At 52.0% G+C, this 263,965-nt stretch overlaps 6 protein-coding genes across 15 annotated transcripts; 2 read left to right on the top strand and 4 right to left on the bottom strand.

Moving 5' to 3' along the window:
• Positions 1-20,770: 20,770 nt before the first annotated feature.
• On the bottom strand, positions 20,771-38,082 carry AP2S1 (adaptor related protein complex 2 subunit sigma 1). Its single transcript, XM_077318489.1, has 5 exons — positions 37,943-38,082; positions 32,055-32,204; positions 29,618-29,731; positions 28,450-28,509; positions 20,771-21,389 (listed from the first exon to the last, which is right to left on the bottom strand). The coding sequence occupies exons 1-5, from the start codon at positions 37,943-37,945 to the stop codon at positions 21,288-21,290; spliced, it is 429 nt and encodes a 142-aa protein (XP_077174604.1). The 5' UTR covers positions 37,946-38,082; the 3' UTR covers positions 20,771-21,287.
• Positions 22,427-27,903, bottom strand: LOC143828218 (uncharacterized). Its single transcript, XM_077318488.1, has 2 exons — positions 25,661-27,903; positions 22,427-22,547 (listed from the first exon to the last, which is right to left on the bottom strand). The coding sequence occupies exon 1, from the start codon at positions 27,463-27,465 to the stop codon at positions 25,702-25,704; it is 1,764 nt and encodes a 587-aa protein (XP_077174603.1). The 5' UTR covers positions 27,466-27,903; the 3' UTR covers positions 22,427-22,547; positions 25,661-25,701.
• An 11,016-nt stretch (positions 38,083-49,098) lies between the features above and the next one.
• ARHGAP35 (Rho GTPase activating protein 35) lies at positions 49,099-154,177 on the top strand. Its single transcript, XM_077318579.1, is given in 8 exon segments — positions 49,099-49,401; positions 85,602-89,507; positions 114,406-114,550; positions 143,678-143,755; positions 143,989-144,120; positions 147,648-147,753; positions 148,782-148,980; positions 148,982-154,177. Coding segments are annotated over 7 exon segments (4,971 nt in total). The 5' UTR covers positions 49,099-49,401; positions 85,602-85,820; the 3' UTR covers positions 149,606-154,177.
• A 10,022-nt stretch (positions 154,178-164,199) lies between these two features.
• Positions 164,200-246,989, top strand: NPAS1 (neuronal PAS domain protein 1). Of its 9 annotated transcripts, none has more exons than XM_077318690.1 (13): positions 164,672-164,747; positions 166,893-167,046; positions 179,669-179,844; positions 180,752-180,990; positions 209,687-209,760; positions 218,625-218,714; positions 225,554-225,701; positions 230,902-231,014; positions 232,179-232,375; positions 232,693-232,799; positions 233,687-233,834; positions 240,528-240,625; positions 244,026-246,989. In XM_077318690.1, the coding sequence occupies exons 3-13, from the start codon at positions 179,735-179,737 to the stop codon at positions 245,237-245,239; spliced, it is 2,538 nt and encodes an 845-aa protein (XP_077174805.1). In that variant the 5' UTR covers positions 164,672-164,747; positions 166,893-167,046; positions 179,669-179,734; the 3' UTR covers positions 245,240-246,989. The 9 variants fall into 9 exon arrangements, with proteins under 9 accessions (XP_077174809.1, XP_077174810.1, XP_077174807.1 ...); XM_077318697.1 differs by lacking the exons at positions 164,672-164,747; positions 166,893-167,046 and adding exons at positions 177,261-177,456; positions 179,974-180,155; XM_077318694.1 differs by lacking the exons at positions 164,672-164,747; positions 166,893-167,046 and adding an exon at positions 164,200-164,323.
• TMEM160 (transmembrane protein 160) lies at positions 210,969-257,866 on the bottom strand. Its single transcript, XM_077318700.1, has 4 exons — positions 257,609-257,866; positions 255,808-255,900; positions 248,639-249,646; positions 210,969-212,616 (listed from the first exon to the last, which is right to left on the bottom strand). Exons 1-3 carry the CDS (start codon positions 257,799-257,801, stop codon positions 249,387-249,389), a joined length of 546 nt encoding a protein of 181 aa, XP_077174815.1. The 5' UTR covers positions 257,802-257,866; the 3' UTR covers positions 210,969-212,616; positions 248,639-249,386.
• Positions 257,867-258,676: 810 nt separating this feature from the next.
• On the bottom strand, positions 258,677-261,196 carry SDHAF1 (succinate dehydrogenase complex assembly factor 1). 2 transcript variants are annotated; one of them, XM_077318536.1, is made up of 2 exons: positions 261,075-261,138; positions 258,677-260,304 (listed from the first exon to the last, which is right to left on the bottom strand). In XM_077318536.1, the coding sequence occupies exon 2, from the start codon at positions 260,199-260,201 to the stop codon at positions 259,950-259,952; it is 252 nt and encodes an 83-aa protein (XP_077174651.1). In that variant the 5' UTR covers positions 260,202-260,304; positions 261,075-261,138; the 3' UTR covers positions 258,677-259,949. The 2 variants fall into 2 exon arrangements, with proteins under 2 accessions (XP_077174651.1, XP_077174650.1); XM_077318535.1 differs by having other exon boundaries at positions 258,679-260,247; positions 261,075-261,196.
• Positions 261,197-263,965: the final 2,769 nt, after the last annotated feature.

The following is a 263,965-nucleotide window of genomic DNA, read 5'->3' on the forward strand; positions in this document are numbered from 1 at the left end:
TTAAATAAGACATTCCTCATTTGGAATATTGTGTCCAGTTCTGGGCACTGCAGTCCAAGAAGGATATCGACTAGTTGGAACATGTTAGAAAAGGACAACCAGGACCATTGAGGGATGTGAATCCCTGCCTTACAAGGAGAGGTAGAGAGAGCCGGGTCTGTGTAGCCTGGAGAAGCAGAAGGCAAAGGGGGATAGGAGAGCTCTGTTGACCTACATAGAAGGCAGACACGTTGAAGAGGGAGGCAACTTGCTTACTGCAAATTTAGAGACAAGGACCAAGAGCAACAGGTTCAAATGATGGGAAAGGAGGTCCAAAAATCTTAGGAAGCATTTTCTGACAGTGAGGGATGTTCGCAGATGGAATATGCTATCTTGGTGGTGCAGTCTCCCTTGTTGGAAGTTTTTAGGAGGAGATTGAATGAGCACCTGTCAGGAAGGCGTGATTTTTAAGTCCCTGAGAAGGTGTGCGGCTGGACTGGATGACCCTTTTTGGTCTGTGATTCTGATACCTTCTAACTTACATACCTGCCCATGGCTATCTTGAAGTGTCCATATATATATAACAACCTTTAACTGATAGCAACTCTCTACTATTCACAAACCTTGTCTATAGTATGGGGGTGATGTATTCTCCTTGGACCAGGCACCAGTACATGTGTGTGTGTCATGGCAGGCCTGTAAGAATTACGATCCATCCCCAGTCAGGTGCGATGATTCACAAGGAGCTTGATAAATGCAATGCAATGATTAAGAGTGTAAGACTAATATAAAGATAATGGTGATAGCTTTTTTTTCAAATGAGAATCATAGACTTATAGAATCCTAGAGTGGGAAGGAGACACACAGGCCATCTAGATCAGCCTAAGGCATCCAGGAGAAGGATCTGTCCAGCTGCTGCTTGAAGACCACCAGTGAGGGGGAGCTCACCATCTCCTTAGGCAGCCCATCCCACTGCTGAACTAGACTCCTAGAATCCTAGAGTGGGAAGGGGCCATGCAGGCCATCTAGTCCCATCCCATGCTCAATGCAGGATCAGCCTCAAGCATCCAGACTAAAGCATCCAGGCTATTTTTCCAGACACTGCTTGAAGACCACCAGTGAGAATAGTTAGTATTTCTCCTATTAAGCTTTGAAAGTGTTTTTATTAAGCTATATAGCTTATAATGAAAGGTAACACTTCTCTCAGAATTCTAAGAGTGTTAAAATTTCATATGTCTTATTTCATCTTAATATCATCATGTGAGTTTCACTTATTATTCTTTAATCTATTTTTTAAAAATATCTAGGTTTGGCAGATCCTGGTTCAAACTCATCTCTCCTGCCTCTGTTCCACTGCTGCATTGTTGGCTCTTGCTTTTCATCACCAGGGGAAATTGCCCTGCTTGTCTTTCCTTATTCCTTTGACAACAGCCTTTCTCCAGATGCATTCTTGGGAGAACATTAAATACATTACAAATAAACCACGCTGACATCAATGATGTTAGTATGAAGAGAGGCCTTTTGGCACCTCCAGCTGTTTGCTCAGTTGCTCAGTTTGAATCGTGACTCAGAGACCCTTTTGTCTTTGAGTCTGATTTCTAGATCTGAACCATGGAAAAAGGTGTTTGTCAGCTTGGTCCAGTCCCTCTGCAGGGCCTTGTTTTCCATTCTGTGCACATTTTTTATCTTCCTGATAAAGGGACCAAGCTCTAGGTTAGATGAACAAGGTGTTCAGGGTACTTGTCTCTGCCTGGAACCACCAGCAGATTTTGCTGGGCTTATAAGCAACATCATATCTCATATTTGCCTGCCTCTGTGGATTAATGCAGAACAGAGTAGTACTGTCATTTTGAACTCTAAAGCACAAAGATGCCACATGGCTAGGGCCCTCAGAGGCAGTCTACCTGAGAGCCAGCAGGGTGTACTGGTTAAAACCAGTGGACTCTAATCTGGAGAGCTAAATTTGATTCCCCGCTCCTCCACATGCAGCCAGCTGGGTGACCCTGGGATAGTCACAGATCTCTTAGAGCTGTTTTCACAGAGCTCTCTCAGCCCCGACCTACTTCCCAGGGCGTCTGTTGTGTGGAGAGGAAGGGAAAAGTGTGTGTAAGCCGCTTTGGGACTCCTTCGGGTAGTGAAAAGAGGAGGGGTGTAAAAAAAAAAAAGTTATTCAATGAATGGTGCCATTTTACTTATTTCTTTTATATCATGTCTTTCTTCCCAACAGGGTAGATTCAAATGGGTAGCTGTATTGGTCTGAAGTAGCACAAAACAAATTGAGTCCAATAGCACCTTTAAGACCAACAAAGATTTATTCAAGGCATGAGCTTTCGAGTGCAAGCACTCTTCCTCAGACTAAATGAACTGGAGGCCTGGAGGCCGCCTTTGGAGGTGGCAGGCAAGCTGCTAGGGACGGTTAGGGCTACCACTTGCCCCCTAGACCCCTGCCCATCATGGCTCCTCAAAGGACGTGGCCTGTGGATAGGAGGTCAGCTCAGGGACATTATCAATCTCTCCCTGTCTACTGTATACAGCTCAGTTTCTTGAGCTGTTCCAGGGAGCAGTGGTACACCCTCTCCTTAAGAAACCATTGCTGGATCCGCAGGACTTGGCCAGCTCCTCAATTTCACATTTAGCGTTCCTGGACAAGGTCGTTGAAAGGGCCACTGTGGACCAGCTTCTGCTATTCTTGGAGGAAACTTTCAGCACACCAGTTTGGCTTCGGCCCTGGCCACGGGGTGGAGATGGTGCTGGTCATCCTGATGGATGACCTCCGGCACCAGCTGGATCGAGGCGGGTTGGCCTTGCTGGTTCTGCTAGATCTGTCAGTTGTATTTGATGTGGTCAACCATGAACTACTGGCCCACCACCTCGCCGGGACAGGGATACGGAGCACAGCTTTAAGCTGGTTATGCTCCTTTCTTCATAACTGGACCCAGAGGGTCGCCGTGGGGGAAGAGTTGTTGCACGCCTATCGACTCCCTTGTGGGTCCCTCAGGGCACGGTTCTCTCCCCCACGCTTTTCAACATCTTCATGCGCCCTCTGGCCCAGCTGGAGCAGAGCTTTGGGCTGGACTGTCATCAATATGCTGATGACACCCAGCTCTATCTCCTGGACTCTCCCTTGGAACTATTTGCCAGATGTTTGGAAGCAGTGGTCGGGTGGTTCGAGCAGAGTCATCTGAAACTCAGCTCCTCTCAAACGGAGGTCCAGTGGTTGGGAAGTAGAGGGGTAGGACAGGAAGCGTGTTTGCCCAGTCTGGCAGGGTTAGGGTTACCATCTTACCATCGTGCCCCAGGCCAGGAATTTGGGGGTGACCACTGATGCCTCACTAACCATGGAGGCACAGGTCAAGAGGGTAGCTGGCCAGGCCTGCTTCCATCTTTGCCAGGCCTAGCTACTAGCGCCCTGCATTGGTTGCCAGTTGCTGTTCAGGTCAGGTTTTGATCTTCAAGGTCCTTTGCGGTCTGGGCCCCCCATATCTGAGGGACCGCCTATCGCCCTATGCCTTCCGCATGGCTTTACACTCTGAGGGAACTAACTTGTTGGTTATTCCTGGCCCTAGAGAAGCATGCCTGGCCTCAGCCAGGGCCAGGGCCATTGGGGTCCTGGACCCGACTTGGTGAAATGACCTACTGGTCAAGCTGGGGCCCTGCAGGAGCATTCTGCATTCTTCAGGGCCTGCAAAACGAAGCACTTCTGCCAGGTTTATGGCTGAGGCCAGGGCAGTGAGGGAGATCGTTTCCCCCCCCCTTCCCCCACGAGCCAGGGCCAGTGCTGTTGTGGTATGGCATTCTGGTCAATGCGATATCGCTGGCCCACCTCCTACCCCCCTGCTATTAGGCATATTAGGTGGGGGGGATGAGTGTTGTACGGTTTTACCGCCGTGTTTGCTGTGTTTTTTATTGTATTTTGTCCTGTTTTTAGGTGACCAGATTGTCCCACTTTTGGAGGGACATCTGGGGGCACTTGGCAAATTGTACTTATATTGAAATTAAATATATATATATATATTACAATACTATTTTTGCATTCTATGCGTTCTATGAAAAATTTTGTTACTCCATATGTACATTTTTGTACACGTAAATGTATATGTATATAAGGTAAAGGTATCCCCTGTGCAAGCACCGAGTCTTGTCTGACCCTTGGGGTGACGCCCTCCAGCGTTTTCATGGCAGACTCCATACGGGGTGGTTTGCCATTCCCTTCCCCAGTCATTACTGTTTATTTATTATATTTATATACCGCCCTCCCCGAAGGCTCAGGGCGGTTTACATAGGAACAAAGAATAATACATAAAACAGTCTATAAACAAGTGAATACCTTACAATAATAATACTAATAGTTGTAACCATATAACAATATAACAGTATAAACAATATAAACAATACAGCAGTGCAACAATACAAACAGGTCCAGAGCATTGGTGGAATTCTGAGGGGGGGCAGGGGGGGAGCAGGGCCCCTTCAATCGCAGTTGATTACGTCTGGTCTCAACCAAATACCTGGTGGAGGAGCTCCTTTTTGCAGGCCCTGGGGAACTGTTTAAACTCTGTCAGGGCCCTGATCTCCTCTGGGAGTTCGTTCCACCAGGTGGGGGCCAGAACAGAGAATGCTCTGGCCCTGGGCGAGACCAGGCGGACTTCTTTAGGGCCAGGGATCCTTAGCTGGTTGGTGGCAGTAGAGCGCAGAGCTCTTTTGGGGGCATAGGCAGGGAGACGGTCCCTCAGGTACACTGGGCCCTGACCGCGTATGGCCTTGAAGGGGATTACCAGAACCTTTAGTCTGATCCAGAATTCCACTGGCAACCATTGCAGTTGGTGGAGAATAGGCCGGATGTGGGACCTCCACGGTGTTGCTGTGAGGATCCTGGCCACTGCGTTTTGAACCAGCTGTAGTTTCTGGGCAGGGGTGGCACTGCAGACCTCCGTGGGTGGCAGGGGTGGCTCCGCAGACCTCAGACTGGCGCCTCCAGGTAGGCAGCTGGCCGAGGTAGCGACATGCAGGGCGGCAAGTGCGGCCTGGGTGGGAGGCTGGAGGAGAAGCTCAGGAAGGTCCTCCCCCTCCCCAGGCAAAGTGCATGGTTCGCCATCTCCAACGCGGCAGCCCTGCTCCTTTCCCGGCGGCAAACCATCTGCACGGCCTGTCCAGCTTCGCGGCTCCTGATTGGCCCCTCCGAGTTTTTATCACGGACAGGCCCCGCCCTTTCTCCGCCCACACAGCCCTTACTGCTTTATTTTATCCGCTCCACAGGAGCGGTTAAAGATTAATACTGAGGTTAAGTTTAGGGTTAGGTTAGGGTTAGGGTTAGCATAATCATTGGTCTAGTTGGGTAGTTTGGAGGTTTACTGGGATTGTTAGGTGTGGGGAAGACTTTGTGACCATGGAATGTAAAAATAATTTTTGACATTATTGTACATGCAAATGTATAGGGATTGATATTGGGGTAAATTCAGAGGTTAGGGTTAGGGTTAGCTTAGGGTTAGGGTAGCTTAATCATGGGTCATGTTTTGTAGTTTGCATGTTTACTGGGATCTTTAGGGGTGGGGAAGATTTTCTGACATGGTTTGGACAGAACATTGTATGTAAAAATAATTTTTGACATTATTGTCCATGTAAATGTTTAGGGATTTATACTGGGATAAATTCTGAGCATAGGGTTAGGGTTGGGATTTTGGAGGTTTGCTGGTATTGTTATAGGTGGGTAAGACTTTGTGACAGTTCGGAAAGACCATTGTACGCAAAAAATGTTGCTAATTCCGCCACTCAGTCCTTTTGAGTTCAGTTTTAGTTCATGAAAACATTGGCGAATTTCCAATGGCATCATATGGCTTAATTTGGATATTATGATGCCATTTACTGATTTGCCACAATTTACATTTGCCTTATATCTCTACAGTCATGATGGTTGTTCATTTAGTCAGAGGAAGAGTTCCTGCACTCAAAAGCTCATGCCTGGAATAAATCTTTATTGGTCTTAAAGGTGCCACTGGACTCTATTTTCTTCCCAACAGTGATCCAGAGTGGTTTGCATTGTTCTTGCTTCTCTTCTTTATCCTCTCAATTAATCTGTGAATTGGTTAGGCTGAGAGAGAGCAATGAGCTCAAGGTCGCTGAGCAAGCACCCATGACAGAGTGGGGATTCAAACTTGGGTCTTCCTGATATTAGCCCAATACTCTCAACTTGTACATAACATAGGCACTGCGCAGAGTTTTAATTTATAGACCAGACTTTTTTCACCTTTTGACCATAGAGTTGACCCTTCCTCTCCCCACAACAGAAACTTTGTGAGGTAGGTGGGGCTGAGAGAGCTCTGACAGAACTGCTCTAAGAACAGATCTAGCAGGGCTGTGATTAGCCTAAGATCAGCCAGCTGGCTGCATGTGAAGGAGGAGCGGGGAATCAAACCCCGGATTAGAAGCCACCGCTCTTAACTACACCACTAAGCTGGCTCAGGTAGCAGGTGGTATGAAGAATCTCAGCCTGAGAATTTGGAGAGGCACAGCTAGTTTGAGTAGAGAAGGCCAACCTTGATGGACCAGTGGTCTGATATCCCAATCTGGGTATATAAACAGTGTAAAACAACTAATACTTCTGATAAAAAAAAGGCTGGAGCAAGTTCATTCTCACTTGCAATCTATTCCCTGCCACTCCCGATGCCGGACCCTTCTAGCAGTTGAAGATTCTCCATATTCACGTTCTTGCACGGACCACGGGCAGCAGGAAAGAAAAGGCAGAAGTCCTGAGGGCCGAGAGATCGCTCACATTTGCCCTGCGGGTGTCTTGATCACTTCTGACAAGCAGCAGCTGCTGCCATTCCACAGACAGGTTGCATCAGCCTTGAAGAAGTGGGAGATTCTGCAGGTGGGCAGGGCTTCTCGGAAGCATCCTGCTTAAAGAGCAAACGAACAAATGCGCTTCTTGGGTCCTGGGGGCAGTGGCGAAATTCCAGGCTCAATTGCATCAGTAGCCGAAGCAGCAGCAATGCCTTCGAGAGGCAGTCGTGCAGATCCTGCCTCCCGTCTGGGGAGGGGGTGCTTTTGTCCCTCTGATCAGCTTCTCTGGCTCACACTGGCTGATGCTAAAGCTCACTCTTCTGCCTCTGAGTCAGAAATGCGTCTCTGTGTTACAAAAGCTGTAAAATACATTAATACAAATCAATGCAATTGCAAAGTCATCATTAATTTACACCTCTCCACAATAGTATATCGACAATTTTTGTATGCATGTTCAATATAGTGTTGGGAGCTACTGAGGAAAGTGGCTACCCTGAAAACAAGAGATAACCCAGACCTCATTCTTGTTTTCATCATCTTTTAATAACGAAAAATGTATTGAACATGTAGCTGAACATGCCAGCTTTTTTCTTCCCAGTGCTTCTAGCGGCTGATGGGTCTTCTGTTTCAGCTTCCACCTGGAGGCTGCCATCCCTAGTGCTGAGTCAGTGACTTTGCCATTGGCTCATGGTTATAGGCAATGTTCCCTCTTGTTTCCCCCTCTGGATGAGCAGAGCAGTCCACATCCTGAACAGATCAGAACTGCTGTCGTCTTCAACTGGGCAACGGTCAGTGCAAGACCCTTTCCGGCTCCGGACTGCTGCTGAGTGTGGCTTCCTAGGTTCAGCTTAGAGGGAACAGGCTATCGTTTCTCTTGTTAGCAGAGTTTAAATATGCAGGCATGTTTAAGCACCAAACTGCTTAAAATAATAGTTTTATTATGCAAGTTTTATTAGTCAAGGCTATGGTATTCCCAGATGCAATGTATTGCTGCCAAAGTTGGACCATAAGGAAGGCCGAGCATCAAAGAATTGAGGCTTTTGAACTCTGGTGCTGGAGAAGACTCTTGCGAGTCCCTTGGACTGCAAGGCAAACAAACCGGTCAGTCCTAGAGGAGATCAGCCCTGACTGCTCTTTAGAAGGCCAGATCCTGAAGATGAAACTCAAATACTTTGGCCACCTCAAGAGAAGGAAGGACTCCCTGGAGAAGAGCCTAATGCTGGGAGCGATCGAGGGCAAAAGAAGAAGGGGATGACAGAGAATGAGGTGGCTGGATGGAGTCCGTGAAGCAGTAGGTGCAAACTTAAATGGACTCCGGGGAATGGTAGAGGACAGGAAGGCCTGGAGGATCATTGTCCATGGGGTCGCGATGGGTCGGACACGACTTTGCACCTAACAACAACAACAAATATGCAGGCATGTTTAAGCACCAAACTGCTTAATATAATAGTTTTATTATGCAGAAAAACTACTTTATGAAGAGAGGAGAGAGAGAGAGACCTAACTGTCTAACTGTTCTGTTCTGCATTCATTCATTCATTCATTCATTCATTCTGTTCTGGAGGCAAGCAGGGAGGAAGTGTGCTCAAAGGAGCAAGAAGTCTCCCCATGAGCCCATCCAGGACGCTGGAGATTATTTGAAAGCCATCCGGATGTTCCTGTTCTAACTACGCTGACTACATATCTCCTCTGATGCCCCCTGGAGGATATTCTTGCACTCTACAGACCTTCCTTATTCCAACATCTGCACTCATCTTGCCCTTCTGTTGGGTCTTGACCTCTAAAGCCCTGTGCAGTTTGTGACTCACATACCCAAAGGACCGCCTGCGTCCTTATGAGCCAGCCTCAGTTACCCTGTTGGGGCACCCCCACCCACTGAAAAAGGCCTTCCCTATCACGGCCCAAAGTGCCAAAACTCTCTCCACCGGGAGATCAGTCTGTCCCCTTTCTGCTGCCCTCTTCGGCCAGTGGGTGAACCCTTCCCCTCAAGGATCCCTCCTTCCTAATCCTAAATAATGCTTTGTTGTTTTATGTTTTGTACAGATTTAAACTCGGCTTTTAAATGTTTTAATGATGTCTGTATCTGGGGAAGGGTTGAATGGTTGTAAAACATCGTTTTGTCGTGTAGATTTTAAGTAGGTGGGCTTTTGGGTAGCTCTTGTAAAGGCAGCAAGGTGGCCTTTACAGATTTTGTAAATAAGGACAGCTTTGCTTCTCTGGCACTTCTAGTTTTCACAGCGATCAGAGAAAAAGTTCATGGCATGGAAATGGCGTTGCCTGTTTTATGTCTGAGGCTGTATGGTGTAGTGGTTAAAAGCAGCAGTCCCTAATATGGAGGACCAGTATGATTCCCCCCTCCTTCACATGAAGCCTGCTGGGTGATCTTGGGCCAGTCTCAGTTCTCTCAGAGCTCTCTGGGACCTATTTGCATCACAAGGTACCCATTGTGGGGTGATTGCAACTACTTTGAAATTCCTTCGAGCCGGCAAAAGCAGGGGTATAAAAAAAATGGGGGGGGGCGGGGAGAACCAAGGCAGTAAGATGAGAAAATACGATTTCAACTTCTTAGGCACATTGTGTTTCAGCCACAACTCCTGTGCAATCTTTCAAGAAGTGGAAAACCAGCAGCTGCAGGACCCCCCCCCCCCCCCCCGCTTTAGGACCAAGGAAAGATAAAGGGAACAGAACCTCTCGCTTCCCCCAGGCCGCATCTGGTCTGCTTGATAAAGGGCAGGCTATTCTCCCAAGTCAAAGGTGGCCCGCTCTGTCAACACACAGCCAGATCTGGCTGGGGGTTGTGTTGTTAAAGCAACCTCACTCTTGAACGGCAACATGCTGGAAAGAAACAACGGAGGGTGGTTGCCGTGCAGGGACTGTTTGCAGGCCCCCTCTTATGTATCCAGCATCCTTCCAATACTCCTTCTCTAAAACAAGAAGTCTCTTGTGGTGCAGAGTGGTGCAGAGTGGTAAGGCAGCAGAAATGCTGTCTGAGAGCTCTGCCCATGAGGCTGGGAGTTCGATCCCAGCAGCCGGCTCAAGGTCGACTCAGCCTTCCATCCTTCCGAGGTCAGTAAAATGAGTACCCAGCTTGCTGGGGGGTAAACGGTCATGACTGGGGAAGGCACTGGCAAACCACCCCGTATTGAGTCTGCCATGAAAACGCTAGAGGGCGTCACCCCAAGGGTCAGACATGACTCGGTGCTTGCACAGGGGATACCTTTACCTTTAAAACAAGAAGTGCCAAGGCTCATGCCTGCCACTCTGCACAGCCTCTTCTTCCCTTAAGACAGAGGACACTCGTGGCTACTCAGGAAAGGCTCTCTGCACTTTCTCAGAAGCATACCTTTGCAGGAATTTAAATCAGGCATAGGACTCAAATGAAACTGAGCGTTGATCTCTCTTGGTGGCTTTTCCTATTAGAAGAGCTAGGGGTCTCAAAGCAGAGTACAGGCACCTTCCCTTCCTCTCCCCACAACAGACCCCCTGTGAGGTAGGTGAGGCTGAGAGAGCTCTGAGAGAACTGTCTAGCCCAAGGTCGCCTAGCAAGCTGTGTGTGGAGGAGTAGGGAATCAAACCCAGCTCTCCCGAGCAGAGGCCGCCACTTATAACCATGGCACTCTGCTGGCTCTCCCTGGCTCACCATCTAGATCAGAGGTAGTCAACCTGTGGTCCTCCAGATGTTCATGGACTACAATTCCTATGAGCCCCTGTCAGAAAACTGCCTCTCCCCACAACAGACACCCCATGAGGTAGGTGGGGCTGAGAGAGCCCTGATATCACTGCTCTGTGAGAATAGCACTATCAGGACTATGACTAGCCCAAGGTCACCCAGCTGGCTGCACATGGAGGAGCGGAAATCAAACCCGGCTTGCCAGATTAGAAGCCGCTGCTCTTAACCGATATAGCATGCTGGCACACATAATAGCTTCACAAGACGGTGCAGAACTAGCTAAAGCCACAACCCATCTGAGAAGCCGTCACCACTTTAGCAGCTTGGGGGAGTGGGAATCTATTGGAATGACACACCACTAAGGATCACTAAAAAAAAACAGAGGCATCACCCTGCCAACGAAAGTGCATCTAGTCAAGGCTATGGTATTCCCAGTTGCAATGTATGGCTGCGAAAGTTGGACCATAAGGAAGGCCGAGCGTCAAAGAATTGAGGCTTTTGGACTCTGGTGCTGGAGAAGACTCTTGCGAGTCCCTTGGACTGCAAGGCAAACAAACCGGTCAGTCCTAGAGGAGATCAGCCCTGACTTCTCCTTAGAAGGCCAGATCCCATTCCGCACCAGGTTCAATGTGGCAAATTGCTTTCGGAAAGAAAAAACGGAATTTAAAATAGTGGAATTCGGCGTAACGCATACCTGCCTTTGTAGTGGAATCCAGTTGCGTTTCAATCGTTTCCCACAGGTCTACGGTCTCGGCAAAAATCACTAGAAAGGAAGTGATTTTTGCCGTGCTTTGTCCTGCCCCTGGCTGTCAATCAAGCGAGCAGCCAATGGGCGGTTGTTACCATGCTCCAGAAAAGCCCCTTTGCCTTTAAGAACATGTTTAAAAAAAAAAAAAACACGTTGCAACGAATATGCCTTGATTCCTTGCTTCCTCCTAATGTAGAGACCCATCTAGCTGGCAGCTGGCCTGTGAGCTGCCGATTCATCGTTGCCACGCTCACCCGAGTGAACCCCCCCCCTGTGCACGGGTGCGATTTTCAGGCAAAAATAAAGGGAACTTGCAAACAGGGCTGTGTTGTGCTTGGTGACTTGAGGTGAGCTTTAAAGCAGCTCTGTGAATGCACTGCAGCCGGAGAAGCCTCGCTGGGTGAATGAAGGCTTGCCGGTGCGTTGCTCTCCGCTTGCTCCGAGAAAAAAAAAATGGCGATCGCTTCACAGGAAGTTCAGAGGAGAGAGCCAGGGGGAGGGACTTTGCTGAAACCGCAACAATGGTAACGCGCAGAACATTTTCGAAACTGTTTCAGATTGTTTGCAAGAGTGTAGCGCTTTCCAGAGGGTGAATCCACTTTTTGGGATTTCCCTGGAAGCGCTACAACGAAGCGCTACAACGAAGCGCTTTTTGCTGATTGGTTTCAGGAGTGTGGCAGATTGTGTACGACACTGTGCATAACTGCATATTAGTAGCGATTACTACCACTCCTTGCCACACTCCTGCTACATTAAACCTGTGCGGAATGGACCAAATACTTTGGCCACCTCATGAGAAGGAAGGACTCCCTGGAGAAGAGCCTAATGCTGGGAGCGATCGAGGGCCAAAGAAGAAGGGGACGACAGAGAATGAGGTGGCTGGATGGAGTCACTGAAGCAGTCGGTGCGAACTTAAATGGACTCTGGGGAATGGTAGAGGACAGGAAGGCCTGGAGGGTCATTGTCCATGGGGACGCGATGGGTCGGACTGCTGCGAGAGAAGAAGGTGGGCCCACACGAAACAGATGGGCTCCTTCAAGAAAGCCGTGGCCCTCAGCTTGCTAGTCCTGAAAATGGCTGCTAAAGATCTAGCAGACCCTGAATTCCCTGGGCTGCCGTAAGTTGGAAGCAACCTGAGGGATCTCCACACATGCCAGGATCGTTTTGGACTTCTCATCCTCGCCCTTTTGACTGGAGAGCCCTCCGCTTCCGTTCCACATCTCCCGTGTTCAGGCGTGTCTTAGATTTGTTAACCACAACGCCACCTGGCTCTTAAACCAAGGGCTAATTGGCAGTGCCTCCTGATCTTCTCTTTTAGATAGGGCTTAGAAATGCAAAGATGTAACATTGGGGTGAGCCTGTTTTCTTGCCCCAAGTTATCCTCCCTAAACCGTTTTTGATGGTTTTCTTTTTACGCCAAAGGCACAGAAGCAACAAACCAGGAACCAGCAAAAGAAAAAAGGTCAACCAGGACAACCAGGAAAGCAAGCTGGAAATGGGGGTGTACTGGCCCATTCACGGTGCTAGAATCCTGACCCCTTGTGGCCACCCACAGGAACAGCTCAGCAGCTCCGATTGAGTTTTCCCATCAGTCAGGAGGAGACACCGTGGGACAAGGGGGCACCTGCGGCTCAGGGCAGTGGTATTTTAGACTTGGCTGGCACTTCAGTTCAGAAGACCATGTGGACAGAATTTGGTGTAGTGGTTAGGAGTGCTGACTTCTAATCTGGCATGCCAGGTTCGATTCTGCGCTCCCCCACATGCAACCAGCTGGGTGACCTTGGGCTCGCCACGGCACTGATAAAACTGTTCTGACCGGGCAGTGATATCAGTGCTCTCTCAGCCTCACCCACCCCACAGGGTGTCTGTTGTGGGGAGAGGAAAAGGAAGGCGACTGTAAGCCGCTTTGAGCCTCCTTCGGGTAGGGAAAAGCGGCATATAAGAACCAACTCTTCTTCTTCTTCTTCTAAAACAGCAAAACTGCCATTTACCAGGCATCCCTGCTATGAAGGAACAATAATTAGTAGCCCAATTTTTACTACTCAAAGGAGTCTCAAAGCAGCTTTAAATCGACGATACTTTCTCTCCCAGAACAGACACCCTGTCAGGTAGGTGAGGCGAAGAGAGCTCTGAGAGAACTGGGACTGGCCCAAGGTCACGCAGCTAGCTGCACGTGGAGGAGGGGGAATCAACGCTGGTGCTCCGGATTAGAGGCTGCTGTTCTCAACCACGACATCAAGCTGGCTCTTAAACCCAAGGGCTCATTTTCAGTGCCTCCTGATCTTTCTATTTAGCCAGAACTTGGAAATGCCAAGATGTAAAATTAGTGTCAGCCTCACCTTGCAGCTTTCTAGAAATGCAGGGGAAAGGGGCAGAGGTGTTAGTGAGGTGGAAAGGTTCACTGCTGGTGAAGTGGGTGGGCCCTGATCCTCACTATGACTATTTACCACACCCTACTACTAGCCTCCTTAGAGCCTCTTGTGGTGCAGAGTGGTAAGGCAGCAGAAATGCAGTCTGAATCTTTGCCCATGAGGCTGGGAGTTCGATCCCAGCAGCCGGCTCAAGGTGGACTCAGCCTTCCATCCTTCCGAGGTCGGTAAAATGAGTACCCAGCTTGCTGGGGGGTAAATGGTAATGACTGGGGAAGGCACTGGCAAACCACCCCATATTGAGTCTGCCATGAAAACGCTAGAGGGCGTCACCCCAAGGGTCAGACATGACTCGGTGCTTGCACAGGGGATTCCTTTACCTTTTACCTTTACTACTAGCCTCCTGGGATCAAGATTGCAGGGAGAAATATCAACAACCTCAGATATGCAGATGATACCACTCTAATGGCAAAAAGTGAAGAGGAACTAAAGAGCCTGTTGATGCGGGTGAAGGAGGAGAGTGCAAAAGTTGGCTTGAAACTCAACATCAAGAAAACAAAGATCATGGCATCTGGCCCTCTCAATTCCTGGCAAATAGATGGGGAAGAAATGGAGATAGTGACAGATTTTATTTTCCTGGGCTCCAAGATCACTGCAGATGGGGACTGCAGCAAAGAAATTAAAAGACGCTTGCTCCTGGGGAGGAAAGCTATGGCAAATCTAGACAGCATCCTAAAAAGCAGAGACATCACCCTGCCAACAAAAATGCATTTAGTCAAGGCTATGGTATTCCCAGTTGCAATGTATGGCTGCGAAAGTTGGACCATAAGGAAGGCCGAGCGTCGAAGAATTGAGGCTTTTGAACTCTGGTGCTGGAGAAGACTCTTGCGAGTCCCTTGGACTGCAAGGCGAACAAACCGGTCAGTCCTAGAGGAGATCAGCCCTGACTGCTCTTTAGAAGGCCAGATCCTGAAGAGGAAACTCAAATACTTTGGCCACCTCATGAGAAGGAAGGACTCCCTGGAGAAGAGCCTAATGCTGGGAGCGATCGAGGGCAAAAGAAGAAGGGGGCGACAGAGAATGAGGTGGCTGGATGGAATCACTGAAGCAGTCGGTGCAAACTTAAATGGACTCCGGGGAATGGTAGAGGACAGGAAGGCCTGGAGGGTCATTGTCCATGGCGTCGCGATGGGTTGGACATGACTTCGCACATAACAAACAAACAAACTAGCCTCCTGCCAAAGGGCTGCAGAAGAGACTGTACCCTAACATTTTTCGTGTGGAAAGCAGCTTGCTGCTAGCAGTGAGAGATTCCTCTTAGGCAAATATTTCCCCCCACCTGGGACAACAATCCAACCTGCCTAATGGAGGTCTCCTCGAGAGAGCGAGAGATCTCTGCCATGAAACAATCACTAAGGCCCCTTTGCTCAGTCCCCATTTCAGCACTTTGCCTGCGGCTTTGAAAAGGGAGCTACGCTGTAGGAGTGAAGTGACCAAGTTCTACCTCACTGAATGATCTGCCAGAAAGGCCTGTGGGCATGGGCACCTCTTTTGAGAGCCATTCTCCCATGGAGCTTGTGCAGGCTCAGGGGTAGTCAGACTACTGCCCTCCAGATATGCATAGACTACAATTCCTATGAGCTCCTGCCAGCATTCGCTGGAAGGAGAGCATTTCCTGTGACAGAATCCTCCATGCTGCTGAAGGTGGCTTATGGGAATTGTAGTCCATGCACATCTGGAGGGCCATAGTTTGACTACCCCAGGGGTGCTAGGTCCCCCAACAAGCTTTTCGGAAAGTGGGCAGGCCCATTGTAGGACCGGGCTTCTCTTAGTCCATTGTGGCTCCATTCTCCCTTCAGGGTCTCCTTCCTCTCAGAAGCTGTGAGGAAAGAGCCAGGCCTTCACGCTCTGCCTCCCAAGGCACCCAGCAGGGCAATCCAGCTGGCCTGCTCTCAGGAACCACCCCAAGCACTCAGCCCTTTGTGTATTTTATATGCCACCCTTCCCCAAGGGCTCTGGGTGGCTCACACACATCAGATTAAAACAATTAAACACTTGAAAGAGTCAATGGTGAATGTTTTGACCTTAAAAAGCAACTGCAACACCTTATAAGAATGAAAAAAAGATAAACTCATTAAGAACCAATGGGAACAACTTCTTCCATTTTATATTAAAACCAGCCAGAAGCTCCTCACCACCTCTCCAGAAGGAAGAAGGTACAGTGCATTGCTGTTATTGTTTATTTATTATATTTATATGCCACCCTCCCTGAAGGCTCATAATGTTAGAAATTACTGTGTGTAGGGAGGCCGGCTTATTGATCTGTGGAACAGCTCCTACAGGGCCCTGGCTTCACTTGGGAGAGCATCTCACCAGGCCGGTGAAAGGCCTGGCTCTGGTGGAGGCCAGTCTGACGTCCCTGGGGATCTCAAGCAAGTTGTGTGCCCTCGACCTTAAATTTATTTGGCTCTATCAGCATAGCCCCCCTTCAAGGATCGCTGCCTTGTTGTGGCAAGGGGGCTTGCGTAGTTCAGTGAAGCTATGAGCTATACCGTGCAGGGCCACCCAAGACGGACAGGTCATAGCTGAGAGCTCTGACAAAAGGTGATCCACTGGAGAAGGAAATGGCAAACCACTCCAGTATCTTTGCCATGAAAACTCTATGGACAGTTCCAATAGGCATAACGATATGACGCCGGAAGATGAGCCCCTCAGGTCGGAAGGTGTCCAATGTGCTACTGGGGATGAGCAGACGGCTAGTACGAGTAGCGCCAGAATGAATGAAGCGACTGGGCCAAAGCCGAAAGGACGCTCAGTTGTGGAAGTAACTGGTGGCGAAAAGATAGTCCGATGCTGTAAAGATTTTTATTCCATAGGAACCTGGAACGTCAGATCCATGAATCAAGGTAAGCTGGACGTGGTCAAACAAGAAATGACAAGACTGAACATCGACATTTTAGGAATCAGTGAACTAAAATGGACAGGAATGGGTGAATTTAATTCAGATGACCATCAGGTATACTACTGTGGACAAGAATCTCGCAGAAGAAATGGAGTAGCCTTCATAATCAATAAGAGAGTAGGAAAAGCAGTCTTGGGATACAATCCCCAAAATGACAGAATGATCTCAGTTCGAATCCAAGGCAAACCATTCAACATCACAGTGATCCAGGTCTATGCCCCAACCACTGCTGCTGAAGAGGATGAAGTTGATCAGTTCTATGAAGCCCTACAACACCTTCTAGAAGCAACGCCAAAAAATGATGTGCTTATCATCATGGGGGATTGGAATGCTAAAGTAGGAAGCCAAAAGATAACCGGGATAACAGGCAGGTTTGGCCTTGGAGTACAAAATGAAGCAGGGCACAGGCTGGTAGAATTTTGTCAAGAGAATACAATGGTCATAGCAAACACTCTTTTCCAACAACCCAAGAGACGACTCTACACATGGACATCACCAGACGGTCAACACAGAAATCAGATTGACTATGTGCTCTGCAGCCAAAGATGGAAAAGTTCTATCCAGTCAATAAAAACAAGACCAGGAGCTGATTGTCGTTCAGATCATGAGCTTCTTGTTGCAAAATTTAGGCTTAAATTGAAGAAAGTAGTGAAAAGCACTAGGCCACTCAGGTATGAACTAAATCATATCCCCGACGAATACACAGTAGAGGTGACAAATAGATTTAAGGAATTAGATCTGATAGACAGAGTGCCTGAAAAACTATGGACTGAGGTTCGCAACATTGTACAAGAGGTAGCAACTAAAACCATCCCAAAGAAAAAGAAATGCAAGAAATCAAAATGGCTGTCTGAGGAAGCTTTACAAATAGCTAAGGAGAGAAGGGAAGTGAAAGGCAAGGGAGAAAGAGAAAGATACACCCAATTGAATGCAGAATTCCAGAGAAAAGCTAGAAGAGATAAGAATGCCTTCTTAAATGAACAGTGCAAACAAATAGAAGAAAATAATAGAATGGGGAGGACCAGAGATCTTTTCAAGAAAATTGGAGATATGAAGAGAACGTTTCATGCAAAGTTGGGTATGATAAGGGACCAAAATGGTAGGGACCTCACAGAAGCAGAAGAGATTAAACAAAGGTGGAAAAATTATACAGAACAACTATACAAGAGCGAGCTTAACATCCCTGATGACTACAGTGGGGTAGTTACTGACCTGGAGCCAGACATCCTGGAATGTGAAGTCAAATGGGCCTTAGGAAGTCTGAGCAACAATAAAGCTAGTGGTGGTGACAGCATTCCAGTTGAACTATTCAAAATCTTAAAAGACGATGCAGTAAAAGTGCTACACTCAATATGCCAGCAAATTTGGAAAACTCAACAATGGCCACAGGATTGGAAAAGGTCAGTTTACATTCCAATCCCAAAGAAGGGCAATGCCAAAGAATGTTCAAACTACCGCACCATTGCACTAATTTCTCATGCTAGCAAAGTTATGCTCAAAATCCTACAAGCTAGGCTCCAGCAATATGTGGACCGAGAACTTCCAGAAGTACAGGCAGGATTTCGAAGAGGCAGAGGAACTAGAGATCAAATTGCCAACATACACTGGATCATGGAGAAAGCTAGGGAGTACCAGAAGAACGTCTACTTCTGCTTCATTGACTATGCTAAAGCCTTTGATTGTGTGGAGCACAACAAATTGTGGCAAGTTCTTAAAGAGATGGGAATACCAGAACATCTTATTTGTCTCTTGAGAAATTTATATGCAGGTCAAGAAGCAACAGTGAGAACTGAACATGGAATCACTAACTGGTTCAAAATTGAGAAAGGAGTTCGGCAAGGCTGTATATTGTCGCCTTGCCTATTTAACTTGTATGCAGAGCACATCATGAGAAATGCGGGATTAGAGGAGTCACAAATTGGGATCAAGATTGCAGGGAGAAATATCAACAACCTCAGATATGCAGATGATACCACTCTAATGGCAGAAAGTGAAGAGGAACTAAAGAGCCTGTTGATGCGGGTGAAGGAGGAGAGTGCAAAAGTTGGCTTGAAACTCAACATCAAGAAAACAAAGATCATGGCATCCAGCCCTCTCAATTCATGGCAAATAGATGGGGAAGAAATGGAGATAGTGACAGATTTTATTTTCCTGGGTTCCAAGATCACCGCAGATGGGGACTGCAGCAAAGAAATTAAAAGGCGCTTGCTCCTGGGGAGGAAAGCTATGGCAAATCTAGACAGCATCCTAAAAAGCAGAGACATCACCCTGCCAACAAAAGTGCGTTTAGTCAAAGCTATGGTATTCCCAGTTGCAATGTATGGCTGCGAAAGTTGGACCATAAGGAAGGCCGAGCGTCAAAGAATTGAGGCTTTTGAACTCTGGTGCTGGAGAAGACTCTTGCGAGTCCCTTGGACTGCAAGGCGAACAAACCGGTCAGTCCTAGAGGAGATCAGCCCTGACTGCTCTTTAGAAGGCCAGATCCTGAAGATGAAACTCAAATACTTTGGCCACCTCATGAGAAGGAAGGACTCCCTGGAGAAGAGCCTAATGCTGGGAGCGATCGAGGGCAAAAGAAGAAGGGGACGACAGAGAATGAGGTGGCTGGATGGAGTCACTGAAGCAGTAGGTGCAAACTTAATTGGACTCCGGGGAATGGTAGAGGACAGGAAGGCCTGGAGGATCATTGTCCATGGGGTCGCGATGGGTCGGACACGACTTCGCACATAACAACAACAACAACAATCAGCATAGCAGTTTTTATTTTTCTCCAGCGTGGTTGTGGTTAAGGGCAGTGGCCTCTAATCTGGAGAACCGGGTTTGACAGTTTACCTTGATTTCAGTAAGGCATTTGATAATGTTCCACATGATATTCTTATTGACAAGCTGGTAAAATGCAGTATGGATCCTATTACTGTTAGGTGGATTGAGAACTGGTTGACAAATCGTACCCAAAGGGTGATTGCAAATGCTTGATTAACTTCTTGGAGAGGAGTGACAAGTGGAGTGCCTCAGGGACCTGTCCTGGGCCTGTGTTGTTCAACATGTTTATACATTATTTGGATAGGATGAAGTCATAGAGGAGGTCCTTATTATATTTGCAGATGACACTAAACTGGAAGAGGCAGCTAACATACCAGAAGACAGAATCAGGATACAGGATGATCTTGACAGGCTAGAAAACTGGGCTAAAATGAATTTCAATAGTTATAAAAATAAAGTTCTTCATTTAGGTAGGCATCACTATAGAATGGGTGAGACTGGTCTTGGAAGTAGTATATGTGAAAGGGATCTGGGGGGTCTTAGTAGACCAGACACTGAACATGAGTCAGCAGTGAGACTCGGTGACTAAAAAGACAAACAGGGTTTGGGGCTGTATTAAAAGAAGTACAGTGTCCAGATTAAGTGAGGTGATGGTTCCACTTTACTCTGCTCTGTTAAGACCTCACTTAGAGTTCTGTGTTCAGTTTTGGGCACCACAACTGAAGAATGAGAACCTGAAGGGTGTCCAGAGGAGGTCTATGAGGTTGGTGAGGGGTTTGGAGACAGTCCTATGAGGAAAGGTTGGGGGAGCTTGGTCTGTTTAGCCTGGAGAGAAGGTGAGTAAGAGGCAATATGATAACCATCTTCAATACTTGAGAAGCTGCCATAGAGGGAGCCGAGTTGTTTTCTGTTGCCCCAAATGGTCATACCAGAACCAGTGGGTTGAAATTTATTCAAAAGTATTTATGGACTTAGGCACATTATGAGTGGGTGGGCACAAAGGGATGGGCCAGGGTTTGTCTCTTGTGGCCCTTCCTTGCAGACCCAGGGGATTGCTGATGGCCACTGTGGGATGGGAGGTGAATTCTCTCCAGGCCAGGCTGGATTCTGGTGATTTCTTTTTTTTGGGGGGGGGGGAGATCAGTTGAGCATGAAATTGGGGTCACTGTGGGCAGGCAGGTAATTGTGAGTTCTTGCATTGTGCAGGAGGTTGGACTAGATGACCCTGGAAATCCCTTCCAACTCTATGATTCTATGATTTCCCATCCTTTCTCTACAAGCAGCCAGTCCCAGTTGTCTCAGAGCTTTCTTGGCCCCACCTGTCTCACAGGGTGTCTGTTGTGGGGAAAGGAAGGGTCTTTGTGAGCTTCTTAGTGAAATGCAGGGTGTGAAAACCCAGCTCTTCTTCTTCTTCTTTAGGTGCAGCCTTCCCTACCTGTGGCTGCTGAGAGTCTCTGTCGCAGGAAATGCTCTCCCCTCCAGAGACAGTGGAGACACACTTTTCTTGAAAGAATTAATGGGTGCTTTATTTGACTACATCACTTCACAGGAAGGACAAACACTCGCCATCACTCACAACACACACACAGTTATGGTCCCTCTTCCACAACGGACATAGCGCAACACATTAACAGGAATGGATCCGGGGAAGGGAACTGGTTGCACAGAAAGGGGGTTTGCATCAGCAGAAGGATAGTGGGAGCTCCTTCCTACCCCCCTTCTGATCTGCACCTCCCTCCCACCAAGTGAGAAAAAGGGGCCAACCCCACCTTGGCTACTTTCGGCCTTCTGCCCTTCTCCATGCGAGGAGATGGGCAAAGCAAGCGTTGAAATGTGGACCGGGGTCCAATTTTAGACGCTTTCCCCTCTGCCTCCAACTACAAAGTAAGTGGACCCATTTTGCTTTCTGCGAGTCATTGATTCGAGGAAGTGGGCAAAGAGAGATGAACTTGGAGGGGTCACAACTGGATCTCGCCAAGGAGAGGTCAGGACTCGACGGGTTTCTTTCTCCGTCTCTCATTCCAGGGACTGCAACATGAGGAGCTGCTTCAGGACCTTCGTTTGGCTGGTCTCCCGGATCTCGCCGGCTAAGAACATCTCGTCTACCACGGTGTAAACCTGCAGCAAGAAAAAAAAGCTTTGTCTGAGCAAGTGGCACCAAAAGGAAATGGGCAGCGGCAGCAGGAGATAGAAGAGCTGGCTTTCTGTACTCCACTTGTTAGTATCGGAAGATTAAATCATTTTGGAAGGCGGTGGTAAATTACAGATTTGAGTGGGTAGCCAGGTTGGTCTGAAGCAGCAGGACATCGTGTGAGTCCAGGGGCACCTTGAAGATGAACTATGTTTATTCAAGAGATAAGCACAGCACACATGAAAAGTTTGCACCTTGGCTAAAATTCACTAGGTCTCAAGGGTGCCATTGTGGTGAATTATATGTTAATAAAATGCTGAGCAATTACATACCTCTGGAACCCATATTAATTCTTTTTGGGGTTTTGAGGGGCTAGGTCAGGGGTAGTCAAACTGCGGCCCTCCAGATGTCCATGGACTACAATTCCCAGGTGTCAAGCGCACAGGAAACTCACAACAAAACTTATTCAAAAGAAAAATAGTTTTATTGATTAGCACTACACGCAATGGACTGAAAAGTCAAATCTGACCAGAAGCCAGATTTGCCTCAGCTTATCAATACATTTCTCCCGCCCAAAACTTGACAGTTCCCAAGGGAGGGGGAATGAGTGAAGAAAGACATATGTGAAACAAAAACAGGATTCCAAACTCCCATCCTTGAAAAAGGTGACAAACAACCCTTTCCGCCCATAACAAGATAAGGTTAACATAACATCACTATTCTATTTTATTGCTTACAAACTACAAGGCCGGGACTAGCAGGCGCCGGGTCCCATCTAGCAATATAACTGACATGGAGGAACTCAGGCTAATTTATGACAGAGATTCTACAATCCTGACATCCCTCCGCATTAAAACTAATTTCACTCCCCCATCTAGCCGGCATCAACCGGGCGAGGACAGTCGGGGAATGCTCGATGGAAAGCCCGGAGAAGGCGGGGTGCCTTCACATTCCCAGCCTCAACCCACTCTTTATCCCCAGAGGGGAAATCCTTCCAATCGACCAAATATTGAAGGCGACCCTTATGCAATCGAGAGTCTAAGATTTGGTTGACTTCATAGTGGGTGTCCTTATCGATGTAAATTGGCACAGGCGTAGTTGGAGGAGGGTGCCACTCGTCTGGGACTGGAGCTCTTCGCAGCAGGCTGGAATGAAAAACCGGATGCACATTCCTATAAGTTTTTGGCAAAGCTAGCTCCACAGTTACATCATTAATCAGTTTCACCACTTTAAATGGCCCCACATATTTTGGACCAAGCTTCTTGGATTTTTGCTGACACCTTAAGTTCTTAGTAGACAGGTAGGCCAGGTCGCCCACTTTCCATTCAGGTGCAGGTACTCTTTTCTTATCAGCTTGAGTTTTATAGGCCTGCTTTGCTTCCTCGAGGCTAGTAACGATCCCCGGCCAGCCTGTACTGATGGATGCTGCCCATTTGTTTATGTCAGGAGCCTCCGCGGAGCTAAGTCCCCAGGTGGGGGCTGACACTAAATCCGTTCCGTACACCACCTTGAAGGGTGAGACCCCGGTTGAGGAGTGGACCCCATTGTTATAGGCGAATTCAGCAAGTGGCAATAAGGAGACCCAATCATCTTGCTGGTGATTGATAAAACAACGTAAATATTGTTCCAGGATTTGGTTTACCCTTTCGGTCTGGCCATTTGATTCGGGGTGATAGCCGGAGGTGAGGGCTTGCTCCACCCCCAATAGTCTCAGGAGCTCCCTCCAGAACTTAGAAACGAACTGGGGGCCCCGATCCGTCAAAATGCGTGTCGGGATCCCGTGCAGACGTACCACGTGTTTAATGAAAAGAGAAGCCAATTTAGGTGCTGAGGGTACGCCCGTGCAGGGAATAAAGTGAGCCTGTTTGGAAAAGGCATCCACTACCACCCATATAACGGTGTTCCCTTGGCTGGGAGGGAGGTCTGTAATAAAGTCCATTGTTACATCAGTCCAGGGACGTGAGGGGGTGGGCTGTGGTTGTAAGAGCCCCTTTTTCTTGCCCCCCGCCGGCTTCGAGGCAATACAAATGGGACACCCCTGCACATATTTCTCCACATCTTTACGTAGGGATGGCCACCAATACTGTCTCCTGACCAGGTGTAGGGTTTTCACAAAACCAAAATGTCCAGCGGTTTTTGCATCATGGCAAAGGTTCAAGACTTTTCCTCGGGTGGCAGCAGGCACAAAGAGTCTTTCCCCCTTAAAAAAGAGCCCTCCCTTTTCGGAGAGGTCAGGGCGGAGAGAATAAAATTCTGGGTCAGCAGATATCTCCTTTTGGACCCAGCCCCCCGGGATGGGCGTATCAATCTTTGAGTGGCTGCGCGTCACAGCTGCCATCCCCAGCTGGGCGGGGGTAAAAACAGTATCTACCAATGGGTCACGTTTGCTGTTGTACTGGGGCAGGCGTGACAATGCATCAGCCAAAAAGTTCAGTTTGCCCGGCAGATGCTTCAGGGAAAAGTTGAAACGGGCAAAAAACTCCGCCCATCTCATTTGCTTGGCCGAAAGCGAGCGGGGCTGCTTGAGTGCCTGAAGATTTTTGTGATCCGTCCAGACTACAAACGGGATTGCGGACCCTTCCAGCCAATGGCGCCAGGTGGAAAGGGCCAATTTTACTGCAGCCGCTTCCTTTTCCCAAATTGCCCAATTTCTTTCTGTACCCGAAAATTTCTTTGAGAGATAGGCCAGGGGGTGCAGTTTCCCGTCCCCCCCCTCTTGGAGGATCACGGCCCCCATTGCTACGTCCGAGGAATCTACTTGTACAGTAAATTGCTTAGAAGGGTCAGCATGGGCCAGTACCGGCTCGGAAGTAAACAACAGTTTAAGTTTGTCGAATGCCTCTTGACAGGAGGGAGTCCAAGGGAGAGGCGCCCCCGGTCGGCTTGCTGTTTTTCCCCCCTGTTTGGTTTTTAACATGTCAGTAAGGGGCAACGCTACTTTGGCAAAGTTGGGAATGAAAGTCCTATAAAAATTTGCGAATCCTAAGAAACTTTGCAGTTGCCTCCTGGTGTGTGGAGGTTCCCACGCTAGCAAATCGCGCACTTTGCCAGGGTCCATTTCGATCCCAGCCTGGGAGACACGGAAACCCAAGAACTCCACAGCATCACGGTGGAACTCACATTTAGACAGTTTAGCAAACAATTGGTGCTTCCGCAAGCGGCGGAGCACTTCGCGGACTAGTTTAGCGTGACTCTCAACATTCTCTGAATACACAAGAATATCATCAATGTAAACCAACACCCCTTGGTACAATAAATCATGCATAATTTCATTTATCATATTCATGAACACGCCCGGAGCGCCGGCGAGGCCGAACGGCATTACGGTGTATTCAAACTGTCCCAGGGGCGTATTAAAAGCTGTTAAATATTCGTGCCCCTTCTTGATTCGAACTCGGTAATAGGCTTCCCTTAAGTCCAGCTTCGTGAAAATGCGTGCCTTCCCCAAATGGCCCAACAAATCCTTAATCAGGGGAAGCGGGTAGGCGTTGCAGGTGGAGACCGCGTTCAACCCACGGTAGTCGGTGCACAATCGCAGCGAGCCGTCCTTCTTTTTTACGAATAGGACCGGGGCCGCCAAGGAAGACGTGGCCGGTCTAATGAAACCCCTCGCTAGGTTTTTATCCAGAAATTCCCTAAGTTCTGCCATCTCCCGCGGGCTCATGGAATAAAGTTTGGCTTTGGGGAGAGGCTCTCCTTTCTTTAATTCAATAGCACAGTCAGTTTTACGGTGGGGAGGGAGCTGGTTGCACTCCACCTCCGCGAACACATCACCAAAGTCCCGGTATTCAGGAGGGAGCGCTGCCCCGCCTGCTCCCAAAGCAGCCACCACCCCTGATCTCGGAGGACCCCGCTGCCGAGCGTGCTGCTCGCAAGCGGCAGAGGTAAATTCCACAGTCCCTTCCTTCCACTTCACAAGGGGATCATGTTCCCTAAGCCAATCCAACCCCAACACGCATGGGAAGGCAGAGTGCGGGGCCACCAAAGGTTGGATTTGCTCCCAATGTTTTTTTATGTCCAAGTCCATGGGGCGAGTTTTTGCCGTGGCTTCCCCTCCGGGAGCGCATTTCCCATCTAACTGGGTGATTGGCAATGGTTCCCTCAGTGGCACTTTACCCACCCCCAAAGTCTCGGCCAGTGCCGGGCTCACTAGGGACTGGGTGCACCCCGAGTCCACGATACATCGGATTCCCACTGTTTTCCCCGACTTGGGGTTGGAGAGGTTGGCCGGTAGAAGTAGCAAGGGGGAATCACTCACCACGCGTTTGCCCCTGTTGGCGGCCTGCTGGCGGGGCGCCTTTACAGCAGACCGTCCTCGTTTCCCGACTGCTCCTCAGCTTGATCCTCGTCCTCCAGCCCGCTTCCCTCCTCCGAGTCGTCCACCGCCGGCACGGCGGCCACTGGTACCAGGAGAGATTTGGCGCTTTTCTTCGTAGCGGTTTTCTTGGCAGGCTGGGCTTTCGATGGGGTGCCGCTCGCAGCTTTCGGGGTCGATGCCGCTTTTGTCGGGCAGTGTGCGAGGAAGTGCCCGGCTTGGCCACATCCCAAGCACAGCCCTTTCTCCATGCGCCGAGTGCGCTCCGCCGGTTCCAATTTGGTTCGGGGCTTGGTCTTCACCGGGGTGGAAGTCTTCGCCATGGTTTTCCCGGCCAGGGCTTGCACCATTGAGGCCCGCTCTAAGCGGTTCTCCATTTCTCCAGCCAGCTGGACCCACCCTTCGACTGTAAGTGGGTCTTCCAGGAGGAGACACTTGTCAGCCAGAGTGGGATTGAGGCCCCCCACAAACGCCAACACACGTTGGGGCTCCGTCCAGTCCGGCACCGAGGAAGCCAGCTCCTTAAATTCCCTGGCGTACTCGACCACTGACAATTTCCCTTGCCGGTGAGCCCTGAGTTTCTTCTCCGCAGTCTCCCGTTCAAACGGCTCCACGTACATCTGGCGCAGGGCCCTCATGAAATGGTTGTAGTCGCGAGTAGCTTGGGGGTGGTAGCGGTACAAATCCACGAACCATTTGGCGGCTTTGCCTTCCAGGGCTTGCCCCACGAAACGCACCCGTTCGGCGTCGTCTTGGAACGTGAACCCCATGTCCATCATGTAGGCTTGAAGGTGCACCAGAAACGTGGGGAAATCGGAGGGGTCCCCAGAAAACTTCGCCTTGAATTTGTAGGTGTTCCGCATCTCCACTCCACGGAGGTGGGCAGGTAGGCGCCCTGGGCCCCAATCCGCCGGTGCTGGGGCCGGGGCCGGGGGTCTTGCACCCCGGCCAATGCCTCGCCCTCTCCCAGCCGCCACTCTCGCTCGTTCCGCTGCCTGCGCCGCTGCTGCTGCCCGCGCGGCCGCTCGCGCTGCTTCGCGCGCCGCTGCTGCTGCCGCCGCCTCGGCTCCCGCGACGTCCGCCGCTGCCCTTGCCGCTGCCGCCGCCGCTGCGTCCTCGCCTCCGTCCGCGCCGTCTCCACCAGCACCGTCGCCGCCAGCGCCGCCTTCGTCCTCTCGTTCCTCGCCTTCGTCTTCTCTCTCCCTCTGCGCCCTTGCGCGTGCTTCTGCCTCTGCCTCGATTTCTAGCTGCGCCCGGGCTCTGGCCAGCGCCTCAGCCGCCTCCGCCGTTGCTTGCGCGGCCGCCATGCCGTGCTCCTGCAGTGCAAGCCCACCGCTCTCTCTCCGCACACTGGTATCGTGTGCACCCCCACCGAGCACGTCCCTAAGCAGGCGTTGTGTTCGGCGTTTCTCCTCTGGATCCAGCCGACCCGAGAGGTCCTGCAGCCAGTTAGTCACCCTGTCCAGCTTGTACTGCAAGTCCTGTGTCTCACCCACAGGCTCCAGCGCGTAGCTAGGCAGTCCCAGGTGCTCCGGCCACCGTTCATCCCCAGTGGGGCGGTCGTATTTTGACAATCGCCTGCGCTGGGTGATGTGACGTTCCAAAAATTCCTCGGGCCCCGGGGTTGCCCCCGAGACAGCCCGCATCATGCCTGAGCTGTGCGGCCCCGCACCAGCTCCGTCGCCCTGGGAGAGGTCCCAATCCAGGCCCTCTCCCTGCTCAGAAAAAGTATGTCCCTCGCCCTGCATTTTGCAGGTGAAAGGAGTTGTGAGATTTGACTTGATGTCAAGCGCACAGGAAACTCACAACAAAACTTATTCAAAAGAAAAATAGTTTTATTGATTAGCACTACACGCAATGGACTGAAAAGTCAAATCTGACTAGAAGCCAGATTTGCCTCAGCTTATCAATACATTTCTCCCGCCCAAAACTTGACAGTTCCCAAGGGAGGGGGAATGAGTGAAGAAAGACATATGTGAAACAAAAACAGGATTCCAAACTCCCATCCTTGAAAAAGGTGACAAACAACCCTTTCCGCCCATAACAAGATAAGGTTAACATAACATCACTATTCTATTTTATTGCTTACAAACTACAAGGCCGGGACTAGCAGGCGCCGGGTCCCATCTAGCAATATAACTGACATGGAGGAACTCAGGCTAATTTATGACAGAGATTCTACAATCCTGACACCAGGAGCCCCTGCCAGCGAATGCTGGCAGGGGCTCCTGGGAATTGTAGTCCATGGACATCTGGAGGGCCGCAGTTTGACTACCCCTGGGCTAGGTAAAGGATTCATATCTGGAATTAATACTAGGTTTATTTACAGCAACAAGGATAGTTATTGCAATAAATTGGGAAAAGCCAGGATCATAGTCAATGAGAAGTTTAACAAGATTTGGCTTACTACCTAAATTAACGTATTACAGGCTCATAGAAAGAACTCTAGGGAACCTGCTTTACTACTAAATATTTGATATTCATATTTTTGGAATGAAAAAGCATAACCATATACTATGGGTGTATACTTCAGGCTACATAGACTAAAATACTATGATTTCTCATAAATGTATGGGGGAATTTGTTCTGGGCTTCTATGCATATGTATGAGTAGATGTACCGGATATATGTCTGTATTGAAATAATATGTTTTTAAAAGGTCATGCTGCAGGGAGACAGTTTTGTTCCTTCCTTATTCCAATTTCACAAACTCATGAGGGGTGGAAAGTTACCTTGTAGAAGTTGAAGACCAGGTCGAGCTCACAGACGTTGTGGAAATATTCATTCAAAACCTACACCAAAGAGAAGGAGGTGGCTGTTGGTGAGCCAGAGAAAGGTTAAGGGACAGAAATAGGTCTGCATGTGTGCATTTCTGCATGAGATATAGTGGCTGCAACTCAAGTTCCCTGAAGAGCTGATGGAACCAACCAGGTATTTCTGTCCAACACAAGGATGGACACCTTTTTAAAAAAACACAGAGTGATTAAAATGTCGAATGTGCCAGAGGATGGCCACGGGAATAAACAGTTTTAAAAGGAGATTCAAGGATGAGAAGTCTACCAGGGGCTACTGGCCCTGGTGACTGAAGGGAACCTCCAATTCACAAGCACTAAGCCTCTGAATCCCAGAGCCAGGAGGCAACATCAGGGGACAAGCCTTGGCCTCTGTGCCCAGTTGCTGGCCCTTCAAGGGAACTGACTGGCCACTGCGTGACCAGACAGACCACTGGTCTGATCAAGCAGGGTTCTTAGGTTACACATTCACTGGCAATCCATGAAAGAATTTGATGGGACCGAAGGAGAGGGTGTCAGCACCACTGGTGGACCTCCTTGTGGTCAGGTGACATTAAAATGTTTTAAATAAAATAATAAATTTAGGAACTGGCAGGGAAATTCAGTGGCAGAACAGGCTGGGCTATTTCAGGCTACACAGAAAGATTCAGATTTTGGAATCCGGCCCTATGTTAAACACTCCTTGTGAGGAGAAAGCCAGCAAGCAAGGGGGTTAGTTTTCTTGTTTGCAATAATTTTTTTTCCCCACAAGAGGGACTTTTAGAGCTGGAACTCAGCACCTGCCCTCTGAAGCAGCACCGTCCCTTTTGCCCTGCGGGGCTTTGCTCAAGTTTGTCTAATTGCAACCGGACTGGCCCCTATGCAGGTTTGTCATGGGGGAAATTCTTACGGTTGAAAGCTTCCGAAGGGAAGAAAAAGTTGCTGTTTGTGAACAGCTAGCGTATTAGGAAGAACCTGGAACTGGAGACACGACTTGCAGGGATCGGCTATGGGTTCTCTGGGAGAAAGACCCCCCCCCCATGTTCAGAGGAATTTGATCACACAGTGGGTCCATGCAGCCCAAGTGGGTCCACACACACTCATACAGCCCAAGAGGAGAGATACCCACCTCCACAAAATTGTGAATGGCTTCCAAGTAGGCCAGATTATTATCATTCACATCCACACAAATGCAAAAGTAGAGGCCAGCGTAGCGTCTGTAGATTATTTTGAAGTTGCGGAACTGAAAGACAGGGAGGGGGAGGAGGAGGAGGTGGTAAAAGCTGCTCTTCCCACACAGAAGTACTCAGCGGAGACCCTCGACAGACGACTGAAGACTTGCACAGAAGGCTCAAGTCGCACACGACAACAGAGAGCAAAAACCTGCACAGTGTTACTGAACTTAAGCAGTGGCCATTGTTCGGCAGCTGGCCCCTCCTCCTGCGCCAGCCATATTTACCTGTTTGTTTATATTTACAAATGTTTCGCAGCGGTTTACAAAAATCCATAAATACAATAAAATCCCATTAAAACACAAGATCAAGATGGCGGATAATATAGGCTAGATATCAGGAAACAATTTTTCACAGTCAGAGTAGTTCAGCAGTGGAATAGGCTGCCCAAGGAGGTGGTGAACTCCCCCACACTGGCAGTCTTGAAGCAAAGGTTGGATACACACTTTTCTTGGATGCTTTAGGATGCTTTGGGCTGATCCTGCGTTGAGCAGGGGGTTGGACTAGATGGCTTGTGTGGCCCCTTCCAACTCTATGATTCTATGATTCTATAATAAATATGTAACCCACTCCCCTCCCCCATTCAGCAAGGGTCTATCACTCTCTATCTGGGACCGAGAGACTTAGTTGGTTTCAGCTATTGTGGCAGACCTTTTGTGCCCACAGGTCAAAACCGTTGGGAGACTTTGTTCTAGCTATTCAGCCTTTCCCCAGCTCCCCCTCCCTGATAGTCTTCAAGCAACAGCTAGGCAGATAAATATCCTGGAGGCTTGAGGCTGAACCTGCATTGAGCAGGGGGTGGGACTAGATGGAACTCAGAAGACTTGCTGGATGACATTAGAAAACCTGCCACAAAGGCAAGAACTTGACGAACAGAAGACTCCCAGAAGAATTTTATTATCACTGGAACTGCCTCTTAGAATTCTTAAATAATTAATCTGTATTTTATCCTTATCCATTGTTGTTCCTCTATATATTTGTGAAATAGCCAGGGGGGGTGGAAGGTGTCCGGCTGTCCAAGTTGGAATAGGGCCAATCAGAGTGGAGCTGGCTGCACCCTGATTGGCCCTGCCCCTGCAGCTCCCACCCTCCATCCCTGGACTCTAGCCTCTTTGCTCTCAGACATGCCTCAGTGCCTGGAGCCAGCAGCAGGTAAGAGGAGAGGGCCCTGGGCCAAGGATCGTGGTGGAGGGCCTGCTAACGAGGGCCTCCCAGCCTGCTAATGAGCTCTGTCTCAGCCCTGCTATGAGCTGCCCAGTCCCCTCCCATCCCACTTGATCCTGCTATGAGCTGTAGCCCAAAGCCACCTTAAGCTGCCTGGCCAGGGGCCAGGCGAGGGACCCTTTCAAGGCCATTCTTAGGAACGGGCTTTTAAGCTACTAAATGATACACTAGATCAAGCTTTCTCGACTAGCTTTTCTTGATGGCCCTGGAAGGGTTTCCCAAAGAGGTGAGAGTTAATTAATTTTTAATATTTTTTTCAATGTGTTAAACATTCATCAGGTGATATGACACTATATCCAATGATGGGCCTGGAGGGGGTGGTCAAGGGGGGGGGTCCCCAGGCAGGCGTGACCAGCTCTGCTTCCCAACCATATTCTGCATTGTTGTGCCACTTCTGGGGTTTCTCAAAGCCTGGAAAATGTTTCAGGAGTTTCTCAATAATAAAAAAGTAGAATGTTTCTATTTTAATGACTTTTCTCTTTAAACACAGAAATGTGTATTTTCAAGAAATTAAGAAGAAAATTTATTCAGGTGGGAGACCTATTGTATATATATCTAAGTAGAATTACTTTATCTTTATTTCATAAAGCAATACAAAATTAAAAAAAGAAAAGTTGGTTCTTATATGCCGCTTTTCTCTACCCGAAGGAGTCTCAAAGCAGCTTACATTCTCCTTCCCTTTCTCTCCCCACAACAGACACCCTGTGAGGGAGGGGAGGCTGAGAGAACCCCAATATTCCTGCTTGGTCAGAACAGCTTTATCAGTGCTGTGATGAGCCCAAGGTCACACAGCTGCCTGCCTGTGGAGAGTGGGGAATCAAACACAACTCACCAGATTAGAAGTTGGTGCTCCTAACCACTACACCCAGATGGCTCTTGCAGGAAAGACCTGAAGCCATGGGCAAAGATTGGGGAATCCTCAGGAATCAGACAACAGCTGGTTTTAAGAGGCTAAGTTTCCTAAGACCCAGAGATTCTGGGAATATGGAACATTTGTAGCAAGAATCTTAAAAACCTAAGGAGAAAAGGGCAGGCCCTGTCTTACGGGGAGACACAAAAAGTACCCGTCCCTATGAGGTGGAAAGAGTCCTGTGCAGGCGAAAGTCCTACCTCGACAAAATTGGTGTGCTTCGCGTCCCGTACGGTCACAACGGCATGGACCTCCTCGATAAGTTTCTGCTTCTCGTCATCGTCAAACTGCATGTACCACTTGGCCAGACGGGTCTTGCCTGCCCGGTTCTGGATCAGAATAAAGCGAATCTGGAAGAGAAAGGAAGCAAAAGTCTAAAACAGCACACCTGAACCCATGAAACTGGCTTAGTACTGAATCAAACCCTTGCTCCATCAAGGTCAGTAATATTGCCTAAGACTGGCAGCCGCTCTACAGGGTCTCAAGCAGAGATCTTTCATATCCCCTCCTGCCTGGAGCTTTCAACTGGAGAGGCCGGGGATTGAACCGCAGATCTTCTGCACACCAAGTAGAGGATCTACCAGGCAGCATCTCCCCAAGACTCTCCAGGGTCTCTAGTAGGGTTGTGTGCTCCAGTGCGGTTCGGCCACCGGCAATTACTGAAGACCGAGATGGCCAGCGCTGAAGCAGCCGAACCGCACCGGAGCAAGCGACCCTAGTCTCAAGTGCAAAGTTGTTCCCAGTCCTTTTAACTGGAGATGCCAGGCCTTGAAGCTGGGACCGTCTACATGCCTACCTATTTATGGCCCCACCCACTCATGGGTCCATTTACTATACAATGATCACTCCCAAGTCATCTGGAATTTCAGAGAGGATTCAATATTCATTATTGCTGATTTTAACCTGTTTAACTTGTTATTGTTTACCTAAATTAATTTTAAATCCAACTTTATTGCTGATATTGTATATTGTGTGTCTGTGTACACCACTTGAGCCAGCTTGCAGGGAGGGAAGGCTAAAAGTCTAATAAACATAAACAAACAAACGTGCCAGGCAGATGTTCCACCGCTAAGGCGTGGCTCTTCCCAACTTTTCCAAACTAACCACAACTGAGGAACACTTTTACAACAGGAGACTGTCTAGCTCATTCAGCCAAAAGAATATTCTTTTAAACTTGGTGTGTAAGAGAACCAAATAACCTGCCCTCAGGAAAGCCCACTCAGTCATTGCTTTGATCATGTTTCATGTCTAACAGCACCTTAGAGACCAAAGAGATTTTGAGGACATACACTTTTGGGAGCCAAAGCGCCCTGTGTTGGACGCGCTTCTGCTGCACACCAACAACGCTTACCCTCTCAAAACAATTAGAAGCCCAGAACAACTACTCATCCAGAGACACAATGGTCATCCTCCGGGGAATTCTGCTGAGCTTCTGCAGTGGGAGCAACTGCATCAGCCAAACCCCCTCCCAATACTGGGAATTACGCAGCAAAGCAGACTGTAATGGCAAATCATGGGCAGATAGGAAGGCTGCCTTTCTCTGCCTGTGTTCTGGGGTTGGAGGAGCCTTTAATTCTTTGGTTAACTCATTCCACAAAACACATAAACTGTGCCAGAGACCACTTGATGGGAGCTACACTCTTGCAGCTGACCTCATGCATGTTTACACCAAAAAAAGAACTTCACCAAGTTCAAAGGAACTGACCACAAAGCAAGTCAGCACAGAACTGAAGCCATAGAAACGGGAATATTTCTCAGTGCTGAATTTGCAGGGGTCAAATGCCTGCTCCAGGATATAGGGGGAAATAATACAGTAGTAAAAAACCAAAATGCATCTCCTGCATTTTCTGCCTTTCCTTCTCTGTCCCAAAATTAACAGTTTCCTTCCCCTTTCGGAATGAGTCGATGGTTGGGCAGATTAGGGACACTCTAGCTTTCCGGACTGGTCCTCTGTGCCAACCTCTTCTTTTGGCCCTGTGCATTCACAAGACAAGAAAACAACCCTCCCCAGGAACACTGACAAAGAAACCAACAGATGACTTATTATCTGCTCCACCAAACACAAACAGTTCATGAAACCACCATTATCTGCAAGCGCCTTTTGCATGGAAGTGCCCTGATTAAGCAGGGGACCAATTCCAAGGAACAGAGAATGTGCTGAGCTAATCAGTTTGGGGGAAGGAAGCCACATATAAACCCTGAAAAAAAGAAGAGTTGGTTTTTATGCTCCACTTTTCCCTACCCAAAAGAATCTCAAAATGGCTTGCAATTGCCTTCCCTTCCTCTCCTCAGAACAGGAACCTTGTAGGGCAGGTGGGGCTGAGAGAGCTCTAGGAGAACTGCCCTGCAAGAACAGCTCTGAGAGAACTGTGACTGGCCCAAGGTCACCCAGTTGGTTGCATATGGAGGAGGAGTGGGGAATCAAACCTGATTCTCCAAATTAGAGCCTGCCACTCTTAGCCACTGCACCACACCGACTATACCCATACCATGGGGTACTTTTATGTCTAGTCCCAACGAGGCAAAGTAGCATGGACAAAATTACCCGTAACTGGCACAAGCTTGACTGTATGCCATAGCTAGGCCCACAGACCCTCCTGCCAAAGACAGACACGCAAAAGTTATAACTTCTGCAGAGTTATAATCTCACTTCCCTTGACACTTCTGGCACATTGGTAGGTCAGTCCCCAAGCAGTAAAATGTCAGCTCCCGTAATGGGTTCATTAAACCGCAGAACTGGCGGGGCAATCAAGATACACTTTTATGAACACAGAAGGAGCAGAGAGGTACTCGGTGCAGATGCCAACGCATCCAAGTTTGCCTCCTGCTACACAAGGCAGGCACCTGGGTACCCCGCAAGTGTTTTCACAAAGGGGCTAGAGAGCAATGCTGCCGCCTGGCAGGGCAGAGTGGAGATGGAGACGCCAGCTACACAAACCCCGAACTCCCACCCGCGGACCCTCTTGGAAGGAAGGGGGTTCTGCCCTGGAAAGCACAGATGGAATCCGCTTTCCAGAAGCAAACCAGGCTTCAAGGACGGCCTCGGACAGCCAGACGGCATCAATTGCAAGCGAGAGGACTGCATTTGTCGGAATTAAAAATAAAAATTGGCTGCAGACGGCTGCCTCGGTTTTGACGGCCGAACTGACGTCAGGGACGGAGCATTTCTACAGAAAAGCAACAAAAGGAAGCCAGAATTGCACAAGGGCCCGTCCCTCAGGCCAAAAACGGCCTTGACACAACTGTCAGAGATATTTCCACACAAGAATTTGCTCCAGAAGAAATTCCACAGCTTTATGGATAGTCACACTCCCCAAGGAATTCAGTGGTTAGTCCAGAAGGGGTTTTTTTGTGTGTGTTGGGGGGACTTGTGGGCTTTCAAGGCGAATGAGGAGCAGAGGTGGTTGGCCCTGTCCTTCCTCTACAGATTCAAATGAGTAGCCATGTTGGTCTGAAGTAGCACAATAAAATCAGAGTCCAGGAGCACCTTTAAGACCAACAAAGATTTATTCAAGGCGTCTGACGAAGGGTGCTTGCACTTGAAAGCTCCCGCCTTGAATAAATCTTTGCTGGTCTTGAAGGTGCTCCTGGACTCTGATTTTATTCTTCCTCTACAGAGTCTTCATTGGGGTCTCCCTTTGTAATAATGACCCAGCTGGACCATGTCACCTTCACTTCCTCAGGCCAGACGGAATATTTGCACCCTGCCCTTTGACTGAAGAGAGACTATCCAAGATGGCTTACAATAATATGTATTTTATATTGCACCAGGCGTTTGGTTGAGGCCAAGATAAGGACATTAACATCACCTGGGCCCCTCCTTTGAGCAAAGTCATGGAGCTGGTGGCAGAGTATGTCTAATTGTTCTTACGTTCTGTAAATGATACTGCTATTGGGCTGTTTTTAACATTTTATGGTGGATTCATTCGTTCATTCATCACCACTCCTGAACCCAGCCAACTTGTGGCAGTTTACATTAAACAATTTGTTGTTGTTAGGTGCAAAGTTGTGTCCGACCCATCACGATCCCATGGACAATAAACATTAACACTTCATAAAACTGGTCACAACAATATTCCTTGGTGGATCAAACTAATCTGTTTCCCTTCCTCTCCCCCATCCACAGCCGATACCAGCAGACCACACTGGTCCCCAGTGGTCTGCCATCATCCTCGGGAGAGGCGCCCATGCCCAGCTGACCACGGGCAATACCTCTACAGGGCCTCTGCAGAGGCCTATCTACCTGGTCCGGCCTCAACCAAGGGCCTGGTTGAAAATAATATTGTGTATTATATTAAGCTTGTTGCAAGCCCCACAAGCTGGCTCTGCTAGGAGAGGTGGGGTAAAAATCTAAACAATAACATCAACAAATAAAACTCTATTATTATACATAATAATAATGTGACATCAAGTCACAACCGATTTCTGGCAACCCCTCCAGGGATTTTCCAGGCAAGAGATGATCAGAGGTGGTTTGCCTGTGCTGGCCTGGACTTCCTTGTCAGGCTCCCAAGTACTGACCGGGGCCAGCCCTGCTCAGCTTCCAAAACCTGCTGAGGCTGGGCCATCGAGGTTTTTTTCCTTCTATGCAGCACCCAGGATTTCCTTGCCAGCGTCTTGCCCAAGGATTAACACGGCTGACCTTGCTTAGTTTTCAAGCTCTGACAAGGTTGGGCTGCTCTAGGCAATTCAGGTTACCATGAAGTAGCAGAAAACAATGAAATTTGCTGTCAAGGCAGTCAGGTATTAATCGCCATCAAGTTGCCAAAAACAGCAAGATGCAGATAATTCAACTTTACCACACACCCCTCTGACCACATCAGAAGGGGCAAATGCCATACTACATCTGCCACCTGCCCTCCCCAAACACTTTGACCCCAAACACTTTTTATTGCCACTTAAAAAAAAAAAATTATAACAAAGATTTATATCAAAAAGACAAATAAGTGGGCTGTAGACCAAAGGTAGCCTGATCTCTCCCCGGAAGCTAAAAACAACTCAACGGAAGCTTCATTACTTTGGCTCCATTGCGAGAGAATGCTAGGGGAAGCGGAAGGCAGCCAAAAAGAGAGAGACCCAACAAGAGATGGATCGACCCACACACACAAATCATTCAGAATCCTTAGTGGCCTTAGTTCAGTGGCATTCTCCCACTTTGTCCAAAAGGGCTTAAGGAATTATTGGTCCTATTTCACAAAAACACCCCTCAATATATCTCTCTGTCTCTCTCACTCTGAAAGCTGCCTCCAACGCCCAAAGAGTGGCATATAATAATTGTCCTACAGTGATAAAAACAATTGCGCCTCATTATTATTATTATTAAGAGCCTCTTGTGGCGCAGAGTGGTAAGGCAGCCGTCTGAAAGCTTTGCCCATGAGGTTGGGAGTTCAATCCCAGCAGCCGGCTCAAGGTTGACTCAGCCTCCCATCCTTCCGAGGTCGGTAAAATGAGTACCCAGCTTGCTGGGGGGTAAACGGTAATGACTGGGGAAGGCACTGGCAAACCACCCCGTATTGAGTCTGCCAAGAAAACGCTGGAGGGCGTCACCCCAAGGGTCAGACATGACTCGGTGCTTGCACAGGGGATACCTTTACCTTTTACCTTTATTATTATTATTATTATTATTATTATTATTATTATTATTATTATTATTATTATTATTATTATTATTATTATTATTATTATTATTTCCCCACCTCTACGCCCCCCCTCCCGCAGGGGGCTCAAGGAGGATGACCAGAGGACCCAAAACAATAAAACAACATTTTAAAAACGCTAACGTAGCACGAGAAAAACAGAGCCCAATGGCACCTTTAAGGCCAACCAAGATTTATTCAAGGCGGGAGCTTTCGAGGGCATGCACTCTGTGCATGCCCTCGAAAGCTCCCGCCTTGAATAAATCTTGGTTGGGCTTAAAGGTGCCATTGGGCCCAATTTGAATGGCCAAGGGCGGCCTGCAAAGACAATGCCTTCGGGCCAGCCCCAACCAGGACTTCCCACTGCAGGTCTGTGCAAAGCGCCCCCCCCCTGCATTCCCAATGACCCCCTCCCCATTTACTTCCCCGCCTCCCTCTCCCCCAAAACTCACCATGGCAACACTCTCTTTAAGGCCAAGCTGAAGGTAGGGGCCTCTGCTTTGCGCCCCCCAGCACTTTACTGACACTTCCCACCGGATATCCGGTCGAGCGTCCTTCCTTCTCTGCCCCTTGGCACGTCGGTAGTTGTAGTCGCCGATCCATTCGAAAGTGGGCTGGATTGCGCGGCATGCCGGGAGTTGTAGTTTCTTCGAGCGGCCCGCGGCCTCCAGCAGGTGGCGCGCGTGCGACGTCGCCAAGCCGAGTCGCCCGCCTCACCCCGCGGGCGGGGTCAGGCCGTTACTTTAGCCCCAGGCTTGGGGAGGCCTAGTAGGCCTTGAGGGAGCTGGTTGCTTCCAGAACGGGGGAAAGGGCCTGGAAAGAGACTGTGGCTGGATTTCCTGAGGAGGGAAAGGGAAAATCTTTACTGGCACAAGCTGGTTCAATTCATACATCAGTTGAGACATTATCTATGAGACATTATCTATATCCAGGGAAAGCGCCTCAGGGGCCTAGTTTCCACGAGGTCATGGCCCCTGTTTTGTTGTGGTTGAAGTACTTAGGCACCAATTTTAGGTTTATTCGGGAAAAGTAAACAGGCTCGAAACAGCAGCAATTTTAGAGTTAAAAATAAATAATTCTCAAAACCAAAAAGCTTTGCCTAACGTGCCATTGAAGGTGAAACTCAAATACTTTGGCCACCTCAAGAGAAGGAAGGACTCCCTGGAGAAGAGCCTAATGCTGGGAGCGATCGAGGGCAAAAGAAGAAGGGGACGACAGAGAATGAGGCGGCTGGATGGAGAGACTGAAGCAGTCGGTGCAAACTTAAATGGACTCCTGGTAGAGGCCTGGAGGATCTTTGTCCCCATGGGGTTGCGATGGGTCGGGCACGACTTCGCACCTAACAACAACAACAACATGCAAATGAAAAAGCAAATACAAAAGCAGAACCTAATATAACCACACTAAATTGCGCAAATATTGGGGGAGAAGCAAACAGTTCCCTCCCGCCAGGTGTTTGACGGAGATCAGCGAAAGCTGATCAACATCGACTGGGCCCCGAACCTCCCTCCCGTGAATCCATGCCCTGAACCCTGGGTCTGTTGGTTGCTACCTCTCCAAATGCTATTCTCCATGTTCATTACTGTTGGCCCAGCCACTGAGTCTCATCTATCGTTCTTGTTCTTTGTTCCATGTGAACTGAGCCTAAGGGGAGGGTGCTATAGAAATGTAATAAATAAATAAAAGGCATACACCACACACACACTTATAAACATTTACAAAACCCAGTGAATTATATTATTTGGTAGTCTATTAGGTAATGCAAGTGAGACATGGGGATCCTCTGGAGTTGCACCTCCTCTCCAGGCTGCAGAGATCGATTTCCCTGGACAAATTGGGTGCTTTGGAGGGTGCTGGCTTTGTGCCCCATAGAAGTCCTTGACCTCCCCAGGCTGCCTTCCCAAATCTCCAGCCTGGAGTGGACAATTGTACCTGTAACGTATGAGGACAGAGCTATGATTTCAGGGATACTGTGCAAAACAGGGCTTGAGAAATCCACCAATGGCCATTGAGAATGGGCCGATCTTACGGAGTCCGTTAAGGGCCAATCGGGGCCAATAAAAGAGCTGCATCTAAAGAATCTGTTGAGTCTGTATCACCGAACCTGCAGACTTAACAATACCCCCGGTTCCCCACCACTAACGGGGGGGGGGGGGGACTGGCAACAACCTTCATTTTAAAAGGTTATATCAGATGGATCAGAGCTGTCGGCAATGGAGGAGAAAGGGGGGCTAATGATTTTGCCCCTTACATCTCCACCCTGCCATTCTAAGGTCCCTCGTTGACGTCTGCAGTTATTCTGGATACAGGCACAGGCCAGTGACTAAAATGTGTCTTCCAGAAACAATTAAGGACTGTGACCTACGCAAATGCATGTAGCCTGATGTAAGCAGGACTCCACCAATGTATGGCTGCACCTTTTCGGCAGAGATAACAAGCTTGTACAGTACAAAATGTTTCACCAACTTACTTGGATCAATTATTAAGAACTGTGGTCTGAGCTTACTGTAAACAAGATCCTATTTTATTTACTTATTTATAATTCAATTTATATCCTGCCACTCCCATGGCCAGCTTCTGGCAGCTGACAATCAGGGTAAAACCTCATTGAAACCCATAATAAACCCCCCTTACAAATAACAACATAATCAAAAAAGCAATTGGTGACTGACCTATCAGGGCTTTTCTTATACTCTTCTCAAGGAAAGCCTTGGCCTCCCTGCCCTGTTATTGGCCCTCCAGAGGAACTGGCTGGCCACTGGGTGAGACAGGAGGCTGGACTGGATGGGCCCTCCCTAGTCTGACCCAGCAGGGCTCCCCTGATGTCCTTAGGAAGGCCTCGGCCTCCCTGCCCTCGGGGTGGCCCTCCAGGGGAACTGGCTGGCCCCTGGGTGAGACGGGAGGCTGGACTGGATGGGCCCTCCCTGGTCTGACCCAGCAGGGCTCCCCTGATGTCCTTATGCAGGCCTCGGCCTCTCTACTTTGTTCATAGCCTCCCAGACCTTGTGGCTGAGTGCACCTTTGAACTCAGGTGTCCCAGGCCCAACATCACACTGGCCACATTTAAAATTTATTTGATGCTTCATTTCTATCATTTACACTCTGCTTTTCTCAAGAGGGCTCAGCCACCATGGTGCTGTGGTTGAACATTGCCAGACTCACATCTTGGAGACCCGAGTTCAACACCCGCCCTGTTCGTTCCATGGGGATGTGCTGGGCAGCCTTATGTTGGTAACTCGCTCTCTGCCAGGCCTACCTTACAGGATTGTTGCTAGGATAAAATGGAAGCAAAGAGAAATGATATCAGGCTGCTTCAGGCCCCTTTTAGGGCGAGAGCTGGGCTCTAAATAAAGCAAACAAAATAAAATAAATCACACTCAGTGAGTCCCCATGAGCAACCAGAGCGTGCATCCCATCCACAGCCCAGTAGGAGCAGGGCTATAGAACCAACCAGAAGCCTACAAACAAAACGGAAGCAAAGCCTTCGTACTAACAAGATATATTCAATACCAGTGGGGTTGCACGTGCAGCAAGCCAGGCACAAGGGTGTATGCTGCAGTCCCTCACTGGTTTTACAGGTCAATCTGCGACTCATTTTAGTACCATGTCGATCCTCTGGAGGCGCCATACTGGTGTCGTGGTTAAGAGCGGCAGCCTCTAATCTGGAGAACCGGGTTTGGCTCCCCATTCCTCCTCCTCCACCTACAGCCAGCTGGGTGACCTTGGGCCATTCTCAGTTCTTTCAGGGCTCCCTCAGCTCCACCTACCCCACAGGGTGCCTGTTGTAGGGAGAGGAAGGGAAAGGGGTTTGTGAGCTCTTGGGACTCTTTCTTGCCCACATAGAAGAACCCTCCTGTGTAATCTTGTTTTGCACAGTTTGCAGGGAGCCAGGAGACCGGGACCCTTCTTGACCTCTTCTGGTGGGCCATCCCATAAGGAGGGGCTCCAATGGGGAGGGAGAAGGCCGCATCCACAAGGAGAAGCCGTCCCAAGCTCACCCCCACAGCCGATCCCCCTGCCCCTCTTGCTAGGAATGACTCAAAGGCAGCTGCTTGTTTGTGCTGCTTATTCCCAGCGTCCCCCGGCAGGGCCTGGCTCTCCGCAGACAGGCATCCAGGACCAACGTCTGCTTTCCCAGCATCTGCCAAGGGCCGCCTCCTACTCTGGCTCCACATTGGCAAAGAAAAGGCCTGGCGGGGAGGGGAGGGGAGGGGGGGCAAGAAGGCACCTCACTTAACCTGTGCTAGGGATGACTTCATCCCCACGACTGATTAGCCACCTCTCCTTGGCCGCATCATGCACAGAGGCAACATTGCGAGTTGCCAGCTGCAGAGGCTACAAGGACCTTTCTAGGGGTCGCAGTCTGAATACCCTGCGACTGGCCACACTGACGGAAATGCCCCCCACCCCCTGCCCTCCAAATGGGGTCGGGGTTGCAAAATCCTTCTTGGAAAAGACCTGGAGACTGGAGCTGTTAAATACCCTTCCAACTTTCACTGCCTGAAAGATTCCCCAAGTGACATGCAAAGAGCTTTCCCTGCCACTCCCCACAACGGACACCCTGTGAGGTTGGTGAGGCTGAAAGAGCTCTGAGAGAACTGTTCTGAGAGAACAGCCATAAAATAACTGTGACTGCCCCAAGGTCACCCAGCTGGCTGCACGTAGAATCTGGAATCAGAGTTGGTTTCCAGACAGTTTTATACCCCACTTTTCAATCCCTGAAGGAGTCCCGAAGCAACTGACACTTGGACACAAATTGTACCTTTCCCTTCCTCTCCCTACAACCGACACCCAGCGAGGTAGGTGGGGCTTGTTCCACCAGGTTGGGGCCAGGACTGAGAAGGCCCTGGCTCTGGTCGAGGCCAGGCATACTTCCTTAGGGCAGGGTCCTCCAAGAGATTTGCACCTGTACAGCAAAGTGCTTGGTGGGGGGCACAAACAGGCAAGCCGTCCCTCAGATAGGCAGGGCCCAAGGTCAAAACCGAAACCTTGAACTTGATCCGGGCCAGCACTGGAAACCAGGCAGCTGCCTCAGCACCGGCTGGACAGGAGTCCTCCTGGGTGTATTCGTGAGGACCCTCGCATTCTGCACCGGGTGGAGTTTCCAGGTCAAGGACAAGGGCAGGCCAGAGTAGAGCAAGTTACAGAAGTCTAACCTAGAGGTGGGCAGGGCACCAGCAGCCTTGCTTGGTGCAGGTGGAAGAATGCCATGTGGGCCACGCCCGTGACCTGGGCTTCCATAGACAGAGAGGCATACAGAATCACACCCAAACTTCTCTCTGAGGATGAGATGTCAAGCTGTACCTCAGCCAAGGTGGGCAGCCACATTTCCTGTCCTGCCACCTTCCTGCCCAGCCCAGGACCTCCGTCTTGGAGGGGTTGAGTTTCAGGCGACTCTGCTCTAACCACTCAGCAACAGCTTCCAAACATCTGGCAAATGTAACTGGGGGGGAGTCCAAGTGGCTGCCCATCGGGAGAAAAAGCTGAGTATTGTCCACATACATGTGACAACCCAACCCATAAGTCCGGACCACCTGTGCCAGAGGGTGCAAAGAGATGTTAAATAGCGTGGGAGAGAGAACTGCGTCCTGAGGGACCCCGCAAGGGAGTCGATATGGATGTGACAATTCCTCCCCCACAGCCACTGACCCCCATGAGCCGACAGGCCCTTTCCCCTGAGAGAAGGGGCCTGGCAACATGAACTAAGGGAGCGTCTGTCTCCAGCCCCCCATGCCTGGTGCAGAAGATCCCAAGAGGACCCGTTCCCTTTCCAGCCACAGCAGACCCCTGGAAACAGACTGGGTGGGTGAGCAGAGGAGTGAGGTGCTGACTTCTCCCCCGTTTCCCCTGTGGCGAGGGCACCTTTGGCCCCCATGGATCTAAGGCAAGAACCAAAAGTGATTTCAGAGTCTCCCTTATGTTGTGTCAGGGAGTTCCTTGGCCTGGTTTGCAGCTGAGGATGGGTGGGTTTCCGTATGTTGTGTGGGGCAGGAGGTGGGTGAGCGAGGCAAGATCCACAGGTACAGCCTGCCTCTGCTGACAGGACCCAATCCGTTCCACGGGGCCTGCAAAAGGGAGCTCCTCCACCAGGCATTTGGTTGAGGTTGACCCAAACCATCGGTTCCAATGGGCTCCCAAGCTCCCCCCCCCTCCTACGACTGACACCAATCTGCCTAACCCACTGGGTCCCAGTAAGCGTTGAGCGGAGGCTCTTGCAATGCCATTTTCTACTGTTATTGTTATGATCATGTTATTGTTGTTATAATGTTATTACTGTTATCACCTGTTACCGTATGCTATCTGTATCTTTTCTTGTTCCCTGTAAACCGCCCTGAGCCTTTGGGGAGGGCGGTATATAAATATAATGAATGAACGAACAAACAAACAAACAAAAACCTGGACATCCTTGGTAGCTCCCCCTCTAAAAACTAGCCCCAGACAACTCTGCTTAGTTTCTAAGGTCTGATGAGATCAGGTTGATGCGGACCGTCTAGGTCAGGGGTAGTCAAACTGCGGCCCTCCAGATGTCCATGGACTACAATTCCCATGAGCCCCTGCCAGCAAATGCTTTTAATACCCAAGGGCAGGGGTAGTCAAACTGCAGCCCTCCAGATGTCCATGGACTACAATTCCCATGAGCCCCTGCCAGCGAATGCTGGCAGGGGCTTGTGGGAATTGTAGTCCATGGACATCTGGAGGGCTGCAGTTTGACTACCCCTGGTCTAGGTCAAGGCAAGAGAAATGCAGAGGGGGCTTATTCTGCCTGCCTCTGCACAGCAACCCTGGACTTCATTAGGGGTCTCCCAACCAAGCACTACTAGGGCCGACCCTGCTTAGCTTCCACAATCTGGGCTGCCCAACATAGGACGGAAACAGAGGGTGTTGCCCCTTGCCTGCCTCTGCATAGCAATCTTGGCCTTCATTGGGGGTCTTCCACACAAGGACTAACCAGGGCCTAGCCTGGGCCTTCCTTCCAAGTAGGAGCAGAGACAAGTGGACATGCTCAGCATAGCAACCATGGCCTTCCCACCCAAGTTCTAACCATGTTTAGCATCTGAGAGCCCAAGAGATTGGGCCAGCTTGGGCCCTTCGGGGCAGGGAGGAGATGAACAGGGAGGGCTTTTGGCACTGCCAGTCTCTTTGTAGAACCCCCGGGTTTCCTTGGTCTCCCCTCCAAGCACTAACCTGGGTTGACCTTGCTTAGCTTGGACAGAATCAGGCTAGCCTGGCCCACTCAGGTCAGGGAGAGGATATATGCCCACAGCCCCACTGTGTGCATATAACAAAAGTCCAACTTGTGGCAAACCACCTCTCCCCCAATGCATTCCCCCCCCCCCCAGCAGCCAGGTAGCTTGTAACAGCTCCAGGGAAGGAAAGCATTGAGAATCCTACTGAGACCGGCAGGATCCCCCTCCCCTGCAGGCCCCCAAATTGGACTCCTGTCCCCAGTGACAGAACCCACATGGCTATCTCTCCCAAGGCCCCGCCGCAAACCACCTCTTCCGAAGGGAGAGGCACCCGCTTGACCGCCTGAGCATCCGCTAAGTTTGCTTTTCTGATCCAGGGCTATAAGCCGTCTGGGCAAGGTTCAGGTGGCAGAAGGAAGAGAGTTCAAATCTCGCTGTGTGTCAGGCCAAGAGAAGCATGTTGACAGAAGCACTGACCGCCGCGGAAGGTCACCACAAAGCAAACCACTGGTTGAAAAGTAACAGGATTCAGAAGGGGACGTTGACAGAAGGGATTGCCTGAGTCACTTCTCTCCCTTTCCGTTTTGCAAAGATCTCCTTTCAGGGTCTCAGAGTGGCCGAATACGGGAGCCATCCTCCAGTCCAGGCAGCCCCTGGAGATCTCTCGTTATTACAAAAGATCCCCAGATGACCGAGTTTATGGATATGCGCTTCGGCTCGGCTACCTCGGTGATCACCGAAGCCCAAGGTGGCGCGTAGGAGGCCAGCGCCATGTGCCGCCTCGGGCTCCGGTGATCGCCAAGACAGCTGAGTCGAACCGAAGCGCACATCCCTACCTGAGATCTGGAGAAGTTGGCTGCTTTGGAGGGTGGACACTGGCATTATAGCCCACTCAGGTTCCTCTGCTCAAGCCCTGCCCCTTTGTGGGAGGGGCTTCCACAGAGGGGTGGGGCTGAGCATACAATCAACTGCTGGGAAATTGCAAGCGTGAATCCATACTCCATCTGGAGCAGGGATCCCCGACCTTTTTAAGCCTGCAGACGCCGTGGGAATGCCAGCACAGCGTGGAAAGCAGAGGGGCAAAATGGCCACCACAGGAGGCGGGGCCAACCGCAACATGGCTGCTGCAGATTACTGTATAATTACCAATTGTATTTTATATGCCACCTTTCCCAAAGGCTCGGGCTGGCTTGCAGGTTAAAAATTACAGAATACATCGTCATTCATAAAATTTAAAAACATTAACAGTATTAATGCTATAAACCAGGGGTAGTCAACCTGGGGTCCTCCCGATGTTCATGGACTTCAGTTCCCATGAGCCCGTGCGAGTGTTTGTAGTCCATGAACATCTGGAGGGCCCCAGGTTGACTACCCCTGCAACAACAAAGATCTTGTGTTGCTGTGACAGCTGCTGCCAAAGCAACATAAAAAACAAAAATCAGTGTGGCCCGTCAATTTTCTAATTGTCAATCAGAAGTCTTTCTGGGCCAAAGCCACACCCACTTTTTACAAACTCTCGGCAGGCTCCAGGACAGGTAGTTGGCACCCAGGGTCACTGCGTTGGGGGCCCCTGCCCTGATGCGTTAGGACGATGATCCTCTCTATGTGTTCCTTGTGAGTCCCCATGCTCTGTGCACGAATAACCTTTGGGCCATGGAATTCCCCTCTGGGATTCTGATTTGGAAACACTTCCGCTTTTGAACTTGCCTCCCCCCCCCACCCACTGCAGGGAAACGGGTGCTCCTGCCCCAGGGCTAGAAGGGGACTTGCATCAGTCCTCCCAGCTCTGGGGTCACCTTATGTGACTGTGTGGGGCGGAGAGCGGGGAGGCTGCCCACCCCAGCGAGTGGAAGGGGTCTACGTTGCACAGTCAGGAGGCCCATTATGCATATCACTTGCACTGAGACATTTACTGTGGCCACTCTCAGTGGAGAGGATTTTTTGGCCCAGAAAGCCAAGCGCAAGGAGGGCTGCGTCATGCCACGTGGAGTGCTGCCAAATGTCTAACCCAGGGGTAGTCAAACTGCGGCCCTCCAGATGTCCATGGACTACAATTCCCAGGAGCCCCTGCCAGCAAATGCTGGCAGGGGCTCCTGGGAATTGTAGTCCATGGACATCTGGAGGGCCGCAGTTTGACTACCCCTGGTCTAACCCATGTCGGGTCTTAATTGCCCAAGAAGAACCTGAATTCTCTGCAGAGCCAGCAGGAAAGGGGGAGCTCTCTTTAAAAAATCTGTGAACAATTAAGGGAAACCAGGAGGGGAAAAAATACAGGGATTTCTTTTGAAGGATCCACAAAGGCAAAGCTTTACATGCTGCTAACTTTTAAGATTGCCCCCCCCTCCCCCCCCAAAAAAAAAGAATGAGAAGGAATATAATTTTTATAATCTCACATCTACTGTTTCCGACTAGGTTGGAACTAAAGCTCAAAATGCACAAAAATAGAACACTGGATCGTCCAATGCCGATTTCCATTCCTAACCAGGTTTATAATCTGGAATTTGGAAGAGACTCTGCTTGGCATGCAGAAGGACCCTGGTTCGATCCCAGGCAACTCCTGCTAAAAGGAGCAGGTGGTATGTGATGGGAAACCCTTCGGCCTGAGCTCCTAAAGAGCAGCTGCAGGCCTGAGTAGGCAATATTCACCTTGATGATGAACCAGATTCTGAATCGGCTTAATTTGTGTGTGTCTCAATTACAAGTAATTTACAGACTGCTGCAACCAGTTCTTGCTTTGAAGTGGGGACGATGGTCTTATACCCCACTTAGTCCTTTGGGCTCCCTAACAACCCCCCCTCCCTCCCATGACCTCCCCCATCTCCAGAATTTCTCAATTTGAATTGCCTGTCTCTATTGCAAGAGATGCCCTTCTGCTTATCAGGAGATGGGCGTGGGTTGGCTGCCCACAATGGAATATGGTTTATTTATTATTTTTGGGTCTTATAGCCCACTGCTCACAGCAGGCCACAACAAATAATCCAACAATAGAGACCCAATAGAATACCCCTTAAACCCCCAATCAACAAAATTACAACCTCAACAGATGGCAAAAACTTTGTATAGGAAAAACCTTATGAGGCGGGCATAAGGGGAGAATAACTGGCGTCAAGATGTCTGGTGCCAGTATCAAGGGGGACGCATGCCACCTGCTCTACCACCGGCCCCAACCGGAGACCATTCCGGAAGAGCTCCGTTTTGAAGGCCCTACGGCAGCGGTAGTCAAACTGCGGCCCTCCAGATGTCCATGGACTACAATTCCCAGGAGCCCCTGCCAGCGAATGCTGGCAGGGGCTCATGGAAATTGTAGTCCATGGACATCTGGAGGGCCGCAGTTTGACTACCCCTGCCCTACGGAAAGCAGAAAGCTCCTCAAGGCCCCGCAGCTCCTCCAGGAGCCCATTCCACCAGGCAGGGGCCAGGACCGAAAAGGCCCCGGCTAGGGATGGGCGCTTCGGGGGCGTTCCAGCCCGAAGCAGCCAGCGGACAAAGCGGCCAACCCTTTGTGGTCAAGGCCAGGCCAGCCTCCCTGGGGCCTGGAACGATCAGCTCATTGCCCTGCAAAGGACACCGGGTGAGAGATGGACCCTCATATAGTATGATTTAGTATTATTTAGCTGGCAGACAATTAGATTTGAACAGTTTTATAACGTGATTTTAATATTCACTGTAGTTTATTATACTCTGATGATAATGAAGCATATCCTGAGCCTTGGAAAAATAAAGATTTATTTTATTTCAGTTGGAAGCCTCCCCCCAAAGTCCCCTCCTCTGGAATGGCTCAGAGCTGCTGCCGACCCTTCCCAGAGCGGATCTTGGGCACGTGCGAAAGGGCGTCTGGATGCCGCGCCTTTACAAGAATCGCAGGGTTGTGTTTTTTAAAACGAAGGCACAAAGAAATCTGCAAGGGACACTAGCCGGTCCTGCCTTCTGCGGAAAAACCCTCCCCCCCCCACCCCCATGCCGAGGCTGCGCCGGCAAGAGAACGCGTGGGGCGAAGGACACGTGTCTGCGACGCTCGTGTGGATGCTTCACGCAACGCTCTGCCACGCTCCCCCGGGAGCAGCGGGGGGAGAAGAAGCCGGGAGGCCCGTTTCTTGCGAGCACGCCCCGGGGTCTGCCTTGGCACGACACGCGTCCACACAGCCCACGTGCGAATGGCCGCAGCGAGTCGGAAGGAAAGGCTTGTTTCCAAGGCCCCAACTAGGGCGGCCCGCTCTGGGGTGGAACGAGGGGCCGCCGGGAGATGCCCAGGAACCGCCTGGAGCCTGGCACCCAGAGTCGCCCGAAGGGAGCCCATGGCGAGCGTCCCGAGCCTGGGCATGCATGCGCGCGCATCCACCTCCTCCCTCCCCCCAGCGTGCAGCGGCCACGCCCCCTTTCTCCAGTCGCCTCGCCGCAGCCTGCCCCGCCCCACTCTCGCGCTGCGCGCGCCAGCCCCACCACCAGCAGCAGCATTAACGGGCGCCCCTCCTCTCCCTCGCGCCCGGGCTGCGCGCGCACCCGCCCGCCTGGTTCCCTCCCTCCCGGCCCCCTCCCCCCGCGCGCCGCCGCCGCCGCCGCCTCTGAGGGGGGCCGAGAGTCGCCGCCGCCGCCGCCGCCATTACAGGCCGCCCCCCGGGCGAGAGCAGCAGCAGGAGGAGGGCAGGGAGGGAGATGGCGCCGCCTCCTTCTCCTGCCGCCGCCGCCGGCCCCTCGCCGCCCCGCCCGGGCCCGACGCCGACCCGGTAGGTGGGGTGCAGTGGGGAGGGGAGGGGAAGGAGGAACAATGAGGGGGGAGGGGTGCTGGCGGGGGGGGAGGGGCGGGCGGCGCCCCCTCCCTTCGCCCCTCCTGCGGCGATCCGGGCGTTTTCCCCTCTTTGAATGGGGGCCCCTCCCCCCTCGCCGCAAGGGGAGGGGGCTCTTTATCTGGGGGGGGGGCAGGGCGGGAGGGATGGGGAACGGGGCTTGGGGGAGGCGCTCCTGAGCTCCCTGCCATCCCCGCCCAGTGGCACAACAGCCCCCCCCCCATGCCTGGGACCCCTGTCGCCCCCTCCCCCCTGCCAGGTAGGATTCGCACCGGGGGTCCTGGGAGGAGGTAAGCTCAGGGGGTCCTCCTCGTCCCCTCGCCTCCCTGCCCTCTTCTCCAGGAGGGAGGGAGTGGGTGGGTGGGGCAGCCAGGGAGACGGAGCAGACGTCCCCCCCCCCTCTGGACCATGACCTCTGGGGCAGCCTGCTTGGGAGGAGTCCAGCCAGAGGGGGACAATCCTCGGAGGGGGGGGGAGGAGCACACCCCGCTTGCAACTTCTGGGGGGAGGTTGTGTAAGGCTGGTGGCATAGGAAGACCCCGGATTGGCATTGGGAAAGGCCTGTAGTCCCCGGGGGGGGGGGGGCAGCCTACCCCGCTCCTTCCCCCCCTCGCCCTGCGTATGAGGTGGATGACAGTCCACCGATGATCGATTGCTTCACTCTCTTGGATTAATTCTTGTCGGCTCTTCTCTCCCTGCCTTGAAGGAGTTTGGACACGCTGAGATTACCACCGTCATCTCCTGGAGCTTGTTAACCCTCTCTTTTTTGGGGGGAGAGCATCTTCCCCAAATTCTGTGGGACAGAAGGAGGGCTGAGAAGAATACCTACGGTGCCTTTCTGTCTGAATGCCTCACTCTTCTGCCTGGTAATGATAGGCAAGGTTTAGGCATCCAGAGCAGAAGTAGTCAACCTGTGGTCCTCCAGATGTTCATGGAATACAATTCCTATGAGCCTCTGCCAGCATTTGCTGGCAGGGGCTCATGGAATTGTAGTTCATGAACATCTGGAGGACCACAGGTTGACTACCCCTGCTCTAGAGCACCCTTTCTGGTCCTTGCATTCTGTCTTTTAGTGGGCTTTTTGTGTAGGAGATGCCCAGCTGTAGGATCATGGGGGAAGAGAGAAGACAGGCAGCCCCTAAATTGGGTTCCTCTCTTGCCCCCCTTTTATTGGTTCTCCACTTTCTGTGAGATGGCACGTGTCTGTCATGTGCGGCCAGGCCCATATAGGAGCCAGTGAAAGGTGGAGGGCTTTGCCTCTTCTTGAGATGTTCAAAATGCAAATTGTTCTTCTGTTAAAGAGTTTTATCAAGATGATGATGCTAACTGAAGCACTTGATTCCTTTTGAAGAGGATGGGGTGGGAGGAAAGAGGAGCATCTTAGCATTGCTAGGGAAGATGTGGCTGGTGTGGCTTTGCACGTTGTGGTTCTGTCAAAACAAAGCCTCATTCTATATGAAGATGTCCCCCACCCCACCCCCCCAAAAAAGAGAGAAAGGAACTAGGAAATGCCATTACAGTCTACTCTGACATCTCTTTTCCCCACCAAGTTCTGTTCTTCAGCGAGTTATTTTTAAAACTCTCAAGGCCTAGTTTAGAGTGTTGGCCTTTTTTCTGCAGTCTTCTCAGTAAAATTGTTTTGGCAAGGCTTTGTTATTAATAGATAGACACACAGGAATGCCATGCCCCCCCCCCTTTCAGGATTAGAAGACATGCCTTCAGTCTTGAAGGTAAGGGAAGAACTGCTTAATTTGTGCTATCTGGTTTTGAACTTCCCTCTAGCCAACAGGGAGGGTATCCTGGTTTCCAAGCACATGCATCTTGAACTATTCCCATCCATAACTCCTCCTCCCCCGTCCCTGCTTATTTTCTTGCCCCTTTTCATTTTTCATCTATGTTTAGGCATTGTCAGACAACATCCTTGCTTGGTGTTCTGAAATAAGTTAGAATGTGCACAGCTGAATGGCAAGTGATGGGCGCCCAGTTTGCTAGACAGCATCTCTGGTGTCTACTTTTAGTAATTGATTAAATTGCTGGGGTTCTTGTCGTGGGATAAAGCTGGACCATGGCTTTATGTTGAGAGGCCCTGTTGTTTGAGAATTTAGAGCACTTAAAAATAATTAGCATCCAGGACATCAGTAAAATTCAGATTGTATTTCTGTTGAACATTTGTGTCCCGCCTCATCACCTCAGATTCAAGGGGGCTCTCATGTCAGGGCAAGATACTGAGAATTTACAATCCGGTAATATTGGTCTCACTGACCTCTGTTGCATGCTGCAGGGATATTTTCTCATTTGCCTTCTGAATTAAATTTCTTCTTCCTCATGTTTGAATGTTTGTGGCATCAAGTTAGGGGGCCTTTTTTTCTTTTCTTTTTAAAGCTACAATTTCTATCACAGCAACAAATTCCAGTTACAGCTTTAGACCAGGATAGATGTCAGTGCCAGCGGGATCTGGTCAGTCAAGTCTTTTCAGGATCTGATCAGCAGAGAATAACAACAAAATGATTCATCAGTCCTTGGTTTTTTTTTTTAAATAGTCCTTAAATTTAGATATGTGCATGCAAATGTGTGATATCGTGCATCACCAACTGCTCTGGGTAAATACGAAAGGAAATTGTTCCTTTGTGATGTAAGCCAAAATAGTTTGGGGGGTGGGCAGTCATGAGTTTGTCACTGGGACTTGAGAACCAGAGCGTGCAGAAGCTATTAAGTGAGGGTTTCTTGTTTGTTTTTTTTGGTAAAGCTGGTTAATTACAGTCAGTAGGAAATTAATTTTATGGCAAAAGGCCTCTAAGATTCATCTCCCTCTCTCAGTTGTGAGGCATTTTGGTCTCAGGAGTTCAAGTTGTGTTTTCTTTTAATGGCGTCTGAAAATATTGCCAGGAGCTGATTTTTTAGGATGTGGCAATAAAATGGGTTTTGTGTGCATGTATCTTCTCCCATTGCACATTATGGATGAAGTATGGGACCTGGTTTTTTACCCTCATTCACATTCTTGGAGAATACTAATGTATGTCCCTTAGCAAGAGTGTTCTACATGGCCACCAGCAGAACAAGTAAACAACATCACCCAGAGCAGATTTTTCCTCCCTCTGCCCTCAAGCGAGGCAGTTGGTAGGTGAGAGTTTGTTGGAAGAGCTGCGTTTCCATTCTGAGAGCTGACAGTGAAGGAGTTAATTCAAAGCCAGTGATGTATTTGCATCTGCTTTTGTTCTTGTACTGATGGCTTCAAGAATCCTTGAAAGGTAACATGTTCTGTGGTATATTCAAGTGGGTAGCTGTGTTAGTCCAGAGAGAGAGAGATGGATGGGTCTCAGCATTCCACAATTAAAAGGCACGTCTCTCCCATTCTGACCTGTCTATTTCCTTCACTAGGTTTTGCCCCTGGAATTGAACCCAAACCAATAATAAATTTAAAAACGTAGCTTGTTATCCCGGGTTGATTCTGGAATCATTAAACGCATTCATCATGCTGTATGTTAATTTACTAAAAATAAATTAGAGTACGGTGGCACCTTTAAGACCAACAAAGTTTGATTCAAGGTATGTGCTTTTGTGTGCAGGAGTAGGCAATATTGCAGGGGTAGGCAAACTGTGGCGCACCATTTGCTGGCAGGGGCTCATGGGAATTATAGTCCATGGACATCTGGAGGGCCACAGTTTGCCTACCCCTGCAATATTGTATCATACTCTATTATTATTATTATTATTATTATTATTATTATTATTATTATTATTATTATTATTATTATTATTATTATTATTATTATTTCGATTTATTTCCCGCCGCTCCCTAACTGGCTTGTGGCGGGTCACAGTGTCAAAACCCCATTAAAACCCCCATTAAAAGACTTCAGAATACCCCCAACATGGCGGAGGTATCCGAGGAAGTGTGCGTGCACACAAACGCTCATCTCTTGAATCAGACTCGGCTGGGCTTCAGGGTGCTACCGGACTCACACTTTGTTCTGTGATGGTTGCTGATGTCTGTCGCTGAGGTTCTTTCTCTCCAAGAGAGCGTATGCCGTGGGAAAGCGTCGGCATTTCCCTCCCACAGGTGCCTTTTTGGGGTGCTGCAGTAGTGCTGAGCAAAAAGAATAAACAGTGTATTGTTTTCACCTTAATTGGGAGAAAGGTGGTATGGCCCTCCCTGCAGCGAAAGCTAGCCATATGGGTGATGTTCATATTTGTCTTGCATTTCACAAGAGAAATCCAGCATTTGGCCTTCATGGCTTCTGGCATCTCACCCTGCAGTGTGGTCCTCGGGGGTCAGAACAGTTGATCTCGTTTTATTGCTGTTAAGCATGTGTGGGGTAGTGCTTTAAGGATGGGCTATAACACTTATGATTCCACTTGTTTTTGTATGACGTAACTATGGACCTTCTCCTGAAATAACGGAATCATTTGACCCATATAAAATTATTTGAACAGAATTGGCAATTAGAAATGAGATTTTCATATGTGAGGTTCTCTATTTTCTGCATTTAAATATCCTCTTGAACCTCTGTATGTAATGGTCTTAATTGCCCCTTTTAAAAAACAGTTTTCTCATCTTTGCTTGTTAAAACTGAATTCCTTTTCCTATGCATTTATTTATTATTTATATTTATTTATTGTTGCCACCACTCTCCTGAGACTTATGGTGGGTAACAGACACATATAAAACCCTATTAAAACCTCATCAAACAACACAATTGGCAGCATAAAACCTTGTCCCACCATCCAACCTATCTAGAACAGTCATTTGTCTCAGGATGCAGGGCTTGCCTGGTGTTACAGCGTAGCCTGAGGAGGGGCCACGGTTGTTCCGTGCTCAGGTCTCAGCCGAAGGCCTGGCAGAAGAGCTCAGTCTTACAGGCCCTGTGGAACTCTGACAGCTCCCCCCAGGAGCTCATTCCACCAGGTTGGGTCCTGGCTCGGGACAAGGCCAGACACATCTCCCTAGAGCCAGGGGCCTCCAAAAGATTAGCACCTGCAGAGCGAAGAGGTCTGTGGGGGGCATAGGGAGACAAGCAGTCCCTCAGATAGGCAGGGCCCAAGCCGCGAATGGCCTTAAAGGTAAAAAACAAACCTTGAACCTGATCTGGGCCACAACTGGCAACCAATGCAGCTGCCGCAGCACTGGATGGATATGGGCCCTCCAAGGTGTCCCAGTGAGGGTGCATTCTGCACCAGCTGGAGTTTCTGGGTCAAGGATAAGAGTAGGCTCGCGTAGAGTGAGTTGCAGAAATCCAATCTAGAGGTGACCATTGCATGAATCACTGTGGCCAAGCAGTCTGAAGACAGGTAGGGTACTAGTAGCCTCCCCTAGCGAAGATGGAAACACTCTGTACAGGTTACTCCCGTGACCTGAGCCTCCATCAGTAAGGAGGCATCCGGGGTCACCCACAGATTCCTGGCTGAGGGCGAGTTGTTAAGATGCTCCCCAGCCAAGGTGGGTAGGTGTGCTTCCTCACCCACCCCCTTCCTGCCTAGCCATAGGACCTCCATCTTTGGGGGGTGGGAGGGAGTTGAGTTTCAGGCAATTTTTTTTGAATGTCTTGACTGCCTTCTCTGCCGAAGCAGTCTCAAGAAACCTCTTGTTTGAACCCTGCTTTTCTTATTTTTTAACATAACAGGCATAAGTTACAATATTTTCCTCTCTTTTTTAATTAGGTTAAAAATGGAGCCCCTTGAATTAGCAGGTTTGCTTGGAATTGGTTTAAAATATTATTTGGGTAAAAATATTATGTGTCAGTCTGTTGATGCATCACGAGTACATGGAGCATACATGGGCAAACCTGTGGTAGATATCAAGTCCACCCTGAGTCCATGGAGAGAGGGTGGAAAAGAAATGTAAGCATAAATAAATAAATAACGAATAACATCACCATAGAGGGCCAGAGACCTTTAGCATGTTACTCAACTGAGATGAGGGATAGTCAAACTGCGGCCCTCCAGATGTCCATGGACTACAATTCGCATGAGCGGCTTTAATGAATGTGGCCGTTCTTAGAGGCTTGCTGACTCGTCCTGGATAGTATCTGATAAAACATTTACTGTTGACTCTTTAGAAATTTCACTCGCTAAGGAGAGGATTTATCTTGAGTCTTTTTCTATGTTCAAACATCTATTTCCACTTGAAGTTGAGCCCTCAGAAGCAGTTTACACATGTGAATTTGTTGTATTCCACACAAATGTGTTGGAAGCAAGAATGATATATGGATCAATTCTATGAGCTGTGCTCCAAAGGCTGGCAACACTTCCATGGAAGGGAATTCCTCAGTTCTGGGGACAACACAGAAAAGGCCCTGCTCTACATAGCTGGCGGTTCGTCATCTGGAAGCAGCACAAAGATACAGACAGTGCCAAGAACTGTTGTAGACCAGGGGTAGTCAATCTGTGGTCCTCCAGATGTCCATGGACTACAATTCCCATGAGCCCCCTGCCAGCGAATGCTGGCAGGGGCTCATGGGAATTGTAGTCCATGAACATCTAGAGGACCACAGGTTGACTACTCCTGTTGTAGACCATTATAGGGGAAGGTACTCCTTAATTTGTTCTGTAAGCAGCCCTGCAAATGAGATCGTAGAACCTTATTTTGTACCTTCTAAATTGATTCTTCAGCTCATTTTAATCCTTGCACCTTTCGCTTCTTCAGGGAAGCAATCAAAAGCCAAATTCACTTAATATTCCATTAAAGATGGGGGTGGGGGTTGTTGGTTTTTGTTGCTGTTGTGAAGGATGGGAATATGCAGCTGAATTACAGGGAAATGGTGCTGAATAGTCTTGTTCTGCTGTGAAATGATTTGTGTACTCTGAGAATTAAATTAGCCATACCCCCTCCAAGTAAGAAACAAATGTTTTGCAGCCTGATTAAATTTATGGCACATCAGATTAAATATAGTTGTAGTGTTAAATCCAAAGTAGGGCTTTAAATGACGGTTCTTCTTCTGTACAGAAAGGTCAAAGGTATTCTGTTTCTCTTTGGACCCAAATATGTGGGAGAAAATAATTAAAGAGTCAATTGCAGAAACTTTGCTTGCTACAGAACAAGGAGATCTTCTCTTCTCTTGTAGGTCTTCTTCCAAAAAAGAATCTAACGTTTCACTTATCCCACTCATTGTGTTTTAACAATATGGACTGATTTTAAATCAGTGGTATGGATAGATTGAAATCGGGCTTTCTAGCACACGTCTTTCCTGATCTATGGGGCATGCTGATTGGATGCTAATAATAATTCAGACATCAAATTGCAACTATATCAAGCTTGTTTTAATCTCCAGGAGCCCAATTCAAAACTGGAATGCCTTTCGCACTACAAAAATTATTTCTGTTTAGGGAAACTGCTGTGAAACTAAAAACTTCTGTTTTATACTCTGCTCTCTACCCATTAAGATTGTGCTCCTAAGTAGGCCTACTCAGAATCCCGCTATGGTCAGTTCAACGGGGATTACTTTCCAGAAAGTATTTTTAGGATTGCAGTGTAACTTGACTTCCAGATTAATGGGGCTCAACTTTTCAGAAGCAATAGCCAGGTAGTTTACAGCAAGGGTAGTCAACCTGTGGTCCTCCAGATGTTCATGGACTACAATTCCCATGAGCCCCTGCCAGCATTGCTCATGGGAATTGTAGTCCATGAACATCTGGAGGGCCGCAGGTTGACTACCCCTGGTTTACAGGGCAGAACAATATTGCTTTCACCTTCTGTGTTGACACTTTGAAAATCCATCACTTGAACAGTGACACAGACAACATCTTATTTGTACAGCTTGACCTTGAAAGTCTAATTTTGCCTCCAACTCGGTCCTTTAAATAGAAAAATAGATTTTAAATGAAGATGGATTTGGTAGAAGATTATGGTCCCAGTATTAAGAGATTTTGGCCCACCAGCCATCTAGTTGCAGCCACATTCCACAGTTTTCAGTAGCAAATCATCACTTTACTTGGTCCAGGACAGTTAAAAATGGCAGCGCAAAAAATAATAAAAATCTGATTTTGTTAACTTGTAAAACAAAGCTTATCCCCAACTCTTCTGGATGTAGTGTGGCCTTGTAATAGTAAAAGAGTAGAAATAAAAATAAATCCTTAAATTTTGGGATATGTATCAGTGTTTCTTTAAAGTTGCTTCTAAGGCCAGCCATTTTGAAATAAAGCCTTCATAATGTGCTGTGTTTTCTTGCACTTAACTGAACATTCTTCCTTGGGCTTCCAATACTGTGGTGGCCCAAATACCCCCATCATGGACTACAATTCCCATGAGCCCCTGCCAGCAAATGCTGGCAGGGGCTCATGGGAATTGTAGTCCATGAACATCTAGAGGTGGCCCAAATGTGGCAAGCACATCTGGTCTTTGTTCCCAGCGCAAGTTGCCCAGAGACGTGCGGTTCTTGAATCCATGCTTTTCTGAAGTGTTGCGTCTCATAGTCGTGGATAGCTGTTTCTGCTACAAGTTCTGTCCAATTCTTTTTTGTTAATGGTTGCGAATGTGGAATGCAAGTTCCCCGCCAAGGCTACCGGCTTGGCTCGTGTTTGAAATGAGCTTGGGTCTGAAGCAAGCGAGCACAAAGGCCCCGGTGAGTTCACGGTCTGAACTTTAGACCGAGCAGTAGAAGAACCCCGAGAGCTCGGGCCTGTCCTTAGCAGCAGCCGCGCGAGCCACAAAACATCTTTCCCTGAGAGGACAGCCCTGTCCTGCCGGTCTGGCTGCCAGCGCTGTGAGCAGAAATGTTCAGGAGTGGAATGGAATGCCTCTCTGCACCTCGTAAATAATTGGCCGGAAGTCTCAAGGAGTGCTTCCAAGTGGGCTGGAGCAGGAGTTTTCATACTTAGCAATATGGGCAAATGAATGAGCAGAGTAGATGGCTGCTAACCTGTTTAGTTTTTTGTTCTCCTAGTCCCCCTCCAACCAGCAGTACTGGGTGTATTGTACATTCTTTGTGTTGTCCCTGACGGACGGTGAGAAGATAGGTGTGGTTGCAGGGAAGGGGCCATGGCTGAGAGGCAGAGTCTCTGCTTGGCACGGAGCAGGTCGCAGGCTCAGTCAAAAGATCTGACAGTGGGTGATGTGAAGGACCTGAGATCCCGGAGACCAGCTGCCAGTCTCAGTGGACAAGACTGACCTTGACAGACCGATGGATTTAATCCAGGGGTAGTCAAACTGCAGCCCTCCAGATGTCCGTGGACTACAATTCCCATGAGCTCATCTGGAGGTCCACAGTTTGCCTACCCCTGATTTAATCCAATATAGCAAAGCAGAAGGGTACAATGAATTGTGTGGCGGAACTGATGTCTTGGGATCGCAATGAAGAAAGGATACATGAAAAGTCTCTTTATTGTGTTTCCTTTAAATCAGGATGAACGTTGGTGCTGAAAGCTGAACAAGGTTCCGGTAAATTGTCGTTTCAAGGAGATTTCCTCAGCAGCCAAGCCTGTAAGGCACAGAAAACAGCTCTAAGAAGGAGCCAAGCTCAAAGCGGCTGTTTTAGCTTTCCTTGCTTCATTGATCAGTTTGAGGTATTACAGCCTGTGAGTGCATCTGTCCCTTGGATTGTTCCAGAGGACAGATGCATCTACAGGCCACCTTGAGCTTGACTTGAAGGGACTTTTTATTTACCCATTCTTCATTTTGCTTCTAAGACATTGATTCCTTGTGTCTTTTTCTTTGCTGTATTGTTCTTGTGTTCTCCCGTTGTGCTTCTGTTAACCCAATACAAGGCAGTTTCCTATGTTCTCGTGTGCATGTTAAATGCTAAGCTGGAAGACATAAAGTCTGCTTTTTCTGTCTGCAGAGCTATTGTCTCCATGCACAGCATCACATTTGACAGCTAGAAGTATTCTTCATTGGTATTTTTTCCTTAATTTTATTCCATCCAGTGCAGGATGTGTTGATACAGCAGGATTTTTAAAGCGATTGTTTCTTATAGTTTTATTAAACAAACCTATTTGGAGAGTTTTGCTTTTCCTTAGTGCCTGAGGGGCAGCCCTGTTAATCTCCAGAGATCACTCATCTTTTTCCTGTGATGGACAGAAGCGGCTTATTCCAGTGGTCGTGTAGCAGATGCTGTGGGCCCCGCAGTTCCTGGGACCCCGTGGTCTTCACACTGTGATTGTTAGTGGGCCTTCATATTTATAAGGCTTGCAGGCCACAAGAACAAAAAAGGGGCAATACATATGCTCTGTTAGTGACTGAATCATGCACATTGCTCATTAAGGACCATAAGCCACAAAAGTGTGAAAGTCCACTTAGATCAGCCTTTCTCAAAGGTTTACTGTTAAGAAATCCCTGAATCATTCTTCAGGCTTTAAGAAACGAGAGCAGTGACGTGTTCATGCAGAATGTGGTTGGGAAGCAGAGCTGTGGACACACCCACCCAGGCCCCGCCCTTTCCATCCCTTTCAGGCCCATCACTGGCCATTTAGGGAGGTGTCAACATGACCATATATGGTCATATCACCCGTTAAACGCTTAATTTTTAATACATTTCTTAATTTTGTTAACTCCCACCCATTCAGGAAACCACCAAGGTTTGAAAAAGGCTTTCAACAAAGTGAAGGTATCAGTTCTGTCTCATTGAGTCTCTGTCTGTCTGGATTTGATTGTCCCAAGAGGGGGGGGGGTTGAGGCACATGAAGCCATGTGAGGTGATGCCAGCTTTCGTTTGTTAAAAAGAATGGCACCTGAGGATTAGGGTTAAGTAGTTAATTGTGGCTGAAATGTTAGGTCTGTCATTGTCTTAAACTCAGAGTTCTCCAGTTTTGCAATAGATGGGATACTTCCCCCCCCCCCCCCCCCCGTTCAGTCAAACAGAGGAGAGGAGAATGATGTCAGCTGCTTTGGGTCCATATTGGGGAGAAAGATGGGGTATAGATGACTTGAATAAATAAATAGACAGTGCTGCTTACTTGGCTGGAGAGATTATGGCTTAGTGCAGGGGTAGTCAAACTGCGGCCCTCCAGATGTCCATGGACTACAATTCCCATGAGCCCCTGCCAGCGAATGCTGGCAGGGGCTCATGGGAGTTGTAGTCCATAGACATCTGGAGGGCCGCAGTTTGACTACCCCTGTTTTAGTGCTTTGGGATGTCCATGGATTGTGTTCTGCCACCAGAGCAGGATAAGTAGAAAATTGTCTGTTGGGCTCCGTTTGGCTTCTCTTCGGTGCCGCTGGGAGCCAACCTGATTTATGCTGGACCAGTGACTCGCATGTTGGCTTGTTGGCCGCATTCACACGGCTACTCTTGTATCCGGATTTCATTAAGGACAAGCATTGGTATGAATCGAAAGGCATCGCGTGTGACCTGGAAGACATTTGGCGGGCACTCTTGTTTCTGGCCATTGCAGTGTGTCCTTCTGTAGCCATAAGTGAAGGTGACAGAAATTGGAAGCTAAATGGGAAAGGCACAGGCGCTGCAAGTGGGGGGGGGGGGGGATAATGTGCCAATAAATGGGCTTGATGCTGTCAGGCCTCAGTCTTTTCTTGGGTTTTTGTTGTTATAATTGAGCTCTACAACAAACTGTTATGTCACTTATCTTCTGTAATGACTGGATCAGCATCTCTTATTTACTGCTTGGAGAATTGTGCTCTCCCGTGAACCATGATGCATCCAGTGGCTTGCCTGTTAATGGGTGAACTTGTTCATTTTTCCGCCTCCTTAAAAGTGGCTGCTGAGTTTCTGGAGCTCCACTGGCCAGCTGTTTGAGGGGTTATGTATTTATTTACTTATTTACTTACTTGCTTACTTACCACCCTCCTCAAAGGATTCAGAACAATGCCACCTTTCCTCTTCTTTCATTTCAGGGGGTGATAGTATTAGCCTGAGGTCAAGTCCCGTAATACCTTAGAGGTCAACAAGATTTTCGGGGTCTTCATCTGACCCTCAGTACCCTGAAAGCGTTGGTCTGAGGTGCCACCTGACTCTAATCTAGCCTTTCTTTTTTGTTGCTACTCACGTGTAAGATCGTGGTATCTCTATGCTTGGTCTTGGAGAGATTAGTGGAGGATCAGGATAACACCAGCTCTCAGTGCTACCTTCTGGCATCCCTCATGATTGCCTGTTTGTAGGGTGTTTCATTTGCCAAGGGACTCTTGGTGCAGAGCCAACTGTCCATAGGCCCGAACTGTTGGTGGGGGAGCATATGTGTGCAAACTGTGGATTAGGGTTGGGCGCTTCGGTGTCCAAAGCGGCCATTCGTGCCCCAATTAGGCAGTGCCATGGGGAGAGAAGGCGCTGGCACGCCAGCCAGTGCACAAACAGGTACAGAGCTCTGCACCTGCGTGTGTGTGCCGATCGGCACGCTAGCACCCGCACCTCCCCCCCCACCCGCGTGTCGCTGCTCTGGTGCTTTGAGCGAGAACAGCCACTTCAGACACCGAAGTGCCCAACCCTACGGATGTGATTGGCAGTTGGAGGAGCTTATAATGAGCAAGAAGGGCAGAGCCAGTGCGATCCCCATTTGCTTGGACATCTCTGTAAAATAAACACTTCAGTTTCTCCAGTACCCAGAGTGGCTTGCAGATCAGGGGGCATGCCTTGGGGGCATGCCTAATAGCCTTGGTTGTGGTTTCAAGATAGCCCATGGGAATGAAACTTCTAATACCGTTACAGGCCCTGATAACAAGAGCTCTGTAATTTGCTTTTTAAATATTTCAGAAGCGTTTGGTATGTTCCTTTGGCCATGACCTTCCATGCTTACTGAAATCCAATGTGGGGTTGCATTGGGGAATGCAGGAGGTCCCGGCAGATGCACAAACAGCAGTTTGCTGGTTGATGGTTGCCCAGTGGACCACTGGAATAGGAAGTTTCCAATGCTGTGCCCAGTCTTAAACAGCCGATCTCTTCTAACCTGGTCATCCAGAACCAAAACTGCCTTTGTGTTGAGTAATTTGTGAAGACTGTTCCAGAGGGCAGCCATTCTGTTCTGTAGGAGGACAACTGGATTTGAGTCCACCTTAAAGACCTACAAGAATGTCATGGTAGAAGGTCCTGAGTATTAAAGTGACCTTTTTGAGATATAGCAACCTTGATAAGTCATGGAATCAAGATGTTAGTAGACCATACAATGAACATGAGTCAGCAGTGTGGCTTGGTTGCTAAAAAGGCATACGGGATTTTGGACTGTATTAAAAGAAATCTAGTGTCCAGGTCATGTGAGGTAACGTTAGCACTTTGCAACTCTCTGCTAAGACCTCACTTTGAGTGCTGTTTTCAGTTTTGGGCACCACAGCTGAAGAAAGATGTAGAGAAACTGGAGCATGTCCAGAGGAGGGCTACGAAGATGGTGAGGGGTTTGGAGACCAAATCGTATGAGGAAAGGTTGGGGGAGCTTGGTCTGTTTAGCCTGGAGAGAAGGTGACTAAGAGGTGATATGATTACCATCATCAAATACTTGAAGGGCTGTCATGTAGAAGATGGAGCAGAGTGGTTTTCTGTTGCTCCAGAGGGGCGGAGCAGAACCAATGGGTTGAAATTAATTCAAAAGAATTTTCGGCTAAATATCTGGAAAAAGTTCCTGACAGTCAGAGCGGTTCCTATGTGGGACAGGCTTCCTTGGGAGGTGGTGAGTCTCCTTCTTTGGAAGGTTTTAAGCAGAGGCTAGTCAGTCATCTGACAGAAATGCTGATTCTGTGAACTGAGGCAGATGGGGAGTGTGTGGGCAGGAAGGGGTGTGCCAGTGTTTGTCTCTTGTGGCCCTTCCTTGCATGCCCAGGGAATTGCTGGTTGCCACTGTGGGATGGTAGGTGAACTTCCTTCAGGCCAGGCTGGATTCTGGAGATTTTTGGTGGTGTAAGGGATCATTTGGGAATGAAACTGGGGTCACTGTGGGTAGGCCGGTAGTTGTGAGTTCCTGCATTGTGCAGGGGGTTGGACTAGATCAGAGGTAGTCAACCTGTGGTCCTCCAGATATCCATGGACTACAATTCCCGTGAGCCCCTGCCAGCACTTGCTGGCAGGGGCTCACATGAATTGTAGTCCATGGACATCTGGAGGCATACAGGTTGACTACCCCTGGGCTAGATGACCCTGAAGGTCCCTCCCGACTCTATGATTCTATGAAATTCTATGATTCTATGAATTGATTGGCTTTGGCTTAGAACATCTTTATGTTTTGTGAATTGAAAAGCCAATATCTGTTTGGGCTCCCAAGTACCAATTTATAAATAGCCTAGATGGGAAGAGTCCTTGGGTATTGGGTGCCATCTTTAATGGAGGCCCAGGTGATTTGGCCATTGTTATCTGACTCTGGTATAGAAGCCCTGCTGCTGTGATTGGACCTTAAAGGTGTTAAGTAGGTTGTGTGTGTGCGCGTGTGCCCACAGTCCAGAAGCCTTTTTTTGGATGTGGTGATGAGAAAATTTGAGAGAAATTTTGTAAGAAAATGTCAGCCTTTTGTTAGCTTTTTGTTATCGGGATTGGGTTCTCATCCTGTGGGAGCGTTTCAGTTGTGGCTTCTAAAATACAGGGAGCGGAAGCCGTGTAGGTGAGCAGCCCCCCCATTAATTGCATTGGGGGGGTGTCTCTGCACAGGTGACATTTCCCAGTGGATGCCCCCCCCCTCTTTGTTAACAGGGCCACTACATTTACAGCTGTCATTTGGGAGGAAAAATGCTGGCTGCCCGGTTGTAATTGCAGGCGGCTCAAGCCATTCATTGCAACAGTAAGGCTTACCTGTCTCTTTTGAGACCATCTTTGTCCGCTGAAGAGACTGGCTAGAGGTGGGGGAGAGAGCAGGCTGCGGATGGCCTGAGATACTGTTTAACCAGGGCCTCTCCCCCCTTCGCTTTAGTTAGATTTAATGACCCAGCTGGGGAGAGAGTCCAAGCTACTTGGCCTCCGTCCAAGTCTTCCACCATCTGAGCTGTTAGATGCTTCACAGTACTCTGATACTGCAGCGATAGGAGGCTTTGGAAATGTCTAAGGCAAGCAGCCGAGCCTTGCATTATTCCCCAGTTCTCGTCCTCCTTAGGAGTTTTCCTTGGCATTGTGATAAACCAGGGCTCAGGAAGAATAATGGGTGCTAGGAGAACTGGGTCTTTCTCTTTCTCGTTGGCTGCTCGAGATTTCTTATGGAAAAGCAGGAGTTTCATTGCTAGTGACAGATGTGCACTATTTGGTTCCCTCTGCCTGCTTTGTCTTTCCAAATATAGAAAGCTGAAGAAAGTCCTCCTTGTTGGCATAGTTCTGTCGGACCGCAGCAGCGTTAGGCGAACGTGCAAATGGGCCAGGGAAAAATACATTTTTATTTTATTTTATAAATCATAAAAGAGGGAAAGCGCGGACCTATGGCTTGCTATTTGGGGCATTTGAAAGGTACCTAGTTAAAACCAATGGATTGTTGTACAGCGCTGCAGCGGGTCCTTAGCGAGGGGAGAAGAATTGATGAGTTCAAGGGTGATAACGAGTCTCAGAACTTGGTTGTGCACCCTTACATCTTAATTGGTATCCAGATATACCGACACCTTACAGTGGGAATTCGGAACATTCTTGCTTGATGATGCCAGGCGATTCTGAAAGACCTTGCTGATAAAAATAACTCTTCAAAGACCTGGGCGCACGCTTATCCCACTGTTACATCGGGCCCTACGAGGGAGTCACGCAGGTTTATTTTCAGATGTTTCCTTGGCTTATCTTGGAATGGAAGGTTTATTAGTTATTTGACACTGAAAGTTTGCCCCTCTTGCTTTCTTCCCCCGTACGACTTTCCCTTCTGCCAGCTTCATACATTCTCACTCCTGGGTGAGAATTACTTGCAATTAAGTAATGCAGATGAAAAATCACACAATCCATTTCATGCCAGAGAATATATTGTGTGTGTGTGTGTGTGTGTGTGTGTGTGGAATCGTACTTCTTATCAGCTTGGAGTTTGGCAGAGCTTCATAGAATAATTAAGGTTAAATCTGAATAGGGACAATGACATAATGCCTTTTTATTAAGGTCAGCTAAAAGCGCCAAGCGATGAAATAGCTTCTGAATATTGGGAATTTCACCTGCAGCATCCTCTGGATGAAGGCTGGCTCCTGATGACTGGACACTTACCGGACCGTGAAGGAGCTGGCTTGACTATGTTTGAAACACCAGAGGCCTCAATTAGTTTTATCTGCCCGCTGGTCTACAGAACCATCGGTCCGCGGTGTTCTGAATAGATCTTTTAATGTAGAGGAGCTAATTGGCTATAACAATTATTGCATTTTTTGTGTACTTTGCATATGCTGGTTTTATTTGCTGCCTGGCCATTGATAAAGGTGGTACCGCTGAAACACCTGGTCAGTGGGGGCATTAGTATGTATGTTTTGATTTTATTGAGACTATATGATAAAAAGCCTTGGGTTTTTAACTTGATAAATAAATATTGGTATTATCTTTAAAAAAAAATATCTCTAACCGCTCCTGAGGAGCGGATATAATAAAGTAGTAAGGGCCCTGAGGGTGGGCTCTGTCCGGGATGAGGAAGGGTGCCCATTGGCTCCTTCCCCTGGACTGACAATCGGAGGGCCCAATCGTGCCTGCCGATTGGGCCCTCCGATTGTCAGTCTGGCTCCAAGGAACCAATCACGAGCCGTGTGCTCGCGATTGGTCCCTTGGTGCTGGACTGACGAATCGGGAGGTGCAAAGTGTCGCCCTACCCACCCACTCCACCAACATTGGCCACCTTCGTCCAACCGCTGACATTAACAGCCTGCCTGCCGACTCAACAGTTAGGCGGCGGGCCTCGGCCGCCATGCAGTGGGGAGGGGAGGGCCGCCGGACCTCACTCTTTGCTGGCTCCAAAGCCGCCTCCTCGGCTGAGAGCGGCCGGCAAAGAGGTTTTGGGGACGGGAATGAGCCAGGGCCACTGCGTCTCTGACGCAACAGCCCTGCCTCTTTCCCGGCCCCGAAGCCCGTGGCGACGAACCCCGCGTGCTCCACCAAACGCGCCTGGCCAGAGGCCCGAAGGCTTCGCGGGGGACAGCGCCTACCGCTGTGGCCTGCCCATTCTGCCTGAAGCCTCCCGCCGACCCACACGAGGCCCTGGGAAGCCTTCGCCCCATGAAGGCTTCACCGGAGCCCGTCCCTGCCGCCCATGCCCGCGCACCAACCCTGGAGCCTCCAGCTGCAGTGGGGCAGGCCCCGGGAAGCCTTCGTCCTGCAAAGGCTTCCCCGGGGAGGGGGGCCGAGTGCCCATTTTATTCAAAAATAAAATGGGCTTTAAATCTAGTATTATTATATTTATATACCACCTTCCCTTGCGGCTTAGGGTGGTTTTCATAGAATGTAGGAGAAGAAAAAGATTAATACATCATAATCATAATCTTAATCAATAAATTATGATTCAGAATAACATTAATTGAACAACAGTGGTTTCGTAGCATTGCTTTAGGATGCTTTGGACTGATCCTGCGTTGAGCTTTGGCTTGGACTAGATGGCCTGTGTGGCCCCTTCCAACTCTGTGATTATGTGATTAATGACAGTGGGTTCATATCAATAACAATTCATAACTAACGGCTGCAGCATTAACATTAACTATGACCTCTCTTTAGCGTAGTTTGGTCAGGCCATCCATAAAGGTAAAGGTATCCCCTGTGCAAGCACCGAGTCATGTCTGACCCTTGGGGTGACGCCCTGTAGCGTTTTCATGGCAGACTCAATACGGGGTGGTTTGCCATTCCCTTCCCCAGTCATTACCGTTTACCCCCCAGCAAGCTGGGTACTCATTTTGCTGACCTCAGAAGGATGGAAGGCTGAGTCAACCCTGAGCCGGCTGCTGGGATCGACCTCATGGGCAGAGCTTCAGACGGCATGTTGGCTGCCTTACCACCCTGTGCCACAAGAGGCTCAGTCAGGCCATCCAAATTAGATCTTATTTGGTTCTTTTTGGCCTGACTCCCTTTGGAGCTCTGCGTTGGCTGGTGTTTTCTTTCTAGGGTATAGATTTGTACCCTGGCTTTCTCCTTGAGGGAATAGGGTGATTGTTGGGATTGACTAATTCCCTCTACTTATATTTGGGTATGTTTTGGCAGGTTAGGTTCTGATCATCTTAATCAAAATCTCAGAAGCCTTTTGTGAGGCAGGGGGTTAGGGTGGAGTGAATGTGTAGTCAGAGGTGATTAATTATTCTGTGATTGTTTTATTGGCGGGGGGGGGGGGTCGATTTTTATAAGAGATTGGGTTTCCCAGAATTTATTATATTTGAATAAATGTGTTGAATAAATATGCAATCAGTTTCCTATTAATTGTAGGGGGGATTTGTTTGGGTGAATTGGTTTATGTGTGGAATGTAGGTAGTAATGGTTATTTCAACTTTTCTGTTCCACCCTGCCTAGGCTTAAGTTCATTTCCCTAGTGTTGACTTTTTTAGCTCTTGACTTTTGTTTGGGTCAGGATATTTTCTCCTTTTTGCTTTGGATGGCTTCTGCGTATCCCTGATCTCCTCTGTCAAGCTCAGTGCTGAATGCAGGAACAAGGGAACCCAATGCCGATTGCATCAATTTTGCTGTTGGCTCATCTTAACCCATGTTCAAGCTTGACATTGCAGGCTTCAGGTTGTAACTTTTGAGCAGATGTCAGAGTTGTGGAGGCTGTCGTTCTCCTGGGAGTGAGGGTGCATACAGTTTACAGGACCTGGCCCCGCCACGACTGTGGAAACCCCCAGGCTAGGTGGGAAAAATACAAAATACTGTAAATGCTGTTGGCACATATATTTCTCTTTTTCTGTCTCATTTATCACTTTTAATTAACTTCTGGCAAAGACAGGGAGCTTTGTTGCTTGACAGTGTTCCATCTGCCAGTTTCGGGCCCTCCAGCAGGAAGGTGAGAGAAACAGCCCTTTATCCCTTTTAAAAACCAGACCATGGGAGTGCTGTTATCTGACTCGATGGGGAAAGGAAAGAAGTCAGGCCCTCTTTGTTGCACACCGATTGAAGAAGGTGCTGCCAGAGGGACCGGCCCAGCATTTGACCACACCTGGAGTACTGTGTGCAGTTCTGGAGGCCTCACTTCAAGAAGGACGTAGATAAAATTGAAAGGGTACAGAGGAGAGCGACGAAGATGATCTGGGGCCAAGGGACCAAGCCCTATGAAGATAGGTTGAGGGACTTGGGAATGTTCAACCTGGAGAAAAGGAGGTTGAGAGGGGACATGAAAGCCCTCTTTAAGTATTTGAAAGGTTGTCACTTGAAGGAGGGCAGGATGCTGTTTCTGTTGGCTGCAGAGGAGAGGACACGCAGTAATGGGTTTAAACTTCAAGTACAACAATATAGGCTAGGTATCAGGAAAACATTTTTCGCAGTCAGAGTAGTTCAGCAGTGGAATAGGCTGCCTAAGGAGGTGGTGAGCTCCCCCTCACTGGCAGTCTTCAAGCAAAGGTTGGATGCACACTTTTCTTGGATGCTTTAGGATGCTTAGGGCTAGTCCTGCATAGAGCAGGGGGTTGGACTAGATGGCCTGTATGGCCCCTTCCAACTCTATGATTCTATCTAGTGGTAGACTGCCCCTGCCCCCTCCCCACCGCTCTGCAGTGCTAGGTTGCTTCTGGGCCTGAGAGAAGTTTCCAGTGTCATCTGTGAGATGGCAGCATTGAGGGGTTGTATGTGCTTTTCCCCGGGCAAGAAGAAAGTCAGAAATCCTACTGAGCCCAGCTATGTTCTTGAGGGTCACGTTGCAGCCTACTTACAGCAATCCCATGTTGGGTTTTCAAGTCCGGAGGCATTCAGAGGTGGCCTGCCCCCGCATAGGGACCCTGGACACTATGCTCAGGGTTCCAGTCCGCCGCTCTGGCTGGTAGACCATGCTGGCTTTCCCTGGAGGCACCAGAAACAGAACAAAGGGCCTTCTGGGGGCAAAGTAGTCATTCTGACACTAAGCAGCTGCCCCTCCCAAGCCTAAGTCGGGTCCCACCAGCACAGGCTTTTGCCGTCTGCCGTAGAAGTGAATGCATGCTGCTCATTCCTATGGGGTAAAGCAGGGGTAGTCAAACTGCGGCCCTCCAGATGTCCATGGACTTCAATTCCCAGAAGCCCCTGCCAGCATTCGCTGGCAGGGGCTTCTGGGAATTGTAGTCCATGGACATCTGGAGGGCCGCAGTTTGACTACCCCTGGGGTAAAGGGTTGAGGAACAGCAAAAGGGATGGGTGTTCTACAGGTAGAGATTAGGGGCAGAGAAAACGTTGGGCAGATGAAGCAAAGCCAATGCACGGTATGTGTGTATGTGTGTGTGTACAAATGTTGTCAGGTTCCAGCTGACTTATGGCAACCAGATACAGTTTTCAAGGCAAGAGACAGACAGAGGTGGCTGGTAAACTGTGGCCCTCCAGATGTCCATGGACTACAATTCCCATGAGTCCCTGCCAGCAGGGGCTCATGGGAATTGCAGTCCATGGACATCTGGAGGGCCACAGTTTGCCCACCCCTGGTCATGACCCTGGACTTCCGTGGTGGTCTCCCATTGAAGTACTGACCAGGGCCAACCTTGCTTGGCTTCTGAGAGCTAAGGAGGTCAGGCTACCCTGAGCCAGCCAAGACTTCGGTTGTGTGCTTTGGCTGCTGAAGTGGCCGCTCCACCCCCAAGCAGCCAACGCCGTGGGGGGAGAGAGGCAGCGCCGGTGCCGGCACGCCAGCGGCCAAAGTGCACAACCCCATCCAGGACAAGGTCCTTGCACCCAACCTAAAGTAGCTCTGGAATCCTGGCAACAAAATGGCCAATTCTGAAAGCAGTTTTGTCAATAGAGATCTAGTCCCCCCCCTTCTAATTGATGTGCCAGGATTTGCAAAATGGCAAGGTTATTAGTAGCTAGTTGATGGGCATTGTGCTTTTTCATCAGATCTTTTTTTTTTAAGTGTAAATTGGCCTTCAGAAAGTTGAATGGGAGTTCCCGCAGATGGGATGCATCTCATTTTGAGATTCAGCATCTTGGGAGACAGGCTTCCAAAATCATTCTACTGCAAAAGCTGCTCTGAGATTATGAACTGTACTATTTATGTGGTATTCTTGGTGTTTTTGTATGTGCTATCTTAAGTGATGATTAATAACTCTTTTTCTATTTATAACGAAGTATGGAGACTTGATATTTAGTGGCTGAAGGTAAATGCTGGTCAAGCATGTAGCTGACATTGCTTAATTCATGCAAACTGTTTATATACTGGGGCACAGCTCCCCAGTGTTTTTAGGAGCCACATAAGAAGAGAACCTTGGACCTTTGCATTGGTCTAGTTGTGAGGTGCCTTGATTTTTTTTTACATATTCCTGATCATCCATGTCTATTTGGAGGAGCACACTATCTACTGTCTGCTTCTATGTATATATACATATATATACACACACAATAAATACAATAAAATGTGATGGGTGCTTCTTACAACGTGCAAGTCCTCTGATTGGCCCTAACTCAGAGGGGGCCCTCCCCCACTGAACGCCAATCATAGGCTGGCCGCCCCCTCACCTCTCATGCTCCTCTCTGGCGTCTGAGCCTCTGTGCCTTCTGGGGCAGCCAGTGAGAAGTCAACCATACATTCTGCCCCCACCCCACTGCGCCCACTGCCCTCCCAGCTTTGGGGGTGGGGTGGGGTGGGGATCCTGGCTGCCAGGCTCCACTTAAAGTGGGCTTTGCCTCTAGTCAGGCAATATGTGAAGGTGTTGCCATGGTTGAAGAGCAAGGTTAGGGCTTCTGTTCTCCTGAAACGGATGATACCTTCTTGAATATCCCAGTTGGGAATCAGGAAGCCACATCCCATTCTGTTGGACATACTAGTGATGTTGCCAGGGCTAGCTTGGGAAATACACAACTTGAAGCCTGGGGCAGTTCAGAGCAGGAGTGCATTTGTACAACGTTCCATGTGTGGTGCTAATTATAAAACAAAGCTGCATCCACATATTAATCTTTGGCCTTAAATAGGCGTGGTTTTTGCTTGAGCTCTACACTTTGGAACAGTTCTGTGTCAGCAAAAACTGGTTGGGCCTGCATGGCCCCTGAAGGTAGGCCGGTCTGGGACCAAGGAGGAAGCAAGTGTCAGTTTCACAAGGAAGAACAGCATTTCTGAAGCTTAGCTGCACTGGCTTGTTTTCTTTTGAAAATAACAAAAATACTATTGTTCCTATTCATCAAATAAGCACCAGTGTATCTTTTTTTATTATAGAGATATGTATTAATTTCAAATTAAACATAGAGAGAGAAAAGGAAAAAATAATACAAAAATAATAATTACAATAATAATTCTGTTTTGAATGGTTTCTCTACGCTAATACAGATTATAAAGCTTCTTGTCCATATAGTCTATACCAGGGGTAGTCAAACTGCGGCCCTCCAGATGTCCATGGACTACAATTCCCAGAAGCCCCTGCCAGCAAATGCTGGCAGGGGCTTCTGGGAGTTGTAGTCCATGGACATCTGGAGGGCCGCAGTTTGACTACCCCTGGTCTATACAGTGATCTTGGAATTCTTCAAAAGGTCTTGTTTACTAAGGTTGTCAGCTCAGCCATCTTTCAAAGTTCTCCAAGTTTGGTGAGCCAGTCTGTCACCTTAGGCAGCTCTGGATGTTTCCAGTGTAGGGCAATTAGAATTCTTGCTGCCATAGTCACGTAGAAAAAGTGTCCTTCAGCATAACAGGGGAGGTTCACAGGAATAAAGCTTAGCAACATATATTCAGAATGCATGGGGAACTTGATAGTCAACATTTTTTTCTAGCAGCATGATTTTTGATTTAAATTTTTCTAATCTTCTTACAATTCCACCACATATGATAAAATGAACCAGCACCTTCAGCATATACCATCATGTTGCTTAGACATTTTACTGATCACTTTTGATGTTATCAGCATCAGAGTTTCCAAATGAGACTAATATGCATGTGCTGGAATGTCATAAGGACCTCAGGAGAGCCCTGTTGGATCAGACCAGGTGGGATCCTTCTAGTCCAGCCTCCTGTCTCCCACAGGGACGAGTCAGTTCTTCTGGAGGGCCAGCCACAGGGCAGAGAGGTCGAGGCCTTCATAAGAACAGCAAAAGAGCCCTGCTGAATCAGACCAGGGAGAGTCCATCCAGTCCAGCCTCCCATCTCCCACAGGGGCCAGCCAGTTCCCCTGGTGGTTCAGCCACAGGGAAGGGAGGCCAAGGCCATCATAAGAACAGCAGAAGAGCCCTGCTGGGTCAACCAGGGAGGATCCATCTAGTCCAGCCTCCCTTCTCACACAGGGGCCAACCAGTTTCTCTGGAGGAGCAGCAACAGGGCAGAGAGGCCAAGGCTTTGTGATGGCTGCAGAGGAGAGGACACGCAGTAATGGGTTTAAACTACAACTACACCGATATAGGCTAGATATCAGGAAAAAAAAATTCACAGTCAGAGTATTTCAGCAGTGGAATAGGCTCCCTAAGGAGGTGGTGAGCTCCCCCTCACTGGCAGTCTTCAAGCAAAGGTTGGATACACACTTTTCTTGGATGCTTTAGGATGCTTAGGGCTGATCCTGCGTTGAGCAGGGGGTTGGACTAGATGGCCTCAATGGCCCCTTCCAAATCTATGATTCTATGATTCTGTGATTCTATGTAGAGGCCCAGAGCCTCTGAATGCAGATGTTCCCCTCAGCCACCTTTGCAGTTTGGCTCTTACCCTTTTCCACTTGCTCTTCTGCATTACTATGTTTTTTTTGGGGGGGGGACTGCTCAGAATTTAGGGGGCCCTTCCAGCACATCCTGGACACGGTGCTCAATTTCTGCTACTCGGAAAGGAGTGTGATAGAAGTGATTAGACATAGGCATCTTCGGCTTGCTTAGGGTTATTCCCCCAGCACCACCATTAGTATACCGACTTCCTGAATAATGTTTGTATTCCTTGTAAATCAGGTCTCTTCCATCCTTTTCCTACCTGCTCCTGAAAGCCACCTCTTTAGGTAAAGATCCCAGTTTTCTGTACCCATGACAAACATGCCAGCTCATTCAATCATTTAGACCAAAATTTTAGATCCTCTACTATACAATAGCAGTTTGTAAAAGGGAAGGTAATACATTAAAAGGTTAAAAATGCATCAACAGAAAAACTTCTCCACCATAAAAGTCAAAATTTAAAAGCATTAAATACCGTTGACTATTTTACGAGGATGAAATGAGCCATAAAAGCAATATAACTATTAAAGCTGTTAAAGTATAAAACAAAAAAACCCAAGATTAAGAGACGTACCATAAAAGCTACTAACCAAAAAATATAAGAAGTTCTGTGGACCATCGCCAAGCTTATAATGGCTATACATCAGTGACCCAATCTTTCCTAGTTCTTAAAGCTAGCCACACACATTTTGCTACTTTGTGGGTTAAAAAATCATTTTATTCTGATAGCAATAGTTGCAGGCGATGCTTCCTCAGGTCGTGCGGGCATTCTATAAGCATTGGTACTAATGCACCGGTGCGAATATGATTATACAGCTTGCACTCAAATAAGATGTGTTCTGTGTTCTCTCCTTGACCCCATGCCAGCTCGTTCAGCATCACATGTTGATATGAATGTGGTGTTCACGTGCCGGTGGTGGGGCAGCCCTGTTTCCCTGGGAGAACGGTGAAATAAGTCGCAAGTATTTTTGTGGGGTTGGAAGGGTTCTCCTTTGCAACATGTTTACTTTAGCAGAGGTGCCATGTCGTCTCCAAGCCATTCCGACATTAGAAGGGCTGCAGAAATTAAACAGAGCGCAGTCTGGCCAAGTGTTATGTTTGTGTGGAATCGATTTTTAAAGCAAAAAACCCCTGTGTGAGGGTTTGGAGGCTTGTTGTCGTTAATCAGCCGCCATTTTTTTTTAAGGCCTCCTGCATCCTCCCTTGTGCAAGGCCAGTGAACTGAGTGGAAAGTATGTGCAGTGCAGCATGCAGATGAATTTGGCCCAGACTTGGAATTTTCCCCCTTGGAGAGTCAGCTTGGGAAGTGATAAAAGCAGGGGTAGTCAAACTGCAGCCCTCCAGATGTCCATGGACTACAATTCCCAGGAGCCCCTGCCAGCATTCGCTGGCAGGGGCTCCTGGGAATTGTAGTCCATGGACATCTGGAGGGCCGCAGTTTGACTACCCCTGGATTAAAGTGTCAGATGCGGATCTGGTAAACTCAGGTTCAAATCCCTGCTCTGCCATGGAGGCTTGCTGCCTAGCCTACCTCACAGGGTTATTGTGCAGTATAAAACTGAGAAGAGGAGAACGATGTAAGCTGTTTGGAGTTCCCACTGGGAAGACAGGTGGGGCATGCCTGAACCAAGTATATATTGCATTTGTGTCTTTTCAAAGGGATCCGGAGGCAGGGTGAATTTGGGGTTGGTGCGGCTTGCCAGTGAGCTCCCGGGTTTCCTTCCTCTAAGAATAGCCCATCTGTTGCCCGAGATTACATGGTTCAGATCCAGATGGTTAAAAAGCTTAAATCAGCCTTTCCAAAGATACAAATGACCCATTTCAGAGATTTTCTACACTTGAGCTACAGCCGAGCAGTGAGAAAATTTACGATTCTGTGAGGAAATCCTTTGCCCATTGTCACCCATACAGTATACTCAGTGGACTGTAGCGGCCCCCTCTCACGCCGCTGCTCTTCGGGGTCATTTGGTTTATTCCTTTATTAAAAATGATGATTTTCAGCAGAGTGAGTCTGAGCACCACAACTACGCCGGAGTGAAATTCAGCATTAAACACAAATAACCGCAAATGTTGTTTGCAGTACCAAACACCCCCTTAAATTAGGTTGATTCATGGTGTGTCTTAAAGGAAGTGCTCAGTTGAGATGTGTTTATTTTCGCATAAGAACAGTATCTGGCAAACTGGGGAGAATTTAGTTGTGTAGCTTACAGCAGGGGAGCTTTATTCCGCCAATAAAACATCCTAATTTAAAGTTGTGTTTTTGTGTACCTAGCACAGGCTTAACTAGGACTCACTCTAGGTCTGCACTGTTTCTGTGCTTATATGGTTACTGTTGGTCCTGATTTCCCTCTGAATGATATTTAGTGTTAGAGAGCCTTCTGCTGACAACTTGTACATGCCAGCACAGGCACGGGCTCATGAGAATTGTAGTCCGTGGATATCTGGAGAGCCACAGCTCGGACACCCCTGAGGAGCATTCAGCATGACCTCTGGGCCAGCTCCTAGAAGCATGCGGGTTAAATTCTGTGATGGTGGAAAGCACTATCAAGTTGCAGCCCTTATGATAACCACTTACGGCAGTGGTCCGCAACCTTCCAGTTGCCGTGGACCGCTGCTCCGGAGTGGCGGGAGAGGGTGGCCCAGGGCCCCGCGCACGTGTGGCAGCCCCAGCGCAAACGTGCGCAGCAGTCCGCGCGCGCGTGTTTGCGCCGCTGCCATGCCGGCGGCCGCGGCTCTCTCTCCCGGCCCCTCCGGGCCACCAGCAAAGCGGCCGATTAGCTTGCGGCTCGGCAAGCTTCTCTTCCCCCCTTCCTGAAACAAGAAGCTTGCCGGGCCGCGAGCTAATTGGCTCGCTTCGGGGGGAGGGGCGGGAAGAGGGAGCTGCAGCCCGGCGCCAAGGCCTTCGCGGCCTGGCACCGGGCCGTGGCCCGCGGGTTGGGGACCACTGACTTACGGGATTTTCAAGCCAAAAGGACAACCTTTTTAAATTGTAAATTTAATTGAAGGACAGTCTTCTCCTTCATACTCCTGCCTGGAAATTAAGATTGTGGGAAGTGGCCTTGACTGTCCCACCAGTTAAAGGTGCTCTTTGGTGGGTCCTGAAGAATGGGCCTTTTCGGTGGGAGCATAAAATTATGGAACAGCCTCCTCCTCTGGGAGATGAGTCTGGCGCAGTCATCCTTGATCTTCAGGAGGTGGTTGAAGACGGTTTTAGTTAGGACGGCTTTTTAATTGTGTTCTCTTTTATTATTGACAGCTCTGAGTGTCTAAACTGTGACCTTTTATAGGTTTCATGATTGTTCTTACTGAAATTTTTATAATGTTTTTTAAGCCACCTTGAGTACTGCAGGGGGAACAGTTCTTATTGACAAGTATGGAATGGATCCTATGACTGTCAGGTGGATCCAGTTGTTTATTGGGGTGCTTATTAAATTTGCACTCACTTGGAGTCCTGTGTTTAGTTTTGGGCACCACAGCTGAAGAAAGATGTGGAGAAACTGGAGCTTGTCCAGAGGAGGACTATGAAGATGGGGAGGGGCTTGGAGACCAAGACATATGAAGAAAGGTTGGGGGAGCTTGGTCTGTTTTGCCTCTATGACACGATAACCATCTTCAAATACTTGAAGGGCTTTCATACATAAGACGGGGAAGAGTTGTTTTCTGTTGCCCAAGAGGGTCGAATCAGAAACAATGGGTTGAAATTAATTCAAAAGAATTTTTGGCTAGACATCTGGAAGAAGTTCCTGACAGTGTGGTTCCTTAGTGGAACAGGTGTCCTCAGGAGGTGGTGGGTTCTCCTCCTTAGGAAGTTTTTAAGCAGAGGCTAGATAGTCACGTGACAGAAATGCTGATTTTATAAACTTTGCCAGATTGTGAGTGGGTGGGCAGAAGGGATGTGCCAGGGTTTGTCTCTTGTGGCCCTTCCTTGCATACCCAGGGAATTGCTGATTGCCACTGTGGGATGGTAGGTGAATTTCCTCCAGGCCAGGCTGGATTCTAGAGATTTTTGATGGGGGGGATCACTTGGGTATGAGGTCAATGTGGATGGGCAGGTAGTTGTGAGTTTCTGCATTGAGATGACCTTGGAGGACCCTTCCAACTCTATGAAATAAGTATAAATGTTTGTGGACTATTGCAGGGGGGCAGCATCATCTCTTGTATTGCAGCTCATAAGAAAAAACCTCACAGTTTAACTCAGCCAAAGACCAAAAACTTTTCATCTGACTCAGAGAAACCAGGTGAGGAGCTTCAGGGACGGCGTTCCTCAGTTTGGGCGCCTCTTCTTGCGAGTCCCCCATGTCTGATGACCATTCCTTGTGTTACTTGGTGACTGTGCAAAGGAAGGGTCTCTGTCATAGATATTGACAAGAGAGCAGGTTCATATCGGAGCTAGTAGATCTCTGTCCCAATAGAAACCAGCAAGAGTCCAGTATCACCCTGAAGATTACCGAAAATTGTGGCAGAGGATGAGATTTTGTGAGTCACTGTTCACTTCCTCAGATGGTTGTCAAGCAGTCCGTCTTGGCCCCAGGTGTTCAGGGCTTTTCCTTACTTTGAACTTCACACGTCCCCCAAGTTGCCCGTGCCCTCAATATGGTCAGACCCACTTTGAGCTCATTGCCATTCTCTGCTCCCTCCTGTTCCAGATTGCTCACGAACAAACAAACTACTGATCTCTTTTGTTTGCTCCCTTCCATGGCAAGACGCTCCAAAAGATGCTGATTTTTCTGTTCTTCTGTGTGCCTAATCAGTTTGTCTTTATTAAAAGTTTCTACTCGTCTACTTGGAGGAGATGCAGGACTAGCTGGCCTGTAATTTCCTGGTGTTAAAAGCTTTTAACACCGTTTGCTGTTTTCCCGGCCCTCTGGTATGGAAACTGTAACCTCAGCATTTTTGTGTCTTGAGTTCCTTCAGACCTCTTGGGTGTGCACCATTCAGGCCCAAAGACGTGTCCATTAGACCTTGAACTCGCCTCTTCTTACTTCTAATGATTTCTCCGACACTCTTCTTGAGAGCCAGCGTAGTGTCGTGGTTAAGAGCGGTGGACTCTAATATGGAGAACAGGGCTTGATTCCCCAATCCTCCATTTGAAGCCAGCTGGGTATTCTTGGGCCAGTCACAGTTCTCTCAGAGCTGTACTCTCAGAGCAGTTCTTTCTGAGCTCTCAGCTTCAGACAGTCTGCTATGGGAAGAGGAGGTGAAAGGTATTTATAAGCCACTTTGGGACTTTTGGGTAGTAAAAAGAGGGATAAAAAGCCTTAATTGTGGGTCTCTACCCCACACTTAGTAAAAAAAACCCTCCAAGTTAGAACTGTTCTCGTGTATCCTGTTTTCCTTTTGGCCTTGGATTAGGAGCTGCTTTTAATTTCTGGCACATGCCAACTTCCTCCATCCCACTTCTGTAGTAGAACAAAAAAAGAAGGCTTAATCGGGTGACTCAGCTGATTTTCTAAACCACCTCTTGGAGAAGTTGAATGCCCTTAAGATCAAATGCAAAAAAAAAAAATAGGGGGGGGGCTTCTTCTTGTGACTCAGGCATTTTCAAATGTACAACAGGCTTTTGTCTTGTGTAACTCATTCCAGCCGAAGAACAAGTCGAACTGCATTATTCAGCCATCAAAGGAAGGAGTGATTATCCTGGCTGCATATTCAAAGTCCGCTTTCTCTGACAGCAGGCTTGTTGGAGCAAACGCAAACCAGTGCTCTCACCTGCTTGCTACTTCCCCCCCTCCCCAGCTGAAATTTTGAACCAAAATGTCATTTATGTCTGAATTGAAACCCAGAATATTTAAATTTGACTAGCGTGTTGCAAAAGCGCCACGCCCATGACACTTTGCTAGTTGCCTCTTAGTTTAGGATAGCCTCTGTGTTTAGTACTGGCATCTTGCTGAATGTACTACAGTAACTTTCCTGACCTGGTTGGCCCAGGCTAAGCTTAGTATTCGAATGGAGGACCCTAAGGCAGCCGAGGGTTGCTGTATGCAGAGGCAGATGGTGGCTGAGCATGTCCATTCTCCCTCTAGGTCAGGAGGACGGCTTGGTGGGTGTTTCCCATCTCTCCTCGAAGGAGGCAGGTCTAATTGAAACTTCCTGTCTTCTGGTGGGAAACACCCCTCATTAGCCAATCTTCTTCCTGCCTCCAGAGGGAGAGCAGCTCAACTAGGCATCTCTTATTTTTCTTAGAAGACTATTTTCCCTTTGCTCTTTTTTCCTCTGCTTTGCCCACTTCTCCTTACCCGTCCCGCCATCCCCCGATTTTTTCTTTGCTCGTTTCCTTTAGGCTGCGACCAGATTGGGCAGCAGGAGGAGGGGTAGTGGCCACCTGTGCCCGTCTGAGAGCACGGCGGCCATTTTAGCGGGCAAAGTTGCTTCTAAAATGGCGGTGACCAGGTGGGAGAACAATTTTTCTTCTGAAGAGGACAGGGCATCAGAGACTGTCCCCAAGGGGCCTGCAGAGCCCAGGGACGACATAGCGTCAGCGGCACGGGACGTCTCCACACAGATCATGGCGGTGGAGCAAGGATAGCACTCTAGGTCTTTGACGTCCGCCAAGGAGCCACACCCCTCCCAAGCTGAATGTCTCAGTAGCTACGGCAGGGGTGGGCAAACTGTGGCCCTCCAAATGTCCATGGACTACAATTCTCATGAGCCCCTGCCCCTACAATTCTCATGAGCGAACGCTGGCAGGGGCTCATGAGAATTGTAATCCATGGACATCTGGAGGGCCGCAGTTTGACTACCCCTGAGCTACGGAATAGGGGCCTGATCCTGTTGCGGGGCCTGTGCCATCAAAACGGAGAGGCGGCCTGGAGGGACCCGATCCTACTGGAGCCGCAGTCTTGAACACCAATGATCCTAGTAATGTAGCGGTCGTGGCAGAACAGTTTAATTTGCCTCCAGAATTTTTTCCTTTTATACACAACTCCCTGCAGGCTGAGATAGCACGGTTCTGCAAACAGCATATACCCATGGCTAGCAGGGACTGTTGTTCACACTCTTGTTTGTCGTCTCCTGAGTCCAGACCCATAGAGGAGCACTGGGGCCATAGACAATTTCCCCAACTATCTCACCCAAGGTCCAGATGGCCTACTAAGGCTGCCCACACGAGCCCTCACTACTCCAATAATCACTCAGATACTTATGTGGAGGACCTGGACAATAGAGAGAGGGAAGAGAGAGAATTTATCATGGATGGGGAGGAGGTGGAGCCTATCCCAAGTACCCCAGCAGACGAAGAGCTGAGGATTTTCAGGTTTTTTTTTAAAATACATATCTATCCTGAATCTAAAACAATCAGGTTCTGAGGATCCCTCCCCCAAGCAGGTCAGGAAATTTTATGGCCTCAAGGGAAGTGGATAATTTTTTCCCAAGCTGGAAAACACCTTAAAGAATTCCCCTTTGCCAGAATTCTTCAAACAAAAATTAGGGCAGAATGGGAGAAAACCTTGATGATAATGCCGTTCCTTCCTTTTATAAAGAAAATGTATGTTACAGGTACTGGCCATAGATGGGCTAGTTGCGGCCCTGCAGACACCTGGTTTGGTTTCTGAAGATGGAGAAGGTTATTTAAGGGACGTTATTGACAGCTCTCCGTAAGGCAGACATGGCCATGGCCATCAGAGCAGCTACCACGGCCTCAGTGGTGGCCAGGGCCTTGATAGCTTGTTGTAAAACATACTTACTCTCATTCCCGAATCTGAAGGGCGCATTCAGGAATGACCAATATGTTGCTTAAAGCAGTGGTCACCAACCCCTGGTCCGAATACCGTTCCCGTTCCGTGGATCAGTCAGTACCTGGCCGCGGCTCCTCCTCGTCCTCCTCCCCGGCTGCTGCCTCGGGGGCTGCCCTGCCACTGTGCTGCTGGCTCACCTTTGGTGCTCTCCAGTGGCCGCCATGGCTGGGGCTTCCCCTTGGCATGGCACTGAGCAGAATTCTGGTACCAGGTACAGACAAGAAGGAAAAAGGGGATCCTGGGGCTAGTCCAGACAGGACTACTGTTGAGGGGGCTCAAATTACAGGTTCAGCCAGTTCAGATGAGGGTGCTCAGACCATCCAGAGGGGAGAAAATAAGTCCGCTGAAGCCTGACTCGCCAGCTATTTCGGTTGGGGGGCAGCTGTTGGAGTTTCACAGTGTCTGGCTGAACCCCAAAATGCATTCCTGGGCTCAGGAGGTAGTATTTGTGAGGTGGTGTTGAAGGAAGGCCATCAATCCCAGAGCACCTAAGATTAAGACCATCTTGGAGCTTCTTCAAGATGGCATTAAGGCCAGTCTATGTTCTAGAATGCTGTGAAGACAGGTGGTAGCCCTGGCCACAGTTCTAGGTTTAGAGTGGGTCTGCCACTATCAAGGCATCTGTTCATCGTTAGATTCCTCAGGGGTGCGGCTCTGTCAGAGCCACCTCCCAGACATCATTTTCTCACTTGGAAGTTAGGTACAGTACTGTCAGCATTGAGGAAAGATCCATTTGAACCCATAAGGCTCGCAGTTGCTTCCTTGAGGGGGGCCTGACACGGCGAGAGGCGCTTTACGCCTCTTGCCGCATCAGGGCGTTGGGCAGGGAGCCCCCGGCAGGGAGCCCCCCGACGCGTCAGGCCGCCCTCAAGGAGGGCCGCCCTCAAGCCGCTCTGCGCGGCTCGCAGTTGCTTCCTTCGGCAGGCTGGGAATCGGCCGGGCCAATCGGCAGGCGCTTTGCACCTGCCGATTGGCCCAGCCGATGGTCTGTCCGGAGGAAGGGGCCAATCAGGCCCCTTCCTCATCACGGACAAAGCCCTCCCCCCTAGGGCTTAACGAATTATTTAGTCCGCGGCGCCCGCGGCGCCGTGGGTGTGTTAAGGATGTTAATAGTTTTTGGTATAGTCTACAGGAATGACACGAATAGATATGTTTTGGATGGTCTTCCTGTATCCATAGCTTGTTGCCCTATTCCTTTCTGCTAACTAGAGTTAAATCCTAGAGTTTGTTAGAATTCCTTGGAAAACTCTCGGGGGATCCTGATTGGCTAAAGAGGAGTCATAGAATCATAGAGTTGGAAGGGACCTCCTGGGTCATCTAGTCCAACCCCCCGCACTATGCAGGACACTCACAATCCTATCGCTCATCCATCGTAACCTACCACCCCCTTGAATTGTCACAGAATCAGCTTCTCCGTCAGATGGCTATCCAGTCTCTGTTTAAAAAATTCCAAATAAGGAATTCCAGATGTTTAGACAGAATTTATTTTGTATTAATTTCATCCCATTGGTTCTGATCCACCCCTCTGGGGCAAGAGAGAACAACTCTGCTCCATCCTCTATATGGCAGCCTTTCAAATACTTGAAGATGGCTATCCGATCCCCTCCGGTGTTTCCCACCGGAAGACAGGAAGTTTCAATCCCTCAAGGAGAGATGGGAAACACCCACCATGCTGTCCTCCTGACATATGAAGAGAAGGACTCTTTTGAGTGAGTGTCCGATGGTCGTTTGCATCCGTTCTTACCTGGATTGCCCTGGCTAGGCCAATCTCACCAGAGCTTGGAAGCTAAGCAGGGTTGGCCCTGGTTAGAAGTTGGGTGGGAGACCACCAAGGAAGTCCAGGGTTACAGCACAGAGGCAAGCAATGGCAAACCACCTCTGAACATCTCTTGCCTTGATCTGGATGGCCTAGGCCAATCCAATCTCACCAGATCTTGTAACCTAAGGGTGATTGGTCCTGCTTAATATTTGGATGGGGAATCCCCGAGGATGCTTGGGGTCGCTGTGCATAGGAAGGCCATGGCGAACCACCTCTGAACTTGCCTTGAAATCCTTACAGGGTTACCGTAGGTCAGCTGCAAATTGACAACACTTTCCATTTCCATTATTCCTGAAGGGTTTTCCTGAAGTCTTTTTACCTGTTTAACTTAATTTTGATCTTATTAGACTGAGCCTATTTGGGGAGTTCAGGGAGATAATCCTCCTGTTAAGAGGAAGGCAATATCTGGTGTCGTTATTGAGCTTAAACAAGAATAGAGGGAGGGCCTGCTTTATAGCTGTTAAGAACATTATGTTCAACATAACATTAAGAGATGATGGGAGGTAAGATGCAGTTGAATCTCTGCCTTTGTCAATTCAGTTCAGTTCAGTCATTTCTGACTCAGGGGCTGCTGAGGGGCCTTCCTTTTGCTGCTCTGGCCTCTTGCCAAGGTGGATCATCTTTCCTCCCCTCTTTGCTTGACCCTTCCTCATTTCAACTGGGTTTTGTAGCCAGGTGTCTGAAAGAGTTTATAGTTTGCAGACACTGTGTTCGGCATGCGGCTGATGCCCACAAGACCGCACAATGTGGCTTTTAATTGGCAGTTGGGAAGGCCTCTTATCCGTTGTGATTAGCACTTGGTTAGCATTCGCTGCTGGAGCAATAGCTCAGATGCCTCCTCGTCCGCCGGAACTTCCATTGGCACAGCCTTTTGCCTGCCGCATAAGGATTCCCCTCGGTTTGCAAGCCAGCTCGATCTAGTGAGCATTTGGTGCAGGCTTCTTATCTTGGGATCTCGTGGAAGCGATCTTGCTTTGTGTTCCTTGCATACACCCCTCTGTCTAGGAAACTTAGAGTCTCCCGCAGCGAGATAAGAGTCTCGTAGAAGATGTATGTGCTGATACCACAGGCGTGAGTGATGTGTGACTTGGGGAGGATTGTCAGGTGTATTTCCCAGCCTGTAGCAATGGCAGAGAGCCCAAGCGCTGCTGGCTTTGTTTGACGGTTGTTGCACAGTAGGAAGTGTGCCATTTAAATTTAACCACTTTTCTGTCCATGGCTGGGGCGGCTATAGCTCTTCTTCTTCTTTTTCTTTTTAATAATGGAACCAGAATTGTAAATTAAGAAGAAGAAGAAGAAGAAGAGTTGGTTCTTATATGCCGCTTTTCCCTACCCGAAGGAGGCTCAAAGCGGCTTACAGTCGCCTTCCCATTCCTCTCCCCACAACAGACACCCTGTGGGGTGGGTGCGGCTGAGAGAGCGCTGATATCACTGCCCGGTCAGAACAGTTTTATCAGTGCTGTGGCGAGCCCAAGGTCACCCAGCTGGTTGAATGTGGGGGAGCGCAGAATCGAACCTGGCATGCCAGATTACAAGTCCGCACTCCTAACCACTACACCAAACTGGCTCCAAGCTGCTATCCTCACTAATGGCCGTGCTTGATTTGCGCCTGGAAGGTTTGGTTTCGCATTCCACAGCGCTGTCACGAGAACAGGCCAACTCTGAGAGTTATTTTGAAGATTGAGGAAATAAAATAAAACCGTCTGGGACAACCTTCTCCCCTAGAACCCCCTTCTCCCCTAGAAACACCCATGATGGTGTTTGGATTGACACCTGCTCAGGGTCCCTGGCCCAAAGGGGTGAAACTGGCCTCAACAGGGACCAGGGCATTTCCAGGGGGGATGTGCCCCCAAGAGAGATCAGGGACCTCAGTCAGTTCCATAGGACCTGCAAGAAGCCGGTCAAGGCCTAAAATAACTCTGGCCTCACCGCTGGAGGAGGAGTGAGTTGGAAGATTGTCTCCTTACAAAAAATACCCTGTCTGGGGAAATTTTAGCTGGGGGAATTAGTAAACGGTAACTTTAAAAAGATTTTTTTAATTCTATGTTTTAAATATTGTTACCTGCCCTGAGCTGTGTGAAAAGGCGGGAAATAAATAAATACATAATAATGATAATAATAAATTTTCTGCTCAGAATACTAGAGACAGCCTGTGTAAAGGTTTAGGAGGTAGTTGCCTAACCCCTGAGCCCCCGTCCCCATCTTCCTGCCTTCTTGGCTCTCCCATCTCCCTGACAGCCCCAGCGTTCTCCTCTGCACAAAGTGGTGCTTCTTTCTCTCTCACGCAGCCTCCCTGATGCTGCCGCCTCTGTTAACAGGGCTGCATTGTGAAGTGTGTGGGCAGGGCTCTCCCCCCCCCTCCTTCATACTCAGAAGAGAAAGGAAGTGCTCCCGTTCCTTGACCAAGCGGGTCTCCAAAAGCGGCAGGCAGAGCTTTCCCTCCTTCCCAGCCTCCCTGGGAACGAGGACGCTCTGCAAACAGCTTTTAGGATGCTGTTCTGCTGCCTGGGCCTTGCACGGAAGGGTGCGCTCTCTTTTCCCCCTTCCCTGTGCAAAACCAGGAGGAGAAAGCCCCACCACAGGGGCATCTACGGAGGGACTGCCTGCAGGATAAAGAGTGTGCTTATTGGCATCGTGGTATGCAAAAAGAAAGGGGAGGGGGCTGCCTCTGTGCTACCATTTGCTGCCCCGTCTCCCTAGGATAGGTGGAAGACTCTTTCCCTCTTGTTCAATGACCAACCTCCTTTGTCGCCACTTCTTCCTGCGCAAAAGGAGGGACTAAGGACCTGGTCCTGTACTGTGTGAGGGGGGAGTTCCATGGGCCCCTTTTCAGTACTCCTCAGATGCATTGTGATCTCCTCAGGCCGTTCCTGACTGCCTTCCTGTCTTGCTGAATATCCCTACTGACTAACATAGTTCTGTTTTACCATTTGGCCTCATCTTAGGCATCCCACTGTGTTAAAAACTGCACTTAAAATATTTGCCTTTGAGCTCTGTCTTTAAGCTTTCTAAGACTCTTGCTTTTGTTTTTCCTAGGAGGAAATGCTGCCCGTTCAGCTGTGAGGATTGGGGACAACTGAGCAGTTTGATGGCGCACGCAACGTGGGGACAGTCATCTTTGTTGCCCTGGTGATCGCCCATTCGGATTGCAAACAGTCCCCCCAAGTGGTGGTTTTTGATTTCTGCAAGGACACTTGGGGTCCAGAAGACACGAATCCTCTAGGAAGCAGCCGAGCGTGGCAGGATGTTTGGACGATGATGATGGCAAGGAAGCAAGATGTCCGCATTCCCACCTACAACATCAGTGTGGTGGGGCTCTCCGGGACGGAGAAAGAGAAGGGCCAGTGTGGCATCGGGAAGTCCTGTCTCTGCAATCGGTTTGTGCGCCCCAGGGCGGACGACTTCCACTTGGACCACACTTCCGTTCTTAGCACGAGCGACTTTGGAGGCAGAGTTGTGAACAATGACCACTTCCTGTACTGGGGGGAAGTGGTACGTTCCTTGGAGGACTGTGTGGAATGTAAAATGCACATTGTGGAACAGACTGAATTTATTGACGACCAGACATTTCAGCCCCATCGCAGCACAGCCCTGCAGCCCTACATCAAAAGGGCAGCTGCAACCAAACTTGCGTCAGCTGAAAAGCTCATGTACTTTTGCACTGATCAGCTGGGGCTCGAGCAGGACTTTGAGCAGAAGCAGATGCCCGACGGGAAGCTGCTGATTGACGGCTTTCTCCTCTGCATCGACGTGAGCAGGGGGATGAACCGGAGCTTCGATGACCAGATCAAGTTCATCTCGAACCTGTACAACCAGCTCACGAAAACGAAAAAGCCCGTGGTGGTAGTCCTGACCAAGTGTGATGAAGGCGTGGAGCGGTACATTCGAGACGCACACACTTTTGCCTTAAGCAAGAAGAACCTCCAGGTGGTGGAGACGTCTGCCCGGTCCAATGTGAACGTCGACTTGGCTTTTGGCACTTTGGTGCAACTGATTGACAAGAGCCGGGGGAAGACTAAAATCATTCCTTACTTTGAGGCTCTGAAGCAGCAGAGCCAGCAGATTGCCACTGCGAAGGATAAGTACGAGTGGCTGGTGAGCCGCATTGTCAAAAACCACAACGAGACCTGGTTGAACGTCTCGCGGAAGATGCAGTCCTCCCCGGAGTATCAGGATTACGTGTATCTGGAAGGGACGCAGAAAGCCAAGAAGCTCTTCCTGCAGCACATCCACCGCCTCAAACAAGAGCATATAGAGCGCCGGAGGAAAATGTACCTGGCTGCGCTGCCTCTTGCTTTCGACGCCCTCATTCCGGACTTGGACGAGATAAACCACTTGACCTGTCTCAAAGTGGAGAAGCAGCTTGAGACGAAGCCGGACTTCTTAAAGTGGTTTGTTGTTCTCGAGGAGACTCCCTGGGATGCTACCAGCCATATAGACAACATGGAGAACGAGCGCATTCCGTTTGACCTGATGGAGACCCTGCCTGCCCAGCAGCTCTACGACGCCCACCTAGAAAAGCTGAGGAACGAGAGGAAGAGGGCGGAAATGAGGAGGGCCTTCAAAGAGAACTTGGTGACATCCCCTTTCATAACGCCGGGGAAACCCTGGGAAGAGGCACGCAGCTTCATCATGAACGAAGACTTCTACATGTGGCTCGAAGAGTCAGTTTACATGGACATTTACGGTAAACACCAAAAGCAAATCATAGAGAAGGCGAAAGAGGAGTTTCAAGAGCTGCTTCTGGAATACTCCGAACTGTTCTACGAGCTGGAGCTCGATGCCAAGCCCAGCAAGGAGAAAATGGGGGTCATCCAGGACGTGTTGGGCGAAGAGCAGAGATTCAAAGCCTTGCAGAAGCTGCAGGCTGAAAGAGACGCCCTGATTCTGAAGCACATTCATTTTGTGTATCACCCGACAAAAGAGACCTGCCCCAGTTGTCCAGCCTGCATAGATGCTAAAATCGAGCACTTGATAAGCTCCCGGTTTATCAGGCCGTCTGATCGCAACCAGAAAAACTTGCTTTCAGATTCCAATATCGATAGGATCAATCTCGTGATTCTCGGTAAGGATGGACTTGCCCGGGAGCTAGCCAATGAGATTCGAGCTCTTTGCACAAACGACGACAAGTACGTGATAGATGGGAAAATGTACGAGCTGTCCTTGAGGCCTATCGAGGGTAACGTCAGGCTTCCTGTTAACTCTTTCCAGACGCCAACGTTTCAGCCACACGGTTGCCTCTGCCTTTATAACTCTAAGGAATCTCTGTCTTACGTTGTCGAAAGTATTGAAAAGAGTAGGGAGTCGACCCTGGGCCGAAGGGACAACCACTTAGCTCATCTGCCCCTGACTCTGATACTGGTGAACAAAAGAGGCGATACCAGTGGCGAAACGCTACACAGCTTGATACAGCAAGGGCAGCAGATCGCCAGCAAGCTGCAGTGTGTCTTCCTTGACCCTGCTTCTGCTGGGATTGGCTACGGGCGCAACATCAACGAAAAGCAAATCAGCCAGGTCCTCAAAGGGCTGCTGGACTCCAAGCGCAACTTAAACCTCATGAGCTCAACGGCGAGCATTAAGGATCTGGCTGACGTTGATCTTCGCATCGTCATGTGCTTGTTGTGCGGAGACCCGTTTAACGCCGAGGACATCCTCCAGCCCGTCCTTCAGTCCCAAACCTGCCGGCCTTCCCAGTGTGGGAGTGGCAACTCTGTGTTACTTGAACTCCCGGTGGGGCCGCACAAGAGGCGCATTGAGCTCTCCTTGCTTTCATACCATTCCTCGTTCAGCATCAGGAAAAGCTGGCTGGTCCACGGCTATATTTTGTTTTACTCCGCTAAACGCAAAGCATCCTTGGCTATGTTACGTGCCTTTCTTTGTGAAGTCCAGGACATTATCCCCATTCAGATTGTCGCTCTCACTGACGGCTCCATAGATGTCCTAGACAACGATTTAAGTAGAGAGCAGCTGACCGAGGGGGAGGAAATCGCCCAGGATATAGGTGGAAAGTTTACAACTATACCTTGCAGTCACCCTCAGCATAAACTGGAGATTTTCCACCCTTTTTTCAAGGACGTGGTGGAGAAAAAAAACATCATTGAGGCCACCCATATATATGACAACGCAGCGGAAGCCTGCAGTACGACCGAAGAAGTCTTTAATTCGCCCCGCGCTGGCTCTCCGCTGTGTAATTCAAACCTTCAGGATTCAGAAGAGGACATTGAGCCTCCGACCTACAGCCCGTTCAGGGAGGATACATCTATGCCCACTTTGTCCAAAGATCTTTCTAAACTTTCCATGGAACTGGAGGGGAACGACGGGCTTTTTTCTGTGCTGGGCGCTTTCGAAAGCAAACTGAACAACAAAGTACCTCCGCCAGTGAAACCAAAGCCCCCTGTCCACTTTGATATTACCAAGGGGGATCTGTCTTATTTGGATCAAGGGCATAGGGACGGGCAGAGGAAGTCCGTGACTTCCAGTAGCTGGCCCCCCACGGATGGCTTCGACCCTTCCGACTATGCAGAGCCCATGGATGCCGTAGTGAAGCCGAGGAATGAGGAGGAGAACATCTACTCCGTGCCTCACGACAGCACCCAAGGCAAGATCATCACCATCCGCAACATCAACAAGACCCATTCCAACGGGAGCGGGAACGGCTCAGACAGCGAAATGGACACCAGCTCACTCGAGCGCGGCCGGAAGATGTCCACCATTAGCAAACCGGTGCTCTATCGGACAAGGTGCTCGCGGCTAGGAAGGTTTGCCAGTTACAGGACCAGTTTTAGCGTAGGGAGCGATGACGAGCTGGGGCCCATTAGGAAGAAAGAGGAGGACCAGACCTCTCAAGGATATAAAGGAGATAACGCTATCATTCCGTACGAGACGACCGATGAAGATCCAAGGAAAAGGAACATCTTGCGCAGCTTGAGGAGGACCACAAAGGTAAATGATGTCTGTTGCACTTCCAAGTCTTTCTCCGAGGAAAGGTTGACGGAGATGGGTGTGAATAGCCTAGAGAGGAATCATAGACTTGGAAGGGACCTCCGGGATCATCTAGTCCAACTCCTGCAGAATGCAGGAAATTCACAACTACCTGCCCACCCACAGGGACCCCAATTCCATGCCCAGATGACGCCCCTGCCCCCCAGTTTGGCCTGGGGGAAATTTGCCTCCGGACCCCAAGGTGATGATTGGAGTTTCCCTGGTCAGGCAAAAAAGGGCCACAAGAAAACGATAGTGATACGATAGCCATTTTCGAGTATTTGAAGGGCTGTCCTATAGAGCAGTGGTCCGCAACCTTTCTAAGGCTGCGGACAGGTGTGGGGGGAGGGCGATCTGGCGGCTGCGCAATTTTGCACGTGCGCGGCAGGTCCGCGCATGTGCATTTGCGCCATGCGCAGCTGCAAACACTCATACGCAGACCTGCCACGCATATGCGTTTGCGCCGGCGGCCCTGCTTCCCTCCCCCCCCCACACAAAAAGAAGCTTACCGGGCCGCAATCTAATTGGCCGCGTTGGCAGCCAATTTGCTTTGCGGCCTGGGAAGTTTCTCACTGCGGGGAGGGGCAGGGAGAGGGAGCCGTGGCCTGGTGGTTGGGGACCACTGCTCTAGAGATAAGAGCAGATCTGTTTTCTCTTTGCCACACAAGGTTGGACCAGAAACAATGACATTTTTCCGCCAAATATTAGGAAGAACTTCCTGGCAGTAGTTCCTCAGTGGAACAGGCTTCCTCAGGCAGTTATGGGCTCTCCGTTTTGGGAGGTTTTTAAGCAGAGGCTAGTTGGTCATTGGATAGCAATGCAGGTTTTCTGAATTGAAGCAGATCATGAAAGAGAGGGCAGAAAGGGGTAAGCCAGGGCTTTGCTCTTGTGGTCCTTCCTTACATGCTTAAGGTAATGCCAGTTCCCACTTTGGGACCAGGAAGGAATTTTCCTCCAGGCCAGGTTGACCCAGGGATCCTGGAGGCTTTTTGCTTTCCACTGGGTATAGTGCAAGGGTCACTGAAGGAGTTGCAGGGGCAATAGCAGTGAATTTCCTGGACTGTTCCAGAGGTTGGACTAGATGGCCTTTGAGGCCCCTGCCAGCTCTGTGTTTCTGTATTTTTTTAAGTTCTGAAAAGGAGATTTGATTGGTGGCTGTTTACCTCCAACTTAGATTTCATACTTCATTTGAAACTGTGATATTGTCAGGGGACTGAAGGGCTGAGGGGGAGTTCTTGGGATCTGCTGAGAAACATAGCAGCAGGGAGTAGGCCTTCTGATTAGGGTAGGGGTAGTCAAACTGCGGCCCTCCAGATGTCCATGGACTACAGTTCCCATGAGCCCCTGCCAGCGAATGCTGGCAGGGGCTCATGGGAATTGTAGTCCATGGACATCTGGAGGGCTGCAGTTTGACTACCCCTGGTTTAGGATGTGACAAAGGGATTTTTTGCTGCCGTGTTTCATATGTGCATGGGCCACAGGCAGCTCTCCTCTCACCTTTTCAGAACATGAGAACTTGCCCGAAAGAGTGTAGTGAGGAATGCTACCAGACCTGTCTCCCAGGGTTTATCTGGATGCTTTGAATGCAGATCTTTTGCCCTGCACCTTTCCATTATAAGGCCTGTATTGCGATGGCTGCTGCTGAGGACCTCGGATCATTATGGTATGAAAAATATGCTGGAAGGAGAAATAAATTGATTCCACCGAAGCCTGAATCAAAACAGCGAATTGCGGAGATTACAAGGGTCTCCAACACAGTGCCCGCTGATATCTTTCCTGACATTGGCCAGGTGTTTTTTAGAAAATGGGCAGGCTAGATGGGGCTTTTGCCTGGCAGGAAATTTGACAGGGTGCAGGTTCTTTAAAAGTTGCTTTAGCAGCACCTGCTGCCACAGCACAAGGGTCTTCACTGTGTGACTGTGTGCATAAATTAAAAATGCATCCTGTTAGAGCTTCAGCCTGAAACGTGGAAGTTAGACATAACCTCAATCCTCGACATTTGGTGGTTGGCTCTGCCTCCTGTGGCTGCTGTTTTGTATTTATTTATTAATTATATTTATATACCGCCCTCCCCGGAGGCTCAGGACGGTTTACATTGAACTTATGAACCATACATGAAACAATCTGCATTAATAATCAAACAATAATATTAACAACAGTGGTTGTAACAGTTAAATAATACAACAAATAAAGTTGTAACAGGATAGAATACAATATAACAGCACAACAGTGCAACAGTGCAATGGCACAACAGGTCCAGAGCGCTCTGGTGGAGTTCTGGGGTGGGGGGAGCAGGGGCCCTTCATTCGCTGTTGGTTATGCCTGTAGCTGCACCCTGTGTCAGGATTCCAAAGGTGCCCAGAGGCTGGAGAAGGTTGGCGACTCCTGCTTTAAGCTGTAGAGCAGTGGTAGTCAACCTGTGGCCCTCCAGATGTCCATGGACTACAATTCCCATGATCCTGTGGCCCTCCAGATGTCCATGGACTACAATTCCCACTGCCAGCAAACGCAGTCAGAGTAGTTCAGCAGTGGAATAGGCTGCCTAAGAAGGTGGTGAGCTCCCCCTCACTGGCAGTCCTCAAGCAAAGGCTGGATACACACTTTTCTTGGATGCTTTTGGATGCTTTGGGCTGATCCTACGTTGAGCAGGGGGTTGGACTAGATGGCCTGTATGGCCCCTTCCAACTCTATGATTCTGTGACATCTGGAGGACCACAGGTTGACTCCCCCTGCTGTAGAGAATTGTGAAGGGACAAGGCATGCAATGTGCAATTTGGGAACTCTGGAGATAGGAGTGTCTTTCTATAGCTGTCCCAAGACATTCACAGAAGCCAATTAAACTGCAGTTTTAACGCTGTCAACAGGATATAGCGAAGGAGCTACCTGTTTCCACATAATCAGGTTTAATATTTCAGACTTGGTTTTCTTTGAGTTATTTTCTTAACCTCCGGCTTTGGAACTGCGTGGTCTCCTCCCCTCCTCCCTGCCCCCTCCGTGGCAACACAAAATAAAGAGCTCCCGAACAAAAGTAGGTTCATTTCTTTCATGCAAAGCACTTTTGTCTCTTTAAACAATGTCGTGGCTGCTTTGCAAAACAGTGGTGATTTCATACTGGCAGCAGCTGTCCCCTTTGCCAGCAGGGTATACTTTTCTTCATTGGCATTAGAGCCCTGTGCCTGGAAGAGAGAGACAGAGAGAGGGAACAAAGGCAGGCCAAATTGGTAAAAAATCCTGGAGGACATTTAAGAGTTTTATTTTTCCTGCAGTTCTTTAAAAAAAGGATCTATTATTGTACGTTAAACAAAATTTGAGTCCAGTGGCACCTTTTAAGACCAACGAAGATTTATTCAAAGCGTGGGTTCTCATGTGCATGCACACTTAAAATCTGCCGCACACTAAATATCTGCCACAGCTTCATCTCGTGGAAATTAAAAGCAGAGTAAGCTTAAAAGCCCCTTTGAGGGGGATAAGAACACCCCCCCAGCCCCGGTTCTGATTCCTGCAATAATTTTCAGGTTTCCCGATAGGAGCTTTGATCAGAAAAGAGTGTGAATGGCCATTAACTCCAAAGAGCAAAGCAGCAAAATCTGTGTGGGTCAGTTTTTTACCGGGCACCCTCTTAGGGCCGTTCTGAAGGGAAGAGGGTCGATTTGGAAATGGAGTGAAGGGGGAGGCATCAAAAAGCACCGTTCATAAAAGCGGCTGCATCTTAACCCGTGAATGCTCAGCGGAAGCTGTGTCTGGCTTGCTTTCAGGCGGGGACCCTGAAGAGTCTGGGAGGGGGGCAGCTGCGTGTTAGGCTGCTCCAGAGCCAGCAGGGGGAGTGTAGCTGCCTGGCCAAAGCACTGTGGCTTAATGCTGATGCAGTCATTAAGTAAACGGGACACTTCGGTGAATTTCAAGCTCTGTTGGAAATGTGGGCAGAGGATCTCCGATAACTTGCCTAGCAGGTACAGCCGGCACGAGCAAGAGAGGACGGGTGCCTGAGCTCATGCCAGCCTTTTGCAACTTTTTCACCACTGAAAAAACCCTGAAATATTCTCTGGCCTCAGAGAAACCCCAGAAGTGGCGTCATTGGGCAGAATATGGGGCCCCTTCCTGTCATTGGCCACTTTGGGAGGGCGGGGGCGGGTTAAAATGACCACATATAGTCATAGCACCCGCAAGTGTTTTAACAAATTAAAATATATATATATTTCAAATGCTGGCAGGGTCTCATGGGAATTGTAGTCCATGGACATCTGGAGGACCACAGGTTGACTACCCCTGGTTTAGAGTAGCTTGAGTTTGTAGGGGTGTGTGGTTGAACGAAGGCACTGGCGGCTGCTACAGGAACCTGCTTCTCCAACAACTGGGGTGAGGTTCCGGAGAGCCCCATAACTTTTCATGCGATCTGCTGCATGCTGGTCTGCCCCACCTGAGAGTGCCAGATCGGTTCCCTTCCAGAACACTGACCCTCCAAATGCATGTCATCTTCATGTAGTTTGAAATCAGTTTGTTGACCCTGCCCCCCACTTGACCAAGCTTTCAGTTACTGGACATATGGAAACTGTCTTCTACCTTGGTCCACCAAAGTCCGTATTGTCTGCTCAGTCTGGCAGCAGCTCTCCAAGGTCTCGGGCCAGCTGCAGGATGCTTAGTTAAGGAAACATGGAGTTCTGTGTCATCAGTCTGTTAGTGACACCTGACCCGAGAGCTTACATAAAACCTCATGTGGTGGCCTAACCTAGATGTTAAAGAGCATCGGCAGATGTGTGGAGCTTTGATGGGACTCCATAGGCTAGGTCCCAAACCACTGATATTTGAATTCCCGGGAAGCTGACCACGCTTGGCCAAGGCCCTAGGACAGGGGTAGTCAAACTACGGCCCTCCAGATGTCCATGGACTACAATTCCCATGAGCCCCTGCCAGCGAATGCTGGCAGGGGCTCATGGGAATTGTAGTCCATGGACATCTGGAGGGCCGCCAGCTTGTGAAGGTGAGAAGTTCCAAATCCCGGGATGGTTTTTCCTGGCATCCCATCAGGCAGTAGAGCTTGCCTCCGGGCAACCTGTATTCTTTGCAGTTCTCCCAGTAAGCCGAGAACAGATTTCTTCCCGGGGTCCCAAGATTGTTTAATGGGACGAGAGGGGTGGGATGAAAGGCTCTTTAGGAGAATGTGTTGAGAGCAAAGTGGCCTCCAAATCGTGAGTTGGGTCTGTCCCCTGACACATTCTCAGACTTTGCACTTGTTTTGATCACACGATGCCACCCTTTGTAGCTCAGCCAGGCCGTTTCCTGATACCCTCTTGCCTCCCAGCTGCAGGAAGCGTCTTCCGGAAGTGTCCCAGATGGGGAGCTTGTACTTTGTTCTCCTGGCAAGAGAGCCTTTTTGCGGGTTCTCCCCCCCCCCCCCCCCCGCCACATCCTCCTAATCCATTTCTCTTTGGGCAGCAGACAGCATTACAGTCCTGACATCATTCATCATTCATCATTCATCGCCTGTAAGTTCCATCAAGCCAATGCTCAGGTGCCTGGATCATGAATTTCTACTTGCTTCTCTCTCATTGATTCCATCCCCATTCCCTGATAAATCTTCCCCTTTTTATCTGCCTTCCCAGAGTGCAGATAAGGGTGGGAGGCAATTGCATATGGAAGGGATGACTGGATTTTGCTGTGACGTTCTTGTTTTAAGTGCAATGGAAGTATCCCAAAGGGGTACATTTTAATCATGGTCTTGTGAACAGTTTAATCTGTTTCAATTGTACCTGGACGGGTCCAGCCATGCAGCAGAGGAAACACAAGCTGCTCTTAAGTTTCCTTAAGACAGAATGGCAGATTTCACTGCTCCCCCCCCCCACCCCCATTCTAGTCCTATCTATTTATTTATTGGATTTATATCCCGCCTCTCACGACGTTGTTGCCTCGAGGCGGCTAACAATTAAAACCACGGGACAGATTATTTGTGTTTTGTCCACTTGCTTGTTTTATTGTGAATTGGGGTTTTATGGAGTTTTATATTGTATTTTAATGTTTTATTCTGTGAACCGCCGCAGGTTCCTAGGAAATGCGGCGGTATATAAATCGAAATAAATAATAAATAATAAATAACAATTTCCCCATAAAAACCCCATTAAAACAGTGGTGGTCTTCTGCATAGCCCCAGTGAAATTTTGCACCATGGGGTTAGCAGGCATACAGGGAGAACATTCTGCTTAAGAAAATTTAAGTTTCCTTAATGTGGTTGGATTCACCCCATTGCCTTCCGCACAGTTTGTGGGCCCAAAGCTAGTAGATTATGCTGACCACCCATGTCCCTTTGGCTGGGTTATAAGGACCTGGGGATCTGTATTCTGACTTGCATCTGTATACCACATTGGTCAGACCCCACCTGGAGTACTATATGCCAGTGTTCCCCAACCTTTTTATCACCGGGGACCAGTCAACGCTTGCCAATTTTACTGAGGCCCGGGGGTGGGGGTAGTCTTTTGCCGAGGGATGTTGCCGCTGCTGCCTGAGCCCATGCTCCACTTGCTTTACCCCTGTGCCCTGACTTTCTGCCGCCCTCTGGGGGGCGCTGGCAGCAGCAGCTGAGCAGTGCCATGCCGAGGGGGAGCCCCAGCCATGGTGGCCACTGGAGAGCACCAAAGGTGAGCCGGCGGCAGAGTGGCAGGGCAGCCCCCGAGGCAGCAGCCGGGGAGGAGGACGAGGAGGAGCCGATGCCCGGTACCAACTGATCTACGGACCGGCACCAGTCCCCGGACCGGGGGTTGGGGATCACTGCTATATGCAGTTCTGGAGGTCTTACTTCAAAAGGTATATGGACAAAATTAAGAGGATTCAGAGGAGAGCAACAAGATTGGAAGATGGAGCAGAGTTGTTTTCTGTTGCCCCAGAGGGTTGGACTAGAACCAGTGGGTTGAAATTAATTCAAAAGAATTTTCGGCTAAACCTCTGGAAGAAGTTCCAGACAGAGTGGTTCCTCAGAGGAACAGGCTTCCTCAGGAGGTGGTGGGTTCTCCTCCTTTGGAAGTTTTTAAGCAGAGGCTGGATAGTCATCTGACAGAAATGCTGATTTTATGAATGTAGGCAGATTGTGAGTGGGTGGGCAGAAGGGATGTGCCAGGGTTTGTCTCTTGTGGCCCTTCCTTGCATGCCCAGGAAATTGCTGATGGCCACTGTGGATGGAAGGTGATTTTCCTCCAGGCCAGGCTGGATTCTGGAGAGTTTTTGGTGGGGGGATCACTTGGGCATGAAATTGGGGTCAATGTGGGTGGGCAGGTAGTTGTGAGTTCCTGCATTGTGCAGGGGGTTGGACTAGGTGACCCTGGAGGTCCCTTCCAACTCTATGATTCTAATGATCCAGCGACTTGGGGACTTGGAGATGTTCATCCTGAAGAAGAGGAAGCTGAGAGTGGGCAGGATTGCTGTCTTTATTTTAAAAGTTCACTTAGAAGAGGGAAGGTAAAGGTCCATTATTATTATTATTATTATTATTATTATTATTATTATTATTATTATTATTATTATTATTATTATTATTATCTATATTTATATTTATATTTATATTTATATTTATATTTATATTTATATTTATATTTATAGCCCGCCACTCCCTTGTGGCTCGTGGCGGGTATGTTGACAGCATAGGAGAAGATCTGCAGCAATGGGTTTAAACTACGTGCAGAATGATATAGGCTAGAGATCAGGAAAAAATTTCCCCAGTCTGAGTAGTTCAGCAGTGGAATAGGCTGCCTAAGGAGGTAGTGAGCTCCCCCTCACTGGCAGTCTTCAAGCTGTGGCTGAACAGATGCTTTTGGCTGATCCTGCATTGGGCAGGGGATTGGGCTAGATGGCCTGCATGGCCCATTCCAACCCTAGGCTTCTATTCTAAACAAACTTTTGACTTCTTGAAAGCTTAGATTCTGAACATCTCATCGGTCCTTGTCATACTGCAGGCCTCCAATCTAGCTCTTCTAGTTTAGACCAACACGGCTACCCCTCCTGAAACCTATTAGAATGAAATTCACAAACTGGAGCCAGGCAAGGCCATTGATGAATTAGTCTGTAGCACTCATACAAGCATTAACCGATCCTCATGTCATTGGTTTTGCTAGAAACCGAGAGCAGCCTTGACTTGGGAAACCCCAGCTGAATACTTTGCGGCACGTTCGTTCAAGGAAGCCTGTTTGATGCTGAACGCCCAGAACTTTGAAACACATCCTCTGTGCCCCCTCACAGAAGAAATTTAAGCCAGTTTATAGCTAGGGATCTCTCCATAGAGCTGGAGAGCTGCTGTCCTAGTATGCTAATGGAGCACTGCCGGTGGCTGAGTCACAGCTTCCAGATGCCCTTGTGTGTGAAGCAAGCAGGTAACCTCTTTGTCCTGCTGCATTTCTCTTCACCACTGACGGCATCTGCCCTGCTCATTTAAACTCTTTCCAGTTTTGCTTATATTTAATAATTGGGGCTCTCAGAACTCTTTCCTCCCTCATTTGGGTGGATTTCTGGAAGCTTCCTATCGCCTGAGTGTGGAGTCACCTTTATTTTTGTCTCAAGATTAATGCGCGGGTCTTGCTCCTAAGTATCTCAGGCCTCGTATGCTGGGCTTCCGTGCTGAGCTGTCCAAGTTTATTCCAGTGTTTTGTGGCGGTTCTGTACCCTGCAGCTTGTTAATTTATTCCACACATTTTAGGGCATCCGTGCGACTGAGAGCAGCTGAGAGGCAGCTTTTTATTATAAGGCCGTCAGTTGGTTTTTCGGGAGATGCTAAAGAGCCTGACTGCTAACAGAGTCCTTGAGACACTCAGGTGCTTCCTTTAATCTTTGTATCCTGGCATTGTTTCTCTTGTGCTTTTTAAAGCAAATGTTTTAAAATGCCCTTTCTTTGTGTTACAGCAGACAAATCACACTATAGCTATATTTAGTTATGTGGCACTGGTAAATGTGGTGTTTTATGGGATGGCGGCAAGCTGTGTCCCTTGGCACAGGAGCCAATAATGTCAGATTTGGTGCCTGATCAGGGAGGGTGAACAGGAGAGGAGAATATATACATTCAGCTGGATCGCTCAGGCTTGATTGAGCTGTCAAGTGCCATGCCAAATAATTTGTGTTATCGTGTGGATTGATGGAAGAGAAGATGAGGCCAGGTGTAAGAAGCAGCAGGGCGCAGGCATTGGAAGGAACAGGTGACCTGCAGGTTGTAGGGCGGAGGAGTAGAGGTTCCAGGTAGAGATCTCAAAACAGGAAGGCAAGGGAGTCTGTGGAGGGCTTTGGAGGGAAGGCTGTCTCCTGGGTAGAGAGAGAGAGGCGCATGGTTGTGGGGATGTGGTTCTGAAGAGAGCAAAGGACAGGGGTAGTCAAACTGTGGCCCTCCAGATGTCCATGCATCTGGAGGGGCTCATGGGAATTGTATTCCATGGACATATGGAGGGCCACAGTTTCCTGGCAGGGGCTCATGGGAATTGTAGTCCATGAACATCTGGAGGGCCACAGTTTGACTACCCCTGGCAAAGGATATCAGGGCACGTATCAAGGAAGAATCCACCGAGTTTGCCGTTTGCTGATCTTAGCAGAGACAACTCACACTGTGTGCTCTTCTGTACAGGATGAGTCGAGTATGTGCCTCCTTCTAATCCTTAGGTAAATGAGAGTGCTCGGGTGCGGGGAACAAATCTGTTTAAAAGAGCAGTGGTCTCTGTGAAGAAGCTAAATATGGCTCGATGGCAGTTTTATATTAGGGAGTTAATTGTGCCTTGCAAATGGATTTTGATATAATTGCTTCATTAATAAGGAATGGAAACATACACTAAGAAGGTTTCTGGATGATGCTCTGGGGAGCAGGAGCGATTATCTTTCGAGGTCTTTGGGCATCACGCTGGGCATCATGCCTTTGCAGAGCTTTGATTGGTGCCACTTTTGAAGTGACTAGGCACAAACGTCCTCCTGACTGCGCATGCCTCCGGGAGCCGAATCCCTTTCTTCTGCCACAGCAGTCTTTGGGAATGCTCTGTGGGCCAGTTCTTCTCCTTCCCAAACAAACTGGTGCATGCATGTAGACATGTCTTCTGTCTTCTTTGTCTTTTCTGTCACCTCTTAGTTCTGTTCTCTGTGGCGTGGTTTGGCTCCTCTGACGAAGAGGGCAGCTTTTGCTGGCTGTGGGGAGCACAGGCTTATCACTTGAAGTCTGCTTAAAAGGCGAGGGGCTCCTGACCTTCCTGGCTCAGTGGGCGGGGAACAGTCTTCATTAAAAGAGCCATCCTACAAAAATACTTAAAACATTATCCATCGAACTCTAGATGCCTCCAACTAAAATTCCAGGCAGGGATTTTTTGGTATTGGAAGCTGATCTTTCTCCCAGTGGTGAGGCCAGCATTTATTGGAGGTTGTTATTTTGGGCTCCAAGCATATGCCTGGTGGAATACCTGTCTTACAGGCCCTACGGCACAGGTTAAGGTCCTGCAGGGCCCCGATCTCCCTCAGGAGTGCGTCCCATCAGGTTGAGGCCAAGGTCAAGAAGGTCCTGGCCCTGGTTGAGGCCAAACTCACCTCCTTTGGACTGGGGCTCCTGAGCACATGTTGCTCCAACGATCTTTGTGCTCTTGGGGGAATATAAGGGAAAAGATAGTCCTGTAGGTATGCTGGTCCCAGACCATTTAAGGCTTTGAAGGTTAACACCAAAATATTGAACCTTCTTCTCCTGGGCTTCAGCTTCCTCTGCTTCCTCCAGGGTCCTTTTCTTCTGTGTGACTTCAGTTTTCCAGAGGCCTTCGCTGAACCCCTCCCACTTGTTGGCCTTGCCAAATTTCATCTTGTTCTCCTCATAGAGAAACAGGCCTTTGGGCCTCAAGAACTGTGTCTTGTAAGTCCCAAAGAAACTTGCTATTTGTTGGAAGTGAACTTCATGGCTGATTCTGGCATCTCGTCCCATCTTCACCTTTTTTTTTAAATTGTATAAGCTGACCACGATTTCTTTTTTGAGATACGGTGACCAGAAGTGTACCCAGCATTGCAAATGAGGCTGCACTGTAGTTCTATTTAGGGGCATTATAGTTGTTTGTTTTATTTCCAAACCCTTTCCTAATAAACGGCAACGTAGAGATTGCCTTTTTCACTGCTGCATAACACTGGGCTGTCACATCATTTGAGCTACACACAGCGGCCCCAGGATTGTTCTCCCTCTCAGTAAGTTCAGATCCCACTCACCTACACTTGGAAGTTAGGGTTTTTGTCCCACTGTGCATCAATCCTTACATTTTCCAACACCAAATTTCATTTGCCACATCGTCACCCACTCGCCCAGCTTGGAGTTCCTCCTGGAGCTCTTCACAGTCAGCCTTGTCTAGGGTTGTGCACTTCAGTGTGGTTTGGACACCTCGGCGATCACCGAAGCCTAAGGTAGCCAGCGCCAAGGAGAGGAGGGGCAGCAGTGCTGGTGGCGCGCCAGCCGGCAGCTGTATACATGCGCAGAGCTCTGTGCCTGCGTGTGGCCTCCGGCTGGCGCACCACCGATGCCCCTCCTCTCCACGGTGCCATGCTGGCCTCCTATGTGCCGCTTCAGGCTTCGGTGATAACTGAGGTGGCCGAACCGCACTGAAGCACACAACCCTACCATGCTGAATAATTTTGCGTCACCTGCAAACTCAGCCTCTACTTGCCCCTAGTCCCGGGCCCTTTGTGAATAAATCAAATGGTGCTGGCCCCAACTGAGCCTCTTGTGGCGCAGAGTGGTAAGGCAGCCGTCTGACAGCTTTGCCCATGAGGCTGGGAGTTCAATCCCAGCAGCCGGCTCAAGGTTGACTCAGCCTTCCATCCTTCCGAGGTCGGTAAAATGAGTACCAAGCTTGCTGGGGGGTAAACGGTAATGACTGAGGAAGGGAATGGCAAACCACCCCGTATTGAGTCTGCCATGAAAATGCTGGAGGGCGTCACCCCAAGGGTCAGACATGACTCGGTGCTTGCACAGGGGAGACCTTTACCTTTAGACCTTTACTGGCCCCAAAACTAATCCTTGCAGAACCCCACTGTTTACTTCCCTCCGTTGTGAGAACTGTCCATTGGTTCTGACGCTTCACCTTCTTACTTATTTCTTGTTTTGTTTTAGTCATTTAACCAGTTTTTAATCTATAAGAGAACTCCTCCTATTGTCCCATAACTGCTAAGTTTACTCAGGAGTCTTTAATGAGGTACCTTGTCAAAAGCCTTTTGAAAGCCCAAGGATATAATGTAGACCAGGCTTTCTCAACCAGGGTTTTGTGAGACCCTGGGGCTTCTTGACAGCCTGGAAGGTTTCCTGAATGAGTGAGAGATAATTTTGTATATATTTTTAAATTTGTTAAAATATTTATCGGATAAGATAGGGCGGGGGTCATCAACCCCCAGTCCGCGGCCTGGTACCGGTCCGCGATGGTCACAGTACCAGGCTGCCGGCAGCCACGCCTGCCCCCCCTCCCAGTGAGAAGAGGCAGGCCCAGCACGCCAGCGACGCAAACGCGCACGTGCAGTTGCCGTGCATGCACATTAGTGCCCCCTGGTGGCAAAAACGTGCATGTACGGCAACTGCACGTGCGCGTTTGCGCGCAGCTGCTGTGCGGCGCCCGGGCCGTCGGCTCTCCCCTCGCCCCGGACCACAGAAAGGTTGGGGACTGCTGATATAGGGTAATGTTGACCCACCCACGCCTCCCAAAATGGCCAAAGATGGCTTGGGGAGAGAGGGTAGGAAGCGGAGGGTCCCCAGGTGGGCATGTACACAGCTATGCTCATGGTTACGCCACTTCTGGGGTTTCCCGAAGCATGAAGAATGTTTCAGGGGTTTCTCAGCAGTAAAACGGTAGTGAAAGGCTGATATATTCATTATCTGGGTCACTGTTGTCTTACATGCTTCTTCACTTTCTCAGAGAACTCCAATCCTTTGATGAGGCAGGACTTTCCTTTGCAGGAGCCATGCTGATTTTCTCTCAGCAGGGTTTCTTCCTTGATGTGCCTAATAATTCTGTCTTTGATTACAATTTCTACTAATCTTCCTGGGACAGATATTAGCCTGACTGGCCTATGATTTCCTGGTTCCCCTCTGGATTCCTTTTAAAAAATTGGTGTAACCTTTGCTACTGTCCAGCCTTCTGGTACAGTGATAGATCACTCATGTGGGTTAGAACAGGGGTGGGCTAACTGTGGCCCTCCAGATGTCCATGGACTACAATTTCCAGGAGCCCCTGCCAGTATTTGCTGGCAGGGGCTCATGGGAATTGTAGTCCATGGACATCTGGAGGGCCATAGTTTGCTGGCAGGGGCTCATGGGAATTGTAGTCCACAGACATTTGGAGGGCCACAGTTTGCTGGCAGGGGCTCATGGGAATTGTAGTCCACAGACATTTGGAGTTTGCTGTCTCCCATTTGAGTTCCTTAAGAACTCCCGGGTGCATCCAATCATGACCTGGACACTTGCCGGTTTTTAACTTCTTCAGCTGGTTTAGAACTTCATCTCCGGTGACATTAACTTGGCCCAGTTCTTCAGACTCCGCTTCTGTGATTTGTGATTCAGTCGTCAGACATCCAGTTACCGGAATCCTTCCCAAGGGTTGATTTTGAGCCATCTCACCTGACTCATCACCATTAGAGTCAGCAGATTCCCATCGTCCTCACAATCCACAGGATCTTCCCGGAATTCATCGCTAGATTCCTGGAGCCCCATTGACGGCCTCAGTGCTCTATGTCTGATTGAGATCCATGGGATCATTTTCAAGCTCTCTTCCTTTGCTTAGCCCTCCTCTGTCTCCAGTCCAAGAGTATCAACTCTGTGCTGGCCACGTATGGTCTCTCTGGACGCCTCTGCCTACCTGACTACCTATGGTTGTCCTGGGGGAGATATCTCTGCTTCAGTCAACTGAAGCACCTGGTTGTCTACATCTCTTTATGGCTCTTTCTTAGAGGTGTGCAAAAAATAATAAAAATTGTTATTTTTTTAGGTTTGGGTCTGTTGAACCAAAAATATTTTTGGTATTTTCAAAAGAATTGGTTCCCATAGAATCATAGAGTTGGAAGGGACCTCATGGGTCGTCTAGTCCAACCCCCAGCTCAACGCAGGACACTCACATCCCAATCGCTCATCTACTGTCACCTGCCACCCCTTTGCCTTCACAGAATCAGCCTCTCCGTCAGATGGCTCTCTAGCCTCTGTTTAAAAATCTCCAAAGAGGGAGAACCCACCACCTCCCGAGGAAGCCCGTTCCACTGAGGAACCACTCTGACTGTCAGGAACTTCTTACAGATGTTTAGATGGAATTTCTTTTGCATTAATTTCATCCCATTCGTTCTGGTTCCCAATATCAATATGGTGATTGGACCCAGTATTTTTTGGAAAACCTGAATTTTTGGGGATCTAATAGACCCGAGAAGGAAAAACCCAGATTTTTTTTTTAAGCCCGCCCTACCCTAAGGCTGGCTTGACTTCTCCAGTACAAACCGTGCTGCATATGAAGCTGGCCCCAGGATGTGTGTGTGGCACGGAGGTCTCTCCCTGCTGCACGCAGTCCTGGCTGTAAGGTCTCAGCACCTGCTGCCCCAGGCAATACTGTGCTGGCTCCTTTGCAGCCTGAGGTGCCAGCCCCAGCGTAGGCAGTGCAGAGCTCTCAGCTCCCCCTGAGAGCCAGCCTGGTCTGGTAGTTAAGAGCAGCAGCCTCTAGTCTGGAGAACCGGATTTGATACCCCACTCCTCCTCCACATGTAGTCTGCTAATTCCCAGTTCTCTCGGAGCTCACAGGGGAGAGGAAAGGTAGGCAATGGTAAACCACTTTGATACTCCTTCAGGTAGTAAAAAGTGAGGTACAAACAAAAAAACCCAGCTCTTCTTCTCTCTTTGCCCCAGCTGATCTTTGGTGTAGCTGAATCTACCCAAATAAATGTAAAAAAGGAAAAAAAAAAAGAAATAAATTGGCTTAATTTGGGCTTAGCATTACCAGTAGCCAATCAGAGTCTCTAGATTTTGGTTTGGTTTATGCCAAAGGCACACCCCTATATCTAGGCTGCAGTGTTGGGTAGTGCAGAGGGCCACAAAATGCTACGTAAACTATGTGGCATTGTCTCCCTTACTCTTCCTTGCCTAGCCTGCAGCGTTCGGGAGAGTTCCATTTGGTAGAACATCATGCTAATACCAACTCACAGTGCTAAGAAGAGCATGGCTGTGGAAGAGATGCTGTACTGCAGGGGTGGCCAAACTGTGGCTCTCTACATGTCTTAGAATCATAGAGTTGGAAGGAGTCTCCCGGGTCATTAATCCAACCCCCTGCAGAATGCAGAAATTTCACAACTACCCACCCACCCCCAGGAACCACAGTTCTAAGCCCAGATGATGTCCCCGCAACAACCAGAATCCATGGCCAGTCTGGCCTGGAGGAAATTTGCTTCCCGACCCAAAAGTGGCGATCAGCATTTCCCTGGGGGTGCATCAAAAGGCCACAAGAGGCAAGCATGGACCCAATCCCTGCTGCCCAGCCACTCACAATCTGCTGAAGTTCACAGAATCAGCATTTCTTTCTCATGGCTATTTAGCCTCTGTTTAAAAACTTCCAAAGGAGAACTGTACATTTTTCACTATTGAAATTCATTTTATTCAGTGTAGCCAGTTTTCCAACCTGTCAAGATCATCCTGTATCCAGATTCTGTCTTCTGGTGTGTTTGCTGCCCCTCCCAGTTTAGTATCATCTGCAAATTTAATAAGTACCCTCTCTATTTCTTCAAGATGTTGAAGCACACCGGGCCCAGGGCAGATCCATAGACAACAGTTGCCATGAGCCCCTGCCAGGATGATTGTCCATGATTGGTCCCTGACCGTGCCTTACCTGAGACAATTCTTCTTCCATTGTGGCCCAATGGAGGTAGATGTGCTTGTCTTGTGGGACAATGTCAAAATCAGAGTAAGTCTGGGAGACTCTTCTCTCTGCAATGCCTTCGGATGACGATGGAGGAAATGCCAATTCTGTTCCTTTCATTTTATTATGCTCATCCCCAAAGACACCAGGAAAATAAACAAGGAGTGCATAAACTGCATTCTGATCTCTCCTTCTTGAACCATGGAGGCAGTTGTGATTCACCAAGGTACTTTACCTGTCAGATCCATTTTCTCCATCTGCCCAGAGTTCCAGACTGCTGTCATAAAACCATAGCAGGATTTTATCTCCAAATGTATATACCCTGAGTCACCTGTCCTGAAAAAAGAGTCCTTGCTTGTTCCAGCTCCCTAAGGGAGATGCATCTGAATTCTGGGAAGCAGTCTGCTAAATGACCCCTGTGAGATGGTTCTTTAATAATCTTTTTTGAATACCGGGATGGGTCCATCTCCCCCTCCATTGACTTGCATCCCAGAAGTCTTTTTCCATCTCTGTCCTCTAGGACAGTGGTCCCCAACCCCCAGTCTGGAGACCGATACTGGTTCGTGGATCAGTCAGTACCGGGCTGCGGCTCCTCCTCCCTGGCTGCTGCCTTGGGGCTGCGCAGCTGCTGCTGGCAGCGCCTCCCAGCAGGCAGCGGGAAGTCAGGGGCACTGACGGGAAAGCAAGTGGAGCAGGGGCTCAGGCGACGATGTCGCTCAGCAAAAGACTACCCCCCTCTGGGCCTCAGTAAAATTGTTAAGCGTTGACCGGTCCCTGGTGATAAAAAGATTGGGGACCACTGCTCTACGATGCTCGTCTCCCAAGGTCTGGCTAAGCAGTAATCTCTGTAGCGTGACTCTTGTTGCAGGACTCTTCCTTGTTTGTTCAGCCGCACAGTGAACCAGTTTTTCCAAGCCACATGGTAGGTGTCACCCTCCAACTGTGCCACCAACATGGGGCTTAAAGTTAGTCCTCACCCCGCTGATTTGAAGCCCTGCTTCCTGTGGCTTGTGGTTCTTTCTCTTCGAGGGTATGTTGCTAGTTCCCATTTATATAGTAACCATATCCAAGGGATGCTCTTTATTTGCATCATCACAGGGACCAAATCCATCTTGCACCTAGTTACCTTTCCTGCCCCCAAACCCTCTCTTGAATTGCACCTGAATCAAGAAGAAGGAGAAGGGGGGGGGGAGAGAGCTTTTTTTTTGTACTCCACATTTTATTGCCAGGAGTCTCAAAGTGGCTTACTATCACTTACGTGTCCTCTCCCCGCAACAGACACCCTTGTGAGATAGGTGGGGCTGAGACACCTCTGAGAGAATTGTCGCGGGCCCAAGATTACCCAGCTGGCTACATGTGGAGGAGTGGGGAATCGCACCCAGGTCTCCAGATTAGAGGCCACTGCTCTTAAACACTACACCAAGCTGGCTCTGAAGATCTAGCTTTATTTATTTCTCTAACCTGGTGTCTGTTTTGCAGAGGACCCTGCATTCTCTGATTTAGGTCTTCATGTGTCAGTGATGCGTTTCCTGCCTCTGCATTGGACCAACAGGCCACTCCCTATGACCAAGTATCAATGGACAGAAGTCTGACCTTAGAAACCACAAAGTGGGGGAACATTTTAACCTTCCAAGACATCTCAGTGGCTGACCTAAGAGCAGCAGTTCTCTTACAAAGGAATTCCAAAGGAAGATTAGGAAGAGGGACTGCTGAATTGCAACTGATAATGAGGCTCAAGACAATGCATCCTCTTGGCCTGAATCGAGGCTTCGGTTTCCTGTCTCATTGCCACTGCTGATTTCTCTATGCTTTGTATATTCTAATCCAGTCATTTGCAGTTTTCCTGCCATGGTCATTCGGCATCTGAAATCATTCCACATTGTAAGATACAAGGACAGATGGACTTGCATTCTTGCTATATCTGGAGAAGCGAGCACTGTTTTACAAAAGCTCTTATACTGTTACAGATCTTGTTAGTCTTTAAGGTGCTACTGGAGCCTATGCTCTTTTCTGCTGCTACAGACAGACCAGCATGGCTACCCGTCTTGATCTATCTCCATTCTCTGAAGGCCGTTACCTGGACAGCACTATTCCTTTCAGAAAACATGCAGACCTTTTCCTGTTCTGCTGCAGTTCAAAACAACAAGAAGCGTCTTCCCAGACATTTAGTCATTGGGTCACAGCTTTTATTATGTTTTGCTACAAGGTGACCCAAAAGGCAATTCCTGGGACAACTGGCCCTCTTTCCACAAAAACTGTTGCCCCATCCTCAGACTTCAGCAGAGAAATTCTTCCTGAACTTTACAGAGCAGTTGCCTTCATACGGCAGGGTGCCCTAGTTCAGTGCTGGTCAACCTGTGGTCCTCCGGATGTCCACGGACTACCGTTCCCACGAGCCCCTGCCAGCACATGCTGGCAGGGGCTCATGGGAATTGTAGTCCGTGGACATCTGGAGGACCACAGGTTGACTACCCCTGCCCTAGTTGTCCGAGATAGAGCAGGTGCATCCTTCAGCATAGCCAGTGCTCAATGTGTTCTTCTTTTGACTCTTTCTGGACCCATCTCTAGGTAGATAGGCTGCCTAAGGAGGTGGTGAGCTCCCCCTCACTGGCAGTCTTCAAGCAAAGGTTGGATACACACTTTTCTTGGATGCTTTAGGATGCTTTGGGCTGATCCTGCGTTGAGCAGGGGGTTGGACTAGATGGCCTGTGTGGCCCCTTCCAACTCTATGATTCTAGATCACCTTGCCAGTATTTTTTCATTGTTACGATGCACAGAGAGGCACAAAGAAGAAACAACCAGGTTGCTTATCTGTCACTGATGTTAATGTAGTTATCTGTTGCTGTTCTACCTCACAAGTACTTTCTAACCTCTTGCAGTGAGTATTTATGTAGCACATTTACTGGCTGCCTTTCTGCCTTACAGAACTCAAGACGGCTTTCGATATAAACAAATTGAAATACCTTTTTGGAAGAAGTGAACGAGGAGTCTTGACTCCTCCTGCTTGAGCACATACAGTTAAGATTGTGCCTTGGCCAGGAGAGGAATCACCTAAAAAGCTTTCCCTTGTATGTTATTGAACTGAAACATAATGCACAGGTGTGGAGTCCTGTGTACTCACACAGTTGACCACATCAGTGACATTTAAACAACCTCTGTTTTTTCCCCTTGGGATGCTACTGGCAAATATAACTATAAATATATAACGATAAAGGATCTTTAGATGTACAAGATAACCTCCAGAGTTCTGCTTTTGCCCGCTGCTTTTCTCCTTTTCCATCACCACTTCTTGAAAAGCGGGAATTTGGAGACAGCAGGCAATGGAAAATGCCAGAGTCTACCACAGTTAAGTGATCGGGTACTTGGATTCTTGATTGCACATGGAAAAGATGATGTGTTCTCTATGCATTTCATCCCCACCCCTGGCTGCGGGCCATGAGACAGATTTCAAACAACCCTCTAATGGATTTGTAAATCAGCATTCTCTGCAAGCTTTGTAACACTAGAGACGGTCACACCTTCTGCTTTTATGGAAACCATGAGCATGCAAAAGGTGCCAAGGGAGTTAGGTGGCAGGTGGAAAGCGCGGCCAAGTTGCAGCCATCTCCCAGATTTGGGGAATAGATCACTTTTCACATGCTTCCCCTGTCGCCAATGTGTGCTCTGCTTCATTAACATTTACTGCCCACCCTGTTTTTCTCCCCCTAAGTGGAGGACATCTTGTTGGCAGATGTCCTTTTTGATCTGAGGGGAGAAGGACCCTTCATGGTGGGCTTCAAGTGTCCCTTCCTCCTCCCAAATCTAGTCTTAGCCACTGTATCTTTTCCGCTGGCCCATTCTACCTAGGTCTTTGTCGCCTTCCCGGAGGATTTCAAGAAGCTCCAGCGGGGCATTCCTAAAAGATTATGCTCTGCCATAATGTACTCCAGCCGGGAAATGGGTTGGGAGGTCCCGATCCTGTTTTGGCCTTGACTGTTTTGAAAGAATAGCTCCATTGTCCCAGGCATTCTGTCGTTTTCACACCAACCCCTTTCCTGTTGACAAGCAGTGAGAGAAGTTGCCAATTAATTTAGCCTTTCTGCCCTCTGTGTTGCATCCCACCTTTAAGAAGTAGGAGGAAATTCATAGCTTAGAGACTTGCATTTGGTCGTCTTCCCGCTGCACCGTGCATCATTAAAATGATGTACAGTGTGAAAGCTTTTTACAGATCGCTGTCAACACAATTATACTTTCTTCTTTCATCTCAGTACTAGCTCTTCCCTCTTCTTTTTCCTCTTTTTTTAATCCCTCCAATACTGATTGTGGGATAGCCATCATTTTAAAAAGGTGGATTTTATGATGTTGTATGCTGGGGCCATGATTTACCTTTATGAGCGTTGCCTGTAGAGCCTTGACCTGGGTGGCCGAGGCTAGCCAGAACTTCTCAGATCTCAGAAATGAAGCAGGGTCGGCCTTGGCTAGTATTTGCAGAGGGACCTCCAAGGACTACCTGGGTCATGATGCAGACCAGGGAGGGCCCATCCAGTCCAGCCTCCCGTCTCACCCAGGGGCCAGCCAGTTCCTCTGCAGGGCCAGCCACAGGGCAGGGAGGCCGAGGACATAGGAAGAGCCCTTCCGAGGACATAGGAAGAGCCCTTCCGAAGGACATAGGAAGAGCCCTGCTGGGTCAGACCAGGGAGGGCCCATCCAGTGCAGCCTCCCGTCTCACCCAGGGGCCAGCCAGTTCCTCTGGAGGGCCAGCCACAGGGCAGGGAGGCCGAGGCCTTCCTAAGGACACCAGGAGAGCCCTGCTGGGTCAGACCAGGGAGGGCCCATCCAGTCCAGCCTCCCGTCTCACCCAAGGGCCAGCCAGTTCCTCTGCAGGGCCAACCACAGGGCACAGAGGCTAAGGTCTTCCCCTGAGAAGACCCTCAGAAGAGCCCTGCTGGGTCAGACCAGGGAGGGCCCATCCAGTGCAGCCTCCCGTCTCACCCAGGGGCCAGCCAGTTCTTCCGGACAGCAAAAAAAGAAGTAACAACTGCTTGTGGAATGTGCCTGTGTTAGCGGTGGGCTTTCTGTAGCTTCAGGAGTGCCGTCAGGGGGTTCCCACGAGCAGCTTCCTAAGGACGTACACTGTACTTGCTCCGCCTAATCTGGAATCATAATCTGTCATAGGGGACTTAATTTGCAGAGTGACAAAAGGTCTTGTATGTCGGGCGTTGTCGCAAGCAGCAGAGCATGTGGCGAACCATGTGTCACCAAATCCCTTGACTCCAAAGCAAGAGGTTTTTTGGCTCATTTGCTATTCAGTTTGTTTTATATGCATATAAAGAGACGGGGAGGAAGAGAGAGAGAAAGAGAAGACCTTTCCTGTAGCTGTTGTCTGAAGACTAATTGTCACACACACACTCCCATTCTCTGTTGTGGCAAAGAGACATCTCTCAAGAGTATTCCTCCACCAACAGGGTTTAAGAAGAGGAAGTTTTACTGAAACAGACTAAACAGGAAGTGATGGCTTTTAGTGCATGTGTGTGTTGGGGGAAATAGGGCGTAGACAATGGAGTGGGGCGGGGGATTTCCCTGGGGCTGCACAACACAGATGTTCTCAAGGGAAGCTGCTTATGTGGAGCAACTTAATCTCTGCTCAGGTTGGGAATAACAGGACACCTGCCTGCCCTTCTGCAATCCTCACTTGGAGAAGGACAGGGCGTTTCTGTTGTCAGCAGAGGATAGAACCCGCAGTAATAGGTTTAAACCGTGTATAAAGGCATCGGCTAGGTATCAAGGCAGGGACATCTCACAGGGTAGTTTAGCAGTGGAATGGGCTTTCTAAGGAGATGGTGAGCTCACCCTCACTGGTAGTCTTTAAGCAGCAGCTGGACAGATACTTAGCCTGGATGCTTTAGGCCAGGGGTAGTCAAACTGCGGCCCTCCAGATGTCCATGGACTACAATTCCCATGAGCCCTTGCCAGCATTCACAGTTCTAACCCCAGATGATTCTAAGCCCAGTTCTAAGCCATTGAGTTTCTAAACATTGGAGGAACCAATGAAAGGGGTTCTCAAACTCCCTCATCAAGAATTACCCACCTCCCCTAACTGGCTGATGCTGGAGGCCGCGTCTGGAAGAAAACATTACTCATGCATGTTATCAGACGAATTCCAGAGCTGTTTGTGAGGAGTGCTCTTGGCCTGTTTATCCCCTCCTCTCAGTGCTGTGAACCCGAGTACTGGGCATGTAGCCTTCTACTGTGTGCAGCTGTTGGAAGCAGGCGCTGCAGGAAGAGAGCGGCGCTCAGTTTCTGAAGAGGACCGCTGGCCCTGGAGAAACACAATTGGGGGCCTGTTGATTCCTTTTGGCTCCACGTACCCCCAGGAGTGATCATACAGAAAAAGAGGAGGAAATGTAGGCAGGGACTTGGCGCTGTACCTATTTCACTCTGTATAAAGCAGAGTAAAATGGGGGATTACATGGGAAGAAGTAATCTACATTGACGAAATCCTGGAATTTAAGGAGTTTAAAAAAAATTAATATTGGTTTCAAAGGGATGATCCCCTCCTCCTTGTCTAGAAAAGTGTTTTTTGTTTTTTTTGCAAAACGGAGCCTGCTTGCACTGTTGTTTTCGTGCGCCCCTTATTCCCACCATTCTGGGTGGGACGTTGCATGCCCAGGAGAGAACCATGGAATTTGCCGGACTAGCTTTGTCTCAGCACTCCGGGATTCTTGGTGCGGGGCTCCCCGGGGGGACGTTCAGTCACATACCGAGATTAGAGCACAAATCCCATTTGCCCTTTTCTGTCTTTTCTGCTTTTTGAATCATTTCTCGTTTGGCCATCTTGTCCTCTTTGCCTCTGATTGAGGTGGTCTTCCTGCTTACTAAGTTCTACACCCAGTGAATGTTGTGGCTTAACCTGCTCCTTCAGGCCTTCGTTTGGGCTTGCAAAGCCCTTGTTCGCACACACCATGGCTTGAATAGAACTGGGGCTATGATGCACATGCAGTTTTTTGCCAAAGTCAGCATGCTGACCCTTTTAATTCGTCGTTTTTTTAAAATGGTTGTGCTTATGTCCAAGCTCTGATACTGCGTTCTTTTCTCTGCATGCGATTATGCCTTTGAAAAACTTAGAATGGCAAATCATTAAGTGGGGGAGCACTTACTCTGTTGTGCTCGATCAGGGGTAGTCAAACTGCGGCCCTGCTCCTGGCAGGGGCTCATGGGAATTGTAGTCCATGGATATCTGGAGGGCCGCAGTTTGACTACCCCTGTGCTAGGTGCTCATTGGCAGGTCATGGTCAGCTGCAATGTCACCTGATGGCCACTCTGGCACATGCTGCTGACGTGGCCTCACTGGAATTGTAATTCATGGACACAGAGACCTCAACAAGACATTTCTGTGGGGCCACACCATGTGATTTTGGACTGTATGATCTTGGGGAAGAGAAAAGCTGCACATAGTCCTACCTACAGGCTGGACTTCAGGAGAGCAAATTTTAACAAACTTAGTTATGTTGGGTAGAATCCCATGGTCAAAAAAACTTAAGGAGATGGAAGTCCAAGAAGGTTGGGAGTTTCTCAGAAGTGAAATGCTGAAGGCACCATCACAGACAATTCCCCTGAGAAGGAAAACTGGGAGGAACCTAAAGAAACCGGGATGGCTCCATAAACGACTTTCAAAAGAATTGAATAATAAAATAACATTGTAACAAGTGATGAAGAGAGGTCTGAACTGTTCAATTCCTCCTTCTCAGTTTTCTCTTGGGAGGGGAATCATGTTCAGTGTTGCAAAATCATGTGATGAGGTATGGGAATTGTTGTTCAGGATCACTGTAGGAGTCGTCCATAAACACCTAGTTTCTTTAAATGAAACCAAATATTTTGGGCTGGATGGATGAATAGCATCCAAGGATACTAAAATAACTTGCAGATGTAAATTCTGAGCCTCTGTCCGTTAGTTTTAACAATTCTTAGGGAACAGGTGAACTGCCAGAAGATTGCATCACTATAGAATGGGCAAGATTGTCTTGGCAGGAGTATGTGTGAAAAGGATCTTAGTCTTAGGGGTCTTTGTAGCCCAGACACTGAACATGAGTCAGCAGTGGGACTCGGTGGCTAAAAAGGCAAACAGGATTTGGGGCTGTATTAAAAGGAGTATCGTGTCCAGATCCCGGGAGGTGATGGTACCGCTTTACTCTGCTCTGGTTAGACCTCACTTGGAATATTGTGTTCAGTTTTGGGCATCACAACTGAAGAAAGATGTAGAGAAACCGGAGCATGTCCAGAGGAGGGCTATGAAGATGGTGAGGGGGTTGGAGACCAAGTCCTATGAGGAAAGGTTGAGGGAGCTTGATCTGTTTAGCCTGGAGAGAAGACGACTAAGAGGAGATATGATAACCATTTTCAAATACTTGAAGGGCTGTCATGTAGAAGAAGATAAAGCAGGGTTGTTTTCTGTTGCCCCAGGCAGTTGGACCAGAACCAGTGTGTTGAAATTAATTCAAAATAATTTTTGGTTAAACATCTGGAAGAAGTTCCTTAGAGTTAGAGCAGTTCCTCAGTGGGACAGGCTTCCTCAGGAAGTGGTGAGTTCTCATCCTCTGTAAGTTTTTAAGCAGAGGCTAGATCAGACAAATGCTGATTTTATGAACTTGGACAGATTGTGAGTGGGGGGGGGGCAGAAAGGTACGTGCCAGTGTTTGCCTCTTGTGGCCCTTCCTTGTATACTCAGGGAATTGCTAATTACCACTGTGGGATGGTAGGTGAATTTTCTCTATGCCAGGCTGGATTCTGGAGATTTTTGGGGTTTGGGGGGGATCATTTGGGCATGAAATTGGGGTCACTGTATGAAGGCAGGTGGTTGTGAGCATTGTGCAGGAGGTTGGACTAGGTGACCCTGGAGGTCCCTTCCAACTCTATGATTCTGTGGTTACCTGAGCATTGTAAAAAGTGTCAAAAAATGTGGCCTATTCTGGCTGTTTTGACAAAGGTTTATTATTTACCAGAGTGCACCTTTAACTTGTCCGGGTTCTCTCTTACAGAAACCAAAGCCTAAGCCTCGGCCGTCCATCACGAAGACGACGTGGGAGAGCAACTATTTCGGGGTGCCTTTGACCAGCGTGGTGACACCGGAGAAACCCATTCCCATTTTTATTGAGAGATGTATCGAGTACATTGAAGCAACAGGTGAGGTCTCACTGCAGCAAGAAGCCATCACTGGATATCGGGCTCTGTAATCGGCTGCGTCATCCCAACCGAAAGATGCACGCATGAGAGCGGAGAATATGGGAGGAGCAGAGGAGTGTTTTTTGTTCAGTAGCTCCAGATGTATTTATTTTATTTATAGTTGAATTTGCTGCCAGCTTACTGCTTTTTTTGTGGAAAAATCATATGCGCATTTCAATCAGCCATTGCTGCTTGATAACCCCGGCCAGTTCTCTTATTTATATTGTGTATATTGATTCCAGAAAAATTAGAAGTAAATTTTCCAGAGATCGGCATTTGCAAACAGTTTGTGGCTTCAACCGCATTTGAAAGGTTATGCTTGTATTTAAATGTAACGCCATTTGCGCTTGGGCTAGTTGATAAGTGGACATTGTACTTCTTTTATTTGGCTTCCAGTTGTCCAGTGGCTCAAATGTACTCAATCTTTATGTATTAAATCCTCACCATCATCTAGGCGACACCCAAGTTGTATCTCTTCCCCAGAGTGGATAACAGAAGGCATAAGAACCGGATAAGCCCTGGGAGTGGCCTTCCTCATGGGTTGAACATCCCCCCTCAATCCTCATGCGCCGCTTGGTCAGAAAGAATCCCTTTTCTCGAGTGTGGGGGTGCCTGTCGGTAACTTCTAATCTCTGCATTGGTGTGTCCCGCAACCGCTTCGTGCTACGAGGCGGCCTCTCGCTAGACATGGAGAGATGCTATTTCCTGCTCAGGGCAGTTCAGGCAGAAGACTCATCTTGTGCTGTGGCTTGTACAAGGCCTGCACCGAGGGGCAGAACTTCAAAGCCGTTTGAGCCCCCCCCCTCCCGCCACTCCTATCACAGATTAGCTGTGGATCAGTTGGTCATTTTCACCTCCACCGCTTTACTTTTTGCCCCTTGAAGGATTTCAGTGTGAGATTGGGATTTTTTTTTTCTCTCTCCGAGAGGGCAGTTAATGTGCAAACATTTTCTTTGGTCTGGAGGAAAATGGACCCGTGATTTTACTGTTGGGTCTGTGTCTTGCTCAGTATTGGGTCAGATTTTGACTCCACTGTCACCTTTAAGACCAACAAATGTTTAAGTGTGAGTTTTCGTGTGCAGACACACTTCCTCAGACAATGGATTAGGAATCATCAGAGTACATATAAGGAGAGAGTAAATCAGCTGTAAATTAGTCAACAGCTAATTTACTCTTTCCTTATATGTACTCTGCTGATTTCTGTTTCATTGTCTGAGGAAGTGTGCCATTTTGCAAGGCCTGTCGTATAGCTCCATCAGGGCCCATATCTCAATTGGTAGCTTATTCCACCAGGTTAGAGCCAGAGCCGAAAAGGTCCTGGCTTTGGTTGTGGCCAGGCAGACGTCTTTAGGGCCAGGGATTGCTAACAAATTGGTGTTAGCAGAGAGCAGCACACTGGGGAATATATTGGAGAGGCTGCCCCTCATATATGGGCATAGGCCCATAGGGCCTTGAAGGTCAGTACCAAAACCTTGTTCCTGTTCTGGAATTCCACTGGCAGCCAGTGCAGCTGCTGGAGGGCAGGTTGAATATGAGCCCTCCTTGGGGTTCTTGTAAGGAATCGTGCTGCTGCATTTATCACCAGTTGTAATCTCTGGGTCAGGGCCAAGGGCAGCCCATCACAGTTACAGTAGTCCAGTCTGCAGGTGGCTGTTGCATGGATCAGTGTGGCTAGAGTGTCCCTTGTTTCGTGACAGACATTGGGATTCTCAGGATAAGAGTGTCCTCCATAAGCTGTTCTCTTCCATGTAGCAAGATATGAAGCTTCCCTTCTGCCTCTAGCTTTTCTCGCGCTTGTAGGTGGGACAAGCAGGCACCTGTGCCATGAGGTGTCACTTTAGGGCAGTGTCTGGGAACCCTTGGCTGCAAATTGCCTCTTCCGAAAATCCCAAGAATTCCCACACACAAGGAAGTGATCAAGTAACTTTCTACCTGCCAGAAGAGGTTTTTCTGCCTCAGGGTCGCACTGCAGTTGACTCACCTTAGTGGCAAATCAGTGTTGTGTTTGTTATAGCTTCTGTGCCAACAGATTGGTGACTGAATCAGATTCAAGGTTCTGGTTCAAGGTGATTTAGAGTAAGAAAATAATTCCCTAGCCCACCTGAACCCACCCCACCCTACCCTTTCCCCCATCTGTATTTAGTGGGCTGCAGGACCCCGTGGCCCATGGGAGGGGTACTTTGAGGAGGGACCCAACAATGCTCTGCCACCCGTCCTCAATGAATGCCTGGTGGAAGAACTCTTATTTTACAGGCCCTGCGGAACTGGGAAAGCTCCTGCAGGGCCCTCAGCTCTTCTAGGAGCTAATTCCACCAGGTGGGGGCCAGGACTGAAAAGGCCCTGGCCCGAGTCGACGCCAGGCGTATGTCCTGAGAGACAGGAACCTCTAACCTGTTAGAATTTGCAGAGCAAAAAGCTCTGCGAGGGGCATAGGACAGTCCCTAAAGTATGCTGGTCCCAGACTGAGGATGGCCTTGAAGGTCAAAACCGAAACCTTGAACTTGATCTGGAATAAAACTGGCAACCAGTTGAGCTGGCCTCTCTGTCAAAGACCCTCCTGCACATCATTTGAGGCAGATAAGACTCATCTCCTCCCTCTCTCCTTCCTTGCCATCAAAATTAAAATAAGCAGTTAGGGATGGAATAGTTTTTTAGATGTTTTAGACTTGTAATTATTGATGGTGTGCATTTATATAATTATTACTCTGTGTTTTCATGATGATGTATCTCCCGCCCTGGGTCCGAAGAGAGAGGGCTGCTAACCAATGAAATAAATAACAACAACCGCTGCCCAGAAATCCACTGAAGGAGACTTAGTAGAGGTGAATGTAATGCTGTGACTGTGAGCCACAATGCAGTGACTGTGAGATGGAACATGATGCCTGGGGCAGGGATGCTCTGTCCTCTTCGTGCTCGGAGGGTGAGAGTGGGAGGGCTTCTGGCCCCACTAGTGGACCTCCTGATGCACCTGGGTTTGGGTCACTATGTGGCACCGTGTATTAGATGGGAGGGGTCATTGACCTGACCCAACAGGGCTCGTTATGGTGTTCATGCTAAGGGTGTGACCTCCATATTCAGAAACATAAACCTTGCTTAAATGATATGGGAGAATCTGATTTGTCATCTTTAATTTTGTAGACAAGAGATCCCTTGATTTATCTCCCTCATTCTCCTTTCCTTTGTCATTAAGTGCAGGCTTGCTTGGAGGTGCAAATTCTACTCACCCATGCCTAATTCTGACACTGACCATGTTTATTAAAAATGAAGTCTAGAGCCCCCAAATGGCTAGCAGATTGCGGGGGGGGGGGGGGGGGGCTTTGTTCTTGCTTCCCTTCAGGGGCATAAGGGCCAAAACAGGTGTGCGTTTTTTATAACATGAGATTTTAAAATGATATATAGGAGCCCTTAGCAGGATGGCATCTCCTGCACAGATTTGCCAATAGAAACATTTGCGTATATGCATTTGTGTTCACTTGCATGTATATGCATGTACACACATACACAGAAAGGACAGGCCACCTTCTCTTTACCTATCTTGTATTCTTTCCTGGACTAACAACTAATTCCCACCATACCCCTGTATGGAATGGTGAGGAAATTCTGTTTCACTATATCTGAAGAAAGTATCTTACAAAAGCTTCTTAGGCCCTAAATAAGACTTTGTTGGACGTAAAGGTGCTGCTGGACTCAAACTTTGTCCTGCTGCTTGAGACCAACGTGATGGCCCACTTGAATCGAGCAGAAAAATGTATGTGGGGGGTCTCTATAGTTTCTCCTAGTAGAACTCTGGAGAGGTGGAAGAATTAATTCTCTTCTCATCCACACCACAGCTCCAGTATGAATTGGGGTCCTGTATAGTGGCTATTATCTTTTTTTAAAAAAAGGAGAAAAAGACTGCCTAATCTCTATCAAAACATAATCAGAGTCCAGTGGCACCTTTGAGACCAACAAAGATTTATTCAAGGCATGAGCCACACCTAGAATAAATCTTTGTTGGTCTTAAACAGGGTAGTCAAACTGCAGCCCTCCAGATGTCCATGGACTACAGCTCCTGGGAATTGTAGTCCATGGACATCTGGAGGGCTGCAGTTTGACTACCCCTGGTCTTAATGGTGCCACTGGACTCTGATTTTGTTTTGTTGTGCTGCTTCAGACCAACAGGGCTACCCACTTGAATCTAATATCTATCAGTCAGCATGACCTCTGCCTTTTCCGCGATCCCTTTGGAGAACGGAACAAGGGATACAGTGGTTTGTTGTGGCAGGCAGATAACCGGCACTTGATTGAAAGAAACAAACAATGAACTTGAGCAGGCCATCTATTGACTCCAGGATTGCAGTGCCAAATGGGCAGTAAGTGGGACCCATTGTTGCCACAGAAAGAGCATAAGCAGGGCCTGCAGCACGTGACCCTCTGACGGCAATAAACACCAAGTGGGTGTTAGGATTGTATATTCCTCATCTTGGTTCCCATATGGTGTTATTTTTATCAGCCATAAAAGAAATCAGGAGGGTACAAAGTGCCAAGCGATGCCATGGTTAGACCAGGGGTAGTCAAACTGTGGCCCTCCAGATGTCCATGGACTACAATTCCCAGAAGCCCCTGCCAGCGCTCGCTGGCAGGGGCTCCTGGGAATTGTAGTCCATGGACATCTGGAGGGCCGCAGTTTGACTACCCCTGGGTTAGACTACCTGGCAGATCCACCTGTGGCTTTCTGTCTGTTGTACAGCATCCTGTGGAACTCAGCTGTGTCCTCTTCCCTTGGTCCAGCTGTGCATAGGTTGTCCGGACTGTTGAAATGTCCGGGATCTTAGGGGCTTGCTGTTTGCATTGAGAAACGTAGCAGCTTCCTCGCCAAGCCTTCTGCAATGAAAAAAGAACAGAGAAAGGATTCCATGTCATACAGAAAGCCATTTCCTTCAGCTGCTTTAGCTTGTTTGGTCATGCATTCCGGCAAGATTGTATAAATAGCCGTAGTTACAAGAGCCTTTAAAGTACCGTTCTGTATTTTGCAGTCCCAGTGAGAAGATCCCTGCTGACAGTATTGCAGTTCACCTGCCTCTCACGTGGAATTCTCTGTGCTGGAACATCTCCCCTTTCCCGAACTCTCCAGCGCATGAGGAAATAAGAGAGCTGTCTTTGACCGGCCAGGTTGCGTAGCCAGTACTCATAGGAAAGGGCGTGAGTGGTCAAATTTCGGACTAGGACTCAAGGAGACCTGGCCTTGAAATCTCCTCACAGTCATGAAACCTGCTGGCTGACCTTGGGCTGTGCAAAGTCTAGCTCAGGACTCACCGGTCTATTCTACCTGGTCCTACCCACCTCTTAAAAACACCTGGTGGGCCCCAGAAAAGCTGAGCCATGGTGGCCACGGGCATCACACTGAGAATCTCTACTCCACCTCAGGATAGTCATGGTGAGGATAATATGGGGACGGTGAGGAACTCTGTATTTCATATTCACCTCTGGAAGTAAAACGGAATAAAATGCAGGAAACAAGATATGGAGAGAGCTGGATTTAGAATAGAGGCCGGAGAAATGTTGAATTCTTAAGCGCCACCTTGTTACTTGTAGGGAACAGCGTGAGATCTCTAGGCGGTGCTTTACATTGGGCTGAACAAATATTTCAGATTCCTGGGTGTTGGCGTGAAATCTGTAGGAGCATATAGTACCAGGAGTCAGAGGTTTTCCTGCTGAACTCGGATGGGGACAAAGGGGGCACAAAATTTGTGTTTGTAGAACTTCAGTGACGCTGTGCTTTTTAATTTTTATTTTTTTTAAGCATTTCATGCATTTTGTTCATATTGTTTTGATCATTTTTAAATACTTCCCTGCCTGGTATGCCAGCATCATTGTCAGTTTTCAAGCAGGGGTATAGAGCTGTAAGAACAGCGGTGTCCCTACAACAAGCGTCATGGAGCTTTATGGTTGGATCCTGGACCTCAGAAACGGAATAGTTTGGCCTCGTACTTCAAGGCCAAGGATCACTTGAGAAATGTTCCAGGCTCTAAAGCTAGGCTCTTGAGCTGCGGCTGCAAGAGCAAGATCAGCAGGTCTGGGTGGGTCCAGATGTTCCAGTGCGCAGACAAGTGAAGTTGACAGAACTGTCTTCCAAAACAATGTCTGACGTCACCCAGTTAAGGATACTTCTGATGATCGATTGTCCAAGACTTGATATGAGCTAGCGTGCTTAAGAAAGGGAAAAACAGTTTTGTATAGTTTACATCAGGGGTAGTCAAACTGCGGCCCTCCAGATGTCCATGGACTACCATTCCCAGGAGCCCCTGCCAGCGAATGCTGGCAGGGGCTCATGGGAATTGTAGTCCATGGACATCTGGAGGGCTGCAGTTTGACTACCCCTGGTTTACATATATTCTGTGGCACATGTCTTCTTCCAGAAGATGGATTCCTCTCCTAAGACAGAGCGTGTCGTCTGTCCCTTTTGAGAAACATATGCCTTAAATTCTGCTGCCCAGTTAATCAAAGGCCCCTTTTCAGTTGATCAAAGCCATTTTAAAATGATCTACGTCAGCTTCTTTATTCGTTGAGAAACCCCTGATAATATTCTTCAGGCTTCAAGAAACCCTTGAGTTTTCTTTGTACCTGAGTAAACACGCCCTTGGAAGTCCCATGTCACCAGAAGTGTCACCACCAGGCCACACCCACAGCACAGGGTATGTGAGAGCGCAGAAATATTTTCAGATGATTTGTGAACAGAGCCATACCTGTAATCTGGACGGACTACCAGTTAGCTCTTCTTCACCAAAGGGAGCCTGCAGAAACAGGGCCAGGGCAGGCCTGTGCCACTCGGCCCGTCTCCACCCCCCTCCCAGGCAGTTAAATTAAGATGAAAGTACTTTCCTCTCTGGACTTCAGTTACTACCACGGTGACGAGCCTCAACCCCTTCCCGGCCCATCGTTGACCATTCTGGGAGAAGGGGCGAGTTGATATGATCACATTACACCATTAAAAAAAAAATTAAAATATATTACAAATCAATTAATTCACACCCAGTCATCAAAACCCTGGGGTTTCAGAAAACCCTGGTTGAGGAAGCCTGATCTAAGTGATGGGATTCGTTGAATATTACAGTCCAATTGAGCCATTTTTCTTCTTGCTGCAGCCACAGAAAAAAATCAACCATATATTACCAGGGACACATTATATGCATGACAAGGTTTGAGCTGAGTTACTGTTCTAGGAGCTTTTAGTGCATTCATGCGGATTAGAGAAGTGATAGGCTGGGTTCTCCCCCTGGCAGGGAATGACAGTCTCCCCAGTGGTTAATTTTATTTTGCTTTGTTTATTTGTTAATCTCTGTGAGGAAGGTCCCCGGTTCAATCCCCAGCAGCATCTCCAGTGAAAAGGATCAAGTTGGAGGCTATGCAAAGGACCTTGGCCTGAGGCTCTTGAGAACCCCTGCAGGTCTGAGGAGACAGGACTGACTTTGGTAGACCCAGGGTCTGCTTCCGTATCAGGCAGCTTCGTGTGTGTTTGGGTGGCTCAGAGTTCGTCCTCGTCATGCAGGTATCTGCACGTTAAAAGGACATGGCAGGAGGTGACGGGAAAGACCTCTACCTGAGACACAGGAAAGCTGCTGCCAGCCTGAGTAAACAAGACTTATCATGATGGACTCGTGATCAGATTCAGTATAAGGCAACTTCACGTGTGTGTGTCCCATGCTAACATGTAAAGTAACATGGGTGGACAAGGGGGCACAGGTAGACTTCCCTGCATTCCTTTGAAATAGGATGCATTAGTCCTTTTGGTTATCCTTAAACCTGAGTTGGGAATCCACTAGGTAAAAATGGAATTCTAATCTCCCAGGTGGCTTAAACTTGAAGCTGTCTTTGTTGCTTAAAATCTGGCCTTGTCACCGTGATGGTCCCTGGATCTTGATCTTCAATCATCTCCCCTCTTTGCGGCATCAATAATTGACATCACGCGTGCCCCACGGTGGGAGTTCAAACGGAATGCGGGTTCTTTTTATCTGCTGCGGCCCCAGAAGGTGAAATTGGATAACATCTGTGGACTGTTTTAATATTTAATCATCAGCCAGGTTGGTTTTGAAGCCTTAAAATAAATCCTTGCAGTTGTGCCATACCCCCAGGATAAGTGTCCTGCGAACCTTCGGGCAAACCCCGGCTCCTCCTGGCAGAGTAGACGCTGTAAGTCTGCTCTGAAATATTTTGCAACCAAGCCCAGAATGTCTGATTAGCTACTTTGTGGCCTTGCAAGCTTTTGCTTGGCTTTCTAGGCCAGTCTCCACTTCCTCCTTATAAGGAGGCGTCTTGGCTGTGGCTTTGCGTTGTGGTATGAGTGGTATTTTGCTTGTGGCTTTGTGTGGTTGCTCCTCCAAACAGCTTTATTCCCCTGGTGGGAAAACGAAGCGCTGCGTAGTTAACCCAACAATTCCCCAGCCTGGCCACCGGTGGCCTTGATCGTTTCTAATAATCCAGGCATTCTTCTGGGGGCAGGAAGTATTAGACATTCTAATTGCAGGGTTTGAGCGCATGCACCAGTTCTTATGTGTATCTGCTCCCCAGAAATAATGTTTTGTAACATTAAGACCTGAAGCTGTGGGTTTGTGGCCGCCTTAGATCAGATGGCATGAGTCATTCGGAGATCTCGCTTCTGTGTTGTGGATGAAAGCTGGGGGTTTTCATCCCACAGAGGAGCGTTTGGGACCTCCGTCGCTTTGCCACACCGATTGGGTAAATGGACAGGGATTGCGTGTGGGCGGACATATCTTTTTATTGTACAGTTCTTCATTTGGGAAAACTATCTTTTCTGAAGAGCCTGTTCCTCCCCCAGAGATCAAGAGTGACAATGAGATGGCACTGAAGATTATAAACCCAATTATTCTCAGCCATATTAACATCTGCATTTTGGCATTTAATAGTTGTGCTTATAATAAGTTTTAAAGGGGGAGGATATTCACAAATGTTCGTTTTGAACAGTAGTTTGGTCCCTGATGCTAAATTATTGCTGGACATGCAGTCTAAAGCCTTGAGAAGAACCTGAATCGGCTGCAACGTTTGCTTCAGGAGCGGGGAGGCTGACGAGCAAGAAAGTGTAGAAAAAAGGACTGTAGTCTTTGGATTCTACCCTCATCAAACATTACAAGAGCAGTCCATACAGCTTTTATCAGATGATGCCCTCCGCTGAGGGGATATATATATATATATAGCATGCTATGTAGCTTGATGACAATGACCCATCTGGGACTTAGCACACTGCTCTGATAGGTCCCAATCAAGATGTCCTCCTGACTCAAAGGGAGAATGACCATTGGTTACTCACTGAAAAGGGTCCTTCGCCTCTGAGGACAGGAGGACAAGTTGCCCCTCCCAGTATATTGTCATTATGAAATTATTTAGCAGAGTACTGGTATATGTATATTTGTTATGCTATGTTTAGCTTACTTCTACTGTTTTTTTTCATATGTCTCTCGTTGATGGGAATTACCTGTTAAGTGTTGATCACTACGAACTTAGCTCCGTTTACTAGTTTATTACAATTATAGCTTAGATTGTAGCTCTTGGAGTACCAGAAGTGAAGGAAGGGTGATGTCCACCAGGGAGACAAGAAGAGGAAGAATTTTAATCCTGCCTCCCTGAGAGAGTGGTGGGAATTACCCAGTCAGGATGTCCTCCTGTCCTCAGAGGAGAAGGACCCTTTCTGGTGAGTAACCAGTGGTCGGTCAGCAAGACAAGTCAAGAATTTGACTTCTCACTTTTAGCAGAGTTGGTCTTCCAGTAGATATCTAGGAACATCTCATCCAAGTCCTCTGCTTGCCCTGGAGGTCTATACTAGATCCTTACAATGATACCACTGTTATTTTCTACTCCTTTTGTTTTTACCCAAAGACTCTCAACTGAATTTCCATGCTCAGATACTTGTACTTCCTCACAAATATACACATTCTTAACATATACTGCCACTCCTCCCTGTGTTTTTAATTTGTTTGTCCCTTTTGAATAAATTGCATCCCTGAATGCTAATATTCCAAGCTTGTTATCCCACCAAGTTTTTGTAGTGCCTATTGAGTCATAGTTCCCTTCCTCTATTGGACTTCTAGTTCTTCCTGCTTATTTCCCATACTCTGTGCGTTAGTGTAAGACATAATCCTTCATTTGTGTGTCTCAGGGTTTTAGTTTTTGAATTTACCTGTAAGTTAATTGTTCCCTGCATATGTGTCATTCCTCATAAATCTGCAGGGTTCCTACCTTGTCATCAAACTAGGTTTTGAATTAATGTCTTGCTCCCCCATTGGATTTAGTTTCAAACCCTCCTCACCAGGTCTGCAAGTCTCTTCTAGGTCTGATTCCTCCTTTACAAGCAAAACACCTTATCCCATTTTAGATAGGTTAACAGAAGGTCATCCTGGCTTGTCAGCTCATTAGTCAAGGAGACTCCTTTTCTAGATTCTCCAGAAGCAATAATGGGACGAAAATGCCTTCCTTGGCCATAAGAAGTAGGTCAGCATCAATAAGGTTTCCTGAGAGGTGTTGTTGGTCTATTATGATAGATTTTAGATACTACTCAGTGTGGTCATCTTCATTCCAGTCCACTACAAGCTTAATGACCATTTTACACCAAGCAGGACCCACCTCTGCATCTTCCAGTTAAGGAGAAAAAGAGTCCCTAATGGTGAACCAGGGAGAAGGACTGTGATATGGCAAGATTTTCCTGGTAAAGGAAGAGAGCCAGGTCTTCGCAGAGCTGAGGTTAACAGGATGTGGTGCATAAGGACAACTGGATTTGGATCTATTATCAGTTCAGCGGACATGTCTACCCATTAATCTTCTGGAACTGCGAGTGGTTTTCCTGGCTCTCAAACACTTCTAAGATTTTTTTGTGAACAGTCCCACATATCAATTTACACAATCAATATAGTGACCTCAACTTGCTTAAGTGTACAGGGCTGCTTTAGTCTTTTGGCTGTACACAAAAGGTTCTCGAGATCCTGTTATGGCCGGAAAACATTTGAGGTCTTTCAGAGTGGAGCACATTCAGATTGCAACCAACATTCAGTAGATTAGTTAAGTCATTAGACCATATTTGAACATTCATCATTGAAGTGTGAGTTTAACAAATACCCTGGTGACTTCGTGATTGGAAGACCTTATGTAGGCCTTCCTTCTGGCGCCAGCTCTACCTAGACTGCTGAGACACATTAGTCAACTTCAAACAGACATAATCGTCATCATTGTCCTTACCCAGTAGGTTGTGGTTTCTAGTGTTCCTTTAATGTTAGGTCAAGAGCTTCTTAATCTGCCCCTGCATGTGGACCTTCTACATCAAGGGCTGGTTGGCACCTGAAAATGGAATAGTTCAGCTTAATCGCCTGGAGACCCATTGGATATATAACTGCCGAATATAGGATAGAGCAGCAAGTCACTGATACTGCCCTGGCAGTCAGATGACATTCCACCACAAAGAGTTGGTTCTATGACGGAATAGGCATTGTAAAACGGTGCCGTAAGAAGTTCCTTGGATATCTTGCAGTTAAAGACACCTTGGAGTTTTCTCCAAGAAGAAACCTATCAAGATCTCAAGGTTGCTACCCTAACCACCATTCTGCCATGGTTTAAAGTGAAACCTGTTTCCAGACATCCTCACATTATAAGAATCATAGAATCATAGAGTTGGAAGGCGCCATACAGGCCATCTAGTCCAACCCCCCCTGCTCAACGCAGGATCAGCCCAAAGCATCCTAAAGCATCCTAAGATTCTTAAAAGGGTGTGACCTCTGGAGACCTACAGAGTAGACATAGATTCATGACATGGCAGTTAATTATAGTCTTAAATGTGCTCGTCAACTACCCTTTGAGCCAATTACAGATCCCCGCCTCAATTCCTGAGAATGAAATCACTGTTCCTATTTGCCAACACCACGACAGGTGCATATCAGAGATTGATGCTCTCTTGATCAGCTTAAAAAAAAAAAAAGGCACCATTCCTTCTGAATAAGAAATATATTTCCAATTTTTTTGCCCATGTCCTAAACAGTCTAAAATGATATAATGGCATCAGTGGTCATTAAAAGATCTTTAAAGATGCACCTCTCTAGGATGGAGTAATTTTGGAAGATAAAGCATCTCTCTTTAAAAAACAAGCAACATGAAGATGTGTAAATCAGCAAGCAGTCATTACTTGATCTATTGTTTGACATGAGCCTATTTGGTACGAGGACAATATCAGATTACTTCATATAGTTTGCTGATGCAGCATTTGGAAGCTTATTCAACATGTGAAGCAAGACGGCAGCATCAACCCACCCAAATGGGGACAATACTCTAGGAGGTCCCACAAGATGCCTCCCGCCTCAGAGGGAGAACAACCATTGACTACCTACCATGAAGGATAAAGGTAAAGGTAAAGGTATCCCCTGTGCAAGCACCGAGTCATGTCTGACCCTTGGGGTGACGCCCTCCAGCGTTTTCATGGCAGACTCAATACGGGGTGGTTTGATACTTCTTGTCTAAGGTATACTAAGACATCTTCATCCCTCAGGAGAAAAATGTCCCATCCCCCTAAAGGTAAAGGTATCCCCTGTGCAAGCACCGAGTCATGTCTGACCCTTGGGGTGACGCCCTCTAGCGTTTTCATGGCAGACTCAATACGGGGTGGTTTGCCAGTGCCTTCCCCAGTCATTACCGTTTACCCCCCAGCAGCAAGCCGGGTCCTCATTTTACCGACCTCAGAAGGATGGAAGGCTGAGTCAACCATGAGCCGGCTGCTAGGATTGAACTCCCAGCCTCATGGGCAGAACTTTCAGACTGCATGTCTGCTGCCTTACCCCTCTACGCCACAAGAGGCTCTTGTCCCATCCCCCTATGACTTTATAATTTTTGAAAATTCTGAAAAAGTCTCTTCAGCAGTCTGATCAAGATGTTTTTCTACTTGCCATCCTGGAGTTCGGGAATCCTCCCACTTTTGCATTAACAACCCAGTGCCACATCATCTGTTCCCTAAACTATATGCCCTATTCCATCTAGTGTGCTGTAAGCAAGTGGTAGACTTAGGCCCCTGGGTGACCCACATTTGAATCACCACTTCTGCCCTGGAGGCTCTCTTCATGACCTTGGGTCTGCCCCAGATCCTCAGCCTGGGCTGCCTGACAAGTCATTAACTAGCCTGAAGCTTCCTTGGTTGCTTCCTCAGCTCCCCTCCCCCTCTGGAGGGCCAGCTAGATGGACCTTGGATCATAAAAGTAAGATCCCACGTGCTCACGGGACTATCATATTTATCATCAGAGTTAGCCATTCTTCTTCTCCTTTTCCTGTGTGCTGGCCTCTTACTGCTGAGTAAACCTTCCCCATCGTGGGTAGCAAAGTCATCAGTTCCTCCCGTGCCTGAAAGAGTGCACCCCGGCAGCGAGCCTGGCTAATAAACGCTAAGTGGGTGCCAACTAACTTTGACTGCAAAGACAGAAAATCATTTAGAAATGTGCTTTTAAGAGCTTTCTGCAAGCACAGAGTATTCAGTCCGGGGCTGTGGACTGAATTTAACATGCACTTTGGCTTGCAGTTGGAAAATTCTGCTTACGGAGGCAGAGAACACCACATTGTAAAGACAGAAGACAGCTTTTGATAAGCTCCTTGTTTTTTTTAAAAATAGTCCAGGGTTTGCCGTCATATACCTGAATGGGAGCCATGTCTCTGCATCGTTGACTGTGCTTTTGGAGATGTTAAGTGTTCTTGTGGTGTGCGTACTCAGGCCATATTTTGAAAATACTGTAAATGGAAAACATCTTTGGGACTGAATGTTTGCCTGCCTGTCAGGCTGGCTGCAGGGTGGGGGGAATGTTTTGATCAAGGGATAGAGCGGCTACCTTCTGCTTTGCCTCCTTATTATACATTTGTTGGCTGATGGTAGATCTGTTGTTAGCTGGGGCTTCAATATTTTTCCATTGTGTCTTGGGGAAGTTGTATCTCCTACGCTGCTTGGAGTCCACGAGTGGATAAAAGCAGGTTACAAACATGTGTGTGTGTGAAGTTCCATCAAGTTGTAGCTGACTTATGGCAAACCCTTATGGCCAAACTGTGGCTCTCCACGTGTCCATGGACTACAGTTCCTGTGAGCTCCCTGCCAGGGGCTTCTGGGCAAGAGACTAATAGATATGGTTTGCTATTGCTTTCCTCTGCATAGAGATCCTGGACTGCCTTGGTGGTCTCCCATGGCATCCTGTCTCACACAGAATCCAACCAGTTCCTCTGCCTCTGAACATGGAGGTTCCCTTGAGTCATCACAGCTAGTAGCCACTGCTCAGCTTCTTCTCCAGGAATATCAGAAGAGACCTGCTGGATCAGACCAGGGACGGTCCATCCAGTCCAGCCTCCCATCTCACACAGGGGCCAGCCAGTTTCTCTCCAGGGCCAGCCACAGGGCAGGGAGGCCGAGGCCTTCATAAGGACATCAGGAGAGCCCTGCTGGGTCGGACCAGGGAGGGCCCATCCAGTCCAGCCTCTCGTCTCACACAGGGGCCAGCCAGTTCCTCTGGGGGGCCAATAACAGGGCAGAGAGGACAAGGCCTTTCCCTGATGTTGATTCTTCTCACAAGGATTCAGAGGTCAACTGCCTCTGAACATGGAGGTTCCCTTGAGTCATCACAGCTAGTAGCCACTGCTCAGCTTCTTCTCCAGGAATCTGTTTCGTACCCTTTTAAAGCTGTCTGTGCCTGTGGCCATCAGTACATCCTCTGCCAGTGATTCCTACATTTAAAATCAAAACAGTGGTGGGCCTTTGCATAGCGATCCTTGACTTCCTTGGTGGCCTCCCATCCAGGGCTGACCCTACTTAGATACTTAGACCTGACAAGATCGTGCTAGCCTGGCCATCCAAGATCAAGGCAGGTACCCCAAATAAACAAACAAATAAATACCTAATCCATGTTGATTAAATTTGCATAACTAATATTTATTTGTGTGGGGAACTTCCTAACAGCAAACCACCAAACTCATCCAAAGACCCGTCCTTCCATTTCTTTAAGCCTTCGGGGATTTTGACTGCTGTTTATCAGAGAGAGAGAGAGACCCTCATGCTCCAACGGTGGATCACCTTCTTTGTTTGGCCTGGTGGGAGTCTAAAAATAAATGTGAGTCCTGGGGCTGGGGGCAGCTGCAGCCGTGAGGAAAAACATCAGCCACAGCATGTCAGAAGTCTTTGTGGGCGTGTAACAAACTCTTGGGCTCCTTGGATCCTGGCCACATATTGTCCCTTTTTCTTGACCTGCCCTTGGGTGGGTTGGAGGGAGTAGGAGGTTGGTCTTGGCATGAGTCGTTTTCAGACTGCCTTCTTGAATTTCACTGTATCACGAAAGAGCACAATGTAAGGAACCGTTGCCTGTGAAGCTCTGGCTAGACCCCGTGCAGCCGCAGCTGCTGTGCTCTTCCACAAACATGTTCTCAAGCAGCTGTGCTGTAGAGCAGGGGTAGTCAACCTGTTGTCCTCCAGATGTTCATGGACTACAATTCCCAGGAGCCTCTGCCAGCATTTGCTGGCAGGGGCTCATGGGAATTGTAGTCCATGAATATCTGGAGGACAACAGGTTGACTACCCCTGCTGTAGAGCCAAGGTGAAAAAGCTGGGACAGGTACACCTCTTTTGCTGAAGCACAGCAGCTTGAGAAGGTATTTTCCCACCAGTGTGCTCAGCTTTGTACTTGGAAGGAAATAAAACAGAACCTAACCCATTTTTAGCATTGGCTGTCATACTGGCAGCAATTAAGGTGTATGCTCAAGGTTTTGACTTAAGAATCAGAGTGACACATTTTTTACACTGGCCCAAGATTAATAGTATTTGCTTAACTAGATTAAGGGGATAAGAACATCAGAAGGGCCCTGCTAGATCAGACCAACGGCCCACCCAGGGGCCAACAAATTTCCTTGGAGGGGCAACCAAAGGGCAGGGAGGCTGAGGCCTTGACCTGATGCTTCCTCCTGGCACTGGGATTCGGAGGTGGACTGCCTTTACACGTGGAGGTTCCCTTATGAGCATCCAAAGGGCCCTGCTGGATCAGACCTGTGATCCTTCTAGTCCAGCCTCCCATCTCATCCAGTGGCCAACCAATTCCTCTCGAAGGCCAACAACAAGGCAGGGAGGCTGAGGCCTCCATAAGAACCCACGAAGAGCCCTGCTGGGTCAGACCAGTTAAAATAGTTATTCCAAGTATAGGGAAGTGAGTTGCTTCAACAGTGTGCTTTGATTAGCTTTAAAAGAAATTTGTTACTAGAATTTAGTCACAAATTTGGTTCTAAATTACAGTCCAGTAGGTTTAAAAGTATTTGTATTTGAGCCCTTTGTTCAATATCTTTGAGAATAGGTTATTTTTCCATTCTGCCTAACAAGAAGTGAAATGGCTTAAAAATGTACATTTTATGTATTTTCTTGATAATGATTCAGGTCACGCACACAAAAGCTTCTACCCAGAATTAAACTTAGTTGGTCTTAAAGGTGCCCCTGCACCCATACTCTGTTCCATGTATTTATTTGGTTATATTATGGTCTGCCTTCCTTGCGGACGCTCAAGATGAGTTACATTGTGCAAGTCAAGTACAATCAACAGAAGAGGATTTGGACTACATCAGGGGTCGCCAAACTGTGGCTCTCCAGATGTCCATGGACCACAATTCCCATGAGCCGGGGCTCATGGGAATTGTAGTCCATAGACATCTGGAGAGCCACAGTTTGGCCCAATCTGGACCACCTGAGTCTGAAAACAAAGAAATCTCAAAACAGAACTGGAGCAAAGCCTATAAACATGATGCATCAAGTGGTGTAGAAACTTCCTAGCCTGAAGCATTCTTACAGTGATGGGTAGCAATATTAGTAGCATAGGCCACAATCCCTGTCCTATGCCCATAGCTCCCCGAATAAGATGTGAGTCCCATGATTCTCCACCCAGCAAAGAGGTCCCAACATCTATCTTTAAACAGCCCCGCGGCATGGAGCGCCGCGGACTGAATAAAGGAGTAAGGGCTGTGTGGGAGGAGTTAGGGCGGGCCCTGTCCGGGATAAAAACTCGGAGGGGCCAATCAGGAGCCGCAAAGCGGCTCCTGATTGGCTCCTCTGAGTGTCCATCCCGCCCCAAGCAACGCGGCTCCCCATTGGCTGCTTCACCCGTCCAGGGAATCTGGCCGGCTGCTCCAGACAGCCACGGGTGGGGGGTGGGCCGCGCCGCCTTCTCCCGGCCACCGGAGCGGCCTCACCGCGTCGCAGACGCGGCGAGGCTGCTCCGGCGGCCAGGAGAAGGCTCCAGAGAGCCGTGGGTGGGGGGGTGGGCCTTTGGGGTTTGGGAGGGGGGGTTCCCCTATGACACCTAGAGCCCATTTCATTTGAATATGAAATGGGCTTTAAATCTAGTCCTCAAATAATGCAGCATCAGACCCTCTTCTGTAAACAAGGCTCAGGGATATGAAAGTGGAAGGGGAACTGAATGCATGGTTTCCAGCTGCACTGCCAAAAGAATTTGCATGAGTCAGGAAATGAGGGATCTGGCGGCATAACTGAGGCTGTTTGACCAGCAGGTTTTAAGCCAAGCCAAGCCCTCCATTTACTGCCCAAAGGATATTTTATCAAGGCTGCTCGAGATCAGAATTGTCCCTGGGCCGGAGCCCTGTAAGGCCGTCATCTGGAAACTGTTCAGCTGGAAATGGAGTACGCTTAAGAGTGCATTGAGAACATATTCGGAACGGTTTCGGATTACATGCGTAAGCTCTACCTGGCCGGGGAAATGAAGCTATTGCTAAGGATGCTTTCAGAGAAAACGAGGCCGGTTTCCAAAGAGTGATGGGATTTAAACGGGAGAACCAGGAGCAGCCAAGCTGCTTGGACCATCTCCCTTGGCAGGCACTTCAGGCTAATGGACAGGGGGGGGGGGGGAGAGGCTGGACTGTGACCTCATGGTGATTCTGCACAATCATACCAGTCGGGGTCTTTTCAAGGCCTTCTCTGTGAAGATTAGGAACGGTAAGTAAAGACCTTGTGGAGAGGTAGCCGTTTGATGCGTTTTAGTAAAATCCTTCTGGCTCGAGGGTTGTACGGAATACTGCAGGGCCTCAGTCAGCCATTGGGTCTGATTTGTTGTGCAGATCCCCCTTTGGTTGGTACTTCTTGCTTGCTTACGGATTACAGAAAAATAAGAAATGTGTATGCTTTATTGGTGTAGTGGTTAGGAGTGCGGATTTCTAATCTGGCGAGCCGGGTTTATTATTATCATTATCTATCCAGCTGGCGACTGAGGTCATCCAGCAGGGTGACCAGTACCGTCTCCACCCCGTGACCAGGACAGAAGCCAGACTGATATGGATCGAGTACCGAAGTTTCTTCCAAGAAGGCTAGGAGCTGGTCCGCTGCGGCCCTTTCCACCACCTTACCCAGGAACGCTAGGTGCGATACTGGGCGGTAGTTTGATACTCCGCTCCCCCACATGCAGCCAGCTGGGTGACCTTGGGCTCACCACGGCACTGATAAAGCTGTTCTGATCAAGCAGTGATATCAGGGCTCTCTCAGCCTCACCCACCCCACAGGGTGTCTGTTGTGGGGAGAGGAAAGGGGAGGTGAATGTAAGCCGCTTCTGGGAGAGAGAAGCGGCATCTAAGAACCAACTCTTCTTCTTCTTCAGTAATCTCAGGGCTCCCTCAGCCTCCCCTCCCTCACAGGGTGTCTGTTGTGGGCAGAGGAAGGGAAGGTGGTTTGAGGCTCCTTCGGATAGAGAAAAGCAGCATATAAGAGCAACTCTTCTTCTTCTTCTAAAACTAGATTTAAAGCACGTTGTACTTTTAAATACAACGGGCGCTAGAAAGGGTGGATGGGAGGAGAGAGTTGTGTGAATGAAGAAGACCGATCAGCAAGGAGGGAGAAAAGAAGGGAAGAATGCAGAGGGGGTGGAAGGCAGGTGTGGGGTAAGGAGGTGGGACACAGGTGGCCGAGTTAAAGAATGAATGGAGAAGGAAGGTAGCAGCAGCTGGAGAGGCATGAGGGCACAAGAGAAAGAGAAAGAGAAGGGTTTGAGAGGGCTTCTTGCCCCTGCACAGCCCTGGCAGCGGTGCGGCCTCCCCCCTGGGCCCCCCCTCCCCACCCAGGGCCTTTTCAGAGGGTTTTGCCACACCCTCCCTGATCTTTTTATTTGCGGGGGGGGGGTGATCGGTGCGCATAAGCCCATCAGACGGCTGGCAGAGGAGAGCTCTTTCTGCACTCTTGGCCTGGAAGGCTCTGGTGAGGTCCTAAGATTCAAGCCATTTCCTGTCTCATCTCTAGCAGTTCAGTGGGTCCCAGGCTGCCTGGTGGGGGAGAAGAGGAGGTGAAAGCCGGGCCAGGGAAGATTGGAAGTTAAACGCCTCACCCCACAGTCATTAAAGCAAAACCATCTTGCACTGCCTAATGCTTATTGATGTTCTAAAGCAAATATAAATACATGTACTGACCAGTGAGATTTCTCGAAGCCAAACAGTAGTCTGAGAACACTTGGTGCTGTCAACAACTTGGAAGCCTCTCTGGTCACAGGACAGCCAGGCCCCTGAGGGGAGCTACGACGGCAGGCTGTGTAGTTTTCAACTGCACCTGTGGAGCGTTGGATGGGAAGTATCAAGTGTTTGGCGAAAGTCTGCAGAGTGTATGGAATTGTTCTGGCCCGAGTCAGACCAACTCCCGGGAGAGCCAGTGTGGTGTAGTGGCTAAAGAGCAGCAGCCTCTAATCTGGAGAGCAGGTTTTGAGTCCCCACTCTTCCTCAGGCAGCCAGCTGGGTGACCCTGGGCTAGGCACAGTTGTCTTCAAGTTCTCTCAGCTTCTCAGCAGAGCAGGTCTCTTCAAGTTCTCTCAGCTTCGGCATGCTGCACATCCACGGTCCCCAGGCGGTTTCAGGAACACAGCTGCCGCCTGTGCCCACCCCCCCGGGAGAACTGCCCGGCCCCAGACCCATGCCCACTGAGCTCACCACGGTGGTGCCCTGCATGCTGTGGCCACTAATGCTCCTGCCTGGCTGCAGAGCTGGAGTGCGGCAACCGCCTGCTCACCATGAAGACACCTGCCCAGCCTCAGGGGCCACTGAGCGGGAGGTGCCAGCTGCGCCCATGCCACCACTGTGCTGTTGCCGCTACCCAGAAAGACTCCCAGCCCTGACCCCATCGTCCACAGTCCGGGGAGTGACGGTGGTGCCGAGCGTCCTTCAGCAGTTAGGGCCGGCCGCGAAACTGTGCCTCCACCCGATGCACCACCCCGCCAACACTGATGCCCAGGACCCTGCAGCCTCGCCCAACACTGCTCAGTAAGGCCGAAGCCCAACGTGGCACCCCCCATGGTCTCCTGCACCTACCTGTGTCTGCCCCGCCATTTTCCCCCTCTGAGGTCGCCAGCGGACACCAGGCCTCAACGTGCCTCCAGTGCTCTGCCCCTCCCACACTCCCCCTTTACAACGCTAGCACCTGTTGCATTTTAAACTGCAGCGGGCTTCACAGCTAGTACCATAAATAAATATGATCTTGCTTAGGGTTACCTTGTTGTTGTAGAAGAGGAAGCCTTGCTTAGAACCTCCATGGGAGCCAGGAGGGTGGAGCATGTGGGGTTTTGCAAGTGGGCTAGTGGTGCCTTGGAGGAGGGGCCTGGAAGCCCTGCAGAGCAAAGAAAACCTCCTCCTCATAATTCACTGAGACCTCCTACCGAGAAACAGGCAAAAGGCTTCCCAGTTTACAAGAGCTACGCCGGTCTCTGTTGCGTATGTGGCCGTTACTGATGTTCTTTCTGGAGTCTTTGAGTGGATTTTGAACTGTGCGGAACCTGGCTCGTGCAGATGTACTTTGGTTTCTAATGGATTGCTTTCAGGAGGGTTTCTGTGATGACTTGCAAGACGCTTTAAAGGCCTCTGTGGTTTGGAAACACCCTCAGAGTGCAAATAAACTCTTGCTTGCCTACATAACTTCTGCAGTGTGTTTGTTCTACTTTGGGTACTCTGCGATTTGGAGAGCGTAGGATGGCCCGCGGGGGAATTGTGAATCGAATTCAGGTTTCAGATCCCGCTTAAGAGAGAGAGAGTGGTGGAAGAGAAATAGCTGGCAGTTTGGTGCGCTGGAAACTGGGGGAGTTTTATTTTCAGAGAGCTTCTCTTGACTTGCACATGACCATTTTCTAGTAACTGGTGATGCTCTGGGGCCTTGGATCATGTATTCAGGAAGGACTACAAACGTGTGAGGTAATAAGTGGCAGAAGATAGTAGCGTGAACTCGTTCTTGATATCCAAGAATGTACAAATACTTCCCATTTTATTGGCTACTACTGAGTTTGAGTCCGGTGGCACATTAAAGACTCAAATGTCAGATAAACATGGCTACCCACCTGCATCTGTTTTATTGGCTCATGCCATGTTGAATCTGGGGTTTTAATCCCTTTATGGAAAAGGTGTGTGTTTCTTGCAAAAACTGAAAGCAGCTCCGCCATTTTGCCCTTTTTGGACATGGTAAATGCAGCTTGGTGCATGACATCCCCGAAGAAAAACTGATTGTCGGTTGTTGGTTACTTTATAACATTGGGGGGGGGGTAACTGGTAGTCAGACCAAATTGATTTTGGGGTGTTTACCTCAATTTATTTATTATATTTACTTATTATATGTATATACTGCTCTCTCTGAAGGCCCAATGACATTCAGTTGCATTCAGTTGCATTTGCGTGCATCATGGTGCATAAGCATGGTGCCAACACACATGGCAACATGTCTTGTGGTTTAAGTAAACAAACAACTTTAGCTAAGTGTCCATTGGAATGGATAGGGTATATTGGACCCTAGTACACAGAACTGAGGTACACAGAACTGAGGGACACAATATTAAGAGTTTTGTTAGTCATCCATGGAGACTTTTAATTTCTTTTGGCTACAGGAATAATCTTTGTACATTCTTTCTTGATAATATTTCTGGTCTCAACCCATAGTTCTTCCATTTCCTATTCACTTGAACATAGTAGTGCAAATGTATTCTTTATATGGTCTTTAAACTCTTCAAGAATGTTGTTCAGCTTGTATTTGACACAGTCAATATTTTGGTGGTTTTCTTCAGCTTTGTTTTGATTTTTTACATTAATAATTCATGGTCTGTACCTCAGTCAATCCATGGTCTTGCTTAAGAAGAGAGAATGGAGTAGGGATGACCAAACTGTGGCTCTCCAGAAATCCATGGACAACAATTGGCATGAGCATGTTCTGGCAGGGGCTCATGGGAATTCAGTTTAGAATAGTACTTCCAGTCATGTAATCTATTTGATTTCTGCATTGGCCACCTAGTGATGTCCACATATACAATATGATCCTACTGAGCATTTATGCAGCATTTTAAAATTCATGTTACCATGCAGCCCGGGAAGGTAGGAAAGCATTTCTACATAGTGTAGCAGGGCAGAGGCTTGGAAGAGCTGACCAGCGGTTTCATGGCAGAGATGAGAACTGAACGGAAGATGTCTTGATTTCTAGCTCTTGTAGTCGATGTGGTGGGACCACACAATCCTCTTGGGCAGCAAGCTCAGAATCCTGGCATCTTTCGGATTAGAGTTGCGCAGCGCGGTGCAGTGCAGCCGCTTTGGCAATCAACGAAGCCTGAAGTGGCCAGCGCCACGGCATGGAGACGAGGGGCGCTGTGCAGGTGCCCCCCCCCCATGCTGCAGCGCTGTCCACCTTGGGCTTCAGTGATCACCGAAGTGGCTGAACCGTCCGGCCCTATTTCTGATGCGCTGTTTGTTCAAGCTAATGCACTCCTTTGCAGCACATGCCACAGATTCCCATTTCCCTTGCACTGATGGGCTGAGTCTCCACCTCCCCAGCCAGTAAGCTGCTAACTTGCCCAATGAAAGTCTTGCTCCCAGCTGATTCACGCCTTAGGGCGGTTGTCTTCATTGACACATGTAACCCCTGCAAGTGTGTGTGAGATGGCTCTGGGGACAGTCAGGGTGAAGTCGCCACTGGTACAGGAAGGCAGGGCTTCTCTGGTTCTGGTGGTGTGGAGAAGTGCCCCATGGCCTAAGGCCGCAGTGTTTGCGGGAGCCTGTGGGAGTAGGTGAAGGCCGTGGGGAGAGAGACAACAGTAGGCCCCCTTCTGCAACAGAAGCCGGCCGGAGGAGGGTTCCGTTATAGCACGACGGTGGGGATGTTTGATGAACGAGGTGCACATGTTTGCATAAGAAGCCACTGGGGGATCGAAAAGCAGATTAGCCATAATGTGCTTATTCTGCCAAGTTTCTCTCTCACTGCTTGAAAGGAAACGGCTTTTCTGCTCTTCCCGGATTACATTCTGAGGCTGGCATGTGGGAGAAGTCTGGGGCCGGATTCTGGCAGCTCCAGCCCATCTGCTGGAGGGGAGAGGCCCACAGTTGGCAGGGCGTGGGCACCACGGTGGGTTTTCCTCAGGCCAGCAAAGGCATCCCTCAAGTGCAGGAGCTTTTCTCAGCCTCAGGACTGTGGCCTCCTCTGAAGGACTTTGTGCAGGACGGGAGGCTGCCTGGGTAGTCGAGAGCCGCTGCTTTATGTGTAAAAGAGCAGCTATCACAGGCAATGAGGGGCTGCTGAGGCTTCCTCACAGCTACTGCACCTGCCATCGGCCTTCTTACTACCAGGCGGTCAGGGCTCTCTGCTTTCAAGGTTTGTTAGCGATGGGACGTTTTGGAGCACATTGCTTTATTAGGGTTGCCATAAGTCAGTAAGTCAACATTTGCACAGGGTCCCTGGCCCCAAAGAAGCTAAACTGGCCCTGACCTGGTGGAACACTCCGCCTAATGAGATCAGGGCACTGGGAGACCTCCAGCCGTTCTGCAGGGCCTGCAAGATGGAGCTGTCCCACCAGGCCTAGGGGGGAGGCCTAGAAACACCCGCATGGCTGGCGTCCCTATCTGAGATGCCCAGAACACCCACCCACCCAGAACGATGACTGGAAAGGCACTTTATGTGCCCCCTCTCTGGCGAGAAGGAGGTGGCCATCCTGAAATTGCTGGATTTTAAATGTTTAATGGCCTAAATCAGGATTTTGTTATTTTATTATAGATGATGATGATGATGATGTATTTATTATGTTGTGTGCCCCCTGGGGAAGGGCGGCATATAAGTAGAAAATAAAGTCGGAAGCAACTTGATGGCACCTAAATCCCACGTGCAGATGCAGATTGTTCAAAAATGGAGATCTTTAGGGCAAATGTTCATACCGCTTGAATATTAAGAATCTACAAATCTACTGTCCAAGTCCTCCTTTAAATGTTCCAGTGATGATTCTGATCTCACGTTGAGGAAAAATGGGATGTTTTCCATCTCAGCTGCTCTTTTCCTGTCCTGTGTGGCCTCCGTCTTGATCTTCCCATGTTGTAAGTTTATTTGTGGCCAAACAGAAGTTTGCAGACGTGTTTTGCTTCGCGCAGCCTTTATCCTGCCAGTCCTTTGCTCCTTTGCTATTGAGTTACAGGAAACCCCAAAGTTGTGATATCAACTGTGGCATGGAAACATGTGTGTGTGTGTGTGTGTGCATGGGGGGGGGGAGCCCTTTGGAGTGATGGTCCCGGCACAGAACTTATAATTCCCTGCAGAGCAGTGAAAGGAGCCGCAGGCTTTCTGGGTGAGCCAGATAAAATGCCCTTGTCAGTCTTGCTGGTTTCAACAAAGGAAAGGCCGTCTTGTGGCCTGGGATCTTGCACACATCCTATTTGACACAAAACCCTTGTGGGGTAGCTGCGGGGTTGGGGGAGCCCCTTTTCTCACAGGATCAGGGACCCCAGTGGTAAGGGGCTACTAACAAGCATAACCTCTTCACGAGGGGCTGTGGTTGCAGCTGCAACTACTGCCTGGGGTAGGCCTGCTTCTCAGCCCGATCTATGAGTCTGGGGGCTTGGGAATGAACCCCGTGGCCCATGGGGCTTGTCTGCCTGGATTTCTGTGGGGTTTGGGCTGCTTTGCTTCTGGAGAATTTGGGGCGGTGCGCCTAGTCCTCTTCCCGCTGCACTTCCCCTCCCTCTGCTGCTTTCTTGGTAACTGGCCCAGTGGGTCCCGGTGAGCTTTGTGACGGAGTGGGGATGCAGCCCTGGGTTTCCTGCCAACCGCATTTGTTGTAGTTGCTGTCAAGTTGCAGCCTAGGAGGGGGCTTGAGGCAAGAGACGTTCAGAGGTGGTTTGCCGTGGCCTGACCTGCTTAGCTTGCCAGCTTGGGCTAGCCGGGCCTGTCCATTCTTGCTTCCTTCCTTCCTTCAGCTTTGGCACACCCATGGGCTGGTTGCAGTCGTTCATAGGCTGTTGTAGAAGACCGAGTCTGGTGTGAGACAGGATTCTGTAACGTAAACATGGAAGTGGATTGCAGGAAGCATTAAGGCTCTTATTAAACATTGCTGTTTTCTGCGCTGGGAAGTCGAATGGCTTTTACAGTTGACTTGCGTCCCTTCCGAGCACACGGGGCGGCTTGTGAGCGGTCGCCAGCGTCATAACTCCCAGGCCATGGGTGCCTTGTTGTTAGCCTCTGAGTGCAGCTGATGGCGAAGATGAGAAGAGGACTGCAGAGATGCGAGGAGCTCCGCGGACCCACAAAAGGGCCGAGGCCTAATGGTGCGCAGGCAGCATAGCCATCTTGCAGGCCCCACCGTCTCCACATCGCCTGACTTTTAAGGACGAAAATGAGCTGTGTTGGGGAGGCACATATTGCCGTGCTCTCTGGCACACCCGTATTCTTCCCACAGAAAATGAAGCTCTCTTGTTGGCGGAGAGCAGCAGGGGAGAGTCAGGGTCATGCTTGCTAACAGGAGACTGGCGCTTGCGAGAGCCCCTTAATGACTGTGCCCGGGTGTTCAAACAGCCCCTTCATGTTCCACCACGTTCCTTTTCCCCCTCCCCTTCTCTAGTTTCAACATGCTCACCTTTTGATGTTTCTGTCTGGGCCCTGTTGCATATGGAAATGAGACTGGCGCATGTGGGTGAGGGCGGCTTAACTAGCCCCCTTTGGTCACCGAAACACAGCCATGGTGCAGCCTGAGGCTCCCTAACAACAAGCTGGCGGCCGAGGACCGGCGCTCTCCCAAGGTGCCGTTCTTCCAGGGAAACCTTCACCAGGCAGCCGAGCCTTTTCCCACTCCTCTTTGACAAGGCTGATTGGAAGGACACAATCAAGAAGAAGTGGATCCTTGCAGCAGAGCTGGCCAGAGAGATTGTGGTGGCTCCAGCAGAATTTCCGGGATGCCCATGGCATGCTGGAAGCCCGTCTCCTCCTAAAAAATTGTAACAAACATGAGCCTAGCAAGGGTCAGTCCATGAGGCATGCAGAAGTGAGCTTCACGGTCAGAGTAGTTCAGCAGTGGAATAGGCTGCCTAAGGAGGTGGTGAGCTCCCCCTCACTGGCAGTCTTCAAGCAAAGGTTGGATACACACTTTTCTTGGATGCTTTAGGATGCTTTGGGCTGATCCTGCGTTGAGCAGGGGGTTGGACTAGATGGCCTGTGTGGCCCCTTCCAACTCTATGATTCTGTTCTATTCTCCATGGCCAAACCTGTCTTGCTTCCACTTAGTGGCCCTTCGTGGTGCCCCAAATCTACCCCGCGTCACCCTGGCTCTGAGTGAGCAGGAGAGGTCCTTGGGCCATGTGTGTGTGTGTGTGTTTCATAGGGCCCGTGTTATCCATTGACGAGTTTGGACTTCAGGCTTACGGGGAAGACAGATGACAGCGGTGGCAGCTGCTGCTTCTCGGCTCCCGGGCGCAGGGGCACAGAGATTCTTTTGTTCCCGGCGTGGAATTATACGGCCCTCTGGGCTGGTCCATTAACCCAGTTTCTCTCCCCGACAGAGGGAATTGCTTTCTACGAAATGAGGCCCCATCCAGGCAGCCCTCTGCAGCAATTAAGAGCTTTTAAGCCCCACCGTTGATGATCGGTGCTTGGAATAAATCCTCCTCATTCCAGATTTCACCTTCCCGCAGTCTGTTCCTGGCCCACGTCCAGCTTTTCCCTCTGCAAATATGGGACTCCAAGAACGTGGCATTTAAAACCCGCTGCTGGATCGGGAAGTTCTGCTCTTGCTGCTCGCAGTGTGACCGAAGGCCTTCGTGCTTTACGAGGTCAAGCATAGTAATTCTCCAGAAGCCGCACGTTTGGTTCGGTCCCGTGGATATATTCAAATGGGCTGAAGTAGCCCAATAAAATCAGAGTTTAGTAGCACCTTTAAGACCAACAAAGATTTAAAGGTGCTACCGGACTCTGATTTTATTGTCCCATGGCTATGTCATGCTAGCAGAAGCACTTTCCTTTAGTGGCAGATGATACTCAGTTCTAAACCGAGAAAGCCCTGTAAAAGGCACCTTGCAGTAAGAGTCCCCGCGGCCCTTTCTAGTGTTTGGTGTGCTGGTTCACGAGCGCTCTCTTGTAATCCTTACGGCAGCCTTGGAGGCTACTAATCCCACCCCCATATTGTAGCTGGGGAAGAGGCTCAGAATAGCTCCCCCAAGACCACAGAATGAGTTCATGACAGCGCTGAGATCTGAGAGAGGCTCTTTGCCCATCTGCTGCTCCTTAAACTGTTGTGCTCTTCCCTGGGCCCGTGGTAGAGAATGGAGCTCGCGTGCAAACGTGCCTCGTAGGTTCAAGCCCCGGTGTCTCCAGCTGAAGAGGCCTGAGCACCATTCCCCTCTGCCTGAAGCCCCTCCCAGCTGGATGGGCGAATACCGCTGTCTGTTTCCCCTGATGGCTGTGTGGGTCGGCATGTCCCATGGGGAAGAGAGAGAGTGAAGAAAGGAACAAAAGTTTTGAGGGCACCAAGTGCACCTCAAATCCTCAGGGAACCTCAGGCAGGGACAGGCCTAATTCGACACATCTGGCATGGAGATTGGAGCAGGGTAGAGACAGAAGGCTCGGTTTGAAACTCATTTGTCCAGTAATTTTGTCGCCTCTTTAAAGCAAGCTCGCTGGTGGGTGGGAGGGTGTGCACCTGGAGCAGGTGGCACCGAGGTCTGCCTTCTCACCTGCATTTCCCCTCCCCGAGCGAGACACAGTGTGGGAAATACTGGGGCATCTCACTTCCTCTGTTAATAAAAGACTGGCATCTGATGCCTGGTCTCCTGGGGGGCAAAAAACCAAATTCATATGAAACCTAAAAGTACGATAAGATGAAGAGAAGAGGTTTCTGCATCTTAGGGAAATGTACGTAGAATCGTTTTGAAAATAAGATTGCATTGCTATTTGGTGAAGGGCCTTTAGGCAGAGTCCATTCAGTTTTATTCACTTTGCTTACAGGCTGCCTTGCTTGCTGTGGCTGAAGCTGAATGACAAAATGTATTTGTTTATTTGTTTGTTGTATTTATATACCGGCCTCCTCTTGGGGCACGGGGTGGCTTACCGAGAACCTGAAAGCCATAAGAGATACACTGTAGGTCCAGTAACGGCATCTGTTAATAATGGCAGCAATAATAGGAACATCAATAATAATTGAACCGTAAACACATCGACTGTAACCCCACAGAGTGGTCATTGCAGGATTGCCCCATGGTGAACTTGATGGGCATATCTGAATGGGAGGGGGTCTGGGGGCCCAGTGGATGTTGCCTGTTCAGTTGACCTCAACCAAATACCTGGTGGAAGAGAAGTATCTTGCAGGCTCCGACAGAGCCCGGATTTCCCCTGAGAGCTCGTTTCATCAGCTGGGGGCCCAAACAGAGAATGACCTGGCCCTGGTTGAGGCCAGATGTGCTTCCTTGGGGACAAACAGATTCAGTCAGACGGCATAAGACATTCCAAAACTATTCAGAATTAGGAAACAGTGCAAACAAAAGACTGTCTTAAGGCACGACATACCATCGTCCGTGCAGAAGAAGATCCTGCATCTAGACATGGCCTCAGCTTGTCTGGCACTTTTCAACCTCTTGAGTATTTTTCCTCCATCTCTTTACATGAGGGTGGCCACACTGCGGTGGCCATGGGAATTGTAGTCCCTGGACATCTGGCGAGCCACAGTTTGCCCCCCCCCCCCCTGCTTTACCTTAACGTGAAGGCCTCCACCCATCCACCTAGGTGCGGTGACTTCTCTCCCCCACCCGCTCCCCCAAGAACTTTCTGGAACTGTGAATTTACAGGCATAATTTCTTCTCCTCCAGGTCTGAGCACAGAAGGTATCTACCGGGTGAGCGGAAACAAGTCCGAGATGGAGAGCCTGCAGCGACAGTTTGACCAAGGTAAACGCCCCATTCCGGAAGGCTGTGGAATGACTGAGAGGAACGCACATAAACGAGCAGGCTGGTGTCTCATGAAAGTAGAAATAGGATTGCCGCCCCCCCCTCACCCAAGCAATGTGGCATGAGCAAGAGCTGCCCCCCCCCCCGGGTAGTGGGCGTGTTCTTGCTCGCATCTCCTCTGCCTCCTGGCGGTAGCTGCAGGGTCTGACCGCTGTCTGATCCCCTCTCTGCAGATCATGGCCTGGACTTTGCTGAGAAGGACTTCACCGTGAACGCCGTCGCCGGAGCCATGAAGAGCTTCTTCTCCGAGCTGCCCGATCCGCTGGTTCCCTACAACATGCAGACAGAGCTGGTGGAGGCGCACAGTGAGTGTGCCATCCGGCCATTTGAGAATTCTGATTGGTTATAGAGGACAGGGGTACTCAACCTGTGGTCCTCCAGATGTCCATGGACTACAATTCCCATGAGCCCCTGCCCGCATTTGCGGGCAGGGGCTCATGGGAATTGTAGTCCATGGACATCTGGAGGACCACAGGTTTGACTACCCCTGAGTACAGGGGAGAGTCTGGGTCCTTCTCCCCCTTTTCTCTCATTGGGGGACCCACAGCACTTTTAGCCATGAGGTCCCCGGTCTGCATTTTAATTCCACGTTTAAGTGCCAGCTTGGTGTAGTGGATTAGAGCGGCAGCTCCTAATTTGGTGGACTGGGCTTGATTCTCCGCTTCTCCACATGCAGCTAGGTTGGGTGACCTTGGGCTTGTCACAGCCCTGAAAGTGCTGTTCTCACGGAGCAGTAACATCAGCGCTCCCTCAGCCCCACCTACCTCGCAGGGTGCCTGTTGTGGGGAGAGGAAAGGGAAGGTGAACGTGAGCCGCTTTGAGACTCCTTCGGCTAGAGAAAAGCAGGGTATAAAAGCCAACTCTTCTTCTTTCTGCATGGTACCGATACAACAAGCAAACATATGACAGACATAACCTGTTGGAAGAGAGGTTAGGAAAATGCCACCCGTACACTTGCTATCCCAATTCAGTTCCTTCTCTGCTTCCCAATCCCAGTTCTTCAGGAGGCTGTAAAGGCTTGACACCCCCCCCCCCCCCCCGCCACACATTCCTTATGCTGCTTTGCTTGTTAATTCAGCTCAGACAAGTTCAAATGTGAAATTGTAGAGATCTGGCCATTGTCTGTGAGCTCTTCTTTTCAAGCTGCTACATAATTTAGTTTAGCGAGGTGGTGTCTTTCTTTAAAAAAAAAAAACACGTGCTCTAATTTCCTTGCTGCCGCTTCAGCCTCATAAGGTTCTGTCTGCCTTTGGCTCTCTCAACAATAGCAATATCTGAAAAGATGGATGTACCTGGAATGCAGTTACCAATAGCCAGGTACCTTGATCCTGGGAGCCATTTCCTCTGCAGTAGAGCCATGTGGAACACCACCGAAGCTTCCCTTTATTTAAAGAAGACTTTCAAAAGGTTTCTTGATTGCCCTGGAAGGCTTTTTTCAAATGGGTGGGAGTAAATTTTTAATATATTTAAAAAATTTGTTAAACCTTTATTGGATAATATGGTCAAATTGACCTGCCCTTCCACCCTCCCCCCCAGTCAGTGATGGGCCTGGAGGGGTGGGGAGGGGCTCCAGGTGGGCGTGTCCACTGCTGTTCTTCCCACCCATAGTTTGCAGACTTGTGCCACTTTGGGGGCTTCTTGAAGCCTGAAGAATGTTTCAGGAGGTTCTCAATGATAAAAAAAATTGGGGACTCGTTTAAAGGGAGGGCGGCATAGAAATGTAAAACATGTGAAATAAGTAGGGCCTTCTAGAGGAGGTGGAAAGCACCATTTGTAAATTTTGATTATTACTCAGTGTTGTTTCAAATCATCCCCCCCACACACACACACACACACATTTCCTGGTGATTGCTACTACTTATTATCATTACTAGTATTCAAGCCCACTGCAGTCTAAATGCAGTAGGCGCTGGCAGTAGGAGGGGGGCGGGAGGCAGGCCGTTGGAGGCGGGGCGGGGTCGCAGGAGGCTTGGCCCTGGCAGGCACATGTGGGCTGCGGTGTACCTGTAAGGTGGTGGCAAGCTCACCACTCCGCACATACCATGGGGCGGCGGTGGGCACATTTGGCAAAGCAGCAGGTGTGGGGTCGCCTCCTTTTGCTCATCCTCAGTGGATGTTGTGGCTTGTGGGTGTCCTTGTGGAGGCAGTGGGCTTGAATGGGTCAGCCACAACACTGACGAAATCCTCTCCTCAACGGAGCTGCAGCCTGTCCTCTCTTGACAGAGCTATCACAATATTTGAAGAGAACATTTTTTGCCTCCTTGAAGGGCTCCAGTGATTAGATCGGAATTATACTTCTAGCACCACCTAGAGCAAGAAAATAAAATAGCATGCCAGAAAAAAGTTCTATTGTGTGGGAGAACTGCTGAGGCAGCATCTTCTGGATTTAATTTTACCCACCCCTGCCCCCCTAAGCCACAGAAATGACTTCCAGTATATCATGCGTGCTTTGTTTTTTAAAAAATTACGTAGGGTCACTAAATCATGGCACTGTTATGAAAGGGCCACTGCTCCGAGCTCTTTCCCACAGCTGTCACCTCCCTATTGTGCTAGGTGGGATTTGGGGGGCTATGCTAGGGGGCTGCAGAGTGGGCTCTGTGGGATGCCATCGGCTGGGAAACTCTCCCCACGGGCCCCTTTAGTAATGAACGGGAGCCTGCCTCCAAATCTTGTTTCTACCTTGGTGTAACCCATGTCAGTTAACGTTTGTAAATCCAGCCAGGTGGCCCATCTGAGCATTCTGTAAGTTGAGTACAAGTTGAGTAGAAGTCATTGAGCTTCTAGAATATCTACTAATGCGGTATTCTTGGGGTACGATTGGATACGATTCAAGGAGTCGGCCACCTGAGCTGCTCTCCTCGGGCCATGGCTGTGACTTAGTGGAAGAGCAGCTGCTTTCCATGGAAAAGGTCTAAGGTGCAATCCCTGGAAAGAATGAGGCTAGGGGTGAGGTGAAGAACCTCAGCAGGAGACCCCGGATCTGCTGGCCTGAGTAGACTTACATGGATGGACCAGTGCTTGGATTCAGTATGAGGAAGCATCAGGTTTCTGCTGGCCCTGCAGAGGAACTGGCTGGCCCCTGGGTGAGACGGGAGGCTGGACTGGATGGGCCCTCCCTGGTCTGACCCAGCAGGGCTCCCCTGATGTCCTTAGGAAGGCCTCGGCCTCTCTGCCCTGTGGCTGGCCCTCCAGAGGAACTGGCTGGCCCCTGGGTGAGACGGGAGGCTGGACTGGATGGGCCCTCCCTGGTCTGACCCAGCAGGGCTCTTCTGGTGTCCTTAGGAAGGCCTTGGCCTCTCTGCCCTGTGGCTGGCCCTCCAGAGGATCTGGCTGGCCCCTGTGTAGGATGGGAGGCTGGAGTAGATGGGCCCTCCCTGGTCTTGTGTTCGTAATGTCATCAGTTAATGAAACAGGTTCTAAACCAGGAGGTGAGGGCCATTTGTGATTTCCCCTCTCCTGCAATCTTCAGATCTCAATTCTCCCCCCACCCAGAATCATGTTCATGTTTCAGGGAATCTTTGGGTCAGATGGCAGTTTTTGAACAAACAGAAGGTTTATATTGAACATCGCTTGGCACGTGTCATGGAACTGATAAAACAGCAGGGAAAATAGTTTTAGTCGCCTGCCAGTTAGCCTGGATCCTCTCTGCTTTAGGTTCTCTGATATTTAACAGCATGACTTCCGTTTGCTCTCACTGCAGGCTGGTGGGCGGGAGCGGCTAGGGGCTCCCAGGATTTCATTTTGGGAGCAGTGTTGGTGCTTGCCTTACGCGTGGGCAGCTGAGGGGAATAACCTGTCTTCTAACTGGTCATTTCCCTCCTTGTGCAAACAGAGATCAACGACAGGGAGCAAAAGCTGCACGCCCTGAAGGAGGTGCTGAAGAAATTTCCCAAGGAGAACCACGAGGTCTTCAAATATGTCATCTCTCATTTGAACAAGTATGTCCGATCCGCGTCTTCTTGCTTCCCCCCCCCCTGAGAAGCGGGCCTGGGGAGGGGAGGGTGAGGCCCTCCCCCTCTGTCGCGTAGTGGGGCTTGTCAAACAAGTGTAGGAGCCGTGCAAAGTCAGCGCTGGCTCGTTTTGCGGCAGCAGCAGCAGGGCCTGCCTGGAGTGAACCTCTTTCCTGACACGTCTTCCAATTAGGCCTGCATTTGTCAAGGGTCTCATTAAGTCCGGTGAATTTGGCTCCTTGCAGGAATTGGCAGTGGGGCCCTGGCAGAGTCTGTTCTCAGTCCTGCTCCCTCCCCGGTTCTGTTGGCTGCAGCGGCAGGGCTTCGGTCGCTTGGCACAGGCCGCGTTCACAAAGCTCCGCTCTTCTGCCTGCTGCTAACGAGTCCCGCATTAACCCCTTTGGTGCTACAGCCTTGTGACGCCCGAGGGGCGTGTTCTCCACAGCACTGTAGCAGCCCTCTAAGTTAGAAATCGTAGCCTCCCCGTTCTGTGGGTCTAAACGTGTTCACTTCCCCATCTTAGATTGCTTCTGTAGTCCAGCGACTGCCGCCCCAGCACAAGAATCTCCCGTTCTGCCAAGGTGATGCTTTCACTGCCATTTTGTGGCTAGCTCCTCCTCCTGGAGCAGTCATTTTGTGGCTGCACCCACCACGCCTTGCCAGAATTCCAAATATGAAACTTTGGGGACCCCTGAACTACAGGGCAGTTGCATATTGTTTTTTATCCACAGGCCCCTCTAGGCCGGGACAGCCCCCCCCCCCCCCCCCAGCCCTTCCCTTGCTTGGGTTTGCCTCCAGTTCTGCCTCCTCTGCTCCTGCTGCAGAACTGTGTCTGGCGTAGTCAAGGGGGCAGAAGTTGGGGTGGGGACATGGACAGTGTCGGTGGTGATTTCTCTGCTGCCGCCTGGCACGTAAGCCGGGGGCATGATCCACGTGGACGCGTGCCAGTGGCCCAGTGGCTTTCCCGTGGGGCGGAGCGGTCCTCGCTAACCTTGCCCGGCTGCGTGTCTTTGCAGGGTGAGCCACCACAGCCGGGTCAACCTGATGACGAGCGAGAACCTGTCCATCTGCTTCTGGCCCACCCTGATGAGGCCCGACTTCAGCACGATGGACGCCCTGACGGCCACCCGCATTTACCAGACCATCATCGAACTCTTCATCCACCAGTGCCCCTTCTTCTTCTACCATCGGCCCATCGTGGAGCCCCCCGGCGCCCCGCCCAGCTCTCCATCTGCCCTCCCCACCAGCGCCCCCTTCCTCTCCTCCACGCCCGGGACGGCCCAGCCTTCTCCCCCGCAGACCCCTCCCCCGTCCCCGCAGTCCCCCCTGCAGCCCCTGCTCCCGCCTCAGCTGCAGGCCGAGCAGCACACACTGTGAAACCTCCGGAGCGGCAGGAAACAGAGGCCTGCTCCTTCCCTTGCCTGCGGAACAGAGACTGGACTCTCTTTCTCCTCTCCTGCGGAGCCTCGGCCCCTTCCCAGTGCTCGGCACAGACGGGCTTCTGGGGTCGGCAGGAGGTTGCGGGCCTCTCCTTGGACGCCGGATCCGTTGGGTCAGGATACGTTTCAGCCCACGTCAGCCGGGAGACTCCAGTCCGAGACTGCGGGTGGACATTTCTCCCGTTCCCCTCGCCGTGCATGAACCAAGCGGGCCTGATAGACGGTGCCCTCCCCACCCACCCACCCAAAAAAACACATTCCACAAGTTTGAACCCAGCCCCGGCCTACACTGCTGGACAATTCTCCGATTTCAGGGGGATCCCCCTGAAATCACCCCCGAGACCAATCCTCATCATCTCAGCCTGGCTGCTTCCAAGGCCTGGACCGACCTGTCCGTTTGAGGGGAAAGCCTTTGAGGACGGTTTGGACAAAGGCCGGAATGGAACTTTCCTCCTTCTCCTGACTGTGAGGCGGTGGCTGGTTGTCGTGAAAGACTCTCAAGGGGGAGAAGAGGAGGAAGGAGTGCTGGAGGAAGGGAAGGCACACCCCACACACCCCACGTACGCTGCCCCCCCCCCCTTCCAATCGTGGTGGTGGGGTCGGGCTCTCGGTCCACAAAGGAGTGTTGCCAGCAGGTTCATTTTCCTGCTGAGAAGTCTGTGCAGGGCAGGAGGGAGGGTCTCAGGAGGAGGCCTGGGCCCAGGGCCATCCTAACCCTCTTGGCTTGGTCTCCCCTTGACAAATCAGTCTCTCTCTCTCTCTCTCTCTTTCTCCCCCCCCCCAAACGGAATATTGGTGTTAGCACTTAACTGGAGTGGGCGGGCGGGGGCACTGAGTATCCAGGGGGCTTTGCCCGCGGTCCAGCCTTCTGCCGTCTTGACTTGAGTTTCTAGATTCCCTTTCCGTTGACAGAAACCCTGCGAGAGGGGCCGTGCACGCAAGCGGGTGTGTGTTTTTGTTTGTGTGTCTGTGGGGCATGAGATTGCTTGCAAATGAGGCGGGGGGGGGGGGAGAGGTTGGAACCACAGCTTTTCAAAAGAGTTGCCGATGGAAACAGTCGTGTGAGACACAAGGCAGGGGGGCCAGGAAGAGCCCCAGCGGTGTGGTCGCGGCTCCTTGAAGGCAGGTGCCTCCGTGGCTTTGCCTTGTCAAACCAGTGTGCGGAAAGAGCTGAGTTGCTTTTGCCCGTCCCGTCCCCCCCCCGTCTGCATAGATGCGTGTGCCACAGCTCCAGAGTTTCATGTGTCCCTTGCCCCGTGCGCTTGTTCGCTTGCCCTCCTCCAAACAATCCTCAGAGCCCCGTGGTCTTCTCATGCGCTCCTTGGCCGGGAGGTGCCTTGCGATAACCCGCCCTTTGCCCCGAAGGGCTTCTGCTTTATGGGCACAAGGAGAGGAAAGAATTCCGCCTCTTTGGAGGCCTCGTCGGTTCCTCGTTCGACCCTCAAGAGGAGCGAGGTTGGGGCGGCCACCAGGTTTGGTCAGGATGCGTGCAGGAGAGAGGGTGTTGTTCTCAGTAAACGAGTTTCCACGGTACCACTGGGAGGATGAAAGGGGGGGGGGTCCCTTCTGTCTCTTCGCACTTTAAAACAACCTGTGGTTTATCACTTTAAAGAAAAGCATTTCAATGTCGTTCCAGTCCAGTGGCCGGGGAGAGGAAAGGGGCCGGAGCCCCAGCCCCCCTCCCACAACCGGACTCCCATCTTCGCCCTGCTTCTCTCCGGTAGGCGGACCCCCCTCCCCTCGCTATCTGCAGCCACCGCCTCTCTGCTCTCAATAAGCTGAGTGCCCTGTCCCTTGTTTCAAAGCGGCATTGAGAAACTGCACCTGTGACAGGAAGAACCACTGCTGGGCCTCCCTCCCTCCCTCCCTCCCGACTTCTGTATTCTCCTGTCTCTGCAAAATGAAGCTTTTATGTAAATATTGGAATCTTTTTTTTTTTTTTGTAGAATGTTACAAGGAAAACCGAACAGCCCACCTCTCTCTTAGTGACTACGTGTGCATAATGCTTAAAAAAAAAATCAACATGGGGCAGTTGGGAGGGATAATGGGGCTGAAGGGCTTCCCCCTCCAACCTTCCTCCCAGTGCGGGGCTGGGCTCCTGGTTCTGGCCCACAAACAACATAGGCTGGGAAGTGCAGCTTTCCCACCTCGGCCAGGTGACTTCTGGTGCATATGCAAGGTATGAATTTCTGTGCCTTCTCTCAGGGTCTGAGGCTAAACATCTGCAAGACCCCCTTCTCAACAGCTGCAGGGAGACTGAGCCGCCCTTCCTGGCTGGATTTTTTGAGGAAAGTTCAGTCACTGCCCCCCACCAGTACCTTGAGGGGCTACTTTAATGGCTTCACTCTCACCCAGTCGCTGGTTTTCAGTGAGGGGCTCAGTGACCTGGCGAGCCTGCAGAAGTGTGCTGATTCTCTCTGGATGATCCCCTGTGGCCTTCCAGTCCTGCCCTTCTCTTGAGCTGCGGCCTAGTTGGTTTGGACCTGATCCTGCCTGAGGAGCCTGGGCCCCGTGGCACCTGCCAACACCTTTCCTAGCTGCCCACCAGTGTTTTTTTAAGAAAGTGGGCATGGCCAAGTAAGACTTTTGCCCAGCAAGGTTTCTGATTGGCCATTGGAAATCTGATTGGCAGGACAGGTTCTTTTTCACGTTGCTTTGGCAGCACCTGCCACCCCAACACCAAGGTCTTCACTGTGTGGCTCAAGGTAAGTTAGGGCAGCCATGTGGTGGCTGTGCCCACACCACTCTGTGCCAGGATTCCAAAGGTGCCCACCGAGCCAAGAAAGGGCCGTTGTACCAGGCGCAGGAAAACGGAAGAGGGCTGCTGTGTTTGCTCCCTTCTCCCCAGTTCTTCACCCTCTGCAGTCTTGCATGTTCCCTGGATCTGGGAAGCTGCCAACCCCACTTGCTTCCCATCCCGCCATCCCGCCTCCCCTGTGCTGGACACAAGGAACTTCTCGTGCCCACTTTGGACTGGGTCGAATCTCTTTTCTCCTGCAGGGAAAATGCTAAAAGCCACCTGAAGTCTCTCTGGTGGCCGGGGGCTTTCTGTGGGATTGCCCCTCTTGTCCTGCCCTCTGCCAAAGCAGGACTTCTCCTCTGCCACAAATGGTGTGCCACTCTTGGGGGGAGGGGGAGATGGAGGGAGGGGTAAGAATTCATGATTTGGGCCCAGTGCAGATCTTGGTTTCTCCACGGCTGGGCCTTTGGTCCTATAGTTGTATGGGTTTGAGGTTGACCCGCAGGCTGGGAAGAGGATGGAATTGTTGCAAAACACCCAGAATTGATCCCAGTCTCTCCCCAACTGTTCCTCTGAAGTGGTTTCATACCTGATGCCCTCTTGCAGATTGGACCAAGCGGCCAAATCTCTGCCTGCCTGGGTCAGCAAAAACACTTTCTGAAAGCGTGCATTCATGCAGTTTGGGGTGGGGGCAGATTTCCATCATGCATTGTCATGGTAGACAGTCGTGTCGGGGTGGGGTCTCTTCCCAGCTTGCTGGGACAGATCTTCTGCACAAAGACACATTTTGGCTTTCTCTCCAAGAAGAATCCCCTGAGCTTGCTTTGAAGCGGAAAACAGCAAACTCCCTCCCTGGTGGGAAACAGCCAACATGGCAAGACCCAGCAAACAGGTTCAAAGCTGCCTCTTCAGGCCCGTGGTCCATCACGGAGAGTATTGCCCACTCAGTCGGCAGCTGCTCTCCAGGTTCCCGGGCACCAGTCTTTTGGGCTGTCCTCTGCCAGACGGGGCACAGGCCCTGCCCTGCCCTGCCCGTCCAGCAGATGCCGAGCTGTGGTCCCTGTTGTCACCTCTCTGCATGCTTGCAGCTGATCAGATAATTTATACACATGATTCATTTTTAAAAAGCGAATCCTCAAAAGGAACCCCACTGAAGGATTTTTACAAAAAACCCCCCCACACTTTTTAGAAAAATTGTTTGCCTGGGTCGGGTCTCGGGGTCTTTGTTGTTGACCCAGCCATTCTGTACGGCATCTTCTCTCTGATTTCTGTCCCCCGGCCAGTGGGATGTGCTTGGCGGACCACAAGACTGCACAGCGACCACCCGTGGCCCACAAGGCACACCCGTCTGCTAGCTCTGACTGTAGAGGTTCAGTTTTTTTTGGGGGGAAGCATCTGCCCCACTTTTCAGGTTGTGTAATAGGTCCTAGTTTTGACTGTTAGGTTTAACTCTCCTCCTCCCACACACCTTTGTAAAGTCGAAAATACGATAGAAATATTGTATTTTAAATGTAGTTTTAAGGCAGGGCGTAAGTTATTGTTTAAATAAAAGAAAACTTAAACCCCCCATGTGTACATTAAAAGAAGAAAGCCCCGTCTTGGGTCTCTGGATGAGAGTAAGCCTTCTTCCGAACTGCTAGACTTTATTTCTCCACTTGGCTAATTTCCCCCCCCCCACCCCGGTACTTGTATTTTCACATGTAAAATGGATCTCTGTGTTGAATTAACAAAAAACCCTTTTGGGGGAGTTGAGGGGGAAAATATTAATGGTAATAAGAAAAGACTTGCTGGTAGTTCCCGAAACACTCCCCTCCCCACAAGAAACAAAAGACGGAAAGATCTGTATGTAAAGAAAAAAGGTATAATGCTTTTCTCTTGTATTTTAGGAACCTAACAACATCCATTAGTTCTTGGTGATAGACTCTCTCTCTTTTAATGCTTCTTTTTAAGGACATTTTAAATCAACTTTGTGGTTCCTGCCCCCAACCACCGCCCACCCCCCAGGCCAATCCAATTAGTGCATGAAAAAAACGTGGAAGGCGCAGGGGGAAGGAAACAAAACAATTAAATCGCCCCCTTTTTTTCTGCTGAGTTTAAAGAAGAAAAATCATGTATTTGCTACAGAGTATTGTATGTGTCTCAATGGGAATGGTGTAAAAACTTCAAAAGGCCTTACGTGATATGTATCATAGTTAATAAATCAAATCTTGTACAAAAAAAAGGATCCTCCAAATCTGCCCCGTTGCAGCTCTTTTGGTCAATAGTTGGATGTTGTGTTTTGCTGCTTTGACACACACACACCCCAAGGAAAAGGGGGGGGACCCTTTCAGCAAAGTAATCGAAAAGGATGGAACGGCCTACAGTGCTGAATGGGGTGGGTGGGCATCCTTGCTGGAATGTGACCTTGGGGAAAGGCAGGAAGGGGGAGCTCATCCCACACCCCGAAATAATTCTATAGGGCAGGGCTGGGACACTGGAACCAGGGGAGAAGTGGCCTGGAAAAGCTGGGGCACCCCTGCGCTGAGCAACCCACCCACTCCAGCACAGTCTTACGGGGAAGAGATTAGATGTGCCTTGCTAGAAATTGCCAGACCAGCGTGGCAAGCTGGCATGTGGGGTTTCAGTTGCCCCCCCCCCCACTCTGTGGGTCCGGACAGCCCTACAATATCAGCGTCGACCTAGCCCGGCGGAGCTCAGTTTGCAGCCCTGAAATTTCCACCTTATGTCAAAAATTTTCCCTCTCCTGTGTCCAGAAAAATAAATTGGTTTCAGGATCTTCTGTGTGCACAAACATTTGGGCACCTGAGGGCCAGCCCGACTGGCTGCTTGCCCCTGCCCTCCCCGACTGTTCAAAGCTTGGAGGCCCACCATGATGGGGCTTCTGTAAACGCTCCATGCCAATTTGAATTGACCCATAGTACTGTGGGGCTAGTAGGGGCACTGCTGCTGCCAGGAGAAAATGCCGCAGGGAGGAGCCCCTCTCAGAGCATCGGGGACTCTGACTTTCCACACGTCCAATGAGGGAATGGATGCCCCTTTCTCACACCCCACAGCATGGACTGCACTGTAGGGGCAGGACCCATGGAGGGTGTTCCATCCTGGGATGGCATTCTGATGTGTAGGGCATCGTGCATTTTTGACTGGACTAAAGACCCTAAGAAAGGCCCTGTTGGATCAGACCAGTGAGAATCCATCTTGTCCAGCATCCTGCATCCAGACAGCAGCCAACCCGTTCCTCTGGACATCAGGGGATCCCTGCTGGGTCAGACCAGGGAGGGCCCATCCAGTCCAGCCTCCCGACTCACCCAGGGGCCAGCCAGTTCCTCTGCAGGGCCAGCCACAGGGCAGAGAGGCCGAGGCCTTCCTAAGGACATCAGGGGAGCCCTGCTGGGCCAGACCAGGGAGGGCCGATCCAGTCCAGCCTCCCGTCTCACCCAGGGGCCAGCCAGTTCCTCTGGAGGGCCAGCCACAGGACAGAGAGGCCGAGGCCTTCCTAAGGACATCAGGGGAGCCCTGCTGGGTCAGACCAGGGAGGGCCCATCCAGTCCAGCCTCCCCTCTCACCCAGGGGCTAGCCTGTTCCTCTGCAGGGCCAGCCACAGGGCAGGGAGGCCGAGGCCTTCCTAAGGACATCAGGGGAGCCCTGCTGGGTCAGACCAGGGAGGGCCCATCCAGTCCAGCCTCCCCTCTCACCCAGGGGCCAGCCAGTTCCTCTGCAGGGCCAGCCACAGGGCAGGGAGGCCGAGGCCTTCCTAAGGACATCAGGGGAGCCCTGCTGGGTCAGACCAGGGAGGGCCCATCCAGTCCAGCCTCCCGTCTCACCCAGGGGCTAGCCAGTTCCTCTGCAGGGCCAGCCACAGGGCAGGGAGGCCGAGGACTTCCTAAGGACATCAGGGGAGCCCTGCTGGGTCAGACCAGGGAGGGCCCATCCAGTCCAGCCTCCCCTCTCACCCAGGGGCCAGCCAGTTCCTCTGCAGGGCCAGCCACAGGGCAGGGAGGCCGAGGCCTTCCTAAGGACATCAGGGGAGCCCTGCTGGGTCAGACCAGGGAGGGCCCATCCAGTCCAGCCTCCCGTCTCACCCAGGGGCCAGCCAGTTCCTCTGGAGGGCCAGCCACAGGGCAGGGAGGCCGAGGCCTTCCTAAGGACATCATGGGAGCCCTGCTGGGCCAGACCAGGGAGGGCCCATCCAGTCCAGCCTCCCGTCTCACCCAGGGGCTAGCCAGTTCCTCTGCAGGGCCAGCCACAGGGCAGGGAGGCCGAGGCCTTCCTAAGGACATCAGGGGAGCCCTGCTGGGTCAGACCAGGGAGGGCCCATCCAGTCCAGCCTCCCCTCTCACCCAGGGGCCAGCCAGTTCCTCTGCAGGGCCAGCCACAGGGCAGGGAGGCCGAGGCCTTCCTAAGGACATCAGGGGAGCCCTGCTGGGTCAGACCAGGGAGGGCCCATCCAGTCCAGCCTCCCGTCTCACCCAGGGGCCAGCCAGTTCCTCTGCAGGGCCAGCCACAGGGCAGGGAGGCCGAGGCCTTCCTAAGGACATCAGGGGAGCCCTGCTGGGTCAGACCAGGGAGGGCCCATCCAGTCCAGCCTCCCCTCTCACCCAGGGGCCAGCCAGTTCCTCTGCAGGGCCAGCCACAGGGCAGGGAGGCCGAGGCCTTCCTAAGGACATCAGGGGAGCCCTGCTGGGTCAGACCAGGGAGGGCCCATCCAGTCCAGCCTCCCGTCTCACCCAGGGGCCAGCCAGTTCCTCTGGAGGGCCAGCCACAGGGCAGGGAGGCCGAGGCCTTCCTAAAGACATCAGGGGAGCCCTGCTGGGTCAGGCCAGGGAGGGCCCATCCAGTCCAGCCTCCCGACTCACCCAGGGGCCAGCCAGTTCCCCTGGAGGGCCAGCCACAGGGCAGGGAGGCCGAGGCCTTCCTAAGGACATCAGGGGAGCCCTGCTGGGTCAGACCAGGGAGGGCCCATCCAGTCCAGCCTCCCGACTCACCCAGGGGCCAGCCAGTTCCTCTGCAGGGCCAGCCACAGGGCAGGGAGGCCAAGGCCTTCCTAAGGACATCAGGGGAGCCCTGCTGGGTCAGGCCAGGGAGGGCCCATCCAGTCCAGCCTCCCGTCTCACCCAGGGGCTAGCCAGTTCCTCTGCAGGGCCAGCCACAGGGCAGGGAGGCCGAGGCCTTCCTAAGGACATCAGGGGAGCCCTGCTGGGTCAGACCAGGGAGGGCCCATCCAGTCCAGCCTCCCCTCTCACCCAGGGGCCAGCCAGTTCCTCTGCAGGGCCAGCCACAGGGCAGGGAGGCCGAGGCCTTCCTAAGGACATCAGGGGAGCCCTGCTGGGTCAGACCAGGGAGGGCCCATCCAGTCCAGCCTCCCGTCTCACCCAGGGGCTAGCCAGTTCCTCTGCAGGGCCAGCCACAGGGCAGGGAGGCCGAGGCCTTCCTAAGGACATCAGGGGAGCCCTGCTGGGTCAGACCAGGGAGGGCCCATCCAGTCCAGCCTCCCCTCTCACCCAGGGGCCAGCCAGTTCCTCTGCAGGGCCAGCCACAGGGCAGGGAGGCCGAGGCCTTCCTAAGGACATCAGGGGAGCCCTGCTGGGTCAGACCAGGGAGGGCCCATCCAGTCCAGCCTCCCGTCTCACCCAGGGGCCAGCCAGTTCCTCTGGAGGGCCAGCCACAGGGCAGGGAGGCCGAGGCCTTCCTAAAGACATCAGGGGAGCCCTGCTGGGTCAGGCCAGGGAGGGCCCATCCAGTCCAGCCTCCCGACTCACCCAGGGGCCAGCCAGTTCCCCTGGAGGGCCAGCCACAGGGCAGGGAGGCCGAGGCCTTCCTAAGGACATCAGGGGAGCCCTGCTGGGTCAGACCAGGGAGGGCCCATCCAGTCCAGCCTCCCGACTCACCCAGGGGCCAGCCAGTTCCTCTGCAGGGCCAGCCACAGGGCAGGGAGGCCGAGGCCTTCCTAAGGACATCAGGGGAGCCCTGCTGGGTCAGGCCAGGGAGGGCCCATCCAGTCCAGCCTCCCGTCTCACCCAGGGGCCAGCCAGTTCCTCTGCAGGGCCAGCCACAGGGCAGGGAGGCCGAGGCCTTCCTAAGGACATCAGGGGAGCCCTGCTGGGTCAGACCAGGGAGGGCCCATCCAGTCCAGCCTCCCGTCTCACCCAGGGGCCAGCCAGTTCCTCTGCAGGGCCAGCCACAGGGCAGGGAGGCCGAGGTCTTCCTAAGGACATCAGGGGAGCCCTGCTGGGTCAGACCAGGGAGGGCCCATCCAGTCCAGCCTCCCGTCTCACCCAGGGGCCAGCCAGTTCCTCTGGAGGGCCAGCCACAGGGCAGGGAGGCCGAGGCCTTCCTAAGGACATCAGGGGAGCCCTGCTGGGTCAGACCAGGGAGGGCCCATCCAGTCCAGCCTCCCGTCTCACCCAGGGGCCAGCCAGTTCCTCTGCAGGGCCAGCCACAGGGCAGGGAGGCCGAGGCCTTCCTAAGGACATCAGGGGAGCCCTGCTGGGTCAGGCCAGGGAGGGCCCATCCAGTCCAGCCTCCCGTCTCACCCAGGGGCCAGCCAGTTCCTCTGGAGGGCCAGCCACAGGGCAGAGAGGCCGAGGCCTTCCTAAGGACATCAGGGGAGCCCTGCTGGGTCAGGCCAGGGAGGGCCCATCCAGCCCAGCATCCTGCTTCACACAGGGGCCAGCCAGTTCCTCTGGAGGGCCAGCCACAGGGCAGGGAGGCCGAGGCCTTCCTAAGGACATCAGGGGAGCCCTGCTGGGTCAGACCAGGGAGGGCCCATCCAGTCCAGCCTCCCGTCTCACCCAGGGGCCAGCCAGTTCCTCTGGAGGGCCAGCCACAGGGCAGAGAGGCCGAGGCCTTCCTAAGGACATCAGGGGAGCCCTGCTGGGTCAGGCCAGGGAGGGCCCATCCCGTCCAGCCTCCCGTCTCACCCAGGGGCCAGCCAGTTCCTCTGGACGGCAGCCACAGGGTGGAGCTCTGGGACTGAATTTGTGCCCCTCAGTGTGGAGGACTACCATGGCCGGTAGTCATTGATAGTCCTGTCTTCCATGACTTTCTCTCATCCCTTTTTCCTATGGACATCCTCTGGCAGTAAATTCCACCGGTGTCAAGTGTATTTCCTTTTGTCCATCCTGAACCTTCTGCCAGTTGGCTCTGATGCCGTCACGTTCAGTAGGCCGGGTCTTTCACAATCGACACTGCCTGTCAGCAGACGGAGCCAGACACCGAATCCAAAAGCATGGCCGATGCCCCACGTGGGTGCATATTTTAGTCCTTCGCAGCTGTGTGAGGCCCAGGGCCCCGTTTAGAATCCCACCCAAGTACAACGGCTCCGAAAAGTCACACTTACCCACACCCGCATAACCCAGCGTTGGGCAGGAAGTCAAAGAGGCCCCCGTCTGGTACCCCCCCCCCCCAATTCCTCACAATCCCACTGCCCCAGAGGCCGGCATGCTTTGGATACAATGTCAGTTTAGGATCCAGAAGACTTGGGCTCAAATTCCTTCTCTGTCACAGAAGCCTGCTGGGTGACCCACACAGACACACACACGCCCTAACCACACACCCCAAAGTGGTTACGAGGGGAAAAGAGGAAAAGGCTGTAAATCACTTTAGAAAAGGCGAGGAAGTAGTGAAGGAAACAAAGAGGAGCCCGTGATGGGCTGCAGAAAGTGGTGGCAGCAACAAACCCAGACAGCTTCAATGGGATTGGAGAAACACCTGGAGCAGCGGTCCATCTTTGGCTCTGAGCCACAAGGGACCGAGGGAGCGCTCTGTCTGGGGCAGGGAAGCCCTGTCCCCCTGGTGCTTGGGGGGCCACAGTGGGAAGGCTGCTGGTGGACCTCATGATGGCCCCGGGGTTTGGGCCACTGTGGGACATAAACTGCTGCATGGGATGGGCCACTGGCCTGGTCCAGCAGGGCTCTCCTCATGTTCTTCTCAGGGGAAGGCCTCCTCCTGTAAGCTTCCACAGGAACTGGTGGGCCACAGTTTGAGACGGGATGCTGGAGCAGAAGCCTTTACAGGGGTGTGGCTCCCGAGTGAGGCTTTTCAAAGGCGGCCAAGGTGAGTTTGGGTGCTCCTGCTTCACAACACTTGTACCTTTCCCTTCACTGAGTTCAGGCCCACTCGCCTGCCAACGCGGTGAGAGACAGTGGGGACAGATTGCATCCGAACCCAGAAGTGACACTGTATCTTCGTGACATTCTGGGGTCCTCCAAAGTCTTTATGCTAAAAGCTGCAGAGACTGGGGGGAGGATGAGTTCCTAGAGGATTTCCTTGTGGGTGCTGGCCACATTCCTAGGCTTCTGGGAAGGGGGCAGAGTTTTAGAATTATAACTTGTCTCCCGACTAAAGTGACTTCTTCCCCCAGAGGGGTAGCCAAGCCCTAGGGGCTCATGGGAATTGTAGTCCACAGAGATCTGGAAAGCCACGGCCACCTTGGGATCTCACAGAGCTTCTTTCCCAAAAATTTTGCCCCCCCCACCACCATCTTGAATACCTTTCCCAGCTACAAGCTGGACCTGTATTACACTTCTAGGTCTTCTGCTGAGTGTTTGTCTTTTCCCTTCTTATCGAACATGGACTTTTCAGAAGTCCAGAGATGCCCGGGATATGTCCAGTTTTGGAGCGCTCCCCGCAATACAAAAGACAGCCGCACAGGGAAACCAAACCAGGCACAGAAGAGACTCAAGCCTAAACTCTTGGTTAAGCGCAAACTTCAAGTCCAAGCGGCACCTCTAAGACCTACAAAGTTTTATTCAAGGTTATAAGCTTTTCCTCAGATATTCCGGGAATCTACAACCCTGGGCAGAGCAACAATTGGTTCCAGGGGCACCTTTAAGAATGACCAAGTTTTAGTCAAGGTCTAAGTTTTCGGGGGCACGCACACTTCTTTGGGCTGCTGCTTCAGATCAGCACGGCTGCACACCTGATTTGGTTATTTAAAAATGATTTGATGCAACAGAAATGCCCATGGGCCATGAAGTGTCAGATCCCTCTCCCACAAGGCCTAATTTCCCCCACCCATCAATCTTGACCAAGGCTCCCCAGGCAAGGAGAGGAGGAGGAGGGAGGGGAGATTGGGACAGGATCCCAAATTGGGACTTCAGATGCTTTGGTGCATACATTGAAGTGGCCACAAGGCGGCAGGCTCTCCCCAGCGTCTCCACTTGTGGGAAGTCTCTTGAACTCAGCCAGGGAAGCTCTGGGGAGGGTGCGGGCAGGACACGTAGAGCCTTGGGGGGCAACAGAGAACTGGTCCCAGCCCTATCGCTTACCTGTATCTGCATGCAATGGTGATGATTGGGTGAGGGGAAAGGAGGAACCAGGCGTCCTATCTGCATCTCCTCAACAATATTTAGGGAAATACAGGTAAGAAAAAAGCAGGAAAGCAGATTATTTCTGAATTCCTACAGAACTTCGGAGAAATGCCCAAAGCAACCCCTTCCCTGCCTGAGCTGCAGCCCCCGGGTTGCCAGCTAATAAAGCTTGCTCCCTCTCCTATATTGCTTCCTGCCTGTATGATCTTTACACAGTCCCTGCAAAGTAGACATAGAATCCTAGAGTTGGAAAGGACCTCCAGGGTCATCTAGTCCACCCCCTGCAGAATGCAGGAAATTCACACCTACTTGCTCACCCATAGTGACCCCAATTCCATGCCCAGATGATGACACCCCCTAAAAAAAAAACCCAAATCCCTGCCCTGCCTAGCTTGGAGGGGATTCACCTACTATCTCAAAGTGATGATCCATTCATAAAATCACCATTTCTGTCAGATGACAGACTAGCATCTGCTTAAAAACTTCCGAAGAAGGAGAACCCACCACCTCCCGAGGAAGCTGAAATGGAACTGCCAGACAATTGTAGGATCTCCCGGTGACACAGTACACATGGAAGCGGTCAACTGAGCAGACACTTCCTATTTACAAGTTCCCCCCCCCCAAAGACAATAATTTGACTCCTAAATAACATGCTGAATGATGAACACCATCACCATAAAGGGGGGGGGGGGACGACACCCTGAAATACAGGTGAGAACCAAAAAGGTTAAGACTAAAATCAATTTAGAAAAATATAAAGTTTATCATAAAAGCTCAAATGTTTAATTAACCTAAAAGGATATCTCTCTGGCACACATAAACATGTGAGTACACCAGTAATGCCAAAAAGTTTGATCTAAGGTGAGGGGAACATGTTTTGATCTAAAGAGAGTTCAAATATACAGATGCTCAGAATAACAACTGTGTACAATTTTCAACAGGGGAAGTAAAAAGAACAACCTTATTTGGTCTGTTCTGGTCCTGCCAGGTGTTCATATTAGCAAAACTCTCAGCCAGCAAACTGGAGAATTCCACTGCTGCTTCTCATTTTGGATCTGTCCTCAGGTCAAAGTCTAATCTTTTTGGCATTGTGAGCGGGCATCACCTACTGGCAGATCCTTGCAAGGAGAGATGTCAGGGATTGAACCTGAGACCTTCTGGCTGCCAAGCCGTGACCCCTGCATGGCTCAAAAGGGGCGATATAAAAGTTGAAATCGAAATACCTCTATAGCTCCGTATTCAACAGGGAGGGAACGTATCTCGTTTCATCCCAATCCCCCCCCCGGCCCAGGTTTGCCGGGGGGGGGGGGGATGGTGTGCGCCGGTGCCTTAAGGTTGACATGGTTGGGACCCTCCCCCGTCCCCGTCGATTTCAGCAGCCTGCAAGGGCGCTTTGTGGTCAGCAGGTGGCGCCGCTGCTTCATTTTGCCGCGGAGACCCTTGAAGGGCATGAGAAGGCGACCCCCGAGCCCCAGCCCCCGTCCCGGCCGGCCCCTCTTTCGGGACCCCTGGCACAGGGCTGCCAACCTCCAGGCGGGACCTGGGGAATCCTCCGGCTCCTTCCCAGGCGAGGGGAGCGCACTTGCGCGGGGAGAGAACGGCTGCTTTGCTCGACGGGCTTTAGGGAGCTCCCGGGCGCCGCGCGAAAATGTCCCCCGACTCTTGCCGCCCGGAGTTGGCACCCCTTCCGCCTGCGTCTGCTCCAGAGGCGGGGGCTTCGGGGATCACCCGCTCCGGGAGCCAGAGGCAGGGAGAGAGCCAGGCGCGAGGGCAAGAGTGCCTCTGAGCGCGTGCAGAGCGCGGCGTCGTGGTCGGCGGAGGCTCCTGCGGGGGGGGGAGGGGGCGCGTGTCCGGCGCGGGGGAGCGGAGCGGCCGAGATTGACAGGCGAGGCGCGCCGGAGTCAAAGGGCGGCCGGCCCGAGAAGGCACCGGGGAAGGGACGGCGCTCGCCCGCCCGCCCGCAGCCCGGCAGTGACCGCATGGACGCGCCCGTGGGGAAGCGGGATGGGGGCCGCCCACGTGACTCCCCGCCCGCCCGCCAATCACGCGGTGGAGCCCCCCCCCCCGCTCCCGACGGCTGACAGGTGTCCGTTCTCCGCTAATGGGCCGCATGAAGGGGGGGCTGCCAATCACTCCCCCCCCCGCGCATCTGCCAGGCCCCGAGTGGGCCCCAGGCGCCCCCCCTGCCGGCGGGGGCCCCCAGGAAGGGAGTCCGGAGCCTCGTCCGCGGGGTCGCTCGGCGGGGGCTGCAGTGGGATTGGGGCCGCTGGCCTTTGCCGCCCCCGACCAGCCGCCCGCTCTTGGGGGGGGAGGGAGGGGGTCGCGCCGCCCTCCGAAGCTGAGCAGCCCCCCGCCCTTCCTGGCGCCCTTTGCCCGCGGGGCCCGGATCCCTCGTCCCCAACTCTTCGGAGGCCGAGCGCCAGGACGGGCGGCTCCCCGGGCGGGCGGACCCTGCTGGGCTCGCCGGCCTCTCTCTCGCCGGAGCGACTTCTGCCTCCGCGTCCCGCTGTCCGGGGGGGTGGGGGGGCTGCCCTGGGAAGGGGCTCGGCGGGGCCGTGCCGCTAGGCGAGAGGCTCCCCCGTTCCCCCCGGCGGGGCCGCCCCCTTCAGCCTCAAGCACCGCGCGGGGTCTGCGTGGCGGAGGCGGGCCCCGATCCCCGGCGGGCTTCCCCGGCCGACCCGGGATTCGAACTCGGCGCCGGCCGCGCCCTCCGTTGCCCCGCGAGGCCAGGCGCCGGAGGAGCCCCCCGCCCCCGGGCCCCCTCGCTCTGGCTCCCCATTGGCCGGGAGGCGGCGGCGGCGGCGCGGCCACGGAAGGGCCCCCACGTGCCACGGGGGGGGGGGGGGCGCCTTCAGCGGGCCTCTCGTGGGCGGCGGGCGGGCGGGCGGGCGGGCTTCCCTCTGGGCATGTGCAGAGCGGCCGGGCAGCCCTGGCCAGGCGAGCGGCGGCGGCGGCGGCAGCATCAGCATCAGTATGCGCCGCGCCCGCCCGCCCGCTCATCACCATGTGAAAGGCAGCCGCGCCGGCAGCGCCTCCAGCTCCTCCAGCTCCAGCTCCAGCGCCGGCGAGGGGTGCGCAGGGTGGGCGAGGGCGGGAGCGCCTCTTCCCTCCCCCCCCCCCTCCTCCCTCGTGCGCGCCACGCCGGCCGCCTCCGCCAGTGCTGCCGACCCCGGCCCCATGGCGGAGGGGGCCCGGCGCGCGGGACGCCCCCTCCTCCTCCTCCCCCCCCCCGCCCGGACCCCGCCTGAGTGAGTGAGCGAGCGAGCGAGAGAGAGAGAGGGAGCGCGAGCAAGGGGGGAGGGCCCGCGGCGCGCGGTTGGGGGTCGCCCCCTCCGAGGGGGACAATGGGCAGGGCGCCGCGTGGCCAAGTTGGAGGGGAGAGCGCGTGGGGGGGGGTGGGGGGGGCTTGGCGGGGGGGGCACCCTTCCGCCAGAAGTTGCGGCTGTCCCCCGCTGGAAGCAGGCGGCGGCACCGGAGGGGCTTCGGGCTGGACAGGTAGGACCCCCGACTGCTGCCCCCTTTTCCTCGGCTGCTTCCCGCGAAGGGCCCGGTCCGAACTTGGCCGCGGCGTCTGCAGCGCTCCTGAGGGGCTCCCGAGGTGACCTTTGGGACCGGGATGGCTCCTGAGCCCGGAGAAGAGGGCGGGAGCACGGGAAAACCCCCCTGGCCTGGCCAGAAGATCCGGGGGGGGCAGGGGGTCTACCCCCCCACCTGCCCACCCGCCCCTCATTCTGCAGCCTGCCTTTCCCTCGGGTGGAATGGAGCCTTTAGTGTCTAGCAGGAGGGGTGTCTATCTGATTTCCTTCTCAGTTCCAGGGGTTGGTTTGACAGAAACTCTCTGCACATGATCAGAGACTCCTGGGATAAAATGCTTTGAAAAACTGGCCTTGCCAGTGGCCCCACTGGGGGGGGGAAGCTTTGCCCACCAAACTGGGTGACCCCGGCCCGGAAGGGGTCGAATTGGCACAGGCAGAGAACCCCCCCCCCTCAGATTTCTTCCTGGCTCAGGGAACCTTTTCTATCTTTAGGTAGAGCTCACCTGGTTAAAAGAGAAGCCGAAAAGACAAAAGTCCATGAAGTGGCTTTTATTGGGTTGGGCAAAGACTGTTTTGGAGGGAGAAGTGCCGAAAGGGGAGACTTGGACTTCTCCAGGGAGAAGTCAGCTGAGACCCAGCAGGCTCCCTCCGGAAACCTCCGCTCTGGAAGGCACGTTTGGCCGGCCCTGTGGAACTCCCCGGGTCCCTTTGGTTTTCCAAGAGGGAACTTTTGATTCCAAAGTCACTTGACCCATGAGATTAGGGGGGACTTTGCACCTGTGAGAAGGAGGGGAGCTGGTTGTTTGTACCCCACTTTTCACTTCCGAAAGGAGTCTCAAAGTTTCTTACAATCGCCTTCCCTCCCTCTCCTCACGACAGGCACCCATGAGGCAGGTGGGTCTGAGAGAACTCTGACAGAACTGCTCTGTGAGAACAGCTCTAGGACCAGGGCCACCCAGCTGGCTGCATGTGGAGGAGCAGGGAGTCCAACCGGCTCCACAGATTAGAAGCTGCTGCGCTTAACCAAGACACCAAGCGTGTCGGCTTAAGAGCTGACCTGAATGTTTAAAAAGTAGGAAATTTTGAGGACTGGACTAAGGCAAGCTTCTCAATAATTTTTTGGGCACCTGTGGCGATTTAGAACTTCTGGGGCAGAACACCTGCTTTGCTCACAGAAGGGTCCAGGTGCGAATCCTCAATGTCTCCTCCTGAGGCCGCTCAGAGGCAGGGAACAAGCTGAGATTTTGGTGCCTTTCAGCCAAACAGACAGAGACGCTTTGGCAAATCCTGCTCCTCGTTCAGGCCCATCAGTGACACAAGCTATATGAACAGGCCCACGGGTGTACCTCTTTGAGGGCTAGTAACTCGCACAAACGTTTCGTGAATCTGGGCCGTTCTCGGGAAATTCTGTTTCCCACAAGAAGTGCCCTGGATCCACCAGAACGGAAGACCCCTCCCTCCTGCCTGCCGACCCTGATCTGGGTTTAACCCCTAGCAGGCCTTGCGGTTCCACTTTTTAGCACTTCTGGATACTGCGTGACAGGATTTGCCTTTTTCCTGGCAAAAATACAGGGCTGAACTGATTCCCGACTGCGGCGGAATCTACTGAGGTTGTTTGTGGGATGTCAGAGGCCCAGAATTCTCGCTGGGTGGGGTGGGGGAGACGCTGGGAAGAGGCTTCATTGCCTTCTCGGGGATGGTGGGCAGTGCTGTCAAGTCCCAGCCGACATAGTGGACAAAGGGCTTTCAGGGCCAGAGAGGTTCAAGAGGGGGTGGCCCTTGGCTGCCTCTGTGTACTGACCCTGGGCTTCCTCGGGGGTCTCCCAGCCAAGGGCCGGCCAAGTCCAAACCCTGCTTAGCTTCCGAGGCCATCCAGCCAGGGTTCCCTCTAGGACTACCCCCTTCCCCGAAACCTGGCACACCTGCACAGCAGAGGGGACAGTGGCCCAGGTGGTCTCCCTCCCTGTTCTTTGAGGCCAAAGCGGTCCTTCGCTCGCAGGGCACGGACTGGAACAGTTTCCTGGGTTGGGACCGGTGCTGGCTGCTGCCTGGAGCTGCCCTCTGCCGGGAGAGAGACGCTTTGCTCTCTGCGTTGACTTCATAGCTGGCGAGGCCAAGCCGCCGAACGCTCGTTGGAGGAGGAGGAGCGCCTTTGGATCGGACCCAGCGGCACATCTCTGCTGTCCGGATTCCAGAGGAAAGCTCACCAGCGGGTCTTGGAGGGAGCTCATTTTATCCTCAGCGCTTGGTGTTTGGAGGTAGACTGCCTCGGAATGGGGAGGTTCCCCGTGGGTCTCTCGACCAGGATCCTGATTTAACCCAGGCACATGGGCTATTTTCTGCAAAGCTGCGTTGGTGCCGGGTGGGAATTGCCGGGATGATTCTCCTGGGCAAACACTGTTTCTGACGGTAATGGCTGGGGGTTGAGGAGCAGAGAGCCTTTGAGGAGGGTGGAAAACATCTGCTTTTGTTTTTAACGCTCTCGCTAGCTCTGTGGGGCTAGCGCTGCGGGGCCCTGCAGTTTGGGATGTTTCTGGGCAATGCCAAGGCTGCCTGCAATCGCCAGGCGTTTGGGGCTGTGTCGAGGGTTAAGGTTTTCTTTGCAGACTTGTTTGAGCAGCAGCCAGAATTGTTGTGGGTGTTTTAAAGAACTCCCTGTATGGTCACTCGGCTTGGGCGTCCCTGTGCACGGCTCTGTGCGGCCTGCAGCTGGGCTGTCAAAGGTCAGATGAAGAGAGGGGGGTGCATGCCCTGTCCAAGAGAGGGGTCAGCCCTGGATCCCGTTCCAAAGCGGCAAGGGAGGGAGGCTTAAGCGTGGTAGCCTCTGAGACAGGGGCAGTCAACCTGTGGTCCTCCAGATGTTCATGGACTACAATTCCCATGAGCCCCTGCCAGCAGGGGCTCATGGGAATTGTAGTCCATGAACATCTGGAGGACCACAGGTTGACTACCTCTGCTCTAAGATCCCTTGGTTGGGAATCATCGGGGAGAGCTGTTCAGAACCTGGCATCCTGGCTTAGAACATCCTGCCCTGCCTCGCTGGGGTGTTGTAAGGATGAACCTCAAGTGGCTTGTGCCGTCAAACCCTTCCTGCAGTTCTCTTTCAAAGCGGCAGTGGTTCTCTTTGCCTAAAATGTAGAACAGTTCTCTCAGAGCTCTCTCAGCCTCCTCTACCTCTCAGGGTGTCTGTTGTGGGAAGCGGAAAGGAAAGGGGTTTGTAAGCTGTTTGGGAGTCTTTCATTTCTCAAACTCTTTCATTTGCTCTTTCTGGGGGTGGGGGCTCTTGCAAGGCCAGGGCAGAGAATTTCCAAATTTTCTGCTCCTAAAACCTCAGGGTTTGTACTTGAACTGTCCCCAGAGCGGTCTTTCTCTTCTCCTTTTCATGCATCCTGCACACAGATGTTTCCCTGTGCTTTGTCCCCATACTGAAAGTTCGGGGGTGGGGGCAGCCCCAGGCCAGTTCCCCCCAACGGCCGTGAACCGGTCTTCCCGCAGCACCCCACCCTACCCCTGGCTGGGCTGCCAGCTGCGGGCAGAAGGTGTTCCAGCAGGCGGGTGGGCATTGGTATGCGTGGAACGCCGTGTCTATTGATGATCTCGATTTTATATGCGCGAGAGGTGTGGGGCTTGTATTGGTATGTGCGAGAGGGTGCGAGTGCGGGTGAGCGTGCCTCCGGATCGGTATGCGTGGGTGCTCGCGCGCTTTTCCGGGTGGGGAGGGCTCGGACGTGCGGCCGGTGGAGTGGGCACCCGCCGGTGAGTGTCTGCCGTCGCTTTGTGTGGGGCTGGGGCTGGGGCTGGGGCTGGGGCTGGGGCTGGGGCTGGGGCTGGGGCTGGGGCTGGAGCGGAGGGCCGTGTGTTTTTCAAACTTTTCCATCCGCCGCAGGTAATCTCTCTGTCGTGGGGTGGCCGTGCTGGATGCGTCAGGGCTGCCGTGCGCCGTTCGTGGAAGGGTCTCCAGCTGGGAAGGGCTTTGTCTTTTTGCAAGTCAGCCTCCTCCGGACGTGTCCGGAGGGGCCATCAAGTTGCAGCTGACTAAACCGGACTCCGGCCAGGGGCTTCCAAGGCGAGGGAGAGGCCGTGGTGGTTGGCCCCTGCCTCCCCCTGCAGAGCCTTCCGTGGGGGTCTCCCTTCTGAGTGCCCGCCCTGCTTAGCATCCCAGATGGGGCTGTCCCCAGCTGCCCTCCCTTCTGTACAACCCGCTATCAGCCGTGCCTTTGGAAGCCTTGAAAACTTTCTGCCTCCCCCAGCAGAACTCTACGGAGCCTCTGCCTTGGGACCCCTAATTCAGCATCCCCTGGCCCAAAGGGGGCACTCAGTTGCCCCCCCAGAAGCAAAGTTCCCCCACACCCTTCTGCCAGCTCTGGGTTGAGATTTTGGGGTGCAGCCCGAGGAGGGTTGGGGTTTAGGAGGGGAGGGCCTTCAAGTCAGAGTCCACTTCCCAAAGTGGCCACTTCCTCCAGGGGAACTGACCCCTGTCACCGACTGAGGCAACCTCCAGCTGCATCTGCTGCATGGAGCCTCTTGGAGGGGGACGAGGTCAAAATGCACGGGGGGGGGGGCAGACGAGGGATCCATCCCATTGGCCACTGAGTCGGTATCTCCAGGGGGCAGCCTGTAAGCCGGCTTTAAATGTGGCTAAGGGGAGGTGGGTCTTTGGCCTTTCTAGGCCAGGGTTTGTCTGCTCTGGCGGTCCCCTCTCTGGGGTCTTCGATGGGAAATATGTGAGATTGAACCCAGGAAGCGCTGCGTGCTGATCCAATGCTCTGCCAGGGAGTTCTTCATGCTGAGGACTTCCCCCCCTCTACTGTGGTTTGTCCCCCCCCCCAAAAAAAACGAGTATTAACCCTCCCTTTGAACTCAGACGTTCCCTCCAGTTTTCCTAACATCAGAGCTCCATGGACGAGCCAGCGTGGTGTCGTGGCTAAGAGCAGCAGCTTCTGATCTGATAAGCCAGGTTTGATTCCCCACTCCTCCACGTGCAGTCAGCTGGGTGATCTTGGGCTGGTCACAGTCTTGTTACAAGCTGTTGCAGAGCAGTTCTCTCAGAGCTCTCTCAGTCACACTCACCTCACAGGGAATTTTTCTTTCCGTTCTCTCTGTGCCAGAGAGTCAGCAGGAAAAGAGAATATCTCCTCCCCCCCCCCAAAAAAATACAACACCCCACCTGTTGAACATTTAGGAAAAGATCCGAGAGTATAACTTTCTTGATTGTAGTTGGAGTTTGGTTGGTAGGCCTTTGGAGCTTGGTTCCCCCAAAATATGATACCGGTTTTTCTAGCCTACAGAAGTCAGGAGAAGGACAACCGCAGGAAATGTTGGGAAGTCTGGGTCCTTTCAGGTTATAAAGGAGAGAGATTTATAAAATGATGATGATGCACAGGGAGAATAGAGCTAACAAAGAAACTGTGCTCCTTGTTCCCAAAGACTAGGAATTCAGGGCATCCAGTGAAGTTCATGGGCAGAAGGCTCAGGACAGACAAAAGGAAATACTGCTTTACACAGAGAGGGAATAACATGTGGAATTCGCTGCCAGAAGATGTTGTGATGGCCACAGGAAGACACAGCCTGAGAAGGAGATTAACAAGATTCCTGGAGGATAAACCTTTCAGTGGCTGCTAGCCATGGTGCCTGAGGGGAATTCAGGCCTTTGAATCCCAGAGTCAGGGAAAGGCCTCGGACTCTCTGCTCTGTGGCTGGCCCTGCAGAGGAACTGGCTGGCCCCTGGGTGAGACGGGAGGCTGGACGGGATGGGCCCTCCCTGGTCTGACCCAGCAGGGCTCTCCTGATGTCCTTAGGAAGGCCTCGGCCTCCCTGCCCTGTGGCTGGCCCTGCATAGGAACTGGCTGGCCCCTGGGTGAGACGGGAGGCTGGACTGGATGGGCCCTCCCTGGTCTGACCCAGCAGAGCTCCCCTGATGTCCTTAGGAAGGCCTCGGCCTCCCTGCCCTGTGGCTGGCCCTGCATAGGAACTGGCTGGCCCCTGGGTGAGACGGGAGGCTGGACTGGATGGGCCCTCCCTGGTCTGACCCAGCAGGGCTCCCCTGATGTCCTTAGGAAGGCCTCGGCCTCCCTGCCCTGTGGCTGGCCCTCCAGAGGAACTGGCTGGCCCCTGGGTGAGACGGGAGGCTGGACTGGATGGGCCCTTCCTGGTCTGACCCAGCAGGGCTCTCCTGATGTCCTTAGGAAGGCCTCGGCCTCCCTGCCCTGTGGCTGGCCCTCCAGAGGAACTGGCTGGCCCCTGGGTGAGACAGGAGGCTGGACTGGATGGGCCCTCCCTGGTCTGACCCAGCAGGGCTCCCCTGATTTCCTTAGGAAGGCCTCGGCCTCCCTGCCCTGTGGCTGGCCCTCCAGAGGAACTGGCTGGCCCCTGGGTGAGACGGGAGGCTGGACTGGAGGGACCCCTGGTCTGACCCAGCAGGGCTCCCCTGATGTCCTTAGGAAGGCCTCGGCCTCCCTGCCCTGTGGCTGCCCTCCAGAGGAACTGGCTGGCCCCTGGGTGAGACGGGAGGCTGGACTGGATGGGCCCTCTCTGGTTTGACCCAGCAGGGCTCCCCTGATGTCCTTAGGAAGGCCTCGGCCTCTCTGCCCTGCGGCTGGCCCTGCAGAGGAACTGGCTGGCCCCTGGGTGAGACAGGAGGCTGGACTGGATGGGCCCTCTCTGGTTTGACCCAGCAGGGCTCCCCTGATGTCCTTAGGAAGGCCTCGGCCTCTCTGCCCTGCGGCTGGCCCTGCAGAGGAACTGGCTGGCCCCTGGGTGAGACAGGAGGCTGGACTGGATGGGCCCTCCCTGGTCTGACCCAGCAGGGCTCCCCTGATTTCCTTAGGAAGGCCTCGGCCTCCCTGCCCTGTGGCTGGCCCTGCAGAGGAACTGGCTGGCCCCTGGGTGAGACAGGAGGCTGGACTGGATGGGCCCTCTCTGGTTTGACCCAGCAGGGCTCCCCTGATGTCCTTAGGAAGGCCTCGGCCTCTCTGCCCTGCGGCTGGCCCTGCAGAGGAACTGGCTGGCCCCTGGGTGAGACAGGAGGCTGGACTGGATGGGCCCTCCCTGGTCTGACCCAGCAGGGCTCCCCTGATGTCCTTAGGAAGGCCTCAGCCTCCCTGCCCTGTGGCTGGTTCACCAGGGGAACTTTTAGTAAATATATTGGCCACTGACTGAGACAAGATCTGGGACCAGATGAATCCTCACTGCTCTTATGTTCATATCTTGCCTTCCTCCTGGCCCACATGAGCATTTGTGCCAACGTTTGGGGTGAACAAGTGTGAACAGTGGCTGCCCCCCTGGGTGTAGGGCTTGGGGGTATGGGCATGGCCCCCTGATGATGGAGCCAGTGTGGGCTGTGTTAAACGTACTCCCCTTATTGAGACAGAGGACAGTCAACTAGGGATAGCTCAAGGGCGACCTGGGAAGCAGCAGCCAATCATGGTCACATGCCGAGTGTAGCAATGGCCAAGGATGTCTCAGCATTGAAGAGCTGAGAAATCAATTATGGATTCAGTTTGGGAACCGTTTTGAAAGGGGGGGGGTTCTTGGCAGGGCTTTTCCTCTGGCCTGTTTCTCTGTAGGAATTCTGCCTGCCAGGTATCGCTGCCATCTCTTCCTGTCCATCTATCACAGGAGTGGCCAAACTATAACTCTCCAGATGACCATGGACTACCATTTCCATAAGCCTCTGCCATATGCTGGCAGGGGCTCATGGCAATTGTAGTCCATTGACATCTGGAGAGCTACAGTTTGGCCATCCCAGATCTATCAAATTGTTTTCGTACCTTCCCTCCAAGGAGCTTGCTCCTCTGCTGCTCCTCCTTTTCTGCTCACAACACTCCAGTGAGGTAGGCTAGGCTGAGAGAGAGAGAGCACCAAGGTCACTGGATGGGCCACCAGATTACAGTCGCTCTCCCTGGTCTGAGAAACTGATGGTTGAGGCATGTTAGTTCCTCATCTTTTTGGAAAATGGCACACTCTGCATATGCTCAGAGGTGCCCTATTGCATGGGATCAATTGTCTCTGCTCCTCAACACCGCTCCAGCCTCAAACCCTGACATTCTTTCAGAGGGGAAGGAATTTGGAAATAGGGATCCCAAGTTTCATTCATGCTGTAATGTTTTTATACTCACCAGAATGGGAACCCTTAGCGCAGGGGTAGTCAAACTGCGGCCCTCCAGATGTCCATGGACTACAATTCCCATGAGCCCCTGCCAGCGAACGCTGGCAGGGGCTCAAGGAAATTGTAGTCCATGGACATCTGGAGGGCCGCAGTTTGACTACCCCTTAGCGGGTAGAAAGATGACCTCAACATGTTTAAAATATCTGTCTATCGTCTATTGGTCTGTGTGTGGATATCTAAATAATGATAAAAGCTTTCTGTTGTGATCATCGTGGAGCCCGGCTTTCTTCTCTGCTATAGACGGGAAACGAAGATTGACTTTTCCAAGGCTGCTCCCAATCTGGCTGAGATTTGAATTCGCACCTCCCAGCTCTTTTCTGTGCTGTTGCAAAGAACTTGATGGAAATTTGAGTGATTTTTGTTGTTTTTTTCCAGGACGGTTTCTTCCTCTGGATTTGCTCTGAGATTTTAATTATAACTCCGGCAAGGGAGTCGGGGATAATTGAGCCACATTTGTGTCATAGTTTATGCTAATATTTTTGTGCAATTAGTGGCATTTTAGCGAGACTCTTCTATTTCTGTGTTTGTGCGCTCAGATTCTCAGTGCTGCCTTGGTGGAGTTTTCGGCCTGTGCCTTCTCGTCTTTCTTCCTCCTCTTGGGTTAGAAATTGGGCTTTCTTTTTTTGTACAGAGCTTCTGCTAAAGAAGGAGGGAGAGCTGCATGTCTCACCCCAGGAGTGAGTAGTCTTTCTCCCCTTCTCTGTCCCACTCAGATGCTGAGAGGGATCTTTGCATGGGGCATTTCTCCAAAATACCTCTGAGCGCACCTACCCGTCCACATGTGACGTCTAACCGAAGGTGGAATTCTGGAGGACTCAAAAGAATTGCACACAACCGTCAGTCGTCTTAGTGGGGTTCTATGGCTTCTGTTTTTGAACATTTCATGTTGCCTTCCGGCCTGCTGATTGGTAGAACTCAGAATCACAGATTCATAGAGTTGGGAGGGGCCATAGAGGCCATCTAGTCCACCCCCTGCTCAACGCAGGATCAGCCCAAAGCATCCTAAAGCATCCAAGAAAAGTGTGTATCCAACCTTTGCTTAGGCAGCATATTCCACTGCTGAACTACTCTGACTGTGAAAAAATTTCACAATCTCTCCGAGCGACATGCTGTACGTTGGTGGCCACCAGTAAAGTGATTTTTCTGGAGAAAATTGCTGGCTGTGACCAAAGAGGGAGGGGGGCGTCTGGCCCTTATCAGTTGCTGCGTGGGGCATAGAGAGCCTTGTTGCCAATGTTATGTGCACATGCCCCTCTGGCCAAGATTGTACTTCAGCTGCTGTTGGGTGTTCCTGACACTGAATTGCTTCCCTGACCACTGAGGTCAAACTCTCAGAAAGACACCAGGGAAGCCAAGAAACATCCTCAGAGCAGGAGATCCAACAGGACGAGCACCACCTCTGATAAGACTCAGAGTCTTGTGGCCATTCCTACAGCGCTGCCATGCGCATAGAAACTGAGAAATCGGCTGGGCACCAGTGCTGTGTGCAGAGTTCCCTGACATCTCCCAGTTCAAATGACAGGTGAGGGGAGCCGGGCCTTATCTGAGCCCGGGAAGTGAATGGTCCGACCCTTAACAGGGCAGGTCTGCATGTTGAAGGCCTCGATGCATGAAGTGGGTTACATGGTCTCCCTCAATTTAAAGGACAAGGTCGGTACCTCAGCCGAATCCGGAAACAACTTTCTGGGTTCAGTATAGCCCCTATACCAGTCCAGGATCCTGTCGGAATATTTTTGGCCAACAGCCATTTGCAACCAGTCTTCAAGGGGAGTCCCACATACAACATGTGGCAGCAGTCCAGCCTTGTTGTTGTTGTTGTTGTTAGGTGCGAAGTGGTGACTGACCCATCGCGACCCCACGGACAATGATCCTCCAGGCCTTCCTGTCCTCCACCATTCCCCGGAGTCCATTTAAGTTTGCACCGACTGCTTCAGTGGCTCCATCCAGCCACCTCATTCTCTGTCGTCCCCTTCTTCTTTTGCCCTCGATCGCTCCCAGCATTAGACTGTTCTCCAGGGAGTCCTTCCTTCTCATGAGGTGGCCAAAGTATTTGAGTTTCATCTTCAGGATCTGGCCTTCTAAGGAGCAGTCAGGGCTGATCTCCTCTAGGACTGACCGGTTTGTTCGCCTTGCAGTCCAAGGGACTCGCAAGAGTCTTCTCCAGCACCAGAGTTCAAAAGCCTCAATTCTTTGATGCTTGGCCTTCCTTATGGTCCAACTTTCGCAGCCATACATTGCAACTGGGAATACCATAGCCTTGACTAAACGCACTTTTGTTGGCAGGGTGATGTCTCTGCTTTTTAGGATGCTGTCTAGATTTGCCATAGCTTTCCTCCCCAGGAGCAAGCGTCTTTTAATTTCTTTGCTGCAGTCCCCACCTGCAGTGATCTTGGAGCCCAGGAAAATGTGACCAAAGTGTAATTGAGGAGAAGAGAGGGTTCCGCTGGGGGTCTGGATGAAGCAGGGTGAGGCCCTCCCAGCCGGCTGCCTGAGAATGCAGGAGCTGCTTCCAGGAGGGAGGTAGAGCCCTCATGCATCGCATAGCCTGCAGGGAGCCCCCTGTGGCCATTCCCCCCCCCCTCCCGTCCTTATCCTCACTGAGCATCACGGTTTTTGTCCTTCGTCCAGCCTGTTCAGTGGGCCTGCCGACCCCTGGCCTTGCAGTTTCCTCTGGGTGCTGAGAGCGCCACATGTCGAGCCTTCCAAAGAGGTCAGAGGCATTGGATTTGACCCCGTGGCAGGCAGGCAGGCGGGCAGGCAGGCAGGCATTCCTCAGGACTCTCCTTGCGGAGCTGAGCTGGGGCCTCCGAGCCCACAAAACATACCCTCTGCAGGTGGGACTGAAATCTCCGAGGGGAGCAGAGATCTCCACCTCCCAGTTTTCCCCAAAGGATGCTTTGGCTGACGAGAGGATTGGGGAGGGGTCCGTGTCTCACCCTTATCTCTCCCCCCCCAAAGGATGGGTACCAGGGGTGGATTAGTTAGGCTTAACATGTTTTTGCCGCATCTTGGTTGACTGTGTTAATTATGTTTATGTATTTTGTGCTTTTATTGTATGGGGTTTTTATCGGGGGTTTCATCTGCTGTAACTCGCCTCTAGCCTCCGGGGAGAGGCGAGTAACAAATCTAATAATAATAATAATAATAATAATAATAATAATAATTGGCCGAGCCTCTGCTTGGCATGCAGAAGGTCCCATTTCAATCTCCACCATCTTCAGTCAAAAGGACCAGGCAGGAGAGGGTGGGAGAGACCTCTGCCTGAGACCCAGGAGAGCTGTGAAGTGGGGCTGTAACTCTAAGGAAGAATCTCTGCTTGGCCTGCAGAAGGTCCCAGGTTCAATCCCCGGCATCTCCAGTTAAAAGGAGCAGGCAGGAGGAGATGGGGAAGATTTCTGCCTGAGACTCTGCAGAGTCTGAGAAGACAGACCTTTGGTGGGCTGTGTTTGTGTGATCCAAAGGGACATCATCCCTGACCTGGGTGTTTTATGTGAAGAAGTGACCGGTGACTCAAAAGCTCCTCTCCTGCCACTCATTTCATAAGAAGGTGGTCTTGGAACCTGGCTCTTTTCTACTGGGGGATTCAGTGTCATCTTATAATTTCTCAGTTGGAGAAGATTTGGTGGTGGAGAGCAGATGGAAAGTTTCACCCGAATTCTGGGCGGCCCCTCAAGGGATCTTCATGGCAAGAGAAATTCATAGGCCCTGCGTGGCAACCCTGGACTTCCTTGGTGTCTCCCAGCCGAGGACTAACCTGGGAGGACCCTGCAGTCCTGGCAGGAGATCCAGGGATGGCATTTTCCAGGCCTGGCTTCTTTATGAGACGCCCTCCCCTGGGCCCTTTCTTGGAGCATCCGCCACCGAGCCAGGGAGGCAAAGGTCAGGTGGCTTGGGTGACTGGCCCAGCCACGCGAGGGTCACGGCCACGCCAAGACCTGAATAGAGTGGCAGGGGCCAGCTCTGGCGGGAGGTCGCTGTGAGAGCAGGATCCAAAGTGGATGCGGGAGGTTTCATCTGCAAAGCGTTTGACAAACAAGTCACAGCCTGTTTGCAAAGGGCTCCCCTGGATGCTAAGAAGGGCCGGGAGGTGTTCAGCCGCACGTGAATCGGATCGGAACAATTCTTCTGGATGATGTGGAGCCGATGGAGAGCTGGTGGCAAAGGCCGTTTGATTCACAGCCTCCAGGGACCCTCTTCAGGGGGCATAAATCTTCCGTCAGCCGTGCCTCTATTTTGCGTCCTTTGAACGCAACTTGTCGGTTTCATTTGAAGCGACCGTAGGCACCGGTAGGAAGGCCCTTCTGAGGTTAGGAGAAGTCTGCAGGAGAGAGTGTAGAAATGACCCACTAAGGTTGCTTTATCCTTTTTAGCTCCCCAGAATCACAACGCATTGAATGCTGGTCACTGGTCACCCCCTTGGCTGCACAGCTGCCCTCGACCCATCCATGGGTCCAAGCTGGTGTCTTAGGGACTGGAAACTTGGATGCTGATTTTTAAAAGGGTAAATTGGAAAATGAGTTCATATGCACAGAGCTCGAATTCCTCCCTCGCAGCGTGATGTTGTGGAGCTCAGCGAGAGCCCAGCGGGAGAGATTCTGGCAGAAAGAGGAGGAGCAGGCGGAAGGCTTGAAGGGCGTGGAGCGTGAATGAAGCCCCCTCCCCTCCCCTCCCCTCCCCTCCCCTCCTATGTCCTGCCTGCCACCTGCATTGACATTTGTTTGCTCAGAAGGCTTTGGCCGGGCCCTTATTAAACCTGCTCTTTGCCATGTGCAAACCTGACCTGGCGCATCTCAGTCACAGCTTCTGCCGGCCTTCCAGCGCACGGGCTCTTCCAGCTACCGATCACCTGACCTCTTGCAACCGGCCTTCCAGACTCAAGTGCTGGGGGGTGGGGGGGAGGCGGCAAGAGAGAGAGAGAGAGAGAGAAAGAGAAAGAGAGAGAAAGAGAGGGGGGGTATATTTTCCTTCCTTCCTTCCTTCCCTCCTCCGGCATGAAGGATTCTAGGGCTGAGCCTGGGTTCAAATGGCAGCAGGGCATCCCCATCCCTTTTTTATCCTGTTCAGCCACACTTTGTGAGCGGGAGTGAAATCTGGCTGCAAAAGGCATCGAAAGCAAATTGGAAGTGTGTCCTTCGGGGTGCATGAAAGGGTGTGGGATTGTCGTGGCTTCCTCAGTCGGGGTGGAGATGCCTGGGGTCCAGGGCGGTGATACCTGCTGGGGCGGGCGGGCGGGGGGGGGGGGGTCCTGCTTGGCTCTCTGGCCTCTTTTGTACCCCGGCTTCTTCTGACTTCTGCTCAGGGGAATTTGAAATTGGCCGCAGGGCATTGGGTGTGAAAGATGAGAGAAGCTGCACGGCCTGCAGAAGGGTCTGGGGAGGGGGTGCAGGTGACGGATGCGCTCCCCTCCCACTGCCCCCCTTGTCAGACCAAAGAGAGCACCGTCTGGGAGCTGAAAGGCCTCCAGCTGCCTGTGAGGTCTCCCTCCCCCACAGAGCGCCTCGGGCAATCCAGTTTGTGGGTATTCCCCTGCCAAGAGAGCCACCTCACCTGTTCTAGCGAATGGACAGCGTTGTGGATGTATTGCAAAAATGTTGTGCGTCTTGGGGGGGAGGACTGTGGGTCAGGGTCGGAGCATCCGCAGGGCACGTAGAGGGTCCCGGGCTCAGTTCCCGGCTTCTCCGGTTAAAAGGACCAGGCAGGAGGGGATGGGAAAGGACTTTTTGCAAGCGCAGAATCGGCACATCCATAATGAGCACACCACGTGCCCTCTGGCCTCAAGGTCAGGGGCTGGAGGGGTACAGCGGTGGGACCACTGCACCAGGGAGATGTCCCCCATCTTCTCCCTTTTTGGGGAGCAGCTGCCAGCTTGAGCAGACAATACTCGGAGTAGAGAATGCATCACCCAAGGAATCTCCCGTTGAAAGGACCAGGCAGGAGGGGATGGGAGAGACCTCAGCCTGAGACCCTGGAGAGGTGCTGCCAAGTAGCCAATACTGACTTGGAGGGACAAATGGTTTGATTTGATATATGGTAGGTTTGTGTGTGGTATGCGGAAGGTCCCCGGTTCAATCCCCGGCGTCTCCAGTTCAAAGGAGCAGGAGGAGGGGATGGGAAAGACCTCGGCCTGACTCGATAATACCAGCCGTGAGAGGCTAAGAGTCTGACTGGGGATAGGACAGGTGCATGTGTGTGTTGTGAGGGCCCCCTCCCACCTTTCCAACTTCAGCATCCCCCCCCCCCGAAAGCAAGATAAACAGGGCAGAAAGCAAGATAAACAGAGGCTAGAGAGCCATCTGACGGAGAGGCTGATTCTGTGAAGGCTCAAGGGGGTGGCAGGTGACAGTGGAGGAGCGATGAGGTTGTGAGTGTCCTGCATATGCAGGGGGTTGGACTAGATGACTCAGGAGGTCCCTTCCAACTCTAGGATTCTAGGATTCTGAGGTCAGGAAAATGGTGACTTGGGGGGGAAGTGTGGTGCCCTAGCCCTGGACCTGCCCCATGATCCCGATCCTTGCTGTCCCTCTTCTGCTCTCATTCCCTCCAAGTGGGAATCTTCCGGGAATGGTGGCTCTTTTAGGGGAGCCAGAGAAAAGCTGCGTTCTCTCTGAGGGCTCTCTGAGGGCAGTTTTGAAGGAGCTCCTTTAGAGAAGGGAATTGGGCCGGAAACAAGGGAGTCAAGGACCAGCTTTACGAGCCTCTTTTCCCCCTTGCAGGAGACTGGGGTCTTCTTTGAAGGCGGCCGGTGATCCGCCACCCCTCTGAGGCGGGCCCAGGGTCGCATGCTTCCGGCGCCAAGAATGGCAGCTCTCTACAGCAGCGAAGTGAAGTGCGTCAGCGTCGAGTGGGACTTCTTGCAGGGCTTGTTGGTGAAGAATCAGCCCATGCCCTGGTAAGATGGCGCCCTCTCCGGCCTCCCAGAGGGTGGGGATGCATGCGGGGGTGGAATGACTGGACTGGGGAGGGTCTCTGCAGGGGAGAAGCTTTTCCAAACCCCCTCCCGTTGGGCTTTTGCACCCAGATACTTCCAGATTTTGGCAAATCTTGATGGTTGTACTTCTTCAGCGCGCATGGAGCTGCACCCAGACTGGCAAAAATAAGAGCTGATTTGGATGAGTTAATGAGCTGACATAGCTGAAGCACACAGACTGCCTGCAAGCTCCATGTCCCTGGGAAGAGCAGTTAGATCCCCACGGCCTTCAGGTGTGTGTCCGAAGGTCTGAATTTCGGGTTACGGGGAGATTTCTCCCCACTGCTATCCCTCACCCCCCCCAGAGGGTTGAGAGTGTTTGTGGTTAACAGCAGCAGGCTAGAGTTTGATTCCCCACTCCTCCTCCACATCCAGCCAGCTGAGTGACCTTGGGTGATCAGCTCAGTTCTCTTAGAGCTGTTCGCGCAGAGCAGTTCTCTTTGGGCTCTCTCAGCCACACCTACCTCTGGATATCTGTTGTGGGGAGAGAAAGGGAAAGGTGTTTTTCAGCTGCTTTGGGAAAGCAGGCTATAAAGAGCTGGTTCTTCAGAACCTGACTATGATCGTAGCACAGCCCGCCAAGCTATTTCCCAACTGTTGCAGGCATGTGAGCATCGTTCTTTCCAGGGAGATGTGACCGAGCTCTTTGCACTCTGACCTATGAGTATTTAGGGGGATTGCCCAATCGCCCTGCACACCCATTGTGCCTGCTTGGCTACCTATTTTATATTATTCTGTGCTTCCAGTGTGTAACTTCGCCGTACGATGAATACATAAAGTTTCTGCCACACCTGATTTCTCCCCTGTCTCCCCTGGCCCGTGTCTCCAGCCTGCAGGCCCTGCGCAAGGAGAAATCCCGCAACGCGGCCCGCTCTCGGCGGGGCAAGGAGAACTTTGAGTTCTACGAGCTGGCCAAAATGCTGCCGTTGCCCGGGGCCATCACCAGTCAGCTGGACAAGGCCTCCATCGTCCGGCTCACCATCAGTTACCTCAAGATGAGAGATTTTGCCAGTCACGGAGACCCGCCCTGGACCCCACGGGCAGAAGGGCCCTCCCCGGGCACAAAAAGTGAGTGGGGCCCCGTGCAGACACAGAGCACGCCACGGAAGTACGAGCGCTCGAGGCGGCTGTGTGGGAGGGTGCGCGTGGTGGTCAGGGCGCCCCGCTAGGCCCTGGGGCAGCCAGGTTCAGATCCCACACTTGGCTGTGGATGTCTGGCTGGTAACCGTGCCCCAGCACGTTCTCTTGGCCTAGCCTACCTCACAAGGGGGTGGTTGTGAGAGTTAAGCGTGGTGGGAAAATGGTATGAGAAGTCACCTTGAGTCTGAGCAGTGAGAAAAGCATGATGATGATGATGATGATGATGATGATGATTCTGGGGTTTAGGGGGCTGGCTGCAGAAGAACCCCACTGTCACACCTCCTGGGCTGCTGTTGTTTTAAAAGAGGCTGAAATTTTGTCACAACAGCCTAGATTTTGCACCACTGAAGTCAGAATTCTTCCTCCGGTGTCTGTCAGACAGTCGCATTGAAATAACAGCTTTCGCATACTTTCTCTTGCTGCCCTGGGTGAGGGGAGGGGCCGGGAAGAAATGTGAATCTTTGAACACCCCCCACCCCACCCTGTTCCTCTTGGCCTTCAGCAGGCCCCCTACTACACTAGTGAGGAAAAAATTGGGGTTTGGGGGGTTACATTTTTTTTTAAATTGGATTTTCAAAGGAAATTTCATTTTTGGTAAATATTTTTGCAAATCTGCAATCCTGTGTGTACAGTGACAATCACAGCAACTGGGGAGTCCTTTTCCAGCAGCCAGGAAGTTGGGACAGATCTCAGACGGGTCCCCAATCTTTTCGAGCCTGCGTGGATCTCTGGAATTCTCCCGGGGGGGGGGGGGTAGCTGCAAAATGGCCACCGTGGGAGGCGGGGCCAGCCACACCCACCCACACGTAGAGGAGACCCAAGCGGAGGGGGGAAAAAGGCAAATTTCAAAGAAATCTTCTCTGAAAGCGTGAGAGAATAAAAGCGACACTTCTGTGCACTTCAATCTGTATAAGCAGTCAGATTTCCTCCCCGTTTTTTCAAGCCCTCGGAGGGACACCCTCCCTAAAAGATCTTGTGCCCACCCGCTTCTTTATCCCCCCCCCTCCCCACTTTGGTCCTTTCTTTCTCCCTCTTGCTGCCCCCTCCCCGGGAAAAGGCCCGGCCTCCGCTCCATCCCGAGGCACACACAGGCACCGGCAGTCGCCCAGATAAAATAGCATTGATTAGCCATGCAATAAATCACCATTTAAATAATGCCGCTCCAAAACTGTGTAATTAAATAAATTAACTGCCTTGGAAGAATACAGGCTTGCAGCAATTTCTGATTACTATCATTACCCGCGGGGTAATTATCAGCCCAATAACGAGTGTTTCGCGAAATAGGGATAAACATCTGCCTATTGTGTTTGGGGAGGGGGGGAGCCGGGAAGCGGGGCGAGGCCTGGTCCATCCCCCCCCCCCCCAGATTCCAGCACAGAGAAAAGGACTGTCTTGCAAGGGGGTTTGCCCCATCCTTCGTCCCCCCCCCCTCCAGCTTGGAAGAGGAGCCAAAATCTGCGGATTCTATTAATGACCGGCTTTTGGGAAAGTGGCTGAGAACTTTCTGCATCGTTGTCGTTCAGGGTTTTCCTTTCCATTGTGTGCCTGCAGCTGCGTCCTCCGGGGCTGGGGTGGGGGGACGTTTAAAAATAGAGGGCCGCTTGGGGGGGGGCCGAGGGGTCAGAACAGGGCGGGATTGGTGGGGGTGGGCAGAAATTCAGATGCCTGCGTTAGCTGGCCGGGAGGGGGGTGTTGGGGGTGTCCGTACAAGCTGGTGTTTTGCAGTGAGGACTACCCACTTGAATTGCGAATGAGCGGCTGGAGAGGAGGGTTGAAAGCTTTGGGTTGGAAAACACCTGGAGGTTCTTGGGGTGGGGCCTGTGGGAGGGACGGACCTCAGCATAGTATAAGTCAGGGGTAGTCAAACTGCGGCCCTCCAGATGTCCATGGACTACAATTCCCAGGAGCCCCCTGCCAGCGAACGCTGGCAGGGGGCTCCTGGGAATTGTAGTCCATGGGCATCTGGAGGGCCGCAGTTTGACTACCCCTGGTATAAGTCAAACTGCAGCATTCGCTGGCAGGGGCTCATGGGAACTGTAGTCCATGGGCATCTGGAGGGCTGCAGTTTGACTACCCCCGGTATAAGACTTTCAAGATCTGTTTCCAAAGCAGCTGTTTTCTCCAGGGGAAGAAGAAGAAGAGTTGGTTCTTATATGCCGCTTTTCCCTACCCGAAGGAGGCTCAAAGCGGCTTACAGTCACCTTCCCATTCCTCTCCCCACAACAGACACCAGACAAGGGATCTCTAGAGATCAGTTTTAATAGCGGGAGAGCTCCAGGCACCGCCTGGGGGTTGGCAGCCCTCACAGAGAGGCTTATTACGAATTGTGCAGCAACAGACTGTTCAATCACAGCCGGGGGGGGGGGGGAAAGGAAGCGTGCCTTTACGCAGTTTGTCGTTAATTTGTGGAACTCAGTTGTGACAAGAGATGGCCGTTGGGTAGATTTGTGGCTCAGGGGCAAAGCTTCTACTTGTCATGCAGGAATGTCCCAGGTTCAATCCCCGGCAGCATCTCCAGTTAAAAGGACCAGGCAGGAGGGGATGTGCAACAGTCTGAGTAGGCAATACCAACATCGAGAATCCGGTATGGTCTCTCCAGCTGAAGTTCCTCCTGGCCTTTGGAGCTCACAGGGAAGCCTTGAGCCTGATGTCCTGCTTGGCCTAGCCTAACTTACAGGGTTCTCGCAAGGATCAAGAGAGGGGGAGAGGAGTGGATCCTTTCTCCTGCCTCTTCAGAATGGATTTCCGTGCTGATGGCTGATCTCCAGCCCCAGACCTTGGCAGCCCGGCCCAGCGGAGTTGTGAGCTCAGAGACCCAACGTAGCTCATTGTCCTCTCAAGTTTCTAGTCCTCATTACAGAACTCGATGCCGTGGAAGGAAGGGAAGGATCAAAATATGTCTGACTTCTCACTTTTTTTTGGTAAAATTGAGACTGGCATTGCAGGAATTTCCGTACCAGAGCTAAGCATTGGCAGTGCTTCCTGCTAGAACAGAACCTTTGATCCCCTTCCCCCCTCCTCCTCCAGAGGAGACCGCTGGCCAGCAATTTCCCCTGTACTAATTACCATCTTTGCCCCGGGACCAGTTCCCTAATCAATCTCATTAGCACAATTAGAAGCCTCTTTTCTCCCCCCTTCCAGCGAGAGCCTCTTTTTCCTGGGGCTGAGCCAGGAGAAAATATTAAGGTCGTGTTGATTAATCAATCAGCGTTTTATTAAACATCTGGAGGGAAACCAATTGTTCAAATTGCCCCTAATTTGACAAGCAGAGGCGGGAGACGGATTTTTCCCATTTCTCCCTTTATTCCCTGAGTCACGCAAGGTTGGAGGAAGGTGAGGCCGTCAGGAAGGGGAGGGCAGCTGAGTAAGAGCCCCTCCCCTCCTCCTCTGGGTCTGGAATGACCCCCTTTGCATTTTGCTTATTCGTCTATTACAGACGTGGCCAAACTGTGGCTCTCCAAATGACCAGCAGGGCCTCATGGGAATTGTAGTCAATGGACATCTGGAGATCCACAGTTTGCCCACCCCTGGTCTGTTGAATCTGTTTATACCAGGGTAGTCAAACTGCAGCCCTCCAGATGTCCATGGACTACGATTCCCATGAGCCCCTGCCAGCATTTGCTGGCAGGGGCTCATGGGAATTGTAGTCCATGGACATCTGGAGGGCCGCAGTTTGTCTACCCTTGGTTTATACAGTACCTTTCTTCTTCTTAGTGCCCAAAGCAGATGATATCATTTGCCACTGCTCTGTTATCAGCACAACAACCCTGTGAGGTGGGGTTAGGCGGAGAGAGCGGCAGCAGGCTCCCATCACACATGTGGGGGGATTTGAACTTGGGTCTCCCAGTTCCTCTGTTTCCCCAGAGATGACAGCAAACCGCGACTTGCTGCCATGGGGCCGAGCTTTGAGGCTCACGCACCCCTCTTCCTGCAAGTTGGGATACTAATTTCCAGATTTGGGGCCGGCTAGAGTTTGGTTCTTCAGCACCACCAGCCAACTAGGGTTTGTTCCTTCCTTGCAATCCCGGATCCAATCGCGGTTTGGAAGCTTAGTCAGCAGAAAGCAAAAACATCGGGGTAAGACCTTTGGCTGTTCACATACAAAATGGACCCAGGACATAAAATGGACCCAGGGACAAGACTGAGCAGTTGTTTGGTACAAAAGGAGGAGAACTGATTACACATGCATTCGCTGGCAGGGGCTCCTGGGAATTGTAGTCCATGGACATCTGGAGGGCCGCAGCTTGACTACCCCTGGTCTAATCAATACTTGAGGGACCTAATGGTCAAGTCCCCACTGACTAGGAGACCCTGGCCAGTTCTCCTGTCTCTACACCAGCATGTGGTTAAGAGCAGCAGTTTCTAATCTGGAGAACGGGGTTGGATTCCCCATTTCTTCTCCATCAGCATCTAGCTGGGTGACCTTAGGCAAGTCCAGTTCTCTCAGAGCTCTCTCAGCCTCTCCCACCCTACAAGGTCCCTGTTGTGGGAAGGGAAGGCGATCGGAAATTGCTTTGAGACTCCTTCTGGTAGTGAAAAGTGGGGCATAAAAACCAACTCTTCTCCTTCTTCTCTCAGGATTGCCTGCCTCAGAGAGGGCCATGGGGATAAAACATAGGGAGTGTCATCTAGTTCAGCCCCTAGACAATGTGAGAAATACATAACTCCCTCCCCCCTTCCCATGATTCCTACTCGGTAGCCAAAGGAAGGTCAAAAACCTCCAAGGACCCCAACTCAATCAGGCCTGGGGGGGAATTCTGTCCTGACTCCAAATTGCTGATTGGCATTGCCATGTAAGAATGGGCCCTGGGAAAGGAGCACTTGTGGGTCCTGCCAGCCCGCTCACAATTTCCCCACATTCATAGTGAGTGTGTACTGTATATGAATATCGGAAGAGCCCTGCAGGGTCAGGCAATGGAGGGCCCATCCAGTCCAGCCTCCCGTCTCACCCAGGGGCCAGCCAGTTCCTCTGCAGGGCCAGCCACAGGGCAGGGAGGCCAAGGAAAGGGAGATTGCGGAGATGCAAATTATTACAACACTCAAAACAATGGAATCCCCAGGACTCAACAGGGATATGGGTTTCTTATCTCACTATAACCTCATTCAGCTCTTATATCTATAGCCCTCTTCATTCCATTTAGGACCGTGGGACTGTAATGTGATGCAAGTCAGTCTGTCATGTAGTTTTGAATCAAACTCTCTGGTCTTTGGACTGGAGAACAAACACAGCAGGGTTGTCACTTGTGGGGATGCTTCCATGCTTGGGTGGAGACGGATGGGGCTAGCAACAAGTCTCTTTTAAGTACTTCTTTCCACAACTGGGAAAGCATCTATCATTAATCACTGACCTTCACACCTTTATAACCCCTATGTGTTTGTGAACAACAACTGAACACAAGCAACAGATCTTGTTGTTCTAGTGAGAAATTCTCCAATGTTCATCATCATGCTGTATATTTCTTGTGATGCTGTTTACTAATTTACAATCGATTTACTCTCTTCTTATATCCGTACTCTCGTGATTCTTGTTCCATCCTCTGAGGAAGTGTGTTTGCACACGAAGGCTCACACCTTGAATAAAACTTTGTCTCCCTAATATGGAGTTTGCCTTTTTCACCACTGTAACACACCAGACATGCTGTAGCACACCGGCTCTGAGCTCCTTGAAGGAAGCCAAGATTGTTCCCCCAGTTCATTCATGGAGCAGCAAACCACGGCTTGGTGTTCTGTCTGAACATGATCGCTAGTCTGGTGGTGGGGAGTTTATTTAGCTACGTAAACTGAGCCGGAGTGCGTGGTCAGGGTCCATGGGCTGGTCTCAGTTGGGCGGCGTGATTGTCGGGCAAAGTGTTAGATGGGGAAAGCGTGTTGCCGTTCTTCGTCCGTGCGGCCGACAAAGCGAGTCGGAATACGAAAACGAACAGTTCAGCAAGGTCGTTGTGTGTGTGTGCAAGCTTGTGCTCTTCCTTTTGTGGCGTGCTGTGCTTCAAGTTCGGAGAGCCGCTAAACCTGCAAGCGTGGGAGACGGCCGAGGGCCTTCTTGCTCTGAGGCTTGGAGATGCACAACATTTGCCAAATCCAGCTTGGGAAATTGCTGGATATTTTGGGGATAGAGCGGAGTTTGGGAAGGGGAAGAAGCTCAGCAAGGAACAGGATATGTGTGCCCCCCCCGCCCCCCGGAATTAGGGACGGCACCTCTCCATGCGCCTCCTGATGGGCGTTTGCTCTCTCCTTACGTTAGAGCGGAAAGAGTGCCTCTGAGCACATGCAGTCCTTTTCCCTGCCAGCCGGTCCTTGCTCTCCTTTGTCGTTTCAGCCAGGATCCATGAGTGCACGCGTCTCTTCCTCCTTGCTCAGGGGCTCCCAGCTCGGCCAGTTGTGGGTCCTGCATGTGGGTCAGGCTGGGCTTTGGGGAAACATCCTTGTTCTCTTCCCCAGTAACTGGGCCAGGACCGGGGGTTTGATAGCGTGGGAGGCAGACAGATCCAACTTGTGCCTCGGTTGATTTAAGCCCCCCCCCCCCCCGCCCTCCACCGGCATCTTGCAGAACACCCTGTCTTCCTCTCGCCTTTCAAGAGCTGTCAGAGTCTCCTCACAGAGCGATCTGGCAGAAAGCCACCGTTTGTCCAGACTGCCTGTCCGTCCTCCGTCCCCCGTGTCCTGACATCGTCTGAAGGGGGGGGGGGGTCTGAGCCGCCGCCCTTGGAAACGTGAATCACCCGAGCTTGGCCCCCATCCAGATGGAGACCGTACTGTCCATTCACTCGGGTCGACCCAAATTGTCTTTGCTCGCCGCCTCATGCAGAAAGCCCTTGCCTGTACCCACCACAGCTGATCTGGCTTTCAGAGGTAGGGAAGGAGAAGAGGCAGAGGGGTCTGGATCCTGCCTGGCGTGTTGCACAAGGTAAAGGGCCTGCGGGGCTGCTGCCTCTCCCTCTGGGTCTACCCTGCTATTGTCCTTGGAGGTTGCTGCAAGAATTCCCCCCTCCCTGTGATGGAAGTCTCTTTGGGGACCAGTCATAAAATAAAGGTCAAAACTCTGGATTGTGCCCAAAAACAGACTGGGAACCAGTGCAGATGGGCCAAGGTGAAAGCAACATGGCTTGCTTGCTGGGGGGTAAACGGTAATGACTGGGGAAGGCACTGGCAAACCACCCCGTATTGAGTCTGCCATGAAAACGCTGGAGGGCGTCACCCCACGGGTCAGACATGACTCGGTGCTTGCACAGGGGATACCTTTGCCTTTTAGGGCCAGTGCGGGTTCCAGAAAGTGACATTGTAACAGGTGATGAAGAGAGGGCTGAACTGCTCAATTCCTACTTCTCAGTCTTCTCTTGGGAGGGGAATCATGTTCAACGTGGCAAAATCCTGCGATGAGGGGTGGGAGTTGTGGCCCAGGACCACCATAGGGGCTGAAAAGGCTCTGGCCCTAGGTGAATGCCCCAGGGGCCCGGGACAACCAGCAGGTTCAAATCCGCAGAGTGGAGTGTTCTGTGGGGGCCTGAGCAGATAAGCGGCCCCACAGATAGCCTTGAAAGGTTAAAACCAAAAGCTTGAACTTGACCCGGAAGCAGACTGGTAGCCAGTCCAGATGCTTTAGCACCGGCTGAATATGGTCCTCCAAGGTGTTCAGGTGAGGACCCCGGCAGCTGCATTTTGTACCAGCTGCAATTTCTGGATCGAAGGCCCGCGTAGAGCGAGTTACAGTAGAGCGGTTCCTCTGTGGGACAGGCTTCCTCGGGAGGTAGTGAGTCTCCTCCTTCGGAAGTTTTTAAGCAGAGGCTAGAAAGTCATCTGACAGAAATGCTGATTCTGTGAACTTAGGCAGATGGGGAGTGGGGGGGGGCAGGAAGGGGTGTGCCAGTGTTTGTCTCTTGTGGCCCTTCCTTGCACACCCAGGGAATTGCTGGTTGCCACTGTGGGATGGTAGGTGAACTTCCCCCAGGCCAGGCTGGATTCTGGAGATTTTTGGTGGGAAGATCACTTGGGCATGAAATTGGGGTCACTGTGGGTGGGGGGAGGTAGTTGTGAGCTCCTCCATTGTGCAGGGGGTTGGACTAGATGACCCTGGAGGTCCCTTCCAACTTTATGATCTATTCTGCCCAGGGAAGTTCATAGACAGCTCACCAGTCACAGGTGATATACAATAGTGCCAAGGCCGACAGTTCAAAATCAGGTAAAATATATTTTAGTACTCTGTTAAATTTCCAAAAATTCCTTCTGTGTTTTGCCAATCGGCTTTGTCAGGGAAATCCATTCATCATGGAGGTGGCTCTTTACAGGTCTCGTGAGGTCTGCTTCAGTTCATGTCATATTTCAGAAGGCCGTTGATGGGAGTGCTGCTGGGGAGTGGGAAGATCTGATGGGGGGCTTCAGGTGTCACGTGTTCTGTGCGGCGTGTCCCTTCCCTTGAAGGAGCAGGTCCATTGTCTGGGGCCAGTGGGAGATCAGCAGATGACAGTTGTGGCCCAGAGTGCCTTTCACGAACTTTTACTGATGTGCTGGCCGTGACCTTCCCTGGACAGAAAAGATCTAGTTAGACTACTGCAATATGCTATATGTGGGACAGCCCTTGAAGAGTGTTCAAAGTCTTCTACTGGTGTAGAATGCTGCAACCGGGATGTGGACCAGATTGGGGTGTAGGGACCTTGTGGCTTCTGCCTTGGCCCATCTGCACTGCTTCCCACTCTGTTTCTGGGCACAATTCAAGGTGTTGACCTTGAAAGTCCTGTACAGTTTGGAAACCACATAAATTCAGGAGGCCCTGTGTGAACATAAATGTGAATGTGCCCAACCACTACGGACATTTTTGGAGGTGCTACTAGAAGTGGCCCCACCTTCTGAGATAGAGCTGGTGTCGGCCTCAGTCATGGCACCAAAGCTCTGAAAGTTTGTCCCTACAGAGTGTGGCCTGTTTTTTCTCCCTGTTGTTCCCTTTTGCTAGCAGGTGAAACCTTTTTTGCTTCATTTGATGTTTTCACGGTGATCCTCCTCCTTGAGAGCCAGCCTGGTGTTGTGGTTCACAGCAGCAGAGTCCTCTGATCTGGAAAACTGGGTTCAATTCCCCACTCTTCCTCCACATGCAGACAGTTGGGTGACCTTGGAACTATCCCAGTTCTCTCAGAGCTCTCTCAGCCTCACCTCCCTCACAGAGTAGGGAGAGGAAAGGAAGATGGTTGAAAACCACTTTTAGACCCCTCAATGAAATAAAAATCAGGATATAAAGAACTAGCTCTTCTTCTTCTTCCTCTTCTTCTTGCAGCTCTGGTTGACCTGATGAGGGCAAATGAAGAAATCAATTTCAAGATTGAGATCTCGCCCTGGTTTTTAAAGCCAATGAAATGATTTGTACTGTTTTTAAACACTCTCTGAATTTCTGTGCTATTTTTCTGTCTGATGTTCATTGGCAAACTGCCCCAAGTGCAGATAGACCAACTGAAAGGAGCCCCAATTAACAAAACAAATAATCAAAACATAGCAAGAACTGCATTGGATCAGACCTCGGTCCATCTAGTTCAACAGGGCAGGGAGGCCGAGGCCTTCCTAAGGACATCAGGGGAGCCCTGCTGGGTCAGACTAGGGAGGGCCCATCCAGTCCAGCCTCCCGTCTCACCCAGGGGCCAGCCAGTTCCTCTGCAGGGCCAGCCACAGGGCAGGGAGGCCGAGGCCTTCCTAAGGACATCAGGGGAGCCCTGCTGGGTCAGACCAGGGAGGGCCCATCCAGTCCAGCCTCTCGTCTCACCCAGGGGCCAGCCAGTTCCTCTGGAGGGCCAGCCACAGGGCAGGGAGGCCGAGGCCTTCCTAAGGACATCAGGGGAGCGTTGCTGGGTCAGGCCAGGGAGGGCCATCCAGTCCAGCCTCCCGTCTTACCCAGGGGCCAGCCAGTTCCTCTGCAGGGCCAGCCACAGGTCAGGGAGGCCGAGGCCTTCCTAAGGACATCAGGGGAGCGCTGCTGGGTCAGACCAGGGAGGGCCCATCCAGTCCAGCCTCCCGTCTCACCCAGGGGCCAGCCAGTTCCTCTGCAGGGCCAGCCACAGGGCAGGGAGGCCGAGGCCTTCCTAAGGACATCAGGGGAGCGCTGCTGGGTCAGGCCAGGGAGGGCCATCCAGTCCAGCCTCCCATCTCACCCAGGGGCCAGCCAGTTCCTCTGCAGGGCCAGCCACAGGTCAGGGAGGCCGAGGCCTTCCTAAGGACATCAGGGGAGCGCTGCTGGGTCAGACCAGGGAGGGCCCATCCAGTCCAGCCTCCTGTCTCACCCAGGGGCCAGCCAGTTCCTCTGGAGGGCCAGCCACAGGGCAGGGAGGCCGAGGCCTTCCTAAGGACATCAGGGGAGCCCTGCTGGGTCAGACCAGGGAGGGCCCATCCAGTCCAGCCTCCCGTCTCACCCAGGGGCCAGCCAGTTCCTCTGCAGGGCCAGCCACAGGGCAGGGAGGCCGAGGCCTTCCTAAGGACATCAGGGGAGCGCTGCTGGGTCAGGCCAGGGAGGGCCATCCAGTCCAGCCTCCCATCTCACCCAGGGGCCAGCCAGTTCCTCTGCAGGGCCAGCCACAGGTCAGGGAGGCCGAGGCCTTCCTAAGGACATCAGGGGAGCGCTGCTGGGTCAGGCCAGGGAGGGCCATCCAGTCCAGCCTCCCATCTCACCCAGGGGCCAGCCAGTTCCTCTGCAGGGCCAGCCACAGGGCAGGGAGGCCGAGGCCTTCCTAAGGACATCAGGGGAGCCCTGCTGGGTCAGACCAGGGAGGGCCCATCCAGTCCAGCCTCCTGTCCCACCCAGGGGCCAGCCAGTTCCTCTGCAGGGCCAGCCACAGGGCAGGGAGGCCGAGGCCTTCCTAAGGACATCAGGGGAGCGCTGCTGGGTCAGACCAGGGAGGGCCCATCCAGTCCAGCCTCCTGTCTCACCCAGGGGCCAGCCAGTTCCTCTGAAGGGCCAGCCACAGGGCAGGGAGGCCGAGGCCTTCCTAAGGACATCAGGAGAGCCCTGCTGGGTCAGACCAGGGAGAGCCCATCCAGTCCAGCCTCCCGTCTCACCCAGGGGCCAGCCAGTTCCCCTGGAGGGCCAGCCACAGGGCAGGGAGGCCGAGGCCTTCCTCAGGACATCTGGGGAGCCCTGCTGGGTCAGACCAGGGAGGGCCCATCCAGTCCAGCCTCCCGTCTCACCCAGGGGTCAGCCAGTTCCTCTGTAGGGGCAGCCACAGGGCAGGGAGGCCGAGGCCTTCCTAAGGACATCAGGGGAGCCCTGCTGGGTCAGAGCAGGGGGGGTCCCTCCAGTCCAGCCTCCCGTCTCACCCAGGGGTCAGCCAGTTCCTCTGGAGGGCCAGCCACAGGGCAGGGAGGCCGAGGCCTTCCTAAGGACATCAGGGGAGCGCTGCTGGGTCAGACCAGGGAGGGTCCATCTAGTCCAGCATCCCGTCTCACCCAGGGGCCAGCCAGTTCCTCTGGAGGGCCAGCCACAGGGCAGGGAGGCCGAGGCCTTCCTAAGGACATCAGGGGAGCGCTGCTGGGTCAGACCAGGGAGGGCCCATCCAGTCCAGCCTCCTGTCTCACCCAGGGGCCAGCCAGTTCCTCTGGAGGGCCAGCCACAGGGCAGGGAGGCCGAGGCCTTCCTAAGGACATCAGGAGAGCCCTGCTGGGTCAGACCAGGGAGAGCCCATCCAGTCCAGCCTCCCGTCTCACCCAGGGGTCAGCCAGTTCCCCTGGAGGGCCAGCCACAGGGCAGGGAGGCCGAGGCCTTCCTAAGGACATCTGGGGAGCCCTGCTGGGTCAGACCAGGGAGGGCCCATCCAGTCCAGCCTCCCGTCTCACCCAGGGGTCAGCCAGTTCCTCTGGAGGGGCAGCCACAGGGCAGGGAGGCCGAGGCCTTCCCAAGGACATCAGGGGAGCCCTGCTGGGTCAGAGCAGGGGGGGTCCCTCCAGTCCAGCCTCCCGTCTCACCCAGGGGCCAGCCAGTTCCTCTGGAGGGCCAGCCACAGGGCAGGGAGGCCGAGGCCTTCCTAAGGACACCAGTAGAGCCCTGCTGGGTCAGACCAGGGAGGGCCCATCCAGTCCAGCCTCCTGTCTCACCCAGGGGCCAGCCAGTTCCTCTGGAGGGCCAGCCACAGGGCAGGGAGGCCGAGGCCTTCCTAAGGACATCAGGAGAGCCCTGCTGGGTCAGACCAGGGAGAGCCCATCCAGTCCAGCCTCCCGTCTCACCCAGGGGTCAGCCAGTTCCCCTGGAGGGCCAGCCACAGGGCAGGGAGGCCGAGGCCTTCCTAAGGACATCTGGGGAGCCCTGCTGGGTCAGACCAGGGAGGGCCCATCCAGTCCAGCCTCCCGTCTCACCCAGGGGTCAGCCAGTTCCTCTGGAGGGGCAGCCACAGGGCAGGGAGGCCGAGGCCTTCCCAAGGACATCAGGGGAGCCCTGCTGGGTCAGAGCAGGGGGGGTCCCTCCAGTCCAGCCTCCCGTCTCACCCAGGGGCCAGCCAGTTCCTCTGGAGGGCCAGCCACAGGGCAGGGAGGCCGAGGCCTTCCTAAGGACACCAGTAGAGCCCTGCTGGGTCAGACCAGGGAGGGCCCATCCAGTCCAGCCTCCTGTCTCACCCAGGGGCCAGCCAGTTCCTCTGCAGGGCCAGCCACAGGGCAGGGAGGCCGAGGCCTTCCTAAGGACATCAGGAGAGCCCTGCTGGGTCAGAGCAGGGAGAGCCCATCCAGCCTCCCGTCTCACCCAGGGGCCAGCCAGTTCCTCTGGAGGGCCAGCCACAGGGCAGGGAGGCCGAGGCCTTCCTAAGGACACCAGTAGAGCCCTGCTGGGTCAGACCAGGGAGGGCCCATCCAGTCCAGCCTCCTGTCTCACCCAGGGGCCAGCCAGTTCCTCTGCAGGGCCAGCCACAGGGCAGGGAGGCCGAGGCCTTCCTAAGGACATCAGGAGAGCCCTGCTGGGTCAGAGCAGGGAGAGCCCATCCAGTCCAGCCTCCCGTCTCACCCAGGGGCCAGCCAGTTCCTCTGGAGGGCCAGCCACAGGACAGGGAGGCCGAGGCCTTCCTAAGGACGTCAGGGGAGCCCTGCTGGGTCAGACCAGGGAGGGCCCATCCAGTCCAGCCTCCCGTCTCACCCAGGGGCCAGCCAGTTCCTCTGGAGGGCCAGCCACAGGGCAGGGAGGCCGAGGCCTTCCTAAGGACATCAGGGGAGCCCTGCTGGGTCAGACCAGGGAGGGCCCATCCAGTCCAGCCTCCCGTCTCACCCAGGGGCCAGCCAGTTCCTCTGGAGGGCCAGCCACAGGGCAGGGAGGCTGAGGCCTTCCTAAGGACATCAGGAGAGCCCTGCTGGGTCAGACCAGGGAGGGCCCATCCAGTCCAGCCTCCCGTCTCACCCAGGGGCCAGCCAGTTCCTCTGGAGGGCCAGCCACAGGGCAGGGAGGCAGAGGCCTTCCTAAGGACATCAGGAGAGCCCTGCTGGGTCAGACCAGGGAGGGCCCATCCAGTCCAGCCTCCCGTCTCACCCAGGGGCCAGCCAGTTCCTCTGGAGGGCCAGCCACAGGGCAGGGAGGCCGAGGCCTTCGTAAAGACATCAGTTGAGCCCTGCTGGGTCAGACCAGGGAGGGTCCCTCCAGTCCAGCCTCCTGTCTCACACAGGGGCCAGCCAGTTCCTCTGCAGGGCCAGCCACAGGGCAGGGAGGCAGAGGCCTTCCTAAGGACATCAGGAGAGCCCAGCTGGGTCAGACCAGGGAGGGCCCTTCCAGTCCAGCCTCCCGTCTCACCCAGGGGCCAGCCAGTTCCTCTGGAGGGCCAGCCACAGGGCAGGGAGGCAGAGGCCTTCCTAAGGACATCAGGAGAGCCCTGCTGGGTCAGACCAGGGAGAGCCCATCCAGTCCAGCCTCCCGTCTCACCCAGGGGCCAGCCAGTTCCTCTGCAGGGCCAGCCACAGGGCAGGGAGGCCGAGGCCTTCCTAAGGACATCAGGGGAGCCCTGCTGGGTCAGGCCAGGGAGGGCCCATCCAGTCCAGCCTCCTGTCTCACCCAGGAGCCAGCCAGTTCCTCTGCAGGGCCAGCCACAGGGCAGGGAGGCCGAGGCCTTCCTAATGACATCAGGGGAGCCCTGCTGGGTCAGACCAGGGAGGGCCCATCCAGTCCAGCCTCCCGTCTCACCCAGGGGCCAGCCAGTTCCTCTGGAGGGCCAGCCACAGGGCAGGGAGGCCGAGGCCTTCCTAAGGACATCAGGGGAGCCCTGCTGGGTCAGACCAGGGAGGGCCCATCCAGTCCAGCCTCCCCTCTCACCCAGGGGCCAGCCAGTTCCTCTGCAGGGCCAGCCACAGGGCAGGGAGGCCGAGGCCTTCCTAATGACATCAGGGGAGCCCTGCAGGGTCAGACCAGGGAGGGCCCATCCAGTCCAGCCTCCCGTCTCACCCAGGGGCCAGCCAGTTCCTCTGGAGGGCCAGCCACAGGGCAGGGAGGCCGAGGCCTTCCTAAGGACATCAGGGGAGCCCTGCTGGGTCAGACCAGGGAGGGCCCATCCGGTCCAGCCTCCCGTCTCACCCAGGGGCCAGCCAGTTCCTCTGGAGGGCCAGCCACAGGGCAGGGAGGCCGAGGCCTTCCTAAGGACATCAGGGGAGCCCTGCTGGGTCAGACCAGGGAGGGTCCATCCGGTCCAGCCTCCCCTCTCACCCAGGGGCCAGCCAGTTCCTCTGCAGGGCCAGCCACAGGGCAGGGAGGCCGAGGCCTTCCTAATGACATCAGGGGAGCCCTGCTGGGTCAGACCAGGGAGGGCCCATCCAGTCCAGCCTCCCGTCTCACCCAGGGGCCAGCCAGTTCCTCTGGAGGGCCAGCCACAGGGCAGGGAGGCCGAGGCCTTCCTAATGACATCAGGGGAGCCCTGCTGGGTCAGACCAGGGAGGGCCCATCCAGTCCAGCCTCCCGTCTCACCCAGGGGCCAGCCAGTTCCTCTGCAGGGCCTGCCACAGGGCAGGGAGGCCGAGGCCTTCCTAATGACATCAGGGGAGCCCTGCTGGGTCAGACCAGGGAGGGCCCATCCAGTCCAGCCTCCCGTCTCACCCAGGGGCCAGCCAGTTCCTCTGGAGGGCCAGCCACAGGGCAGGGAGGCCGAGGCCTTCCTAAGGACATCAGGGGAGCCCTGCTGGGTCACACCAGGGAGGGCCCATCCAGTCCAACCTCCTGTCTCCCACAGGGGCCAGCCAGTTCCTCTGCAGGGCCAGCCACAGGGCAGGGAGGCCGAGGCCTTCCTAAGGACATCAGGGGAGCCCTGCTGGGTCAGACCAGGGAGGGCCCATCCAGTCCAGCCTCCCGTCTCACCCAGGGGCCAGCCAGTTCCTCTGCAGGGCCAGCCACAGGGCAGGGAGGCCGAGGCCTTCCCAAGGACATCAGGGGAGCCCTGCTGGGTCAGAGCAGGGGGGGTCCCTCCAGTCCAGCCTCCCGTCTCACCCAGGGGCCAGCCAGTTCCTCTGGAGGGCCAGCCACAGGGCAGGGAGGCCGAGGCCTTCCTAAGGACACCAGTAGAGCCCTGCTGGGTCAGACCAGGGAGGGCCCATCCAGTCCAGCCTCCTGTCTCACCCAGGGGCCAGCCAGTTCCTCTGGAGGGCCAGCCACAGGGCAGGGAGGCCGAGGCCTTCCTAAGGACATCAGGAGAGCCCTGCTGGGTCAGACCAGGGAGAGCCCATCCAGTCCAGCCTCCCGTCTCACCCAGGGGTCAGCCAGTTCCCCTGGAGGGCCAGCCACAGGGCAGGGAGGCCGAGGCCTTCCTAAGGACATCTGGGGAGCCCTGCTGGGTCAGACCAGGGAGGGCCCATCCAGTCCAGCCTCCCGTCTCACCCAGGGGTCAGCCAGTTCCTCTGGAGGGGCAGCCACAGGGCAGGGAGGCCGAGGCCTTCCCAAGGACATCAGGGGAGCCCTGCTGGGTCAGAGCAGGGGGGGTCCCTCCAGTCCAGCCTCCCGTCTCACCCAGGGGCCAGCCAGTTCCTCTGGAGGGCCAGCCACAGGGCAGGGAGGCCGAGGCCTTCCTAAGGACACCAGTAGAGCCCTGCTGGGTCAGACCAGGGAGGGCCCATCCAGTCCAGCCTCCTGTCTCACCCAGGGGCCAGCCAGTTCCTCTGCAGGGCCAGCCACAGGGCAGGGAGGCCGAGGCCTTCCTAAGGACATCAGGAGAGCCCTGCTGGGTCAGAGCAGGGAGAGCCCATCCAGCCTCCCGTCTCACCCAGGGGCCAGCCAGTTCCTCTGGAGGGCCAGCCACAGGGCAGGGAGGCCGAGGCCTTCCTAAGGACACCAGTAGAGCCCTGCTGGGTCAGACCAGGGAGGGCCCATCCAGTCCAGCCTCCTGTCTCACCCAGGGGCCAGCCAGTTCCTCTGCAGGGCCAGCCACAGGGCAGGGAGGCCGAGGCCTTCCTAAGGACATCAGGAGAGCCCTGCTGGGTCAGAGCAGGGAGAGCCCATCCAGTCCAGCCTCCCGTCTCACCCAGGGGCCAGCCAGTTCCTCTGGAGGGCCAGCCACAGGACAGGGAGGCCGAGGCCTTCCTAAGGACGTCAGGGGAGCCCTGCTGGGTCAGACCAGGGAGGGCCCATCCAGTCCAGCCTCCCGTCTCACCCAGGGGCCAGCCAGTTCCTCTGGAGGGCCAGCCACAGGGCAGGGAGGCCAAGGCCTTCCTAAGGACATCAGGGGAGCCCTGCTGGGTCAGACCAGGGAGGGCCCATCCAGTCCAGCCTCCCGTCTCACCCAGGGGCCAGCCAGTTCCTCTGGAGGGCCAGCCACAGGGCAGGGAGGCTGAGGCCTTCCTAAGGACATCAGGAGAGCCCTGCTGGGTCAGACCAGGGAGGGCCCATCCAGTCCAGCCTCCCGTCTCACCCAGGGGCCAGCCAGTTCCTCTGGAGGGCCAGCCACAGGGCAGGGAGGCAGAGGCCTTCCTAAGGACATCAGGAGAGCCCTGCTGGGTCAGACCAGGGAGGGCCCATCCAGTCCAGCCTCCCGTCTCACCCAGGGGCCAGCCAGTTCCTCTGGAGGGCCAGCCACAGGGCAGGGAGGCCGAGGCCTTCGTAAAGACATCAGTTGAGCCCTGCTGGGTCAGACCAGGGAGGGTCCCTCCAGTCCAGCCTCCTGTCTCACACAGGGGCCAGCCAGTTCCTCTGCAGGGCCAGCCACAGGGCAGGGAGGCAGAGGCCTTCCTAAGGACATCAGGAGAGCCCAGCTGGGTCAGACCAGGGAGGGCCCTTCCAGTCCAGCCTCCCGTCTCACCCAGGGGCCAGCCAGTTCCTCTGGAGGGCCAGCCACAGGGCAGGGAGGCAGAGGCCTTCCTAAGGACATCAGGAGAGCCCTGCTGGGTCAGACCAGGGAGAGCCCATCCAGTCCAGCCTCCCGTCTCACCCAGGGGCCAGCCAGTTCCTCTGCAGGGCCAGCCACAGGGCAGGGAGGCCGAGGCCTTCCTAAGGACATCAGGGGAGCCCTGCTGGGTCAGGCCAGGGAGGGCCCATCCAGTCCAGCCTCCTGTCTCACCCAGGAGCCAGCCAGTTCCTCTGCAGGGCCAGCCACAGGGCAGGGAGGCCGAGGCCTTCCTAATGACATCAGGGGAGCCCTGCTGGGTCAGACCAGGGAGGGCCCATCCAGTCCAGCCTCCCGTCTCACCCAGGGGCCAGCCAGTTCCTCTGGAGGGCCAGCCACAGGGCAGGGAGGCCGAGGCCTTCCTAAGGACATCAGGGGAGCCCTGCTGGGTCAGACCAGGGAGGGCCCATCCAGTCCAGCCTCCCCTCTCACCCAGGGGCCAGCCAGTTCCTCTGCAGGGCCAGCCACAGGGCAGGGAGGCCGAGGCCTTCCTAATGACATCAGGGGAGCCCTGCAGGGTCAGACCAGGGAGGGCCCATCCAGTCCAGCCTCCCGTCTCACCCAGGGGCCAGCCAGTTCCTCTGGAGGGCCAGCCACAGGGCAGGGAGGCCGAGGCCTTCCTAAGGACATCAGGGGAGCCCTGCTGGGTCAGACCAGGGAGGGCCCATCCAGTCCAGCCTCCCGTCTCACCCAGGGGCCAGCCAGTTCCTCTGGAGGGCCAGCCACAGGGCAGGGAGGCCGAGGCCTTCCTAAGGACATCAGGGGAGCCCTGCTGGGTCAGACCAGGGAGGGTCCATCCGGTCCAGCCTCCCCTCTCACCCAGGGGCCAGCCAGTTCCTCTGCAGGGCCAGCCACAGGGCAGGGAGGCCGAGGCCTTCCTAATGACATCAGGGGAGCCCTGCTGGGTCAGACCAGGGAGGGCCCATCCAGTCCAGCCTCCCGTCTCACCCAGGGGCCAGCCAGTTCCTCTGGAGGGCCAGCCACAGGGCAGGGAGGCCGAGGCCTTCCTAATGACATCAGGGGAGCCCTGCTGGGTCAGACCAGGGAGGGCCCATCCAGTCCAGCCTCCCGTCTCACCCAGGGGCCAGCCAGTTCCTCTGCAGGGCCTGCCACAGGGCAGGGAGGCCGAGGCCTTCCTAATGACATCAGGGGAGCCCTGCTGGGTCAGACCAGGGAGGGCCCATCCAGTCCAGCCTCCCGTCTCACCCAGGGGCCAGCCAGTTCCTCTGGAGGGCCAGCCACAGGGCAGGGAGGCCGAGGCCTTCCTAAGGACATCAGGGGAGCCCTGCTGGGTCACACCAGGGAGGGCCCATCCAGTCCAACCTCCTGTCTCCCACAGGGGCCAGCCAGTTCCTCTGCAGGGCCAGCCACAGGGCAGGGAGGCCGAGGCCTTCCTAAGGACATCAGGGGAGCCCTGCTGGGTCAGACCAGGGAGGGTCCATCCGGTCCAGCCTCCCCTCTCACCCAGGGGCCAGCCAGTTCCTCTGCAGGGCCAGCCACAGGGCAGGGAGGCCGAGGCCTTCCTAAGGACATCAGGGGAGCCCTGCTGGGTCAGACCAGGGAGGGTCCATCCGGTCCAGCCTCCCCTCTCACCCAGGGGCCAGCCAGTTCCTCTGCAGGGCCAGCCACAGGGCAGGGAGGCCGAGGCCTTCCTAAGGACATCAGGGGAGCCCTGCTGGGTCAGACCAGGGAGGGTCCATCCGGTCCAGCCTCCCCTCTCACCCAGGGGCCAGCCAGTTCCTCTGCAGGGCCAGCCACAGGGCAGGGAGGCCGAGGCCTTCCTACGCCTAACTTGCAGTTGGGGTGTTTTGTCTCAGTGTGCTTCCCCTTGCCAATGCCGAATGTCATTTGCTGTATTGTTGCCAACTCACCCGGTTCTTCATCCGGCCAGAGTTACGCCCAGGGAACAGACCCAAGGTACGGGGGCTTGCTTAGGTCAGATTTGACTGGTCCAGCAAGTGCAGCTGCCCCCTGAGGGCCCGCCGGGAATCCGTGCCTGTCGGCCGTGGCATAAAGGTCGTGAGGAAGTGCCCCTGCGCTTGAGACAATTCCATGAGGGAGGCATTCTTGCCGTTAAGTACGAAGACTCTGCCGATGGATGTTCTTCGTGTTTTCGGTGTAACGTCACTGGGTGGAACTTCTGAATATTTTTCAGTCTGTGAGCCGAGTGCTGCTTTTTCATTTTGCAGCCTTCCTTTGCCAGGTGCCCATGCTCAACAGGTGAGGACCATCAAGGAGGAGAGCTTGGGAAACACAACTCGTTTGGCCTTTGCCAGCATAAGACTTGCAAGATTTTAAAATCTTTAAGGAAGCCTCTAACCCTCATGAAGGTACAGTTGGAAGATAGAGATCCTTCCTTCCTTCTTTCCTTCTTGCGTTGAGCAGGGGGTTGGACTAGATGGCCTGTATGGCCCCTTCCCACTCTATGATTCTATTATTCTATTCTATGATCCTTCCTTCCTTCCTTCCTTCCTTCCTTCCTTCCTTCCTTCCTTCCTTCCTTCCTTCCCCTTGAGTCTTATTCCTTCCTACCTACCTTCCCTCCCTCCCTCCCTCCCTCCCTTCCTTCCAGTTACCTGGCTACCCTGACCTGGATAGCCCAGGGAAGCCCGATCAAGTCAGATCTAATTTTTAACGAACAAGACCCCTGAGACATCGTGCTTGGGGGTCTTCAGCTGGGTCCTTGGCTGGAACAGCATGGCTGGGTGTAGTTGAGTTTAGATTTTAATTTTCCGCCATCTGTTGTCGTTGTTGTATATATTGTTGCTTGGGTTTTTATTTATTTGTATTTATTTATTTGTTATATTTATATACTTCCCTCTCCGGAGGCTCAGGGCTGTTTACCTAAAACATAGAAAACAATACAAGAAACAATCCATAGCATGAATAATATTAACTGATAACTGTAACATGGGTAACAGTGCAAACAGGTCCAGGAGTGGAACGCATTGGTGGATTTTGGGGATTTCATCGGGATTTTATATTGCAGTTTTAATACTTGTTTGTGAGCCGCCACTAGACGACTATTCATGGGTGGCAGTATATAAATAGAAACATAAATAAATAAAATAAATCAATAAGCTGAGCAGGGCCGACCCTGGCTAGCATTTGGAAGGAAGACCTCCAGTGACCGCCAGGGTCATGACGCAAAGGCAGCCAACGGCAAATGGCTCCAAACATCTCTTGCCTTACTGCCAAACAGTCCTAGGATCTCCAGTCCTTACGCTGTCCAGATGCCATGTTGTTGTTGTCAGGTGCGAAGTCGTGTCTGACCCATCGCGACCCCATGGACAATGATCCTCCAGGCCTTCCTGTCCTCTCCCATTCCCCGGAGTCCATTTAAGTTTGCACCGACTGCTTCAGTGACTCCATCCAGCCACCTCATTCTCTGTCGTCCCCTTCTTCTTTTGCCCTCGATCGCTCCCAGCATTAGGCTCTTCTCCAGGGAGTCCTTCCTTCTCATGAGTATTTGTCAAGTCTTTGTTCTTAAGACTTTAGGAATTCTGCAAAAGACTTGCTTTTATCTGAGTTAGGTCTCAGATACGTTTGTTACCAGGCAGTGATTTGTGAGGGCGAGAAACTCAGGATTGGAAGTTGAGGAAATTTCAGAGCTTATTTTAAAAATCTACCCAGAAGAAAGGCCGCGGTCCACCTCTAAGACAGCAGTGGCCTGCATTGCAAGGCTGTTGTAAGGATTCCTCCGAGGGACTGCGTGAATCATTGGGGAAACTAGAAGTCCTACATGCATACCAAACATCGTCTTTTTAAATTACTATAGATAGAAAAAGGGATTCCGTCTTGAAATGGTGCATTTCTCTAGTAAGCAGAAGACAATGCCTTGATCTTTTGGGGGTACACATATTTAAGATGTGTGGCATGTGGCTAAGCAAGGAAAAGACAGGAGTGCCCGTTAGCTCTGATTGTGAGGATCTTTTACCCCATGGTTGTGCCCCCCCCGCACCTTTTTATTCCCTCTCACAAAAATCCTTTTTTTGAATGGCGGGGGGAGGGTTTGTCACTAAAAGTCAGTGGAACCCCCATATTTCACTGCTCCCCGCCCCCAGCAGGAGCCGTGTTCTTCTTTCCAAAATTAAGATACTTAAATAAAGCTTTCTCTTTCAGCAAAGGGGAGGGGAAAATAGCATGTTTAAGAGATTAAGAACCCTTGCTCAGTGGAGGGTGAAATATTATGATTATTGCATGGAGACAAGAACAAATTACAACACAGCACAATTGCGTGTCCATGTGTGTGTGTTCTGTCTGCCCCATCTCCTCCCGCCCCCCCCTCAGTGTTTTCTCACTTAGCCTGGTACTTGGAGTGGACCAGAATTGTTGGCTGGGCCTCCTGCCAAGGGACCACCTAGGGCTGTGCTCTTCGGCATGGTTCAGCCGCCTTGGCGATCACCGAAACCCGAAGTGGTGCATAGGAGGCCTGCGGTGCAGAGAGGAGGGACAGTGCTGGTCCTGGTGCGCCTGTGTGCAGCTGCCAGCTGGCGTGCCACTGCCACCCCTCCTGTCCGCGGCAGAAGCCTTTTTGAGGGTACAGCCTACCAGGCCGTGCCGGAAGGCCAAAGGTGCCTGCAGGCTCAAAAACCTAGGGTACCTCTAGCCTATCTGTCCACACGAGCTTTTATGGATGTCATTCCCAGAGCACTAGGGATGCCAGCCTCCAGGTGGGCCCTGGGGATCTCCTGGAATGACAGCTGGCCTCCAGACTCCAGAGATCAGTTCCCCCCGAGAAAAGGGAAGCCCCAGTGGCATCAGCACCAAATGGGAGACCCGATGAGGGCCAAGGTTTTGGTTTTCATTTTTAAAGCCCTAAACAATAAAGGACCATGTCTTCCACTACTTCAGCCATGCCGTGGAAATTAGGTTTGTGCTTCGGCTCAGTTCAGCCGCCAGTCAATCACCCTTTATTGCAGTCGTTCAGACCAAGTTATATAAAGTCAGTACATGAAAGACCAAAAGAATATGGTCATTTAATATAACACAATTTAAAACATATCGTAAAAGAGAACTTAAAACGATGTTAGTTTGGAGCGTCTCCATGCCACGGTGCTGAGCCGAAGCACACAGCCCGGGTGGAAATCCTCAAGTTGGTGCAGCCACTGATGCCAAAGCAATAATAAAAAAATCCATGGTGTCAAATGTCTGGCGGCTGATCAGAAGACTTGCTGGGGGAAAACCCTCTTGGCCCTGCCTGCTTTCTTAAAATACTTGGGGACCATCTTGGGCAGGGGTAGTCAAACTGCGGCCCTCCAGATGTCCACGGACTACAATTCGCATGAGCCCCTGCCAGCGAATGCTGGCAGGGGCTTGTGGGAATTGTAGTCTGTGGACATCTGGAGGGCCGCAGTTTGACTACCCCTGATCTTGGGGGACCCTGAGAGAGTCTGTATGCTGTTTCTGAAAATGCGTGCAAGGAACCAGGGGCCAGATTGTATCACTGAGCAATTGGACGAGAAGAGGAGCCTTCTGTAGGTTCCACCCACAAAATCTCCAGGTATAGAGTTGGCAACTGGCCCCACCGCAATTTCTGCTGAGGACAGGGAGCCAAGGGGAGCCTGGAGATGTGTCCAGAGCCACTCCGCGCATCATGGGTGGCCCTGTTTGGTGGCAGTACTGGAGGTTTTTGAACCATGTCACCCCAAAATTGTCCCCATTATTTTGTTGCAGATCGGTGTCCAGCCGCTGTGGGTTCCCTTTTTGTTTCAGTTGCTGTCCATGTGATTTTTGTGTGGATTAATTTGGAATGTTGGTTGCAATGTATTTTCAAGGTGGCGGCGGGGGAGGGGAAATCCTTACGGTTTTAAAAGGCAATATAGAAGTTTGGCAGAATTAAGTTTGTTTATTTTGTACTCTCACAACAACCCTGTCGGGTAGAGAGGGTGCACCTGGCCCAAGGACACCCTTTGGTGGCCGACACGGGATTTGAACCTGGATCTCCCAGATTGCACTCCGACACTGACGACCACATCACACTGGCACTCATTAAATCAATCGATGTATCCTTTTAAATTCGGTTAAATGAAAAAGCCATATGAGTAAGTGGATTTGTGCATACCTACATGCGCATACAAGTTGTCCGGCGTGCACCCCTAAGGGGTGCCTAGCTGTCACCCTGTAGTCTGGAGAGGAGCTGTAATTCCGGGGGATCTCGCCTGGAGGCTGGCCTCCCTGGGTTCAGTTCATTCTCGGGCACGGTTTACCCCCCCTGCAAAACAGAAACCGAGTGCAGTCCGATGCACAGTGGCCGGCTCTAAGCCCATTGAAGCCAAGGCGCTTCCACAGGAGACGTCTGCATAGGGCTGTGCGGCGAGGCTAGCTTCTGCATGTCTCCCGATAGTAAAAATTAAAAGTTGCCACACTATAAAATCATCTAGCAAGAAGAAATTCCTAGACACCCGGGTGTCTTTCTGCTCCATCCCTTACTAGGCTGGCCGGCTTCGGGTGAGGGAATCCCTGGAGACTGGGGGGGTGCGGCCTGGGGGTGGGCTTTGGGAAGGGCACCACCTTCCCAAGCAACCACTTTCTCCGGGGGAGCCGATCTTGTTCGCCTGGACATCAGTTTCAACAGCGGTTCAGGAGCTCCCCCTGACCCAGGTTGTTCCGAAAATACAGGTTTGCAAATTAAATACAAACGTGGTCCATTGCCTACTCGGTACAGTTGGTTAATTCCAGTGGCGGGATCTGGGGGATTGTGGGGCTCTGTGGTTTTGGGAAGGGGCCAGAGCAGGCTGGACATCTCCTGCCCTGGCCTGCTGTCATCCAGGACTGGTTCAGATCTCTTCCTCGAACCCGTTGCCCAGACTGTCTGGGGCCTTTTCCCAACTTGGGGCTTCCAGACTTCACCCCACTCCTGACGCCTGCCCACCGCCCAACCTTGTCTTTTTAAATCATTATTAAGGTTTCAGCTAAACAAAATTGGACGGGGGGACGGGGAGTTAATTTGGTTGTCTGTTGATTTTTCCTTTTCCTCCCCCTGCTTTTATTACTTTAAAAAGTAGCAAACTTAGGGGGGAGGAAAGAAAATTGTATATACACACACATATATATATATTTCCCCCCCTCTCCACATGCATATTTCCCCCCCAACCCACCCTCCCGTTTCCTCCCCCCCCCCTTAATCCCACCAGCTTTCTAATTCTTACATTAAATGCTTTTAATTATAGGAGCATTTTGTCTGACCCCGCGGGGTTATTTCGAGAGAGGAAAAACGAAGGAATTAAAGAAAATGACAGAGGAAATTGCGGCAATTAACGGCATGCGTATTGTTCTGCACGTCTGTCAAGGGACTGTGCTGTTTGTTAGTTGCAAAGTAAATTCGTGCAGATAAGGGAGGCAGCCATTATAAATGCCATCTCTCCGGCAGCTCTGCCTTTGGGGGGTTTCCCCCCCCCGGTCTTTTTTTTAAAAGAAATTTCTTTGTCAAATAATATTTCTCCTTGAAAGTGAGCTGCGGGAGAGAAGAGGTGGGTGGGTGTCCCCCCCCCCCCTCTGCTTCTGTCCCGACAGGTCCGGTGTGTGCCGTTCCTGATTGGCGCCCTCCCCTGGGCAGGTGGGTCAGGAGCTGGAGCTGCCGTGGCCGTCGGCGGCTGGCTTCGTTGCCTCTGCTTTTGAACCAGCTGTGGCCAAGAAGAGCCTCTGCCCCTTGTCCTGGTTGGGATGCGAGGACCCAGCCCTGGGAATCGCAGGCTTACCAACCTCCAGGCTGGGCCTGGAGTTCTGGAATTCCCCGGACCACAAGGGTCAACTCCTCTGGAGAAAATAGCTGCTTTGGAGGGGGGACTCTGTGGCCCTCTACCCCCTTGAAGTCCCAGGCTGTGCCCCCACCCCCCAAATCTCCAGGAATGTTCCACCGAGCGGAGAGAGGTGGGAGAGGGAACTTTTTTCTACGTTTTCCAAAACACTAGAACTTGATAGTATCTCCTGTAGTTGATGGGCAGGAGGTTCAGGATGAAAAAAAGGAAATATTTCCTTTCACAGAGTGAGTCAGATGTGGAATTTGCTACCAGAGGATATTGTGATGGCCCCAGGAATATACAGCTTGAAAGGGGGATGAGATAGATTTGTGGAGCAGAGGCCCATCAATGGCTACTAGTCACTGGAAGGATCCTCCACATGCAGGGGCAGTCAACCTCTGAATCCCAGAATTAGGAGGAAACATGAGGGAAAGGCCTCAGACTGCATGCCATTGTTGAGCTCCAGAGGAACTGGCTGGCCCCTGTGGGAGACGGGAGGCTGGACTGGATGGGCCCTCCCTGGTCTGACCCAGCAGGGCTCCCCTGATGTCCTTAGGAAGGCCTTGGACTCCCTGCCCTGTGGCTGGCCCTGCAGAGGAACTGGCTGGCCCCTGGGTGAGACGGGAGGCTGGACTGGATGGGCCCTCCCTGGTCTGACCCAGCAGGGCTCCCCTGATGTCCTTAGGAAGGCCTTGGACTCCCTGCCCTGTGGCTGGCCCTGCAGAGGAACTGGCTGGCCCCTGGGTGAGATGGGAGGCTGGACTGGTTGGGCCCTCCCTGGTCTGACCCAGCAGGGCTCCCCTGATGTCCTTCTGAAGGCCTCGGCCTCTCTGCCCTGTGGCTGGCCCTGCAGAGGAACTGGCTGGCCCCTGGGTGAGACGGGAGGCTGGACTGGATGGGCCCTCCCTGGTCTGACCCAGCAGGGCTCCCCTGATGTCCTTAGGAAGGCCTCAGCCTCCCTGCCCTGTGGCTGGCCCTCCAGAGGAACTGGCTGGCCCCTGGGTGAGATGGGAGGCTGGACTGGATGGGCCCTCCCTGGTCTGACCCAGCAGGGCTCCCCTGATGTCCTTAGGAAGGCCTCGGCCTCCCTGCCCTGTGGCTGGCCCTGCAGAGGAACTGGCTGGCCCCTGGGTGAGACGGGAGGCTGGACTGGATGGGCCCTCCCTGGTCTGACCCAGCAGGGCTCCCCTGATGTCCTTAGGAAGGCCTCGGCCTCCCTGCCCTGTGGCTGGCCCTCCAGGGGAACTGGCTGGCCCCTGGGTGAGGCGGGAGGCTGGACTGGATGGGCCCTCCCTGGTCTGACCCAGCAGGGCTCCCCTGAAGTTCTGTTCTCGTCCTTCTCCCACAGTTGGCAACAGAACTGCGTTGCCGGATGAGACTTCTGGGCCGAGTCCCAGGGGACATCCTTTCCCTTGGGGGTTGTGGGGGGTGCGCGTGAGTGCAGCCATTTTCCTCGGATCGAGGTCCGTCCTTCCCTTGCGCTGCCAGTGTGGCAAGGGGGCCTGGGAGGTGCTGCTGTGCCTTGAGAGGGGCTGAGCCTCACTCTTACCCAGACCAGGCCCCACGCAGCATCCCTGCCGTCCAGAAGAAAACCCCTGGGCTCTCCAACGCATTTTGGAGCAGAACTTCTCGCTGGCTTCGTCTCCTGGCTGCGCACACCGGCCGCCTCCTTCGCAGCGGGGTCTTCCCCCTCCTCCCCCCCCCCCCCCCGCCAGGGAACTGTGCCGTCCCCTGCGACAAAGACCGAGGGCTGAAAGAAAGGTTACGGCCGAGCCTGCCAGCTTTTTGGGCGGTGAATGCGGGACTGATAAGTATTCCGATCCCATCTTGCAGGAATGCGCCGGGGACAATGGTCCCTCCTGTCCCTCCCCGCCCCGCGCGGCTCCCCCTCCCCAGCCCTGTCCTGGCCTCCATCCCTGCTCCCCCTCGAGGAAGTGTGTGGTGCGTGTGTGTGTGTGTTTGTATGTGCGGCTGCAGCCGTCACACAAACATTTTGCGCTGTCCCGAATTCGTATTTAACCCCCAAAACAGGGAGTGCGTTTCTTCTCCTTTATAACTTTTTCGGTAAATGAGGCTCAAGACCTTCTGCTCAGGTTGTGTTTGCCGAAGGACTTCACGAAGCTTTCGGGGAGATGCCTGTTTGTGCTCATCCCCTGGTCCCCCGGGTCGGTTGGTTTGAACTCCTACACATTCTGCACACACAGGCACACAAATCCAGCTTTAGCTTTCCTTTTGCTTCTTAGAAGCGATGTCGGTGTGTGTGTGTGTGTGTGTGTGTGTGTGTTGAGAACAATTCCGAAAATCCCCGGTGGAAGAACTTGTTCTCCAGGGCTGTTGTGCAGCAAGAGAAAAGCCCTATCCCCCAGCGACCTGCTCTGTTCAGTAGCTCTACCCGCGATGTGTAAGTCTGACCCTGCTGCAGTGTGGGCTTACCTGTCGGAATGCCGTTTAGGATGCACAAGGTGCATTTTGATCTTGCCCGGACACCCCATTGGCTGAGCTCCTGTGATGTCACCGAATGTTTGTGGGAAAGATCTCCCGTGGCTGGGACATCTTGGTGGGCCAAGTGTCAAAAAGGAGGGAGGGGAGGGGGGGACTAGGGATGCAAGGTTCGCTCTCTCTGCCTGTGTGATTCCCCGCTTGCATTATATCGTCACAACAACCCTGTGAAGTAGGGTTCCAGCCAGAAGCAACCAGCGTCCCAGTGCAGTGTTGGCTGCTTCGGGCTGGAATGGCCACTTCAGCAGCCGAAACGCACAACCCTAAGCAAGTCAGACCAAAAGCTTCAGGACGAAGCAGGAATTTGAACGTAGGATTCCCTGGTTCTGATATTCTGACCCCTGTGCAGCTGTCTCCCCTTTGTACGTTTGGCTTAGCTAACAGGACACTGCAAAGAACAGGCAGAAATCACTGATTTCAGCTAGCCTTGGCTGCGATGATCGAGGGGCAGGAGAAGGGCGCTCTGTTCATGCTCAGGAGCCTTCTTGCCTTCCCATTTCCCAGCTGAGAACCAGGCGGTCGCACTTAAATGAGGCTTTCTCATCCAGGGTTTCTTGGCAGTCCTGAAAGGGCTCCCCGAATGGGTGGGAGGTAATTCATCTTCTTTAAGATATATTTAAGTTGGTTAAACTTTTAATCGGATGATATGACCATATATGGCCAGTGATGGGCTGGGAGGGGTGGGAAGGGGAGGAGCCCTGGGTGGGCGTGTCCACAGCTCTGCTTCCCATGAACATCTGGAGGACCACAGGTTGACTACCCCTGTTCTAAAGCTCTTTATAATCTCGCTAGCTGCAGGGGGTGGGGTCTCTTTCAGTCCATTTCTCCTCTTTTGGCAGCCAGACAGTCCCAGCTGCTGGATTATTCCTTGGTCCAAGGCACCTGTGACAGCCCTGTCTGGGGCAGTGCCAAAAACAACTCAACATATCTGTAACTTCGGGGTTTTCCCTATCTTCCCTATCACGTGAATTTTCGGAGAGGGGGATATTCCTGTGACTTCTGGGGATGGGGGGTCGGGGTGGCAAAAGGGGAGCGGGGTGTCCCAGGCGTCATCTTTGATAGCCGCTGCTTGGTGTTTTTTTGTGACAGCTCCCGGCCGGAGGAACACAAGTGCACTGATCACCGAACTGTTTGAACAGCACCTCGGGGGTCACATCCTGCAGGTAAGTCCGGCTGCAGTTCGGCCACCAGACCCCAATTGGGCGAGATGCCCCATTGCATAACCAAGCAGAATAAGAAGCCTCAGAATTTGGAGGTGTAACAAGCTCTGTCTTGGGGGCCTGAAGATTCACTCCTGAAGTCAGCCACTGAATCCCAGAGCCAGGATGGAGCATCAGGGGAAGGCCTTGCCCTACAGAGGAACTGGGTGGCCACTGGGAGATGGGAAGCTGAACTAGAAGATCCCTCCCTGGTCTGACCCAGAAGAGCTTTTCTTCTATTCTTATCATGGGAAGGCCTCGCCTCTCTGCCCTGTGGCTGGCCCTCCAGATGAACTGGCTGGCCCCTGGGTGAGACGGGAGGCTGGACTGGACGGGCCCTCCCTGGTATGACCCAGCAGGGCTCCCCTGATGTCCTTAGGAAGGCCTCACCCTCCCTGCCCTGTGGCTGGCCCTGCAGTGGAACTGGCTGGCCCCTGGGTGAGACGGGAGGCTGGACTGGAGGGACCCTCCCTGGTCTGACCCAGCAGGGCCTCGACCCTCCCTAGTCTGATCCCATCTTATGTTCCTTAGTCCAGTGGTCCCCAACCTTTTTTTGGCTTGGGACCGGCAGGGCAACTGCCCTGCCCGCTCATCGCACATGCGCGGCCGTGCATGCGCCATGTACGGCCGAAATTGTGCATGCGTGGCACTTTTGCGCATGCGTGCACGTGCGCATGCGCGAAAGTGCCGCACATGCGCAATTTCGGCCGCGCATGGCACATGTGCACATGCACGGGCGCGGCTCTAATTTCCTCTCCCCCCCCTCCCGCAGTAAGAAGCTTCCTGGGCCACAAGCTTGCGGCCTGGGAAGTTTTTTACTGCGGGGGGGGCGGGGAGAGGGAACCGCGGCCCGGCGCCATGGCCTTCGCGGCCCGCAGGTTGGGGACCACTGCCTTAGTCCCTCGGTTTCTGATCCAGGCTCTGCCCTCTGCCCTGCCCAATGACTGATATGATTTTGGACATGAAAAATGGCCACCAGTCCTAACCATGATTTATAGAAATATAATTAGCAGAAGGGTCAGTGTGGGCTGGACTTGGACATTTTCCATCTGCACAGTTGTGGAATTGTTGTTGTTATTATTATTACTTGCCTCTCCCCGGAGGCTCGAGGGGAGGTACAGCAGATAAAAACCCCAATAAAATACATTAAAACCCACAAAAGCAAGAATACACACAATTTAAAATTTATTATTGTCTCTGTTCAGGTGCTAAGAAAGGATTTCTAAAATACACGTTAGTATAATTTGAACAGAAGTCAGGCCATCCCCTGAGGAAACAACTTGGTTCCCCTTTTCCCCATTTTTATTCCTTCTTCCGAGTCTTATTTTCTAAATTAATTGATTTATGTTGTTTATATTCTGCTAATCTCCATTGGACTCATGGTGGATCATGCGCAAAGAGTCAAGGCAAGCTACAGGGTGGGACATTTGATAAACACAGTAGGATTAGGGCTGCAGAACCAACCGGGAGTCTGAAAAGAGACCTCAATCAAAGCAAAAGTATAAATGCCACGCATTAAATGTTGCTAAATTCTGTAGGAGAATTCTAGTACCTGCAAGCTATATACTGCCAAAGACGCCACAGTGCCTAATAATTTCCCCAAGTAACTTGATTAAGAAGAAGAAGAAGAAGAGTTGGTTCTTATATGCCGTTTTTCCCTACCCAAAGGAGGCTCAAAGTGGCTTACAGTCGCCTTCCCTTTCCTCTCCCCACAACAGACACCCTGTGAGGGAGGGGAGGCTGAGAGAGCCCTGAGATTCCTGCTCGGTCAGAACAGCTTTATCAGTGCTGTGGCGAGCCTAAGGTCACCCAGCTGGCTGCCAGATTAGAAGTCCACACTCCTAACCACTACACCAAACTGGCTCTCTTAATCATTTTGTACAGTGCAACCTTATTACCTGCGTAGAAAAATTCCCTTGAATTATTTTAGTTATGTGAGTCGGAAGGATGAGGTGCGGAATACTAGCAAGTCAGCTCAATGTGGCGATGGAAGTGAAAGGTCATTTTGACTAAAGGAGAACGTCGCTCGCGGCCTGTGGACAGTGTGTGGACTTCCTGGTCTTGAGAATTAGACAACTGGAAACTTTGCGGGGGGGGGGGGGGAGGCAAGAGGGAGTGAGTGGGGGAGGGGGCTGGGCTGGGGCATGTGCTGAATGAATCCTTGCACTGTTGAGCCCAGCAGAGCTCAGTTGCCACTAGTGGCCGGCCTCTTCCCCTCTCTGCCCGTCTCTCCTTCCTGGGCGTGTCAAGCCCCAAAGCGCTTCAGCTCCGTGCTCCTCAGATGCCTCCTGGGGGGGGGGCTGGGGGGCGATTCTGGCTCCCGGGACCTGCTCCTCTCCCAAGGGGCTGGGGAGTCGTGCGCATGTGCCCAGAAGCTGCAGCATCAGAGAGCAGGCGCCGGTGAAGCAGACAGGATTGGGCTAATTATTTCTGGAGTGCTCTCGTTACCGCTGTCTCCCAGGGCTCACGGCTAATTATCAAAAGTGGCATATGGTAATGTGTTAAACGGCAATTTATCAATTCCCCCAGCTGACCCCCTGCCCTTGTCGCTGGGCCGGCCGGGGGACTGTTGAGCGCAGACAACCCGGAGCAGGTGGGGCGGGCCCCGCTGCGGAGCTCAGGAGGAAGCATCCTTGGCCCTTCCTGGCACGGCGTTCAATCCCCGTGGCCAGTGACTTGCTGACATTTGGCAATTGGCTCATCTGTTGCAGCTTTCCCAACCACAGAGCAGGGAGGCCGAGGCTGTGTTGATGTGCAAGATTGGAGTTAAGATTGGAAGTTTATCCTGCCCAAATCTTATCGGTGCTCCTGGACTTGAATCTAGGAGAGAGACAGCCACATAAATATTTTAAATAAGCTTTATTTTGCACGTTGTTCACAGCCTGCCTCACTCACCGCTGGGAAGCTGCTTACATCCTTCTTCTCTCCTGTATTTTATCCTTACAACAATCCTGCGAGGTAGGTTAGGCTGAGAACCAGAGACTGGGACAAGGTCACCCGGCGAGCTCCCGTGGGAAGGTTAGGATTCGAACCTGGGTCTCTCAGGTCATCATCTGGCTCTCTTAACCATTATACCATGCTAGCATTGAACTAGTGGGCCTGACTGTGTCAAGGGCCTGACTGTGTCAAGGGAACCCCAGTAAGTGCTTTAAGGTCGGTTTGTGGGCTGCTTGGGGTAGAAGGATAAAGAGGCCCCGATGTCCCCTGGGGGGGGGAATGGGTGAGCCTTGCTCGGGGAGGGGGGAAAACACTGCAGAGCAGATGGCAAGGGCTGGGAAGAGACGCCAGGAACCCAATCGATGGAGTTAGGGGGCTGGGCACAGAAAAGGACGCCTTAATGTGCTTTTCATTCCTGAGCCCAGGTGCGTTTTGCTTCTTTCCCAAAATAAAATCTCTCTTCCTGCTCTCTCGGCATTGCCCGAGGCTCTTGCGTGCTCCGGGCCTTTTTGGTGGGGCTAATTTGGATTTAAGTGGAAGCAATCGGATTTACAGAGGGCCAGAGAGCCGAGTCAACAGCTGGCTTGCGGGGAGCCAGGCCCAGCTCTTCCGAATGTGCAAAGGACGGGCAAACCCCACGCCTTGGAACAGGGGGTCAGAAAAGAGTCCAGCCTCTGTGGGTGCAGGAAGGCAAAAGGAGTTTTCCGTTTTCCATTGTGGGGGTCTCCTTCAGTTCCCCAGGAGACCCTCTGACTTCTTCTAAGCCAGGGTTTTCCAAGGGCAGGCTAACAGGAGCTCTTAGAAACGGATGCAGCTAAATGGGCTCTTGCCACTGAGAGATCTTACTGGCTGCACAGAGCAAAAGAGTCACAGGCCTGATTTTATCCTCTCACCCCTGCCCCAGTAAAATCAGAGTCCAGGAGCACTTTTAAGACCAACAAAGATTTATTCAAGGTGGGAGCTTTCGAGTGCTTGCACTCGAAAGCTCCCACCTTGAATAAATCTTTGTTGGTCTTAAAGCTGCTACTGGACTCTGATTTTATTGTGCTGCTTCAGACCAACACGGCTTACTCATTTGAATCTATCCTTCCCCAGCGTATGTTTTATAAATTAGCCCTCTTGTTTTGGGCTGGCGTCATGGGCTTGCATGCTTGGCAGGCTCCGCCTCCTGTAGCAGCCATTTTGGGGTTCTGCCACTCCCCCCCCCTTGGATCAGGATTCAGAAGGTTCCCACAGGCTCAAGAAGGTTGGGGATACCCAGCCCACCACCTATCCTGGCTGCTTTTCTGACTTGGACTTTTGGAAGTAGCTGCTATTAAATCAAGAGCCAAAGTCTTTGGACATCAGGAGTTTCTTTTAGTCTCCTTTTAGTCAGGGTCTCATTCTGCCCTTGTTGATCGGGTTGCCAACTTTGGGTTGGGGAATACCTGGAGATTTGGGGGGTGGAGTCTGGAGTAGGGAGGAGTCTCAGGGGGGTCAGATGCCAGAGAATTCCCCCTGCAAAGCAGCCACCCCTCCCAAACTGATCCCTGTTGTCCAGAGATGCGTTGTTTTTCTGGGAGAGCTCCATCCGCTGCTGCCACCGCCACAGGTCTGTGCCGATCTCCCCCCCTCGCGCCCCTCCCTGTCATGGGGTGTCAGCCATCTAATTGGCATAGCAATGACCTCCAAGAGCCTCCTCAAAAACCACTTGATGGGGGGGGGAAGAAGCAATTTTATCTGTCAGCAGTAATTAACGCGCCTGACTGTCGGCTCCATTCATCTGTTCTCCCCCCCCCCCACATACACACACACACACACATACACACCCTGGGCATGTGGGGGAGGAGGTTTAATTGTGCAAATATATTCTGCCAAGACAAGATGAAGAGGTATTGTTGTGTGGGATAGAAGGGGCTGGTTGTGGGGGGAAGCCATTGGTGACCCCCTCCCTTTCTCCTCAAGCCCCAGGCAGGGGGGGGGGTTCTGTCCATGCTCACTCTCAAGATTGTGGGGCTCTCACGAAACCCCTCCTTAGCCTGGATGACGGGCGTCCAAACCAGGAATTCTCTCTCGGCTGCCCTTGTGATTGTGGGAATGGTGTTCATTTGTGTCCAGGGGGTCAGAGGAGCTCTTAGCATTTGGGGGTCTCTGGAAAATGCCTGAACTCCCCATCCTAGAGCCTGGTGGTCCAGGCAGGGGTCCCCAACGGGGTGCCAGAGGGCACCGTGGAGGGTGCCTACATGTTTTGTGGCTCCCTTGTCAGGTGTCCTTAGAAAAGAGATGGGACTCTGATTTTATCATCCCCCCTGAAGTAGATTCTGAGGAGGAAAAGGAAACCGGGCTGAATCTGGGTGTGTTTTGGTCACTGGTGAAGTTGGCCCAGGGTGGCAGCGCATGGTTCCCGGTGCCAAGCTCCGCTCCTGGGTAGAAGCTGCCTTCCTGCCCGGCCTCTCACAGAACGGAACTCTGCATTGAGGCTGGAATCCTGACCCAGAGCCATGAAAGCTCCCCTTAACTTCCCCAGCCGGCTTCTTTTCTGGACCTCTTTCAGCACCCCTGAAGTCCGTGCGCTTTGGCGAGGAACTCAGAACGGGCATTTCTTGGCACCTGGCGAAGTTTGCCATGACAAGTTTCAAAGGGGGCTGCCCCAGGCATCCGTCCTGCGTTGCCCCGGGGTGGGGGGCTGCTTCCTGTTTTCTGGAACATTTATGGAGGGGGGTGTTGAAGTACGGGGGGGCTTTTGGCTGTGGCTTGTCACATCTTCCTCTCCCCCCCCCTCCCAGCATGCTCCAGAGCTGGCAAGTAGATTTCTCTTCTGTTTCTCCAGTTGCAAAGGGAATGCCCAGGGGCTGCTATGTTATTGGAGCTGCCTCTTGGTGCCCTTTGGAGACTCTGAAATCAACTGGCTCTGAGCTGGAGGAACCCGGTTAAGACGGGAGAGAATGGCACAGCATCATTGTTCACAAGCCTGGGTCACTGAGCTCAACTGGCAGTCTGCAAGATCAAAAGTTCCGGGAGATGTTTGCCGTAGCTGGGCCTCTGGTGCGAGTCTCTCCTTGAAATCACATCTGGAAATTCGGTAGAAAGAGGTGGTGTCTGTGAGCAGCTCTTTCAGACGTCTCCCGCTGGGCATCATCCATTCTGCATTTAAAAAATATTTTTGTCCCCAGCTAGCCAAGGGGGAGGACCAGGGAACTGCGTGACACCCACCCCCGCCCCGTCTGCAGGAAATCTGAATGTCTTCAGACTGAAACGAAAGAAGCAGCTGAATGTATTGCTTAGCTTAGCTTCCCTCCCGGTGTAGCGATGCCAGTCTCCAAGTGGGACCTGGGGGTCCCCCCAAATTACAGCTCGTCTCCAGGGCAAATTTTGAGTCTCCCGACACCTTTAAGACCAACAAAGTTTTATTCAAGGTATAAGCTTTTGCAAGCATGTGCAGTTTTGTCATCTCCAGATGGCAGAGATCAGTTCCCAGCGGAAAGTGACTGCACAATGCAGGACCTCAGCTACATGCAAGAAATTCACAATGCAAAAAATCGCCAAAAGAGCCCTTTCCTTCAGGGAGGCTGATTCTGGCAAACTGGAGAGCAACTGTGAGAACGGAATATCTCCAGGTGCCACCTGGAACTTGGCAACCCTACCGCTCCATTGCGCCTAGATCCACACACACACACACACACACACACACACACACACACCCCTCTCCAGAGGGACAGAGGCAAGCTTTCCTTCCCTGTGGTTTTCGGACCCCTCCCCAGCTGGGAATCCCTTCCCAAACCAATGTTGTCTTTTTCAGAAATTTAAATCTGGAGACCCCCCTGGGAGCGATTTATTTTCTTTTGGGCCACAAAACAGAGATAAAATAGAATTATTTCCAACCAGGACTATCAATCCGTTAAAGGTTAAAAAAAAAAAAAATCCAACAGCTGTCTTGGTTTCCAACCAATTGGTTGAAGCCGGAATAAATCTGCATGCTTCCAAACCGCGGAGGAGGGGACAAAAGGGCAGGGTCTCTCCCCCTCCTCTTCCTCTCTCCTCCTCCTCTGCTCCAGTATTTGCCTTTTAAATGTAGGTAACAATTCAGCATGCAAGAAACACTTTCCCCGTTGTTGGGTTTTTTTTCCAAAGTTGCGCTTTCCCGCTTGGGGGCGGGCGGGGGGGGGGGGGTGAGAGCCAGCGGGTTAGTTACCTGCAAAGTGACAGAGGCAATTAATTCATCAAGGGGGGATTTAATCTGCAATTAATGATTCTGTTGATGAACCGGGTGAAAGGTCGGCCGTCCTTGGCGCTGGTTGTATCCTCAGCAGGATCGGGGAGAGGAGAAGGCACCTGCCTAGAAAACCATCTTTCTTTCTCTTTCTTTCCCCGGTTAGCGTAGCGTATTTCCTCCCACCCTTCCAGAGAAAAGTTCAGAGCTAATAGACACATTTCTCCCCCTCTCCTTTTCGTCATTTCACAACAACCCCACGAGGTAGGCTAAAGAGCCAGCTTGGGGTACTGCACGGTTTCGTGAAACGCTGGGTTGTCTTGACAGTCCTGGAAGGGTTTCACAAATGAGTGGGAGTAAATTAATTTTCAAAATATTTTTAAATTTTAAAAAATATTTTTAAAATTTTAGTTTTTAAAATATTTTTAAAATTTTATTTTTAAAAATATTTTTAAATTTTGTTAAATAGTTATTGGGTGGTCGTGTCAACCCCTCATGGTCAACGAGGGCCCTGGAGGGAAGGGGAGGGGCCCTGGGGGGGCGTGTCCACAGCTCTGCTTCCTACCTATATTCTGCACAATCAGGACACTTCTGGGGTTTCTCAAATCCTGAAGAATGTTTCGGGGGTTTCTCAAGGATACAGAAGTTGAGAAGGGCTGGTTTTGTGGTTCTCAACGGCAGCTTCTCATCTGGCAAGCTGGGTTTGATTCCCCGCTCCTCCACAGGCAGCCAGCTGGTGACCATGGGCTCGTCACTGTCCTGATAGTGCTGTTCTATTTTATTTTTTTTACTAAATATTTGTTTTTCTTTTATCCAAAAGAAGAGTAGAAGACACAGGGATAGAATGTCAGGTATGGAAGGGGGAAGGTAGGGGGAGGTTCATGATTTTTTCCTTTTACAGTCTCGTCCTTAAGTTTCAAAACATTGTTCTTTATGAATCTTAGCACTTTAGTAGACAGCATTGCTGAAACTCTTCTGATGACTCTTCTGATGACTCTGGGTCATCTAGTCTAGCCCCCTGCACTACGCAGGACACTCACAACCCTCTCGCTCACCCACTGTCACCTGCCACCCCCTTGAACCTTCACAGAATCAGCCTCTCCGTCAGATGGCTCTCCAGCCTCTGTTTAAAAACCTCCAAAGATGGAGAACCCACCACCTCCCAAGGAAGCCTGTTCCGCTGAGAAACTACTCTCACTGTCAGGAACTTCTTCCGGATGTTCAGACGGAATTTCTTTTGCATTAATTTCATCCCATTGGTTCTGGTCCGTCCCTCCGTCCCTGCCAGCATTTGCTGGCAGGGGCTCATGGGAATTGTAGTTCATGGACATCTGGAGGGCCGCAGTTTGACTACCCCTGCTCCAGATAGTGAAAAGCAGAGTACAAAAACCAATTCTTATTCTAGACTGAGAGGTTGACTTTCTCAAGGGCACCTGATTGGCATCATGGGCAAATGGAGGGGGGGATCTAGATTCAGTGGATCTGCAACACTGATTTAGGATGTGGCTTCTAGTCCTCATGACTAGCTACTTCAACCCCCCAACAGCACCACCACGCACAAAGTTTCTGAGCAAGATCATGCAGATCCTCCCCACCACCAACTGGATTTGTGGCATGCGCTTCCTCCTTCTCTCTGCCTGAGGGGCAAAGTGACCTGCATTATTTTTTTATAAAAGATGCTTCTGTTCTTTCTCCCCCCCAGTCCCTGGACGGGTTCGTCTTTGCGCTGAACCAAGAGGGAAAATTCCTTTACATCTCGGAGACGGTGTCTATTTACCTCGGGCTGTCGCAGGTAGGAATTGTGTGAGCTGTGTACTAAACTGTGAATAATGCATGCGCTGACTGGAAAGTAGAATCCCACTCGCTCACGGCCGGCTGTACAGCGCATGAGTAATGCGCCTGGGCAGGCTGCGTCGAGAATTGCCAAGTTGTTGGTTTGGTGAAGTTTGGGAAGCAATGAAGTTGCCTCTGGAACATTTTGGCCCGGCCAGAATCGCTGGGGCTGACATGCGATTGTCTAAGTAAGCCTTGTGTCTAGCGTCAGATCCCTGGCAGCCGCGCACCCTCCCTCCCCTCCCGTGGTGAGGCGCTGGCTGCTGCGGCCCGGAGCGGCCGATTCGGACAATGCGGTCCGGAGCAGCTGATTCGGACGACGCGGCCCGGAGCAGCCGATTCGGATGATACGGTCCGGAGTGGCCAATTCGGACAACGTAGCCCGGAGCAGCCGATTGGGACAATGCGGCGTGCTGAGGCGCTGGCTGCTGTGGGATGTGTGAGGATAGCTGCAGATGACAGCTTGGGCCAGCACTGTTGGGACTTTAAGGAAGCAGAAACGAGAAGCGTTGATCCAAAGCCTTGGAGCTCCCTGGTTGACCTCCGGCCCTCTGTCCTCTTTCTGAGGCAAATCTGCCTTGCAGGGTTGTTGTAAGTATAAATTCAGGAGCGGGAAACCACGCCTGCTACTCTGATAAAGAGGGGGTGGGTAAAAAGGCTCAAAATACACCAGAGTCCAGTAAGAGAGCCAAAATGATGGAGGTTTCTTGGAATCTGGCCATCTTTGTCCACCCTCTGCTTCAACACATCTGACCCTAGACCCATCGCAGGACTTCCTCGTCTCCAAAAGCAGTTTTTCTAGCTGGTGAAGAGTGCGGAACGCGGTTTGAGAGGCTCTTTGTTACAGACTCGTGCGTATTCTCTTTCTTTTAACCCTATCCCCTGCTGGCCAAAGAGGTTTGGTAGGTTTGGAGAACAACAGAATGCCTGTTTGACCACGAGCAAATTGAACAACGAGGAGTAACTCAGAGCTCCTTTTTCAAGCCGCCTTCCATTTTCTGGGCAACATCTCTGCCACCTCCAGCTTGAAGTAACATCTTGGCATGGGAGGAAGGAAGGAACAGTCTTGGGGGCCACGGATGCTTCCTTATTCCCCAGTGTGAGATTTCGCTGCAGGTGGCAAACAGTTTTCCTCGCAGAAGTTCCCATAAACGTGTCTCACCTAAGGGCTTGGCCCCCACTTGAGAATAATCTACCATTCCTGCAAGACAGATATTGTGTGGGGGGGGGTCTACATCCTTGACCCGAACCGTCCAGTTCAGGCCGCCGTGTTCCCACTGTCACTGGATGCTTCCTGGACTGCAGGGAGGCACACCGCCCGGAGCGTGGCCCCTTGTTCGGCCTGTTGGGTCTCCGGGCAGCTTCTGGATCTTCACCGCGGGAATAATCGATCTCCGTAATTATCTCTGTGGCAAACAAAAGGGGCTTCACCCAGTAATTGATGGCTGACCCATCTTTCTGTGCAGGGATGATGGATTATAGTGAGCATGTTGGGGGTGGAGGAGAATGCAGTGGGACACCTGCCCTGGAACGCAAAGGCGGAAGGATTTGGGGGCGGCTGGCATCTTTGGGAGAAGGGCAGGTGGCAGCAAAGCATCTGTGTTTACTCTAGAGCAAGGGTGGCCAAATGGTGGCTCTCCGGATGTCCATGGACTACAATTACCATGAGCCCCTGCCAGCACACTGGCAGGGGCTCATGGTAATTGTAGTCCATGGACATCCGGAGAGCCACTGTTTGGCCACCCCTGCTGTAGACCCAGTGCTCCTACATGGTTGCACTTTAGCTTTAAGTAGGGAATCCCCCTTTAGCTTCAGGTAGGGATGCCAACCTCCAGGAGGGACCTGGAGATCCCCTGGAATTATAGGTTGTCTCCAGAGGTCAAGGATCAGTTCCCCTGGAGGAAAGGGCTACTTTGGAAGGTGGATCCGCTGCCTAAGCCCCTACCCTACCCAAACCCACCCTCTCCAGGCTCCACCCCCCGAAATCTTCAGGTATTTAAAAATGATAAAATAGACAGAGGGGGCCAAGCTCTCTTCTTTAATTAGAGAGAAGGCAGCAGCTGGATTTGTAGATGAATTGGAAACATCTTATCAACCTTTTGCATGATATGGGGGGAAATGAGCTGATAGCGTATGGTTTTGAGGATTAAGGGGGGAAATATGAGTTTATAGGGAAAAGAGGGACTTCATTTCTTTTACAGATTCATAGTGTAACTGATAAGTAATTTGATTTATATTAATTGTAGATAAAATCTTAGAGAATTTTTCTCTCCTCTTCCTCTCTTTTTTTCTATTATCTTTAATGCTATGTTTTAAAATCTTTAATAAAAGTAATTTTAAAAAACCAAACCATGAAACCCATCTTCCCGGGAATTACCTATTCCTGAGCTGGCCACCCTCGAATGCTCTAAGCCACTTTTGGTTCCTCCCAAGAAGATGGAGGGAGTGTAAATGAACCAAGGGAGGACAAACTGCTTAAGCTGATGCATTGGTTCCCAATTCCTCTTCTTGGGTTGAGCGTTACCAGCTACTCCAAGGAGGCCCATGGGTTACCAGCATGTGGCTCTTCTGAGTGGTGCTGTTCAGGCCGGGGGCCTCTGAAACAGGAGAGCCATACGCTGCTTATCCGAATGAATGGCGAACGCACACCCCATCCCTTCTGTGCCCAACAGACAGGGAATACATGAACATCAGGAGAGGTTCTGTCCAGCCACAGGGCAGGGAGGCCAAGGCCTTATTAAGGACACCAGGGGAGCCCTGCTGGGTCAGACCAGGGAGGGCCCATCCAGTCCAGCCTCCCGTCTCACCCAGGGGCCAGCCAGTTCCTCTGCAGGGCCAGCCACAGGGCAGGGAGGCCGAGGCCTTCCTAAGGACATCAGGGGAGCCCTGCTGGGTCAGACCAGGGAGGGCCCATCCAGTCCAGCCTCTCGTCTCACCCAGGGGCCAGCCAGTTCCTCTGGAGGGCCAGCCACAGGGCAGGGAGGCTGAGGCCTTCCTAAGGACATCAGGGGAGCCCTGCTGGGTCAGACCAGGGAGGGCCCATCCAATCCAGCCTCCCGTCTCACCCAGGGGCCAGCCAGTTCCTCTGCAGGGCCAGCCACAGGGCAGGGAGGCCGAGGCCTTCCTAAGGACATCAGGGGAGCCCTGCTGGGTCAGACCAGGGAGGGCCCATCCAGTCCAGCCTCCCGTCTCACCCAGGGGCCAGCCTCTGGACAGACAACAATAGGGCAGGGAGGCCGAGGCATTACCCAGATGCTTCCGCCTGATTATGAGATTCGACTGCCTCAGACCCAGGAGGCTTCCCTCAGTCACTCTGGCTTGTAGCCGCTGAGATCTCTTCTCTGTGACTCTGTTTAGCCTTGTTTATTCCTGTGGCCATCCCCACATCCTCCAGCAGCAAATTCCACATTTGAATCCTTCCCTGTGTAAAGCAGTGTTTCCTTTTGTCTGTCCTGAACCTACTGCCCATCAGTTTCATTCGACGCCCTCGAGTTCTCGTGATTTGTGAGAGGGAGAACAATTTCTCTGTGTGGACTGAAAAGGTCCACCCCCTTCCACCCACAAATAAGAATTAAAGAGGAGGGGGCCATCAAGAAAACACAGCCCCCATGCCGGGGAATACGAAAGGCTGTCGGGAAACTCCGTTATATGGTATTCCCGAGCACGTCTGCCGTTTTCATTTCTCTTTGCTGGAGAGAAATAATATTTTGACGAAGAATGATGCTGGGTTGGGTCTGTATTTCCCCTTGCTCGCTTTTCCTTTCTCCCCTCCTCCCCCAATCTGACTGGGGTGGGGCAAAGGGGAGGGGGCCCCTCCTCTTTTCAAGCTGATTCCCTCCCCTCCCCTTCCCCAGGCCCCTGGTTACAAACTGGGCCCTTTCAACCTGTTCTCTGGCAAAGATTCGAGACCCGAAGCAAACTCCAGGCAAGGAGAAAAGACCCTTTGATACGGCATTAAATTGTGATGGAGAAGACCTTGCCGCGGGCCTTGGAGGAGGGAGGGAGGGGGGGGGCGCATGTGCCGTGTCTGTGCATGATGGGGGGGCAGAGAGGAAGGTGACTCCAGCCTCTCGCTGCATGCAGCGTCTCCAGGCCTGCCCAAACGGGACCCCGCTGGCACAGAGCTCACGAGGCCTCCTGAACGGCCTTTCAACCTGGGTCTCTGGGAGCGCTCTACCCAGGGGTCCCCAGGAGGGGCCACCCGACACCTGCCAGCTGCTCTTAGAAAGTGGGCGGACCCAGGTGGAAGTTTTGCCCCGCAGGGCCTTCTGATTGGTGATGCAAGTTCAAAGGCGGCCTGCGGCGGTGCTATTTTGGAGTTCTATACAGCCTCCGCCCCTGACGCTTTGTGGTTGGCTCCGCCTCCTGGTGCAGCCATTTTGCAATTGTGCCCATTATTACAAAGGTCCCTGCAGGCTCAAGGAGGGACCCCTGGTCTAACCACGACACTGGCTTTTAGGACAGACGCCTCCATCTCTTTCGTTTCCCCCACCTTCCTGATTTAATTAGTTATTTGTCATCTGCCTTTTTCACAAGAACCTCAAGGCGGGTCGCATCCCTGATAAGGCATGTGTTTTAGTAGCCTGGTCTTTAAGACACCCTGCTGGCCATTGACATTGCTGTTGTACGCTGCCCTGAGCCACAAGGGATGGCAGTATATAAATTTAATTAATTAATTATAGCAGAAATAGAGGGAGTGCTGAAACGAGAACACAAAACAATGAACAGGACAGCAAAACAGGATCGCTGGATGGAGACGCGTACAGAAGAATAATGCAGAATGAGCAAGGAGAGATTTTACGAGGAACAAAGAGCAAACGTCGCAGTGGATGTCCCCTAAAGCAGGAGTAGTCAACCTGTGGTCCCCCAGAGGTTCATGGACTACAATTCCCATGAGCCTCTCCAACTGACTGGCTGGAGTGACCGTTGGTCTCCAGCCCACAGAATTGGTTTCTCCTTGGGGGAAAGGGCAGGTCTGGAATCTGGGGCCTGTGGCATTAGATTCCCCTCAGTGCCTGCACCAAAGCCAGCCCTCCCCAAATAGGGTTCCCACCTCCAGGTCAGGAAATATCTGGAGTTCTAGGGAGGGAAGCAGGAGACTTTGGAGGTGGAACCTGAGAGGGCAGAGTTTGGGGAGGGGAGGGGCTTGAATGGGATACCCCCCAAAAAAAACAGCCTTTCCTTCAGGGGAACAGACAGTCTGTGAGTGGAGGGACAGCCAGGGATGTGTGTCTCGTGGCCCTTCCTTGCACACCCAGGGAATTGCTGATGGCCCTTGTGGGACGGTGGGTGACCTTCCTCCAGGGCTTCAGTGATTCCCGAGGCGTCCGAATGACACCGAACCGCTCACCTCTAGAGCAGGTATGTCCATTGCAAACTTCCTCTTTTACCCTGACCTGGAGGTTGGCAACCCTGTTTAGAACTGCTTGGAACATCCAGCCAAACCACACCCCCAATTCTTTAATTTATTTGTTTTTTGTTCCTTTCTGCGCCGTTTCAAATTAGACGCGGCTGGCGCATCCGTAATGAGTGCGGCTCCTTTAAATGCACCTGACCCCGTGCTCCAGGGAAAGCCAATACCTCTGCATTATTATTTATTGATCTCCAGCCTCCCCCCCCCCTCACCTCCCTTCATCATGATGGGGGAAACGTTAACCTGAAGCTTTGACCTTTCGTATTCAAATCAGGCTGTGGGCTGTCTCCCCAGCCGTCTGCATAGTAATGGGGTCGGCTTGCGAGGTGGTGGGGAGGTCACTGCAGTGTGGGAGGGGGCTTTCTCTGGCAGGGAGAGGGGGGCCACGGTGACGGTGGGGTTCTCGGCATACAGAGGCTGGAAGCTGCTGCCACGCGTGCATGGGGAGCGCACCGTGTGTGTCACATGCGCATGGCCAACGCTGTGGACGCTGGAATGCAGGCGGGACTCACAAAATGCAGCTCCAATGGGGGCCTGTTGGCCGCAGCTTGGTGTTTTGGCACAGATGAATCCACATTCTGGAAAAGACGGGGGGGGGGGGGCGGAAAAGCCCCCCTGGATTTTTTTTAGAGCCACCATTTCCCTATTGATCCGGGCTTGGCGTTTCCCTCCCTCTTTCCTGTAGTCAGGATGCTGGAGGCAGACGCTATTTAAGACGGGCTCTCTTGAAATCTTGTGGATAATGAGTTGGGAGAGCATTTGTTTCTGACCAGTTGGTTTTAATTACTGCCACTCGCTTTTCGGTTGGTTTGGGAAGGAGAAGAGCAGCCTTGGGAAGGCCACAGAAAGAGGCAGACTCTTAGGCAAAACACCTCCGCCCCAAGAGATCCGGGGATGGAATATTGGAATGCAAACCTTCCTGCAGCGGGAGGAAAGCAGCACAGAGGCAAGGTGCGCCTCGGAGTCAAATCTCCCTGCTTTCCAAATGCTCCAACCACGACCCTTCTCTCCTGGCGTCTCCCACGGGCTGAAGGGCTGGGCTGGATGCTTCTGCTAATTGCAAAGAAGGGCCTGGAAAGTCTTCTGCTTTCCCTCAGGCTCCCTGGCAGGACTTCGCAGCCGTGAGGACTAGAATCCTGCCGCATTCTCGGTTCAAACAGATTCCGCGGCATAACTGTGATGCTCAGGCAGCAGCGGCTGCACATAGAGGAGATTGTATGCTGGGGGTCAAGTGGGTGGCAGACACTTCAGGGATGTTGCGAAGGCTATTTAGGGGCTGGGAGCAGGGAGGGACGGGGAGCCCCCCCCCCCCCGAGGTTAGGCAGGGCAAGGCAGCCCTGGTTTGGAAAGCTGTGAGTGTGTTGAAGACGCCCTTTGCCTTCCAGGTGGAGCTGACCGGAAGCAGCATCTTTGATTACGTCCATCCAGGAGACCACCCGGAAGTCGCTGAACAGCTGGGCTTGACGCCCCCCTCGGGCCCCTCTCCCCAGACTCGCCCCAAAACCTCTGGGCTGTCAGAGGCTGTGGAATCAGGTATGGCACCTTGGAGACTGGATCAGGCACATCATCAGAACTGTGAGGGGCAGCCACAGAGCAGAGAGGCTGAGGCCTTCCCCTGATAAGAATATAAGAAGAGCCCTGCTGGGTCAGATGAGGGAGGGCCCATCCAGTCCAGCCTCCCCTCTCACCCAAGGGCCAGCCAGTTCCTCTGGAGAGCAGAGAGGCCGAGGCCTTCCTAAGGACATCAGGAGAGCCCTGCTGGGTCAGACCAGGGAGGGCCCATCCAGTCCAGCCTCCCGTCTCACCCAGGGGCCAGCCAGTTCCTTTGGAGGGCCAGCCACAGGGCAGGGAGGCCGAGGCCTTCCTAAGGACATCAGGGAAGCCCTGCTGGGTCAGACCAGGGAGGGCCCATCCAGTCCAGCCTCCCGTCTCACCCTGGGGCCAGCCAGTTCCTCTGCAGGGCCAGCCACAGGGCAGAGAGGCCAAGGCCTTCCTAAGGACATCAAGGGAGCCCTGCTGGGTCAGACCAGGGAGGGCCCATCCAGTCCAGCCTCCCGTCTCACCCTGGGGCCAGCCAGTTCCTCTGCAGGGCCAGCCACAGGGCAGAGAGGCCAAGGCCTTCCTAAGGACATCAAGGGAGCCCTGCTGGGTCAGACCAGGGAGGGCCCATCCAGTCCAGCCTCCCGTCTCACCCTGGGGCCAGCCAGTTCCTCTGCAGGGCCAGCCACAGGGCAGAGAGGCCAAGGCCTTCCTAAGGACATCAAGGGAGCCCTGCTGGGTCAGACCAGGGAGGGCCCATCCAGTCCAGCCTCCCGTCTCACCCAGGGGCCAGCCAGTTCCTCTGGAGGGCCAGCCACAGGGCAGGGAGGCCGAGGCCTTCCTAAGGACATCAGGGGAGCCCTGCTGGGTCAGACCAGGGAGGGCCCATCCAGTCCAGCCTCCCGTCTCACCCAGGGGCCAACCAGTTCCTCTGGGGGGGGAGCCATAGGGCAGGGAGGCCGAGGCCTTCCTAAGGACATCAGGAGAGCCCTGCTGGGTCAGACCACGGAGAGCCCATCCCGTCCAGCCTCCCGTCTCACCCAGGGGCCAGCCAGTTCCTCTGGAGGGCCAGCCACAGGGCAGGGAGGCCGAGGCCTTCCTAAGGACATCAGGAGAGCCCTGCTGGGTTTTTGTTCAGTCAGTCTAGCGTGCCTTGTCTCCCTTTCTCCTCTGTCAGGCTCTCCCACCCACCCTGGGCTCTAGCCACTGACCGACCCGACCCTCCCCAACACACTATTAGAAAAATGTGCTTTTTCCATCCAAAGCCGGCTTGGCCGCTTCCCTTTTAAAACAACCTGCTGGCCTAGCAGCCAATTTGCTCCCCTCAGGGCTGAGGCGGTGAGAGCGATCCTTGGAGACCTCCTGACCTGGCTGCTACTGTCGCCGTAGTGCGGGCGAGGGTCCGGGAATCTTGGATCCCTTCTCCCCCCTGACGCTCACACACGTATGATTCCCTTCCAGGAGGCGCAAACTGGGCCTCTCAGGACCTTGCTCAGAAGAGTGCCACTGAAATGCTAATCACTCCTTGCTCCTTTCGCCTCTGGCCATGCTGCTCCTGCGCCATTCCACAGCTGAAGATGGGGTCCATCCCTCCTGCCCAGCCCTCCTCCAAAACGGGGATGACAAGAGCCAACCCCCATTGAAGCCCTGTGCATGGCCAGCGGCCCAGTAGGCTGTGGGGTCCGGCCCCAGGCTCCCGTTCCCCATTCTTTCACCTGCTCTTTCCTTCCTCTTCCCTGTTCCGTCCTTTTGGGGTGCCCTCCTGCTCTCTGGGTGGGCGGCACTCTTTCTCTCTGCCCTGCCCTAATGGGTCTAAGGATGCCAGCCTCCAGGTGGGAAAACCAATCAGTTGTAGGGTCATTCAACCAAGGAGCCAAACCCTGAGTTGAGGGTGCCATTAAGATCCAATAGATGTTCCTGTTGTTCAAAGCCTTTCAGGGATAGTCAAACTGCGGCCCTCCAGGTGTCCATGGACTAGAATTCCCATGAGCCCCTGCCAGCTGGCAGGGGCTCATGGGAATTGTAGTCTATGGACATCTGGAGGGCCGCAGTTTGACTACGCATGCATACCGGCTGAATTGGTGCTTCGATAGACTTCCGCAGCAGCCAATATCTGTATGGTTTTTATAAGATGTAGAATATGTCAGGTGTATACTAAATCCAAAAGCAAATAAGTTACATTCCGGCAGGACATTTAGACGTGGCCTAAATAGGCTTCTTTAAAAAGCTCCAAACCCAGGATTTCATTGGGGAAACGTATCGTGCACGACAATTTCAGTCGAGAGTAAAACAAGATGAGCTGTACAAAGGGAGACTTAGCCCAAAGTAAAGAAAGCAGATCCCCAGAGTGAGAGATCGCTCTGTTGTTGGGAGTCTCTTTTGGGGGATCTGGTCTGCCTACACAACAGCGTCTCAGAAGTGACTTCCGGTCTACCCAAGTGGCGGGAACTGGTCAAGCTTAGATATACCATGTAATTAACATATGACAAAATTTTAAAGCAGAAATAGCACTTATAACAATACCGAGGAATCTAATGTGGCATTGAAACCTCCAGGAGTTTGGGTCCCTAAATGATGCATGGAGAAAGTTTCCCTTATTTGGGACTCTATACTCAGCGTTTGTTCCTCAGTTTATTAGCCTCCAGGTGGGGCCTGGAAATCCTCCAGAATCATAACTCCGCTCCGGACTGCAGAGATCAGTTCCCCTGGAAAAAGGCAGCTCAGGAGGGGGGGACTCTGTGGCCTTGGACCCCACTGAGGGTCAGGGATGCCAGCCTCCAGGTGGGGCCTGGGGATCTCTTGGAATGACAGCTCCTCTCCAGACTGCAGAGCTCAGTTCCCCTGGAGCAAAGGGCTGCTTGGGAGGGGGGACTCTGTGGCCTTGGGCCCCACTGAGGGTCAGGGATGCCAGCCTCCAGGTGGGGCCTGGGGATCCTCCGGAATTCCAGCCCATCTCCAGACTACAGAGCTCAGTTCCCCTGGAAGAAAGGGCTGCTTGGGAGGGGGACGGAGGGATGCCAGCCTCCAGGTGGGGCCTGGGGATCCCCAGGAATTCCAGCTCCTCTCCAGACTGCAGAGATCAGTTCCCCTGGAGGAAAGGGCTGCTTGGGAGGGGGCTCTGTGGCCTTGCCCCCCCTGGAGGTCCCAGCCCTCCCCAAATCCCTTCCCAACCCTTAGGAGGCCGCAGCTCTTGGCTCTTCTATTCACAGAGGCCTCAGGTTGGTACCTCCATCTCCAAGCCACTGGCAGTGCAAGGAGCCGACTCTTGTGTCAGCCTACTGCTTGTTTCATAGGGTTGCCAACTCTGGGCTGGGACATCCCTGGAGATTCAGCATCAGAGCCTAGAGAGGATGGAGGAGGGGAGAGACCCCAGCAGGCGGCAACACCTGCATCCCAAAGGAGCCTTTTCCTCCCGGGATGTGGGTGTCTGTCGCCTGGAGAGCGGTTGCAATTCTGAGGTATCTCCAGTCCCCACCTGGAGGTTGGCAAGGGCGGTTTGCCTGGCTGTTTGCATTATCACAGATTTTTCAGGTGCAGGATCCACACCCAGATCTAGTTCAGCTTTAGACAGTGAGGAAGGCCAGGCATGCAAGAGAAATACCTGAGCAACCGGGGTCCTTTGGGTACCTCGGGCTCTAAGCAAGGGCCTCGATCCCCCATGTGCTTGCTTGCGCATTGCATGCGCTGCTAGTTTCCAAGCACCCCCCCGGGTGTCCAGTTGCCTCCCCCCCCCCAGCCTCAGCCTGTGAGAAATGAGACGGGATTGTGAGTTGCTCGCCCACCCACCTTCTTGATATCCGCCTGCTTGGCTTTTATCCGGGGGGAATGGTGAAAGATTTATACGCAGGTGGAGAGTAAAAGAGAATAGGAGATCAGTGTTGTGCCCACAGCGTTTTCGCCAAAGAGACGCAGATGCGACTCCTGGCTGGACCAGGCTGAGGGGTCCTTCTCGTCCCACGCTGGGTGGACGCTCCCAGGATGCCCGCAATCCGAGTGCGGGCGGAGGCAGCTGATGCCCCTCCTGGCCTCTGTCCCCAGGGGGGCATGTTGGCTTTGAACACCGATGTCCTGTTTGCTACCAGGAGGTTGGGACGGCGGGATAAAGGGGATCCGGAAGCCGGACTTTTTCTTCCGCAGGTGTCGAAGGAGCTCTTCTCTGGGAGAGAAACGACACCTGCGAAAGAAGAAGCCCGGCTTCCGCTGTACGATGCCCTTTATCCAGCCGCCCCAACCTCCCGGCGTCCCCCTGTGAGGACGGATCTCCAAGCAGCAGAGTTCCGTCCTTCAGAAGACACGGAATAAATCTTTTAAATCACTACCGGGCAAACAAGCAGCGCATGTCTTCCGGGGATCGATTGTGCTTCCAGATCTCCCGCTTGCCCCTGGAGGCTAGCAGCCCCAGCACAGAGTGGGGCTAAAGGGTTGGGGTCTGGTCTGGCCCTTGATGGGATCTCCTGGGGGGTAGGGGGGGGGAATGGTGTCTCATGTCCACTCCATGCAGGGCGGGGGAAATGAAAAAGCGAACTATGTACCACGCAAGACGTGGCTCAGCTACTCGGGAACTTCATAAGATGTGCGAGTGCTTTGGAAGTGTAACGCTGAGGCTGGCCTCTCATTGAGACTGAGGGCTGGAAGGTAATCTAGAGGTCCTCTAGTCCAACCCCTGGCACCACACAAGAAATTTGCAGCTGCCTTCCCCTGCATTCCCACAGTGACCCCTGTTCCAGGCCCAGAGGAAGGCTAAAAACCTCCAGGATCCATGGGCCAATCTGGGCAGGAGAGAAAATTCCTTTCCACGAAGAAACTGTTCTAACCATTTGGAAGTTCTCCCTACAGCAGCCTTTCTCCACTTTTTTACTGTTGAAAAGCCCCTGAAACATTCTTCATGCTTCCAGAAACCCCAGAAGTGGCGCAATCATACAGAACAGGGTTGGGGAGCAGAGCTGTGGACACGCCCACCCGTGGCCCCTCCCCTTCCGGCCCCCTCCAGGCCCATCATTGGCCATTGGGGGGGGGGAAGAAGTGCAGGTTGAAATGACCATATATGGTCATATCACCCAACTAAAACTTTCACGAATTAAAAGTTATATGAAAAATTAATTAACTCCCACCTATTTGGGGAGCCCTTCCAGGGCCCTCAAGAAAGCCCGGTTGGGAAAGCCTGGCCTAACTTTTAGCCTCCTTTGCTTCTTAGATGCCGCTGGCTCCCCTCCCGCGGAGGCTGATGCCTTGGAACGCTCCTTCTTCATCCGCCTGAAATCCACCCTGACCAAGAGGGGGCTTCACGTGAAGACCTCCGGCTACAAGGTAAAGTGTCGTGTGTCCCCCACCCACCCCCGGATGTTCAGGTAGGATCAGCCTGGCTGCCTGGACACTTCCCGTGAAGGACACGCCAGCTGGAGGTTCTGTTTTCCAGCTTCTGGTCCTCTTGGCTGCAAACATTAGCTTGATGTAGTACAGACCTGGTGCAGGTGAAATGGTGGAGGCCAGAAAGGTCCCCCACAGGTCCCCACTTCATGTCAAGAAGCTGTGTGTCAATTATGCCAAACAGTGAAGAATAAACGCCAGAAGTATCTCTGATGGTTGCAGAATTCCAACGCCCTGGATGCAGAATATTGGGGTTCAGTGGGATTCCTTTTTGCCATGCCCAGTGCATAAACTTTGGTTGGGAGGACATGGGTTTTTTTTTCTATTAAATGTAAGGATACTAGCTGAGAGTTGATTAATCTAGGCGATGAGAGTTGATTAATTCAAGAGTGTTGTTCTGCAAACGGGGGGTGGGGGATATTAGGCTTGTGGTGCCTCCTCACTAACGGATCACGTGTTGTAAATCTACTGAAAAAGTGAGCAGAAGGATTTTACAAATAATATTGATCACTTTTAGCTCTACATTCCTACTTAGAAGAGGCCTTCCCTTGGCGGGGGGGACACCTTCAAGATGTGTATCTTCTATTTTTTTTTAAAGCAAATTGTGAACAAATTTATGTATCTCAAATCAGACGAGGGCTGAAATGAAGGGGTTCCCAATTTTTGGAGTGAGTGGGTGCCTCTTGGGGTTCTGACAGCCACAAAATGGCTGCTAGGAGAGGCGTGGCCAGCCACCGATTGTCAGGGAGTGAGGTTACAACACAGCTCTAAGAGTATATTTTCAATGTCTCCAGGCACAAACTGTTTAACAGGAAGCCTTTAAAAATGAGTATATTTAAAAATCACTTTTTGCATACTCAGATTTAATTTTAAAGTGGCCAATCCGAAGACCTGCTAGGTGTTAGGAAAGGTGTCAGTGAATGTTGAGGCACCCACAGGAGCCACGTTGGGGACCCCTACTCTAATGGCTACAGGAGAGACAAGCTTAAACCTCTAGCCTTCCCCCCACCACACACACCCACCCACCCACCCCAGATCCCTCCCTTGGGGGCCCGAGAAGCAGGGAGACCATTCTCTCGACCCACAGCTGCTCTCCCCCCACAGGTGATCCACGTGACGGGCCGCCTCCGCCCCCACCTGCCCTCTTTCTCCCACACCCACTCGGTGCTGGGCCGGGTGCTGGGCATGGTGGCCCTGGCTCACACCCTCCCCCCTTCCACGCTCAGCGAGGTGCGCATTGAGTGCCACATGTTCGTCTTCCGGGTCAACATGGACTTGCAGATTGTATACTGCGAGAACAGGTGAGCTGTGAGGGCAGGGGAGGGGGCAGCGGTCTGGAGGTTGGGCTTGGGGCTGCATCTCACTGCCCGAAGGCGCTGGGAGGCCCGAGGTGGAAACTGCAAGTGGTGCTGAGCATGTTGTCAGCGCATATGCGCACAGGCTGCTCCAGTGCCAAGTGTGGCTACTGCTGCTGTGCGTTCAGGATGGCCGGCGTTTGCAGATGTGGATGATCGTTCTGGGAGGGCACAGCAGCCCCCCTCTCCAGGGGAGGGGGCTCGGGATCTCTGATTTCTCCCGCCGCCTCCCTCCGCGACTTCTCTGGCCGTCCTTCCCCCAGGATCAGCGATTACATGGACCTGTGCCCCTCGGAGCTGGTCGGCAAAAGCTGCTACCGATTCATCCACGGGGAGGACGTGGAAGGCATCCGGCAAAGCCACTTGGACCGTAGGTCACCCCTGGGTGTGAAGGGGGGCGATGCTCGTATAATTCGGGAATGCCTGAGAGTGTCCGTAGCCTGGGTGGTGTAGCGGATGCCGTGGCGGGCTAGGGCCCTGCGTGACCCGGGTTTGGATCCCCACTTTTTACCACAGGTTTGCTGCACGGTAGCCGTGGGCCTACCATGAATCTCACCATCTGTCCTACCTCACAGGGTGGTTGTTGTGAGGAAAATGGAAGAGAGAGGCGTTCTAAGGTGTTCTGAATCCCAACGGGGCGGAGGGGAGAAAAACGGGATATCAATAAAGGCAAATGCATGTCACAGAATCACCCGTTTCTATCTTTGTACATGAATAATGGTTTTTAAGGGAGGGACATGCAGCAGCTTCTTTGCAGCCCAGTGTCCTGGGAAAAGCGTAGCCACTTGGTTGAGCAGACAGCTTGCGCTGGCCTTGAGCGTTTGGCCACAGCAGGTGTGGCCACAAAATGGCCGCTGCAGGAAGCCAAGGCAGCAGGAAAACCGCCGCCCCACTCAGTCACACCACGAAGTCCCTCGTGCTGGGGTGGGAACCGTAGTCAAAGCACAATTTATTGAAGGAGCTGAAACGAAACAGGGCAGAATAAAAGCCTTAAAAATAAATATTGGCAGGGCCAAATTTCCAGTGGCCAACTGGCAGCCTTGCTGGGCAAGGGCCCCACCTCCCCCCCACCCAGCTTCTGCAAACAGTTGGCAGGCACCAGGAAAGGTGTTTGGGGCACCCTGTTCAGGCCCCAGCTGGCTGCGTCAGGCTAGAAGGGCTGCCTCGACCGCACAAGCCTAGTGGAGGTTTTTGGATCCTAGTGGCCAGTCCCAGTAATTCCTGCCCTCTCTTCTCCCCCCCCTCCCCCCGCACCAGTGTTAAACAAGGGCCAGGTGGTCACCCGCTATTACCGCTGGCTGCAGAAGAACGGGGGCTTCGTGTGGATCCAGTCCTGCGCCACCATCTCCGTCAACGTCAAGAACCCGAGCGAAAAGAACATGGTGTGGGTCAACTACATCCTCAGGTAAGTCTGTCGCGCGAGGGCCAGAGGGTGTGCCACCCCGTGCGATTTCGTGAAGCCAAGAGTGCGTGCCACTCATGTCTCCCCCACTTGTGCCACCAGCGGGCCCTGATGTACATTGGCACCCCCCCCCCCCAGCACTCGGGTTAGCCAGAGAATCGGCCCCAGCACATCTGTATGGTTGTGTATTTCTGCACTGCCGATACTAGAGATGCTTCATGAGCACATCTGGCCGGAGTAGTACTAGATGATGAATTTTTATATCCTGCTTTCACTGTTGGAAGGCGGCTCACAGTCACCTACTCTTCCTCTCCCCACAACAGACACCCTGTGAGGGAGGTGAGGCTGAGAGAGCCCTGATATTACTGAAGAAGAAGAAGAGTTGGTTCTTAGATGCCGCCTTTCTCTACCCGAAGGAGGCTCAAAGCGGCTTACAGTCGCCTTCCCTTCCTCTCCCCACAACAGACCCCCTGTGAGGGAGGGGAGGCTGAGAGAGCCCTGAGATTACTGAAGAAGAAGAAGAGTTGGTTCTTATATGAAGCTTTTCTCTACCCGAAGGAGTCTCAAAGAAGTTTAGTCGCCTTCCCTTTCCTCTCCCCAAAACAGACACCTGGTGAGGCAGGTGAGGCTGAGGGAGCTCTGACAGGACTGCCCTGAGAGAACAGCTCTTACAGGACTGTGACTAGTCCAAGGTCACCCAGCTGGCTGCATGTGGAGGGGCAGAGGGGAATCAAGCCCAGCTCCCCAGATTAGAAACGTCCGCTCTTAATTGTGACACTACACTGCGGCACCAAATGCGGGATGCGCACGAAGCTGCCATATACTGAGTCAGACTGTTGATCCCCCAATGTCTTTGTTGTCTGCTCAGGCTGGCAGGAGCATCTCTCCAGTGCCTCAGATCTTTTCAATCACTGCCTGCTTGGTTCTTTTGACGGGAGGTGCCGGGATTCGAACCGGGGACCTTCTGCCTGCAAAGCAGAGGCTCTCTTGCTGAGCAGCAGACCCTCCCCCACAGGGCACCAGATCTCTTTGTACAGTTTGAGGCAAGGGACCTTGGAGTCTCAAAAGCTTAGATCAGGGGTAGTCAAACTGCGGCCCTCCAGATGTCCCTGGGCTACAATTCCCATGAGCCCCTGCCAGCATTTGCTGGCAGGGGCTCATGGGAACTGTAGTCCAGGGACATCTGGAGGGCCGCAGTTTGACTACCCCTGGCTTAGATGCTGAAACTCTTCTTGGCTTCCAAACTGCAACTAAAACAATATCGTCTGACTGCTCTTCTAGGGTTGGCTTGAGAAAGTCCCTTGAGAGGCCAGGAGTGGGAGAGAATGCAGATTGTAACGTAGTTTATTCTGACCCCGGGAGTCTTTTCTTCAGACTGGTAAATACTTCCAAGCAAGCTTTGAATAGCTCCCGAGTTGAACGGGAGACTCTTTCTTCTGGCACGTTGAAAGGTCTTCTGAAGAAAGGGATGTTTCCTGAAAATAGCTTTAATCGGGAGCTACTCAAAGCTCATTTTGGAAGGATTTGCCAGTTTGACCACGCTTGAAGTATTCCTGGAAGGGCTCTTGGGTCAGAATAAACCTCACTGCAACCTGTATTCTCTCCTATTGTTTGCCTCTCATTGGATTTCCTCAGGCTTCGTCACCATCTGTTCCCCATTATATTTATTTATTTATTTGGATTTTTATACCGCCCATTCTTTGCAGCTCTGGGCGGTTTATAGTCCCCTTTCTCTCAGAGCTGTTCTTCTACAGCACTCTCAGCCTCAGCCTGCTTGGTGTGGGGAGGAGGAAAAAATGTTTGTGTGCCGCTTTGGGACTTCTCTGGATCATGAAAAGCAGCATATAAAAATCAGCACTTTTTCTAATCTGGAGAACCAGGTTTGATCCCAGCTAGCTGAACTTGGGCCAGAGCTCCACCTACCTCACAGGCTGCCTGTTCAGCCACCTCCGTGTCGTGGTTAAGAGCGGCACCTCCTAATCCGGGGAGCCATATTTGATTCCCCACTCCACATGCACCCAGCTGGATGGCCTTAGGGTAGTCCCAGTCCTGGTAGAGCTGTTTTCTCAGAGCTCTCACAGTCCCACCTACCTCATGGTTGTCGGTTGTGGGGGGGAGGAAGGGAAGGTAATTGTAAGCCACTTGGAGGCTCCTTTGAGCAGTGAAAAGTGGCATATAAAAACCAACCCTTCTTGGGATAAGAGGAAGGGAGGGTGATTGTAAGCCACCTTTGAGCAGTAAAAAGCAGGGTACGAATCCCCAGTTCTTCTCCGCCCTTGCAGGAGTTTCTTCACCCGCAGCTGGCAAGTCCAGTTGTACTGCAAACCAACAGGGAGACCTTCTAAAGCAAACTCTCCGCTTTCAGGGTTGGTTTGCTTGTTTGTTTTTTAACCTGTTTCTAGTCCATGTGGCTGCTGAGAGGTGCTTGGGAAGTGGGCGGGAGAGGGCTGACGTCTTTCAAAAACCGGCTGAGTTGCTGAAAGAGGTTTCCCCAGGAGGATCTGTGATGCGGGGGCCAGTTGTGACCCTCCATTCCGTCTTGCTCTTCCCAACAATTAACAAGAGCAGAATAAATTATGAGGAGTAGAAAGAGCCAGAGAGTGTGTGCGGAGGGATGATTCTGCCTTTAATGAATGCGGAGTCTGCAGGCCCTTGTGGGAATCTGGAGGTCGAAACCTGAGTTTCATTTCTGCATATTTGCCTTTTGTTTGCTTACCTACAAGGGGCCTTGGCCGCTAAACCCTTCCACATTCTTCTGTGGCTTCTCACTCGTGTGAATGGCACCCCCATGTGGCAAGACTGGGGCACATAGACACATTATGGTGTCTGCCGCTGGAGTTATGCTTCTTATTCCACGTTGGGACCACAGTGGAATTTAACATGGATTTCTTTGGAGCTGAGTGCTCCCTGTATGTGAAGGCTTCCTGCATGCAGAAAGTTAGCCTGTCAGGGAGCTAAGAGTCTGTGCTGGTTGGTGGTAGAGCTGCTTCTTTTACAAATAAGGTCCCAGGTTCGATCTCCAGGAAAAGGATCTTGGTTGGCAGGCAGTGAAGAAGCTTAATTTATTCTGCTGATACAGGTTGCGTTGTTCTCCTTTTTATCCCCACAATAACCTTGTAAGGTAGGCCAGGCCAAATGTGACTGGCCCAAGGTCACCCAGACAGCTTCCACGGTAGAGAGAGAAATCAAACTTGAGTCTGACAAACTAGTCTGACACTGTATCCAGAGGGTCCCCAAACTTTGGTTGGCCAGTAGGCAATTACAAAACGCCCTCTATGAGTGGTATAGCCAGCCACACACATACGCAGAAGATGCCCAAAGGACTCATTTTGAAAAACAAACTGAGTAAGAGTGAGAGAATAAAACTAACATGGTAATTATTCTTATCATAACTCCAATGGCAAAGTGAGCAGGGACATTTGGCCCTGCCCATTCCTAAAAAGACTTGGTGGGCACCATGTTGGGGTAAGCAGTAGAGTTCTGCAAGAGCTCTTGACGGGGGCGTTGGAGAGCCACTTAAGAGCAGAGGCCTCTAATCTGGAGAACTGGATTTGATTCCCCGCTCCTCCCCATGCAGCCAGCTGGGTGACCTTGGGCCTGTCCCAGTTCTCTTAGGTCTGATCTTGCAAAGCAGCTCTTTTATAGCTCTCTCAGCCCTACCTACTTCACAGGGTGTCTGTTGCTGGAAGAGGAAGGAAAGGGTGATCATAAGCCACTTTGGGACTCCCTTGCGCAGGGGTAGTCAAACTGCGGCCCTCCAGATGTCCATGGACTACAATTCCCAGGAGCCCCTGCCAGCGAATGCTGGCAGGGGCTCATGGGAATTGTAGTCCATGGACATCTGGAGGGCTGCAGTTTGACTACCCCTGCCCTGGGGTATTAAAATCCAGCTATTTTTTCTTTTTCTTCTCGAAAATGACACCCATGGTAAGTTTCTCCCCCTCTCCAAGTCTGAAAAACCTTCTCCACAAACGCAAAATCTCCTTTAAAGAGAGCCAGAATTCCCCCCCACATACACCCCCCCCCTACCAAAGAGATCAAAGTGAAGGAGGCTACCGCAGATGGTCCCTAATGATATTCTCCCCTCCCCCCCTCCCCTCCCGCCTTCCTCTCAGATAAAGCCAAGGGAAGCGCAGTCTAACGCTAGCCCTGTAAAGTGGTTGCCGATACTAATGTATGATTTGTCAGGGTGATTAGTATTTTAGTTAATTAGTGCTGTAATTAGAGGCTAATTAACTTTCTTGCAGCCTTCCTGCACTGGAAACTTGCTTGCGTTTCTCCTCCCCTTCTCTCTCCCTCCCATTCTCCATTCCACAACATGGGACAAGAGGGATGTTTCTTGGCCTGGTGAGGTGGGGGGGAGGAGAGGGGGGGAAATAGGAGCTGTTTTTGGGGGGCCCGAGGATCTCTGCTAGAGCGGCTGAGGGAGACGGTTTGGTAATTGCCAGATCCTGCTGAGAGCTGTCCAAACGTCTTCCATATTCAGAGGAATTGTATGCTTGCCCTGCGAGGTAGGCCCCTGTTGTGGTGCCACTGTAGGTCGGTGTCTGAAGGGCGGTAGCTTGCCTTAAGACCACCTAGACAATTCGGGCCATCCGGACAATCCGGATGGGGATTTTGGCACTTTTAAGGAGCACAGGAAATTGTCCAAATTGATACAGCATTCATTCGTGGCCGGCTGCAAAGACCTCTCCAGCAGTTAGAGATCCTGTAGTGAGGGCAGGAAGACTCACAGGGGTAGTCAAACTGCGGCCTTCCAGATGTCCATGGACTACAATTCCCATGAGCCCCTGCCAGCAAATGCAAGCAAGTGTCTTTTAATTTCTTTGCTGCAGTCCCCATCTGCAGTGATCTTGGAGCCCAGGAAAATAAAGTCGGTCACTACCTCCATTTCTTCCCTATCTATTTGCCAGGAATTGAGAGGGCCGGATGCCATGATCTTCGTTCTGGCCAATAGCCTGGTTAAACATAAGGCAGCCTTGTGTGCCATGTTTCAGGAGAAGCCCCGGCTCAGTGCTAAGGCCTCTGGAGAAGGCCCCCAGTTAAATCCCAGGCATCTGCAGCTAAAAGGAGCAGACAGGAGATGGGAAAGACCTTTCTCTGCCCAAGATCCTGGAGAGCTGTCTGAGTAGACAAATACCAGCTTTGATGGGCCTGGTTCAGCATAAGGCAGCCTCTTGTGTTTTTGTATGCGTGAACCCAGCTCTGTGACTGCATAACCATGGCAAGATTTTGGGTGCCCCTTCCCTCTACTTGCTGCAGCAGCAGACAGATAGCAGAAGAGAGCCCTTTTATACCCATCGCCCGCACCATGAGGATAAAATGGCCCTCAAGGAGGAGGGCAGAGACGATGTTAAGGAGCTGACAGACCCCATCGGGCCGCAGGGATGGCGAGCAGCCCTTGAGCACCCCCTCCTTGTAACATATCCTGAGGATAAATATAATCGGGTGTGTTTTGGAGTGGGGATACCATTCTGCAGGTGGGACTGGGGGTCCCCTGGAATTATACCTCATCTCCAGACAACAGGGGTCAGTTCCTCAGGAGGAAATGGGTGCTTTGATGGGGGGGGGGAACTGTGTGGCATTGCACCCCCAAATCTCCCACCTTGGAGCTGGCAACCCTGACCCCCACCCCGCTCCTGGCCAGGGGAGAACGCAGCAAACCCTATTTCGGAAAATGGTTTTTACAGCCTAGCTCTCTTATTGTGGCTTCAAAGACAGCTGACGAGAATGGATTGTGTTCTAGCTGTGGGTTCTAGAAGGCAAGAGATGGGGCTGCCCCAGATGCCACCCTCTGGGCAAGAATGGGAAGGATACTCATGCATGGGGGGCAGGGGGCAGTGCTCAAAAGGGCCTTGGGGGTCAAACCCAGGCAGACTCCTGGACACGCCCTTTCCCCATTTCTGCGCTCAGGAGTGTGGGGAGGGGGGGATGGGAAAGGGAGTGGGGAGAGGTCTCCTTTGAACCGGTTCCAGCTTCTCCCGCTGGGCTAACAATCACGCCCCCCGCCCGGCTGTTTTCCCGACAAGGGGGAGTTTGCCGTTCCAATCTGTCCTTGCTTGTTCTCGGACAATGCTGTGCCGATGGCCCTAGGCGGAGCGGCTGCCGTTCTGCTGATTCCAGCCGCAGGTGGCTGGATGCGTCTGCCTCCCTTCCAGTCGGCTTTCTTTGCCGGGTGGGGAGCGAAGGGGGGAGAGCGTGCTCCACGTTGCCTTGTTTCAACTCCTGGCTTTTCTCCGCATCGCCACGTTCCCAGCCAGTGAGCCTCCCGCGTGGCTCGCTCTGAGGCCAGCCGATCCTTGCTCACCGCCCTGCCACTGTGCCACGAGAGCCACGAGGCATGGCGTCCCAGAATGCCTTGCACCTCGGCCAAGGCTGGACTGGCTCCCTCCGGTCCTACAAATGGAAAGGCAAGCGGCGCCTCGTGGATTGTGACGCTTGTAGCGAGGATGAGACGGAGGGCAGGAGGACGAGGCGGGAGAGAGATATTTCTTAACAGTCCTCCTCCAGGATGAGGCAGACTCCCCGGCTCACCCTGTGCTTAGGGAACCCTGAAAATATTTGTCCCCTCCCGGTAGTGCCACCAAGGAGGCTGGGCAGGGATCTGAGGCGGCCCATCTTGACTCTTCGACCTGACTTTTCATCCATTCTTTTCTCTTTCCTCTCTTTCTCGCCCTCCCATGTAAACTTTTGCAGCAAGCCCGAGTACAAGAACACCGCTCTGGACATCTCCCAGCTACCTGGGATCCCTGCCCGGCCGGCGGAGATTGCAGACGCAGGGAGAGAGTTCAAAGGTGAGTGAGCACCCCCAGATGCAAGAACTGGATGCGACGGTTTCTCCCGCCCTGCCTCTACACCAGGGGTAGTCAAACTGCGGCCCTCCAGATGCCAGCGAATGCTGGCAGGGGCTCCTGGGAATTGGTCCATGGACATCTGGAGGGCCGCAGTTTGACTACCCCTGCTCTAGACGGAGAAAATTCCAGGAGGGCAGCAGGCTTGATTTTTCGGTGGCTCTAGTTGTTGGGGGCATGGAACTCTGTTTCTTTAAACTGGGGGAGGGGGGCTGGTTAGTTGAAGTTGTCAGTCTCCAGGTGGGGAGATTCTCCCCCCCCCCCAGGAGAAAGGGACCACTTTGGAAGGGTGGACTGTACATTATAGAAGAAGAATTGGTTCTTATATGCTGCTTTTCTTTACCCGAAGGAGTCTCAATCGCCTTCCCTTTCCTCTCCCCACAACAGACACCCTGTGAGGTGGGTGAGGCTGAGAGAGCCCTGAGATTAAGAAGAAGAGTTGGTTCTTATATGCCACTTTTCTCTCCCCGAAGGAGTCTCAAAGCGGCTTCCAATCGCCTTCCCTTCCCCTCCTCACAACAGACACCCTGTGAGGGAGGCGGGCAGTTGGGGCTGAAAAAGCTCTGAGAAACTGCTCTGTGATTAACAGGACTGAGACTAGCCCAAGGTCACCCAGCCGGCTGCATGCGGAGGAGCAGGGAATCAAACCCTGCGCTCCAGTTAGAAGCCACCGCTTTTACCACCACACCAGGCTATACCCCAGTGAGGCCCCCAAATCCCACCATCCCTAGGCTCCAGCAGTTCTAGGGGCTCGGAGTTGGAATTCCTTGCAGATTGCCTGAACATTGGAAGCCCTCTCCGTCCCCTACGATGGTTAGTGTGGAGGGAGGATCTGAAAACACAGCCAGAAGTTCGTTTTGTTAAGCACTGCGCAGTTTGAATGATGGTTTCGCATGACTTACAAGAACAGAACCTTGACCTGGATAGCCCAGGCTAGCTGGATCACATCAGATCTTAGGATCAGGCCTGGTTATTCCTTGGCTGGGAGACCACCGAGCAAGTCCAGGTGGCCACGCAGAGGCAGGCGATGGCAAACCGCCACTATAGCTAGCCTGATCTAATCAGAGCTGAGACACAAAGCAAGGTCAGGAAGCAAAAGGGGGGGGGGATTCCTGGAACCCCCAAAACCCCACTGAAGTCAGCCCGGACCTTAAAGGGGCGAACGTCTCTATATCATCAGTTCAGTACAAAATTATATAACCTTTATTGTGCACAACTTGCATTTCTTTCAAACCTTGCTTTCTGCAATACATGCACTAACAACTGAACACACAATTGAAATTTTTGGCAGCCTTTGGGAGAGAGCTAACAACTGGTAAATAGGCATCTTCCGTTTTAATGATTTGATTGTGTTATTCCAAAGCTCTTGATCTTATTGGTTGCTGTACATATCTTATGAACAAATGTGTGGTGTAATAATTAGACCTCTGAAACGCATCAGGCCTACAGTTGATACATATAAAATTGTGCACAATAAAGGTCATATATAATTTTATAATTGACTAAGCAGGGTCAGCCGTGGTTAAGGGCCTTAGGAGACAACCGAAGACGTCTGGGGTGGCTACGCAGAGGCAGGCAAGGGCAAACAAGTTGGACAGCTCTTGTAGTGAAAACCCTACACTGCCGTCCCCATGTCAGCTGTTTTCTCCAATCCTCTGCAAGCCACATCACACATTTGCAGAGTGACCATTCATAAAAGAAACAGCTGTTTTTAGGCCTTCAGTGGGCCAGATGTTTGCCCGTGCTCCCTTGCCTCATTTAGGCATGGCGGGAAAAGTGGGCGTCTCATGCAGGCTATGCTCCCCACCCCCCACCCCCGTCCCCCTTTCTTGGAGAACGCTGCCTCTTCCTCCACTAACAGCAGTTCTTCCACGGCTCTTCACCCAGTCACAGCGAAGGGCAAAAACCAGCCACGGTCTTGGCCCTTTTGACACACTTGTCAGGATGTGTGACATAAAGATGCACCATCTTCTAACTTTTCATCTTTTGAAAGGGAGCGAGGCTCTGGCTGATTCTGCCCCCCCCCCCCCAGGTTTGCACAAAAGTGCAGTATAAGCATGGCTGGTAAAAACAGCTAGACTCATGTCTGAGAGCTAGGTTTTGAGGGTACAGGTATCCCCTGTGCAAGCACCGGGTCCTGTCTGACCCTTGGGGTGACGCCCTCTAGCGTTTTCATGGCAGACTCAATACGGGGTGGTTTGCCAGTGCCTTCCCCAGTCATTACCATTTACCCCCCAGCAAGCTGGGTACTCATTTTACCAACCTCGGAAGGATGGAAGGCTGAGTCAACCTTGAGTCAGCTGCTGGGATCGAACTCTCAGCCTCATGGCCAGAGCTTCAGACAGCATGTCGGCCGCCTTAGCACCCTGTGCCACAAAAGACTCTTAGATTTCGGGGGAGTATGAGTTTCCAAAAGTCAAAGCTCCCTTTGTCAGGACAAGATGGGGGGGGGGGGGATAAGCTAAGAAGGGGGCTTGGACTTTTCAAAATTCATATCCTCAAAATCTTGCTGGTTTCTCAGCTGCTCCTGGCTCCAGCTGTCCTACCGTGGACAGACAGTCTGTCTGTCTGTCTACAAAAATGAAGGGACCATAGCCCTGGCGGTTTCCCTGTGAGGCTGGCACGTTAAAGGGAATGGCCTTGTTCGCGCCTGTCAAAAAAGGGAATGCCTGCTGGACCTCTGAAAGAGATTTATTCTTCTCTGAAAGAGATTGATTGATTGATAGTGTCGGAGGGCCAGGAGCTCTAAGGATTATCCAGCAGCCAGGCCAGAGCCATTCGGAGTTGGTTAGCCCTTGCCTACCCCTGTGCCATGACCCTGGTCTTCCTTCGAGGTCCCCCACCCAAACGCTAGCCGGGTTGAGCCTGTTTCGCTTCCAAGAGACGATGGGATTGGGCTTGCCAGAACTCGGTAGAAAGGGAAATTCGTTTAAGAGTTCCTGCTGGGCAAAATGGGCTTGGCTGCTTTCCTGTTTTGTTCTTCCTCCATGGTTTCCCTTTGCAAACGTGGCGATTCTTAGGCAAGCTACCGGTAGGACACCGCTTGGAATTGATATCCTAAAATCTCCCATAGGGCTCCTGCCGATAAATATTTCATTCAGCAAAATAAATCCATCTCCTGGCCGCGGAGAGAAACGAGGAAGTAAGGTTGTGCGCTCCGGCGTGCTCCGAAGCCCGAGGCAGCCAGCGGTGTGGAGGGGAGGGGCGCCAGCTGGCGCCCCCCCCCTCCACGCCGCTGGCTGCCTCGGGCTTCGGTGCTTGCCAAAGCGGCCAGAACACGCAACCCTAATAGCAACTGCACCCAGCTGAATTGTCTCCTACTCCCTTTCCCATTCCTTTCCAGAGAGTGGCCTCGCCCCAGAGACAAGCCAAGGGAAGCGCTACTCCCCTGACAAAGCGGGCTCCCTGGCCTACCCGGGGAGCACGTCGGAGGGGGGGACTCCCCGCCGCAGGACGGAGACGGATTCCAGCGACCCCGAGACGAGCTACAGAGACGAGGAAGCCTCGGACAAGGCAGGCGGGAGTGACGCGGAAGGGCCTGCAGGCAAACGCATAAAGCTAGAGTTCCAGGTGGAGAGCCCTCCGCGGGAGCCCAAGGGAGCCTCCCTCACCAGCTCGGAGGAGTCCGACAGCGGCAGCGAGGCCGAGATGGGCTTCCTCCCTCGGCAGAGGATGCCGCTGGTGAGGAAAGTGAACGGCTGCAAGGCGGGGGGGAGAAGCGCCGTGAGGGGGCCCAGCCGGCCGTGCACGTCTGAGTTCGCCTCGGTGATCCAGACCCAAAAGAGCTCTGCTCCGAAAGCCAACACGGCGCTCGGCGTTAAGTCCGAGCAGTCCCCCGGCCCCAAAGGGCCCACTTGGACCTGTCCCGCCCCCCACAAGGGCGGCCCTTACACTGTGAACAAAGCACTTAGCCTGGAGAAGCCCGTCTTGCGGCCGGCCTCCTCCCATTTGTACGTCTCCATCCCGGACTCCGTGCTCACTCCGCCCGAGATGGACGGCGGCCCGGGCAAAGGGCCTTTCGGCAGCTCTCCCCGGGCCGTCCCTGCGGCCTCCTCCGCGGCGGATCCGCTCTCTCCCCCGCTCTCCGGATCCCCTTGCGAGGAGAGGGCCCTCTCGACGCCGTTCGCCCCGCTGGTCTACCCGGCCGAGATGGAAGTGCTGCAGAGGTTCCACGCGGGGAACGTGGTCCTGCCGCTGATGCACCAGCTCGGCAGCCCGCATGCAAACACAACGGGCGCCCAGGGCCTCTACGCCACCAGCACTATCCGGTACGCCCCGGCGGAGGTGACTTTAGCCATGCAGAGCAACATGCTGCCCCCTTCCCACCCCATCAGCCTCATGGACGTTGGCGGCACGGAGGCCAAGGCTTCCCGAGAACTGATGTATCACCACCTGCAGCGGCTGAACATGGTCGCGCCGTTCGGGAGCTCTGCTGGCCTGGCCCCGCTGTCAGGGGGAGCCTTTGCAGCCACGGACTCCTTGTTTTCCGCCCTGCCTTTCTCGGTGCCCGGCAGCGGGGTCCACGGCCCGCCCTCTTTGGAACGCAAGGAGGATTGAAGCTGGGGAGCCGTGGCTGGCCTGGTTAGCGTCTCCTTCGCCCCCCAAACGAGGGCCAGATGCCGCACCCGGCAAGGCTGCCTGTGAGTGCCCTTTGGTGGCCTCTGCTAGGTGGCTCAGAAGCGTGCTGGGCGGGGAAAGAAAGCCGTTGTCCTGGAGTCAGTCTCTGTGTACTTCTTCCCAACGCTCCTGTCTAGCTCTCGGTGCCCACTGGTCGAGAGATTGTCTTCCTGTTCTGTGTCCTGCTTCTTGCTTTCCCGGTCCCCAGATGCCGCTGTTGAAACTAATGCAACTGTGGAGGACGGCTCGGAGTTTGCCCGGTGTAAACACGGAACGGTGTCTGTGCAGAATTTCTTGGAAGACGCAAGTTGGGGGAAAGAGGTCTGCTGGACCCTTCCCTTGTGTCTGCCTGCCTGCTGCTACCGTTGGATTTCTTCCTAGCCTGTTTTGACTTGTGGGCTTTGGGGGTCACACTGAGGGGTCCTTTGCTGCCTGCTCCCTGTCCGTTTGCCAGTGGGAAGCACACTGGGAACACCTGGCCCCTGCCCAGTGGTTGCCTTCTTTTGCTGCCAAGTCTGCCCACGCACCTACTTTTGCTGCCGGTCTGCCAAAACATGACCCCCATCAAAGGGGACTGTGCAGACTGCAACCTCAAGTGGTCCCCTGGGTGTCAATCAGACTCGACGGAGGGTAGTTCCGTCTTTCTGTGACGTTCAGAAGCCGGCTCAGACGGCTGCCTCCTCAACCCTAAGCTGGCGCAGTGTGCCTGTTTGCGGGGGGAAATAAACAGTAGATGCTGGGCCATCAGCACCAGCTGCCAGGAGGTAAAAAGCCAGCGTGGGTGAAGTGACGGTTGGCGATGGCTCACAATCCCAGACATCTCCCCAGTGTTAAAAATACACCGAATCTGAAAGAGATGAAGGCCTTTCATGGCCATGCTCCCTTAGATCTGGCCTGTTTCTTTATCGGCAGCTGCTGACTGCAATACCGAGACGGACTCCTCCATGCACAGAGGCAGTCTACCTTTTGGTGATGAATATTTAAGCAGGAGGGCTGTGGCCTTCGTGTTCCGTTTTGGAAATCACTTTCTGAAAAGGGGAATGTGAGACAAGTAGCTCACCTTGCAGGGGGCAGCCGCCTTCCCACTGGGAGACACCTTTCCGTTTCATTTGTCTCAACTCTCCGCCTCGCCAGGTGACAGAGGCCATGGCCAGCCCAGCCCATCCTGGTCAGAGAAAGAGGGCAGGACAGAAGAGAGCTGAAAGAGGCCAATCCGCATGGGAAGAACAGCACTTAAAAAAAAGGGTTTTTTTTTTTAATGAAACTTGTGTGCCATAATAATTTGTTTTAGCACTTATTCGAAACAATAGTTATACTGGTTTCGGTGGGAAGAGGGAGGAATCCTGCAGCCAAACTGTAGCACTTGGAAGAGGGCAGCCCCCGTCCCCCTCCCCGTATAACCCATGGCTAAAGATCTGTGTGCGTGTGCTTTTGATTTCTGAATTAATCTACTGTTCTCATTGACTAGACGAATGTAGTTTTTTTCACTGTTTTGACGTTCCGCTGCTGCTTGGGGGTTCAGAGAAAAATAAAAAGTCAACCTACTCCCATCCCTGACTTCTCGTGGGGTCCCGTGGGACTCGGCCTGTCTTGCTCCCGCCCTGCCCTGTCACCCTGGTGCCAAGCTCCAGTTTCGACTCATTAGCTTACAGCAGGGGTGGGCAAACTGCGGCCCTCCAGATGTCCATGGACTACAATTCCCAGGAGCCCCTGCCAGCATTCGCTGGCAGGGGCTCCTGGGAATTGTAGTCCATGGACATCTGGAGGGCCGCAGTTTGCCCACCCCAGGCTTAGAGGAAACCAAAGAAGAGGGGAAAGCTGGTTTACAATTTTTTGAGCACACACACAATGCTGACCACGGGGGCCTGAGCTCCTGAAGTGTCTGCTGGTGGGTGTGTTAAGTGCCATCCAGTCAATTCCAGCTTATGGTGACATGTGACATAAACATCCCGTTATTCGCAGCCAGAGCTTCCGGGACTGACTCCATCCATCTCTGGTTGGGTCTTCCACTTTCCTTAGGATTACTGCCCAAGACAAGCCCAAAAGAGTCTCCTTGCTTTTTACTGCCCGAAGGAGTCTCCAAGCCTTTCTTCCCTTCCTCTTCCCACCACATGTACCCTGTGAGGTAGGTGGGGCTGAGAGAGCTCTGAGAGGACTGCTCTGAGAACAGCTCTCAGAGAATTGTGACTGACCCAAGATCAGCCAGCTCGCTGCTTGTGAAGGAGTGGGGAATCCAACCCAGCTCTCCAGATTAAGAGTCCACTGCCCTTAACCACTACAACCAAGGAAAGAAATGGCATAGGTTTGCATGTGTCCTCAGCAAGAGACTGGGCATGAAACCAGTTCAGCCCCTTCTCAGGGCACACTGCCCAACCCTTCCCACCACGGAAGCAGGAGAGACCCAGTGGGGAAGGCCTGTGGATCAGTAGAAGAGCCTTCGGCAGGCACAAGGTCTCCGGCTCAAGCTGGGGCAGCATCTCCAGCAGGAGGGGATGTGAAAGGCCTCCGCTTGAGGCCCTGGAGTGCCACTGCCATTCTAAGCAGACAAGGGAGGGAGTCACAGTCCAATTCAGCTTCACACGTGTTTATTTGTGGCTCCTGCATGCCAAGGCTGAACAGAGAAGTAGAATGCTCGTCTCACAACAGACCCTAACCTTCTGCCCCTAAACATTTCTCCCCTGCTCCAATCAAGCTAGCCTTCTGTCTTCGATATGACTCAGGCAGGAGTGGCCAGACTGTGGCTCTCCGGAGGTCCACGGACTACAATTCCCATGAGCCCCTGCCAGCACGCTGGCATGGGCTCATGGGAATAGTAGTCCGTGGACCTCCGGAGAGCCACAGTCTGGCCACTTCTGGACTTGGGGATCCTCATTCCTGCCTGCATTGGACGAAGGGCGGTTGGGCTCTCAAAAGCTCCCACCAAGGGACCCCAACCTTTTTAGCCCCCTGGGCACCTTTGGGATTCAGCCACGACATGGTGGGTGCAGCCCCAAAATGGCCCAGGCAACTCTCCTTCACCTGCACTGTGAAGGTCCTCGTGCTGTGGGTCCTCGTGCTGCCAAAGCGACATTTAAAATTGTCCGCCCAGCTGAGCAGAAGCTGTGCCTGGCCCAGCCAATTATCTAAAAACACTTGGGGGTCCTGAGCACCATGTTGGAGAACCCTGGCTCATACCCTGAATGTCTCTGGGTCTCTAACAACCTGCCCAACTTGAATCTAGCCCTCGTGCTGCAAGGGAACATAGCCCTATTTCTGAAAGTGTCCCGAGGTGTGCAACATTCTCTTTTTGGGTTTGAGCGTTTGTCGTTTTTTTCTGCATGCAAAGTCGATGCCACTCACCTGTGGAGTCGCAGAAAGGCAGAGACGGGCTGGAACAGCTCGGGGGGCTTGAGGTTCATCGCTGGGTTCTTCCTCCTGCACCGGCGAAGCCGTGGTTGGCTGCCCAGCATGGGAGGGGGTCCGGTCACTCTCGACGCAGAGAACCGTGTGAGGAAGGAGCACTGCCCCTCAGCCCCCTGCCAAACAAAGGGAAAGGGGACCGCTTGCTTGGGTGGTCTTTTAATACACAAATGTTAACTGAATAGGTTACCCAGGGGTGGCAAAAGAAAAGCTACACTCTGGATACGTTTTGGAGCGCAAGCAACAGCAGGAAGAACAGTAGCGAGGAAGCACATGGAACGGACGGCCTCCGGGTTATGTCGAGCCAGAGGCAGCTTTGGAACTTGGGAGACCTGCGTGGAGGGCGAGGGGGGGAGAATAATGTCAGCAAAGGGCTCATTTGCCGCAAACACCAGGGGTCCCGGTATTTAAAAAATGCCAAGCCCCTAGCGGAGAAGCCGGGCACCCTCCGAGCCACTGTCCTTGCACAGAGTCCGTTCCCAGAGACCCGTTGGGAAGATCCAAAATAAATAGGAAGCAGCCGGTGCATTTTGTGTGTCTCATTTGCAAGAACCCCCTCCTTCCTTCCTTCCTTCCTTCCTTCCTTCCTTGCCCCATGGCTCAGCGGGTAAGAAGGGCCCAAGATGGGCGGAAGAGTCGGTCCACAGAAGCACGTCCTGAGGGCCGTTGGCCCAGCCTGTCCTGCTCCTCACTTCTCCGACTTCCCGTCTTCCCTCTCCTTGTCCTGACACTTGGTGCAGCTGCCGTCGTCCTGGATGATGTCCACTTCCAGGCGGCCGATGTAGAGGGAGATGGCACACAGCCAGAAGAGGGCCACGGTGGCCACCGCCACGCAGTTGAGGAGGGCCGTGGAGACCGACAGCATCATGGTGCGGCGGAGCAGGAAGAGGCTGACGAGGTAGGAGGCGCTGCCGTAGGAGACGCAGATCCCGCCCAGGATGAAGAAGCCTGAGGGGAGAAGCAGAGGTCACCACCCGGCCGGGGCCGAAACCCTGAGCAAAGAGGGCACCTGGCCACAGGTTCAGAGTGTCACACCTCGGCTCAGGGGGCACATTCACAGGTAAGGGCTGCTCCCGACCCTTCAGCTGTTCTAGGTGGTGACTTTGCCAGCTGACAGAACACATACAGGTTTTTCAGACAATAAGAACATAAGAAGACCTCCTACGTATCACACCAGCGGCCAACAAGTGATCCTGGAGGGCCAACCACAGAGGCTGAGGCCGTCCCCTGGTATGAACATATGGATCAGACCAGGGGGAAGGTCCATCCAGTCCAGCCTCCCGTCTCACACAGTGGCTAATTGTTCCCTCGGGAGAGCCAATAACAGGGCAGAGAAGTCAAGGCCATCCTCTAAATCAGGGGTAGTCAAACTGCGGCCCTCCAGATGTCCATGGACTACAATTCCCAGGAACCCCTGCCAGCATTCGCTGGCAGGGGGCTCCTGGGAATTGTAGTCCATGGACATCTGGAGGGCCGCAGTTTGACTACCCCTGCTCTAATGCTCCCTCTTGGCTCAGGGAATCATTGCCTCCCAATGTGGAGGTTCCCCCTCAGTCACCACTAGGGATGTGTGGCTCAGCTCCCTCGGCCATCACTGAAGCCTGAGGTGGTGCAGCGGCTAGACTCCTGCACAGAGCCCGGTGCGCTGCCACTGCCCCTCTTCTCTTTGCCGTGGCGCTGGCCTCCTATGCGCTACTTCAGGCTTCGGTGATCGCCAAGGTGGCCAAGCCAAGGTGCACATCCCTAGTCACCACAGCTAGCAGCTCTTGATAGATTCATGGAAGTGAAGTCTGTCTAATCCTCCTTTCAAGCTGTTCATTCCTGCGGCCCTCACAGCATCCCCTGGCAGCAAACTCCGTGTTTCAATCACTGCATGTCAGGTAGTATTTCCTTCTGTCTATCCTGAACCTACTGCCTACCAGTTTCATGGGATGCCCTCGAGTTGCAGCAATTGGGGAGAGAGAGAATTGGTTCTCTTGGTCAACTCACTCCATGCCAGGCACAATTTTATAAGCCCCAATGATCAGGCCAGGCTGGATTCTGGAGATTTTTGATGGGGGGATCACTTGGGCATGAAATTGGGGTCACGGTGTGTGGGCAGGTAGTTGGGAGTGTCCTGCTTAGCGCAGGGGGTTGGACTAGAAGACCCTGGAGGTCCCTTCCAACTCTATGGTTCTACATTCCCCCTCAGTTGTCTAAGCTTTTTTAAACTGCAACATCCCAGCCTCTTCGTTCTTTACTCAGGGGGAAACCAGGTGAAGACTTCTTGAACCAAGCAGGCTCAAGAAGGCGCATTCCCATCTCCCACTTAGCATGGCCACCGTTGCATGCAGAGCGAGCACTCCCCAAATTTGGAAGCAAGGAAGAGCGTAAAATGATTTAACAAGTTCTTCCAAGTCTTGGGGGCATTAATGCTGCCAAGCGTCTTAGGATCCCGCCACGTCTCCTGCCCTGGAAGCTGCGCATCTGTGTGGGAGGAACTGAGCGAAGGTCCCCGTCTCCAAGAGAATCTCATAAAACTCGCTGTTCTGTTCTCCACCAGAGCAGGGCTTGATCGTGCCCTGAAGGCTAATTCCGACCAGAATTAGTTCTCTGTCCCTTCTCCCGCCTCTCAAGTGCCGTACGTGTGCACACACACACACAAACACACAGGAGACAATCCGCTGGCTGCTGTTTGAGGCTACGCCCACGCACAGAGCTCTCCCAAGCCTGAAGAACCTCTGCCCCTTGGTGGCTGCAGTGAGAATCACGGCCGGAGGGGCATAGTGCTCCCGTCGCCTTTATCGGCCAGCCTCTTCCTACCCACCAGGTACTCTTCTGCACTGCCTCTTCCCTGCTCAGCGTGCCTATCCGGGACCAGAGGCACTTCAGATCCATGCAACACTGTTGTCCTCATTTGGGGACGGATCCTGTGGACTTCTCCAGGCTCAAGAAGTCGCCTTCCGTTTCTGCAGTAAGCTCTCTCGTGGCAGAGAGAGCTCTGCTGTTCAGAGAATCCTGCCCTCCTGGATTCATGAGTTCCCCTGTGTTGGGGGTGGCCATACTGTGGCTCTCCGGATGTCCACGGACTACAATTCCCATGAGCCCCTGCCAGCATCATGCCACAGTTTGGCCACCCCTGCTCACATTGGAGAAAAACCCCTCTGCATCTGAGAAAATGTCTTTTATTATTATTATTATTATATTATTTAAAATTAAGGCAAGCTTTTACGTTCTCCGGATCTCTATTCTGATGTGGTTGAAGTTGCTTAAAAGGCTGGGCGGGAGGGTGTGGGAAAGACCACCTTAAAGGGCCAGTTCTGTTGTTTTGGGGACATGGCCTTAGACCCTCCGGGAAAAAGGGCAAGCAGGGCTCTGGCTTCCATTTCGGGAGGCACGCTGTGGGGCTACGTGAAGAGCCGATCCCAGTGTTGGCAAAGCAATGGATGCAACTGGTCAATATATTTTTATCCAAACTGGCTTTCAGTGGCTGGGGGGAATTAATTAACCTGTTGTTGTCTGTCTGAGACCTAAATAAGAGCCGCCATGCTGGGTCAGGCCAAGGGTCCATCCGGTCCAACACTGTGCCCCACACCCTGCCCTCCAAGCATCAAGAAGACAGAACACCCCTGGCCCCAGAGCCCTCCGTCTATCCCTTGAGGCTGCTTGTGGACCTCTGCTCCAGGTGATTTAGAGCCCCTCCTGAGTCAACCAGGAAGGTGTTCTTCTTCTTCTTTCCAATCCCCTCTGGAGGCTGTCTGTGCTTGTACCTGCCACCACTTCCTGCGGCCCTGAGTTCACATGTTCTTGAGTGTCCACAAGGGGAGAAGTCCAAATAAATGGGGAAGGACCACTTCCTATCCCAAGGTGCACCCCCCACCCCTTCCTGTTCCAATCCAGCCCACTGGGATGTCCATCATCATACCTTTGTCTCCTTGACAAGCACTCTGTACAACACCGTCCCACCCTCTGACTGGGATGCAAGGACTCAGATCTCCTTTTCGACCCTATCCGTGTCCAACAAGGGAGCTCTGACTCTCAAAGGCTTCTACCCTGGAAACCTTGCTGTTTTTTAAAGTGCTCCTGGACTCAGATTCTCCTGCAGACTGAGACCAATCAGGAACCACTGAGCACAGACACTCTTAAGAGGGAGACAGCAGCTTGCTCAACCATTACACGGCATCGCCCTGGCAGGCCCCCCTAGGCCCACAGGAAGAGGTTGTCACCCACTGGATTGGGACCTCTTATGCAGAACACCTTTTGCGCCTTCCTTCCTTCCCTCCCTCCCTCCCTCCTTCCTTAGAATCATAGAGTCGGAAGGGATCTCCAGGGTCATCTAGTCCAACCCCCTTCACAATGCAGGAACTCACAACCACCTGCCCACCCACATTGACCCCAATTTCATGCCCAAGTGATCTCCCCCCATCAGAAATCTCCAGAATCCAGCCTGGCCTGGAGGGAATTCACCTACCATCCCACAGTGGCCATCAGCAATTCCCTGGGGAGGCAAGGAAGGGCCCCAAGAGCCAAGCTCACACAGTCCCTCCTGCCCACCCACTCACAATCTGCCTTCGTTCACAGAATCAGCATTTGTCGGATGACTATCCAGCCTCTGCTTAAAAACTTCCAAAGGAGGAGAACCCACCACCTCCCACAGAAGCCTGTTCCACTGAGAAACCACTCTAACTGTCCGGAACTTCTTCTGGATGTTTAGATGGAATTTCTTTTGAATTAATTTCATCCCATTGGTTTTTGGCCTGACCCCCTCCCTCCCTCCCTCCCTTCCTTCCGTCAGTCAGTCACCAGGGCTGGCAGCCATTGATAAACACAAACTCCATGAATCTGTCTAATTCCCTCTTAAAGCTGGCCATCGCTACATCCTCTGGCAGTGAATTCAGTGCTTTAATCCCTCTTTATACAAAGTAGCATCTTCTTTTATACGCCCTGAACCTACTGCCCATCAGCATCACTGGATGCCCTCAAGTTTTAGTCTTTGGGGAGAGGGAGAGCCCTTTCTCTTTGTCAATTCTCTCCACATGCATGCTTTGATAAACCACTATCATGTACCCCTTTCATTGCCTCTTTTCTAACTGGAGAAGTCTCAGACTCCCTGGCCTTTCCTCCCAGGGAAGGGGTTCCAACCCCCTCATCATCTTGGCTTCCCTCCTCTGCACTTTTTCCACCTCTAGTAAAGTCCTTTTGAGCCCTTCTGGAAATGCTGGGGATCGAACCTTGGACCTTCGGTATACTAAGCAAAAACTCCACCACTCAGCCACAGCTACTCCCCATGCATCAGAGCCAGCACTTCCATCCCAAAGGGGAAATGAGAGAAAAGGGGCCTGGGTCAAAGAAGGACAACACGACGCACAAGCCAGCGTTATGTCATGGTTCAGAACGGCAGACTCTAATCTGGAGAGCTGGGTTTTATTCCCCACTCCACTGCCACATGCAGCCAGCTGGGTGACTTTGGGCCAGTCCCAGTTCTCTCAGAGCTGTTCTTGCAGAGCAGCTCTCCAAGACCCACCTATCTGACAGGGTGTCTGTTGTAGGGAGAGGAAGGAAAAGCTCTTTCTTCTTTCTTCTACAAACAGCACACCCTGGGATAAGATTCCCTTTTAGCAATACAGCAGGCCGGCCATGAGCTGGGGGCGGAAGGCAGGTGAGTAAGGCAGATCACCAGAAGAACCATGTAGATTCTCCCAAGAGCAACTTGGGCCACGGCAACCGTCTTTGTCATCCTTGCCTGGGATCCACATGTCCGAAAAACTTACGCTTCCCTTACAAACCCACACTCCAATTACGCTCCACCAATCATTGTGTTGGAGGACAGGCTGTCTGACTATAATCCGGATTGATGGAAGACAGGTCTACCAGTGGCTAGAAAGGGAACCTCCACATCCAGGGGCACTCATCCTCTGAATCCCAGTACCTGGAGGCAACATCAGGGGAAGGTCATGGCCTCGATGGCCTGTAGGTGGACAGGAATGGTATGGCCACTGTGTGAAACAGGAACCCGGACTAGATGGACCACACACCTCAACTCACAGGGATCTTTTGATGTTCTTATCAGAAGAAGGTTACAACCTCTCTGTCCTTTTGTTGGCCCTTCAGAGGAACTGGATGGGCACTGAGTGAGACAGGATGCTAGACTAGATGGACCACTGGCCTGATCCAGCAGGGCTGTTCTGATGTTCTTATGAAGGTCTCAGCCTCCGTGCCCTGCTGCTGGACCTCCAGAAGAACTGGTCAACCACCATGAGAGACTAGATATTGGACTAGGGGGATCTTCACTGATCTAATCCAGCAGGGCTCTTCTGATGATCTTATTAGAGGAAGGCCTCAGCCTCTGTGCCCTGTTGTTAGCAGTCCAGAAGAAATTGTTGGCTACTTTGTGAGATGGAATGCTGGACTATATAGACTACTGGTCTGACCCAGCAGGGCTCTCCTGATGTCCTTATGAAGGCCTTGATCTCTGTGCACTGAGGCTGACCCTCCAGAAGAACTGGTTGGCCCCTGGGTGAGACAGGATGATGGGCTACATGAACCAGCAGTCTTATCCAGCAGGACTCATGTTCTGAACCCTTCTATTCCATGTGCTCTCTGTTGCTGCCCCACAACTACCAAACAATGTGGAATGTGGAAACAATCACCTTCCTGACAGAAGACCTGAAAAAGGCTGATTTCAGAGGGTATTTTGTATGAATTTTAGAAACTTATTTGAATCTGGGCTATTGGGGCGTATGAAAACTGCTTTAAATATTTTGTTTCTGATTTAAGTGAGGGCGACCCAATTTGGGAGTAAGGCCAGCGACAAGCATTTTTGAAATAAATTCTGAAAGATAGCCAGTGTTACCTCCATAATGCCAATGAAGAGGCTTCGGCCTAACACCACGTTCCAAGGCCCTGGCTGTACTAAGAAATTACCTGGGAGTATACAAAATATAGTTCATACTCTGGGTGGGGCCCTGCCTTATCACGGAGTGCGGGGGGACCTCCCCTTCTAGGAAACTGAATTTATCTAACAATAACATTCACTCCAACTGGACAGAAGGATTAGTTCTCTTGCGGCAGCCGTGTCCTCTATCTTCTCTTAAAGCCTCGTTATCCCATAATAATCGTGCATTACCTACCATATGCAGCTTCACGCCCCATGTCACTCTGCACGTAAGAAATGACTCCAACTCCAGTAGCCAGTAAGCCATTCCGAAACCAAGAAAGGAACCCTGAAGAGAGATGAGAACAGGGGGGGAGAACCACATTTAACCCACTGTAATTTTATAAACCACAGACTGCCAGAGAGACTTTCTCCACAGGGTAACCCAGGGAATGAGGCTAGGTGGAATTCTTGTCAAGAAAGAGAATATTACGATTCTAAATCCCAAAACAAAAAGCCAAGGAATGTCTTTTATTAACGCACCAACAGAACTGACATGGAACACGTCTTCTTGAAAGGCAATTCCCTGGCTTTTTGTTATGGAGCTCTGCATTGGGACAGCGTGCCTTCTGCACAGCAACCTCATCAGTCTGGCCACCCATGCCCAGTTTCCGTGACAAAGAGGCAGAGCTGATGAGTCTCTAAGGAAATCCAATTGGCCAAGATTCTAGGAGGAAAGAAAAGCCAGGAAATTGGCAGGGAGAAAAGGTTCCTGTCTCAAGAACGTCTCCAGAATGGCAGCTTGCAAACTTATGAAAGAACAAGAATCAGAATACAGGATGATCTTGACAAGCTGGAAAACTGGGCTAAAATGAATAAAATGAATTTCAATAGTGATAAATGTAAAGTTCTGCATTTAGGTAGGAAAAATCAGATGTATCGTTATAGGATGGGGGAGACTTGTCTTGGCAGTAGTACATATGAAAAGGATCTGGGGGGGGGTCTTATTAACCATTCACTGAACATGAGTCAGCTGTGTGACTCAGTGGCTCAAAAGGATTGATCCAGGGTTGCCCTAAGAGCTTCTATGGCTGAGCCAGGATCTGAACGAGGTCACCACCCTACTTTATAAGGAGCTCAGGGCAGGCCAGATGGGCCTTCCCTTTCAGTAAAGTCCGAATTTGCAACAAGGAGCATAGCACCAGGCTGCCTAAAGGGCTAGCATCTGGAAGACAGAAACAAATTTGTATAAAAAGAGGAGAGAGACGTGACTGTTCTAAGTGTTGTCTGCAGTCATTCTGTTGTGGAGGCGAGCAGGAGGAAAGCGTGCTCAGAGGAGCAGGGAGTCTCCCACTGGGCCAACAGGGGCACTGGAGGAGCACATTTGAAAAATGCAAGGAAGTGCATGATCTAACTATGCTAAATGCACATCCCTGACACTCCCTGCTACAGAACACTCTTTATATTCAGCTCCATCATGTCACTGGAGAAAGGGCAGTAATGTATACTGCTGATGTTGCATATTCCAAGATTCTCCTCCTCTGAGCAGGTAAATTTTGTTGTTGTTGTTATGTGCGAAGTCGTGTCCGACCCATCGTGACCCCATGGACAATGATCCTCCAGGCCTTCCTGTCCTCTACCATTCCCCGGAGTCCATTTAGGTTTGCACCGACTGCTTCAGTGACTCCATCCAGCCACCTCATTCTCTGTCGCCCCCTTCTTCTTTTGCCCTCGGTCGCTCCCAGCATTAGGCTCTTCTCCAGGGAGTCCTTCCTTCTCAGAGCGGGTAAATGCGAATTATTATTATATTTTATTTATTATTTAATTATTATTATTCCCAGACTCGCCTCCTCTGTGCACAACCACCCTGTGAGGTAGGCTAGGCAAGAGTCTGGCTCACCCAACGCACCAATGGGGCGGCCGTGGATTTGAACTCGGGTCTCCCCGCAGCGGCCTGGGCAGCCTTTCCTTCCCAGAATGCAGTTCGAAGGGCCCCTCCGCGGACTGACCCGCCAGCCAGCAAGCCCCGCCCCCCGGGCCTGGCCCCGCCCCCTCACCGGTCTCGTGAGCCTTCCTGAGGAGCCAGGCGTCCGCCTTGTCCAGCTCGCTCACGGGCGGCGGTGCGGGTCCCCGCCCGGAGCTCAACCTGGCCGCCCGCGCCCTCCAGGGCCAGGCCTCGCCCTTCAGGAGGCCGCTCGCCCCCCTCGCCCGCGCCACGGCCCGGCCCCACCAGCCGCCGCTCAGCGCCATGGCGGCCTCGCAGGAGACGCTGACTGAGGCGCCGGGGTGTGGGGAGCGCCCGGGGGCGGGGCTTAGCGGCGATAGGCTGCCTCGCCTGCCCGTTCTGCAGCGGGCCGCCCTTTTCCGAGAAGCTGGCCACGGCGATTGGGCGAGGCGGTTGCCGCTTAGGAATAAGGCGGGCGCTTAAGGGCGGGCCTGGACGTGGCGATTGGACTGCAGACGTGTCGCTCATGTATGGCTCTTGTTATGGAGAGGAACGGCGGAAGGGAGCCCAGCTCTGATTGGTCTTTGGAGAGCAGGTATGCCTTCTGGGAGGTGTAGTGTCCTTTCGTTCCACCGACCCTGATTTCCTGTAATCTTATTGGCTGATGGGGATGTTAGAGCGCCTGTCTCATAGGATGCAACCATAGAGATGGGAAATTCTTAGAATGGTACCAGAGGATAGTACCCTTTTTCACGTGTCCTGGCAGCCCCCTCGTTTTAAGAAAAATGTCAACTTGTTCCCTTTTTAATAACTGATAAAAGGTATATATTCGCTTTATTTTTATTTTGCCCTCTAGGTTAAGTGTTGAGACAATACAGAATATTTAACCTTTGTCCAATTTTTACCATCCCAATGTCCCCTTTTTTGTATCAAGGTGATATGGTCAGCCTACAGATACACGAAAAACAAAAAGGGGAAGAAGAATCCAACCTGAAATGGAGTTGAGAACCCGAGAAGGCTGAGAAAACTGCTACTTTATATAATAAAAACGTATTTTATTTGAATTTCATTTATGGAGCTCAAATATATAAAAGTAAAAAACAATAAAAACAGCAAGGAGTGACACAAGTTACACATGTGTAAGTTAGCTGTGTCCTAACATCCAAAGACCGAACACATTTCGACCTATGCAGGCCTTCCTCAGAGGTCAATATTATATACACAATTGTTTTAGAAAAACACACAGATATATATAAAACACGTACAGTGGCTCCTTTCTATATATTTCAAGGGCCTATCTTCAGTAACCTATTCCAAAAAGGAGCCCCTTGAAATACCCTTATCTCTATATGAACATATAGAAGTTGGTTTACCACCTGAACAGGTCGAAATGAGTTAGGTCTTTGGATGTTAGGATCCAAGGCACTTAGATATATGTGACTTCTGTCACTTCTTGCTGTTTGTATTGGATTTTTAAAATACTTTTATATATTTGAGCTCCATAAATAAAATTCAAATGAAATACGTTTTTATTATATAGAGTAGCAGTTTTCTCAGCCTACAGATGTGTGACCTGGCAACATGAAAGTCAATGGCAGCAAAAGCCTTATCTGTAGAACCTGAAAGATTGACAAAATTTGTGGCAGGGGACAAGCTTTTGTGAGTCACTGTTCACTTCACTTCATACCATTCCACCAATTTTGTTAGTCATCTTGGACTGGACTCTTGCTGTTTTCTACTGATACAGATAAACACCCACCTTGATCTATTCAGAGTAAAGGTTCACAGAATGCAATATTTATATTACAATGAAAAGATCCCTTTATTCAAAGATACATTCAGACCAGCAAACATGGGCTACAAAGTGCCACTCCCCTGGACTATGGAGACCTCAGAGTCATGTGCATGGATGAAAGTACAAAAGAAAGCTATGGTGGAAATGTGGTCGCAAGAACGTCCTGCACCTCCCTTTGCCATTTTAACTGCTGCTAACAGCAAATTAATCCCTTCCACTTTGCAAATAGCATTTCCTTAAGGCACAGCATGTTTGCAGCCATGTAGTCTTAGGGAAGCCCAGTTGCCCCTCCAGAAACATCTACAGCTCTAGATAAATATAGGCAGAGTAGCATCCTTGCTACTGAAAACCAGGGCTCCAAATGGGACCTCAGGACAGAATTCTCAGCACCCACCACAAGCAGTTCCTTGAGGCAAGCCAGTTTTTCAGAAAGCATTCCATTCTGGAGATATATTTCTTAGTCTCCTAGAGGTGACAGCTCACACCTGTTTCTTGGCGGCGTTCTCTGGCCACAGCTCTGAAGGAAAACCTGGATTTGGCAGTCCTCTGACTTTTGTCCAGTGAGTCAGGCTATCGCCCTGAAGAATCAGCAGGCCGGAGAAACCCCAAAATTGGGAGGAGGCATTTTCTTCCCCTTGAATAAGGTTCCATCTCCAAGTCACAGCTCCTCTGGCTTCATTTTGACGAAGACACCCAGCTGCTTGGTGTGGACGTCTTGAAGCTGCTCCAGCTGTCTCTGTCCGCGCCGGAGGAGATACTCTATATGCATGACGTTAGCCCGGGGGATTTGGGCATGTTTCCGGAACTCGGCCCTTATGCGGGGCAGGAAGCCTGGCTTGTCCTTGGCAGCTCGGAGGAAGTTTCGGTAGAGGCTCAGGACCTGCTGCTGGAGCTTGCTGTGGCGGGCCATGAAGCACTACGTCCGGTCCCTGGCAAGGCCCCCAAACTGAGAGAAGCTGCGACAGAGTGAAGGAGACGTCTCATGCCTGGACACCTAAGCTAGCTGACGGAGGCTGCAGCCGGACACAAAATCCTCACTCAAGCCCATGAAACCAGAGGCTAAAATAAAGGGTAGTATCTAGAATATCTCTCTAGAATAATACCACATCACATACTTAAGATATCCCTTTCACATAGGTACTTTGCTTTCTAAAAAAATAAATCTGCAAATAAATTATTTTAAAGAAGAACTCTGGTTCTCATAGCAGAGAGATCTGCCAACTGTGTGATGGAGCCAGCGTGGGGTTGTGGTTAAACTCTAGGACTGGGCCTACCATTACCATAGGCACCTGGAGAGCCTCAGTTTGGCCATCCCGGACTGGTGGAAACCTTCTGCCATCGAAGCCTGGGCCAATCACATTCTTTCTGCCTGACCTACCCTACTTCACAAGGTCGTTGTGAGGATAAACTGAAGGCTGCTGGGTGACCTCGAGCTAGTCCCAGCCTCTAAGCCTGACCTACCTCACAGGGGGCTTATGAGGACAAAACGGAGGGCAGGGGAACAAGGGAAGGCCGCTTTGGGCCCCCACTGGGGAGAGAGGCGGGATGTAAATAACAGTGAGAGAAAACATGTCTCACTATTGCTGACGGAGCCTCCGTGGACCGGGGCAGGAGACCTCAGAGCCCCAAGCGGTGGGGGCAAACCAAAAGGCAGAGCTGGGCCTGATCCAGCAAAAGCGGCCCCCCATCCTGCCCCTTTCCCGCAAGGGGCTCCGGGGCCCAACTGGAGACGCCTCCGGGCCACCCCGCGCTGGGCGCCCCTCGTCCTCCTCGCTCCGCTCACCTTTCGCGCCCGGAAGGCGCCGCCGGAGCCTCGAAGGACGATCGAACGCTGGGACACCTCCGGGCCTCCCTGCCCGCTTCCCATTGGCTCGCCGGCAGCAGGGGGCGTTCCCGGAACACTTCCGCCGGCCACGTGAGGAGGAGCTGGGGGGCCGGTGCGCCGGAGGGTGGGCGGGGAGGAGATCCAACGCGCCAGGGCGAAAGCCGGGCCCCCTAAGGGGAAGAGTGGGTGGCCAACTCCCTCCAGATGCTGGCTGGAGAACTCCTGGAATTGCACCTCGTCTCCAGGGGACAGGGCAAACGTTCGAGTCCAGCGGCATCTTTAAGACCAGCGAAGTTTCATTCTGGGTAGGAGCTTGCGGGGGCCAGGATGCAAAAGTGCTCGGAATTGAACTTCGTCGGTCTTCATGGTGCCACTTTGTTCTGTTTGTTCCGTTGCCACCCACCTGGATCTGTCCAGGTCCCCTAGAGTAGCGATCCCCAACCTGTGGGCCATGGACCACATGTGGTCCTTCGACTAATTGGAGGTGGGCCCGGAAGGACGCCTTCTCCCCCCCCCCCTTTACTTCATCTTCCCCAGCCCTTTACAACACACTTTGGGTGTCCTTGTCTCCCATCACTCCCAGATGGGACTCTCATTGCTGAGAAACAAGCTCAGGGTTCCCATTGACTTGTCATTGTCATGAGTTAAAAAAGTGAATATTTTCATGAGTGAAAATAAAATTTTCCTTATGTTCATTGTTGTGGCGTGTCTGTATCTTATTTTGAAGGGATGTTTAAACATTACCATAGCGACCAGAGAGAGTTAGGGCAGTGGTTGAGAGTAGAGGAGTAAACTACCCCCCCACCACCACCGGGCCTCAGTAAAAGGCGCTTAGTGGTCCCCGGCGTTGAGTGGTCCCCGGTGATAGAAAGGTTGGGGACCACTGTCCTAGAGAAAGTGGCAGGTTTGGAAGATGGACTCCAGGGCGTTATATCCTGCTGAGGTCCCTTCCCAGGTTCCAATTCCCCCCCCCCCCAAAAAAAATCCGAGAATTTCCCAACATGGTGCTAGCAACCCTAACTGCAAAAACAAACAAAAATCCTCTTTGAAGAGGACTGCTTGTGGACCATTTTTAAATCCCCCATAACAACCAGCAACACGGGGTAACTGGGGAGTGGTCTCCTGTGGTCTGAAATGAGAACAGGGGGTCTAGTTGCCCGGGAAGGCACCAAAGACTTTGTACCGAGTTGCAATTGATTTTTCTCACTTCCCATTCCAGCCTAGCTATTGGAGTTTCGGGGGGGGGGGGGGGGGTCTACCATAGGCCTGGTAGAACAACTATGTTTTGTGGGTCCTGCGGAACTGTTTTATACCCACATCAAGCTGGATTCAGAAAGGGCCTTAGTATTATTGACTGATGTCAAATACTTCAGCAATTGGTCTATTCAGGGATAAATGGCCCTAAGAAAGTGTTGTATGTTGCATTTGTTGATTTGGCCGCAGCATTTTATAGAATAGATGAGCAGCGCCTATGGCAAAAATTAGCAGACTTGAACATTGATAGGCGGCTCCTATTTCTGCTGCGAGAGTTGCACTTGGACACTTATGCTCAAATTAGAATTTCTGGTTCCCCAACCAACAAAATTCCAGCATGCAAGGGCGTCAAGCAGGGATGTGTGTTAGCTCCCCTGTTGTTTAACTGATACATAAACAACATTGTAGAAAGCCTTCTCTGGCCCATAATTTGTTTCTCCTACACTAGGAGGTCAAAAATATCTATTTTACTTTATGCGGATGACACGGCCCTAATTTCCGTCACAAAAATTTGGATGCAAAGACTACTGCAACAACTTGGTGCTTACTGTAAAGAAGATCTTAATAAACTACGATAAGACAAAAGTAATGGTCTTTAGAAAAAGGGCCAAGAAATTCTCTTGGAGCATATCTGGAAATTCTGTTGGACAAGTCGCGCAGGGCCCTGATCTCATTTGGAAGAGTGTTTTGCCAGGACTGGAGCTGAAAAGGCCCTGGCTCTAATTTTGTTTCTCTGGAGCTTGGGACCCGGAGCAAGTTGTCAGTGCTCAATTGTAATTGTCTTTGAGGGACATAATGGGAAGGTCCCAGTCTTTTGAGGGCTGTAATGGTTAAAACTAGAACCCTGAACCTAGAATCATAGTCATAGAATCATAGAAGGGACCTCCTGGGTCATCTAGTCCAACCCCCTGCAATATGCAGGACACTCACAACCCTGTTGCTCACCCACTGTAAACTGATTTGGTCTTCAATGCAGCTGGGAGAGGACTGGTCGAATATGAGTTCTCCACGTGGTTCCTGTGAGAAGCCTGGCCACCACATTTTGGACCAGTTGGAATTTCCAAGTCAGATACGAGTCAGCTTGGTGTAGTGGTTAGGAGCATGGACTTCAGATCTGGCGAGCCGGGTTTGATTCCGCGCTCCCCCTCATGCAGCCAGCTGGGTGACCTTGGGCTCGCTACAGCACTGAGAAAGCTGTTCTGACCAAGCAGTAATATCAGGGCTCTCTCAGCCTCACTCATCTCACAGGGTGTCTGTTGTGGGGAGAGGAAAGGGAAGGCGACTGTAAGCCACTTGGAGTCTCCTTCGGGTAGAGAAAAGCGGCATCTAAGAACCAACTCTTCCTCTTCTAGAGCAAGTTGCAGTAGTCTAACCTGAAGGTGACTGTGGCATGGATCACAGTCGGCAGGTCGGGTGTCGACATGTAGGGTGTCAGTTGCCACATCTGGCAGATGATAAAATGCCTGGTGGGCAGCGTTTGTGAACTGGGCTTCCATCAAATGAGTGGAGTCAGGGATCACACCCAGGCTTCCCACAGTGGCCGAAGTTGTTAATTGGGCCACTGGGAGCTGCAAACCTTCACTTGGGCCCCACCG

This window comes from Paroedura picta, unplaced genomic scaffold (genome assembly GCF_049243985.1).
Source record: "Paroedura picta isolate Pp20150507F unplaced genomic scaffold, Ppicta_v3.0 Ppicta_v3_sca21, whole genome shotgun sequence".
Taxonomy (NCBI): domain Eukaryota; kingdom Metazoa; phylum Chordata; class Lepidosauria; order Squamata; family Gekkonidae; genus Paroedura; species Paroedura picta.

Bases quoted from the DNA above. Each gene is read 5' to 3' on its own strand.
- LOC143828218 (XM_077318488.1), bottom strand. From the start codon at position 27,465: ATGCAGGGCGAGGGACATACTTTTTCTGAGCAGGGAGAGGGCCTGGAT.
- NPAS1 (XM_077318694.1), top strand. From the start codon at position 179,735: ATGCTTCCGGCGCCAAGAATGGCAGCTCTCTACAGCAGCGAAGTGAAG. The intron at 233,835-240,527 runs GTAAGTCTGTCG...AAACTTTTGCAG, and splicing joins TGGGTCAACTACATCCTCAG to CAAGCCCGAGTACAAGAACA. The intron at 240,626-244,025 runs GTGAGTGAGCAC...ATTCCTTTCCAG, and splicing joins CGCAGGGAGAGAGTTCAAAG to AGAGTGGCCTCGCCCCAGAG.
- SDHAF1 (XM_077318536.1), bottom strand. From the start codon at position 260,201: ATGGCCCGCCACAGCAAGCTCCAGCAGCAGGTCCTGAGCCTCTACCGA.
- AP2S1 (XM_077318489.1), bottom strand. The intron at 29,732-32,054 runs GTAGGACTTTCG...CCTGTCTTTCAG, and splicing joins AGCACACCAATTTTGTCGAG to TTCCGCAACTTCAAAATAAT. The intron at 21,390-28,449 runs GTAACTTTCCAC...TTCTTGCTGCAG, and splicing joins TGGTCTTCAACTTCTACAAG to GTTTACACCGTGGTAGACGA.
- TMEM160 (XM_077318700.1), bottom strand. From the start codon at position 257,801: ATGGCGCTGAGCGGCGGCTGGTGGGGCCGGGCCGTGGCGCGGGCGAGG. The intron at 255,901-257,608 runs GTGAGGGGGCGG...ATCTCTCTTCAG, and splicing joins CAGGAAGGCTCACGAGACCG to GGTTCCTTTCTTGGTTTCGG. The intron at 249,647-255,807 runs GTAGGTAATGCA...TTCTCCCCTCAG, and splicing joins GGGGCGTGAAGCTGCATATG to GCTTCTTCATCCTGGGCGGG.